This window comes from Colias croceus, chromosome 19 (assembly GCF_905220415.1).
Source record: "Colias croceus chromosome 19, ilColCroc2.1".
Classification (NCBI taxonomy): Eukaryota; Metazoa; Arthropoda; class Insecta; order Lepidoptera; family Pieridae; genus Colias; species Colias croceus.
In genome coordinates this window covers 883,095-1,171,452 of record NC_059555.1, presented here as the reverse complement: position 1 = coordinate 1,171,452, position 288,358 = coordinate 883,095, and the positions used below count along the sequence as shown (strand labels likewise).

General features: G+C 33.4%; 12 protein-coding genes across 12 annotated transcripts; 8 read left to right on the top strand and 4 right to left on the bottom strand.

The window, feature by feature from the left end:
• Positions 1–121,130: 121,130 nt before the first annotated feature.
• On the bottom strand, positions 121,131–122,054 carry LOC123700149 (3-oxoacyl-[acyl-carrier-protein] reductase FabG-like). The gene has a single exon (XM_045647281.1). The coding sequence runs from the start codon at positions 122,017–122,019 to the stop codon at positions 121,270–121,272; it is 750 nt and encodes a 249-aa protein (XP_045503237.1). The 5' UTR covers positions 122,020–122,054; the 3' UTR covers positions 121,131–121,269.
• A 1,997-nt stretch (positions 122,055–124,051) lies between these two features.
• LOC123700268 (uncharacterized oxidoreductase MexAM1_META1p0182-like) lies at positions 124,052–125,065 on the top strand. Its single transcript, XM_045647440.1, has one exon. It carries the CDS (start codon positions 124,086–124,088, stop codon positions 124,824–124,826), a length of 741 nt encoding a protein of 246 aa, XP_045503396.1. The 5' UTR covers positions 124,052–124,085; the 3' UTR covers positions 124,827–125,065.
• A 3,297-nt stretch (positions 125,066–128,362) lies between these two features.
• On the top strand, positions 128,363–129,786 carry LOC123700200 (uncharacterized oxidoreductase TM_0325-like). The gene has a single exon (XM_045647347.1). The coding sequence runs from the start codon at positions 128,577–128,579 to the stop codon at positions 129,297–129,299; it is 723 nt and encodes a 240-aa protein (XP_045503303.1). The 5' UTR covers positions 128,363–128,576; the 3' UTR covers positions 129,300–129,786.
• A 3,038-nt stretch (positions 129,787–132,824) lies between these two features.
• LOC123700196 (glucose 1-dehydrogenase 2-like) lies at positions 132,825–133,737 on the bottom strand. Its single transcript, XM_045647342.1, has one exon. It carries the CDS (start codon positions 133,669–133,671, stop codon positions 132,916–132,918), a length of 756 nt encoding a protein of 251 aa, XP_045503298.1. The 5' UTR covers positions 133,672–133,737; the 3' UTR covers positions 132,825–132,915.
• Positions 133,738–135,545: 1,808 nt separating this feature from the next.
• On the top strand, positions 135,546–138,657 carry LOC123700197 (3-oxoacyl-[acyl-carrier-protein] reductase FabG-like). Its single transcript, XM_045647344.1, has 2 exons — positions 135,546–135,658; positions 137,812–138,657. Exon 2 carries the CDS (start codon positions 137,845–137,847, stop codon positions 138,598–138,600), a length of 756 nt encoding a protein of 251 aa, XP_045503300.1. The 5' UTR covers positions 135,546–135,658; positions 137,812–137,844; the 3' UTR covers positions 138,601–138,657.
• Positions 135,665–137,840, top strand: LOC123700199 (uncharacterized oxidoreductase TM_0325-like). Its single transcript, XM_045647346.1, has 2 exons — positions 135,665–136,362; positions 137,679–137,840. The coding sequence occupies exons 1-2, from the start codon at positions 135,691–135,693 to the stop codon at positions 137,688–137,690; spliced, it is 684 nt and encodes a 227-aa protein (XP_045503302.1). The 5' UTR covers positions 135,665–135,690; the 3' UTR covers positions 137,691–137,840.
• A 452-nt stretch (positions 138,658–139,109) lies between the features above and the next one.
• LOC123700198 (2,5-dichloro-2,5-cyclohexadiene-1,4-diol dehydrogenase LinX-like) lies at positions 139,110–140,077 on the top strand. Its single transcript, XM_045647345.1, has one exon. The coding sequence runs from the start codon at positions 139,141–139,143 to the stop codon at positions 139,891–139,893; it is 753 nt and encodes a 250-aa protein (XP_045503301.1). The 5' UTR covers positions 139,110–139,140; the 3' UTR covers positions 139,894–140,077.
• A 6,584-nt stretch (positions 140,078–146,661) lies between these two features.
• Positions 146,662–265,419, top strand: LOC123700458 (nucleoporin 88). Its single transcript, XM_045647669.1, has 15 exons — positions 146,662–146,924; positions 225,225–225,394; positions 247,959–248,072; positions 248,744–248,956; positions 249,600–249,765; positions 255,804–255,923; positions 256,734–256,833; positions 257,708–257,864; positions 259,624–259,723; positions 260,307–260,420; positions 260,868–261,005; positions 261,584–261,672; positions 261,868–262,024; positions 263,737–263,825; positions 265,174–265,419. Exons 1-15 carry the CDS (start codon positions 146,715–146,717, stop codon positions 265,238–265,240), a joined length of 2,004 nt encoding a protein of 667 aa, XP_045503625.1. The 5' UTR covers positions 146,662–146,714; the 3' UTR covers positions 265,241–265,419.
• Positions 186,738–190,835, top strand: LOC123700457. The gene is made up of 2 exons (XM_045647668.1): positions 186,738–189,282; positions 189,719–190,835. The coding sequence occupies exons 1-2, from the start codon at positions 187,150–187,152 to the stop codon at positions 190,787–190,789; spliced, it is 3,204 nt and encodes a 1,067-aa protein (XP_045503624.1). The 5' UTR covers positions 186,738–187,149; the 3' UTR covers positions 190,790–190,835.
• Positions 265,420–266,989: 1,570 nt separating the features above from the next.
• LOC123700165 (sarcoplasmic calcium-binding protein) lies at positions 266,990–276,908 on the bottom strand. The gene is made up of 6 exons (XM_045647302.1): positions 276,653–276,908; positions 271,411–271,590; positions 270,698–270,859; positions 269,846–269,986; positions 268,375–268,494; positions 266,990–267,231 (listed from the first exon to the last, which is right to left on the bottom strand). The coding sequence occupies exons 1-6, from the start codon at positions 276,749–276,751 to the stop codon at positions 267,121–267,123; spliced, it is 813 nt and encodes a 270-aa protein (XP_045503258.1). The 5' UTR covers positions 276,752–276,908; the 3' UTR covers positions 266,990–267,120.
• A 3,599-nt stretch (positions 276,909–280,507) lies between these two features.
• Positions 280,508–282,520, bottom strand: LOC123700117 (vacuolar protein sorting-associated protein 29). Its single transcript, XM_045647245.1, has 4 exons — positions 282,376–282,520; positions 281,993–282,184; positions 281,033–281,268; positions 280,508–280,788 (listed from the first exon to the last, which is right to left on the bottom strand). The coding sequence occupies exons 1-4, from the start codon at positions 282,376–282,378 to the stop codon at positions 280,671–280,673; spliced, it is 549 nt and encodes a 182-aa protein (XP_045503201.1). The 5' UTR covers positions 282,379–282,520; the 3' UTR covers positions 280,508–280,670.
• A 778-nt stretch (positions 282,521–283,298) lies between these two features.
• LOC123700096 (egalitarian protein homolog) lies at positions 283,299–287,360 on the top strand. The gene has a single exon (XM_045647219.1). It carries the CDS (start codon positions 283,419–283,421, stop codon positions 285,975–285,977), a length of 2,559 nt encoding a protein of 852 aa, XP_045503175.1. The 5' UTR covers positions 283,299–283,418; the 3' UTR covers positions 285,978–287,360.
• The last annotated feature ends 998 nt before the right edge of the window (positions 287,361–288,358 follow it).

Genomic DNA, 288,358 nt, shown 5'->3' with positions numbered 1-288,358 from the left:
ATACAGGTACCTGTACCTACCTTGATAGGTATCAACAGGTAAAAATTAAACATGTAGCCAGCGGCGGTAAGTCTCTAAATGCTATAAAAATTGGGAAGTTCCAGAATGTTAAAATCTACAAAAATAATCGGTGAAGGAAAACATCATGAGAAAACCGGTCCAATAATTAAAAAGTTTGACGACGTCTGCCAACTCGTATTTGGCCAGCGTGGGATGGCCTGTACCCTCATAGGAGGCCCGGGTCCCAGCAGTGGGAACGTAATATGACCTATGAGCTGATAATAAGTAAAATGTAGATAGGTTATTAGCGCAAGTCGAAACGTGGCTAATTAGCCAATTTACTTGTCTCTTTTTCACTCACGGATCACAATAGTTGACGTCTTTCTTAGGCCTATTTCCGATAGTGATAGATATTATGCGATACCTAATATAATATATGTATGATAATGAGATATATTATTTTGACAGGAAGTATTTATCTATCTTATTTTCAATTAATTTTTAACGATTTTAATCAGAATTGTTTAATTTATCTTTGAAATAGTTCTTACCTTTATTATCTATTTAATATTTATAGAATGAGTAATGAAGATTTATTCATTTATATATGTATATTTTGACGACTATCCGTATACTTAAGTATCTGGTGTATCATATAAGTACCTAGCTAAAAAAACTTGAGCGATGTCAAGGGACATCCGGATGGAACGAAGGGTTAAGTTAGAGAGAGACAGACAGAACCACGCGCACGGCTTACAACTCTAGCAAAAAGTGTCGTGACAACTTTTTCCGTCTATCCCCCTTTCACAACGCGCGATAAGGAACTTCGTTCCAAAAGCATGATAATTACCTATATTATATGCCAAACAAAACATACAAATATATTGTTTTTTCTTTCTATCTTTACATGAAACGCTACGACTTCTACCGGTGAATCGATTTCGATGAATTGCGATATATAGATAGACGCACCCTTAAAAGAAGAGTACTCTACTATATACATATACATAATAATATTATTATTATGAAGATTAAATTTATATTGATTGAATTTTTGAATGGAGAATGGTAAGCAAAACCGCAGGGAATAACTAGTCAAGAAGATGAACTAAGCCGGTGGTTTTCATCATAAGTTCATTATAACCACTTACATTAAATACTATCTAATCACCGTTAAATCCATTAAACGGTATCTAATCTTAAATCAACATTACTTCAAAGTATAAAAATAAGTGTCAGAAGCATAAAGAAACACAGAAATTTTCCAATGACGTAGTTAAAACTAATTGTAAAAATTAACTTTTTTTTAAAAGAGCGTGTGTTCCAAGCACACTTAACAGAAGTGAAACTTCATTGGCAAGATTCAAAGATACCCAAATGTTCGCCTTACTACATGACGTGACGGTATTGCCATGACGTGATCTTGAAATTTTACTCTCAATGCACATACAGAAGATTCACTTCAAACATTTTTTTCTGCTTTCGACAAAATAATAATATTATGACATCTACCCGCACTTGGCCAGCGTGGTGGATTATGATCTGAACCCTCATAGGAGGCCCGTGTCCCAGCAGTGGTAAAAAAAAACAAAAAGGTAATAGGAAAAAAGAGGAGAAATAAAATTCAATTTTAATGTCTCATTGTATATTTCGAGAAAAGGTTTTTATACATTCCAAATAAAGTTCTAAAAATGTAAATTTGTTCTTAAAAATATCTCACATTTATTTAGTTAGTGAATTATAAAAAGTTCACTTCAAAGCTAGGCAATTGACGATAGTATGTACATTTATTTATTTATACAAAACTACTCAACTCATTTTGATAATATTTACAATTAAAATATATTTACTTACTATCTATGTACAATTTTATTCGTTCCGCCAATTTATATTTCAACAACAGTTTAAAGATTGCAGAAGGTACAATTTTTACAATACCATGAATGTTTAAAATTACAAGATTTTTTTTATAAATTAAATTTTTTCATACATTTTTTTTAATACTCTAGCTATCGTACCCGTATTTTCCAATATAAAACTAAACTTAAGTAGAGGAAAGTCACCAAATATGGAATAGTATCCTAATATGGAATTCCTTCATTTCTCTAAGACTATAAGTATGATTCGCAACATTCGACCATCTTCTGTTTCATTTGGTGTACTAATTATCGCACTAACACCATCGAGTTAGTTGCGCGAACGGTTTACATGTGCGTGTTTTGTTTTGTTGCCGTGCAGAAATGTAAGTCATAAATTAGTATTACCGGCTATTATGTTGGTTTCGATAAGTGTTATACTATTTAGTATATCGGTATTATGTTTATTTCACCATTTTGTGATCTTTTGTCTTTAAAATATTGTGAAATGAAAAAATATTTACTTAGAAGAGTTTGAACTAGTATAAAAATCCAAATATGGACAGTCGTCGGTGTCTAATTATGGAATATTATAAACTTGCTATTATTTCTTTAAAAACTGTATGTAATGTTTGTTTTTAGTAACATACATGCATCAGCAGAGTCAGGAGGTTCTGTTCAAGACTTCTTTCCATGGATGAAAGTGGAGAAAGTTGAATTAAATTCTTGATGTATGGGCTCTGAACGCATTATGATGTGCTGTTCCAGATGGATCTGGATTTGTTACTTTTGCAAGTAATTACGTAACTCCTTTCATTTATCACAATATGTTATATTCATTTAATTGATCTCAAAGATAATCATTATATTTTTGTCATTGTTATGTTGATTTTTGCTTATATTCCATATTTGGTTACTCTTTTGTGATTTTGTTTTTTGTGTAAGATTTTAATTTGATTACTGATGTATTTGGTTAAAGGCTGTTAATTACTACTTATAGATGTATGACTGATCAGTAAAAACAATAAACTGATTTAATTTATGTGAAGTTTTATTTTTATATCCCAAAAACAAAATGGTATTCCATATTTGGTGACTTTCCTCTATCTAAAGATTACTTAACACTATAGGATCTTGCTCAAAACTCAAAAGTTTAAAAATATTTTATTAATACATTTAGAATTGACTATTCAAGACTTAGAGCATTTTCAAGACCAAATTAGTAACTATTATCTACAAATAAAACAGTTTTGAGCCTAACTTTGAGTATATTTATTATGACTAAGTATAGAAAAACATTTGAAACTGTATTAACATAAAACAGTATTGAGCTCTAACTCAAGTTAATTTTGAGTTTGAGTACACCTCCTCTGCCATTGCAGACCTTAAACTCATTATGTAATATATATCATTTAGCCACAGGCGTCTTCAATTCCAACCAGATTTTGCCCTCATCTCAAGAGTATTTGCCTCCATTCTGGCTGTTCTGTCTGCTCCAGGAGCTGGTCTGCTTGGAGGTGAAGACAGGTGCTGCTCCCGTGGGGGATGTGGGGGGTGATGGAGGCATCAGATTGGTGGCTGGGTGGTAGACCCTCGCTGCTAAGGAGGGTTCATCTGGAAAATTGAGGTTTTAGTTAGAAAGAGGAACGTTTTTGTGTATTACCTACTTACGTTTTAACTTCAATAGGTACTACTCGAGTCTCGAAATAGAGTGATTACAATAGTCTTATGGGAATCGGTGGGTCCTTCAATATAATATTTATGTAAACATAATATTAAAAACAGCTCAATCATAAAGTATAGACACTTTTTGTTCCATAAAAGTTAATACACAGTAATGTGAGTGAGTAAAAAACTTAAACATAATTACTTAAATTTTAATCAAACATGATATTATGAAAGCAATTTAAAACTTTTATTATAAAAAAAAATATAAAAAAAACAAGGTAACGCTAAGTAAGAAAATAATAATTAATAACTTACTATTTATTGAGAATGACCTCAAATATGTGTTGTGTTTCGCGTTCTTTGCTGGCGGCATTTTGATACTGTAAACAAAAAAAAACATTAATTAAATAAAAATAGTTTATTCCAATCGTAAAATAAATTTAAATATAGGTATGAATATCATGAATGTTATACTAGGTATACGAAGATAATCCCTAGTTTCTGAGAATATTGTGTACATACAAACAAACTCTTTAGTTTAGATTTTTAGGTCATGCTTGTAATACCTATTATGGAATCCTACAGCAGAGACTAAAGTAAGAGTAATCAATCGTAACTTATGATATGAAACAACAATCAATATCAATTGAATTGTAATGACATATTTAGAGCAAATCAATAAACTTTGATACAATGTTAAATTATGTTTTGAAATATTATATTGTATTCGACTTAGGGCCGACTTTTCAATCCTTGGTTAAAATGTATCCGTCTAATAAAGTATTACACGAACATTTTAGAATACATTATTTGAAATGGTACTTTAATACGTTATTCGACGAAAAAGTTTAGAAAAATCAGCCCCTATACTACATGTCAATTGTCAACTACATGTACTGTACGTGAAAGGAGGTAAGTATTAACACAATATACAGTATGTACGTAGTATATATCTGTCAACTGTGGTATTAATTACACTTTACCTTACATAATTATTTCCCAATTCAAATTAGGAAATATCTGTCAAAGAAAATATAGCAAAACACAGCATGACTAAATGAGGTGGTTGGTACTAACAAAATAAGAATATTCTCGAAATACCGATTTATAAATAAAGAAAACGTTTCATGTATTTATGAATAGTTTACTTATACCTAGTTATAATTAGGAATACATTATATACATCTTGCATTAGTACTACAGTAATGATAGCATTGTATAGCCACTGTCCCTTTGACAGCGTGTCAAAAAATATACACACAGAAAACCCTCCCACGTAAAAATGAAAAGGCTAAAATTTTACATCTCAGACACTCCATTATGTCGCTAATCAATAAATATGAATTCATAAAAGAGAAAATCCCTTTGTGTAGCGGCGGGGCTAATCGGCCGAAAGCCTCCAATACAACCTTATATCCCTTCTATTAAATTAAAATCAATCCTTCAAGCGTTTTTTCAAAGGAATACGATCAAAAGACGTCAAACATAATCAATTTTACAAACACCCTAAGCAACCAGCGCCATCTTGCGGCGGGAAAATAGAAGCTTTATTTTCGTGGAATAAAGTCCATATTAGAATTCAGTGACGAAATATGGTATGTATCGAATGTAACTTTATTAGATAATACAAACAATCGATTATAAACTCTATTTGTCTTGATATAGGGTTGGCTTTTGTGTGTATTTTGTTAAGTTATACGTCGTTTACAAAATGGAGGGTAGTCATCAATACTGTATCGTTGCATTATCGTTATAACATGGCATTAAGAGTAAATCGTTGAAGGGAAAAATTGCTTAATAAATGTAATGCCTATAAAGTATCTATCCGTGATGCGACTTTTTGTCGCAATTGCGATTTTTTTGAATAAATTGAATAAGAATAAGTTATAGGACAGGTTTCTGGTTTGCTGACATTTATATATGCTCTTGAAGTTTGCTTAAGGAGAATATGATAAAATCTAACGTTTTTTAATTATTATTATCATTAATTGATGACTTGTTTTAAATCCAGTCATGTAGTTATTATGTTACATTTAAACTATTCATAACATAATCAACAAATAATACTGCAGTATAAAATGATTAGTTACATATACCACAAAACAATAAGATATGATTTTATGAAATCTGTCTTACCGTGAATAGGCGATATAAAGCCCTAAATCAGAACCATAATATATCTGCAATTTCCAATTCCATAAGATAAAGGCGGTTATTAATGTTGCGACGCGCTTCTCGCAATAGACAGAAAGATAGCCCTTCGACGAGTTAATATATCGATATCTTTAATATTAATAATCGTATTGTGTGTGTTTGTTTTGATACAGTTCCTAGTATTATATTTAATCTGTGATACGGTATTGCGAATGTATAGATGTATCTTTTTAAGCTTTGTACTCAATTAAAAGTAAGTATTAATAATCAAAATCGATTCACCCAATGATAGCTCTGAGAACGCCCTCCTTTTTTAAAGTCGATTAAAACACTTAAAATAATTAAACACAGACAGAACCGCAGTATCAGCTAGTGCCAAACATAATATTAAATAGCACTTAATATTTGAGTAAGGTAGTAGTGTATTGGTAACGCTTTCACGCCTAACTATAGTGCTCGCAAACTTTGTCCCGCTGCAAATGCTTATTTTGTTGTTAGTTTTGTATGGATAAGACGTTTATTTATTTACTAGCTTTCCACCCGCAGCTTCGCCCGCTCAGACAAAGAAAAACCCGCATAGTTCCCGTTCCCGTTGGATTTCCGGGACAAAACTTATCCTGTTTCCCGGGGTAAAAAGTAGCCTATGTCCTTTCTCGGGTATCAAAATATCTCTATAACAAATTTCATGCAAATTGGTTCGGTAGTTATGGCGTGATTAAGTAACGGACAGACAGACAGAGTTACTTTCGCATTTATAATATAAGTATGGATTTCACAGTTATAAATTTATAAATTTGAATGCCATAAAAACCAAAAATATCAATTCATATTTCATAGTTTTTATTACCTTGTTGGCACCCGTCATCACAGGGTGTTCGCGCCACCTCTGGATTATAGTCCAGAGACTTTTCTTGCCTCTTTTTTTTTTTTTTTTTTTTTCAATTTTTAGAAATATTAACATACTGGTTACTCACATAATATAAATATAAATAAGGTACAATTAAAATTATAAGAGCTTAAATTAAATTACAATATAAAATAAAGACAAAATTATTTAGTAAAAATTCAATAAAAACACGGCACAAAAACACTCAACTTAATCCTATATCACAGTTAAACTAATATCACACACTACTTATTTCTTTGGTTAACTACGACTACAATATGCTTACAATATTGCAAGAACGCATCCCTACACTTGTCCCCCAGGGCGGAAGGCAGATTCTCACCTATCATCGCCATGCCCAATTTTTGCTCAATAGCATATCTATTGCTTGCAAAAATTGGGCACTCGAGTAACAGGTGAGGAACCGTCTCCTCTACTCCGGGCTAGTTTTTATTACCTATGTGGGGTACAAAATGTAATTTTGCACACTTGACCAGATATAAGATTTTAAATGAAAGAAACTATTAAAAACAACCCATAAAAGTTCGAGATTTTTTTTTATTCAATCACAATAATGTCACGAGACATACAAACAACAAATATTTAAAACAGGAATAGAAGAAATTTATATCAATAAGCAAAGACTTGTAGACGAGAAAAAAAATACAAATACGGATTAAAATTTAATTCTTCTAGGCAGACGTGCTCCTACATAGATCGCATCACCGCTTTACATCAGGCGGGATAGTGGTCAAACGCCTGCCTATCAAGTATAAAAAAAAAATAAAATAAAATAAAATGTGTTTAGCTAAGTCTGAGGTTGAACATTACCTACACAATAGCATCGCATAAGCAAAAATGCTGACCATTTAAAGTTGACTCAGTATGGAATTTTAATAAAAAAAAAACTGTAATAATCAAATTGACTTTCTCTTATGACTAATGTTATTTAAGACTGGGTCATCATAGTGGGATTTTTTGAACGTAAGAAAAAAATATTTTTGGTCAAACATTAGAAAGTAACAGGAAATTCCAATCTGTTGCAAATGTTATTTGAGTCATGTGAATTTCTCTTTTGCTAAAATTCTAGTATTGTAGGAACTGCTTGGCTGATGTGGATGAAACTTGGTAAGCCGATAAATGATTTATTAGACATTAATATACTACTAAGACTATAGTAGGTAATAGCAGAAAGTGACGTCATTTTATGTGTGCCAAACTGCAGTATTAATTTAGTGCTTAATAAAACGCAATTTTGTATCTATATATATATATAAAACTCAAAGGTGACTGATATAGTGATCTATCAACGCACAGTCCAAACCACTGGACGTATCGGGCTGAAATTTGGCATGCAGGTAGATGTTAGGACGTAGGCATCCGATAAGAAAGGATTTCCCGAAATTCTTGCGGGAACGGGGAAAAACGGGGATGCACGTACAAAGTCGTGGGCGGAAGCTAGTATATATATATATAATGCAATCTTATACAAATTGATAATAATTAATAATATTTATATACAAATTAACCACATGGGAAGTAACGATATTATGGTCATTGACCTCATTAACAACTTTGTTATCATTAATGACTATTTTTAAATATTTATTGTATCTTATTTTGACTTAGTAACCACAATATTATAATATAACATAGATAGTTCCCTGCCGCGGTTTTTCCTGTGCAGTAAAAAAAGTATGTGCTAATCCGAACTAAAATCTATAATTAGCTGTTTTAACGTGAACGTTACTAGAACTTAGTCTATCCATTTTTCATTACATACATTCACGTTTCAAACTTATTACTCATGCAAATATAGCATAGAGCACGTACAATGTACATATCCAACGGTAAAGGAAATTTTTAAATCGGTCCAGTAGTTTCTGAGATTAGCGCGTTCATACAAACTCTTCTACTCATTATTAAAGTAGATTTATCAGCTAGAGTTAGATAAAATATGTTGTTATTTTAGTACATATTATAAAAATAATATATATTAGGAATATCCATACAATTCTTTCCCCACTGAAGCTTTGTTCTCGCAATGCATGCGAGCTACGTATCTATTTATTTATGTATTTACTTTCCATCGGTGACAGCCTTTCTACTATCATACAACTAGATGAAATGTGCTTGAAAACGTTAATATTATAGAGGTTTTACATGAATGTACTATTGTGTAGGACTGTAGGACTGTAGGACATTGTGGAATGTCCATGTGTTGGATCTATTATTATCTATACGTGTACATAAGTACTTACTTTTCGTCTGTAACCACACTTCTGCGAAACGTAATCGATGTTAAGTTTTTTGGCATATTCGGAAGGCCTGAAAAATGGTCGAAAAGTACGTTTTGACTTATGACAAAATATACTATTTTCTGCTTTTGACTTATACGAAGAACTAACTTAGGACACAGGTAGGGACTTCATTTCATTCTTTCTACACGAAATCTAAGATCACATTGCATCCTACACATTAAAAAGTGACTGTTTTTAGCGAGTAATTACTTACTTTAAATTAACGATTTAAATAATAGGTAAGTGTTATCATAAATCTTCTTCTTATTCATCCATTACCTCTCACTGTTTACGTTACAAGCACGAAAAATACTTTCCTATCTGCACATATCAAAAAATTTAATTAAAATAATGTATTTCAAGCGATTATTTTAATTCGCGCCCATTCACTAATCCAATCCACGAATACATAAAGCCTACCATTCATCGTCCCTCTGTTGGTCGCAAAAAAATCGTCAATACATTTGCCACCCTAGACAATCACTAATTACTGGAATAAGCCTTACAAATTGTCAAGAATGTTGCTGTGTAAAAAATATATTGTATGCGGGTTCTGTATAGAATTTTTGTATTTAAGGGATAGATTATAAACCTATGTAAACATATTTTACTTCAGAAAGTCTTCCGTAGTGGTAATGAATACGTTGAAGGACGGAAATTTGCGGAATTATTACGTTATTATTAAGCTATTGCATAGCTTCTATCGCGGGCCTTGAGCGCGGGGACTGAATCCAGAAATTGCGTAACGAAAAACCTCACACTCCCCACTCCGACAGGCACCGAGGTGTGGCTTGAAGGCATAGCATGCAATAGCTTTACCGCGGCAGTCCCCGAGTGCCACACGTATTTTTTTTTATGACTGGAAAATAATTTACATAAAAGCTTAAAGCTATGACCATATTAGTTAGGAGATATTTATTAATAGTTTTTATTGCAGATTCAAAATCAGCAATTCGCACGAAAGATTATCGAAAAAGAATATAATTTAAAATCTTAAAAAGAATACATATTGGTAAAAGAAGGCATGTTTGGTTATCTCTAATGTCTATATATTCCTTTGCTATGTTTTTTCTTATTTCCCCTGGAACCCTAAAAAGAAAAGGAAAAATTATGCTCGCCAAACGAACTTATTTAGCCGAGCGGGATTTAATAAGGATTTTTCAAGGAGTTTTAGCTAAAGACTTATATTTTCTTCACAAATAAATTTATTTCACTTTAATTATTTACTTAAAGTATCAAATTAGGTCGGATTACGTGAACGACATTTTCACATTGACAAAAAATAAACACTTAATACGAAGTTCCTTTTAGAGAAAAATAATGTTCACTTAGATGCTGCTTTACGATACATACTTCTTGTTGCTGGATTGCTGTTGTTAGTAAGTCTGTCTGTCCATTAATAAGTAACGTTTTCACAGTTAAACCTAGACTAGTTTCGATAAAAAATTCGCAGAACATGACTGACGTACATAGAGCGTGGAGCAATAAGCAGCTTAATTTTGTTATTACCTAACACATATTACCAAAAATATCTTGGGTTAAAGATTTTCAAAATGAAGAAAATTAAGTTCATTTCTTGTTGTTATCTACCTATTAGATTAGTCAAAATTACGAAATGGATTTCGATAAAATTTGGTACACGAGTATTTTAAATCTGACAATACACATAACCCCTCCAAAAACAAACCTAACGGCCTGTAAACCTCTAATTAGAAAGAAAAAATGCTTCCGCACAATTCAAAACTTATCTATTTCGCTACAGCCAATCAACGCATTTGTCCATATCTCCCACCAACCCTTTACAACAACCATAAAAACGCAGACTTCAAACAATACCGGTGGAATAAAGGACCCCAAATATTAAATTACTCAATATTTCATACCGATACTAATTTCGTTATCTTAACCCTTCGCCGCGGAGACACGAAATATTACCAAAGAAAAAAAAAACAAGAAAAACCGTCCCGTTTTTAATTGACATTCTTTATGAACGTCAGCCTTGAGACGGGGATATTTTTTAATTAGATATATTTTATGGGCCTTTTTTCGAAGGGGGAACGGCTAACGGGTTACATTTGTTTGAGGGGGGGTACAATATTAGCGTTCCCGGTAATCAGGCGGGAAAAAATGGTCGATTAGGCCCAAGGCGGCGTAAATTTAGGATCATTGGTGCTCGCTACGTGTCTCCCCTGTCGGTGTATAATGGGACACTTCCCTCGTAGCGATTGAAGATATTTTTAAATGCAAATGAAGGGTTAAGACTGGGGTATCGATGTACCGGTTTTTTTGGGATTAAGGAAGTGTTTGAAAGTTTTGCAAGTCTTAACGAGTTGGAAGGTGCGTTTTAGAAGTTTGGATTTGCATGTATGACGTGGCGTATTTTGTAACATATAATATTTAGCAAACTTTCAAACTATTACTATACACTGACTGATGATGTACATATCCATAGTATAATCAGCTATCTCTGTTACAAATTTAATCGATATCTGATCAGCTATTTTCCATAAACACTTACCTATATTACAATAGAATAATGTAACATGTACCTTGCGTGCTTACCATAAAAAATATCTTTGAATCGTTATTAATAGGTACGATTTGTATCGAACCTTAGAACACAAATATCCTTAACCACTGCACTAACAGGATAAAATTGATCTCAATTTTGTCTTTGTGGTTTATGCCGTTGAATCACATCACATGTCAACGACACTTCCGTACAGACAAAAATAATAAACAAATGCTTAATTCGTATGTATGTATGCATATTAAGTATGTATTTTATATGTGTATGTGTGCATTGGTAACAGTGCATGATGGATGATTGGATGCGAGTATTTCTAGAGATTCAGGCTTCTAGAAGCAACAATGCGAGAAAATGTACCTACATATTATTTACATCAAGTCTCAGATGTTATAGACTACAATTCTCAATAAAAATATGAACCTATTTGTTACAAAAAATGTCCCTTTAGGAGAATTTTGATGTCTTCTTTATCCTACCGGACAGAGATAACCCAATTTTTAGTCAACCGGGAATCGAACCCAGGACCTCTGAATTATACGCTCATTTTTTTTCTATATCTTAAAATATGAAGGACCTTATATTTAATATTATGTTAATAATACATATTATAATATGTCACAAAAATTGCAAGGAAATACAAAAGACGACTGATCTTCACCTAATTTTTAATTAATTACGCTAGGTCAAGGTAAACGGACGATTATAGTAACCTTCGGTTAACGTAAACGCCGATTAAGGAACTAGGTTTCCTGAATATGAATCATAGTATGGTTAAGGTTTACTAAAATTAAAACAAATAACAAATAAAAAAATCAGTCGGGTGGTGTCATAATAAGGCTTCATCATCACTACATAGTATAAAACAAAGTCGCTTTCTCTGTCCCTATGTCCCTTTGTATGCTTAAATCTTTAAAACTACGCAACGGATTTTGATGCGGTTTTTTTAATAGATAGAGTGATTCAAGAGGCAGGTTTTAGTATATAATTTATTAGGTTTTAGACAAAGCGGGTGAAGCCGCGGGGGGTAAGCTAGTCATAATATATAAACTAATATTATAAAGAGAATAGCTGTCCCGGCAAACGCCTTACTCTTATCACTTAGGCCTTAGAGGTACGAAAAATAGATGTTGATTCTCAGATCTACCCAATAGGTACACAATTTCATGAGAATCGGTCCAGCCTTTCGGAGGAGTATGGCAACTAACATTGTGACACGAGAATTATAATTTATAAGTATATAGAGAATAAGATATTTGAATGTATGTTTGTTAGCCTACACACCAAAATAAAATATACCCAAATTGCACAATAGGCGACCTTATGGATACAGAACCATCTCTTCCAGGTAACCAAAGGCTGTGTGTTATGATTTAACCCAAAATCTACTGAACCGATTTTTACATTATTTTTATATAAGAAAGTTACATCTTTTTGTTGTAATATAGGCTTAATTTATTTATTTATATAATTATTAAGCAATAGATATGTGACTAACATCTTATATTTTAATAGATATGTGATAGTATTTACGTAGAAAACACGTTATAAATAATATATATCTATTAGATATTAAGATGATAATCTATAAAAATTATCAATGTGTCACGATTTTAAAGATATCTCACGTAATCTTTTGGAATATAATATTTTTCTATCGATTCAGCGAAAAAGATATATTTTTCTGTGATTATCTATACCTACTAATATTATAAAGTGTTTGTTTGTTTGAACCCGCTAATCTCGGGAACTACTGGTCCGATTTGAAATTGTTTCGTGCTTTCCATTTATGTGGATATACTAGCTGTGCCCCTCGGTTTTAAAACGAGCAGAAACTTTCATCCCCGAAGTTCTTTTTTAAATAGATAATACTATGAGCCCTGATGGGTATTCACTTATTTTCCTTTAAAATTTCATCCATCTCGGTGCTGTGGTTACAGGTGAAAGCTAAGAGACATTATGGACATAATTTTGCTTCTTCTTATAGAAAAAAAAAATTAGTAACTTTCTATGAGGATGTATTTCTAACGGTAAAATATTTTTGAATCAGTAGGTTTATTCGTCACTGACAAAAAATGTTTTTTCTATAGTATAAATTAGTGTAGATAAGTATGAATAATTACTAGTTGAGTAGGTACATTTTATTTATAAGTACTTGCTCCCTTCACACATTATCACCAAGATGATAATGTTTTAAATAAATATACACTTAAGGGAAGTGATATAATCCTTGACCTCATTATAATTGTCACATTATCTTGTAATATCTGTAATATTTGGTATTTTTTATCTATTTTCTACTAATTTTATTTATAGAATAGGATTATACTAATATACTTGATCAAATATAATAAACTAGCAATCCGCCCGCGGCTTCGCCCGCATTTTCAAAAAAAAAAACCCGCATAGTTCTCGTCTCCGTGGGATTTCCGGGATAAAACCTATCCTATGTGTTAATCCAAGTTACTCTCTTTATGTGTGCTAAATTTCATTGTAATCGGTTCAGTAGTATTTGCGTGAAAGAGTAACAAACACACACACATCCTCACAAACTTTCGCATTTATAATATTAGTAGGACTAGTTTACAGTTTACACGTATTAAAATAAACGCAGCCAAGAGTAAACATTCAAAAAAAAAACATAAATAATAAAGTATTCTTAAATTTTCAATAGTACCTTTAAAAATATATTAAGTAATCTTGCCAAGTCGGAAAAAAAGCCTACGTTTCGCAATGTTTAGTCACTCGCAAATCAGGGGTCAATGACCAGCAGGTATGCTTATTAGAAAATCATGTCACTATGTCAGTATACAGTTTTATTTGAGCTTAAACATGAATTAATTTCACATCCTAGATGGCAGGTTTAAACATGTTACATTTGCCAATTGGCATGGTTGGCCAAACATGGAATGATGATGATGATGGTGATGATTTATAAGTAAAAAGGTAGATAGGTTACCAACACAACATTCAATCTTCAAAAGTACGGCACGCACAAGATGGTATGACCGTATGAGTAATGTGTCGTGAGTTGAAACTTGAAAAGAGACATGAGAAGAAAATTTTGCTAATTATTTAGCCGCATTTCGACGTGCCACTTTTTTACTTAAATATCATATATTGATGATGATGGTGATTTAGAAATTAAAGATTTAAAAATAATGATAAAAGTTCGTGATAATACTTTTGAACGATTTTCTCAAGAATGGCTCTCAATCTTATTATTTTCATAGTAGACCATATTCGTTTTAAGTTATGAGGAGTTATCCTAGATAATTATAATTCCAAAATGGATATAGCTTGCCTGCAAAAAATTCCGATTCCGATAAATTTTTAAGAGCGAGTAAAAAAATATATGTAACATAATATGTTTGCATGAGGGTTAGTCACCTTAGAAGATCCTGGTGGACCCTGATGCATTTTTTAAGGTTGACTCATACATAATAAAAGAGAAATCGTTAATTGGATAACCTACTTCAACAAAACCACGATTTACGAAAACCATAAATTATTCTAAAATTATTTTACTGAAACATCAATGTTCTTCTTGCATCATTACAAAACTATATAGGTTTTCATCATCATCATCATCATCGAGCACCATAATGTGACGTCATTGGTGTCAATTCAAACGAATTCATCTCAGTTAAGAAATGAGGTTTCCATTTAAATTTGAACTTGCAAGAGTCTGACAAAATAAAATTATCCAATATTGAAATGGTTAAGATTAAGTAAATATAATTTCGAATGACTAGACTATGAGCTATCTCTATACCTTTCATACAAATCAGATCAGCTGTTTCGCTTAAAAGAGTATCAAACTACCCTCCACTTTATACATCAATTTTCACTTTAAAGTCAATTGACTTTGCTTCACGCTCAACTTATTTGAAAATTGAAACCCTTTTTCTTGCTGAAGCCTTTAACCACTTAGAAACTATAAACCACAGGTAAAATATCATCATTGATTTTGAATTTATTAAAATTCTAAATTAAATCCTAAAAACTTGTTAAGTTTGGACTTTTGTACTGAAGCCATATTTATTGTTTACAAGCTGCGCTTCGTGGTTTCATCCGCACGGCTCCGCTCCTGATGGTTTTAGCGTAATGTTATATGGGTGATTATACAAAAATGGGGTAACTTTGAAGGATATTTTGTTTACTATATTTTTTATATCAGATTATTACAAATTAGGGTGTATATGATAGCTAATCTAATAAATATATTGTTCCAAATCGGGCCAGCCACTTTTTTAAGTAGATTGTGAGATATTTTAAATTTTCTGGATTTGGCCTCCAGGGGACTGACAAGGCTAACATAGTACTGATAAAAAACACAATTTTGTAATATTCTTAAAGAAATTCAATGAAAATTACTACAAATCTCTCAGTTTTAATAATGGCACATGTCTTTAAAATCACTTAGTTACATTTTAAAATGATAATTGATAATATATTGTGATACTGGGAAAAAACAATGTCTCAATTTTCAAAACAGCCTTCTGACATTTAACGCAACGTGAATATTCTTACTCTCTTACTTATCTTACTACTTTGACTTAGTTTTACTTAATATTTCAAGTAATTCACAAACAATAGAAACAAAAAAAACGGCCAAGTGCGAGTTGGACTCCTAACAAACCTATTTTTTATTATGTTTGTAACTTAAAATTTACACTTTTGGCAATTTTTCCTTTATCTGTGTTATAAGACGTTGCTTTTTACCATATTTTAATACTGTATACACGGCAAGCATCCTGTGTATTTTTTTATTCCCTTGCGAATATTTAATTTTGCGGAAATTTGCAGTATTAACGGATGTAGGTATCTTTTAATTGCGTTGCGTTATAAGTTTCATTTTTTTACAGCCCCAAGGGTTCTTAATCTTGAGTATTCAATATAAATTTCAAATTGATACCTCCACGCGCTTCAAAAAAACGTCTTAACAGACAAACGGACAACAAAGTTATCCTATAAGGGTTCTGTTTTTTCCTTTTGAGGTTCGGAGCCCTAAAAATCTAACATTATTTATGTTAAAAGTACTAATTTTCATAAATTGGTTCATGGTTTTTAACCAAAGGCTTGAATGAAAGTCTCATCTGAGTTTTCATAAGAGCCTTTTGACATTTTGATAATGTTATTAAAATAATTAACTTGTATGTTATTTTGAGGTAATTTTACTTCACAATATTATACGTTTACGTATTTATCTAATAAATACATATAACAAGCTATGCCCTGAAAGCATCAAAATCAATAATTAAAATAAAATAAGATCTTTTAAATAAAATTATTAGTAGTTTGTTTCAATAGCTCTTTTCTTTGCTACTCTTTTTTAAATGTTTCTTCCCTAGTCAAATTCAGTTTCTTTTAGCGTGGCGCATGATGTTTTAAACTGAAATATCAAATAGAAATGCTTATACCAATAGCAATCAAGATAAAAACGATAGAATCATCAGTACTATGGGGTCGCGTCAGTCCACTGGCGCGATATCTGACATAGGACTGATGTCAGCGGATTGATAAAAAGGGACTTAATATGAGATTATAATCACAAATTATGTTTTTTTGCCTTATTTCTTATATCAACAAACTATATTTTTACAAATCATACTTAACCATGTATGAATGAAAATAAAAATCAGTTTAACAATAAAATAACGACTCACCATAGGACTGAAATGTTGACTGGCGCAGCACGAATTTAGAGGACAAACACAACCCTAGCGCTGGTACAGTTATGACGGCCATCAAAATATGGGATGCACAAGTAACTTCATTACCAACATTAATATTTAGACAGGGATTTGACCTCGACTTGGTGATATTTAGCGAGAATTTCAAATTTTAAAAACACACAACGGACTGACCAATAAAAACGATGACAAAGTTTATTTTTATTTTTTAAATAAAATGTTAAACATTTCGTTATGAAAGTTATACTATATAATACTATGTATATCAAAGATTGTCCTGAATTAGTAAGTTTTCTCTAATCAATGATAATGTTTATAAAATAGTCACTTGATTGTTGGTTTTCGGAGTTGTGACATGCCAAAGTACTGATTATTTAAGTATTAATTTTGTTTTTTTATCAATTTGTATTTTAAATAAAGAAGTGAAAGTGAGTGACCAAATAAAGGACGCTTTATTGTTTTAAAATAGATTGTTATTTGATTAAAATATAATAAGACTTTGTATAAATTGGCTGGTGACATTGAGTTACCCCATTTTTGTATAATGACCCATATATACTTATATAGCCCGTAGCCTTCCTAAGTTCCTAACCAAAATAATTTTTCAAATCGGACCAGTAGTTCCCGAGATTAGCGCGTACAAGCAAACAAACAAACTCTTCAGCTTTATAATATTAGTATAGATATTTTTGCATATTAAGTTATTACTCTACTTTAAGTAGGAGATAGTTGATAAAATAAAGATCTATACATCCGAGAAATTTTCCATCAGGATCAAGAAAAGGTGGGGTCAGGAATCAAGATATATGAGAATTACGTAGGTACGTGATTAATTTCTGATTTGCAAATAAATGGCACTAAGAAAACAGCTGACAATTCTACAATGGAAGTTATCGAGAAAGTTGTTACGAAATGACCTTCGTAAATAACACGTATCTTTACATTTATTTTACCTTCCTATTTCTAATTATTTTTATATGAACTACCTTTTTATCTTAATAAACAATAACCGTAGGTAACAAATTTCTGCAATAGCTATACAAAAGCCAATAACAGTATAATATTGGAAATAAAGGAATTCAATTTTCAAAAACTAAAGCATAATAAGTCCTATTCCTAGGTACCTACTAACTAAAATAAGTTTAACTAGGTATACCCCACACGCATACCACACGCCTTAAAAATCGTTACAGTCATTTAGAATAAACAGCTAACGTACAAACATACATACACGCTTATTGTGTTTAAATGATAAAAATACTAATGTTTTCATTTGAATATTTTTTATTTATAGTGACCGTTAGTAGGTAATAGTAATCTTTGACATCATTATATTATTATCAATGATAATATTGTTGATACTAGATACATCGTCATGTACCTACGTTATGTACAATTCGTTAATAATAGTACAAATTTCATTTCAGTCCACGTGGCATATTAAGCAAAATATTTTTAATCGTCTACAAATTAGTTTGTATAAATAAGTATGAATTAGGTACCGTTTAAAATAAAGCTTTGAGTCGTATTTAATTATTTATTTCATATTTGTACTATGTACAAACTTGAAGTTTTAAAACAAAGAAGTCTAAATAAAAGGGACGAAAAATAATAGTAAACGTATAAAAAATAAAAGAAACAAAAAACTTACGAAACAAAATAAAATTTGCAACTTTCAATACAGCAAAACCAAAAGTAATTTCACACAAAACACAACACCATATACAAAAGATAAATAAAAATAATAAAATTAAAAATTACTAGTTTTCGAAACAACGTGCTATTCACAACTGAATCAACTGTTCAATGAATTGGCACACATACGCAAACCACGTTACTAAGCCAGAGGCATAATTATTACGTCACTAGCAAATGAGTACGCTATTTCAATACAGTTAACGTTCAATTTTGCAAAGCCATTAGTTGATAGGACCTTGTCAAATTTACCGCTACTTTATTGAGGTCAGTGACGTCTCTTTTTCCGTAATGTTAAACAGAAGCTGCGAAAAGGAGATAGCACTCGATATGCGGGAAGTGCGAAAAAGACAAAGTATTTTAAGAAAGTTTTAAATCATTATCTGTGGTCAGGAACGTTTAGGAATTATTTTAATTTATTAATTTTGTAAACACCGTAATGCAAAAAATATTTTTAAACAAAATTTTGTTTTAGTTAATAACAAAAATAATAATTAATTAATAGAAAGTTAATTTAAATTAATAAAGTTAATATTTTAACATTATTCAAATTAGTTGAATAGGGTTTCGATTTTTGAACGCAGTTGTTAAATGATCAAACCGTGATTGGGTATCTAATATCTTACGATTTTTTCTTCGTTACAATAACTAATAAGTAGCCTATTTCCTGTCCCAACACCGATTCTACTTTTTTCCAAATTTCATCAAAATCTGCTCAATGCTTTCTATTTAAAACCGACAAACAGACAGAGTTACTTCCTCAATTAATATAATTATATGAGAAGTTATTTCGAGCGAATCACTTAGAATTCCACTTAACACCAAGTTTGACCATGTCCGGTCTATAGTTCTGAACTCTTCAATACCAAGTTTGCCCATTCACCAATCTATGGCACAGGAAAAGCAGTGGAGCATTTCGCAAAGTTTCTAGGCCTTTGTAAAGGATATCTAATATCAAGAAATGAAACTTACGTACTGTATTGTCCAGTTTCCATATCAACTAAAGTTGGGACTGCACGGCTATTGTTTAATTTGAAATACCTCGGACACTATACGTTTAAATATTAGCCGTTTGTCCCGGTTCTGTCCGGGTTTTCTATTACTTCGTATTGAAAAAAAAATATGCATTCGCGAGTGCCTTCGCGAATGCCTTCGCGAATGCCTTCGCTTTGCCTTCGTGAATGCCTTCGCAAATGCCTTCGCAAATGCCTTCGTGAGTGCCTTCGCGAATGCCTTCGCGAATGCCTTCGCAAATGCCTTCGCCAATGCCTTCGCAAATGCCTTCGCGAATGCCTTCGCAAATGCCTTCGCAAATGCTTTCGCCAATGCCTTCGCAAATGCCTTCGCAAATGCCTTCGCAAATGCCTTCGCGAATGCCATCGCAAATGCCTTCGCAAATGCCTTCGCGAATGCCTTCGCCAATGCCTTCGCAAATGCCTTCGCGAATGCCATCGCAAATATCTTCGCGAATGCACGCGAATGCCTTCACAAATGCCTTCGCAAATGCCGGCGGTACGGCCGCCGACATTTGAAGACCGATATAACTTTGGGTACATACTTGGTACATACAGTTGCTCGTTAAGTACATATTATTTTTTATTGTTGCCCCACCTTGAGCCCATGACTAGCTACGCCCATGTGAGAGTATACAAAGCGTGTCATCATATTATATCATTACATTCACTCTATACAATGAAAATATAAGAAATACCTACTTTTCCTCTTTAAAACGTCTTAAATAAAGCACGAAATTGGTTTATAATTAAGAAAAGAAACGAACGTTATTACAATGTCACGTAGCTAAGTAATTTGCCAGCTAATTTGTATAGAAATGCGACTCGAATCCAAAAAAAGGGGTCGATCGGTGAGGGTAAATTTTTAAATGATGAAATAATATCGTTAATTCGAATTAATTGTGCCTGCGTTAATGTTTAAACTAGCATTACACACCGGATTCGCTTGGGTTGACTCCGGATTTAAAATAAGTAATTTGACTTATTGAAATATTGAAAAAAAAATATACGTACGTTACATAGTATAAAATTTCTAATAATAACATTATAAATAATTAAATATTAGATTAAATTACCAAAATAAACAAATATTCCTATACTAAAATGTGCCAATTTTTTCCATCAGGCGTTTCGTTTTTAGAGCCCTATAATATGGCTCTAATCAATAACCTATAAATGTAAGATACGACTGCCTTGGGATCAAGTTACTACTTGCTTTACTTAGTGATTTTATATCTGCTATCAATCCGCAACTCTGCACTTCACTTTATAAAGGCTGTTTCACACAATACTATAGAAAATTCAAGGTCTATTTTCATACCACGAAAAATTCAGTTTGAAAAACATATTGAAGTAGGCAAGTAATTAAAGAAAATACGTATAGAAGAATGCAGAAAATTTATATGCGGCTGGCATGGCGGCACAATCGATCATGATTGCAATTTTTATCAATTTGTTAAAATTATGAAAGCGCTCATGCCTCAACAGATTACACAAAATGAATAATTATTTATGTAAAAAATTATTACCTACCTATTCAGACCCATTTCAAAACTTATAGTCCGAAGAATTTATTTATTTATTCATAAGAAATACCAACGTTTAATTATATTGTAGCATTAACTATTAACTTAGACTTAAATGTTTTAGTAAATGTAACAAACAATTACAGGTATTTACAACATGCAAAATATTATAAGTTTCACAAACCAACCGTTAATTTTATATAACTACTACAAATAACTATAAAGAATATTCCTTATTCCTTCAACCCAGGTTATCGCACGACAAAATACCCAAAAACCAAGTCGCTTCTGTAAAGGCCTTATATTTACAACACTGTCAATCCGTCGTTCGTGTGTTTGCAGCCGTTTTATTGTCCGCACCTTCCGTTGATGTGGCTTTGCACTAACCTCAATTATATCATTCGCAGAGAGCATGCTTTTATGTTCCCTTCTAGAAAATTCTGACGTTTTTAAGGTTTTGCGTTATATCTATAAGAAATCTTACTAGATTTCATGGAATTATTTGCCATCATCATCATCATTATCAGCCAGAATTTTGTAATAGAACATGCTTATTTATTATGAAGGTAGCCGTATATTTCTCACTTAGAATACCTATACAATAATTTTATGCAAAATACCTAATTATTGTCGAGTGCCTGTTGTGAAAAAAACATAAATAATGTAGGTAGGTAAGTTGTAGATATAACAAACAAGACAATATTAAGAAACACTTAAACTTAATTTAATTATTAACAGGGCCGGATCTACCCATGGGCTTTATGGGCTGCAGCCCAGGGCCCCGAGGTTAAAAGGGCCCCCATACCCCGATAAAAACAATAGGCAATAATTTGAATAAAAATCTGTAAAGTCGGTTTTCGAAAAAAAAATTGATGAAAATCGCATACCTACTTCAATAACTTTTGCTTACATGTAAAAGAATGTTTGCATGTTGATTTTCAACTTATAGAAAATGAATCTCATTTATTGAAACTATTTGGTTATTTAATATAATATATGACGTGGCCATATCGTAGATTTGCTCATTTCATGAAATGATTGATCATTACATGAAATGGTTAATTGTCTATTGGCCACATCATGATGTGGTTTGAGCAGATCAATGATAAGAAATCGTTTCTCGATATGGGCAACTAAACGCGCGGTTTTTTCACGAAATGATCAAAATTATTTTATTATATCGTAAAGTAGTTACATTAATCATTGGTAGAGGCGCTGCAAGCGCTGTGTTTATATGTGGAGATGGCGGCCGCTGGCGAAAATTATATTATTCGCAGATAACAACTTCATAATTAATTATATATTCATAATTAATTAATAATTCATATTCATAATTTTATGGGGTCTCTTGAGCTATTGGCAGAGTTCGATCCCTTCATTTTTCAACAAAACAAAAAGAATAATATCGTATTTGTCTAAAACCATTTATCAAGAAATTATTGACATTATGGGTCGCCAGCTACTTAAAAAAATAGTAAGTCAAATAAAAAACGATAATACAAAATACTATTCAATTGTAATGGATTCTACATTTGTCTCATAATGACCAACTCGCTATCGTATTATGATACTGCTTTCAAGGAAAAGTATATGAAAGATGCGTAGCATTCATAAAAATTACTAGTCATACTGCTACATTTAATATTTTAGAAAATTTCATACAATCAAATGGATTACTACTAGTGATGCAACGAATACTACTTTTACGAATACGAATACGAATACGAATATCAAACCTACTATTCGGCGAATACGAATACGAATACGAATATCAAACCTACTATTCGGCGAATACGAATACGAATATCTCGCCTTGGTAATAAAAGACGTATTTATATATTGAATGTTTACTCTTCTAATAATTAAAATTTACAATAGTCAAATTTTAATTTAAAAAACAAAATTTGTAGATTTTCTGGTTTTAGGAGATTTTTTTTTCAGTCTGGATGTTTCCAGCCGTTGAAAAAAGTCTTTAGTTCGTTCTTTTCTTAAGAAAAAAGGATCAGCAGTCGGTCGTTGCGGTTAAGGGCCTCTACACACGTCATATTTATACGCGCGATTTTTAAATCTGTAAATAGAGTTGCGTACAAAAATATTCGTTTTTAAATATTCTTATATTCGCCGAATACGAATATTCGGTAAATGTCTACTATTCGGCGAATACGAATATTCGTATACGTATTCGTTGCATCACTAATTACTACTAAGTAACTGCAGAGGGCAATCATATGACAACACTGCCAATATGGCGGGTCAATATAATGTTGTACAAGCCCTAGTTAAACAAAAAAGTAACACCGCGGATTATGTGCCATGTGCTGCGCATTCACGTATGCACTGCGAACAGCTGAATTGCGAAATGAAATTTAAATTCACTATAAGTAAAAAGTTTAAGTTAGACAAGATGGTCTTGCCACTACGATGCTGTCAAAGCCTTAACAAAAATTATTATGATGTCATTATAAAAATCTTCAAAAGATTCAACGAAAATGAGATTGAGAAAGTCGATTTCCGGAAATAGGCACGAAATTTATTCAATAAAATGGCGAAATTCGAGACTGCAATTTTGATTATTTTTTGGGAAGAAGTTTTGGAGAGATTTCATTTAGTTAATAAAAAAATACAAAGCCCTGGATTAGACATTTGTGAAGGCAACAAGTTAATTGTGTCCTTAAAAGACTTTGTGAACAACAAACGTCACCAATCAGATCAGAAGCTAAAGGAATACGAAGAGAAAGCTAAAAAATTAAGCACTTGTATGGCAATAGATAATAATGAAATAAACAAGAGACGCATTACTCCAAAATTTTTAGATAAGTCTACAGGTGAATTCGCAGTATACGGTTCAGAAAGATTTAAAAGGGACACGTTAAACCTTGCATTGGATAAGCTGATTATGGATTTAAATAAAAAGAGCCAAGTATAGCCAAAAATTCAAATTTTTAATGGATTTGTAAGACAAAAACATCGTAAATTAGATTTGGAAAGTGCACCTCATATTATTGATCACTATCCCGATGACGTAGACGAGAATTTAGTAAATGAGTGCATTCAATAAAAATAGTACTTACTCCAATCTAAGCCAGAGTCTTACAACTCCTGCAGTGACATTTTTTGCTCATGTACGAAAATAAACTTATTGACGTGTTTCCTAACTGCTGCATTTTAAAGATTTTTTTAAATCACTAGCTGTGAAGCAGAACGCTCCTTCTCCAAGATGTCATATGTAGAAAATAAATATAGTACAACAATGGCGAATGATCGGCTAAATAATAAAATAATTTATCACTTGTTTCCATAAACTGTGATCTAACGAAAGACTTGCAATGTGATGACCAAATAAAATAATTTGCAGCACAAAAATGCAGAAAGGTTGATTTCTTAATTACTTAGCTTAATTATTATTATTTAAATAACATAACTGTCACATACATAATCTGTCAGATTCTTTTACTAATTTATAATAAATTAATACTTAACATTGTTTTATTATTTTTTTATTATCTCTATATTATGTATAAAAAAATACGTGTCACTTTGTTTGTCCGCGATAGACTCCTGAACTAATGAAACGATTTAATATAAAATTTGATTACGTTAAAATAATAAAATTGCGAAAGTAAGTATGAAACTATAATATGAACATTTCCAAAAAAAGGCCCCTGGGTAGTTTCAGCCCAGGGCCCCACAAGTTCACGGTCCGGTCCTGATTATTAACATAGACGGCGCAGAAAATTAAATTAAATCATTTTCTTAAATAATCATTTTTTTACGGCGTTATCTAAACAAATCAAAACAGCGCATATTGGCAATCAAATAATATTATTATATTCACACAAAAATAGCACAAATCATAATATTATTTATTATTCTTTAAGCTACAAATATCCAGATATATTTCACTTTCGTCAAACAACAACCAATTTGTACCCCACGGCAGTAGGGTGACGTTATTGACACAATAAAACGGGACAGTCCCCTACGTATTGACCACACTTTACTGCGCTAAAATGGGACGGTAAAATTTTTATACGTTGCCAACTTACGGTGGATTTGATGGCTTAAATGAACGGAAAATTATATGTATGAATTATTCAATGGTTTTCTATTAAATTTCTTGGAGGTTTTATAATGTTTTCGATGTTGCATATTTTTTATTTTTTTGAATTTTCAAATAAGTATTTTGTTTTTTAATAAATTGTTTTTATTATTTCAGATTGTTTTTAGAGTAACTAGATTTCACCTTTGGTTAGAGAAAGACAGCTTTGGTCGAGAAATTAACCATATTGTTTTTTTATTTTTATATCATAAGGAAATTATCATTAGATGAATCTGCATCGAAATATTATAAAGCCTAAATAATATTTTTATTGCAATATGAGGAGAGAGATTATAATTTAACATGTACAATAAAACGACATAATTTAAATAGAGCTGTAGAAATCACGAAAATGATAGCTACCAATATTATGAGATATTAAAACCGACAAATAAGACATACAAATAAATAGTTAATATCTGCGTAAGCCCATTCCCATTCCCATATCCTTCATTTATTCATACGCAGTCGGTTAAAAATGAATAAAAAATCTTCATAAGGCATGCCCATGTTAATAAAGGTGGGTCATCAAGCATATACCGCGGCTTCGCTCGTAAAAATCCCTGTGATAAAGTATAGTCGTATTCTCGCTGGCCAATGTGCGTACGTGATTCGTTTTTGTAGAGTTATGCAGTATAGACGGGGCAATGTCAATAAATCACTACCAAGTATGGAAGTCGCTTTCCACCTCTGTTTGTTTGTAAGCTTTTTTTTTAACAACGTAAGGATGTAATTTTTTCACGAGATTGATAAATACGAAAATTTATAAACAAGTCATAAAAAACAGTTTCATATTTGGGTAAAAAAAAATCGTTGACGTCGTTACTAGTCGTAGTTATTGGCATAGCTGAGGAAACTTGGAAAATGTTATACCTCCCGATTGTGAAGTAAATTGTATTAGTTAGTTAGTAGTAGTTAGTAGGTATAACATTTTCCAGTCCAGTAGTCTAGTCAGAAATTTAACACTAAAAAGCAGTTTTGATTTAGTGTTTTTTTTTTTTTTTTAACACTTACGGCGTACACTTAGAGGCCTCATTTTGTAAAAACTCAATCTTTTTTCGTATGATACCAATGTTTTGCATTGATTATTAATGTAGGACAGTTGATACACAAATCTTTTCTGAATTCTCTCCAATCTGCTGGAATGCACGGCATAGCTGGGAGACCAAACACAACTGTTATATTCCAAGACGCTTTTTACAATGCAATTGTAAATAGGAATCACAACGCCAGGGTCCTTAAAATATTTTAATTGCCTAGAAATGAATCCGGAAAGACTGGACTAGTGTTGTCACTAGTAGTAGAAATTTTGACAACCAATTCTAATCTCATCTCTTCGTTTAATATAACGCTATAATACATTATAAGTAAACGTTTTTTCGTATAATTTACCTTGTACAACCTACCTATTTTTAGCTATAATTAACTAGCACAGATTATTTAAGGCGTTAATAGGGTCTAGCGACCTTGGCGACGATTTACTAGGCGGAATCGGGGGACCGGCGCGAATCTATCGTAGTAAAAGTACGTATAAAAATTATTTAAAAAGATATTTGGATATTGAATCAAAATTTAAAACAACCATGCCCTGTGTTTCAATTTCATAAACACACTGTAAAAACACTACAATAATTGACATTATCTAGACACGCGGCAGCGTGTCAAGCCGAGTTCAAGCGAAGAGAACTGGCGAGCAGCAGCCGTGTGTATATTTACACGAACCATTTCGAGCCACTTTTCACCCCCTTATAACTCGAAAACTATTTAAGTTATATAAACCAAATTTGGTACATATCAAGAGGACCTCAAGATAAACAAGAACCTTAAATTTCATAAATACAGATTAAACAGTTGCGTAGATATTAATATCCAAAAATCGCAATTTTTAAGACTGACTGACTTATAGACATATACAAAACCTAACCCACTTCCAGATGACCTAGAAAGTTCAAATTTTGTAATCAACTAGGTAATAGTGAGTGTACAAAGGAAAAAATCAGAAAATACTGAATTTATTTGTATTTAATTTTTTTTTCAATGACATAAATTTTGTTTGTATGGAAAAATGGAAAAGTTTAAAAAAATAGAAAATAGTACATTCACCTTACTAGTCTTAAAAAATAGATCAAAACTAATCAGTGGCCGAAAAAAATTTTGAAATCCATCAATAAATGACTGAGATATAGATTATTGAAGTTTACAAATTTTAGGACGAAACATCTGTAGATTCGAAGCGCCTCTGACATCACACTCACTCGCGCTAGTATCGCTAGGGCGGATTACTTCGATTGCATGATTTCTTTATTCAAAACTGTTATTAAACGTAAAATAAAAGAAAATTGTAATAAAAATATTGCTCATACAGTTAAAAATAATATATAATTTTACATACATATTCACATTTATTTATTCTTTATTTAGTTTTAATTTCAGTGTAATGGAAGAAGGCTTCGTCGAAGGTCGAAATGATTTAATTTGCGTAGTATTAATATGAGTGAAACATCTTTAGGCGCGTTTAGAGTAAAATTTCAAGATCGCGTCATGGCAATACCGTAACGTCATGGAGTAAGGCGACGATTCTTCTACAACGATCTTTGCATCTTGGTAATAGTGTGTGTACAAATTCACGCTGGATGTTTAGAAAATCATGTAATCTTTTAAACAGAAAACGAGTTTAAAAAATTGCAGATAATGACGGGGCAATGTGCGCTGACATTCATAACATACAAGAAAATATAGAAAATACTAAACAAACCATACAGAGAAACCGCAAGAAAAAAAAATCGTATATAAAAAGTATTATATTTATAAAGTAAATCAAATTTGCAGAGTAATTTTCTGTACAAAAAGTAATGATATCCCACCAAAAACATAAATGTAAAAATTGGAGCCGAGTTCAATCGTTGACTTAATTTGCCAAAAAAAGAAATGAGATCTAAATGTGTGCCAAGTTCTGCAGACAGTCCAGAAATTTATTTACAAAGATGTATTAAGTTCTTAGGTTGACTGAAAACTCAATTGTTTTATTTTCCCTTAGAGAACAATGTTTATTCCAAAATATAACTTTTTTAATTTGAATAATATAATTATTTTCACAAAGCAAACAACTAATGACCTATTGAACCCCATAATTTGATGAGGCTAGTTTTACATACTGTTTATATTTTGTGAGGTTCTAAAAACTAGCCTCATCAAATTATGGGGTTCAATAGGTCATTAGTTGTTTGCTTTGTGAAAATAATTATATTATTCAAATTAAAAAAGTTATATTTTGGAATAAACATTGTTCTCTAAGGGAAAATAAAACAATTGAGTTTTCAGTCAACCTAAGAACTTAATACATCTTTGTAAATAAATTTCTGGACTGTCTGCAGAACTTGGCACACATTTAGATCTCATTTCTTTTTTTGGCAAATTAAGTCAACGATTGAACTCGGCTCCAATTTTTACATTTATGTTTTTGGTGGGATATTGACTTAGCGTTTTGGTTTAAAGTACAAAAATCGACCTCAGTTCATGATTTTTTTCCAAAAAACCTGATTGTAAAATAAACAAATTAAAACAACCATGCCCTTTATCATATTCGAAACTATAATTTTCATTTTTTTTAGATATGTACATAAAGAATCTAAGAAGAAAAACGGTTATAACTAGAGTTAATTTTCGGTATGAAAAGGGGATTCTACCCGATTCAGGCCTTAATACTTACTACGCTATAGATACAGCTAGCAAAGACGTCATAGATAGGTCGAATTATTCTTTACACATCATCAACATCAGCCCATATACTTTCCCATACTGCTGGGACACGAGCCTCCTATGAGGGTACAGGCTATAATCCACCACGCTGGCCAAGTGGGAGTTGGCAGATGTCAAATCGAACTTACACTGCGCGTCTATACTTCTTAAATCTACGACATATCGGCAAGGTAAGGCAGTGACGTTTGGGCCAGTTTGAAGAATATCTTCAATAGATCCCAGCCTCACTCGTGATACGAATAAGGATATTATTCTCGTAAGGAAACTCGAAATCTTTGTATTCAAAGGGCATGTGTATGATTTATATTTGAGTGTACAAATGGCGTGGGATTTGAAGGGAATATTCTTTGCTTTCAATGTTTCCTGGATATGTAATGGTCGCGATTTTGTTGCGATGTGATATTTTTTTGAGATTTATTTGAATAAGTTTGTACTTTTAGTACCTAATGGCATTCTTAATCGACAGATAGACATAAAAATATTACAGGAACAATGTCGAAAAGTAGATGTTTATTGCCTAAATTTATAGTAAGTACTTTTATATATTTCTTAAAATTAACGTTGTCTGAAATTTTAATGTTTCAGATTTTCAGAAGACATACAGCACAGATTGTATAATGTATATCGATGCCTTTTTCTTTCTTCGTGTCAAGAGTCAAAAATAAAGAATAAGTGCTCCAGTTTCAGATATGGAAAAGAAAACATACATCCCGATCGTGTTAACCAGAATTCCGTTCAGAAACACGTCACAAGATCAGTATTTACCCCGAGGGTGCTCCCCACACGCCATTACAAGATACAAAAAGATCACATTTGATACACATCAAGAATCGAACATTAGCCACCGTTTTTCTTCACTTAGCTAAATGTAGGGGACTATTGCTGCGGAATAAACGACGCGTTTAAAAAAAATATTTATCAGATTTGTTAACAAGGAAAATGTATTTAATGAGACAAACATCTAATATCTAATATATATTATAAAGGCGAAAGTTTGTAAGTATGGATGTATGGATGTATGGATGTATGGATGTTTGTTACTCTTTCACGTAAAAACTACTGAACCGATTACAATGAAATTTAGCACACATATAGAGGGTAACTTGGATTAACACATAGGATAGTTTTTATCCCGGAAATCCCACGGGAACGGGAACTCTGCGGGTTTTCCTTTGCAAACGCGGGCGAAGCCGCGGGCGGAAATCTAGTAGATAATATTTATATGAGCACAATTTAATACAACACAAAGCTATTATTTGTAAAAATGTATTAAGTATTTATTAGGTCTTGTACTTAAATTGTAGATATTGTGTGTCATTTCTTGTGATATTGTTAAGGACACGGTTAAGGACACTAGGAGATGCTTAATATTGCAATTAATTTAGTAGCATACATACCTAGTAGATAATAATAGACAAATGCATTGTAAAAATATGTACTTAGCTATATAAATTTATAAAGAATAAAAAAAATTCGATCACGAGGCGGGACTCGAACCCGCATAAATTTATATTTATAAAGCATTTGAATGCCATAAAAACCAAAAAATATAAATTCATGTACTTAGCTGTTTCATTTATTGATTATCTTGATGGTCAATAGCTAAGACTTAAGAGAGCTTTATACATGATATGATTTTTTTTTTATACTATTATTTACTATCACACCAATACTAGGTAATATAAACCATAATTTATCGTTAATTTCATACAAAATGATCACAATCGTAAATAAACATCAAACAAAATAATCCCACGTATGTTTTCATCAATCGAAATTTTCTTAAAAAATTTACATCCAATGCAATACACACCTTATACCCTTTACATAAATCACATTTTACAATACCCACCTAGCATTACAGAAAAATAAATGTAAAAACAAAATCAAACGGAATCACATCTCAATTTGCGCAGATATCTTTTACCCTGAGGCGTATGTAAATTGTTGCCAGTTGTTTGATTGGTCCCATATTGTTGTTCAATCAGTGTTGCCGTTTTTTGAAATGTGGGAAAATAAAAATTCAATTTCTTTAATGTATGAGATGTGAAGAATGGATTGTTTGAGATGTTATTAAGGTTTGATGGGTACTTGTCGGCAGTTTTAATATAGATTATGTGAAAATGAATTGATGTGATATATTGGTATCTTTTAAAGTAGTGATGACATTATAATATTACTAGCTTTCAGCCCGCGGCGTCGCCCGCTTTGTCTAAAACCTAATAAATTATATGCTAAAGCCTTCCTCTTGAATCACTCTATGTATTAAAAAAAAACTGCATCAAAATCCGTTGCGTAGTTTTAAAGATTTAAGCATACAAAGTGACATAATTTTCCAAGTTCTGTTATTATATTATAACAACAATAAAAATAATATCGACGATGATGTTTATAAAACAACTCTTAAATATTTATAAATTGAATTTTTCGGATGGATTATAACTACGTAATAACAAAAAATTCACTTTACCGCTGAAAGCAACCAATTTAAAATTTAAATGTTTAGTACAAATAGGTACCCAATATAATTAATCATCAAAATCGAACCTGCTACCACAAATAACAAACATCACAACACATCAATACACAACATCTGTCTTACCTTATCCACCCTTTTTAAAGTCGGTATCAAAATAACATTTGCTATGATAAATGAATGTTGCCATGATGTATGATTCAATATATTTCCCGTTTGACATTCATTTTCTGTTCTGTAATATTATTTTTACAATTCTCAGAAGTTTTAATAATATTATATATTATAAAGGACTTGATAAGTGTGTATTAAAAATGTTAAAATATTTTTTTTAGGGAAACACCCACATTTTGAAATGAATAAGTTATTTTTTTATCTGACATCAAAACCGATCAAATCCTGTTTTAAATCCGTTAATTTTTTTTATTCACATTTTTACCTTTTATGTATACTAATTACTAACTAAGTAACTTCTTCATTTTCATGGAAGACGAAAGTCCAGGAGAGGAATATGATGATATATAGGACCTGATTCATACTAATTTTTTCCTTAAATAAAACTTGAAGCTATCCATAAGCTATTGTTATTAAATTAACTATATACCAGAAAAAACTTGAAGTTATTCCGGAACGATTGTATAAACTTACTAGCTGCGCTCCGCGGTTTCACACGCGTGGCTCCGCTCCTGTTGGTATTAGCGTGATTATATATAGCCTATAGCCTTCCTTCCTCCTTATAAATTATACAGCTTTCATACACTTTATTAAAAAAAGGCATATTAGAATATGATTTATATCTTGTATATTATATTAGAAGATAAATACGATTATAATATAGTATTGACCTTATCTGTTACATCATAATTCCAAAACTACTTACTTACTGTAATAATATCAATATGGTATACTAGCTGCTCCGCGCGGTTTCACCCCCGTGGCTCCACTCCTGTTGCCCGTAGCGTGATGAAATATAGCCTATAACCTTCTACGATAAATGGGCTATGTAACACCGAAAGAATTTTTCAAATCGGACCAGTAGTTCCTGAGATCAGCGCGTTCAAACAAACAAACTCTTCAGCTTTATAATATTAGTATAGATTCACCAAGAGGTAAGAGATTCACAATAATTCAATAAAGAAACTATTTATATTGACTTGAATTTCCGGGGTTCCTTTACGATTTCATATCTCACATACCTTTGGATTGCTGCCTGCTGGCATGTCTAGCAGATAAATTGGATAAATATTTGTATTCGTAACAATAAAATATGTCATGATAAAGGTTCTTTCTAGCTTTAATCTATTGGTTGTAAGTGAAATAAAATTGAGCAGGTTCGATTCCTGTAATAACTCACATTTACCAATTTCAACAAAAACGGATTATGTATAACTATACTATACCTAGTTAGACGTAATAACTCAGCCCCCGGAATCACAGACACAATAGAAAATCTATTGTGTCGTGGTCAGATCGGGCCGCTCGGGGCTCAATGGGGGATATATGCAGGTATAATAACATTGAACTTCTTATTTCTTAATTATTTTTTAAATGTATTTAAGTACTTAAGTTCAAATAAATTAAAAATTAATTGTATCGAGATCATACTCACAACGCATCACAAAACGTAGCCTATATTCGAAACTACCCTCAATTATAGGCACAAAAAATTCTCAACTAAAACAAAACCGAAAAATAAACTTCACATAACTGTAACTGAATTGTGGAGCGAATTCAAATTTCGAATTCCGTTTAAAACTTTCATCTCGTAAATGCTCCAGTTTCCGCTGGAAGTAGCTAGAGTTCGAAATTCAAATTCGAAAAATACGCTCCTTTCCGCTTCCGGCGTTTGATTCCTCCCGTGATACGACGTTTCCTCTGCAGTATTTGAATGTGAACTTATGTTAATGCATTCGTATTGGAACCTGGTAAATTGATAAAAATAAAGTCTTGTAAAAAATTTATTGAAGTGTGTTCAGAATAATAGTAAAAATAATTATTGTAATAGTAGGAGAAGCAAGAAAAATGAAATAAATAGGAATTATAATGCTAATAATATGAAAAAGACGATTACACTTGAGTCGATACATATCAAACTCCGGTAAGTCCACTCCCCGCCAAAATTGAGATAACAATGGCGCCAATTTTGAATTGTAAAACTAAACCAGTCTGTACTTTTCAAAGTTAGGTAAGTCAATCGTATCTATATTAAAATAAGGTCTAAAGTAAATGTTTTTTTTCAAACTCCGGTATGTCCATCGACAGTGGTTTATCAAACTCAGGTAAGTCCATTTCGACCAATCACAGCGCAGTATGGCACTAAAATGGCTGCCATTTCTCTCAATTTTGTTGAAGCTAACACGTGTGACCAATGCTTATAAATCGTTTTAATTGATAAATGATGGAAGAAAACAGTTTTACTATAAAGGTGGTGGTTCTAGACAAAGCAAGGAAAAAAACAATATCAAAAGCTAAAACAGACAAGGCTCCGAAAACAGCTAAAAGATAAATGAAACTAGACGCACAGCACACGCACAGTAGTTATTGCCAGCTATAAAGCCCAGGGCCGTACTGAGATTTTTCAACCGTTTTGATTTATTGAGCCCTCTCTTTGACCAGCAGTGGGATGATAAAGGTTAATAATAATAATAATTTGTATCTTTTAATTTACATATTTTATTTTAATGTTTAATACTTACAACGCGCCGAACTATCTACCTATTTCCACCACCTCAGTACGTCCCAAAACTAAGTTCTATCAAAGTCCTGTAAGTCCATTAGAGATTTTTCAAATTCCTGTAAGTCCAAGACGATGTTTTTCAAAACCCGGTAAGTCTTGCTGGTACATATCAAACGCCTGTATGTCCAGATTTAAATCTAATTTTGTGGCATAATCATCAAGTAATACGTTTCTTTTTCTTCGTAAAAATAATTCTAATGTATTATATTATATCCGTCATAAATTATAAAGGTCCAAACATATTGTTTTTTTAAGTTATTAAAAATACCTCGATTCCCACATTTCTGTTAGAATGGACTTACCGGAGTTTGATATGTATCGACTCACTTTCATCATGCAAAATGAGTAGGTAATAAATCATCAAGTAAAAGTGTAGTATACTTATAAATTGACTTTGCGTTTACAATAGTAGAGATAAAATAAAGCAGTATCAAATGCACTAACCTAACTACAAGTGCACCATCTAGATGCAGTGGCAAGCAATTTCTACAACACATTACTCTGAATATTGGAATATTATTGTTGCCATAAATCTGAAAGGAACGAACTTAACGGTTTTTTTACGAGTGAATAAAAAGTGCTGTTAATAGATGGTGAGTAATAAATTCTTAAGGAATGCGAATATCTTGAGTGTCAGAGATATTTAAATTATTATAATTATAATACATACCAACTTATATTATGTACTTACCTACATTCCATTAGGTACTATTTGTACTACGAAATGTGTGCAGCATTGACAAATAAGGTTCTATCTATTTGAAAATATTTCTCCAAATTTGATCAGACATCTAGGCGTAATCATACAATACGAATTTTATACATATTATTTCTTAACATTTTGTACGGCCTATCTAATAAGTTAGATAACTGGCAAACACAGTAGAGTCATAACTATTTACAATCGTCATCATCATCATCATAAGACCATATTATTAATTGTTTCAACAGCAACTACACACATCTCTTATGAGAAGATATTAAGAGTTAAATAAATAAAAGATTCAAGATAAACCAAAGAAAGAAAACATTAAAGAAAAAGAAAAACAACCAAGTTTCTCCCCCATTGATACGCAATAGATATGTATCGAAGAATGGCTGACGCAATTTGGCGCTTAGATTGGTAAAAACGTATTGTTTTTTATTTGTTTGTATGTTGTTGTTTTATCAGAATTCGGTGTGGATTTGCGAATGTTGAATCGATTTTATAAAATGCCTAAAAATAACGTTGTAATTGTTAAAATTCAGTCACAAAATAAATTGGATATGGAAGCGCCCTGAATTTCTTAGATATTGTTTTAAATACATGAAATCCATATTATAATTATCGTATAGTTTTGTTATTTATTAGGAAAAGGTGTCAAAAAATTTTGTAATTGTTAATTTTTATTTATATTAACACTACTTTGGCAACAAAATAAATGTCAAATAATATCTGAATTGAGGCAATTCTTGAATATTCGAGTAAGTACATATTTATAGAATAAATTATTATTTTGAATTATACCGTCATTTTTATAAATCACTATATAGTATTAAAACAATGTAGTTTCCAATTCCAATGTACGTGTGTCTGTATGCTCAGTTCTTTAAAATAAGATGAGATACATATACTATTGAATGCTTTAATTATTATTAAATTAACATTAACATTACACACTACTATTCTTTACAATTAGGAATAAAGCTTTTTAATCTGACGTAGTATTCAGAAAAATCTAGCGCTAAATTGGTCCATCAGCCGAATATTATCCTTATATAACAAATAAATATGAAAAGTGTGAAATACATTTTTTACCATACAACTTTACATGCAAAATTACATCAAACAATTTATTACATTCCTTCACAGTTCCTTCTTTGTTTCGGTTACTATAAATTCGTAAAAAAAACAATAATTATGACATCAATAAGAACCCCCCTTTCGATCAGGCAACCCTCGAACGATCAAACTTATTACTAAATGTTGCATGCATTAAAAATGCTTTCCTTCCCCGAATTGAAATTTTATTGAAAATGGCGTTTTTATTCTTTCTCGCGGTTTTGTAATAAAATATGCTTTACTGGGAAGTTATAATATAGTAAAATGATATTAGTATTATAAATAAAAGTTATCGTTTTGAGAAACATTTTAAATATAAATTAGAAAATAGTACTTTATAAATTATACAGCTTTCATACACTTTATTAAAAAAAGGCATATTAGAATATGATTTATATCTTGTATATTATATTAGAAGATAAATACGATTATAATATAGTATTGACCTTATCTGTTACATCATAATTCCAAAACTACTTACTTACTGTAATAATATAAATATGGTATACTAGCTGCTCCGCGCGGTTTCACCCCCGTGGCTCCACTCCTGTTGCCCGTAGCGTGATGAAATATAGCCTATAACCTTCTACGATAAATGGGCTATCTAACACCGAAAGAATTTTTCAAATCGGACCAGTAGTTCCCGAGATTAGTGCGTTCAAACAAATAAACAAACTCTTCAGCTTTATAATATTAGTATAGATGAGACATCTTGACCATCCGTCCGTCATCGCATTATTATCCACATAAAGAGACTTTTAGTTGGACATTCTCCATGTAAATTTTTTAATCAGAAATAAAATATGAATATAATTCATCACCTATTCAAATTACAATCAAAAGAATAAACAATTCATTCATAACAATACTAATTACACCCCCTCTACTCGAATCAATAAGCTACGATTATCCATTAAATTCCCCATGAAATTAGCTAATTAATAATGGAAAATCATAGTTTATAAATTGCAACTAATATGTCCGCTGAGCGTGTGGCAGTGACGGGTTAAACTTAGTTAGCGCCTAATTCGGTGTCCTAATTTGTAAATAATCGGAGAAAAGTAATTTTTAAAATCATGTTAAATATTTATTTATTCAAATATGCTATTTTAAATGTTCATAATACATAGACGGGACATTCGGAAAGCAATTTTACTGGGAAGAGGCGGAATTTTGTATCGGGTTTAAAATTATGAGTTTATGCAATATTATGTTTTCTAAATTTAATGAACCATAGGTATACACAATTATACATCAAACCATTATTAATATTGCACCTCTAATTTGAATTACATATAGCTTAAATAACAGCCTAAACGTTAGAAGGCAGTGGGAGCTAATATGGACGGATGGTACATTTGTTCTAGGGTTGCTTCTTTACTGACGAGTTTATAGCCAGCTCACATTTTTTTCATACAATGAAATAAATTGTTTCAGGTTGATAAAATATAAACTGTATGGAAAGTGTTGCAAATAAACTGTGCATCTATTTCTATGATAACGATTTCTTGCAAATTAGGACAATCCAAGCCCCGATTGTTAATTAATCAGCTAATGCTAATCTATTGGTGACGTTTATCGAATTTGGGGCTATTGTCGGCCATACTGTTTGTCACTCAAACATGGTATATTTCTATTGCGCAATTTTACCTCATAATATAACCTCATAAATGGATAAATAATTTATGTTTCATTAGCGTTAAAAAAATAATAAGATAAATATTAGAATTCAGAATTTCTTGGTAGTTCTTCTCTGTAGAAACTGCATTCGAACCGGTGGTACATGGTAAAGCTATGCTATGCCTATTTTAAAATGCTTCTAGAAGAAATTTTATTGAATAAATAAATATTTGAAATCGAACTTTGATCTGGAAAGACTCACATCGATATATTTACCTATTACCTTTATTATTACCTATTACGATGCATTACAGTATGAAATATACACTATTCAGTAAGCTAAAGACATTAAAAATACTTTACCGCTTCAATCTAAGAACATTCTCAAACTCAAGAAAAACCTCTTAATTTTTCACAAAGATAAAAACAACCATAAAACATTTCACCACGAAATATAAACGATTCCGCTCGATCGAGTTCTCAATGCGTGACAAATTTTACACTCGTACGCGTGACGTTGTTTTATTGTCGGCTTTAATTCATCCGGGTTAAGGCATAAGATGTAGCGATTAGCGGTTAATGTCTATAGTGTGAAAAAAAGTTTCACTTTTGCCGTGGTTTCATAAAACCACACAACATTTATTTTTGTTATTGGAGTATGTTTTCTTCTTTATATCACGCAAAGCAGCTGATGGTTTTAATTGAAATTTGGTACAGAGATACCTAGATTATTATAGTCTGGTTTAGCACATAGGCTACTCTCCTATCCGACATCCATGCGAATGACGTTACTGGTTAAACTAACAGCTCACAGCATAGCGAATAGAATGTTCGTAAATTCTAAATGATATACTCTATATTTTATTAAGATGTGGGCAAAAGGAAAACGTTTTACCTTATAGAGGCTATAATATACGGTACAGTCAGTGCACTGCGCAGATTAACCGATAATAAGTAGGCTCAAAAAACAAGTAGGTATATTCCGGTCTATCTGGTATACCTGTCAGGTGAACTGTAATGTATGTGGGAGCCTTTAAACAACATTATCTTTCTTACTTACTTAATACATTATCTTAGTAAGTGACATTCGCTATAAGCTTATACCTTGTACTCCGCGAAGTCACTCTAGCGAGTATCGACTGTTAAACTCCTTTTTTCGAAATGTATCCCTGATGCGATTGGACCGCGAGTAGTTTTATTTTGATGCGGTATATTATACGTTTTTTTAGTGGATTTTCTTGAATAACTACTGAAAAAAGTCGACCGTTCAAATACGGTTCAAACCTAGAAGATACTAATTGTTGCGTTCAATTTAATGAAATCAATTTATTTGAACTAAGTTTAGAAATATCCTGCCTGTGATATCGACTAACCATTTACCAAACCGCACTTAGTCAGTCTGGTCTTAACAAAATTAATATAAATACCTAATTTTGATGCTCCTTAGAATCCAAAGTAAATCAAGTTGATTTACTTTGGTTCCTAAAGAGCATATTGATTCAATCAACTAATCAATGAAAATAAACTAATTAATTATTATTTTAATTGATTTTTATTACGTTGGTTTTGTTTTTGTTAAAATAAACAGAAGTTCAAGCCTAGCAAAAGTTTAAACTTACATCGGTTGCCTTTTCTTATTGCCTCTACGATATAACCTGACATTTCTTTCAATTTACAACAAATAACTTATAATTTATTTCAATAAACAACAAAAAAATTATCTCTCACATAATTCATACCGCATCCATTCCAGTCCATCAATTCCCGAGACCGCAAGTGCACGAGCTAAGCGTATTGGGTGTCGCCATGATATATGGACAGACTGATCCTGTGATAAATATGTGAAATGCCATTTTAATTTTGGCGCGAAATTTTCCCGCCTTTTTTACCGACTTCCCCTAATGGTTAGGCTTATCTGTATCTTAGTTATATTTTATTCGTAAAAACTAGTAATGGTCTAAGATCCGAATATAAGTCGAAATGCAACGGCGTGATAATAGAATGAGACCAATTTTATAATAAATTTAGTGTATTAAAAAATGTATTAAAAATGGGTTGACTGGGAAAATCCTGGACAGGATATTTTTTTATTAATTATTAAAAAATCTTTTATTTTCATTTTTTATAAAATTGGTCTCATTCTATTATCACGCCGTTACATTTCGGTTTATATTCAGATCTTAGACCATAAAATACAAGATATTCTTTACTAGACAGTGTTTGAGATAATAAAAAAAATATAGAAAGGATAGAGCATGAATTTTTAAATACTTATGTAATAGAAAAAAATCTATCACGAGATGCGAAAGACGCAGGTTCGAATCCCGCCACGTGATCAAATTTTTATGAATAATTTCTCATTTATTAAAAGCATTTGAATGCTATTCAACTAAAATATATTACCTACTTTGTAGATTAATGAAACCAGATAGAACAAAGTCGATTGAATGAATTATTGAATTTTAAATCCAATCGTAGTTAAATACTATCAGTGAAGATAATTGATCAAAAAGGTTTTAAAAAGATAAAGATATTTAGTTACTTTTAGGCCGCAGAATTTTGCCCTTGTAAAAAGGTCTTTAAATTACACACAATAAGAGATAATTTCACATGTACTTAATTCACGTTTAAACATTTTCCGGTCAATAAAACAAATATAAGTAATGCAAATCCTTAAAAGCCTCTGAATTTAAGAAAAAAGTACGCTATCGTTATTACCGCAAGTAAACAGTCCGTGAAGGATTAGGCTGGTCATTAACTAGCGTTTAAACTCGACGTTTATTAATTCAAACTATGTAAAAATTATTTTTATGATACCATGTTTTCGACTAAGATCCAATTTAAGTAACGGCACGTTTAAAATATTTTACTAAAGATACATCATATTATACACTTTATATTTTTTCATAATAATATAATATGTACCTTTTACTATAATTGTTAAGTTTGCCTTTTTATTAATTAACTTCCTGCAAGTTTCTCTCATGTTCCACTGTATTCTTATGTTTTTGTTTCTATTGGTTTCTGGTGGAGAAACACTTTTTCCTTCATTATGCATCATCAATTCAATATAATCGACGCATCGTCAACAAAGATGTTTCTATACAACTACCCTAACATTTTTGTACAAAGGCCCGTCAAAATCTAAACATTCATTACAAGGCGCGTTAGTCTCCCGGTTTTTAATATCTGCCGCATAATAAATAGGTTAAACATTCTCTTTATGAAGGGAAAACGTATTAACGAACGCCAAATGTATCAGAGGGTCTATTATGCAACGCTCGATATAATGTCGAAGGGTATCTATTTGTCATTAATAGTTATTTTTGGAGGTTTTTTGGTGTAGCTTAAGCTTCGTTTGCATGATAATTACCATATTCTATCTGGTAGTTTAGAGGATATAATTCTCTCTATGTACCGAATTATAGTCAAAGGTTTTAAAAATATTAATTTCTTTATTGACTCGGTCGTTCATCTAATTTTGAACTAACTACGAAGCATTTTACGAAAGCTGTTTTAATTTGAAATATTATTTCAAACTTACGTAAGATGAAGAGAAATTAAATTATTTATTTTTATTTAAACAATTATTAGTTTATTTTAGCTGTATTTGGACTAAAAAACAACCCATAAATTATCTATCGTACAACACAAGAATACACCCCCGATGTACACCCTCAAAGCGACAAAATAAAATATCTATTACTATTAAGGGTAACGATGGCTCGTCTCAAACATGACTTAATATCTGTAGGAAAAAAATTAGCGTCATCAACGTCCCTGTATTTATTTTTTCTCGGCTAATGTAAAGGTATTTGGTGTATCACTCGACATTTTGCATAATGAGGGGTGGCGAATGATTTTAATAATAGCCCCCCTATACTTTTTAGTGATATTTTTTACAGCTTAATTAGGTTGACGCGTAGTATAATATATTATTTGTTAGGGCTGATTACTTAAGTCACTATGTGCTAATACAGACTAAGTATAATTCATTTGGACCAATTTGCATACAATTTTGTTCAGCTTGCTTTGTGTAAAAAAAAGTACCAAACATTCATTCATACAACCTTTTTTAATTTTAAGATAATATTATGTATCTGATCTGATTTTAATCCTTGTTTAATTAATTGGCAAGACTTGTATTACAACTATTGAAGTCTTAATTTCTAGTATCTCTTTTAGTACATCTTTTTTGGATTTTGCTCAAAAAGGAAATACCAAAACCGCTTGTTTTATAAAAACATTTCCAAAAGATCATATAATATTTATAGGACGGATAAAGTTAAAAGAATGGATGGGGCCCGTTAACGACACTAGTTCGCGAAGAGCCGTTTATCATCGCCTATCTCTTATGCTGGCTGTACTCAATAAATGTACTGATGGCAAAAAAAGTTTGAATTTTTTTAGCTAATGTCGATAGGATTTATATGATAAGGTTTCAAATTCAAATTCATTTATTTCGGTTGGTAAATGTATGTATTTTTTAAATCGTCTCCCATATTTGACTTCTTATTTTTGCAATAATTTGCAATAAAATTCCATAGACCATTTACATATTTATACCAGACATATTATTAATTATGAAAACTAAAAGCAACTTAATACATCACTTAGATATATAATAGCTTTCTATTTGTGAAGAATTTTCAAAATCGATTAAGCATTTACAAACGTACAGAAAAGTGTTCCTTCATAATATTATTAGGTAAATAATGATAAAAATGAATGAGTAATCTAACGGTACCAATAAGAGCCGGTAACAGAAACTTTCATCATTATCGAAAGCTCGTATGCGGTATGTCGGTATCTTAATCGAGCAGAAAATATTTTTATTACCCCTACCAATGTAAAGTACTCGAAACAACTTAGTTTACTCGAAATAAAATTGTGACTTTTGTAAACTCATATTTTGTTTAACGGGTTGGTGGTTGATTGTTTTACGCAATGGATTTGATTTTAGAGAAGTTTATTTTAATCAGAACTAAATTCTCTTTTTAATAAAGTATAATCTACATTAGTGAACCATTGAATGGAAATGAGACATTGATTAAAATTAAAAAAAAAACGTTTCTGAATTGTACTTCTATATTTTTTTACAATTACAGATAAACAATTGATGTAAGGCGAATGTACTGAGCAGGTTGAAATTAAATATTTGTCCTAATAACCAGAAAAATCATGCATTTTTTTAAAGAGATAATGACTGAGCAAGACTGGAGCTTTTTCGTGTTTATATTCAAGAATATTGAGAGTGATAACAATATCACGATAATCAAACTCGATCCCAACTCGAATTCTCACGACAAATTATTATACAATTCAATAGTAGGGGCCACAGTGAATTATTAATAGACGAAACTTTTGTATTGTTTTCCGCTACATTCGGGATAACATTATTAAATACGACTTTAGCTGTTGTGAGCGAATTCGCAAGTTTGCCAACCATTATTGTTGATATTTCACAATTTATTGTTGTTTTTAAAACTAATTCAAGTAGAGTTTGGTTTAAAATTGTTTTATTGGGATTGCTTGTTTCTTTTTTGGTTCTACTTAGTATAATATTGCTTATTATAGCGAAAAGGCCGAATTATTTAGCCGAACCCTAAATGCGAAAGTTTGTGAGGATTTGTTACTCTTTCACGCAAATACAACTGAACCGGTTACAATGAAATTTAGTACACATATAGAGGGTAACTTGGATTAACACATAGGATAGGTTTTATCCCGGAAATCCCACGGGAGCGGGAACTATGCGGGTTTTCCTTTCAAAACGCGGGCGAAGCCGCGGGCGGAAAGCTAGTACCTTATATTGGAGTCTTATAGCCTTAATAAAAACAGACGATAACTTTCAATTTATTTTTCAGTTACAAAATTGTACAAATTTTATTTCAAAATGTATATATTATGTTCTTGATTTCAAAGAAATCAAAAATTATCGGTGTACTATGTCTGAATACATTGTATTGGTTACTGAAGAATAAAACTTATCAAGTTTTAATTATTTTTCAAATAATTGTAGGTACATGAGCTATTAAAATGTGTATTACATACGAATAAAATTCAATCGCCCTCTGTTCGTTAACTTGTAATCCATAATTTTAGGGTTAAACAGTAAACACGTCATAATATTAGAAAAACTAAACCCCAATGACACAAATGAATCAATTTCACCCCTTCCAGGTGCACCCCCTTTCAATTTTAATAAAACTTTATTTGGCAGGTGGTTAATGTTAGCGTGACATGCTATATTTAACAAATTGCATTGTTTTTCGCACGGGAGAACAATAATTTAAAAAAAATAATTTGTCACACAGCAAATTATATTTTTATTGCGTTGAAAAAAACAAATAAAAGATAACCCGTATTGTCTATATTATTATATACAGTAGATATGTAAAGTCTACATTCGATTTTATGGAAGAAAAACATCTTAACACTGATTTTCAGTGTCATCCTAAGTATTTTGATTTTAAAATTTATTGTTTAGTATTTTTAATAAAAATAATGATGGAACATCAGCTGATGTTCCATCATTATTCATTCATTGCGGGGTCGAATAAAGATTGTTCAGAATTAATATACTTAGGTACTTTGTATTATTAAAATTAAATTTTGAATACTTAATTTTTTGTCATTTTACTACCCACATTTCCGATTGCGATCACTTCAGTTAACAACATAATGGCTACAAATTAATCGGTTTTAATACATCGGTTATGATAGAGTCCTTTATCCTAAACAAACATATAAATTATATAATTAGTAGATATTGTATGTTAATTTTCAACGGAACAATATGGGGAGCAAATATTTAGGAACCTTCTGTCCACTATTGGGTCAGTTTTTGGATGTAAGAAGTTTTGGATATGGTATTTAATTTAATAAATTTATTTTGAGAGGAAATTATTTATTACTTTTTTAGATGATTGTACGCCGAGCACAGATGATTGTATTAATATTTTAATAGTGACAGTAGTTCAATGCATTTCGATTAAAACTAAGAAATTTTACAAAGTAGGTATTACGAAAAATACTAATCATTGCAAAGAGAACATGAGATAAATTATTATCTTTGTTGTGAGTATTGTTGTTGCTTATAATACATTAATTAATAGGTTGTTATTCATGAATGAGAAATCAAGATTTTTATGTTAAAACTTTCGCATTCCATTTGTCGTAAAATATATAGTTTTTTAATTATAGTTTCCCTCAGTTCACAAACTTTTTCTATTTTACCAATAATTAATTTCTTTGATAAAGTTAATTAAACAAGAATAGTTGTAATTACGAAACCTGGAAAAATTAAATGGCACATCTAAAATTCCTAAACCGCGCCATGATAGTTTAGGCGAGTGCTAAAATATGTAACCCACGCCTCCCTACACTGACACTGTTTATTATTTATTTCCTTAACAAAGGGAATTTTAAAGAAGTAATGTAACAGGTATTCATAGAGAAACCGCTGATTAGTTTAATGGAGTGTCAGCAGTTTAGTTAAACTACTGTTAAGGTTTAGAGTAGACAGTAGAGGAATATGATAGAATTCATCGTATGGTTATTATTTATATTCTTTTTATTTATATTTATTTATTTATATTTATTTAGTAATAGACTTCAGAGTAAGTTGGATATCAACTATATGTTTGTATGTATTGTTAAGTACCAAATCTTTAAATTAATGTGTTTTACGTTAATTTATTTGTCATGAATATTCTACCTTTGAGAGTAATAACTATCTGCTCAGAAGAATATAGAAAAAATTACACATTTTTACCATTGTACTTTAATTGATAACTGATTGAATAACTGATTTTGAAAAATATCGTTATAATATTTTGTCCAACCGTTTTTGTGTTTTAAAATCATATAGGTATTATGATAATAACTCATAAGTTCCATAAAAAAAATATTTTTATCAGTCATCAATACCGAATATTCCATGTTCGACTGTATTTTTTTTCCGATTTTAGGGCTCTCCAAATTACCTTTATTTGTCCGTAATTAGTGATCTATAAATCTAAACCATATCAAACGATCATTAACGAGGTATCGGTTAAAATCAGATCGCGTGTGAAACTAACCCCCCCGTTAAACATTCGGTTAACTTTAACCATTAGTTGATAATTGCTTCATAGAAGGGTTAAATGGGTTTGGCGTTTAAATGGATTCAATAAATGATAATGCAAAGACATTTCCTTAATAATATCGGTTTTTGTTAACTGCTGTTTTGTTCATATTTATATAGGTGACCCGGCTTGATCTGCCCTTTTAATTATTTAGAGGTAGGTATGTAAAACTCGACCTACGCGTTTAGTAAATTCATCTAATAGGTAAGTACCTAGTTTATATTATAAGTACCTAGTTTATAGGTACCGATATAAAGTGTATAAGTGTTGTAGCAAATATAATGATGTGAGAGAATAAACATAGTTTATTTTTTCTTTTATTGTAATACGTGGAGGGAACAATCTAAAATTCTAAAATAATAATGTGAAAAAATTGTTTGGACTTGAAATTATTAAGAAACTCTTTAAGCCATTTTAAATGTGATTTATTTATTATGTTACATTTATTAATGAAACATCATTTAAAACAATGTCATGAACAATTAATTGACTTTTAAAACCTTGTTAGCTTTAAATTTTTAGATTTAAATTACATAAAAAATAATTAAGAACTTAGAAAATGGTTTATTAGCAACACTACTAATAACTATATCTCTAGGTGATAGGTCTAATAAACGAAAGTTTGTCCTTATCATAAAATGTAAATAAATTATAAATTACGAACAAAACATACAAATTAACGAGCCAACCCGGGAATTTAAAACTAGCGTGTTCAAATATTATGTTTTGTGTCGTATCAAACTATTTTCACCTATGTCAATAGTTTTATGTTACATTGATATAATATAATTTATGGAAGGAATAATTGAAAAAGAGCGTGTGTGCTGAGCACACGTGTCAGAAGTGAAACTTCTTTGGCAAGATTCAAAGATACTAAAATCGTCGCCTTACTCCAGACGTGACGGTATCGCTATGACGCGATCTTGAAGTTTTTTTCTCAACGCGCCTAAAGAAGTTTCACTTTAATAAATAAATAAATTATGGGTTTCTCTTCTTCATCTTTATTTTCTGCTATGCTTTTTATATATCTTTTATTTTTTACTTTATAAGCTACTAGCTGGATATTTCAGCTTCACTTACGTTGAACCTGGGTAATAAGTAGCTTAGATACTAGTTCAGATCTATCTTTTCACCAAATTTCATGCAGATCATATCATCTGTTTTTATGTAAGAAACAATCTTAGCGAAATATGGTATTCATAGTGATTTATTAATTTTTGATGTTTCTTTCCTAAACATTTAAATCATAACCAATCAAACTATTTAAAAAAAATAGCAAATATTATTCCGTATAATTATTAAATACTAGTTTTCCGCCCGCGCTTTCGCCCGCTTTGTCTAAAACCTAATAAATGATATACCTACCTATCTACTAAAACCTTTCTCGAGTATCAATCTATCTTTTAAAAAAAAATACATCAAAATCTGTTGCGTAGTTTTAAAGATTTAAAGCATACATAAATATTAAATAGCTGGACATAGAATAGAGAAAGCGACTTTGTTTTATACTACCTATGTGATACAGACGTAGGTTCGAATTCTGTTGAATTTTCCTGAATTTTCATAATTTAAATTATTTTCTCTAGGTATATCTTTGTTATCGAGACCACACGTGCATAAACTTATAAATGCTTAATTCATACATTATTCGTTTTTACCGTCTACCCGCGGGGACTTTACTGAAAATATTGAAGCAATTCCCTAGGTGCGAACGTACAAACACACTAAGTCACGTCAGTTATTGTTTATATTTGTTTAATTAGGAACGTTTTACCTTTAATTTACAGTTTTAAGAACTAGAATATTATTATATAATGTCGTTTGACGAAAACGACTGAACCATTTTTAATTAGATTTAGAACGTAGGGTGTGAGTTGTGACAGACTACATTTTTCTACGGATAAGAAAATTGTTAAATATAGGTATATTATATTATTATTTCTTTCTTCCTTTCACTCTAAATCTAAAATTATCGTGTAACATTGTAACCAAGTTTCTGTGAATAGGCTTGACCGATTTTTATGAGTTTGTTTGTGTAGGTCTGATACTGTTTTTATAAAAACAGTATCAGACCTACACAAACAAACTGGATGAAAATGATTTAAAAATGGATATATCCATATGACATATTGTGTCCTAGTTTTAGATTTAAGTTTGGGTCAGCTAGTCTTCACTTAAACTACTGGATCGATATTAAAATTATTATACCACTTTAGTGAGTAAGTAAGTAAAAAGCTATATCTTTACAGGCTTTTTATTCTCTGTCAAGAAAATCTTTACCATTTTTACTAACACCGGGTTTTTTTACCCAGAGTCAAAAGCATAGCAGAAAATAAAAATGTAGTAACCAACAAATAAATCAATGCCGCTCGAACGCAAGCCCACTCCGCACATCCTCCACGAAATTGATGCTGCCGATAAATCAGTTGTATTCTTTAACGCCCAAACACTTCACTAATAGGGATTTATGCTGTTGTGTGTGTACAGACTAGGGGTTTATTTCTCTAAAAGAGATGATAGTGCAATGTTTTAATTTCTGGATTAATTCTGTTTATAATGTGTGCATGGGTTATTTTATTAACTTGGATTTTGAATGAATATTAAAATAATTATTACAGTATTATTTCACAAAAAATAATTACGTCGTAATATGGTTTACATTCACAGCTCTAATGAAAAAATTTATTTACGTCCATAAGTATGTATTTAAAAAAGAGATTTAAATGGCTTCCGCTGTCGATAAAGTATAATAATTAAAATGTAAAATATGAAATACCTGAATGTAGAAAAATACATTAAACAAATAGTATAGGTGCTTCTTGACTCTAAAAAAATCCTAAGAAACTATATTTTAAAGTATATTTTCAGTGAATTCACGCTAGAAACGGCCATTTCTGTACGTGCACAAACAATGAAACATTAGCGAGGGTCACATATCACCTATCACGTACATTTTTCGATGCCCGATCGGGCTAATGGTTTGTATAGCGGTGGGTGAAAATGTAGTAAGTAACATAAACCATTTTAGTACATATTTAATATATTACATCGCTACTAATTTCGCACATTACTTTATCACCATCTCATTTTAACTGACACTTACTGTTACGTTAAGGATTATTATTTTTACAATTATTGTAAATGAATAGGTGTACCTAGAATAGCTCCACCGGTATAATATGTAGTACGTATCTCAAATATGTTAAATATAGACTTATCTGTAAAACTAGTTGTCTAGGAACCTATACATATTTAAATAATTTCTAGAAAGTCACTTATAAAGTAACTAAATTAAAATTCCTCTTCCAACCCAGACTGAGCTACCAAACTTCAATATCACCAAGAACTACTTTTATAAATATTCATTCTTTAATCATTCAAAATACTTTCTATTTTCTAAGCACAGCAAAAAGATATTTCATAAATCTTCATATTATATTATTAGTAAGGTATTTTGTCAAACTATCACAGTGCACCCTAAACATGCTTTTCTTTCATAATTTACATTAAGGAATTTTATCAAAGTAATAATGGAAATACGCGTGCGTATGGTCGGTCTAGCTATGAACGGTTTTATGAATTTTCATACATAATATGACAAGCGCGACTGACGTACGCACTGATGGTCGGTGAAGCTCTGCAACCGGCCTATGTTGTTAAATCCATACCTTCCTCCGGAGAACAAAATATCACAAGACGTGATAACTGCGTATAAAACAACCGACTTCAAACTTGCACTTGCTACATTTACAAATACAGACAAAAATGCTCATAATATAAAAACTACTGGGCATATCCGAATAAAAATTTTATGGGACCAATTCGACACCATCCCGCATCGAACAAAAAAAGAATCACGTAAATCAGTTCAGAAACCTCGGAGTAATCGGTGTACATACATAAAAAAAAACATACCGGCCGAATTGATAACCTCCTCCTTTTTTTAGAAGTCGGTTAAAAAAGTCACTTGAAGAAAAAATTGTCAATGCCATTACAACAACATTCGCTCCTACCCAGCCGGCAGCCAGAACACATTTCTCTGTTTTGACATACGATACATTCAGCTGAAAAATGTGCCAATATATATCTCTCAATTAGAAAGTGGGAAACGATGAAATACTGTTTGCGCTCGTAAAAAAATGTCAGTTACCTTGATCGAGATTTATTGCGTGTGGAAGTGAGATTGATATGGTTAATGGTTATTGGGTCAACCATATTTGATGAGATTTGGTTTTTTTAAAGAATTTGATTTTTTAGATAATTTGATTCGCTTTACACCGTAATGATAACCGTTTGTAATGATAATGTAATTAAAAATATATAAAATAAGTTAAAATGCCTCAATACATCGATTGTCACCAATTATATTTACAGCTGATTTCCGTTTAGCGTGATTCATACCAACATCTTTAACTAGCTTTAAACACGCGGTTTCGCTTGCATGATATAAAAAACATATATACATATTTATTCTATTTCATCTCTTCCAACTGAAATGCATTTAATTTATTCATCAGCATAACACAAAAACATCATCAAAATATGTATGTTTGTTGCAAATATCCAATTTCCCGACAAATATTTTAAAATATAAGAATTCGTTATGAGAAGTAAATTATACTCCAGGCAGCTTCTTGCCTCCATCTTGTCAATATTATGAACTGTGTACACCCTGTCTATTTTCTAATTTATTCACACAATAATATACCGTATGTGTATTAAAAATTAGGTCGAGTTTGTCGTGTACAATTTTTGAAGAAGTACGGTCTGCAGCGGTAATGTATTTATAGGCGGGCCGCATCACAGTTTGAGAATAATTATTCAAATGTTATAGAGTAATACTGTTTGTACCGTCAGCAGATAAAGTTACTTTAAAATTTGTGCTACATATTTATTAACAAAAATGTGAAAAATACGCATGTACTATATTATAACGATTCATTGAATTTTACTTTGATCTAGCCAAAAATTGCTAAGTGATACTTTAATAGACATAACAATATATTATCATCATTAACTTATTTACCCAGTATATACAACTAATTAACGTTGGCTGGTAGATGTCATTTGATAGCGATATGGTAGCCTTTTTTGTATATGAAAAGTGAATTATATACTAGGTATCTATCTGTCTGTGATAATAATTTAATTTAATTAACGGTCTATCACTTTACTTCGCAAAAAACATTTAAAAAAGAAAAAGATTTGCTTAAGTTAAAAAAGGTTTATATCTCTATATCTTAGATATTTTTAATAGAGGTTTAAAAATATTTTTCGTTGTTCGTTGCTGACGGTATCATATCGAGGCCTAAAAATATGATTATCCGGGACCACTAGCAAATGAGATACAACCGGGGGGAATCATCATTTGTAAGTCTGCTATTTGTGATACTAAATATTCACACGTTGTGTATTTCGGAGTTTAGACAAACATACAGTTTGTATTTTGTTTGTGTTTGTTAATAAAAAATCAACATAATTATAAGACAACATGGAATCATCTTTATCATAATAATATCATTTAGTTATTATCTTAATGCAAGTGGAGACAAACTAATAAACATTAAAATCCGTTCAGCCGTTCTTGATGTATAGCAGTTAGCACGAATTTCTATAAATTATAGTTTGTGCCTAATTAAAATATCACCTATTGGTAATACTAGAATGTGTTAAATAGCAAATAAACAATTAAATACAAAACACATCCAACATGTGAATTGCTTATATATGAATTCATATACCTTTGATATAAAATAAATAAAAAAAATCTTTATTATTAAACATTAAATTTTAGGCTTAATACGCTGATGAAAAAGTCTTATTGAAGTGAAACTTCTTTAGCGGGGTTGGAAAAAAATTTAGTGGAACATTTTTTCGCTACGCGTGACATTTTTTCGTTACGCGCCATCTTTTATCATCCCTACCATGCGTGATTCGACGTATTTCTGTAAAGTTGCATATAGTAAATTATTTTTTTGAAAAATAAGGTCATAAAGAAGTTTCACTTCTTAGGTGTGTACACACATTTTTTTTATAACCACTAAAAGACCTTTTGAAAATACATAATATCTAAATGTGACACGATATAATCATTAATATTAATTAATACACTAATCACTTTTCAATTTTAAGTTTCAAAGCATCAAAACATTCCTACACAAACTAATGACTAAAAAACTGTCAATAGACTTTAACCCTAAATCTTAGAGTATCATTACACCGCCTGAACGGCACACAAGTGTCTTATTATATCGCTGATCATTTGACCCCCCCTCCCCCAGAGGGGGTCTTGCAGAAAAACTGCGCAGCTCAAGTGTATTCAATCTTTCAACCGACATAATTATCGTCAGATAGACGTTGAGATGGGATGTAGATGACTGGATGGGGTAGGGAAAGGTTGTTGCTCTCTGTATGTAACTCAAACTCAAACCCGAACATTTATTTGTTCAATTAGACTTCTTCTAGAAGAACTTTTGAATCGTCATAACATATTTTTAACATTTACCATCGATTCGGAAAGCAGTGAATAGGCTCCGTAACAACTGGACCGATACAGCATGAGCGTAATAGACAAACTTGTTTGTTTGTCACTCTTTCTCGCAAAAACAGTTGATTGGCTATTTGTGTGCCAAAACACGAAAATACATTCATCCTGAAGCACAGAATAATATCTAGTAACTAGCGTCTTGAGACATGTTTTTGACCTTCTACAAATATGGTTTATGCTCATTATAGAACTACAAAGTTACCAGACCTTTTTCATTGTGGTTTTTATTGGTAGGATAACTTTTTACCAAGCAAAGAAAAACCACCCTTAATTGTATACCTCAGATCTTATACACAATGCAGAATCAATCCTTTTCTTATTTGGAGCACATAGCCGTGTAAAATAATATAGTATTAAGTCGATATTTATTACAGGCCACATCCAGGCATCCTACCCGGCCCCGGCGGGCGGCGGTGGGGAGGGGGGAATGTCTCTTGAAAAAGTCTCAATAACTCGTCAGCGCGGAACACCGAATGACATCGTTAGCGGAAGTGGTACGAAGAAAAGGCACTATCTACTTGCTAGGCGCTACAATATCTATCGGCTGGTTATACAGGGTGTGTAGCGAAATAAATACGTAGTAGTATGTGTGTACTTAGGTCTTGAAGTTATCTTATTGGCGTCTTAGACAAGGGTCAATAAATTTGTCTTTGTATGCTAGTATATTTGTTAATAAATAGAGTTTAAAATAATGATACCTAAATTTCCCATAATTTGTGAAATGAATATTATTTGGATTGTGACGAAATCATAATTAAGACAAATGTAATTAAATACTGACCGTACTGGCTTAAATTTTAAACATATTATTTATATTCTTTAGATTTTAGGAACCAGGTGTACACTGCACAGTTTATCCCTCCAAAGATAGGAAGAAGTACCTAATAAGCTTTGATACAGAAGCTGTCTATTATCTCTCTATCTATTGGTGATGTTAAATTTATTTGTATGAACTATTAGCGGTCCGCCCCGGCTTCGCCCGTGGTACATATTTACGTTTTCTTGTTAATCTCATCTCTCCCTCTACAACTACAAATTTTACATTACAAACTATTCGAAGAAAAATCTAGGTACATAGTATAAAACAAAGTCGCTTTCTCTGTCCCTAATCCCTATGTCCCTTTGTATGCTTAAATCTTTAAAACAACGTAACGGATTTTGATGCGGTTTTTTTTTAATAGATAGAGTGATTCAAGAGGAAGGTTTTAGTATATAACTTATTAGGTTTTAGATAAAGCGGGCGAAGCCGCGGGCGGAAAGCTAGCTTTCTATTCCAATATTTTCAAGAAATAATTACAGAAGCACTCTGTTTCGTATACGCCTTAAATATATTCACCGTCATTAAATAATCCGTACACATTTTTAATAAAAATTCCAAACACCCTGTACATAAATATTGGCCCGATTTGAATAACGTACAAAATAAGTCGCGACTTGTTCATTTGGCGGACAGACTATTCACGGACTTTCGAACAGTCACTGCATTTTCGACTCTATCTCTTTTATATAAGGTTGTTTATCAAACAGATGTACATTTCAACGACCGCTCGACCCGTGATCATGCATCACTTATTTCAAACTCGCGTACTGAATTTCAAATCGTAGTTTTCGGAAATGTAACCGATCCGAAATTCAAATGTTTATAAATTGAGTCCGTGACGTCATTAATTTGGTATTTGACGCTTGGAAAGTTCTGACTTCTGGAACACTGAAATGAAACTCGAAAGATGCTTCTTGTAGTCGCCACTTATAATTGCAAATTATGGCCAAGTTTAATCATGGTTTGTGTATAGTATTTGGACCAATGATAGGTGACGATGATTAGGTAATGTATTAGCATTTTAAGGCTACAAATTTAAAGATATTTTATACTTAGTAAGATAAATAACTCGATCACATAGTACCTACCTATAAATAATTTTTAAAATTTTATTTTGTGTGTTTGTTCCGGCTAATCTCTGATAGCCGACGAGAATCAGAGAGCCGACGTAATAAGCAGTAACATAATATTATGCTACTTATCATTCTGATATTTCATTAAAGAACTACGCGGGTGAAACCGCGGGACGCAGCAATTCTTTGAATATACTTACAACAAAAAAGATACAATACATAACTAAATGCAAAGAACACTTAAAATAATTCTACAAGAGAACTACATAATTGTCTTTGCGCTGTTTAATGAGTCAAATTAACATCCACTGAGCATTCGCTAACTAAGTTCCTTTCAAGGCAAAAACGTAGGAATCACGCGAAACTATTTCTAATCATAAATATGGTAACAATATAAATACAACTATTTTATAGGTGGGAAAGTTGCTGAAAAAAATCATAGTTGTATCTTTATTCTTTGCTATGTATAAATAATTAATTACTTCATTAGAAATACATGTAACGATGCGTTTAGATCAAACTAAAATAGAGCAAGAGTCATAGGAAGAGCATTCTTTCGTGATATTTTAGTGTAAACGAAAACTCGTATTCAGTGTTGTTCAATATTAGAACATTGCATAGAATCAACAAGAACACAATAAAAGAATGCTCTACGGCTGTTTACATTAAAAGAAGGTTAGAATGCCCCGTTTGATCTAGATGGACCGATCAATAAAAATAATAAATCACAATATGTAAAATAATACATGAAATCATAACTACTTTGATAGACTTATAAGTCTGACTGCGCTAGAACGAGGATTTTGTTCTTTGAGCTATATATTTATGTGTATTACTTGTAGTGTATGTATTTCTTTGGCATTTTATTAATGTAATAAAACAATTTTTTTTTCAGCTAAATGTCTAACTTTAGTTTATGCCACTTTCGGAGAGGCACCAAAGGATCTAATTAATACCTAATCACACAGTCGTGTTCGTCATTCGCCTGGCACTTCGTCTCGATATTCGCGCGAATGTGCTTCGATATTATAACAAAATCGTAATACATCTATAGTATCAAACCCTAAAAGCCATAATTCACTATTGAATGAGACCATGACACACTTCACCGTCCTGTATTGCCATAGCCCATAAATTTCTGAGGTCAACCGTCGGGTTGCTATCAGTAAAAATATATCCCCTTCCAATAGCAAAGATAAGGCTTTATGAATGCAACTGTACTTACATTCTTGGAATGTTCACTGTTCCAGGCTGGGTTAGTGTGGATATGGAAGTATTGGAAAAATAGAACGTTTCTCTTATTTTTAAAGAGTTGGTAAAATAATCATATTTTTTATGAATTGGTAAAATAATACGAAAGCTAATGAAGTAGCAGTTTTATTTTTGTTTTTAAAAAAAACTGTAAACTGGATCTTAAAAATTTAATGGCCATGTGGTAACACATAAAAAGGTGTCATGTTCTCAAAACTTAAATGACAATATCAGAGGTGCGTTTATGTATAATAAGATCATATTAACATTTTTAATTAAGCGAATGAATCGAAATCAGTAGGTATGTATGGATGTAATATGTTTGTTACTCTTTCACACAAAAGCAGTTGATCGGATCTATATGTAATTTAGTACAGACATAGTAGCATATAATATAAGCAACTTTTTCGTCGATATTTCTTTAGGCGTGTTGAAAGTAAAATTTCAAGGTCACGTCATGGCAATACCGTCAGATCATGGAGTAAGGCGACGATTTTGGTAAGAAGTTTCGCACTTCTGACACGCAGCTCTTTTTTATACTACGTGAGTATAAAAAAGCCTCTTCCACACCACATTAGCAATCCTTTCTAGGTTACATAAGGACTGACAGAGACACTGCAGTCGAATGTCGCGTGCCGATCGGCGGATAAATAATATTCTATTGTTTTATCGTCTTAACCTTCGGAAATGTCGGTAACTGTGTTTTCAGATCTAGATGTTCGATTCTAGATACTGAGATTTTTGTTAGGTTCAAGGAGAAAGTAACTTTCATAGTTTCAATTTCAATAAATGTTTATGGCTTTAATTTTCAATCTTGTTCTGATTTGTATGATTTTATTTTCAATTTGAATCTATGAATAATGGTATGAAGGTATTGATTTGTAACGGATGTTCTCCTATAAGTGCTTTCATAATAAAATATAATATTGACTTGTTGGTTAGCTTCCTGGCTTGGCATAACCAATGAAGGAACTCAAAAGGCACACTATTTAAGGCTTTTAAGGCTTAAAAAAAATTACAGATTTTAAAATTTTTATACGCCTAGCACATCTAGCTGAAGCCGATATGCGAACAACATTTCATGAGAATCGATCAAGCTGTTTCAGAGGAGTTAAACAACAAACACCGCGACATGATAATTGCACGCCTCATAAGCGAAGCGTTGAGGTGGGTACTACTGTCACTTCGCGCAAAACATCTGATTTTTCAAACTTAAAATGTCTTTATGTATCATACATTGCACTTGTAAGATAATACATACACACACATATTAAGAAAAAACACTATTTTTAACGTTCATGATATTTTTGATGTCATTTTTGTTATTTAAACTAGTTAAAAAACAGTTTAAAAAAGTTCTGTCTTGGACGTCCGTGTGTCTGTATGTGCGGATCCTTTTTCTTGTTAACACGATAGCGACCGAAATACTTTACTAATCGAGTCTTTTTTTTTCTCTTACGCTTGAGTATGCTCAGGAATAGAACCCTTTCATTTTTCAGGGTCTGATTCGATGTGGTTTAATTGTTATTAAATAAACAAAAAAAATATCGACTTTTTTTTTATTTATAGTGTACTCAAAATTCACCATTATAAACTCGATTCTTTATACTATAAGCCAAGGTTTAAAAAAATAAGTTGGTAGTCAGTCCCTTAAACCTGCGCAGTTTCACATCTAGGTGGGGCCACAAGAAAAATAGCTCAATTATTACGGTACCGCTTTCTTTACTTTTCCAAATGTTTTATTTTATTTCATTTTTATATTTATAGTCACGTACTCTTTATAAATAATCAATTTTATTGTAAAGGATGAGATTATGAGGCGTGCACTTTTGGATTTTCCAAACTATTTTTATTTATTTATTTATTTATTTATAACACTTTATTGCACAAACAAAAATTAGGACAAAATAACAAATATAAAAAAAGGCAAAGTTTGTACAAGAGGCGGCCTTATATATTAGATTAAAAAAAATATTAAATAGTTACATGCAAAGTTACATGATTGAAGTCACTAATGATATACGTGACTGATATGTTTGAAATACAGTTACTACTTGACATTTACGTTAATATTATGTCAATCACCTTGACATTGTATATAGAAAACGAGATATTAGATATTATAAAATATCATATAGATATCGGTTTCCCCTAATTGCATACCTACCTATTTGAAAAGGTAAGTTGAGATGTATGAATCAATTCAACACTCTCTCATTTCTGTGTATACTTTTGGAGACAGATTTTTTATTATTATTTGATACGATAACTTTAAGCTAAAAACGTACCTTAAACAATGACCTATTATACTAGTAGACGCGGCATACGCCAACATCATTGCACTAAAAAACAGCGTAATTAATACATACCTACTTACTAACGCATTATCACCAATACAGTTGTTCTCTCTTTCACTCTCACGCACGAGACATAATACATGTCTCACTCATGTACTTCGTAATAACAACTGCCGATTAAAATACAAAAAGAACGTCCAGCCACGACGCTGAATGGTGCGTGACTAAGTGAAACTCGGGCACTTACCTGAGTTTTTTCTTGCCAAAATAGAGAGCGGGTAACGTATCTAGCTCTTTTATATATCATAGACCTTAAAGTTATGTATAGTATAGTATTATGTAGTGTATAGTATGGGATCACAATCACTAAGATTATATTACAACTCTGATTTAATGAATATAAGAAATTACAAATTTCAATATGTTCTCAAAAATACCCACTTATCCATCAACAAAAATAACAACAAAACTCACACCTTCATCAAAATTTATTTCACTCGAAAACAGTCCAGCAATTCCAGCTAATTATTCCCAAACAGAAGATTCCCGAAGACACCAACCGATTTCTGTTAAGTGGTGTAACAAATGCTAAGGGTTGCAATATTTATCTACCCCTAGCCGCTTTATTGGTTGGACTGGTCACTTCGGAATTTGGGCTATTTATTTATTGTACTGTGGCGTCTAGTGACATATTGTGGATAGTTGTATGGAGAAGTGCTTTTGAAATATATCTTTTAATTATAGTTTTGGTTTCTTTTTTAAGCTATTGCATAGCTTCTATCGCGGGCCTCGAGCGCGGGGACCGAATCCAGAAATTGCGTAACGAAAAACCTCACGCTCCCCACTCCGACAGGCACGGAGGTGTGGCTTGACGGCATGCTATGCAATAGCTTTACCGCAGCAGTCCCCGAGTGCCACCCGTACTTTTTATTTATAGTGGACAACTAAGCTGATGAGTCACTTTATGATAAGCAACCGCGAACGCCCATGATAATTTGCAGAAGTCACTTTCAACAGTAAGGGGTGAAGAAAGAATTGAAGACAGGAATAAAGAAATGAACTGGAAAGGATGAGTACAGCTTAAAAAAAGCTATAAGCTCGGTTCTTTCTTAGTAAAATCCTCTTTCATAGTTTCATAGTAGTTAATACAATACATGTGAAAATGTAATGATCACTTTTATTTATTTTAAGTCTTAGGTACGTATTCAATAATTCTTTAATAATCCATTAAAATATGAAATTAATCCTGTGATGTAAGACTAAGAAGAAGTATTAATTTACTTTATTTCTGTTAAAAGTGAACTTTTCAAAACTTATTTTTTAATACAAACAAATAACAATTATAATCCCTTATATCTTGTTCTTAACGACTGTACCGTGAAGTATATTAAACGTGGGACAAGACTAGCATTTGGTTTTTATACACCAATACTTTGTCGCATTCTTGCCGACTTTTGTATATTGGCTGAAGTAGAGTTAGGAAGCTATAGACGCGCGAATATATTTATTTAATTTTATTAGCTAAAATTTTAAGACTGTGTAGTGTTATTAAATTATGATTAAATAATACGTTTCCTCTTAGCGTCTCCATATATAATGGTGCGGACACTAGTTTCCATTGATTGTTTTCTGTACTAACTAAACATTGTCTTAATATAAAATCACTTTACCTGTAAATAAAACGTTACTAAAAATGCCGAATAGACTTGCTCTATGTACAACAAAAAGCATAACAAAAGTACATATAGGTAATCCTATTCTTATCATCTATCAGCCAGCTTAACTGACCTAATATTTATCATTTGAAAACTACATACAACTTTGAGCCTTGTACTTTAGGCAAAATTATTATTTGATGAAAATGTTGTTTTCACATTGAGTCCCTATAATGAATATTGGATGCAAAAAATAAACATGTATAAAGTATAATTTTTTCATGTACTCTCTAAATCTAACTAACTCTACGTGTCTGGTCTGTCTCAACTAATAAGCCTACTCTAATAAATCTACCATAATGTCCTCTGTGACGTTATTGATTCAAGTCATCGCGGGGGTTTCCCTGTTTTCGAATAAAACTTGATTAGCGTTATTAATTGTTAACGCTCAGTTTGTTTCAAGGAAAGAAAATAGACAATAAGAAAATAAATTAATACATAATAATCCTTTCCTTCCTCCAATTATTGAAGGAACATAAAAGTAAAAGAATGCCGCTGCAGTGTACGTAGTACACATATAATTAGGTTGTATTTTAGGTTAGTCTGTAAATATTCGAACTAATAAAAAGTTTTTTTTTTAATTACTATATCTATGTGTGTATCCTTAACTTATACATATTTATTTATTTATATTATCCATATAGGCACAGAAGCAGCAATTTGAAAAAAAGAACCGGTAATCTCTTCTAAAAGGCGGCATATATTGACTATTACTCCAAAAAGATAACTTCATTTATGAGATACAGACTAACAGACATAAAACATCACCATTGATGTGTTCTGCTGAACAATTACATAAATAAACCAGTAGTAATGCGATGTCGACAAAATATTACACTAGCAATTATATTATTGGTTGAATTATTAATTAAATTGCCGAATTACACGGCCGCAATTGTTATTGAGTGTGTGAAATGGACAGGTCATGGGGATGTGTTTGTGTCGATAGATTTTATCGATATGTCGATATGATATAATAAAGCACAGTGCTCTATATTTACGCTATAAATTTAATACATCAAGGCTCTTCATAACCATTCGTTAATTTGAGAAAAACAAGCTTTTTTTACATAAAAACTATAGACTATGTACTATTGTACTAGATTTACTTTATATCGTTTATTAACTACCAATTTCGCCAGTTATATCAAGTTTTCGCCATTAATATTTGTCACCTTATACAATTGAAAAAATATATTTTAAACTCCACGCTTTAACTTCATATAAATAAATAAGTTTAAGTTTAGATAATTTAACTTGTAAAATAAGTGGGCGATGCCGCGAGCTACCAGGTAATTTAGTGTAGAAAAATGAAATTGTTGTTTCTACTTTCTATAGTAAGCTTGAAAGTAGTAAATGCACTGTCGATGCCCTTTGACAATTAATTTTTGCGGATTAAATGGATAATTTGAATAAAATGGTATACCTATAGAATCACTGATATATTAATTAGGTAAAAGGTATATACTTATTTCCTTTCATTTTTGAATTTGTCATTTTAAAATACAGATAAGCTAAGTAGAATATACCCAGAAGCTATGAAATTATAAGTCTGCTCATGGGTAGCTAGTTTTTTTTACAGTGTTGTAACATATCCAATTTTTCGTATTTACGAGTTAAAATATATTATTTCCAGTAACCTCACATATCGATGTTTTATACTTTAAAGTTTTATCTATAGTTCGAACATCACTAGCAATAAATACAATCCAGGTTGTTCAATACACAGTGGGCCGTTATGTCGACTGCACGAATTGATGGTGATTTTATTCGGCTTTCAACTGTTATTGTTCATATTGGAAAACTCTAGTGTGGACATCACTATGAAAATGGGCGATAGAATAGTTGACATTTTATTATAGAGTTTGATGAAAGACTTCAAGCGTTCATTCGCTTAAAAAATATGTTACAAAAACTGTTTATTTAAGATTGATAACATACATATGGACGATAAACTTACGTATATTATTTATTTGTATAGACGTTCGTTTAGACCTAATTTTAAATTTCTTTCAAGCGTAGGCAATTGTCTATTGATTATTACATAACCAGATTCATTTTGCTTTTATGGACATATTAGGTAGGTATTAACAGTAGTAATAGTGTCCTCTCTAAACTACCCAGTTGCATTAATAACATTTAACATTGTTCTGAACTAACACAGGCTTTAGTTTCCCCAAATGTATAATCTGTATTATTTTAAACCTTTTTTCAATGAAGATTTTTTTTTTCAATTCATAATTGGCATCATGTGTAAACAGCCTAACACGGAATCGATTGGGCAACTCTATAAGCAATTATTGCCGGCCAGTAACGGTTTTCCTTATTACACGGATAATTGTCAGCCGATACTGATTAGGGTCGGAGCGCACTTTGCGTTAACATGAACGATTTTGTTAACTGAACCAATTGTGGGTTGTATGGGTTTCTTTATAGCGGTATAGATTGCAAAGATATATTAAGATATAGTGTTTGCATTTTCTTATCTTCTTGTGTTTAATGAATGCTTGAATTATGTTAGGAACGTTAAAACTTCTTCTCACTATCAAAGATTTATATATTATTATGATGTGTTTCTGTTTATGGACTGGAAATCCATTAATAGCTAAATTAAATGGATAAATAACACGATTAATTATTTTCCACTGTTGGAGAAGAATTTCACTGAAGTTATTGTAGCGTTCGTCTGTATAAATAAATCGAGATTTAAATCCGTAAAATATTCAAAATGATTCTCGCATTAGAATGATGAAGAAAAAAACTTGAGCGATGTCAAGGGACATCCGGATGGAACGAAGTGTTAAGTCAGAGAGAGCGACAGACAGAGAACCACGCGCACACCGAACGCCGCACAACTCTAGCAAAAAGTGTCGTGACAACTTTTCGTAAGAATTTTTTCCGTCTAGCCCCCTTTCACAACGTGCGATAAGGAACTTCGTTCCAATATTTGAAAATTACTCTATATGAAAACAAAAATATTTTAAGTTGTCCACCAAGTCACACAGTCACACGACCAGTCGCTGCAGTCGCACAATAGCAGGTTTGCACCGTACTGTCAACTCGGTAGCTCTCTCTATACACGTGCATTTTACTGGAGAATCTTGCCTCCGGCGATATGTACGGTTCGCAAAAAAATATCATCAATATTTTTGAGAATTAATTTATGAAATGAAAATCCAAATAATTGAGGAAGAAATTAATTTGAAATAAAAATATCTCGCCAGAATTACTACAAGTATAGTAAAAAGTAGTGGTTTTCTAGCTTCAAACATTTTCTTTATTTCTCTTTGTACCTTATTTTAATTTACCTCCAATGTCTAAAAAACAATCTCCATTCACCAAATAATTTCCTTCACATTTCATATAGAAATCCAAAAATGTTCCAATATTTTGCTGACCGTACCTCCTAGGTACACAATGCAAACAAAAGGACAAGCACAAATCTTAATCTTAGCGTTCATTATGACCAACAAAATAGCGAACCTGAATTTATTCTACCTAACCGCCGACTTGCGTTATGACAAGTAGCTTCACTTGCGTTTATTTTCAACCGACTACAAAAAAGGAGGTTTAGGTTAGGTTAGGAATTCAGCTGTACCTAATCTATTAATGATAGAGCTTTCGAATTCAGCTGTATGTTTTCATAAACGAACTTGAAGACGATTGAGTTTTCTGCTAAAAAGGAATAACCTACTTTTAATAACTAATTAAGTATTACATTTTGGAATGTTCTTATAACATTTTACTGAATGTTAAGTCATCGAAGTAGAATTCGCACACAGCTTTCAAGACCGTTTTTTTGGGAAATAAAATAAAATTGTAACAAATAATAATTCCATCTCACTCCTCAATACAATAACTAGAGGTCCACCCCGGCTTCGCCCGTGGTACATGTTTACGTTTTGTCTCCATAAGAACCATCCTACTTCAGGGAGTACTATAAAAAGTATTTACGAAATCGGTTCAGTTGTTCTCGAGTTTTATTATATAGAAGGTAACTAACCTACAGAACCACGTTTTACCATCATACCACAAACAGAATCGAACCCGCTCTCCCCTTATCCCCACCACAGCACAGCCTTCATTTGTACAATACACCTGAAGCAGGCAATCGGTATAAAAGAATATTACTCAATAGGCCTGAGGCGTTTTTAATTCCACCATATCACCTCGGGTACTCGTTTTGGTATAATAGCGGACTCAATGGTTCATACAATCGTCTGTTTAAACTTGCTTGTGTGTTTTGATGAATTAGAAGCAACTATTTAAGTAAAATACAAGCGATATTTAAATATAATAAATAATAGATTAGGAGACGATTTTTAGACGAAACATAAATGGATAATCGCTACATAGTATAAAACAAAGTCGCTTTCTCTGTCCCTATGTCCCTATGTATGCTTAAATCTTTAAAACTACGCACCGGATTTTCATGCGGTTTTTTTTAATAGATAGAGCGATTCAAGAGGAAGGTTTAAGTATATAATTTATTTGGTCTTAGACAAAGCGGGCAAAGCCGCGGGCGATGAGCTAGTAAGTTTATAAACATAGTGGAAAGTGGAAAATATTTTATTTATATTTATTTTATTTTAGCAATTATATATATACATTATACATATACATGTTATATAGCTGTTATATATGTGAACATAAAAATTGCAGTATACCATTTTTTGGAAGTCTCATAATTTATGACCCATTGAGAAATTATTTTTATTTATTGAAAATGTCGATATAAATGCGTTAAATGGAACGAAATCACTTCTTTATTTTTACATACATTACATTACTAAAATTTTTACGTATATATTTTTAATTTGATGTTGAAATAATTTTTTTTTAATATATAAATTTCTACGTTAATATGTGTCTGGTAATATGTGATGTATGTATATTAAAATTTGTGGATATTTTGTCTTTCGAAGACATTATTTTTTGTACTAATTAGTACAAAAATAATGTTGCTCGTTTATTAAACTTAGGCCCGATTTTTCAATCGTTGGTTAAAACTTATTCGTTGAATAAAGTAGGTACCTATTGCCCGATAATATTAAAATGTCACCTGTAAACTGTCAATTACAGGCAAGAAGAATACATATTTGAAATGGTAGTTTAATACGTTATTCAACGAATAAGTTTTAACCAACGATTGAAAAATCAGCCCTTACTATTACAGATAATTAATCTCGATATTATAGATAATATTTTATAGGGGAAAGATGACGTCATAAAACTGTGACTTTATTATCTAATGAAACTTATATATCAGGTGGGATTTTATGTGCTCTAATAACATATTATTTATGGTGATATCCCATAATTATTATGGTTGTTGAATGAGAGATATACCATATAAGAGTGCTCTATTTTCTGATGTTTCTCGTTTGAGAGACGAAAAGTAATCTTTTATGGATTAGAATTTTAATTTATTTAATTACTCTTCAAGTTAAATTAAAAATAACTTGAGTTGATTAGTTATGAACTATAAGTATAATATAGAAGTTTTAAAAAAATAACGAGAAACATTTTGATACAGCTCTGTTCAAAACACTGACAAAATCTATCAATTTTACAACTTGTAATCATCAATTATAATACTGCAATTATAAGTTGCATCAAAATTCGTCCACTAATTTTGAGGTAATCGAGGTACAAACATACATACAAACATCCAAACTATAGATGTATTTATTATTTTCGTGTATCGGTCAGTTTACGAGGCTACAACTAGCCCGGGCTATTAGGCGATCGCTATTACGTACGTGTACAAGAAACAAGTAAATATGGATGTGGCGAATCAAATAATAATAGATATAATAAGCAATAATTATATAGTTTTCGGTAATAGAAACATTTCTTAGTATATCTACACTAATATTATAAAGAGGAAAACTTTGATTGTTTGTTTGTTTGATTGTAATGAATAAGCTCATAAACTACTGGACCGATTTTAAAAATTTTTTCACCATTCGAAAGCTACATTATCCACGAGTGACATAGGCTAGGTTTTATCCCGTTAATCCCACGGGAACAGGAACTATGCGGGTTTTTCTTTGAAAGCGCGGGCGAAGCCGCAGGCGGAAAGCTAGTATAATATATTTTCGTAGGTAGGTTCGGCTTACGTGAATACTGTGTAAATCGTATAATATGTGATAAAACTATATTCGTTTCACTACTAAAACCTTAACTCGCCTCATTTAATTTTAATAAAAGAGAGCGTGTGTGCCGAGCACACGTGTCAGAAGGTAAACTTCTTTGGCAAGATTCAAAGATACCAAAATCGTCGTCTTACTCCATGATGTGACGGTATTGCCATGATGCGACCTCAAAATTTTACTCTCAACACGCCTAAAGAAGTTTCACTTCAAAATATCTAAATGAACTACCAACTACCGCATCCACACAACATAGCAAGTAACGCCGGGCACGTAAACAAGGCTCGTAAAAGAAAATGCGTTCCGGTGCAATTTGCTAGCATTGTATTTGTTTCTATCGATTCCTTGCGTGTTTCTAATCAATGAATACACGAATACTATTGGTATAAATAAATAAATATCTTTTGTAGAGCCTTTTGAGTTATTTCAGATTATTTTTTTTATACTCGGAAAAGTATATTAACATATTGTGTTTGAATAAATATAAATTAATCGAAGAAGTTTGAAATTACTTTAATTATATTAGTTTAAAAAATATATATTTTATTAACCATCATGACTTTATGTATAGAGTTTTCATTCCTAGCGTTATAGCTTTCCGCCCGCGGCTTCGCCCTCTAAAACCTAAACTATACTAATATTGTAAAGTTGAAGAGTTTGTTTGTTTGTTTGAACGCGCTAATCTCAGGAACTACTGGTCCGATTTGAAAAATTATTTCGGTGTTAGATGGCCCATTTATCGAGGAAGGCTATAAGGCTACAATATATCATCACGCTAAGACCAACAGGAGTGTAGCAAAGCGGGGGAAACCGCGTGGAACAGTTAGTAAATTATATATTAAAACCTTCCTTTTGAATCACTCTATCTAGGTATTAAAAATCCATCAAAATCTGTTGAGTAGTTTTAAAGTTCTATGCATATACAGACACATTCTATGCATACAGACACATAGACGGCGGGAAGTGATATTGTTTTATACTATGTAGGTTTTAGTAGTACGCTACTATTTTAAGTATTCTGTGGTAGTATTAGGTAGTATCAAAATACCCTCACAACTAAAAGCTGTAACAAATATAATGTAATTCGAACAGGTCATTATGTTTTACGGCCACATCATTAATATAGTCATTACCACGGTGGCTGAACTTATTGCTCATTAATCTATTTTTATGATAAATAAAAATAATATCTCGTGTATAATTCGTTAGATTGAAGTATCGGCTTCTATGTTTACGATGGGACTGGAGTTTCTTGTAGGCAAGTAAAGTAAACAGGTTTTGAGGCTCTCTCTTGGTATTTTTTCTTATGTTTAACTAGCGGTCCGGCCCGACTTCGCCCGTGGTACATATTTCGCAATAAAAGGTTAGGCCTATGTTCTTCCTCAGGGTCTAAAGATTGTCTGTGCCAAATTTCATCAAAATCAGTTGAGAGGTTTAAGCGGGAAAGCGTAACAGACAGACAGACAGAGTTACTTTCGCATTTATAATATTAGTAGGTATTATTAATTGGAGCAGTGATAGTTGTATGTTAAATTGCTTAAAAGTTTGATGTTGAATGATTAGATGCAGTTTGTTGTTGTTATTTTAATATATTTTTCTTTTATAATTTATTACATCTGTGATCTGTTCATATAAACCATTAAAACTAATAAAATGCTCATCTATGTACCTACAGTTATAATACAACTAAGATACAGTTCAAATATATATTTTTTTTAATATTTATTTACATTATTGAATGAAGAACTCTTATTAAAAAGTGACTTTTTAAAACTACTTACAGTTATGATACCCAATGATTCAAATATACCTATCTAATCATTATTCTCTCTATCTAATAGGTCATGAATTAGCAATAAAACGGAGTTAAAGAGCAATGGTCGACGCGGCGTGGTCCGAATATTTTTATCCTGTCGCAATCCGTTGATAAGCAAAGTTCGTTTTGGACGCTAAAATGTTGCTTTTTATTTATTTTCTGGCTTTATTATCATGTAGTTGCGATGTATAATTTTATTTATTTATTACCCGACTGCCAAAGAAGGAGGGTAATGTTTTTCGAGTGTATGTAAGTATGTATGTATGTCTTTTCCTTTGTGACCACCTGTAGCCTAAACGGCTTGATGGATTTTGATGTATGAGGTATCGTTAGATTTGTCTTGATTACGGGAGTGTCATAGGATACATTTTATCCTAAAAGTCCCACGGGATAAAGACATAATAATATTTTACTCTTTTTTTAGTGTGCAGTCGGGTATTTTGTTTTTTTAATAATAATTACACTTGTTTTATTGTATAATTTTTGTCATATTCGAATGCTATGTGAATATACTGTATATTTTATGAAAAGGAAAGGAAAGTAACGTTAAGAAATAGGAAATTAAAGAAAATATATTAATCCATTCAACTTAATATCGAGTAGAACTTAAACAGTTTGTTTAGTCAACAGCTGCAATTGCTTTTTCACATACACTTAATATTATGATATATTTGAGATTTTGTGAGTGAGATACGATAAATTACCGATTCAAAACACACTCTGAAATCGACATTTATATTACCTATAATTCTTTGTAGTTACCTATTTCGTTTATTACATAATATGTAAAATAATTTTATTTATACTCCTAGGATACTCGGACTGTATGATTATGAACAGACACAGATACTTTCAACAAAACTACTTACATTTTTAAACAAAAAAAGAGCGTGTGTGCCGAGCACACGTATCAGAACGTTCACGTGGGAAACTTCTTTGGCAAAATTCAAAGTTAATAAAATCCTCAATTCTTCTTAAGGTATTGCCATGATGTGACCTTGAAATTTTACTCTCAACGAGCCTAAAGAAGTTTTACTTTAAAAAAAGGTTTTATTTTCCTTAAAAAGCTAAGAGTAAAAAAAGCAACATCTTAATCTCACCACGGATGCAACACGACCCTTTGACATCGACTAACGTATTTAAATTCATAGTCTTATGAAGTTAGCGGGGTGGGGGAGGGGGGTGGCGGGTTCGAAGCGTGACTGTACACTTTTTGGCTTCGGTTAAGCCGGATCGCCACTGAGTACTCAGGGAAAAGGCGGTAAGTTCAATTTTCGTGTTTTTGGTTGATTGATTTTAAGATTTTTTTATTTAATATATAATTATAGTAATTATAGTATTTGATATATAATTTATCTACATAATATTATCATCGTTATGCAACATCTATCTGGTTGCTACAAATCCAATTAATAATTTACTTAATATTTATTTATTTATAAATATAATGATCTATCATTATCATCTTAGCAAATGGTACCAAATCAATTTACGATAATGCTTCTATAGGAATTTTTTAAATTATTCTGGGTCAAGTGTTTTACTACCAGTTCCTATAAAGGTTGTTTTAGTATTTCTACGTTTTAGTATTAGAAAAAAATGTAACTAATATATCTTATTGTTATTTATAAGATATTAAAATTGCATTAAGGTTATATAATTATCTTAACTATTTCTCATCAAAAATTGTACATTTACGAAAACTTAAAATTTTAACTTACTGCCGTTTCCCTGAGCCCCTTTCTTAGGAGTTAAAATGTTATAGTTCGTGCTATCGCATAAATTAAACACTCTCGCAAGAAACCCGCGCACATAATCGCAATTTTGTTTAAGATTAACGAAATATTACCGCCATTAATATTCATACGGCGGTCGCAAAAATTGAGTCGACTTTCGATTTGAATATCGGGTTAATTAATGCTTTGAGAAAATTTAGTTATGGCCGTTGGACTTTCTGATGTTTCGTTTCTATGTAGGTATTTAGTGATCTTGTTAGTTAATTTAGTGATAAGTAACAGAGAGTGGGAAGAAGTGGTAAGTTACCCTAAACGTTTTAATTAACATTTTCAATCATAATAATATGCAATAACTTTACTCAACACAATATACTCACGCGGTATCCAAATAAAAATAATGTTGAATAAGTTTAAAAGTGTCTTAAAAAGATTCTTAATAGTAGCCAAAATTCAATAAACAAAATTTCAGGCAATAAAAAACATTCACACCTCACACCGCTCTTCAAAACTTACCTCTCAAAATGTCAGACAACCTAAAGAATTCAAGTCAATTTCGTTCCCAAACAAAACCGGAAAAGGTCGTATTCCGGATATATTTTCCGCTTGGTTAGCTGATTTCACGCGCAATTGATTTTAAGGCACTCAAATGCCGGCGTCGAACCCGCGACCCCTCGGACATCGCCGATAGTTTATCGGCGTTGCCATTTCGAAAGAGCGATTTGATAATGTTAACAGCTTTGGGCGGTTGGATTGTACAGGATGTTGTTTTTATTAAAGGTGAGGTGAGATATTGTTTGAAAGAGGAAGGATTTTTTCTTTTTTATGTTTTACTAGCTTCCGCCCGCGACTTCGTCCGCGCGGATGTCGGTCTTCGGATGGTTTATTTCTCCATTTTGAGTAACTCTGACAAGGATATCTTATAAATATCTATTGGACCCTGATATGGCTAGGCCTATTATCATACGCAACATCTATGGATAAAACTGAAAAATTAAGATTTTTTTTCTACGTATTTTTCCAGGATAAAAAGTATCCTATTTTACGCCCAGGCTAATAATGTATAATTATACCAAGTTTCATCGAAATCGAACCGTTAGTTTTCACGTGATGTCTTCACATACAGACAGACAGACGGACAAAAAATTTTTTAATCACATAATATTTAGGTTTGGCTATTTATTTTTTCAATATTTTCAATGTACAGAACTGACCCTTCTACAGATTTATTATAATACTAGCTTCCGCCCGCGACTCCGTCCGCGCGGAAAAATAAAGAAAAATTAAGATTTATTTTTTTTCTACGTATTTTTCCGGGATAAAAAGTATCCTATTTTATGCCCAGGATAATGCGGTATAATTATACCAAGTTTCATCGAAATCGAACCGTTAGTTTTCACGTGATGCCTGAACATACAGACAGACAGACAGACAAAAATTTTTTTAATCACATATTTGGACTTGGTATCGATCCAGTAACACCCCCTGCTATTTATTTTTTCAATATTTTCAATGTACAGAATTGACCCTTCTACAGATTTATTATATGTATAGATGTATACATTACAATTCTAACAAATAATTGATCGATTTATAATACAATTTTCTTTGATAAGAAAACTATATCTTTCTCATCTACTTAAGTGAAGAGACGAACGGCTATTTAATTTTTCAAAAGATTTGCGTTAATATGCAATAATATCTCATCAAATCGTTATTTCGCTATTAATCGACAAACGTAGAACAATGTTATTGATAACTATTGATAACACTAAAGACACCTAGGGTATTCTACCTAAAAAAAAACATGGGGTAAAGTCATGTTTTTGCTGTATAACATGATTTATTATCTTTTATATATACAATCAACTACATCACTTAAATTTCTATACAAAATGTAAGTAACAAACAAGAACAGCCTGTATAAACTACAAATCGGTAGTTCTACAGCATGTTTTATACCGAGGGTCCGGTTTACGAGCATCCTGTAATTGGAAGCGACCCTGTATGCGGCAATTATACAGACATACAGAACAACTGACGATTGATATAGCTATGTTAACTTTCTTCGACCTTTAGGGTCTGGTTAGAATCACAAGATTAGAGTTTAAGCTGAAATATTAGTTAAAAGTATGTAATTAAAAGCTCTATACCATCATCACTAATAGTATAAAACTTAGTATAAAAGAAAGTCCCTTTCCGCCGTCTGTGTATCTGTATGCTGAAAATTACGCAACAGATTTTGAGTGATTCGAGAGGATGGTTTTAGGTTAATGATTTGCTAAGTTTTCTACGAGGCGAGCGAAGCTGCGCGCGGTATAATATTAAAATAAATAAAATAAAATAAAATAAGCCTTTATTACTGTTAAATTTTACAATAGTTACAACTTTAGTCTTACTTTAATCTTTTACAATAATATTTACAATTTTCTTAAACAATTACTTTTTTTTTCTATCAATGGGTTTCAATAGTTAACAGTTTGTCTTTCGACAAAGGCCTCCTCTAAAGACTTCCATCTCTCTCTATCTCTCGCAGTTCGCATCCACTCTGAGCCGGCCACTTTTTTCTGAAAAAAGTGGCCGGCGGCGGTATAATATTATCAAAATATAAATATCCCACCAAAAACATTTTCATGTAAAATGTTGCCAAGACGAGCCCATATGACTCGCACTGTCAAAAAGTTATCAGATCTCATGTAGAGCGAAGCTTCTAATACTACACGCCCTAACTCTACAAGGCCTAACTTCACAAACTCTACACCTTAGTCAAAATATGTGGCTTGGCCGTTCGTTACTACAAGAACTATTGTATAACACAAAAGTAATGCATAGTGAATTAATTTTTCACCTTACGCCGCGCCGATGTGAATGTAGCGAAATGGCCAAGCCACATATTTTGACTAATGTGTAGAGTTTGTGAAGTTAGGCCTTGTAGAGTTAGGGCGTGTAGTATTAGAAGCTTCGCTCTACACGAGATCTGATAACTTTTTGACAGTGCGAGTCATATGGGCTCGTCTTGGCAACATTTTACATGAAAATGTTTTTGGTGGGATTTAATTTCTTTTTGTAAGTTGTTTGTAACAAAATTTTATAAGTATGTCGATTAAAGTTTTAATTTTTTTTTAACAAGGAGTACCTATACATATATATATCTAGGGGAACCAAGTTTTAGATTATTAGATTAGACCTCTAGCGTCATCAAAATTTAATTTAAAATTATAGGTCTCATACAAACTCCCATCCCCTAGTTTAAGGGGTTGGGGGATGAAAGTTACAAGTTTTATAATTTTTTTGTTGTTTGTGTGCTAATACTAGCTTACATACAAAATTTCAGCTTTCTAGGACATTAGGAAATACCTTAAGAATTTTGATGATCATCAGTGAGTCAGTGACGAAATTAGCGTTTTTTAGATATAAATAAAATCTGAGGTATAGAAGCTAATGTAATTAAAACTTAATATGTTCAATAAGTCCGCTATTGACAATATATCCCGAAAATTTTGTTGATCTATCATAATCCAAACCCAAGTTATGAGGGTTCAAAAAAACGTCGAAGCGCTTCGAGAAAAGGTAGGTAGTGCCCGTGCTTGTTCGCTTGGCTCGTCTTGGCGGGGGCACTGCCGTGCCCCCAGATGTATTATATTCATTAATCCTTACTAATATTCCAAATCATGTATGAGAATTAATATTCCAGATAATAGAGATGTGCGAAAGTGTGTGTGTTTTTTGATCTGTCTTTCACGTCGCAACGGAGCAATTTTTTTATATTATGTGCGTCTGGAGATAACAAGGAAGTTAGAGGGACATAGGCAACTTACCGTAGTCAAACATTTTATTTCCATGTAAATTACTGTTTAAAAGGGTAGATGGTCGGAAAGCTTGCATCAGAGAAATAGTATTTATTTTAATATTAAGATTAAGATAAAGTAAATACAATAAAATTTATGTCGAGTAAACAACTACAGCCAATTTCACAGAATTCATATTTAAAGTAATAATTTGGGCATTATCTCGAATTGAAACGGTCATTTGTTACTGTAATTATGGTATAAAAAACCCAAAAACATTCACCTTAGATACAGACCCGGACTTTGTTATTTATTATAAAATTTATAAGAAGTTATAATTAGAAGTCCTAATGCGCAAATGATATAATATAAAAAAACAACCATGTTTATTATTCGATAATAAATACTTTTTAGCACTTGAATTATTCTAGTCACCTTAATCTTTACGCTCTAAGATCTAAATACTGAAAAAAAACTTTAGAAAATATAGACTGTACTTTAGACTGAATTCTACAACCTATGATTTGCTTAATAGTTTATACTTCAATTATTACGTGCAATCAAAACCCAGCCATGTCCACTAAACAAGTTTATTCACACAAAAATCCGCGAATTCATTAGTGCAAATATAAATACAAAATGGAATCGCACCGTCACGTCGGCTCTCGTATCTCATGAGAAAAAACCGCGCGCGAGGACAACTTCCTGACCATAAATTCATTAGTCACCTGGGATTTTTTATATCGTAAACTATACAACTTTTAGACAGGACTTTTTAGTTTTGAATCCGAAAATAGCTGTAAATAAGTAAAGAATTATTGATATGCAAAAATAAATATATAACACTAAAGATAAAAACAATTAGTTCGTTTGACAAAATTGTATATCATTGTTGTGGATCATTTTTAATAAGTTCAGTTCAACGTAAAAATTAATTCCTTTAATTCAGTATCATTTTCATCTTTTAGAGTTATTATGCCCATTACCGAAAACTATAAATTTATCTGAAGTTCAATTAAAAATAGTCTTTATAATTAGTATTGTATCACATGTCTGTAAATAATAAAAAAAACTAACAATAATTATTTTGAATATACATAACTTTTAGTGCTCTATAAAATAAACGCCTCGTCTATCCTTCATAACTCTACTTGCATCTAGACCAACAATGGCTATATCATAATTTATTTATCCTGATGACCCGAGTACGTCCCTGTGTATAAATATATTAAAAATACGTTTAAAAAAGTAACACGGACACAATATGGCGTTATCTCTGCTTTATGTCTTTTTTGGGTGGTAATTAAAAATATTATAGGTATTTATTGCAATGGAGGACCATTTTGCGTGTTTGTACCTACTGCTAATCGTTTTGTTTACATTAATTAAGCATATTTTAGGAGTGCTCCGTAACTTAATTGCTGATATAAATTTTCCTTTGGGTTTATGAAGGGAGCTGAAGTATTTTTTTGTACGAATATCTTGGGTTGTGTCTAGTTGAGAGAAAAGAAACGTTTATTGGCAAAAACAATTAGTTGTTATTTTTGTCTATTGAAGACATACAAATTATTAAACTTAAATATTGTGCAATATTTTGCGTATTTATTATGAACTTCTTGAAAAATCTCATCAGCTGATTATGACTATTACTAATGCAGTAAATTATTATGTTATTGCCACGTTTTAATATAGCATTTTACAGTGATGGTGGACACGGGTAGACTGTACTTACCGATTGCAGGATAAGGAGAAACAAAGATAAACATTGAACTATATGATAGATACATATTATGACGACACCATAATGTCATGGAAGTAATTTAATTAAATGAAATACCTAAGTACATTATTTTAAAGTAGTTTTTAACCCACGACGCAAAAAGAGGGGTGTTATGTATTTGACCGCTTTGTGTGTCTGTGTGTGTGTGTCTATCTGTGGCAACGTAGCTCGCAAACGGGTTATTCAACGAAGTAGATAATAAAAGTACGTTTAGCTTTACTTAAAGTCGCGTCTTTCTGATTTTTAAAATAGTGTATTGAATCCATTACCATCTTTAGATCGAGTTAGCAGTTTATTCCATTGTACAGCTTGCTACTATACTATACATAATATAGTTATGATACTAATGTGTTGTTGTGTTTCTATTAATAATTTATAAATATTACTCCTCCTTCTCACGTTATATTATATATCTTATATATAATTAATTGAAGCTGAAAATAGAACGATAGATCGCATGCAGAGTGGATTGAAGGCGTCAGGCTTTGATTACAGCCGACGGCTATTGCACCCGACCGTACGTATATATTATATCGACCTGATAGTTTTGATAGTTGGTAGTTATTTTATTAATATTATAAGTTATTGCAAATGTATTATTAAAAGGTTATTTATGTCTTATTATTTGACAATAATGAAATAGATAATAAAAATAGATGATAAATAAAATATTTCTATCAGATACAGGTTCTAGAGATTCGTCGAGCGTGCCAATTTCACTAATATTTTAAATGTATAACTGGTCAAATCTGTTAAAGAAAACATCTTGAGGAAATTGGCATGTCTAAGAAGTTGAAAGTTCAATAATTGACTATGTGTATCAGCGAGCCATTTCTTATACCTATGTATAAAGACAAAATGCTGCGTGGAGTTATAAATTATTTTTCTGTACTGTTATTTCATAACACTTTTAATTGCGCGCAAGCTTTTTCTTTTGATAACAAATCAAGTATCAAACTTTTAATACTTTTACACAATCATGATACTCTTCCAGTTTAGAAACGGTAGCCTGACACTTTTCCACATACATAATACTTTTCTTGATAATAATTTTGAAAATTCAAGTATCAAATCCGTTCCATCGCAGTACACGGCGTGCAGACTCCTGACCCAAATGTTGTGATAGTTCCCAATAACAGCTTGGAGCGGTCAATTATCGCAGTTATTAATTAATAACCTGCCTTGCTACCAGCTTCACAGTTTTGATACTTATTGTGTGATTTTGCTTTGATTGGGTAGCCATCATTTAAAGTTTGGTGTAAAATAACAGACACAGAAAAAATAGGGTGAGGAAAAAGTAATAATAATAATTTGAACTCAAATCTTAGAGTATGTATTAGCAAGCTACTCAAATGTAATAGAAGTAGAGATATCGATATGATAAAGACAATAGTTAAGAATGTTAAAATTGTGAAAATATTTTAAAAGTAAATCATACAAAAAAGGACACCGATTGAGGTGTATTGTGATAGATTTGTCTATTTTTTTCATGATCTAATGATATAAAAAACATTTAAATCAGGTCGTGAACTTTTAAAGAATAGGTAGTCTAATTATTAATTTACTTCTTCAAGTAAGTGATGAATCATTCAGATATTGGTGTAGAGATTTATGCAAATATGTTGTCTTAGAAGATGATTGCCTATCAATGAATCGATTGCTGATTTATAAAATATGAAATATATACTTTTATGAAACATCGCTCTCTTCTTGTATAAGGGATCAAAAACATACGACATTCGGCCCAAACAAAGAATAATCTACGACATAAATAAAAATTTAAGTCAGGTAACCCTTGCTTAACGTGGTTAAAAATATAACTCAATAGGGCCTTAAAACAAACAAAACGTAGGGGAAACGCACACAATTTTATTATCATTATTTGCATATTAAAATAATTATAATGATGCGTAGGGTTACGGGCACGATTTCAAAGGCAGAGGAAGATTTTTTCAGCTATTATTTGCATATTCAGTACTTGATTAAGGCGTTATGTGATTATCTTCTAACCTTTATTTATGTTTATTAATGAAATGGTTTTCATGCGTGTGCTTTCTATTTTTAGTATATCAAAATATGTAATACTAGCGGTCCGCCCCGGCTTCGCCCATGGTATATATTTCGCAATAAAATGTAGCCTATGTTCTTTCTCAGGGTCTAAAGATTGTCTGTGCCAAATTTCATCAAAATCGGTCCAGTAGTTTATGAGCCTATTCATTACAATCAAACAAACAAACAAAGTTTTCCTCTTTAGAATATTAGTGTAGATGAACATAATAAATAATACCTATGAAACATTTTTTAACCTGAAAAAGAGATGAATCGATCACAACGCAAATTTTATCAATAAGATTTAAAACTTGAAATAAATAAGATTGAAAATGAAGTCATATCTGGAAATACAAGCAATCCTTTTAGATACGTTAATTTAAAATTAATATTTTAGCTAATGTTGTAGATTAAAACTAATTTCTTCGGCTAAATATTAACTTTTAATATTAAGTATAAATCAGTTCTTATAAAAAATTATGTGAAATACTAGTAGGTTTTACCCAGAGCAAAATATTTGGTAAAAATCCGGTTACATAAAAATTTTACGGGTTACGAACATTAATATAATACAAAGAATGTATAGGACCAAAGGGCTAGAAAGGACGAAATAAATTACATTTAAATATAAATTAGCGGGATCATCACTATGTGAAAAACTCCGTATCCGTTTATTTAAATATTCTTTGATATTTTAATATATTTTCAAATGTCCGTATTTCATAATATGCGAAGTATTACATCTATAGCATTTTTATAATGTACTAGCGGTCCGCCCCGGCTTCGCCCGTGGTACATATTTACGTTTTCTCTACATAAAAACCATCCTCGTACTTCAAGGAATATAATAAAAAAAGAATTATCGAAACCGGTTCAGCCGTTCTCGAGTTATGCGCTTACCAACACATTTTGCGATTCATTTTTATATTTATGAGATTAAATTGAGTAATTATAATTATTTAAAGTAAAAGTGGTACTTTTCTATTAATACATTTTTACATATTTATACTTTATAATAATACTTCGCTATTTTCATAAACGTCTCCAAATATCAAAGAACAAAAGCATGCCATTAACGATATTTGTAAAGATACTACATCTCTATATTATTATGTAAGTCCATAGATTGTTGTCACTTAAGAATCACTGAATAGTTTGTTGGCATAAATATGCACATAAAAATAAAATATACATATTATAATAAATCTGTAGAAGGGTCAATTCTGCACATTGAAAATATTGAAAAAATAAATGTTACTGGATCGATACCAAACCCAAATATGTGATTAAAAAAATTTTTGTCTGTCTGTCTGTCTGTCTGTCTGTATGTTCAGGCATCACGTGAAAACTAACGGTTCGATTTCGATGAAACTTGGTATAATTATACCTTATTATCCTAGGCATAAAATAGGATACTTTTTATCCCGGAAAAATACGTAGAAAAAAAGTAAATCTTAATTTTTCCGCGCGGACGGAGTCGCGGGCGGAAGCTAGTAAAATAATATTATTTGAAAAGAACAACTATAAAGTTTACTGTTACCTATGTTTTCTCTAGATAAACTACTTTAAGAAATGGTTATAATTAATCAGTTTTAGTATTTAATATGGCGATTCATAAGCACTACTAAATGCTACTTGAATGTCTTGAACATTGTCTCACAAAAGCATACATTATCGATCTCCACTGCTCTATATTATCCATAAAAAGAGGAAAAATGCCTTCAAAACAACACATCCGTCGATAAACAGGCCGTGGGGTGGCATTGTTGCAATTTATTCGCACTTTATCATATCCCACTATAATATACAGTAAAATATATCATATTTTACCCTTTCTACGATTGACTGGGGGCCTATTGGATTTGTTCCGTGTTTTTCTTTTGAATCGAGATTTCGCTGGGTTTATTGTATTGATGCTTTCTTTGTCCGACTTCAAAAAGTTAGGAGGATATAAAGTGATAATTTTGATGTTTTAAATATCTCTATGTAAATATATAAAGCTGAAGAGTTTGTTTTTTGCTAAAACGCCCTTATCTTGGAAACTACGGGTACGATTTGAAAAATTATTTCATTGTTAGATAGCTCATTTATCGAGGCAGGCTATATATTATCATCACGGTAAGACGAATACGAGCAAAGAAATGTTGATAAAACTGCGGGACACCAGTTATTTATAATTGAGTTAAAAAAAATCTTTATTTCATCGTGAAAAAACATCACTATCATCGATTTTCATACAAATCTCATTTGCGAGCTCCCGGTGAACAATTACAGTACTGTATTACCGGTTGATATTAAATAACTCAATTCGTTTGTAATTTGTCGACGATTGTTCCCGACAAAGGCAAGGCACGAACGAGTGCTTGCGAGTATGAAGGAAGTCGGCAGCTAGGGATGTGCTGTGTCGGTATTTGTTATCGATGTTTATCGAATTGTAAATTAATATCGTAACTGTATTTATAATATGTTGTGATGATGTTTATTAAAGTACAAGATAGAATGTAACGACTACTACAGCAATATGTTATTTAGACAATAATATTATGTTCTGTGTAAGATTAGTGTTAATGGAATTTATATTTTTGATCGACAAAACATTGACAAACTTGATAGTGTACCCACGTTACATTAATTATAAATGTATTTATATATATATCTATCCTCTATATAAAAATCGCTTTTAAGCGATAGGTCACCTTTTGTACTTTACCTCGCATCTATACAATATATATTATACTGTACATTATAATATTAAATGGTGTGGTACAATAAATGGTTAAATAAATAAACAAATAAAAAGTGTACTAACAGTATTTATTAGTAATTTATCTTTTTCTATACTCTATAAATAACATTATTTGAATTATTTGAATTACAATTATTTCTTTTAATGCATCTTCTTATTTTACTATAAGCCGCTGAAATAATGAAGCACTATTTCCTATCAAAGTTGAAATGACGAACCTATCGTTTTCACTCATTGTGTTTCTATTAGCTACTAAAATCTAATAAATCAATTCAAAAATCGAATTTTCACGTATCGATATTATCGAGATACATCGTACCAGCACATCACTAGCTGAACAAAGCAAACGGCATTGCCACTGGCGCTGTCGGGACGTTCGCCGATGCGTTAATAATATTTCATTTATTCATAATAAATTATAATCGTATACGACTTAAGTGTAATTACATTTAATCTCTTTAGTAGACATCTTGCTTGGCTAATAGTATTTGTGGATTTAACGGGTTTTAATGGGGTTTGTATTTTGTTATTTTTTGTAGGCCTTTTGATGGTATGTTCTTTGATTGGTTAGTTATCCCATTATGAAAGAGATTAAAGGATTCAAAAGCTGGTATAGGTTCTGCTGGTATAGAAAAATAATTTTATTACAGAATAAGATATAATTTATTACGTATTAATAATGTTGTTAGTACTTATTTATTCTATTCATTCAATCGCTCTGATGTGTAAAATAAAAATAAAACTAAATGTTTTCACCCTCTTTAAACATCTTCATTGATAACATACGTATACCTACATGTTTTCGTCACAATATGAAATTATTTTGTGTGTATGTGTGTAACCAACCTGTAAATATATCATATTATTGTAGCTACTTATGTTCTTATAATCAACTATCTATTATAATTATAGGATGTAAGAAATAACGCTTTAACTTACTTTGAAATAAGATAAAAACCTATTCTTCCCGATCATCCACTTATAACCCTCTTACATATTTTTATAGAAGTATTAGTCAACAATTTGTCCTTATATTTTCACAAAAGAAGAGACCAATTGTATGGTTTAATGATTATAATAAGTGGATGCAGGTTTTATTGCACTCTAGACTTATAAAAATCATAAAAACATTGTATTAATAATTTAATGTCATAGCATACTCGTAGACTCGTAGACTCTCGTAGCACGGATATCGTAGCGCTACGCACTTACATGGAAACTTGTAATATTAATTATTGAATGATATACGTTAAATGGTTTTAATTTTCCATGCTTATTTTTATAAATTTGAACCTTAAATAAATTTCTAGAGGCTTATTAAATAACATAATTTAGAAAGTACAAAATGTAGATTATTGAAGAACCTTATTCTTGAAAAAAGCACCGAGCACACGTGTCAGAAGTGAAACTTCTTTGTGCAAGATTCAACCAAATCAAAATCGTCGCTTTACTCCATGACGTGACGGATATTAGCATGACGCAACCTTGAAATTTTACTCTCAACGCGGCTAAATAAGTTTCACTTCAAATATATTGTTTCGTAACAGATTTTATACTACATAATTTGTAAAATATTTAAATCAATATCTTGTGTCAAATAATAAAAACAACTATCATAATATGGTAAAACAACCTGTGTTTATCACACCATTAATAACCATTTTTTCTATATTTTTTTAACACACAAAATAAAGGCTGTGTTTATAAAAATTAAAAATGTTTTACTTTCACACTGACACCCCGAAATTACATGTACCCTACGACAATTACCCTTTACAAACACCCTGTATAACGCCAATAACTTCGTACACAAACTAAGTCAAAAATAATCAAACAATGAGTGACTTCCGTGCCGCGGCAATATTTCAAGGGAACAAAGAGCTCCTTCAAGGAGCTGAGAACAATACGCGGAGTTATAGCTTCCTCCGGAATCCCGCAAAAATGAGATATGAAGACATTGATTGTTAAACTTGCTAAGAAAATTGTAGTGAGCTCTGATTGGTCGAGGAATGTGTATTTGAAGTGGTTTTTGGAACACACTGTGAATAGGCTTAAGAATTTGGTATACTTACGATTTATTTATACTGTAGCTACATTGTTGCCTGAAATAAATAAATAAAAATTATTTTACCGTATAAAGAAATTGAATAGAGGATGAAAGTAGTAGGAAAACTGAAAATTTCAAGCTGTTTATTTATGTATTTTGTTAATAAGTAATTGTTCGAGTCACTTGCTAGTCTGCTAATATGACATGAATGTTGTAATAGTTTTCTTGTTGTTTTGTTGTAAAATACAATATTTGTTCATAGTTTATGTGAATGAATTGATACTAATTTATATTTTTTAATATATATTACTTTAACATGTTTTTCAAATATTATGTATTTATATCACATCACTTAGAGCTTGAGAACATGAGCTGTTTAACATATCTCATTTTTTAATTATTTTAAAACCATCAAGCAAAACCGCGTCACAATACTAGTTCAACAAATCTATCATCGCTAAGTACCATTACGGTAAGGCAATATATAAAAGCGGTTGACAAATAATTTTACCAACAGCGAAAAAAGGTATTAATTCAAGCCTGCATCAGTTTGGGAGCGGACAGACTGACATATTTATGGCGATTTTTTCGTATGTCGTTTTCTTGGAAATTGTAAATAATATTTTCGGGGTTGTTTTGCTTATGTATATGTGTGTATGTATGTTTTTAGCGTTTTGTAGCGTTTATGGCGTTTAAATGATGGATATTTTTTAAAATTATTAAATATGTAGTTGTGAATAAAAGACAGACTTTTATGAATAAAGAGACTAAAAACAATAATCAAACCATTATTACGTATTTTTTTTACTTTGTAAGTGAACTAGAAGGAATAAAAACAATTTACTAAGTTTTTAGAACAATTTTATAAGCTTGAAGAGCCATATTGGACACTCCTCACTTATATTTGTTTACTATAAACTATCAATTTATAAAATAAATTTAAAAATGATTATCTTTATTTTGACTTATTATAATATATTTTTCTTAGTATAATATTATTATGTAAGAAGGACGGACGAGGAAAAGAAGCAACCACTTTAAAATTATTATGTATAAATAGTAATGAGTTTCATTAAATAGTAAATAATAGTATATAAATAATAGAAAAATTTATTAAATAGTCATAGTTTCAATATATTGTATTTAGGAAAATATTTTGTACTCGAAAATGCATCTCCTTACGTTTTGGAAGTACGGCGCCTGCTGCCATCTAGCGTTGAGTAGCAGAACTATAATTTAACGTTGCTGCAGTAGAAAGTATTTAATTTAAAGTGTAGCTAGAAGTTTAATAAATGTACCAACTTTTTTAATTGTTGATGTAATTTTTACAGACTCTTTTTAAGAAGTAGATGTGAAAAAATACCTTAATAAATTACTTACCTCTATATTATGTTGTATTTTCTTGTGTTTGGCCACGCTGTAAGGTGTACTTAAACGTCGAGATAGTAATATCTGTACTAATATTATAAAGCCGAAGAGTTTGTTTGTTTAAACGGACTAATCTCAAGAACTACTGGACCGATTTGAAAAATTATTTCGGTGTTGGATAGCCCATTTATCGAGGAAGGCTAATTAGTATTATAATTAGTATTATTATCATCACGCTAAGACTAATCGAAGCGGATTAATTTCAAATTATATGGAACTGTTATCCGCATTGGACAGAAAATTTCTTATTAAAATTTGTTAAAGTGAAATGAGACTTTCCATAAAAATTGATATAACATTTCTTAGAAAATTTGCAACATCTATTCCCTAGTAATTTTATGAACTTATGAACACTCACTTCCGGGAATCGATTTTCTAACTACACGAAGGCACAAGCAAAAAATCTGGCTGCATACCTAATTAAATTTTGGTTTAAAAGTTGTATTTTAAACCAGGGCTCGGAAACCGGTTTAAATTCTTAACCGGTTTCGGTCATTGACCCCAAACCGAAATTGATTTAGGTTAAAGGTTGCACTTTACCGGTTTTTACCGGTTTATGCGAAATACCGGTTTTTCATTAATATTGGTTTTGGTGGTGAAAATTAACCGGTTAAAACCAAGTTACATAAGGATCCTCGGCCCCCGCTACCCTCGCTCGACGGGCCTGGACGTTGCGAAGTCATTTAGTTACAAAATTCTTAATCGCACTCAAGTTCGCAATTTTAGTTTATATTTGAAATTTGAATTTGATAACTAGATTTCCGCCCGCGGCTTCGCCCGCGTTTGCAAAGGAAAACCCGCATAGTTCCCGTTCCCGTGGGATTTCCGGGATAAAAACTATCCTATGTGTTAATCCAAGTTACCCTCTATATGTGTGCTAAACATCCATACATCCATACATCCATACATCTATACTTACAAACTATATTTTAGAATAGAATATATTAGATATAATATTAGATACTAGCTTCAATTTAGAAAAATTAAGATTTATTTTTTTCTACGTATTTTTCCGGGATAAAAAGTATCCTATTTTATGCCCAGGATAATATGGTATAATTATACCAAGTTTCATCGAAATCGAACCGTTAGTTTTCACGTGATGCCTGAACATACAGACAGACAAAAATTTTTTTAATCACATATTTGGGTTTGGTATCGATCCAGTAACACCCCCTGGTATTTATTTTTTTTAATATTTTCAATGTACAGAATTGACCCTTCTACAGATTTATTATATGTATAGATATTAGATTCACTATATCTTGTGGCAAGCGTTAAAAAATGAGGCAAAAATAATAAAGGAATTAACCGGTTAATTTGGGTGTCAAAACCGTTTGTGCAGAAGTAACCGGTAACCTTAATCATTCGGGTTACTTATAAACAGTTCACTTGTTTAACCGGTAAATGAAGGAACGATATATTTACCGGTATATAATCTAAATTAACCGCTCTTTTCAAACCGGTTCCGAGCCCTGTTTTAAACACATAATAAATTATCTCTACGAAATATCAATAAATATTATTACTTCTAATCTAAAGCCACATCTCATTAGTTAAATTATGTGAAGCTGTTGAGCGCACCAAATGCTAATAAACTAGTTGTGCCGCACGGTTTTATCCGCTCCTAATGGACATAGTATAGTTTTGTCAAACCTATAAATTTAAACGATAAATGGCACAAACAGAAGTTTTCAATACGAACTAGGAGGTCCTAAAATTATATTCGTTATAATTTTATACGTTCAAAAACCGATTCAGCTTTATAAATAAATAAGTAAATAAATATTTCAGGACAATTTTCACACACGTCACGATCTGATCCCATACGAAGCTTTCGCTTGTGTTGCTGATAAACATACATACATAATTTTAAATAAATACTTATATATAGATAATTAACACCCAGACACAGAGCAAACATCTATGTTCATCTCACAAATATTTGCCCCGGGTGGGAATCGAACCCACGACCTCTGGCTTGGAAGGTAGGGTCACTACCAAATCAGCCAACCAGATTTATAAGTATAGATTTAGAAATTAAAGGCTTTTTAACGGATTTTAAACGCGATTTATTCATTATATTATTTTCCCGACGTTATGAACACTTAACAACGAGCTTGGTCACGGGGAGACAAACACGTATTATAATATACGTAGTGAATTACGTACGTATAATATAATGAATAAATCGCGTTTAAAATCCCTTAAAAAGTCTTTAATTTCTAAATGTATAATACTCGCGTAATGTCAAACACTAGAAAATAATAAATTTATTCTGAAACAACTTCAACGTTTAAAAATTTAGCTATTTATAAATACTAAAAACAACCCCATTTCTGACAGTTAAAAACGAACTAATACTTCCTAGTTACCTACTAATTTTAATTCATAGCCCCATACAGTCCCAGGGGAGGTCCCAAAATTACATAGAGACGAAATCTTTAAAATAAAATTAATGTACAACCCTTCCTCAAAAGTAATGTGAATAAATACTAATAAACGTTGACTCACCTTAAAACGAAAATTGTGTCTCTGTTAAGGAAGTTAAAATTTATGGGCTTGCTAATTATATCGCTAATAGACCGCTAGTGTGGAATTTTATATTTAACTCGAAAATTAAATCTTTTTGGGTAAAATAATGTGTTAGTTACCACTGTGTCAAGAATGGCTGAACGGATTTGAATGTTATTTGGTTAATGGGTATGGCGGAGCCTGATTAAATTGATAAAAAACGACGTGTGGAACTCGGGGACTGCCGCGGTAAAGCTATTGCATAGCATGCCTTCAAGCCACACCTCCGCCCGTCGGAGTGGGGAGCGTGAGGTTTTTTCGTTATGGAATTTCTCGATTCGTCCCCGCGTTCAAGGCCCGCGATAGAAGCTATGAAATAGCTTATGAGTCTACCCGCGTGGAGCCAGCTAGTTAAAAGTAAAACATGCATGTTATAGGATACGTCTTTACTCGTGGTTGGTAAAGAATTAATCCAGGTGGGTTAAATCTTAAATTAAGGGCTAATTTTTCAATCCTTGGTTATAACTTATTCGTCGAATAACGTATTAAACTACCATTTCAAAATGTATTCTTATTGCCCGCTATTGACAGTTTACAGGTGACATTTTAATATTATCGTGTAATACTTTATTGGACGGGTAAGTTTTTACCAGGGATTGAAAAATCGGCCCTAAAAGGATATTATTACTACTTTAGTTGCAAAAACAAAACATGATTGAAACATGATTATGAGGATAAACGGTATGGATGACTAATACCTGTATCTTTAGTATACAAGTTATAATTAAATCTTGAATTATCGTAAATTTATTCATGTAAGGGCCGATTTTTCAAGCCTTGGTTAAAATTTATTCGTCCAATAAAGTATTACACGAACATTTTAAAATGTCACCTGTAAACTGTCAAATACGGACAATTAGAATACATTTTTGAAATGGTAGTTTAATATGTTATTCGATTAATAAGTTTTAACCAAGTTTTTTAGTCTCTATATTTTTATTTGTTGAATAAAGCGTTCAATATATTTTTATTTCAATAAATATGCGAAGTTTTCTTTCAAATGTTTAATAAATATACTTTGTTGTTATAATTACTTGTAAAATGCCCCGTCTCGAAGGTACATATTCGATAGTTCGTAGCTGCTGCTTTTTACACACGGTTGGAAGACTTTAAAGCTCACTGCGCAGTCTCGAACCGATATCCGATAATCGAAGGCTTCTATGTGGGCGGGGCTTCGATACATCCTTATATGAGATATACATACGCCCAGGCTTCGCCAATAAAATGTTATTTTAGACTGGTAAAAAGTATTGTGTATGTTACTTTTATATGATTAGGATATTAGGCGTTTTTGGGTAATTGTGTGACAAACTTACTTTTTATTGGTTTTAATTTTGTTGTATTTTTCTTAAAGTATATTAATATTGTGTGTAAAATAACGTATGTAATAAAGTTTGGTTTATTCAAAGGTTAAAAATATCGGAATTATAATATAGAAATGCGACTAATAATGAACAGACTGGAAGTTAACGAATAAGATTAAATTGTATAAAATCATTCATATAGATTTTGGGATTCAATAAAAATAAGCTCACATAATTCTTATGTCACTGTATATGTAACCAGACTCTATTGTTGATATTTTTTGTGTATAATCAGTAGGTTTTAGTTGTAAACTATTCCTTATTATTATAGTAATAAAATTTTAAAGATGTTCTCACAGACCGTTTGCCGGACCAGATAGATATTATATTGTATCAAACTTATATTACTGATCCCCGGAACTCCGTGAGAAATAATTATATTATCTTATATTCTTTGCTCGTATAAATTTCTTAGAAAATTGTTCTCCTTTCTTTTGCATGAATGTATTATAATATGACCCTTAGAATTTATTTATTACTTTTTTCATGATAATAATTATAATTTTCCAAATTTCAATCAATGACGTATGTGCTTACGATTTTAAATAAATTATGAATTTCAGATTTCAAATAGATTCGACTTGAAAATTATTGTGTATTGTAAAAAGTGCAAAAGTTTAAGGGCATCAACCGAATGTCTGCAAGCTTGGCGATAAATTCCCTTTCAAGAAATGTCACATAACGTATGAAAACCAGTTCAATTGTTTTTAACAAACACACGTTAAGCACGAAATACGTCTAAAATAATTAATAAGTCGCTTCCGTATCATATAACACACATACCAATATGTAAATTATACTAAGGGCTGATTTTTCAATCGTTGGTTAAAACTTATTCATCGAATAATGTATTAAACTACCATTTCAAAAATATATTCTAATTGTGCGTTGACGGTTTACAGGTGACATTTTAAAATGTTCGTGTAATACTTTATTGGACAGATAAATTTTAATCAAGGATTGAAAAATGGGCCCTAAAAAGACTTGGATTCTAATCAGTTGTAAGTTGATGTCCTTATTCATTTGTTATGATTTTGCGATCAGAATTTTCATTCGTCTAATTATGCTGAAACACTTTTCAAATAAACAATTATCTCTCCTATAAACTTGTTCTATCGAAAATGCATTCCCAATATGAACATTTCCAATCAGGACATGCGCTGTGGAAGGCTTTTTTTCTGGGCGTGGCGATCGGGTATCGATGATATTGAGAACGCCTTGTCGGGGAGGAATTTATTAGCTTCAAACCTTCCTATGTTTTCGATTGTCTAGTCATTATATTATAGAGGTTATAAAGTTATTCAAAGAGCTATATTTATTTAGTGTTAAGTTTTGGACAGTGTACAGTGTACACTGTCCAAAACTTGACAATATAATACTACGTATATAGTAGTTCTTAACATCTCTACTATATACGTCTATATAGTAGAGACGTTAAGAATTTCTTAGCTTACTACCTTTCCTTTCTATGTTTTGGATAGTCTATATTAATATTAAAGTAAGTTTTTTTTTTAATACAAACTAAAAATGTGTATATCTTTTGCATAGTCTGTATCATAATATTATAGATACATTTTATTAATTCGTGAGTAACATGAGCTCCTTACTTACCGCGATGAAATAAATAATTTTCTTGGGAACAACAATATTGTTAGCAGGTAATATAGGAACAACCACAATTTTTGGCTGAATTTTTATGATTGATATTTATTATTATTTTTATATGTGGTGTGGTGTCCAATGTTTTCATATACTCCAGATACCATATGTTAGAAATACGCCTACGGCGTAGCCCTTCGTAGCCTCGTAGCAAATAATTCGTCGTATATTGACTTTCCTTTTTGGCACAACTTTTTTTGCAAAGTAGTAGACCAATTTCAAAAACTATAATAAAATAAGATTTTTGCACAAATATATTATCACATACTACACAGGCATATTATGTTACACTTCTAGCTTCACTCGCGTATTTCTTAAGTGATATAAGATAGGTCATATTTTGATCTTAGGTAGTAGCTTTTTCAAAGAGTTTCTGAAGTCGTCTGATTCTTTTTAAGATAAACCCGTACGTATAATCCAATTTAATTGAAAATTAAACTCTATATATTATTAAAAACGATATCTTTCTAATATATATAAATCTCGTGTCACAATGTTTGTCCTCAATGGACTCCTAAACCACTTAACCGATTATAATAAAATTCGCACACCATGTGCAGTTCGATCCAACTTGAGAAATAGGATAGGTTTTATCCCGGAAATCCCACGGGAAAGGGAACTATGCGGGGTTTTCTCTGAAAACGCGTGCGAAGCCGCGGGTGGAAAGCTAGTATATTGTATGAATTTATTAATTTGTCATAGTATCGTTAATTAAACGGATAACATGCAATCTACTTATCAAAATAGTCGACGTTTGCTTTAATGTTCCATAACCATAAGTTATAAGTTCCAATAATGTTCATGAATCAATAAATTTCTTTTTTTAATAAATTGGTGATAAAACTTACAAGCGAGACTTAATTCTGCATTCATGATTTAAATAAATAAATAAATAAATAAATTATGAGACTATGTTCTGTATGAGACACAATCAATAAATCAAAGAAATACTTAACTTATAGGTATATTAACTCCACTACACCTACACACACATACATAATACATTGTACAAATATCGATAGACGTCAATACAGCCTTTGCGGTAGGCGTGCGTGGTTCCCTCCCCGCCTCCCATTGGCTGATTGGAAACCAATCGATAACCTATAACGCGTTCAACCTTCGAATACGGGCCCCTGATTGGTTGGATTTTTTCACATTTTCGTTCAGTGAATTTCAGACAGTTTGGTTTTTGAAGCTTGGTGATATTTTGTTATGAGAGTATGTAGTAGAAGTGTAGTAGTTGATAGATGTGTAGGAGTTAAAATAATTGAAGATGCTTAGAGTAGTTTAGTGAATATAAAAAGTAAGACTAATTAAATGAAATCATTGCATACTGATTTAATTAAAATTGTAGTATTTTAAATTACTTTTTTACAGATTCATGTAGGTATGACTTTCTTCTTTATTGTTAATGTTTATTTATATAGATCATTTAACAAAACATTTGTTGTGTTATTAACATAGAAAAGGAGGAAATAAGAAACATGGGCAATATTTATTCATTTAAACATTTATTAAACGTCTTTTTGGCCAAAAGAAAGCTGTTGAACTTGTCTTAGACTTGTCTAGTAGCTACTCGTTAAACATATTAAAATTTAAATATGATATAAATTATAGTTAAATTATGCCTAAGTTTATATACGTATACACACAAGCTGTGCCCCGCGGTTTTACCCGCAGTGCTCCGCTCCCGTTGGTCTTGGCATGATGATTATATATGGCCTAGAAAGAATTTTTGAAATCGGACCGATAGTTCCTGAGATTGACGCGTTCCAACAAACAAACTCTTCAGCTTTGTAATATTTGTATGAATAAATATGATGTTCATTTGTTAAATTTAATAAACAACCTTCTCATCAAACCTCGTCCCACGGGGTGACGGGGCTATAGAAAAATTATCAAACAACAATAATATGAACCGTCAAAAAAATTCAAAAAACAAACGCGATTTCAAACGAACAATAGTCGTCAGTCCTGCGAGTGGATCAGACAAACTAATTATTTGCACGGCTCTCTCTATCTTTTGCTTAAAGGATAAAAATAATTACAAGATGAAAGATATTTCTACGGCGACCTTTTTTTTCCAGCGTTTTGTTTTTTTCGGAGACGCGATCTGTCGAGTGTAAATCGGTGGGGTTGGATTTGTGTGGATTTTTTATTTTATTTATTTATTTTATAAAGTATTTTTTTAATATTTGTTTGCTTACGTATGGGTAAAATTTGTTTATTCACTGGTTATTGGCAACTACGCAAAGTTTGATAAAATTTTTGAGTTATATAAGCTAAAAAAATATACATATTATTTACAATTTGTCTCTATCTTCATAAATACTTATTTTAAATGTACTACATTAAAATAAAGAAAGGCTAAGATTTTAAGTTTTTGCTATCTATAAAAAATCATTAACTACTAATAATTGATAGCCACAAAATGAAATGAACTATTCTGCTTTCTAATATCAGCAAAATAAAACATGTTTCTGTAAAGATTATTATCCTTAAGACATTCCATTAATTATCAAAACTTTTCGTCTAATAAACCTCTTACATGAAACTTCTTTAAAAGACTTTTGAAAGAAATAAGTGAAGTAATTTAATTAAAAAATAATATTATATTCTTATCCACACTAATCCAACGTCCCATTTTAATTCAATTCTCGGTCCATACTAATTAACCCTTTCTAGAGAATTCTTTACAGAGACAATAATAATAAACGACGAAACGCTAATTCTATATTCTTTTTACGTGCTTTTCATAAAATCAATATTTAAGCCTTGTTTCATATTAAATTGTGATAAAAATAGAATGTTAAAGGTAGACAAAGAAGCAAAGTTTAAAGTTAGTTTTTATTTGTTTTCTGGAGAATATGAATTTCTTTAACCTGTGTTTGTGTCACTTACTATTTGCACCCTGCGGTTTTATCCACATTACTCCGCTCCTATTGCTCTCCTAAAGCCTTCCTCGACAAGTTGAATATTTAACAGTGAAATAATTTTTCAAATCGGACCCGTGTTTCCTGAGTGCGTTCAAGCTGTTCCTGTAGCCTTCCTCTAGAAGTGAACTATCCAGCATTCAAATATTGTTTAATTTGAAAGAAGAATCACTGATATTTATGCGGTAACTCCAACACAACTCTAACATGACGTAATGTTTTACAACACACAAACACGTACATTGTACATTTTCACAAGATTAATCATGTAGAGAGTACATTCAATAATAATTAATTATTCTTCTAAGAAACGGTCAAACATTGTGAACAATGCAAATGATCCCGCCTCCAGTAGTGGACCCCAATATCTTTGAAATGGATTAGCCATTTTCGAAGGGTCAAAGGTTAATGATAGGTCACTGAAAGGGTCATAAATTGCGGTACAATAATACTATGTTTTCTGTACAGTGACATTTGCTTAAAATTAGAATAGTTCAGTGTTTGGATTGAAGGAAAATTTAAGTTGATAGAGTATATAACGTAATAGATGCCAGGTTAATCCTGTTTATAATATGGTTATAATATGTAATATTGTTATGTCCTGGTTATAATATGTAATATTGTTATGTAAATAAACAAAATATAATGGCTTCCTCCTTTTCTTATTCGTGAAAATTGCCTAGAAAGTGTACTATAGGCATGACGAAAGATTTTGAAATCCTCTTCCATAATGTGTGTATACGTTTACTATACAAGAAAAACCCTATATTTCGGTAATATACTTAAATTTAACGAAGATAAAAGCCATTTTTCAAAAACTATTTATTAACTGTGCCAAAACAGCTCGCAGGTGTCATGGCGTAGACGTGACGTCACGATTTAGTAAATACGTAATTATTTGTACGCATTGCGAAGAAAATTAAAAAAATATTTATTTAATATGTGTTATAGAAACGAATTTCAAAGTTTATATGTGATGTGCAGTATTTCAGTGTGAATCCACATAAAAATAATTCTCAAAAATGTGTTAGTAATTATTTCAAGCGAGAAAATAATAAGAAATGATTGTAAAAGTTGGCGCGAAGAACCCCGAAACCACGTATTCGTGAATTCTCAATTATATTTCTGTTCTGAGTCGATAAAGCATACGTGAAACAATAGAAAATAAATAAAAATGCGTATTCTCAACATATTCATAACAACAAAATACATCTGACGTGAGTTGTTTACTTAAGCGTGACGTCACGCGTGTTTTAGTCAAAATGGCCAACTGCAGAATTTCAATGTTTTATTTTATTGATAATCTCATTAATCTTAATGTTTTTAAGATTTTTAAATCACTATACTTAATTAATTTATTATATATTTTCCCTTAAAAACAGTAATACGATCATTTATGGATACTGTCGTCATGCCTAAAATGAGATGGTTGAACACTCCACTTTTTAGTTAATAAAAGAATTAAGAAAACAGTTATAATATGCATCTACCACATTAATTTAATTTATTTAATGTAGTCATTAATTTTTGTAATAGTCCTTTCGGATCTTGCAATATCAATAACAATTATATCCCATTATAAGATTCACAAATACACTTTTTTACTACTTCTACAACCTACCTATTGCATTTTATTTTCTGTACTACTACAGAAATATTCGACCAACAGCTAACATTAATCTCATCCTCACATTTACAAAGTCCACACGTGTTAACCCACCGCGTAATTATCTAAAAAACTGCAAAACCGAATGTCCGTCCGTGTTAATTCCAACACAGGTACCCGTATTAAAGTTCCAACCCTTGGTCATTAGGGCCCGGGCCATCTTAATCAAGTCGACAAAGGACAATCGGCTTGACCCCTGGGATAGGGTTAACGTCAAACTAATTATTGTCATTGGTTTTACTTCATCAATGTTTAATGTGTTTGGACATTAATCAGTATTGGATTGCTTTGTAATTATGTGATTATTGAAATGGATGTAAAAATGTGTAATTTGAATGTTGTTTTTTGTGTGTTTCTCTTTCCGTGACTTTTCGCAAGCAGCTTCGCCCGCGTATTCAAAGAAAATTTCCATGGTAATGATTCGTCATGAAAATCATACCATAAAATTGCTTCGTTGCGACGTGAAAGAAAGACAAACAAACAAACGCATTTTCGCTTTTATAATATGATTTTTAAATAAATAATAAATACTTTTAGTTGTGATTCTTTACATGTTGTAGTTTTAGAAGTTTTATTTTAATAATTTAGTTGTTAATATTGTTTCAGATGCTGGTCCAATAGACGTGACGACGAGCCTGCAACATTCGAGATGGTAGAGAAGAATTAGAAGAACTTCTAGAAGAGAAGATACAGAATGTTAAAAGGACTTCTTTAAAACATACCTACTATATACACGAGTACATTTTGTTTGATGAACGGATCAGCATGAAATTGAGCAAGGAATTACAAGAACGTTCAAAAAATTCAAAAAAAAATGTTAAGAATGTCAAGTACTTTGTTCTTCACGTTAACCTAATGAAAGAGTATGAAAAATTTTATACGATATAAATAAAGCATATTATTTTAATTGAAACGTAGATACTATAAGTTTCAAAGTTATGATTCTCTTGACAAGAAACATATATCTTTTTCTACCTAAAGATACAATATTTATATAACAAATCAACCAGGAAAGCCAGCAACACAGTCGCAAATAAAAAACAAACTAATTCAAATCAGCGGCAGATTTTTGATCTCGATAACAATTCAATTCCGCAGCATCATCGCGGAGATCTTTACTGCCGTCGATAGCGAAGGGTTAAGAATAAACAAAAAAGTTAATTTAACTCTTGGGCGACAGTTTCCCTTTGATTGTAGCTTTCCATTTGATAGGTAATTACATGGAGATGATATTGTAGATAAAAAATTACTTTGCTCGATTTTTTTGACCTAGTATTTACATAGATAGTCTAGCTTAAGCCAGTGGTTTCCTTCGCGTGAAATTTAGATAAAAAAATAGCCTGTGTGCTAATTCAAACTATAACATATTTCATACAGATCCAATAAGCTGTTTTTGTGTGAAAGAGATATACAACCGTCCCCAGCACCATTGCGCTTATAATATTTTTAGGATGTTGCTGCCAAATATACCAGGTTTTCAGCCAAGAGGTATTGTAATTATAATAAAAAAAAACAAATTCGAATCAACTGTAAATTGTTGCTAATATTTAATATTATTTACAACAATTACGTATGCGAGGCTGCTTGCTTTTTACCCGTAGTGATTACAATGCAGCACAAAATCATAATTCACCTTTAGACATCTTAGTAAACCAAAATTAAAATACTCAATGTAACAGCTCTATGTAATTGCCGATGAGGCAAACTAAAAAGAAATCAACAAAGACAATACAGGGGGCATTCTTCTAGTTAACTTGCTGTTATAATTTTGTCCTGATTGCGATCAACTTGAAATTAAGAAAAAATAGAGGCACAAAGGGATCGGGCCTAATTGTCTTTTTTATCTCACGACTTGATTTGAACCTCTTTGTTGATTTGAATTGACTCCGTAATAAATAAAATGGAGTTGTTTGCTTATCTGTTGTTTTGATGTGTATTCAATTTTTTTTTTTGGGCGTAATTAATTATTTTTTTAACTGACACAAATTAGGAGCTCATTTCAATTTTTTAATTTGGTAATTTATAACGTACTTACTTAGAAAGTTCATTAGAATAGATATTTATCTACCTAGCTGTTGCCCGCAGCTTCGCCTGCGTAGAAGAGGTTCTTCATCGTACAAACTTTCATCCCCTATTTTATACAATGTTTTCTTAGCGGATGCCTACGTCCTAACATCTACCTGCATGTTAAATTTCAGCCCAATCCGTCTAGTGGTTTGGGCTGTGCGTACGATCACTATGTCAATCAGTCATCTTTGAGTTATAAATTTATCTCAATTACAAAAAATCTTCATTAGTTTAAGCTGAGTTAGTAACAAAGTATCATCTAAAAAGACCCATTATCATCATAAACCAGTATTTTTCACTTCACCGAATTAAAAAAAAACAACACACGATAGCAACACTCAAATTGTCAATAGCCTGGCATTAATTAACTGGCAACATTTATAAGAGCTCTCGCGGTTTTAATTGAAGATGTGTTGCCCTCAATTAAATAAACAATAGATAACTCGACTGGGAAAGTGTTGTATTGAAAAAAATAATTGTTTTTGCACCTCGGTTGTGGAGGTTTTATAATGGGAGTCGTATCTAAGCAATTCTAGTTTTATTGTATTGGAATGAATATTGTAATCGAGAATAAAGTATATTATGAAATTTATGAACGAAATAAACACAATGGTGAAAACCTTCAGAATACCTGTCTATACTAATCTATACTAATATTATAAAGAGGAAAGGTTTGTAATTATGTATGAATGTATGGTTTTCACGCATAAACTACTGGACGAATTTTGATGAAATTTGGCACAGACAATCTTTAGGCCCTGAGAAAGAACATAGGCTACCTTTTATTGCGAAATATGTACCACGGGCGAAGCCGGGGCTGACCTCTAGTTTTATATAATGAAATAAAGACGAATATAAGACGGATAGACGCATGCAAATAATAAACTTTATATTATAACAAAATTAAAAATATGATCACGCATACGAAAAATAAATTAATTACAAAAATAATGTCTATTTATGTAATGATATTTTACGTCCCGTAGTAAATATTTTCTGCTCCTTAAACACAATAATTTAAATTATTATAATAATTAAGATTTGTTGTTACGAAATTATACTAAAACAATCAAAGACACTCATGAAATTTGATATACCTGAGATGCTGCTTTAAAAAAAGAAAATTTGCAAAAAATTACAAAAAATATATGTTACTTATAAAAAAGCAAATTTTCCCCCATTATTGACCGGGTCATTGAAACATCTTCTAACTTAACAAAAGGCTGTTTATCTTTATAAAAAGCGTTAACTGCTTAACTTCTGTAAACTTAACTTAAACTTGTCATCGGCGGGTTTATTTAGCGCTTCAGTTAAGGCGCTTTCATACCAACCGCGGTTAAACTGTTATTTATATTAGTTACTAGCGGTCCGCCCCGGCTTCGCCCGTGGTACATGTTTACGTTTTCTCTCCATAATAAAAAAATTATTATTAGAAAAACAAAATACCCGACTGCACACTAAAAAAAGAGTAAAACAAGCCCCACAATAATATTGATCAATCAAATGCTAAAAACTAATTATGTAATACCGTTTAAACAATACCTATATTAAAATACACTACAATATGTGTTCGTAATCGATAGTTAAATAAACAGAAACTTATTTTGAATACAAATTTACTGAATATAATTTATAAATGTTGATGGAAAGCATCGCAGGCGGGGACCACCTTGACCGCCACCAACGAAAATTCTGCTAAATGGTGCACAACCGAAATGACTATAAATAAGCCTCTGTTGGTCCCCGCCTGCGATGCTTTCCATCAACATTTATAAATTATATTCAGTAAATTTGTATTCAAAATAAGTTTCTGTTTATTTAACTATCGATTACGAACACATATTGTAGTGTATTTTAATATAGGTATTGTTTAAACGGTATTACATAATTAGTTTTTAGCATTTGATTGATCAATATTATTGTGGGGCTTGTTTTACTCTTTTTTTAGTGTGCAGTCGGGTATTTTGTTTTTCTAATAATAATTTTTTTATTTATAACTTTTTAGCTGTTTTTATTTAACGAAAATGTTGTAGATGTAGAAGACTATGTATATGTAAGTACCATTTTAAATTATTTCGACGACATTTGGCTTTAGATTACGAGTGATGTTACTCCGCAACATAACCGCACCGCGCCGCGCGCCGCATGCCAGGCCACGCCCTATCTTTTTGCTTGCTAACGCATGAGTTGCTTTGCGTTGACGCAGAATTATCATGTTCCCGTGGGAATTTTGAGAAAAAACGTATCCTATATTAATTACTCCCGTGATTGAAATGAATCTAATGATACCGCATACATATTTTTTTAAAGGGAAATTTAGAAAAAATATTATTATGTCTTTATCCCGTGGGACTTTTAGGATAAAATGTATCCTATGACACTCCCGTAATCAAGACAAATCTAACGATACCTCATACATAAAAATCCATCAAGCCGTTTAGGCTACAGGTGGTCACAAAGGAAAAGACATACATACATACTTACATACACTCGAAAAACATTACCCTCCTTCTTTGGCAGTCGGGTAAAAACTATCCTCGTACTTCAAGGAATATTATAAAAAAAGAATTAACGAAATCGGTTCAGCCGTTCTCGAGTTATGCGCTTACCAACACATTTTGCGATTCATTTTTATAGTATAGTTAAACGTTATTCTAAAAGTGTCCTATAATTAATTTAATAAAGGTAATTGAGTGGTGGAAACTAGTAAATATTGTCAGATGAAAATAAGTAAAATTCGAAACAGTAAGTATAGTATCTAAGTATTAAATTGTAGTAATTGAGTATTTTTCAATAGAGTTCTTATATCTTGTAATTATATTCAAAACTGGCTCCATTATTTTCAAAAATAGATACGAAATACCATATAAGACACGAATTTCAATATCATAATCACAATTGATTAATCTATTCATCCCCTTACGCCTAATACTACATACCTAAACAAACACATAGATAAAAACTTACAATTCCTCAAAATTGAACGCCTCCAAAGCTGACGCTCTACCGCCGACATCAGTGTGAAACGCCCTAACTATTATGCTAATAAAATGATATTGTTTTCTTTACAAAGTGCTATTAATTAAGAACTGTGACAGTCACATTTCGTTAATCCGAATAAGTTAGAAAGCTTGCCCCCATTAATGTTTGAAGTTATCCCGAAGACAGAAGGTGTGACTGTTAAATATTATTTATTTGTATAATAATTTACAATGAATGCGACGTTTTTAAGCAGTTATTTTTTGTCTGAATTATAAGCGAAGTTTTGGGTGAATTTAAAATACTGTAGTTGTGTTATTTTGACTGTAAAAAATATTTTTAGTATCGAAAGTAAATAAATGATAAACAAAGTAGAGTTTTATTTTTTTATATTATTTACATAAAAATATAAGTACCTATTACATTCACATTAAGACAACTATGTATTTCACTAAATAATCTTGTACATGGAAACTCAAACTTTAACTCAAACATATGTCTATTCAACTATACTTCATTTAGAAGCGATTTTAAATCGTCAAAATACAGAAATATACAAATTTGCCATGTCTTGAAATGTCTTGCTACAGTATTACTTGCCCTTAAAATCCATAACTTATGTAAATTTTTAGTTCTGTTTATCCTTACTTAATTTATTCAAACTACTGATTTGAATTATTATAAAATATTTCTCTAATTTTTGCAATCATTCGACTATAGTACGATAGTTTTCCGAGTGACCACTCTAAAAACGATTACGAGAACGAAGCGATAACTACTTACACTAATTTCCTTGACATCCGATATACCGACCAATTTCACCATCCCACAGGTACCTAAAAAACATTTTGCTCAAGTAACTTGCCTTTTAACAGGTCGTTTAATAAATAAGGCTAATGGCCCATCTCCCTCTGGTGCGAACTTAGCCTACATAAATATGACCGATATTATTTTGGAGGCTCTACAGCAAAAATCCATCTGAAACTTGTCGCTTAAGGGCACTCTGGATTAGCACGTGTCTTGATGTGTGTTTGCTCGAACTTTGGATGTGCTAACAGAAGAGGAAGTGATATCATTTTATATGTAAAAGTTATATGATTTGGAAAGTAGTAATGAGTATTCTACGGGTTCTACGTATAAACAAAATTAGCGTAAATCAATAATATATTACTTTGTATAAAAATTATAATTAAAATCAATATCTCACTTCAATAACCTTGCAGCATTACCAATAATATTACTGGTCATAGAAATCAATGGTAATACAAATCAGGTTTATAATATCACGGTCCACGCCTCAAATGTTAAGATCTTCATAAATCCTCATATAATAACCAATATATTATATAAATAATAATCATTATTTTATTGCATAGGCAATAATCACGCAACACATCAATTTACCATTAATATTATAGGTAATGGAAATCAATGGTAATAAAAATATCTTTGATAAAATCAACACCGCACATGATCATACTCCTTACAGATAAGAAAATCAATGGCAACATCATCCTCCATAAAACACGAAGACCTTCCTACATCCGTGTGCAAGGTGCGACACATTAGCGCACAGCACTTGGGACGGAATAGAAACAATAATGAGCCCAGTGATTTCCCAAACGTGCTCCTAGACCTACAAATTTGGATAAACTTTATCAAAATTTCACAACGTTGTTAGTTCCCGCGTAATTATGATTGCGCGTTACGCGTTAACGTAATGCATTGTGTTTTTAACTTAGGCTGTTAGCGTTATGATTATTGGCTTATTTGTATGGGATGGGATGCTTGTATGATGTAAGTATTCGACTCAACTCTGAGAGCTTTAACTCTGATTTCGGTATTGTGTGACTGTGTAGGTACATATATTGTATAACAAAATATGTAAATCATTGAAACTTTATTTTATTTTCAAATTTACGACAAAACAATTATTTTTTTTTAAGATGTGCATTTAAGAAAAACAAAATGATACGATTAATAGTTTATTTATTATTTTGACTCTACATTTTATACAAATACATTTAAAACATAAAAAAGATAATGTACCTATATAAACAATTTACAAACGACTAATAGTATTATTATGTACGTATCTTAAAAACTTTTAACAACACTATTAAACTTATAAATAAAAAACAAGCTTTTAATTGCATTATAAATGAAAAACTTATTTTTATTTATTTATTTAGGTACATCGACAGACCGCGCATACATCATTCCTTAATAATAAATACAAAGTAACAATATTCTAATGCTTAAATAAACCTTAAAGCAAATATGTACAAATAGTTTGAAACCACCTTCACTATTACATATCACACGGTCAAATTTCGGCATCACTACTGAAAAATGGATCATTCATTCAACAAGACTGCGTTGTATCCCCGGCCATACCTGAGGGTAGTTGTGATAATTACATAACACATAATTAGCCACTTGTCTAGTTCTCAAATATACCTATCAGTGTATATGGAGCTGTTAATACCACCCGCTATTTGGTTGTTAACGATAATTTGAAGAATGATAAGTTCGTTGGTAAGAGGCAGTTAAAATTAAAGTCAAATAAAACGATGATTTAGAGGAAGATACTTTGCCAACGAAGTTGGGATCATATAAAAAAAATTAAAATCGTCACATCCGTTCGCGAGCTGCGTTGCTACAGACACACATACGCACATAGACACACAGAAACGTCAAACTTAGTATTATTTAGTAATGCTAATATTGTAAATTCTTCTACACAAGCTACTAATAATTATTAGGAAATTAGATAGTGTGTAAAGTTAATATCGTAACCAACGTTATATTTATAATTTTATTCGATTTAATTTTTGATGTTTGCTTTGATTTTTTTCACAAAGATACACACTCTTATCCTGAAATATGTGTGTGTAATATACAATCACGGGTGGTATTATCAGCTCATTAAAATCCATCTAATAATCCCGTTTGACACGTAGCAATTTTCGGTTCATTTGATATTAAAAGGTTTCCACGACGCTTGCATCGCCTATTCAGCGAAATGGTTCGCGTTCACAATTAGTAGTATTTTAAATTATATTGGTTTACATTATGGACTAGTTGTAGAGCGCGGCGTTGCTTACAAGCTGTGATGTATTAGATGTGTGTTGCGTGCATGTGTATTTCAAATTCAAGGTAGGTATAAAGTCGAAGCCTACTCAAGTTTTTGAAAGACATAGGCCATCTTGTAAAAAAGTGTGAAAAACTTTATTGTTTTTTTTTCTTTTTAATGTTTATAGTTCACTTGAGCACAGATTAAGTTATATAACAGGTTTAATAAGTCTATTATATAATACACTCTACCTATAGTTTGACATCAAAACAATGCAATGATTCTATGAGATTTCCAAACAATAATTAATTTTAGATAAATTTCAAAAGCATTGCATAATTTCCGAACGAAAATCTTATCGAAGAGTCACTTTACCCACAAACCCTGATTTGAATTTAAAATCGTTTTAAAACCAAAATAACTTAATGAAATAATAGAAAAACTTATAAATATTCAAAGAAATCTTAAACCTTTAGCGACTGACGGATTCGTTTTTACTTATTCCACAGAAAATCTGCTTAAAATCCGTATTTAAAAGAATCACTCGGAATTTATTTGCATCGGGTGTAAGTTATAAGCGAAAGCGGTTGATTCCGAAATCTTAATAAACTATTAACATGTAGAAATAACCAAATTTTTAAAAGCGAGGTTGATCTGTCAATAAAAGAAACTGTGTCCGTCTGTTACTCAATCACGCCTAAACCACTGAACCAATTTGCATGAAATTTGGAGATATTTTGAAACCCGAGAAAGGACATAGGCTACCTTTTATTGCGAAATATGTACCACGGGCAAAGCCGGGGCGGACCATTAGTATTCGATAAAAATGGCATTAATTGCAAACTCAATTAATCAAAGTTCTTTGTGTATTATCGTCTTATATTACAATTAATAAATTTTCAAGATAAACAATTTCATTTATTAGTATATAACCGGCTCATTTGGTCTCGATCAACTTGCGTGCAGATTAAATTCAAACTTTGTACATACACATATTGATATGTATCATGTATAATTTACACGTGTTTTTATATTTTAAAGTATATTTATTTTTACAAGTTTTTTTACAAGTTACTTAATTATGATTGACACTTGGTTCCTATTGTAATTATATTGTATTTCTCTACCGCATTTCTGTAAAGTTCAAAAAATCATTCTCACTTTCTTTTATCGTACCTATTGTCCATTGACTTATCCGTATAAACCTCTACCTTGTACCACACAGAGCTTCTTATCTCTTAGCAATGGTCTCGATTCGCGGTTACCCTTTGGAAGTCGTAGCGAATGATTTTAAATGTAAAAATTATTCAAATGGAGCGGATAAGTCGCCTCTCGAAGAGTGACGGTTGATCGCGGATCGGCGGCTTTAGTGTACATTTTATTCGATAAGTTTTTAAATACTTGGTGTTTTGAGTTAATAAAGAAATTTTTAATTTAGGAACTCCTACTTTTTTCTTTCTGTTTTATAAAATTGTGATCTGTTTTGATACAGCATAATGAAGTAAGGGAAGATGGCAAGATGGACAATACAAAGACCTCGCCTCCCGACTGTTTAGAATTACTTATATCTAATATTATGTTATGAATTAAAATGAGCTGCCCATTATCATTTAATCAATAATATTATGCTTAACTGATTAATAATAATCCATGTAGTCGTGTTTATAGAGAAAATAACACTTAATTACCGGTTATATACAGTTCTATAACATGTAAAACTACTAAACTACATAATAATCCTTTTCGATGTTAGAAGCGTCATCAAACGAATAACAGTGTAGCTAATCTGAAGTACAATAGAGCAACTTGTTTAATATTCGTGAATCGTGGAGCTTGTGTCAATATCTCACTCAAACAGTGCATATCAAGACGTAATGATACTGGTTGTTAGTTGAACGTAGGCTGGTTAGAGACGAGGTGGTTGGAATCGGGCGTGAGGTACACGAGATTTGTAAGTTAACGTCTTTGTGATGCAAGCCGTGTAGTTTAGGTTTGTGGCTAGGGGGTAATTCTTTATTACTTCGTTTAGTAGAAATGCTATTTTGATGTGAATATAAACTTTATTACTGTGTTTAACACAATCGTCATTTTGATAATTAATTTTCATATTATGAATATAAACATGATGAATGAGGATTGTTAAACTTGAAGAAATATACGCCTATCACAAACGAATGAAACAAATTATTAATAAATAAATGAGTTTCAGTTCTTAGATGTATAAATGCAGTTGTATTTGAGTAGGGTAGGTTAGATGTAAAGTTACGTAAGTATTTATCAATGCACCATTTTCTTAAACAGCAAGTTAATATTTATTCACTTTCTCTCCCATACATTTATTTATCAGGTTTTTTACTACATAAGCATGAGATCGAACGCAAAAGGATCGAACGAAATATATCTTTCTTCTTCTTGTATGATAATCAAGCGTTTCGATCGCATAGTGTATCACAGCCCTTAATATTGACGAGGTCTCAAAGTTACATAAAGACTTAAATTGGAACATGACTTACAGATTTCAACTATATGATCCCATTATTAATATCTTACCACTGTTTCATGCAATATGGTATATAATACAATGTATATCTAAAATAATAGCAGGTAGTTATAATATTATATGCAGTAATATAAAGGTTGTTGTTCTCTACAATCTTATTTATTTCTGTCTTTTACTATTTCCTCTTGATTGCTCTCTGAATAAAGTTTTAGGTTATTTTAAAATGTATTTAATCTTATATATAAAAATGAATCGCAAAATGTGTTGGTAAGCGCATAACTCGAAAACGACTGAACCGATTTTGATAATTCTTTTTTTATTATATTTCTTGAAGTACGAGGATGAATCTTATGTAGAGAAAACGTAAACATGTACCACGGGCGAAGCCGGGGCGGACCGCTAGTTGCTAATAAATGTTATGATTATCGTGCGGTTAGCTGCTTCGTAGGAACGTTATAAGTAATATATTTTAGTACGTACATAATTATTTACTTTAAAACTGTGAAATACCTATTTCTGGGAAGGGTATTTATTATTTCAGATTCAGGTAAATGAATCGACCTCACTATATATAGGTAGGCTCAGTATGTAATACGATACACTTTATATTATTGTAAGTAGAGGCCTTAATAGACTATGTGTAGGCATCATATTCAAATGTAATTCAATTAAATTCAAAAAGTGCATTTACAGTTGTTTTTTTTTTACATACACGCGTCTTACACACCCTTTTGACAGGTTGATCTTCACCTCAAAGGCAAGAAGCCTATTTTGCACATCATAGATCATAAATAACAGAGCATTGGTCACGGCAACGGTCATTCAGTCTCTACAAATGTTGACCCACGGTAATGCTCGCGATGAATGATTTGTGACCGTTTACACGAGCTAGTATGCAGGAAAATAAAATAAAAAATATATGTAAACAGGGTAGCAATTCTTTTTTATTAGGTTAGAAACTTTTGAATATTGCTAGGTATTTAGTTGATTGGCGGTAGGTGATGTCACCAAATGACTAAACAATTTATCTGAACATTACGAGTGTCAGTTTCACTGCTCCATTTAGTGAAGAAAAAAATCGTGAGGAAATAGCTACAAAAAGGAAGGTTATGACGTCATGTAAATTTTGCCAGCTTGCTCTTCATCAATGTGGTGGATTGTGGCCTTAACATTCATTCAGATTGTACCTGAAAAAACAATTAAAATGGAATAAAATAAATAAAAAGGGTATTTTATTATTATCCACTATTATACTAATAATTAACGTGGATGCTTTTGAGGATTAATTAATAATTGATGTTTGTTACGCATCTTATTATATACCTTACTCTCTTTCATGACTTACCTATATCGAATAAATTACCACCATCCCTCAGTACAACAAATTCTTCAACCAACTATCCTATATAAAGCCAGTGCACACAAACGCGGCTCCAGGTCACACAGTAATGATGTCCTATTGAGTCCGTCCGAGCCGAGTACCCCCGGTCAGTGTACACTGCATTCACACGATTGCGTTTGAATGCGAGATGAAAGCCTTCTCGATAGCGTGTGTGATCAATTTGAAAAGGCTTTTCATGCTTCTTCTGGTATCAGTTTTAAAAGAATTGGGTATGTAGGTTGTTTAATCTGAAACTTTGCGTAACAGAGGATTATTTTTGTTTTATTGGTCGATTGGGAGATATGCTTTTTTGTACCTGAGTTGTTGGTATGAAAAATGGTGATGAAAAAGAAATTGAAAATCTGTTGGAGAAATGGATGATCATAATTATTAATTAAAAAAGACGTGTGGCACTCGGGGACTGCCGCGGTAAAGCTATTGCATGGCATGCCTTCAAGCCACACCTCCGCCCGTCGGAGTGGGGAGCGTGAGGTTTTTTCGTTACGGAATTTCTCGATTCGTTCCCCGCGCTCAAGGCCCGCGATAGAAGCTATGCAATAGCTTAAAAATGGAAACAAAGAGCCTTTACTCTTTTTCCTTCTCCTCCTCTTTTTCTTCAAGTTTCTGGAAAAATAAGACATATTTGTTTATTAAGTGCCTTACTGAATGTTCAATTTATTCCCCCTCTATATAGTAAATACTTCTATGTAATTGTAACTTGATATTTAACCAAAAATAATGACAATCTTAAAAGCTTTGTACTGTAATATTTTGAGCAATGCAAATGAAATCAAAGTTAAAAGTTACGAAGGGGGTTCAACTATGACTGCAATTAACATAAAATAATACTTAAAATTCAAGCGATCCCCGTCCCGAAGTTTATTAGTACAGATAACTTAAGAAAATATAAATAAAATGGTGGTTAGACGCGTATTACTTTAATGAAAACTTTGAGAAACAATCCTTAATTACTAATAATATAATCGCGAAACTGTGTTGGTTTCATTCGCGTTTCAAGATACTATTTTATGTTATGACTAGCTGCTCCGCGCGGTTTCACCCTCGTGGCTCCGCTCCTGTTGGTTGTAGCGTGATGGTATTATTTAGCCTTCCTCGATAAATGAGCTATCTAATGCCAAAATACTTTTACAAATCGGACCAGTAGTTCCCGAGATTAGCGCGTTCAAACAAGCAAACTCTTCAGCTCTTTATTATTAGTATAGATTTTCCTTCCTAGCGGCATTGATATAGCGGCATGTTAGATAGAGCGAATCAAGTAGAGCATGTGTTTTTCCTGTTCCTACATTACTTTCGAATGGATAAGCAGATTTAGATGAAACTTTTGTAGTGATAGATTAATTATAGTTTGAAAAACATAAACGAGTTTGAGTTTGAGTTATTTAGTTTGATAATTGATTGATTAAAAAGTTTCATTTTAAAACTCACATAAGATAAAAGACACATTTAATACAAACAATCACATCATTATTTTATAAGCTTGATTTTATAGCTAACCTGTAATAAGAATACTTACAAAAAATACAATCACAAAAAAAAATAGTAATTAAATATATCAAAGAAATATAATATTTTAAACTTAATCCCAACTTACACTAACTTGAGATCAATTAAAAGTTTAACCATAACTTAGTAAGCATGTTTTGCGGATTCCGAATTGATAAGGTCAATTCAAACAACCGAAGGGTCTTGAGGTATTCAGGCCCTTTTGAACCGAACGTACCTTTTGGATTTATAGGGTGACTATATTGCAATATTCAACAAGTATTCAATACTAGCTGCGCTCCGAGGTTTCAACCGCTTGGCTCCGCTCCTGTTGGTCTTAGCGTGATGATATATAGCCTGTAGCCTTCCTCGATGAATGGGCTATCTAACACCGAAATAATTTTTCAAATCGGATCAGTAGTTCCCGAGATTAGCGCGTTCAAACAAACTCTTCAGCTTTATAATTTCACGGGCATCTCGGGAGACATAGACATCTTCGGTCAATCATTAACGAAATTTAAATCGTTAATCCTCAAAGTCTGTAGTGAGTGTTAAAATTTTTTCTTATTATCTTCTTATTAAATGTAGATTGTAGCAGTGGTGGCTCAGTGGTGAGACCTCGGACTTTGAATCGATAAGTCCGGGGTTCGAGACCAGGCGAGCGCGCAGGAAATAATTTGATTTTTCAATTTATCTGCGCATGTTGTAACATCACCACTGCTCGAACGGTGAAGGAAAACATCGTGAGGAAACCGACATGTCGAAGAATTAAAAAAGTTCGACGACATGTGTCATCCGCCAACCCGCACTTGGCCAGCGTGGTGGATTATGGCCTGTACCCTCATAGGAGGCCCGTGTCCCAGCAGTGGGAACGTATATGGGCTGATGATGATGATGATGATGAAATGTAGATTTACCCTCTGTTTATGTATTAAATTATAATTTTCTTACACTATGCGCAAACTATCCAATTATAAGTGCTAACGTTAATCTAATTTCTGGGCAGATATTGGTGAGATAATGCCCGCATTGCTCCGCTCCTATTGGTCTTAGCATGATGATATAATAGCCTTCCTTTATAAATGAAACTGAATGAATTTTTCAAACCGACCAATAGTTCCTGAGATTAGCGCGTTCAAACTAACAAACTCTTCAGCTTTATAACATTAAGTATAGATTCATTAATAATATTTTTTTAGTTCTCTTCCAAAAATGAAAAATTCTGATTTCTAATTACACAAAAAACGCGTATGATCTTGGATCTACTACAACTTTCATTCTAACATATTTTCATTTACTATTCATCTTTAAAATACTGGTAACACAATATTTATGATTTTTCTAAGAATAGGAAATATTCTAACAGTAATAGATCGATATAGCCTTAATATTTTTTCTAAATGCTATTAAAGTTGTATATGAAATAATTTAGTTTGATAGTAAGATGGAGCGGATTAAGAAGCTTTTGGTAGTACTATTTCATATTTTTGTTCCTCGATTAAATACGAATAGATCAACGGATTGGGATAAAATTTTGGTAGTGATATATTATTTAGTTGAGTATTTAGTTTGATAACTGTCTCTTAGATGTAGTAGTCATCACCGCAGGAGAAGCCTTCTCTTTTTCCTGATTCAGAATAATTTAAAGTTATTTGTTATTCTTATAGATAATATATTATTTTTATTCGTCTTTATCCGTCACACTAACCAAACCCATGGTCACAATCCCAAGGTTCCTTCAAGTGGCAGTATTTGCTGTGCAAGTTACTGACCTATATTGACTCTACCGATTTAGAGACCTGTAGTTTCCGAGTTATTAGCGAACAAACATAATGGCCTAATTGATGTTTGCTCAGGTCGTATGTGGGTGGAAGATAAACTGAGCATCTTGGATACTTAAATATTATGTAATTATGGTCTATCTCTTTGATTCGGTTGAGGTGTCTATCACTATAAAATAATCACTTATGTGTGCTTAGATCTTTTGAAACTACACAGCGGATTTTGATGGGCTTATTTAATGAAAGAGTGGTTCTCGATGAACATTTTAATGTTTTTTAGATAAAGCGGATGAAGCCGCGGGTGGTAGGCTAGTAATATACATATTGTCGTGTATTTTGAGCGTATATAAAACAATCTAGAACCCGCGGTACTAGTCGTGGTACTGGGGAAAAACACCTATATGCTAATCCTGTCTATTAGGTATATCTATCTCTGTTCTCTGTACCAAATTTCATACAGATCCGATCAGCAATTTTTTCATGGACGATATAGTTAATATACATCCATATTTTCTTACAAATTTTTGCGTTTATAATCACCAATACATTTAACTACATCTATTAGATGACACAACTCAAATTCAAATGACGCTTTTAATACAATGAACCATTATACGAAATAAAACCATTTCTCTAATCACTCGATAAGCCATTTACTATTTAAATCGTGTGACGCAATCCTATTAATCGTTAATACCATTAGGTTAAGAACGTGTAACAACTATTGTGGGTTCCGTAGTTTATTATTTTATAGCTGAGCACATAATATGGCCTAGTGGCCTTTCTGAGTTTTCAGCTACCTACATTCCAAATTTCATTGTAATCGGTTCAGTAGTATTTGCGTGAAAGAGTAACAAACATCCATCCTTCATCCTCACAAACTTTCGCATTTATAATATTTCTAAAATTTTAGTTTAAAATTTAGTTTTTAGAATAGTTTTTATACTTTCAATGACTCAATGGTGTCTTGTTGGTTCAATACTTAATGAGCAAGGTAGGAAATGTGTTCGATTCCCAGTGAAAGACGAAATAAACGAACAAATGGAGAAATATGGCACAGGTCTATACCTACAGAAAGAAAATACAACTATAAAATACTACGATTACAAACACAGCTGGAAATGCTTTAACTAAGAAAAGGGGAAAGAGATTTAACTTTATTAATATATTTTTATTTAATAACATCTTATAAAATCATGACAAGAACTAAACTTACTTACCTATATTTTAATAAAAAAACTTATTCCACTCAAGGATAAAACGGATTATCCATATCTAAATCCTTTCTTTTTATATAAGTTCCAAGAATATAAATGTACGAACAATAAAATAATCAATATTACTCACTCATACATATAAAGAACCCTAAATAATATAACAAGGACAGAGTCGTTCATATTTCGATGGATACACCCATATTTCCATCAAACTCTATGTCCCAAGTTATAAGATTTATCTTTTTATGAACCACATATTGATACTATTAAATTGTGAAATATTCTAATAAATCCGATGGTTTCTTTTATATAGAAATCAATTTTGCGTCTACACACTTTGTAGAAAATATAATTTAACACAATCATCGAGTTATCTCAACCTATAAATCAGTATAATTGGGAATATTTTTTAAACCAAATGATGGTATGTAGATGATGAATGAAAATTTATGTTTTTTAATTGTTCGATACTGAAATAGTCACGTTATTAACCCATTGACCACCGAGCGGCCCAATGAGACCGCGACACAATAGATCAATAGATTTTCTATTGTGTCTGTGATTCCGGCTGGCTGCCGGCTGAGGGATTAATAAATAAATAAAAACTATAATTTCCCAAAATACAAATACTTAAACCTATAAAAAACAAAAAATAATATCCAGGGAAGTACATAAATTTCCCCAATATCTTCACTTTTATTCCCTCTAAATCCGCTGACGTCTTCGCCTTGCACCCCACAGATCGCATGCCGAACCTCGCCCATACAAATATGCAAATAAAAAACATAAAGGCAACACATAAGTAATTAATAAAAATATGTCTCCGTGCTATTAACGGGCGCGGATTGTAATAACACTTGATTTATTGCGGTTTTATTATTGTGGCCTTAATTATTTTTAATCCTGTCCATGTGTATTGGATTAATGATACAGGTAAGGTTTACCTGTTCGACTTTTTTATGTAAGAAATCACATTTATAATGCTACAAGCAAGGTTTACATATTATATTCAATTTTATGTCCAAATTGTTGTAAGAGAATGATCACATAATGGGAAAATTTTTGCAATTACATGAAGATTAAAGTTAGTGTTTGTAATTTATTATTTATCCTTACAAAATATTGTATTGTCAGTAATTATGAGCATTTTTCTCGATTTTGACACTATCGGCGAATGGTGACGGCTGGCACACATTGTTGATGCGTATCGTCAGGACCGACGGTACGCACTGATGGTCGGTCAAGCTCTGCAACCAGCCTAAACGTTAATCCTTGCGTTTATCATAATATGATAAAATTCAAAATCAAACACAAACAATTACAACCAGATTTATTTTAGAAATGTATTTGAATCGTCTTATAAATAAATTACTATCGTAATCGAAATAAATAATTATATAAAAGTACTCATTACCAAACATTAATTAATACAGAATATAAACATTTATTAATATACATATTTCACTACATAAAACATTAAAATACTACCAGAAATATTCGCCCAAAAATCTTTAAATCAAACACATGACCCTGCTAATCGCAGACACACACGCGATCCACGCATTGTTATTAATTCCTGTCATTTTGACGATCGTTAGTTGAATATTGGCTGATAATGTTTAATTATTTCATTTTTGTTGATAGATCTACCCTCTATTTACGTATTAAATTATAATTTTCTTACACTACGCGCTAACTATCCAATTTATAAGTTCTAATTTCTGGGCTGATTGGTGAGATAATGCCCCGCGGTTTTACCCGCACTGCTCCACTCCTATTGGTCTTAGCGTGATGATATAATAGCCTTCCTTGATAAATGAAACTGAATGAATTTTTCAAACCGGACTAATAGTTCCTGAGATTAGCGCGTTCAAACAAACAAACATATTAGTATAGATTCTACATTACAAAAAGTTATTAGTTAACCTGCTACCTACTGCCTTTTTAATTCCCCATAATGATATCAAAACAAATATCTCACATGCAGTTCAATATATCAAAACGAACCCCAAATAATGTAATAATATATTTACATACTATTACCCTAATTAACTCGAATTCCGTGAGATTACGTATCTATATCCACGAATATTACTTATATTAAGCCACACCTTAATTAACGTAGTGATTTTTATGTTTCAATGACTGGCGGTATGCGTTTCATTTATTAAACTTATGTAGTTTTTAGAAAGGGTTTAGTAACCAACGCCCAATTTTTTTTTTTGTTTTTGACACGCAACAAGGTAGAGTTTTATGTAAGTCGGTCTTGTAAAACAATGAAGAAATATATAGGAAAATAGATTCAAAAAATTGTTTTATTTACTGACTGATTTAATTTACATTTTCTACAAAAAAAAAATATTGAAAAATGTATTGGTAAGCGAACCAGTGAACGGTTCGGCCAATGCGACTTATTTTTAACGCGTTCGTTAAGACAAGGAAGGTTCTATGGAGAAAAAGCACGAAAAAGGGGCACTGGAGCAGAACAACATCTGCGTTCTAAAAATTTAATACCCGAGAACTTATTATTAGTAGATATATATTATACGCGTTTTAACACGTTAATATATTGTTTATCTGGTTCCATCTATAATAATTATTTCCACGCCTAACTACTGTACAAAAATTTCCTTCTATAGTCCAAGAGTCAACAATAAACGCATGATTAGAAAGAAACCAAATAAACATACATTAAATAGTCAAAGAGCCAATCTCAAAGCCACATTAAGCTTTCATACCCCATTATGAAGCCTCAAAGCGAATGACATATAAGAAAAAATCACTTCAAGTGTATGTGCTACTTAATATTTCACCTTTCATTACGGCATGTTAAATATTAATTTCTTGGTACGCGAAATTGATCTTTATCACGTGGGTATAAGGGTGTGGGTAAGCGTTGCTTTTTTTGATGGTATATTTACTAGTTTAAACTAGATGTCTGGCTTTTTATTGATATTGTTAAAAATTTTGGTAAATTACGTATATTTTTTATTTTTTTATAAAAAATCTCAATTTAATTAGTTTTAATTCGTTTACTAACTCTACATTGTTCAATTAGATACAATTATAATATTTTACTTATATTAATTATTAAAATTTGCATAAGTAATGACTTTAGTTAAGTTTTTAAATCCTAAAAACAAACTAGTTTTCAATACAAACATACATCGACAGCCACCTTTTTTAATAATTATTGAAAAATTAATAATAGCAGAAGCACTTATACAGATTACTAAAACAATTAAAATCAAAATACCTACCTCTATAATAAAAATATAACCGCCAAAAACGTTCTAGAATCATTCAAACGTTCCGTTTTTGAATTCAAACGTTATCATAACGGTTAACCCTCCACGCACATGGAGGTAAATACGTTGCACTAAAACTTTTGTTTTTTTTTTTCGGGAATATACCAGAGTTCATTGAAAAATAATCCAAAGCGTACAGGTTAAAAATACGAGTCCTCTGATACTCGCATCTCGACATCGGTCGTTCATTTTTGATGAGGAATCTTTTGATATCCTCCCCCCACCTCCCTGACTCAGATAATGCGCTTTACATACTGCGAATAAGGTTAAAGAACAAGCAAATATAATAAACTTGAATTTTTTAACAAAATTAAGAATGAATTCACAGTTAAATCATGAAAGCAAAATGCACTTATTTAAGAACTTCATGAAAATATTACTTATTTACTATTTTAATGTAGGTAAAGTGTCGGTTCACTAAATCAACTGATTCACTGTTAAGTTTAAATAAATAATAATAGTTAGTTTGTGAGAAAAAATCGATTAGGCATTATGTTAGTATTTGAAAATTGACAGGAAGCATCGGAATATAAAAAGATTGAAATTTAATCTCGAAACTTTTTATTAATTTTTAACAAAAATAGTAATTTTAATTTCTTTTCTGAATTTGTTCTATATAAAAATATCTGTCATTCTCTACATCCGTGTGTCACGCAATAAAACCCCACTCGGCGGTCTGTCCGTATTGAAATTTTTGAATATGCCAACACTCGAGGATTCAACACTCGAGTGTATCCCAAAATTTTCGGCGTAATTATACAGTCGAGAGGATCTCGATTTTAGTTCACCGATATTATGTTTTGCCAACCGCCTTTTTGCTGTTTTGACCGTTGAAAAGGCATATTGCTATGCCGTGTTGTTTGCGGAATTTGTTTCTATGTTTTCGTTTTAAATTTTTATTCATAAAATACATACTACTTACTATATTATGTCTTGTAGATGGACTCAAAGTTCGATGACATACAGTACACCAAAGAATCTTTGTCTCTAATTTAATTTAAATCGACTATTAATATAAATTAAATAAAAACATTGGTTATATGCAAAACTAAACACGTAAACATAAAATACTTTCAATTATAATTTAAAACATTTTTTTTTTTCATTTCTATATAAACAATCTTGGCTGTATTTCATATTTCCTTTGCCTTGACACATCGATGCGGCGTTTCACAAAATGGCGGGGATCGGGCGGGAAAACAAAATTTAAAATTCAAGAAAACAATATCGAGTGTGCATATTCTATACAACGTTTGGATACTTTACGATCGCACTGGGAAATGTGACATTGCTTTTTCCAGAGAAATAGGAATCTATTTTCTTGACGGCGTTATTTATACAACTCGTAATGTGGTGCTTGTAAAATAGTATTTGTTTGCCTAATGCCTTAGATAATATATTTCAATTATTAAATATTAAACTAGATATTATACACACGGAAAAAGCACTAAGCGAGCTAGATTTTCTATTGCCTATGCTTTTCTACATAGTTTCATTAAAATCCGTTCAGTAGTTTTCGCGTGATAGAGCAAAAAATATCATTTCATACAAAAATTCACATTGATGTATACATAGTAAGTATTTATTAAATTTAACTTAAAAAATAATTACCTACCTATTCATTACAATTAATTTACGAATCAGATTGTGGTTAAAATTTATAAGCCCCTTGCTTAAATAATATTTCTGTAGATTTATTGTGATCTCAAAGGATTCATACAATTAAAATTACCATATGACAAAAATACACCATCAAAAGTGAACACATATAAAGTTCTAAATAAATTCTCTCAAACAAACAAAAAATAATGAAAATCAATTTATCCTTCCGATATATTCTTTCCCCAGTACGGGCTCTCAACTCAAGGGCAGGTCAGCTCTTGAATGGAAATTCCAAATCAATGTCAAATATGTTACCTTCTTGGGTATAAGGGGCTCTTATGTAGGATAATATTAAATAAAAAAAACATTTTCTATAGAAAAACGCATGGTAAAGAACAGACTTTTGATTATGTTTCATTTGTCATTTTTTAACGTTCGTCCCTTATAGTACTTTATTTTACTTATATTTTCTAACTAGCTTACCGCCCGCGGCTTCGCCCGCTTTGTCTAAAACCTAATAAATTATATACTAAAACCTTCCTATAATTACTGGCTTTGCGTGCGCGGTTTTGCCCGCTTTTTAGAATAATTAACAAATTATATAGGTACCTTTTTCTTGAATACTCTATAGTCTATTAAAAAACCGCATCAAAATTCGTTGCGTAGTTTTAAAGATTTAAGCATACAAAGGGACACAGGGACAGAGAAAGCGACTTTGTTTTATACTGTGTAGTGATGATACATAAATATATTTAGGTTTTAAATTAATTCAACAGTAGGTAGGTTACATCATTATATTCCTTCTGTTCTTTATCACTACATAGTATAAAACAAAATTGCTGTCTGTCCGTCCCTATGTATGCTTTAAAACTATGCAACGGCTTTTTATAGATATAGTTTCTATACCAGTACTTTCTGTTAATTTCATAAAATTTTCTACAAAACGGGCGAAGCCGCGCTCGGAAAACTAGTAATACGAATAAAATATTAATACCTATACGTTATTGATTCCTTCCATTTGTTTTACGTTGTTTTTCTCGTTCTAGCTTCTATAACTAAAAGTTCTGGTAACTTCCAGAATCATCAAGATCAAAATGCTACAAAAAAACGGCTCTTGAAATCAATACTGAACAAGACACACAGTCCATTTCTCTCAGTTTACCCTGACTGTCGTTGATTTTTATTCATTTACCCTGACGTCGGACATATCGGTGTTGCTAGCGAGGAAATTGCATTCCTCCTAATAATTCCTCTTATGGGACAAGTTTACTGTTTCTACTTTGTTAGGGCACTGTATTGGACGGCCATGGTTTGTCTATTATATACTAATATTATAAAGCCGAAGAGTTTGTTTGTTTGAACGCGCTAATCTCAGTAACTAGGTACTATCCGATTAGAAAAATTATTTCTGTGTTAGATAGCCCTTTTATTGATGAAGGCTATATAATATCATCACGCCAAGACCAACATGAGGGGAGCAATACAGGTAAAACCGTGGGGCACAGCTAGTCGTGATATAATTTAAAAATAATTTTATGTTTTTCCATGTTCCTCGTGTATTAAGTAAGTTCCTTATACAGTTATGAAAAAAGTTTTCTAGCATGTTCTATTTTAGTTTCTCATCTCCATAATACTCGGGTATCACCAGAAGGACGGTACCCGGTCTTTTGGAAGGCTTACGTGGGGACACGGATCAAACACGCAGAAGCCCTTTTGAGAGTTTTAATGTGTTATGGGACACCTATTTTAGTTATTATTACAAAACGATAATTTCTGTCAAATAAAACTTAAAAAAACTCCGTCTAGATCGATACCATGATCACCAACTACAAGGTCACCATCACCACCTGAAATAAAGCAAATTGTACACAAATTATATTAAAAATCTAGGGCCGATTTTTCAATACTTGGCTAAAACTTACCTGTCCAATAAAGTACCTATAACATGAATCACCTATTCTAATTAGAATACATTTTTGAAATGGTAGTTTAATAATTAATACGTTAATGGACGAATAAAAACCAAGGATTGAAAAAATCAGCCCTAAATCAACTAACATTTATAATAAACACACATTAAATTATTATAACGTCCGCAAGCAAGATTACGCTGAGATAAGACGTTAATCAACTTAGGTCCATCATAAGTAAAGGTCTGAGGATTACATTTATGCCCCCCGAAATAATTAATTCCCTTTAACTTCATTAAGAAACCCGCATAGGTGTAATTAGAATGAGGAATCTTAATTGTTGAATTGAATGCGGAATATACGGGCGGGAAGGATGGACACGGTCTTGCGTATTTTATTTGAAAATTTAATAGCGCATGTAATTTCTTTGAATGATAGTTATAAAGGAAATATAAATGAATATAGAACTTATTATAAAAATCAAACTGAACTATATTTTTGTAATATATAGATTTGCATAGACACACATGATTATTCTCTACGCCTGTAGTTCCATACTAAGCAATGTTTGTAACCGTTGGCACTTGCCTTTGACTTTTTTTGTTTATGTATATTTTAAAATACCGTTAGTAATTTTAATAGTACCGTTATATGTTCTATATTTAACTATAAAAAGTCATACCACTAAAAAGAATTATTACAAACTTATGGTGTAGAAAAATTACCTAAAACTTATAGCCTAATAGGATACGATAATACAATACCATAGGATAATACAAGTTGACTTTAGGTTTGCACATAATATTATGTAATATAAGAATCAGCGTATTGTAATTCCCGATAAAACTAACCGAATAATAAAATACTTCTACATACTTTGGCAATAACCAAACCCAGACATAAAGAACAACCATCCTCACACCCATAGGTTAATCACCTACTTGTCCATTAATCAATCAGTTAAACAGATGCATAAGTAATGCATCTGTCCCTTACCCCACTAGGGGACACGGGACTTAACTTTTTTTTTACTTTTATCCTCACACCCATACAAGTCACCATCCTTACAGCCCGTGTGTCCCAAAGCCGCGTATTCACGATCATAATAGGATGAATGTATGGTTTAACGTCGGTCAAGGCGTGATGCTGTAACAATAAGACATTGTTCGCAGCCTCAAAGGGTCGCGGATAATGGCCATATGAATTAGCTGAATGCCTGATGAATTTCCAACGTGACGTGGATTGTCGTTATTACGGTGGATTATTCAATATGTTACTATTGTTGAGGTGATAATAAAATGTGGACCTGCTTTATTGTTTAGCCAATTATATCATTTTTAGTGAAAACTTATACGTCTAATAAATATCGTCATCATCATCATGATCAGCCTATATACATTCCCACTGCTGGGACACAGGCCTCCTATGAGGGTCCAATTAATATGTGAAAATAAAATGAGAAGCTATGGTGTGTATAGACCCGTTTTTTTCAATACTTATCCGTCTCATAAAGTAAAATGTACCTGTAAAATGACAAAAGATGGGCAGTTAGAATTAGAACATATTTTTCAGCGGTTTAGTACGGTGCTAATCAGCCTAAATGATTGTTTTATTTCTGGAACAAACATGAAGATAAGGATGTATCTATACTAATATTATAAAGCTGAAGAGTTTGTTTGTTTCAACGCGCTAATATCGGGAACTACTGGTCCGATTTGAAAAATTCTTTCGGTGTTAGATAGCTCATTTATAGAGGGAGGCTATAAGCTATATATCATCACGCTACGACCAACAGGAGTGGAGCCACGGGGGTGAAACCACGCGGAGCAGCTAGTGATGGATAAGAGTTCTAAGTCTAACCACTTTTTTAAACAAAATTTAATATTTATCATGGTATTCCTATATCCTATTATCCTTTATCCTATTTAATTTAAATTTGGCTTCTTATACTCTACAATCTACATAAAAAGGCTCCGCATTCGTATCTATCAAAATATAATAAGGTACTGAAGTCGCCTCATGCTGAAAGGATCCACATAATAGCCGATAAATTTCCCATTACTAAATAGTTACATAAAAACCGTTTACCCCATAACATTATTGAATAAACTCAACATCCTTTAAGCACATTCATGCGGTCATGCCTCAAATCCGATTCATAATTAGAATGTTTATGAATACAAGTTTCCTTTGATTTAAAGATATTACGGTATTACCTAATAGACGTAGCTGCAGCTGTTCGAGCAGCACTAGATTCGAAATGAGAAAAGTTTCACGTAACCGTCGGAGTCAATACTAGCTATAAACAAATCTTTCTACATGACCCCTGTTCCTGGACTTTCCACCCTATATCTGGTGGTTAGGGATGAGATTCGATTGCGGTAAACGATTCCTGTTTTGCGTATGACGCTTAATCCAGCGCCGATAAAGTTTTTCTAATAAGGTTCTCTGCTGCATTATTAGGTCGGAAATTAAAAGTTGCACTGTTACATATTGTGCGGAGGCTGGCTTTGATGGAAGGCTTTTGGTGTTGGATGCGCAATGTATGCATCGTATTTGTTAACGACTTTTTGTTCCAGCCATGGATCCTTTGAGATACAGATATGTTGGGAAGTTTTGAATAAAAATTCAGTATCTGAAGTTTCATTATATTATACCCTTTATAAAAAACACAGGCAAAATCTGTGTAAGGAACAAATATTTTAAAATATGATTAGGAGTTGTATTTTTCAATAAATTAAATAAATTGGGTACAAGGTGCAGGTAAAATGTCCACACCTATCATTTAAAATTTATCTATAATAGCATGTGAAATTATTCTTTACTTTCAATTAGTTAGTTACTTTTAAGTAGATTGTAGAAATAAATGAGTCAAGAAGAATCAAGATAAACCAAATCTTAAACCGGCTGCTCACCTACCTGCCGCAGGGGCAATATTTGAATTTTACCCTTAATTTTCATGTATACATATAGGCAAGCAGGGGCAATTTAGAGAGCAGCTGAAATTGCTCCGACCGCGCCGTGCAACCGAGATTGTTCCAATATTGCCCCTGCGGCAGGTACGTGAGTTACCGGCTTTATCATATCTTCAGTTTAAATAATAAAATATTATATTTAATAACTGTTGAAGCAATAAGTTCACAAATCCATTAACCAAAATTACCTATATACCTTTTTATTCTCCTGTTCGAATTATAGAAGCAAACACGTACCATAAGTATCGGTCATGAGATACTAGGCGTTTACTAATATTATAAAGCTGAGTTTGTTTGTTTAACTAAAGAACTACTGGTCCGATTTGAAAAATTCTTTCCGTATCAAATAGCCCATTTATCGAGGAAGGATATAGGCTATTACATCATCACGCCAAGACCAATAGGAGCATAGCAATGCTAGTTTTAAATGATATATTTAATTATTTACTACCTAGGTACATAATATCTATTTTTTATTGTTCAGAAATTATCACAACAAAAGATCTTTAATTTAATATGGTCATCATGAGTCATGTGATACAATATTGTGCAATTAACTCCCTACATATTAATTGAAATTGCATCGTCCGTGAGTTCAATATTTTTTAGGTTTTTTTTTAATTTTTTTCCTGTCAACAAAAATAATTGTAATACATTCGCATTCCGTCTTTTAATAAAGATTATTGTTATTAAAAAAATATTATTGAAATCGTAACGTTATTTTCTTTATGTCTTTGACTGGATATAATATATCTAAACAGGAAAACGTCTATATAATCGGGTTTTACATTTGGTCATAATATGAATAAACTCATATTTAACCTTACAAAAATTTATACTAATACTAGTTTCCGCCCGCGACTCCGTCCGCGTGGAAAAATTAAGAAAAATTAAGATTTATTTTTTTTCTACGTATTTTTCCGGGATAAAAAGTATCCTATTTTATGCCCAGGATAATAAGGAATAATTATACCAAGTTTCATCGAAATCGAACCTGTGATGCCTTAACATACAGACAGACAGACAGACAGACAGACAGACAGACAAAAATTTTTTTAATCACATATTTGGGCTTGGTATCGATCCAGTAACACTATTTAGTAGTGCTATTTATTTAGTTCCAGTAGTGCTATTTATTTTTTCAATATTTTAAATGTACAGAATTGACCCTTCTACAGATTTATTATATGTAACCTAGATTATAAAGCTGAAGAGTTTGTTTGTTTGAACGCGATAATCTCAGGAACTGTTCCAATTTAAAAAATGATAAAAAAATAATAAAATCGGTTGAGCCTTTCAAAAGGAACTTGTATTATTATTTACTAATACATTATATTATATTTATTAGAAATATACCTACTTAAGTTTATTCTATAAAGTATAAACGTTATTTCATGTTACATAAACTACAATAAATAAAGACCAAATGGAGAAAAATCGTATATTTTCTTATTAAATATTAATAACATAACTTTAATTCTAAATAACCTAAACAATGTTTATTTTAATTGATATCAGTCTTAAATTCCAACTCAGTGCACACAGAAATGTTAAACACTTGTCATATCATATCAACGTATTTCCTTTATCACTAACTAAATTCGATCCCGTTATACCCCTCGCCTTATCACTAGCCACAAACAGTATTAAATCGGCTATCTCCTCTGACTCAGTCCACGGTCCATACATTACATTTTTGAAAGAACCAACATCTCCGGCTCCAAAACCTGCATTCTGTAACATATCACTTTTAACTACTGCTGGGCTCACTGTATTCACTCTTACCCCATGAGCACCTAATTCGATAGCCGCTGCCCTTGTGAAATGATTCAATGCCGCCTTAGATACACAGTACGCGTTATATTCGTCGCAGATCACTCTCTCTGCTCCTATAGTTGATATATTCACTATATTACCCTTACTGGCTATCAGGTGAGGTGTGGCAAACGTCGTCAAGTAAACAACAGCTCGTATATTTGTATTCATTACTTCATCGTACGTATTCCTAATGGTATCATACCTCAAATTGCCGCAGCGCAAGATAGCTGCGTTATTAACTAAAATATCGATTTTGTTGAATTCTTCAATCGTTTTGTCCACGATGTTTCTGAGTTCGCCGTCGTCAGTGAGGTCAGCGTTGATGACTAAAGGTTTTTTGCCGACAGCTTCGCATTTCTTCCGCACATTGTCCAATTTATTTTGATTTCTTCCTATCATGACAACGGAGGCGCCTTCTTGAGTGAACGCTATGGCTGTAGCGGCCCCTACTCCGGAGCTCGCCCCGGTCACAATAACAACTTTATCTTTGAAACTCATCACGTCCGCTCTGCACGAGCCACGGTTGAACACTGAGTCATTGAAAGTGGCACTTGGCAGACGGCAGTTGCTATTCGCTATTTTTGCAATGCACACATGCGTACGCGCGACATACGGATTTGTGAAATAAACTACATTCACTGATATTAATTTATAGGACATAAATTGATATTAAATATAATTTAATACAATATGGTATTGTATTCAATTATTCGGAAATACAGGAAACTTGTGATAATTAATATAGTACATGTTTCGCTCTCATAGCAAATGAATGAATTTCGTAATGTTTACCACACACGGTATTACCAGATTCTACCAGATTGCAATAATTATTATATAGGAATTGAAGCATTCTTCTAATTATTGAATAATTAGAAGAATTAAATTGGCCTTTTGACAAGTATCAGAGAATTAACTACCTAGGTATAATACACGTTATTATCTTTATATATAAAAATGAATCGCAAAATGTGTTGGTAAGCGCATAACTCGAGAACGGCTGAACCGATTTCGATAATTCTTTTTTTATTATATTCCTTGAAGTACGAGGATGGTTCTTATGTAGAGAAAACGTAAACATGTACCACGGGCGAAGCCGGGGTGGACTGCTACCTAGTCTTATATATAAAAATGAATCGCAAAATGTGTTGGTAAGCGCATAACTCGAGAACGGCTGAACCGATTTCGATAATTCTTTATTTATTATATTTCTTGAAGTACGAAGATGGATCTTATGTAGAGAAAACGTAAACATGTACCACGGGCGAAGCCGGGGCGGACCGCTAGTGACAAATAAATCTATCTTAATAGGTAGGTAGGTAATAAATAAAAATAAACATACTCATCAATTACCAAGTAAAAAAGATTAATAATATCAATAAAGAATGATAATTTAATTTTTAATGACAGATATAAAGATTAGCATTGATATAAAATTCTGAATATGAATTAGGTAGGTACCTACTAATTTAGGGAGAATTTTTTAATAAATAAGGTTTACTAGAATTCTGCTTCTGTCCACGTTTTTTGTGAACCTTTGATGTAACCTAACCTATATACATATAGGTACATACAATTTAAATATTTAGAAAACCGAAATAAATTTATCCGTAGTTATGTAAAAATATTGCACAAAAATTTATTTTTGTTAGTCGTAATCAACAGATGTGTCACAGGATTGGTCAGAGGTTAACTAATATTGCGAAAGATATGAATTCACGAGTAACTTTATCTTTGTTTTTTTTAAGCTATTAAATTATTATCGAGTGAATTATAAAACACATTTTTCCCGTTTCGGACGTATTAGGTATATCGAGGCTAAGATTATGTTGTTTTTTTAACGTAATTAATATTATTATTTTTTTTTTAATTAAGGATCGACCGACTTATCGATTCCCTTTTGAGGCAAAAAAGTTCGTTCGTCTGGCAGAACACAGAAGTGCCTACCTATGCTTACTTTCTTATCCTGATAAATAAGTATAACACATCTACCTAACCGTGGTTCTAGCCGCGCTGCGCGGTTTCCCGCGGACGAACCCGTGGGCAAATTCCAGTATTTTTATATACCTAGGTATTTATCAGGTTTTATCTTATGTTTATCCAATACAACTACATTTCGTCTAAATCAGTCCAGTCATTTTTTCGTGAATGAGTATCCTCACAAACTTCGTAGGTATTTGTCCGATGATTCGAGGACTTGCTGCCGATATAATATAACCGTAACCTATACGATAACGCATTTTCCTGTCCCTGAAATAGTTAATGCTTACAAGTAAACAAAAACATATTCACTATACCTATATATAGGTATAATGAAATAGGTCCATTTTTATAAAGCAAAACTTCTCGTTCATTCTATTCTATTAAGTATATATTTCCTGTAGAAATAATAAGTACAGGCAAAATATATTTTTAACATTTTTAATATTATAAATCAATTAATTATTTAGTTATTTACACGCAAAAACGTTCCCATTTCAAGCTGAACGCATTCAAAGACCGCAACTGTCGACTGCGCATACACTTCAGTGTTTAGTAGCGGCTCCTTGCGCTCGCTCGTGGCCATGAGTTGTAAAAACAAAGTTGTTGTAATAACCGGCGCAAGTTCAGGCATTGGAGCCGCCACGGCTGTAGCATTTGCTAAGGAAAGCGCTCAACTCGTCTTAGTAGCGAGCAATAAGAAAAAACTAAGAAATGTGAAGAGCGCCTGCCAAGCTGCAGGAAGTAAAGTATCTATAATCATAACAGACCTCACAGAGGAAGTATACAGCGGTGTTATAAACTCAGTAATAAAAATACACAAGAGAATAGACGTCCTAGTCAACAATGCTGGAGTACTAGAATATGGAAAATTAAGAGATAACACTCTGGTCGATGCGTTTGATGAAATTATGGATGTAAACATCGCGGCTCCCGTTTTTCTAACTACGTATGCAGCTCCACACCTGATAGCAAGTCAAGGTAATGTAGTAAACATATCTGCGATTGACGCAGAGAAAGTTGTATGCGAAGAATACGGTGCGTTTAGTGTGACAAAGGCGGCACTAAACCAGTTCACTAGAGCGGCGGCAATAGAATTAGGAGAGCATGGTGTTAGAGTGAACTCAATTAGCCCATCAGATGTTAGGACCAATATGTACAAAAACGCGGGAAAAACAAAACAAAATGTTGAATTAAAAAGTGTTCTCAATCCGTGGACTGAACCGGAGCAGATTGCTGATTTGATACTTTTTGTGGCTAGTGATAAGGCAAGAGGTATCACTGGATCGAATTTAGTTTGTGATAATGGTAGCATGTTGTTGTGATTAATTTAGATCTTTAGTATAGAAGCAAAAGGTTACTTGTTCAACTGAGATTCGTTATTGTATAAGTTTTGAGAAAGGCATAAAATCTTCTTAATTCTTATTAATAATTTTACTATTTCTTATTAAACTGAAAAATGATAAAGTTAAAATTTAAGGATTTTCCATCCCTTACATAGGCCCCAGCCAGTACCTTGGCCCATAGCCTCGTTGATCCTAAAGACGGCACTGTGTATATGACAATTTCAGAATGCATTTTCTTCAATATTTTTACTTCAGAATAATTTTAAACAATAATTTTAGATAGTAGGTAATAAATAAAATAAATGATGATAATAAATATTGCACTTTTATTTATCCCCATATTCACTATTCTGGAAAAATAGCAATCAATGTATGACCGTGTTTATTGCAACCCACAGTATTTTTTTGACCCTTCTTTTGCGACAGCCTAATTTTATTGAATGAACGTATGGATATATACATGACAAACGCAAGAGTAAAACTCCCATGAAGCTCACTATCATACTTTTCGAAAAAATGCAATCTGAATAAAAAGTACCGGTTATTTATATAATTCAATTTTTATTTTTTATTAATTTTTCTACCATTATAACACATTTTTTTGTTTTGCGAGCGTCAAGGCTAGCCATAGGGCCAATTTTAGATCCATTCGGGGAAGAGCTGTGACTTCGCAATTTCGAGATAATCGCATAAATAACAAAATTTCATTTCTTTTTTTGTGACTGAACTTTTAAGAATTAGCAAATTATTTTTACTTCAAAACATAGTTATATGTATGGACTACTTCCAAAAAAAAAACCAATTGCGAAAAGAGCGGATTTCGCGAGATATTAATTTCTGAAAAAGTACCGGTACTTTGACGATTTTTTGTATAAAATCCTAAAACACACTTTATCAATATTTTTATTTCATGCTTTCATATAAAGGTAAGTAGGTACCCCAATTACTATTTTTTTTCTTTATTTATATATACTTATACCACATTATACTATGAAGAGGATCACATAAATTTGTAAGTTTCCTTGTCTGTAAAATTATTAAAATAAACTTGACCTTGGATTTGGCAGGAAAAAATATGTAGCTAAGGGAGTGAAATGAAATGTGAAAATGTCTAAACTAAAAATACGTCATTTTCATTTGTTAGAATGAGTGAACTGTCTTCAATTTCAGTACAATAAGATTCTTCTTCGTTGGGTTCATCCTCTTCTTCATTGAATTGAAATGGTTTTAACATTTCAATAACAGCAGAGGGCAAAGGCAATTTTTTAATACTGATAATGTCAATAATGTCAACTAATAAGTTGAAATAAATAGTCGTAATCTTGTTATCTAGTGCCCCGAGAAAGCAATTTCAATTGATGGATGAGTTGAATAAAAAAAAATTAGAACTATTTATTTTTATTTATCTAATTAAATGTCATCCGACCAAACAAATAGAGAATTTATTGAAAGTCTTTTAAAGCAAAAACATTTTTATTATAACACCTTATGTCGCGATAAACGTTAAACAACATCAATAAAAAAATAATTAAGATTAATTTGTAAATGATGTAATTTTACTGCATAAAGAAATTTTGTTTAATTTTAAATCATTTTTTTATAACTTTTTTATTTTTTATATTATGTTATAGACACTTCAATTTACTAACAATATATCTCATCAAATTTTCTGTAGTATTCCGTCATCTGAGAAACGCAACTCTATAGGTAAGTTCAATTTGTATTGTGGATTTTATACAAAAAATCGTCAAAGTACCGGTACTTTTTCAGAAATTAATATCTCGCGAAATCCGCTCTTTTCGCAATTGGTTTTTTTTGTAGAAGTAGTCCATACATATAACTATGTTTTGAAGTAAAAATAATTTGCTAATTCTTAAAAGTTCAGTCACAAAAAAAGAAATGAAATTTTGTTATTTATGCGATTATCTCGAAATTGCGAAGTCACAGCTCTTCCCCGAATGGATCTAAAATTGGCCCTATGGCTAGCCTTGACGCTCGCAAAGCAAAAAAATGTGTTATAATGGTAGAAAAATTAATAAAAAATAAAAATTGAATTATATAAATAACCGGTACTTTTTATTCAGATTGCATTTTTTCGAAAAGTATGATAGTGAGCTTCATGGGAGTTTTACTCTTGCGTTTGTCATGTATATATCCATACGTTCATTCAATAAAATTAGGCTGTCGCAAAAGAAGGGTCAAAAAAATACTGTGCAACCGTATGTACATCTAATCAAAGAAAAAAATAATTTTGTAAATAATATATTTGCTTCAAGATTTCAAAAGCATCTTTTAACCAATTCAGAAGAAATGCCATTGCCAAGAGAACAAGGTGCTCTTGTTAAGTTCAATGTAAATTCGAGTCGATCCGTAGGTATAACTAATTATACAAATGAATGTACAGTAGATTCACGAAAGATGACCACGGCGCAGAAGGCATATTTTAGGAGGTGCGAGGTGAGATTTAATTTTAAATAAATAAAAAATAAATTATTTAACCAACATTATAATATCTATTATTGTCTTTTCTTCATGAGTGAACTTGCGTGAATCACCTTTCGTGAATCGTACTGTACATGTCTAGATTCAGGTAATGTTTTCTCTACATAAGAACCATCCTCGAACTTCAAGGAATATTATAAAAAAAGAATTAACGAAATCGGTTTAGCCGTTCTCAAGTTATACGCTTACCAACACATTTTGGGATTCATTTTTATAATATTATCTCTTATTTACAAATTATAAACATGGATCTTTTTATACCTATTTCTAGTTACATTATGTTTTCTTCAATAACAATAGAAACTGAATAGAAAAAAACTTTATTGGATTTTGATAACAAAAACTCAACTAGGTACCTATGCTATAAAATTATATTTTCCAAAGTATTCTTGTACTTTTTGCAAGAAGGCAAAATGTAACTAGGTACAATACCTAACAATTTAATTTAAATCAAAGAAAAACAACGAATTTAGAAACTCGATTTATTTTAAGGAATGTAAGTTATTAATAAAGCTAGTTAACTGTATTTAGGTATAATATGAGTGTGTTTGTCCTTTTGGTATGGTTCATGGCCATCGACAGGAACTTATGACGTCATATTGACTCAGTTTGTTGCATCATACTCCATTGCTTCTTCTGTTGGAACTTTTGATTCTAGAACTGAAACAAAAACAGCAATGTAGTGATAATATATTTCATATCGTGTAAGTTGATATCAAAGCGATATCAACTTACACGAGGTTTCGTAGAAATAACGTGCAAAATTTTTCGATGTCTGGCCATAAGGTAGCATATAAAATTCTGAAATAATATTTAGAATAAAAGTAACTTAAGTAGTTAAGAAATATAAAACATCGTTAATTATGTGAACGTATTAAGTATTTAGAAAATTAAACAACATTTGAACTTCAATAAGATTATTTTCATAAGATAAATAATTGTCTTTATTAATATCGAAAAGAATTCCTTAACCTATGATTTTCGTGTAAGTATACCTACGTACTGATTTTATTAATTCAAAATCTACATCATATTTTAGTATACCAATTAAAATAATAAACCAAATTTATAAACAAATTCATCGGGAATTCCCTTACGTAAATTCAAAGCTATGCGTCATTCATTTCATCGTTTACAATATCGCCTGCAACGTTTTCCTGTTCCCGCGACGCCAAACCACTATCTAAGCCAGTGCGCACACGCATACCGCGCTGCAAACACGTGACGATGTTTAAAAATAAAGTTGTTGTCATCACCGGAGCAAGTTCTAAAATCGGTCAAAGTATAGCCAGCAAATTCGCTAAAGAACACGCCTCCCTTGTACTAGTTGGCAGAGACGAGGAAAAACTAGCAAAGGTAAAGAAACTATGCGACGAAGAAGGCGCGTGTGCGTTCATTGTCAAGGCTGATCTTATTTACGATGATCAAGCGGAGAGGGTTATCAAAGAAACAATCGAGAAGTATAAAAAACTAGATGTGTTAGTAAACAACGCGTCTATACTACGATTTGGAAATATAACAGATGCAACAATTCTGGAAACGTTTGATGATGTCATGAATATGAATATCAGAGCTGTAATGGTATTAACCTCATATGCAACAGAACATCTAATAGCAAGTAAGGGCAATATAGTGAATGTATCATCGATTGCTGGTACAAGAGTTGTATCCGTACAACTTTCTGCGTATTGTATGTCACACGCAGCTTTAATCCATTTCACAAAATTAGCTGCGTCTGAATTAGGTAAAGAAGGAGTGAGAGTTAATTCAGTGAGTACACAGGCAGTACTGGATGAACATGAAATTGAAACACTATTAAATACTCTTTTATACAAGGATCCGAGTTCTGAAGAAATCGCTGATATGGTTATTTATTTAGCGAGTGATGACGCTAAGAGCGTCACAGGATCAAATTATACTTGTGATAGTGGAGCTTTGGCTTATAATTGAATATAAGCAATGCATCAATGTGATTTTAAAGCAAATGGGATCATAAATTGTGTCCATGTTTTTCTTGCTTTAAAAAAAATTGAAGGAAAATTTGAATTATTTGAAACTTAGGTATGAGTGATAAGCGAGTTCTTACAGCTTGCAGTTCCTGCGTTTATTCAGTGAAGACTGTTATATATTATTGTAATTTCTAGTTATTTTTTGTGTGTTTGTGATATTTGTAATTATAATTTAAAAGTATTTTATGTAAATATAAAAATTTAAATTAAGTATATGTTATTATAGTAATAAATTGTTGTTGAAGTCAAGTAAAAAATTTATTTATGGGTGGTAGGTACCTACGATGATTCTATTCCTTAGCTATTCTGCCATTTGTCTAGAGGCCCCAATGATATTATAATAAGAGGGGCCTCTGTTGTTTGTGTCACATGTTGCTCTAATAAATTAATAAAAATTATTGTTGTTAATATTATACTACTGAGTCCTCTGATTTGTTTTTATTTGAACGATTTAATAACGTACTGAAATTTCAAAAAGGAATAAATAATAAAAGATTATAAAATATTTTTTTGGAAAATTTCCACTTTATACCTTGATTTACTTAAAATCAATTTTATCTGTATAAAGTTAGTATACCTAGAATCCATTTCTAAACTATAACCAAAATTAATTAGCAACTTGGACAATATAATAAAAGGCCGTTCGAAAATATACAGGCGGTAAATATTGCATGCAACATTATTTATATATAGTGTTCAAGGTTTATATATTTCTAGACATTATTTTAATCATTCAAAAACTTATATAAAATTATTATGAACTGATGCTCAATCCGCAATCAAATTATTTGGAGTAGAAACTTTTTCTATTTTAAAAACTATCAAAACAAAAGTTCAGTAGTTTATGCGAGAAGATGTCAGATGCTTATTATCCAAAAATTCATATAAATTCTTACATCACGATGGAATGCTATACATGAGGTCAATTATTTACACCTAAACAATTATATAGGCAAAATTCATTTTTGACTTATTGGCTTTTTATGTTATTTTATCTGTTTTGTACTTTAGTAGATACCTAAATTCAGCCAAATGTCTTCTTTACAATACTAGGTTTAGGCCAGTAGTCTGTCAGTTTAGATTACCGTCATCTCGCGTCTGTCAGTTTAGATCACCGTCATCTCGCGTCTGTCAGTATGCATCACCGTCATCTCGCGTCTGTCAGTATGAATCACCGTCATCTTGCGTCTGTCAATATGTATTCCCGTCATCTCGTGTCTGTCAATATGTATTCCCGTCATCTCGTGTCTGTCAGTTTAGATCACCGTCATCTTGCGTCTGTCAATATGTATTACTGTCATCTCGCGTCTATCAATATTTATCTCCGTCATCTCGCGTCCGTCAAAATGTATTACCGTCATCTCGCGTCTGTCAGCTTAGATTACCGTAATCTCGCGTTTGTCAGTATGTTTCACCATCATCTCGCGTCTGTCAGTTTTGCATGCATTTTGACAATTCTATCAAAATCTAGAATTTTTTTTATTTATCTCGCATCTGTTAGTATGTGTCACCGTCGTCTCGCGTCTGTCAATATGTATTACTGTCATCTCGCGTCTGTCAATATGTATTTCCGTCATCTCGCATCTGTCAGTTGAGATCACCGTCATCTCGCGGCTGTCAATACTCAATATGTATTACTGTCATCTCGCGTCTGTCAATTTAGATCACCGTCATCTCGCGTTTGTCAATATGTATTACTGTCATCTCGCGTCTGTCAATATGTATTACTGTCATCTCGCGTCTGTCAGTTTAGATCACCGTCATCTCGCGTCTGTCAGTATGCATCACCGTCATCTCGCGTCTGTCAGTATGAATCACCGTCATCTTGCGTCTGTCAATATGTATTCCCGTCATCTCGTGTCTGTCAATATGTATTCCCGTCATCTCGTGTCTGTCAGTTTAGATCACCGTCATCTTGCGTCTGTCAATATGTATTACTGTCATCTCGCGTCTATCAATATTTATCTCCGTCATCTCGCGTCCGTCAAAATGTATTACCGTCATCTCGCGTCTGTCAGCTTAGATTACCGTAATCTCGCGTTTGTCAGTATGTTTCACCATCATCTCGCGTCTGTCAGTTTTGCATGCATTTTGACAATTCTATCAAAATCTAGAATTTTTTTTATTTATCTCGCATCTGTTAGTATGTGTCACCGTCGTCTCGCGTCTGTCAATATGTATTTCCGTCATCTCGCATCTGTCAGTTGAGATCACCGTCATCTCGCGTCTGTCAATATGTATTACTGTCATCTCGCGTCTGTCAATTTAGATCACCGTCATCTCGCGTCTGTCAATATGTATTACTGTCATCTCGCGTCTGTCAATATGTATTACTGTCATCTCGCGTCTGTCAATACGTATTACTGTCATCTCGCGTCTGTCAGTTTAGATCACCGTCATCTCGCGTCTGTCAATATGTATTCCCGTCATCTCGCGTCTGTCAGTTGAGATCAGCATGCATTTTGAAAATTCTATCAAAATCTAGTATTTTTTTTTATTTATCTCGCATCTGTCAGTATGTGTCACTGTCATCTCGCATCTGTCAGTTTTGCATGCATTTCGACAATTCTATCAAAATCTAGAAAACAGTAAAAAAAAAATAATTTACAATTTCTTTTGTTTATAAGAAGCTGCTATGTTTACATTGATTGAAAATAAGTCTTGGTTTTGAAAACTCGATCATTGTCCATTTCACAAAGATTTATATGAAAATTCAGTAACAGTTCAAAAGCCTATAAGCCTGTAAGTAACTATGTAGTAAGCTGTGCTATAGATTCGATTCCTATAGACAATAAATATCATGTGGTTTTAATCGCTATTTTGTAAAGAATAAAAATAATATGCTTATTAACTAATGATCAATAACGAGTCCAAATAGTAAATACATTTAAACATAGCATGCAAATTAAGATTATTTTTAAATGATATTAAAATAATCAGATGACTGATTAAAAAATGGGGGTAGGTAATGTTTTAAAAATATTACATTATTTTTTATAAATTTAAAAATTAGATCTACGACCGGAAAATTAGGCGTCCAAATTACAATTTTGCACCAACAACCAATGACCTATTATACTAGTAGACGCGGCATACGCCAACATCATTGCACTAAAAAACAGCGTAATTAATACATACCTACTTACTAACGCATTATCACCAATACAGTTGTTCTCTCTTTCACTCTCACGCACGAGACATAATACATGTCTCACTCATGTACTTCGTAATAACAACTGCCGATTAAAATACAAAAAGAACGTCCAGCCACGACGCTGAATGGTGCGTGACTAAGTGAAACTCGGGCACTTACCTGAGTTTTTTCTTGCCAAAATAGAGAGCGGGTAACGTATCTAGCTCTTTTATATATCATAGCCAACAACATAATATTATGTATAAAGTGGTTTAAACTTTAAACCTACCATCAAAATTATTAAAAGAGAAGTAAATAAATAAAACTAAAGTAATTAGTTCATTTGTATATTGTAACAAAAATAGTAAAATCGTACATCATACAATCATGATACAATCACATCAATATTTTATAACTTTTCCATTTACTTCACGACCAAATATCCATTGTCTGATGTAAAGTTAGACCCTGTGATTCCCTTAGCTTTATCACTCGCAATGAATAGAACCAAATCTGCAATTTCCTCGGGTTCGCTCCATCTATTCAAGACAGTTTTAACAGTAATTTCTTCAGCCACTTCACCTTCTTTTACACTGTTTGTTATTATATCAGTTTTTACAGGACCAGGACTAACTGTATTGACTCTTACGCCATACTTCCCAAGCTCCAATGCAGCTCCGCTTGTTAACATATCCATCGCTGCTTTCGACATACCATAGGCTGTGCCTTGGTAGTTAACCAGCTGTCTGCCAGCCACACTGGATATATTTATTACATTACCTTTGCTAGCTATAAGGTGTGGAGTCGCCAATTGTAATAAAAGAGCAGCTGCACGTAAATTCGTATTATGTACTTCCTCATAGCTACTCATGAATGTGCCTTCAACGAAGCTACTCATCCGCAAAATGCCAGCGTTGTTCACCAAAATATCTAGTTTACCAAATTTTTTAATCGTATCTGCTATGATTTTCTTCGCATCTTCGTCTTTAGATACATCTGCTTTTAAGACTAGTGGGGTGCGTCCGTAAGATTCGCATTGTTTCTTCACGCTTTTTAGTTTTTCATCATTTCTGCCTATGACAACAACATCAGCGCCTTCTTTAGCGAAAGCGATTGCTATAGCTGCCCCGATTCCTCCACTTGAACCAGTAACTACAACAACTTTTGATTTAAAACTCATCTTTTAAACTTGCGCCTTGCACTGGACTGCGTATCTACTACTTAGTATCCGCCACTATTGAAAAGGCTATTTATTCAATCTTTTATCATAATTTGCTCTGTGATAAGAGTCGTAATAGGGCTGACACTACGGTATCTGAATAAATTATTTATCCATTAATGTTATCTGCATAATCGTTAATGTAATTGCTCTTAAATATTTCGCGAAATTTGTTTTTAAAACGGGACTCTTTAATTACCAATATTTCTATATCTACTAATTATGGTGAAATATTTTGTATTTTAAGTTTTCTTACAAAATTTTTGAACTTTTTGTCTTTATTGGAGGAAAATGAAAGAAAAAATTACGTTATTTGAGTAACTGTTTAATTCATAATTTCTTGACATTATTTTATAATTTGCACTTTGAAGAGGTAAAGATTTCAGGAAAATAAGATGTAGGTATTCCCAACTGTATGAAGGAAAACAAACAAAATTTTCTTAATCTATTGGTATTTCATTCATATTATTTCCTTCCTCTTACCCGACCTCTCCTTACAATAAGTGACGTTGGTATTAAAATCCTACTTCCTGCTAATATTATAAATGCGAAAGTTTGTTTGTTTGCGAGTCTACCTAGCTAAAATTTAACACATAGGCTAGTTTTTATTCCATAAATCCGACGTGAACGGGACCTATGTGGGTTTCCCTTTAAACTTTAAACGCGGGCGAAACCGCGAAAAGCCAATCCTAATAATCCATACTAATATTATAAATGTGAAAGTAACTCTGTCTGTCTGTCTGTTACTCAATCACGCCATAGCTACTGAACCAATTTGCATGAAATTTGGTATGGAGATATTTTGATACCCGAGAAAGGACATAGGCTACCTTTTATTACGAAATATGTACCACGGGCGAAGCCGGGGCGGACCTCTAGTATTATATAAATGCGAAAGTTTGTGAGGATGTGTGTGTATGTGTGTAAGTATCATGAACATGAGATGGAAATGTCTTGTGATAAATTTAAATTAAGCGAAAACAAGGCCAATTTAAAAGTTAAAAAATTTTAGGTTAAATTCCAATTTTATTTGAGTACTAGCTTCCGCCCGCGACTCCGTCCGCGCGGAAAAATTATGATTTTTTTTTTCTACGTATTTTTCCGGGATAAAAAGTATCCTATTTTATGCCCAGGATCATAAGGTATAATTATACCAAGTTTCATCGAAATCGAACCGTTAGTTTTCACGTGATGCCTTCACATACAGACAGACAGACAGACAGCAGACAGACAGACAGACAGACAAAAAATTTTTTAATCACATATTTGGGCTTGGTATCGATCCAGTAACACCCCCTGCTATTTATATTTTCAATATTTTCAATGTACAGAATTGACCGTTCTACAGATTTATTATATGTATAGATTTGTGTAGGTTAAGAAATTAGGTACCTAATAAACGGTTTAATGTATGCTTATTATACGAAATAATAAAAATCGCTTCAATTTAAATGTTTAGGACGTTAATTTAAAAATTCTGTGGAGTTTTTTAGGAAATTTGCTCTGAACTCAGTTGAAAAAGAAACAAGGTGGTAAAAAATAAATTTCATAACCCTAAAAGTTATTATGAATTATAAAATATATAATTATATATAACAGAACCTGAATGATGTTGTTTTACAAGTAGATGATAACAAAACAAGCAACTGATTATACAAGACAACAATTACTAATGTATCCACTTAATGACAGGTACTTACTTAAAGTTGTTTATTTATTGAAAAGATAACATACAATCAGCAAAACAAATTAATTAATGCATTTTCGTTATAAACTTAACGTTTGCCAAAATTCATTTAAATGTTCTTTCGTCATTAAGGACATAATAAAAAAAGTTAGTGTAGTTGCTCCGTATAAAATAAAAAAACTTACGAATAAAAATCACACGATCAAAAGTAACTCATACGCTATAATACATTTGTCTGCGAAGATATTAAATTTTAATCAGGTAAAAATACTGTCTTTAAATAGCTAGCCAGAATGTCTTTCGAATCTAAAGTTGTGATTGTGACCGGCGCTAGTTCAGGCATTGGCGAAGCAGCAGCCCTCGCATTTGCTCAAGAAAAAGCTGATGTAGTTATAGTTGGCAGAAATGAAGAAAGATTAAAAAAGGTCGCAGAATTATGTGAAGCAAAGGGAAAAGCCCCTCTGGTATTAAAAGCCGATGTTACCAACGATACAGATGCAAAAAGGATCATCACAGAAACAATAGAGAAATACAATAAACTAGATATTCTAGTTAACAACGCAGGAGTACTTCTTGATGCTACTCTTGAAGATGGTGACATTTTATCTACCTTTGACGAAACTATTAAGACCAATGTTCGTTCCGTTGTAAATTTGACAATGTTAGCGACACCATATCTTAAAGCCAGTAAAGGCAATGTCCTTAATGTGTCGAGTGTGGCTGGTACTCAACTAGTTTCATATAAATATACAGCATATTGTATGTCAAAAGCGGCTATTAATCATTTTACAAGAGGTGCAGCATTGGAACTAGGTAGATACGGTGTTAGAGTCAACGCAATCAGCCCTGGACCTGTTAAAACAAGATTATTCAATACTTCAACTGTTATTGATGAATTGGAGTTAAAAACTGTTTTAAATCGATGGAGTGATTCAGAAGAAATAGCTGATACTATATTGTATTTAGTGAGTGACAAAGCAAAGGGAGTAACTGGATCTAATTTTGTGGTGGATTACGGATTTTCATTGTTGTAATATTTTTTAACAGCTCTACTGTATATAGTTATTTAATATATTATTCTAGTTAAACGTAGATTATGCCCTTCAAATTAAAATTTATTTATTGCCAATAATCTTATTTTAAATTATTTTATCCAAATTTATTAATTACTCAGTGTGACTAAAATGCATCTTTACTAATATTACAAATAAAAAAATGTTGTGTGGTTTTATGAAACCACGATAAAAGTGAAACTTTTTTTCACACTATAGACATTATCGTACGTATCGTCTTGGTATCGTGCGTCACGCGACATGCGCTACACAGACCAAAAAGTTTGAGACGATGTAATAAAAGTTTCACTTTAAAAATGTGCTTACTGCAAGAGAGCCACGGCGGGGGAAATCATTTTAATTTTACGGATTCCTTCTCTTGGTATTTGCAAGAAGAATAGGTTTAGAAATTGTTTAAAATATTTAAGTATAATAAGTAAATTTCAAAAGACAAAACATTTTTTTTTAATAATTGTTAATATTATCAACAAAAATATGTGATTTTGTACAGGCTACTAAGCAAATATAGAAAACTAGAGGTCCGCCCCGGCTTCGCCCGTGGTAGATATTTCGCAATAAATGGTAGCCTATGTCCTTTCTCGGGTATCAAAATATCTCCATACTAAATTTCATGCAAATTGGTTCAGTAGTTTAGGCGTGATTGAGTAACAGACAGACAGACAGAGTTACTTTCGCATTTATAATATTAGTATGGATATCAAATATAAGGAAAATGTTGTGTTTGGCACAAAACTGGTCATCACATTGTAATCATCGTTTATTTATTGACTTAGGTCAGTTACACGACAAGAGATTGAATCATACCAATGCAATATCTGTCTAGCAGATCTTTGAGTCAACGTTTTAGACCTTATTTTTTTCCCGTAACTAAACAGATTGGTTATAGATGTAATGCCCAATTTTCAATGCCCAATCTCAATTCTTGATTGTTAACATAACTCAGAATTTAGTTGAAAAACTTAGGGCCGATTTTTCAATCCTTGGTTAAAATTTATCCGTCCAATAAAGTATTACACGAACATTTTAAAATGTCACCTGTAAACTGTCAAATACGGACAATAAGAATACATTTTTGAAATGGTAGTATTACGTTATTCGATGAATAAGTTTTAACCAACGATTGAAAAATCAGCCCTTAAACGATGAAGTCTCGTGACTGCAATTTCAATGTTTCAAAATAACTTCATTTACCTGTATTTTTGCGTCAGCAGGAAAATTAACAAATTGGTAAATTGCACATACACAATTACCATTCAATATATGTAGGAAAAAGATGAATTACTTGGTTTTACGTACAGAAATGATCCTATAAATATTAATAAGGACCAGTATACTCTTCAGTGTTTTGCAGGGAACGAAGCTACTACCATCATTATGAGTTTCAAGTCAAAAGTTGTTCTTGTGACCGGCTCAAGCTCTGGTATAGGAGCTGCGACAGCTATATCCTTCGCTAAAGAAGGCGCTGACGTCGTTATAACAGGAAGGAATGAAGAGAAGCTACAAAAAGTTGAAAAGCTATGCGCATTGTCCGGACGAAACCCTCTTGTTATAAAAGCAGATATAACTAAGAACGATGACGTTAAAAGAATAATGGAAGAAACAATCAAAAGGTTTGGTAAACTTGATATTTTGATAAACAATGCTGGAATACTTCGTAATGGTACATTAGAAAGTGGTAATGCGTTAAAAGTGTACGATGAAGTCATGGCAACGAACGTTCGAGCTGTTGTGAACTTAACCAATCAAGCTACTCCATATCTGATAGCTAGTAAGGGAAATATAGTGAACATTTCAAGTGTAGGAGGAAGACAGATACGTGATGGTGACTACACAGCTTATTCTATGTCAAAAGCAGCTTTGGATCATTTTACCAGAGGAGCTGCTATCGAACTATCAAAGCATGGAGTAAGAGTGAACACTATGAGCCCTGGACCAGTAAAAACTGACTTATTTATCAATGCTGGAATCAATTTGCCGTATGAAGAAATAGGGTTTAAAACACTTCTTAATCGCTGGGGTGAGCCTGAAGAAATTGCAGATATTATTCTGTTTCTAGCTAGTGATAAAGCCATAGGTGTTACTGGTTCTAATTATACTTCGGATAATGGTTACTTATTACTTAAATATTAATGTTATTATGTTATAGTTAATGTTAGTGGTTATTTATTATATTATGTTCAGAACAAATTGTGTTTATTTATTTTATAATAATTTCCTTTAAGTATAATAAAATGTCACCAGAAAATGAATTTGATACTATTTTTATTAATTATTATTAATTTAAATATTTACTTTAAACCAGAAAATTCATTTTTCACTATTTAATATTATACTTAATATTTATTTTTAAAAGTTTTATTCAACGTGCTTTAATAAATCCCTTTGTAGTACCTTATTAAAACACATTGCATTGATAATACCTTCATTTTCGTGTATACCTACGTATTTTTTGAACAAAAGTACATACATACACCGTTTTTATACCTATATTCAGTCTCTTTTCAAATTAATATTCATTAAATATTCTTTATTCCATTTATGGAATATAATTACCCTTAATTATAACACAAAGCTATTGTTTTCAAAGGTCTTATAATCTGTGTCGTATATAAACCTCAATAAAATAGACTAATTCTTCATTGTCCAAGTATTCTTCAACTCGATTTAAATATGAGTTTTAAAGATAAAGTTGTTGTTGTTACTGGAGGCAGTTCAGGACTAGGAGCCGCTATAGCAATCGCATTCGCTAAAGAAGGCGCTAATGTTACCATCGTTGGAAGAAATGAAGAACACCTTCAAGAAATTGCTAAAAAATGCCGTAATTCTGGTAAAGATCCTCTCACAATCAAAGCTGATTTAAACAATGATAGTGAAGCAGAAAAAGTAATAACAGATACAATAGAGAAATTCACAAAACTAGACGTTCTGATTAACTGCGCTGGTATTCTAAGAAGATGCACACTAGAAGGAGGTTTTATAAAAACCTTTGATGAAATTATAAGAATCAATCTTCGTGCAGCTGTTGTTCTAACTGAATTGGCTACACCATACCTCATTGCTAGTAAAGGTAATATCATAAATATATCAAGTGTTGGAAGTACAGAGATACCAAATGCTGAATACACCGCTAATTGTGTTTCAAAAGCTGGTCTGGACCATTTCACGCGTGGTGCAGCTATAGAATTATCAAAGTATGGAGTACGCGTTAATGCTATTTCACCTGGACCGGTTAAAACTAATATATTTGCTAATGCTGGGATACATTTGCCGTATGAGGAAATAGGGTTTAGGACGCTGCTCAATCGTTGGGGAGATCCAGAGGAGATTGCTGATTTGGCTCTGTTTATGGCGAGCGATAAGGCTAAAAGTGTGACTGGATCTATTTATACGTCGGATAATGGTTATTTGTTAGTGAAATATTAAACGTAAGCTGTACATTATGTTAACATAGCATTGTTTGTACCTATAAAACTTATTTATTTGGACAATAATGTGTTCATTTAATTTAATGCTCACATTTTCAGTCTATATTATCGTATTAAATAGGTTTCACATGAAGCACATTTATAAAATAAGCAGGAATTCATATTTAGAATTTAAAACATTACCTCATAATTTTTATTTTTCGTAATTTAGTTACCTACTATTTCAACATAGTACAATTCACATAAATCCCTTGTAAGACCTAAATTTAAACCCTAGTTTCATCCAACACTATTTATATCAATTCCTTGCAATAACTTAAGCTCTGAGAGGACGTTCAATTATCTTGGCGCAAAATATTGAACTAAGTAAAAGATTACTTTCATCTAGAGCCTTCTTTATGAAACTATTTTTACTGCAGTTTTAAAATAATATTATATAACTAGCGGTCCGCCCCGGCTTCGCCCGTGGTACATATTAACGTTTTCTCTACATAAGAACCATCCTCGTACTTCAAGGAATATAATAAAAAAAGAATTATCGAAATCGGTTCAGCCGTTCTCGAGTTATGGAATTACAACGAAAAGTGGCATTGATTTTTATATATTAGATATGTAATTAAATAACAATTGCTATTGTTATTTATTTTAGGATTGGAAACGAACATTTAAAACGATAGAAAAAATGTAACCTGAGTCGGGATATGTATTATTATCATTTGAAATGATACAATAAATCATTATTATATTTAAATTTGATATTTTATAAATAAATATTTACCCAACACTATCATTAAACTTTTCAAATTATAGATGCCTCACATTTATTACTTTACCAATAAATTCATAAAGAATTACCATAAACCACGCTACACCATCTTTATCATCATCTCTGCTATACAATTCAAGGTAAGTATTTCTATATAACAATTAGAAAATACGCTGGAACAAAGTCACATAATAAAATCCTGAAAACATAAAACATCTTGGATTAGTCATATAAAACACATAACACATACCTATACATATTTACATTTTAAACACATCTTAAAAATCCCGCCCCCCATTCAATAAAGCATACGAAAATCTCCAAACAAATCTTCCTAACTTGGGAATTATGCAAAACCTAACTTACCTTAACCAATCTTAGCAAGATGCGTCGGGTAAGTGCAGTAACGTAACGCCAAGCGCTAATATTGTTCGTAAATATTGTGAACGGGCTTAATATTAAAACGGCCATACAATGCCGTTATGTTAACGCGTCGCTGTTTAGGGAACGGTTACATGTTTTAACAATGACTTTAAAATCAATAAAATCTGGAACTGTTTATTATTATTAAGCGAGTGTAGAGTCCTTAACATCATAGATGGAGCACTTTAAAGAACACAAAAAGTGTAATGCATTCATATATTTAAACCTTAAAAGAATAGTAAAAATAGTGGTTGTAGATTAACATTAATAGTCATCACGAATCTTATGTAAATTATGTTGCACACCTTTCCACATTGAAATATACTCTAATAATATATTCGGTTTGATTTTTGTACATAGCATCGTCCATAAAAATAGATGAATAATGCAAATCAGTATTTGCCAGTGTTTTCTTCAGAAAAAGATTGAAGAGTCAAACATCTTTCGGTACGAATTTTAAATTATATACGTTGCATACGTACAAAACACTGGCAAATACTGATTTGCATTATTCATCTAATTTTATGGACGATGCTATGTACAAAAATCAAACCGAATATATTATTAGAGTACCTATATTTCAATGTGGAAAGGTGTGCAACATAATTTAAATTATATACGTTGCATACGTATATAATTTAAAATTCGTACCGAATAAATATAAACTAAGGCCAAGAAATATCGTAAATAAAGAAAATATTTTATAAAAAGAAAGCACTCACCTGTCCTTTGAAAGAACATAAGCATAATCTTTAAACGTTCGCATAAAACAATAGCAAAAATTTAAAATATCTAGCGCCATGTAAACCTCACCTAACCACGACAAGGTGATACCAAGATACAGCGCGCACAAGATAGTGCTTGGGGGTCATCGCAAACAAATGAGGGGTGTAAATCCACCCCCTCCCACCCAGGTAGCACTTGCTTACCCTTTCTTGGCTAACATATGTACCGCGCGCGCGGTTAAGACACACTTCAAGTGTTTCGGACGTAGTTGTGAATTTATAGGCGGTATATTGGTTTTGTTTTAGGTACAATAGTAAATTCAAGTTAATTTACGTTGAGACTAATGCACGGAGTAAGTGGTCTGTTCCTGCTATCTGTTATGTTGGGAATGAGCGCGGTTTGGGAAAAATGGCTTCACTTTTTTGTATGCAGTTGCTGTTGATTGTTTAAGTTTCCCTACATATTTATGAACACAAATAAATTGAACGTTGTTATTTTTGTGATGAGCTTGATCAATGAATTTTTGAGTGGCTGTAAAATTAAAACTTCGAAAAAAAAATTCTACAAGGCTTTTACGATGAAGGTATCTTTATCGAGGTAACTTCTCATCTACTACAAATTCGTCAGCTACATTATATTTTTCCAATTTTTATTATTGAAGTTCGTTATAATAAAAAAACACACAAGGCACAAAGCAATCATTTGTTTACCATAATAATTTGGTCAGACCTAATAAAAATATGACGAATGATTTTATGGGAATACCATTAACCTCCCGAAACAGAAAACCTATTAGACCGTATAATTAATATAGTTTTCCACAAATATCAATCATTGTTATCGCCCTAACCACGTATTTTTTGTAAGTCAGCCTCCCATATTCCCCAGTTAGGTGGAAAAGTAATAGATAGGACAACGAAACAATTCTAACGGTAATTGGGGTAGACGCCTCGGGAGAGCCCGCGACACTCTGACGTATGACGATATTGTGTAAATTGTGTATCCATATTTCATGTGACGAATAGTTCCAACATGGGTGCGTTTACCCTACTACGTGTTGTTTTTTAGAAGATTAATAATAATTAGTATTTTATTAGGACTAGTTACCTATGTAATTTGGTTATCACTTGTACAAATAAAATGTGGAGAATATGTTTGGTAAGTATCTACCTAGATACTAATAGTGAATGATGTTATTCTATTGTTAATCGAATTAAACATTAAAACTATTTATTTTATGAATGCATTATTATTTTAATTCCCTGTCAAAATTCATAAGTAGCAGCCGTCCTCAACTTCGTCCATGGTACGAAGGTATTCAATGCAATCCTCTTCCAAAATTATTTCCTCAACCTCCCAATGCCATGCAGCCAACACCAATTTTAACATGATTGATCAGTAATTAAGAAAAGTCACCTAACGAGACTAATTAATAAATTATAAGATACATTCATTAGAAGTACTCTCTTCGATTCTTATATGAATTATTACTATCAAGTTCAACCAAAACCAAAAAAAGCGTCCCATAATTTCATCAAATTGTATCACAATCCACGTACCTACTTGCTAATGCCATGATGTATAGACGTATGCGAAGGAATAAATATTGTTTGTTGGCATCATAAATAAGGCTGGAGACAGACGAAGGGACACGCGTCACCTTTTGATACATTTCCGCTGTCGTTATTAATGACGACTCATCGGTGCCGTCCCGCCGGGCTGCCTGCTTTAGGGCTGGTACAAGCACGTTTTTTTATGGTAATGTTACCAGCCAAGGAAAAGGAAGGAGTCCTGGAACTTTTTCCTTGGCTGTTATGGGAATGTGTAACGATAAAACAGTCTGAACAGTTATTGTATTTTTTTACAAGTGCTAATGAGTAGATGATAACTAATTTAATTTTATTATAATTGAAAATATTACAATTTGTCGAATCATCCTTAAAATTAACAATTAACAATTGCCTGCAACTGAAAAATGGTCGTAATGTTGTCTACGTACAGTGTACGCAGGGTAATACTCAATGATGATTAAAATCATTATGCCTACTGTGTATTTAAAGATCTTCGTAAAATTATTAATTAGGTATTGAAATTGAGCTGAAACAAGTCAATAACTGCGTTAAAAACAACCGACTTCAAACTTGCACTTGCAACATTTACAAATACCTACAGACAAAAATGCTCATAAAATAAAAACTACTGGGCCTATCCAAAAAATGGGAATGAGAAAAATTTTATGGGACCAATTCGACACCATCCCGCATCGAACAAAAAAAGAATCACGTAAATCGGTTCAGAATCCTCGGAGTAATCGGTGTACATACATAAAAAAACATACCGGCCGAATTGATAACCTCCTCCTTTTTTTGAAGTCAGTTAAAAAAGAATAATTTGATAAGTTATGTACAAAAATATAGAATTAGACAGTTTTCCATATTTTGATCAATGAACATTTGCTGTCTATTGTTTTATAAGCCAACGATTGGCGAATTCAATATTTGCCAGCCCTGCATTTCGCGACCTGCCCGGCATAATAATGGGTACGAGAGGGTGGCAACATTGCCACCCCGTAATATCATGTGAGACGTTGGTAAATTTATCAATAGTATTATATCTCGCGCTCGCGTCTTATATTTTATTCAGTATACAATGTTTTGTCATTGATCTCAATTGCTCATCTTGATATTTTTATCTGTTCTGTAGGTACATGCGAAAGTAGATTCGTGTGTACGTCATTTATAGCTTGACAATTGATGCGTTTGGAAGAATATTGGGATGCGTGTGAAGATAATTTTAAACCAAAAACGGGATACTTAATAAGGAAAGAGTATTTTAGCAAATACGCGCGCCGTCGTGAAATTTAGGTATTTAAAGAAAGGCGCAAAGATTTGTAGGCTAATAATTAATGGCTAGGTATTATCAATAATTGTTCTTAATTAATATGATTGAGGAAGGATTGAGCATGCAATGGAATAACTAACTGAAATGATATGGACATCGTAGCTGTCTCAGTGGTGGTCCGATTTGCTTTGCAATTTTTGTAATCGAACCTACCTTCGGCTAATTTGTATTATTAGAACTACTGGTAAAATTATGATGTCTGAAATAATTTGGAAATGCCCTAATAAATAAAGTTACCTTGCTGGGGAGGGAAGTACCACTTCTAACTTTATAATGGGTAGATGGGAACAATTTCCTATCAAACAGTTATCGAGTGACAAAATAAAATCAAATTGAGAGCCTCCTTCGTTTGAAGAACGTCCGCGTCGGTTGAAAAACTTGCAAACCGCTAAAAAATTTCACAAATAGAACAGCCAATTAGATAACCATATAGAATCCTCACCATCAACATTCAAAATACGTAGTGTTGCCATTTTAAACAAAGAATTTAAATTACAACAACGGGCGTTCACAAATCTTGCCAACGCGAAATTTATCGCAGCCTATAACTTGGTTTATTTATAAGAAAGCACGATACGCGTTGGGAGATGAAATTACGTGATACCATTTGGTTTCTGAGTGAAATACAACGTACCCCGTGAGAGAACAATCAGTTACCCATGCGTGGATGTTTTGATTATCCTGATTGCTTTTCGTATTTTGAAAAAGTAACGTCCGTTGCGAATGCTAACAATTTTAATATCCTGCTGGTGTAGTGGGTATATGAATTGAGTATTAATGTGGAAAATAAATAATAATGTTTTTTACTGTTTGAAAGATTATTTTAAAACATGTGCGATGTGTGTAAAAATGCCTGTAAAACAACAGGCATTTATTTTTTTATTTATACCTACACATTTCTTCTTACCTTCTCTTATTTTGTGTATCTATAAACCTATGCATCTATCAGTTTTCTATTTATTAAAAAATCAAATCTAAGTGCTTTTATTTCAAAACATATTACAATAAAAATAATGTTTTAACACACAAATGGAGTTTGAGCTTGAATCACAAAAAATCCTTTGCCGCGTCTGCTGTCTGTCTGTCTGTTTGCGATAAACTCAGAAACAACTGCACCGATTTTCCAACCCACTGTTTTCACCAATGGAAAGCGTGGTTCACGAGGAGGCTAGTAGATGGGTAATTAATTTATCAAGTTTCAAACCACGCATGCGAAGACGTGGGTGGAAAAAAACCTCCAAAAAAGTGATAATGGCACAATATGAGGAATTAATTATTTATTCTTAAAAATATTTTTTATTTTATTTTATTAATAAACACAACGCGAAATCAAATAGGTACAAAAATAATAACAAATTGAGATGAATCCGTAGGTTAGAATATTAGGGAAAATTCAAGACGCGAATACTAAACGCTCTGTATGAATGATTTTTTTTTGAACACCATTTTCACGCGTTATAATAAGTTTATTTATAATTCTTATTTATTAATAAGTTTTGTAATTTCAAAGAATAGTTTTTAAAATAAAACTTTTATTAGCCTTACTAGGCTATACGCCAATATTTTAATCCACTCACAGCACATCCACACAAACACAGTTGTAAGATATTAAAATAGGACATAATATTAAGAAAAAAATAGGAATTAACATAAATATCTGGTAAATCGAATAAATTGTAGATCCTGTGGGTAGTGACTAGTGTAACGGTAAATTTTAAAGGACATATAAAGTATTGGAGAAAAAAATATTTAATGTAAGATATAAAATAACAATCATTATTTTATTAGTCTACTAAATTCAATTCTAGCTAATAATAAAAAATAATACAATTTATTATATTTTACCCACCAATTTGCAACATATACAGATTATTTTCTAAAACTTCCTAAAACGAAACGTGAAATAGCGCAATTCCGAAATGTCAAGCAGAGTTGACATTTGTCAAATTTTCGGTGCTGTCATAGCCGTTTTTCAAAACAAACTTTAAATTCAATTTTTCGCGATGGATTACCGACAATATCAAACGAAATTAGCAAACCACAAAATATTTAAAGATCTAAAGGACAGTTTGAGCAAATATTCGGGTACAAAATTGCGTAATTTGATCGAGTTACAAGATGATGTTCTTTATGTGTGGAATTCGGTTGAAATTTGTTTATATTGTGTGAATGTGAAACGATTGGATGAACTGGACGAAGAAACACCATATCAGGTAAGAAAAATAATTATATTTGTGTAAATAACTCGTGCGAACGTATCGGCATGACATTATCACATTTTGAGGTTATGTTATGGAAAATATTAACCGTCATTCTTGTTATACCAATTGCATTTTTGCATACTTTATATGCTACTGCCTATAAACCCACACGCATTTGTATAATTTCCATTTTAATGGAATAAATATTTTAGTTCGAGTTGAAGGATGCTGAAAAATTTAATTATGTTAGTACCTTCATTATAATATTTCCAGTATCTGTTATTAAGGTTTGTCAGTATGCTGTTAGAAAGCTATTAACCATTTAAAGTATGTAGCATGAATTTTATTACAATTATTAAAATCACGCTTCACAACTTCAAGCTTCAGATTTCTCGAGCAAATTTCTTTCACAGTTACTTTATCTTTGGCAAAAAAAAAGCTTAGCGTATTGAATTAATTGGAACATTCTGTGAGAATATTGTTTCTCAAATTATTTGTGAAGAATTACATAGAAAATTCATATTCACAACATTGAAACAAACTTTGTTTGAAGCAAAAAATTTCTTAGTTTTAAGTGTAATTTTTCTTACATTATTTCAGACAGTTTAAAATATTTATTTATTGTATTTAATCAACTGTTTATGTCTTGTAATTTATTTGTATGTTTTTTGGAAGTTGGGTATTCTTATGAATTTCATTTTTTAGTGTTCTAAAAAATTCTCGCCGTTATGAATCTTTATCCCATACTTAGCTAGACTATAATTATATACTTACATTTTACTACCATACCAGTTGAAGATTTTGAATCACTGTGCGAGTAACCTAAAAAACTGATCATAACATAAATACTTTTTTCATGTTAATTATTTTTAGGAGTAAAATAATTGATTGTTCAAATGTTTATAAATATTCAAGTTGTTACAATATTTATTTAAGCATTTGAATAAATTTTCTTTATTAACTAGCTGTGCCCTGCAGTTTTACCCACAGTGCTCTGCTCCTGTTGGTCATAGGCCATAGTGTGATGATTAATTGCCTTTATCATGCCTCGATAATTTTTCAAATCGGACCAGTAGTTCCTGAGATTAGCGCGTTTAAACAAACAATCTCTTCAGCGCAATAATATTATAGTATAGATTTAGACAGATATTTTTTGTTGTACCAATTAAATTCCAATAATAGTTACTTCTATCTATTATGTTTTAATATTAGATTTATTAAATCCTTTTCTTTCTATTTTTTCGTAATACAAGTCAACTATTCGAGATTGATATAAGAATTGATTAAATTTGAAAATTAATATTTACCTAAATTATCTGTCCATTAACATGCTTTTGATATGTGACATCAGAAATGTTACTACCCCTGCTCCCTTGCCATATTTCATACACGGGCAATCAACATTAAGTTAACAATTTATGAATAAAAATAAAAATTGTATATCAATATGATATCTATATTATAAAAATGAATCGCAAAATGTGTTGGTAAGTTATCAACGTAAGCACATAACTCGAGAATGGCTGAACCGATTTTGTTAATTTTTTTTATATAATATTCCTTGAAGCACGAGGATGGTTCTAATGGAGAGAAAACGTTAACATGTATGTACGTTTTAAATAAAATAAAATAGAATTGTGTGTATATCAAGTAGGACTGACATTTGGGCATCAACTATTTTTCATACCCCTATGTGAAGAGTAGGGTAGAACAACATTTACTGGGACAGCTAGTTGTAAGTTGTAGTCAACTACTATGCAATCAAACTAAGAATAACTAAAACTAAAACTAAGAAACAGCAACAGCCTTTATGTGTGAAATTTCATTTTAATTTAATTTACTAAAAAACCTCAATGCAAATCATCATCATTGTCATCAGCCCATATATTATGTTCCCACTGATGGGAGACATGTCTCTTATGAGTGTACACTGTACAGGCCATAATCCACCACGCTGGCTAAATGCAGTTAGCAGATGTCACATATAGTCGAACTTTTGATTCTTTGTTTTCCTTTACGATGAAGAGCAGTGGTTATGTGTTAACATGCGCAGATTAGGTAATTGATAAATTTATAAAGAATAGAATAAATGAAAATTATTGTAATTATAAAATAAACTATGTAGTTTGTGACTTGGTGGTTATTTGTTCCGTGAGTTCGATATCAGATCTTTAACAAGGAGATACATAACCACAAATATCTGTTAAGGACGTTTGTGGCGGTTGAAGTGACAGTCGTTCTAATATTTCTGTAATCTTGTAAAAATATATAGAAGTCTTTTTTAACCATAATAAACGTGGCAAAACAACAACAAGTATACGTTTTATAGTCAAAAGTGTTCGTTTCGTGTTTGTGCAGTGATAAAAGCAAAAAATTTAAATCTAAGTGATCAGCTGTTGAGCAGCTGAGTTTGACGTTTACGTTGCTTATTATTTCGTTTGAAGCTGTTCAGCACAACTTTTGGCTACTGGTACGAATAATCTGGGAATCAATAAACTAAATTTCCTTCTAAGTAGAAGCCGACAATAGTACATATTTCCATATTTTCAAAAACTTGCATTGTTGAATTCGCTTTAAAATAACTGCCATCTATCTACAAATAGAAGACAAATAGTGATTACTTTAATCTACTCATATTTCAACTAATATGGCGAAAAAATGTACTGCTTGTGGCAAATTTTGCGCGACAATAGATGGCGCCAAATGTAATAAGTGCAGTGCAATTTATCACAAACAATGCGCGAATATTAGTCCCGGTTCACGCAATATTTCCAAATGGATGTGTAAGGAATGCATGAACAAACATGACCTACCTGTTAACTCCGACCTTTCTCTCCCCGTTGAGGAGGCGAAAAATAAACAAAATTCACCAGAACAATTTCAGTCACCATCCCTCGTAGATGAGATCAAACTCCTGCGATCAGAATTATCTGGCCTTCGGCTGGATATGACGAGTTTTACGGCTGCTATCCATGAATTCAATAAGAGGTTGGGTGATGTAGAAGCTAGGCTGTCGAGGTTGGAAAGTCAAGATATGCAGGTTTCCACTGAGCATACTTCAGTTGCCAGTAGCGATGCCATTGCAAAGCTGGAGGCCCGCTTGAACCAGTCCGAGCAGGAACATCTACTCAATGATGTAGAAGTGACAGGTGTAGTTGAGTCCAGCAATGAAAACCCCATACATGTCGTGATTACAATTGCACAAAAAATCGGGGTTAATTTGAGTGAATCCGACATAGTATCTGCTCAACGCGTCGGTCTGCGTCGTAAACAAAACAACAACCATGATACTAATATTGTCACTACTAAACCACGCGCGATTGTCGTTCGCTTATCTAGACGGCATCTGCGAGACGAGCTTCTACGCGCGGCGCGCGTGCGACGCGGCGCGGACACGGCCGGCACTGGGATAGGCACAACAACAAACCGGTTTTATATAAATGAACATCTTACTCGTACGAATCGCAACCTATTCTATTTAGCGCGACAAAAGGGACATGATTGGCGTTTCATATGGACACGATCTGGTCGAATATATGCTAGAAAAGAACCTAACTCAAAAGTTTTTTATATACAATCAGTAGGGGATATAGATAGTGTTTTTGGTAAAGATTAATTTGTTAATAATCATAAATTATCCAAATCTGGCTTATAATCGAAAGTATAAACCTATTTTTATAAACATTACTACGTTTTTTATCATTTCTTATAACTGTAAAAGCTATTGTAGAATATTTAGGTGCTATCTGCTGCTGTATGTTATATGTAGAATCTTACTTGTTTTAAGCTTTAAAATGGCGTTCTATATTAATTTGTTAAAAGTACATTATAACACTCATAATAATGAGCACATATCTGTACGTTATGTGCAATTAGTATGTGTATTTGTCTTATTTTTTCTCACTTGTTTGTATCATGACGTGTTGGGCGGTAGGCGATTCAGGATATTATACATTCACAGATATTATTATTATTATTTACTATTATTATTCAACAATAATTTACACTACTGTTATATATCTATAAATACATTTATTTTATTAGTATTATTTATACTTTATAATACCTATAATAAAATCTCAAAATTATTATTTGTTTTAAAAGCTGTATATTTTAATTATTATATTATTAAATTATTATTACTATACAATATTTATTGCACATTATTTTATTATTCTATCAATAATCTTCGGTCTTAAAAACAAACTTAAAATTGGTTTACTAAACCCTGGATCCCTTGGTACTCGGCACGACGAGTTTCTGGTAGCAATGGATCGTCACGCTGTAGACCTGCTGGCAATAAACGAGACATGGCTCCGGGAGGGAGAAAGCGGCCGTGCACCTCGTGTGCCTGGGTATAGTCTTCGGCATGTACCACGACCGTCGAGCATAGGTTCCCGTGGAGGGGGCGTAGGGTATTACATTAGGAATGGCATCAATGCACGTAAATTGTCCCATCCTAATAATTATATGGTTGAACAGATGTGGGTCAAACTAGTGGTAAGTGGAAAAACTATTGTCATAGGCACGGCATATCGACCACCCTGGATGGTGTTGGATTTATTTTTATCCGCCTTACTGGAATCCGTTGGTTCATTCTTATGGTGTGATAATATAATACTTGTCGGGGATTTCAATGTTAATTTTCTAGACATACATCACATTAATTACAAAAAATTAAATGATTTCCTAACTGCTACCAACTTAAAGCAAATAATCTCCAAACCAACTCATTTTACTAAAACGAGTGAGACTTTACTTGATTTGGTGTGCACCAATGCCGCCGTTCTAAATACTGACATAGACCATATCACAGATTTAAGTGGCCATGCATTTGTTTCGTGCACTTTTAATTTCAAGATCGATAAGCCAAAACCGAAGTGGATTTCATCAAGGCCAATTAAAGATATAAATTTAGTAGATTTCAATAAAACACTGACATCCATTGACTGGGAGTCCATTTCTGGTTTGAATAATGTAAACGACAAAGTGACCGCTCTAACTGCATCTATTTTATTTGTTTATGACCTACATGCACCTAAAAAGACTTTTTGTATAAAATATAAATATCCTCCTTGGTTGACGTACAATATAAAATTGATGATGAGGCGCCGTGATGAGGCTCAAGCTACTTTTCGACAATCTAAACATCCTTGTCATAAAGCTTTTTACACTGACTTAAAAAAATATGTAAGCTCCGCGATTTTTCGCGAAAAATCAGTATATTATGACACTTTTATTAATGCCAATATTAAAAATCCACAACTATTATGGAGACATATAAAAGCTCAGGTTAGTGTTAAGCAAAAGCCAGACTTTATCCTTCCACTGCATCTCAGCGACCCAAACAAATTAAATGTCCACTTTCTGGACATACCTGGACATAACCATGTACTTCCACAAACACTTGCACACTTTCAACTTCGCCGACATAGTAACGCTACGTTTGATCTTAAACCCGTGTCTCAGGATTCTATTGTAAAAGTTTTACGAGAATTAAAATCACAGGCTATTGGTGTCGATGACATATCACTAGATATGATCCATCTGACATCTGCAAAGACCTTAACGGTACTGACTGATATCGTTAACAGTTCCATATCTTCTAGTACTTTTCCGGAACTATGGCAGCATGCTATTGTGAAACCTTTACCCAAAAAAGAGAACCCGTTAGTTGATAAAGACCTCCGTCCAATTAGCATTCTGCCTTGTATGTCCAAGGTGCTTGAGAAAGTTGTTCATAAACAATTGATGGCGTATCTTGAAGACAATAATATACTCCCAGATTTGCAATCGGGTTTTCGTAAGCACCGAAGTACTGCTACGGCACTGACTGACGTGCTGGACAATATTTTGAACGCGCATGACGGTGGCAGGGGGACGTTGTTGGTATTGTTAGATTACTCGCGTGCTTTCGATACTATCAACGTTCCATTGCTATTGTCTAAGCTATCATTCTATGGTTTCAGCTCGCAATCAGTAGCATGGTTCAACAGTTATCTCAGTGGTAAACGGTGCCAAACAGTAGCGGTGAATAAAGAGGATGGGTCTGTTTCTTTTTCAGAATGTACAGCTGTAACGAGAGGTGTACCGCAGGGGTCAATACTCGGTCCGTTATTGTTCATCCTTTACAGTGCTGATATTTTTAACTGTATACATCACTGTCAGTACCATGCCTATGCTGATGACATACAATTGTATATCTCTTTCGACCCTTCACAGACACTAGCGTCCACCGCAAAACTTAACAGCGACCTAGATCGGATATCAGCTTGGTCTCGTGAGAACTCACTGGTGCTTAACAAGGATAAAACAAAATATATGATTTTGGGTACTCCTAATATGGTTCGTAGGATTGAGTGCGAGAATCCGATTGTCACCGTCGAATATACTTCAATAGAGCGCGTCAACGAAGCTCGAAATCTGGGAATACTTTTTGATGAAAATCTTCGATTCGAAAAGTACATTAATACAACCATAGCTACTTGTTTTTATCGCCTTAAGTTGCTGTATCGCATTCGGCAACACCTGAACGTCAATGTACGAATCCGCCTCTGTGAGAGTTTGGTACTCTCTAAGTTGAATTATGCCGACGTTATGTACGGGCCAAGGTTACTACGCCGTAGTAAGAACGCGATACAGCGCGTTCAGAACGCTTGTGCGCGTTTTTGTTGGGACGTTCCTCCCCGGTCCCATATTACACCGTACCTAGTGAAGGCTAGGTGTCTAAAAATGGAATACCGTAGGAGGCTACACCTCGCGTCACTTCTTTTTGGAGTGGTAATGACAAAAGCGCCAAAATATCTTTATGACAAGTTAGCATGGATGGGAGAGGGCAGCGCTTATGCTACACGTTCGTCATTTTGTAAATTGGCTATGCCAAGGAGTTTCACAGCTGCATTTAGAGGAAGTTTTAAATATGCCGCAACTAAGTGTTGGAACAATCTCCCACCACCAATAATAAACTCAAACTCATTAAACGCCTTCAAACATAAATATAAAAAACACTTATTGGTGGAGTTTGAGTTCCAACCTTAGTTGTGTGATGGTTCTTCACTGTCATTAGGTTTTACACATATATTTTTTTATATTATGTAGGTATACTATCTATCTGTCCATTACTATATGTATTATTATTTTTATTTAAACCTTAACATTTATCCATTAATATTAAGTTAAATTATTATAATTATGTATTTTCTTCAATAAGCTTATAATATGTAAATATATATTTAAATATGTATATAATATAAATATCTATCTATGAACGTACTGCCGCTCCAATCGCTTCAGAGAGGGGCCACTGAAAATCAGCGTTGCAACTATGTTGCAACTTATGCTGAGTGGCTACCCGACTTGGCTCCACTTTTCGGCTTCATTTTATTTTATTTTACTCTTTCATTTATTGTACTTGTATTGTCTTGTTTCATGTTGTGTTGCTTTAATTTTAATTATTGTATTCTGTGTCAATTGTGTTTGTTATTATTGTGGAGTCAAATAAATGATTTCTTTTCTTTCTTTTTCTTTTTTCTTTCTAATTAGTGATAAATTAATTTTTTTCGTCGCCCAGCTGTGTCTCGAATCCGCGATTTATCGATGTGAAGTACAAATCACGAACGTTTTATTTTTATTTCGGTTGACTTACTTTATCTTAAAATACAAATGTTAACTTAGATCATCTATAATTGGTTTCAATTAACAGCTATGACGTCACAATATGGTACCAAATCGATCCTATTCTCCATTCGCATACTATTAAAAACTACTTAATTGGCAATCGATGGAACAATAAATTCCTGGACACGAGAAAGAGGTAGATTAGTGGAACCTCCATTAATCTCACTTGGTACGTTACCGCCGAATTAATTATCCTCTGACCATACGATTTAATGGGCTTCCTGAGGGACTCTGAGGTTTCCGATTAAATCACTACTTCTCATAGGGCGATTTATAGTGACCGGGGCGATACTTGCACCGGGATGTCGGAATGTCTGGATGTACCACTGCGAACTATAGAAAATAAGTAAAGTATTTGAAAACTTTGAAAGGATGATAGTGAGGAGGGATTTGAAACGTCTTGAGGATGTTTTTAAAAAATCGATACTATGACAGAAAAGGTAGAGGAGACCTTTCATAAATATAAAGATAATAAATAATAAATAAATAAATATTATAGGACATTATTACACAAATCGACCTAGTCCCACAGTAAGCTCAATTAAGGCTTGTGTTGTGGGTACTAGGCGACGATAAATATAATATTTAATAAATACATATATAGATAATAACACCCAGACCCAAGAACAAATAATTGAGTTCATCACACAAATATTTGCCCTGACCGGGGATCGAACCCGGGACCGTCGGCTCAGTAGGCAGTTACTTTACCACTGCGCCAACCGCGTCGTCGATGATGTCGTCGTCGAAAGATGAAGAATAAGTAATATCTAGTCGACTACGAAAAGGGAAGCGTAATACAATTCTTAATTAATTTTTAACTTTACGCTTTTAAATTATTATTAAATAAAAATTGACCTTTATTACTCAATGTAATTCATACTTCAGTTAAGTAAACAATGTCAAATATATCCATTTTAATTGTATTTATTTGCAACTGTTGTACACGAATACAAAAGTTAAACTTCTAAGTTTGCTCTAAGTTGTAAAAGCACCGCAAGTCGCAACATTATTCAATTTAGTTTCCAATAAGTAATTATAAGAAACAACAAATGCCCCAAGATGTCCGACACAAGATACTGATCAACTATTAAAATTTAAACCATCCTTTCCCGTCCCAAATAAACTTGAGCGTTTAACCTTCCTTCTATCAGATAGGCGATTTCTGGCTTAAACTTTGCGCAAATTACTCAACAATTTACCTTGGCTCCACCTATAAAGCCTTTACCAAATATTGTCACAATTACGCGATAGCATCTGACGGTAAACATGAGGGTTGAAGAAGTACCCTTTGGCGTATTTTGAAGTCCGGCTTCGGTTGGCACTTGGTAGTTGGTACATGATATAGAATCCAAAAGGTAAACAGGTGATCGAAGTTTGCACTTTCAATGAAGTTTAATATATACAGGTATAAATTATGTCTTTTTGCAGTTCGAATAATATTGAAAACGTACGCCGATTTATTTCAATAGTTACCTTCTGTTTTTAATCATTTAAATTACATTAGTGAATTGAAAGTAATTTTACGTTGAAATTTAATTTAGGTATTGTTAAGTTAGAAAGTCGCTACCAGATCTACAAAATTCCTCAACGCAATTGGATTCTTTATCTTCATAGTGACTATTATAACTCAGGCCCCGGAACCACAGACACAATAGAATTGTGTCTGGGACCGATCGGGCCGCTTGGGGCTCAATGGGTTAATACTCAATCAAACATCACGTATCTATAAAGCTACAAGTGATAACTGCGTTAAAAACAACCGACTTCAAACTTGCACTTGCAAAATTTACAAATACAGACAAAAATGCTTATAAAATAAAAACTACTGGGCCTATCCGAATAAAATTTTTATGGGACCAATTCGACACCATCCCGCATCGAACAAAAAAAGAATCACGTAAATCGGTTCAGAAACCTCGGTGTAATCGGTGTAGTTACATACATAAAAAAAAACATACCGGCCGAATTGATAACCTCCTCCTTTTTATGTAGTCGGTTAAAAACAACAAATACCAAGCCACTTCCACTCTCCAAACATCTGTAACAATCCTTTCAAACATAAGCGGCAGTGAAGCGGACACAAGCGCGTCCGAGTAAGACGACTGGCTAAGATCGTTTTATTGTGAACCTTTATGGCCTTCTGGGAGACCTGTGGGCTTTGGATCCCCTTATTCGGGATCGGAGTTTTCATGTATGCTATGTGGTGGAGTTTGTATGATATTTATGTATCGTGTCTACCTATGAGTTGAAATGTGGTCAGAAAAATCAAACATCCGAATTATAATGGGTTCAATACTAGATATAATTTTCATATTATTGGTATGATGATTGCTCCTAATTCTTTTGTTGTCTTTCTTCACTCTTGACTCGTTTCTGTTTAAGGTAGAATTCTAATTTCTATAGGTATAGCTTTTGATAATTTTATGTAACTAGTTACCTATTTGTTGATAATATGTTTGAATATTCGTTTTCATTAGCAATTTAGCATTATGAAAAGAAAATCATTTTGGTATTTATAAACAACATCGTATTGTTTGTGCCACGTTCCCTAAACCATCACCTTAAGTCCATGTCTCAATCAAATTGAAACCCAAAAACAACGAACAATTAAATCGAAATTCCCAAATTTTGCCCTTCCAAGACGTTCGCGTGCTCCAAGCAATCTATGTCGTGAGATCGATGCGGCTAATGTATGGATATCGAAGCGCAGCACCACCGGGTTTAAGGAAACTGTTCCAGGAACAGCTATGCTATTTAATTAGGTAGTGTTGATTTTTATAGATTATTTAATACACTTTTAAATAGAGTTTTGAACAGCCAGCATGCTTATAGAATTTTTAATAAAGAGACTAGAAATGTTCTAGGTCGAAATACTCGTTGCAGATTTAGAAAAATTCCAAAGGTGTATATTTTTAATCCCTTATACAACCTTTTTCATTATTGCTCCGCGTCTGTTGGTGGAAGCTTGAACTTTTATAGCCTTCCTAAATATATAATGACTATCAAACACAAAATGCTTTTTCTATTCGAACCTTCTCCTGAGATTAGCGCGTTTAACGTAAAGCGGTTAACCAACTCATTATCCTTAGATGCAATAGTACCAAAAGAACTATAGGTACAACACATACTGAATGATGTTATTTATAAGTGAAAGTCATAGCATCAAACAAAAACTAGTCAACTATTAATTAGTTTTCAGCCCAATGGTTTGAACACCTAACTCCTACTTAATTCGCCCGTCCATTTATTCCGATTGCGGTCTTATTTATAGCGCCGTGCGAATTGGCCCAGGAGTTTTGTTTGCGAGTAGCTTGTTTATTGGCTAAACTGCGATTGGGTATGTAGTGCACTTTAATGGCTACTTATGTTCCTTTAATTGTATGTGAAATATATTGAAAATGGCTACGTATGTTCCTGTAATTATGTGTGAGAAGTAAGCGGAGAGATGGGAAGATAGTGAGATGGAATATGACTATGAGACAAGATGTGCTAAATTAGAATTTTAGTCACAAGGTAAATAATGACTATAGTTACGCATAAAATTCTGGATTTTTCCTCATATTGTTATCTTTAATTGTAATCAATTGTGTGCATAAGTTATTTATATGAATTTTAATTGCATTTCAGAATGAATATGTGAAATAAAGAAGTACTCTAGTATGATCATTTCGTAATACCATTTCATTCTCTTTCTATGTTCGTATACAAAATTAGAGAAACAACTTTAGTGTCAGCCAGTATATAACTTCATATTAATTACTAAAACACCTATCAATACACGTATAATAACGGAAACAACAAAAGTTTAACTATCGGACCAACAATCAAAACTTACACGTGTCGCTCCGTCCCCCGATAAGCCACAAACGAATCTATTGGCCCCAAATCGGTAGCATTATTAATTAAAAGCAGAAGCCTCACCTGGCTAAGACAAAGAGCGGACGATCGCCCGGGGCATACAAATCCTTTAGGGTCCGTAATCCGCAAGGAACTATCGATACAAGAAACCTTGGAACGGCTTTGCATATATCGACATGTGGGAGATGACGTTAAGTGTACTGAGATTGGTACAAAGTGGAGATTATAGTGATGGGATTTTAATATTAAATTGTGGCAGAATTGGGAATATCCAATTTTGGTGTCGCGTATGCTATGCTAAATAAAACATAATAATATTTATTTGCTAAAAACATGGTACAGAAAGATGTCATAAAATTGTAATTGTTCATCATCTTTCGCTTAGTACAGAGCATGCAATTTTTTCGTAAAATTAAATTAAATACAGAAGTTAAATCCCATTACAATTAATATTTTATAGTTTTCTTTAACTTTAGTTTAAACGATGACATTGTTTTTAAAATTGATTTAAGACTTTCGCATGCAGTAGATTATTTATTCATATAAACATTTTCAAACTATCGTATGCACGTTTTAAAAGGATATAATTTGTGAACTACATCTGTTTAACTAAACAATCATTTGATTATTAACCGACTTCAAAAAAAGGAGGTTATCAATTCGGCCGGTATGTTTTTTTTTTATGTATGTACACCGATTACTCCGAGGTTTCTGAACCGATTTACGTGATTCTTTTTTTGTTCGATACGGGATGGTGTCGAATTGGTCCCATAAAAATTTTATTCGAATAGGCCCAGTAGTTTTTATTTTATGAGCATTTTTGTCTGTATTTGTAAATGTTGCAAGTGCAAGTTTGAAGTCGGTTGTTGTTAACGCAGTTATTTTATCAATTTTGTAAACGTATGCATTGCAATGATGAAGTTTACTTCTGGATTTTGTACACGTTATTTGAGAATTGAAACTTTTAAATCGGATAACGATTTACTATAAATCTATAATATAAAAATGAATCCCAAAATGTGTTGGTAAGCGCATAACTTGAGAACGGCTTAACCGATTTCGTTAATTCTTTTTTTATAATATTCCTTGAAGTTCGAGGATGGTTCTTATGTAGAGAAAACGTGAATATGTACCACGGGCGAAGCCGGGGCGGACCGCTAGTTGACATAAAAATATAATCTCTCAGGCACACATCAAATAAATCAACCATAAACTTCTTCTCTGTAACTCGTACAACCGTTTTATCATCAAGTTCTCGAACGTGTATAACGTTCAACGAATTGAATCAATCAAAATAATAATTACCGCCCGTAAGATAAACTGGTCCTTCGAGACGATATCCGTCGGTACAGGAACAATATTACTTGTACATCGACGATAAGTTATATTCCCAGGATATCAATAATTGTTACGTCTTCGAATTAATTTTATCGAAGTAAGACTTCCTCTGAAGATGCTTTCCTTGAAGGCCTTTATGTTATAGCGCCTATCGGGATTAATTGCTTCAGAAATGATAAAGTAAATTAAAAGCTGTAAAATTGTTAATTGTGTAATAACAAGATTAATCTTATAAATACACTTTTATATTAACAAACCTGTGGTTTGAGGGTTCAGTAATTACTTCATTATAAACCTTTTTATATAGAACATAACAACATGACTAAAATATATACAATCAAATGTGTCTACAAATGTGAAGCAAAAGTTCTAAAACTTAATATTTCTAAGGGAAACATCGTATAAAAGCTCCTTAGTTGAACATTTCACCATTTTACTCCCGCCCACTAAACACGCAGTTTGCACTTATAGTTTATTAAAATATTTCCGGCTCGTTCATTAATTATATGTATAGAAAATACGTTTCACGGGTTTTACGCCCGCACCCGAACGAATTCAAAATGGCGTCATGTAAAACGTACATCGAATACTTGAGACTCGTTCTTTTCCCGCCTCAGAGTGTCGTTGGCGGCATTAAATCTTAATAAAACCCGTCATGCATTACGATGTCGTCCTTTGATTTCTCACTCGGCAAACCGCGTCTCCGCATATCAAAGAAAATCACAACTCTTTTCATTGCGCGCCGATAGAATGCTCGGAGAGACCACCTTAATTGATCCCGCACGCCCCCCACCTGTTTTAAAATTTGAACCGGCGAGCGCGTGCCTTGCGACTCGTCAGGGACCTCGATAGAGTGGACAGTGCGCCTTCAATTTACTAATACAAATAAGCGAGCTGGTCCTTTGGGCCCCAAGCTACTGCGACGCTTTAAAAGGCGCTATTGTGTTCGACCCTCAATCGCGGTCTCGATTATCGGAAAGAAAACACTCATCTATATTTTAAATAATGATCAGGGCAGGTCGGGGCGAACAATCGCCGAGTGATGGATCGCTTGACGCTGGCTACGTGAGCTTTGTTGTCACCCTTGTATTTTTTGAGGAACACAAAGATGTATGTGACCTTACATCAAAGGCCAATTAATTGAGCGCTCGTCGTACACCCATTCTTCTATTCCGCTCGTAGGTTTCTCATTAATATATATCATCTTGATGAATATTTCTTCACAGTTCATTTGAAGGTGAATATTTTCTCCGTTTCGGCAATCGCGTTAAAAATGCTGAATTAATACAATCTTGGCTCATTAGCGTCATGAAAAAAAATCTCTCGATTTTTCTGCAAAACGTGAGGTAATTAGATTCGTAACTCGCTAATCAACAACATTCAGAATATTTGAAGAAAGCTAAAAAAAGGGGCGTGAACAAACAACATTTAATGAACCCCCCATACGTCATTAACTGGTAGGGGTGTCGCAAACAATCTCGTTCCAGTTTTCGAAAGGGACTGCTTGATAGTAGGCGGTAGTGCATTCGTTACAGCATCTCGAGTGGCAACCATTGTGCTTGGAGTAGTCTGCGCTGTTGTGTCCGAGATGTTGATAATTGCCCCCGCTGCTGAGAGAAAATGTGTTATGCGATCGTCATTGTTTCTTTAGCTTCGATGTCTCTCTATTTTATCTTTTTAATAGCTGCAGGAATTTGTATGGGAACACTTGCGAGTTTCTATTCGATGTTTTTAATTTTTGTTGAATTAGGGTGGTGGAATGGCGAAATAGTTCGTTATTATTTGTTGAGATACGAAAATATGCAATATTTGTAATGTAATGAAACTTGTATACGTAGTTACAATTTAATTGTAATATTAAATAAATATAAAATGTAATCAGCTCATTAGTAATGAGCACATATTATGCATTTTTCAAGTGTCCTCAACAGTTCTTATAAAAATGTTGTATTTACTAACCATTTATATTCGCGACTCTAATAGCTATAATTAAATAGCACAGAAATATTTTAAACACCGGGCTGTTAAAATCTACAACTTCAATTGTTTAAGGCTTTAAAAACTTTCCTCATTCTTGTAAGACCTTATCCATAACTATAAAAATTTCTTTCCAAGTTACGAATTCTTTTATCCGATTATTCCAATCTGTTTCTATCCTACTTTACTTTACTACTATAATACTGTCGATAACTACAGATTCTTGAAACTACATATTAAAATATTAGTATTCCGAAAATTACCCAATCCAAAAAAAATGTTGTGTGGTTTTATGAAACCACGGTAAAAGTGAAACTTTTTTTCACACTATAGATATTTAACTAAAAATTATCGTATTTGTACGATAATTATCGTACGACGTACGTATCGTGCGTCACGCGACATGCGCTACACAGACCAAAAAGTTTGAGACGATGTAATAAAAGTTTCACTTTAAAAGATCCTAAAGAACATAATCTTCATTCTAATTACATCCCAGTAAACAGAAGCATCTTACAATCTCAACTAGGGCCCATTATTATTGACTTAAACAACTATACGTCTTGTACCCTCACCCCCAGTAATATACTGCTTCCAATATGTGGCACAGTTTATAAATTTAACGGCGGAGTACCGTATTGTTCCTAAGATAGTTCCACCATGTCCTTTGAACAGGTAATGACATTATTTATAGGCAGTAAACTAAGGTTTAGACGGGGACAATAGGCTAGAACGCTTGGGAAGGTTAAGGGTGCACATTAGTTTCAGGAATTTTAATGGTATGGATAATTTTGGGTTAGTGATTTGTGTGGTCATTTTGAGATGTTTGTCTCAAGGGTGTGCATGGTTAAATGGTTTAGTTCGGTCTAAATTTTAATGGTAATGCATTCGGTTTAGAAGACAATAAATGTGTTTAGAAATTTACATATGATTCAAATCTAAATGTGCCCGCATGACTCAATTCTATCAATGCGCTGCTCGATGTTCTATTAAATTACGACAACGTTAGAAAAACTAATTATTTTTCATGAGAAGTATTTACACTAACAATATTGAAATAATTCGAAGAATTGACGAGAAACAAAAGTGAAGAATCCAACTGGATATTCTTTATAGTATGTAATTAAATTAATCTCCTTTCATAATACTTGATTATCTCTAAATTCTAAGAAGTTTGTGTGTTTCGTTCCTAATATTAAATAAATAAGTCATAATCTACCATTACAAATTTTATCAGAAACATTACGATACAAGAACTACACATACCCTAACGATCAGCGAGCATGCATTCATAATACGTAAACATCATTATAATGAGCACAATTTACTATTGTCTCCGCGCAAAGAAGGCGGGGGGAGTCATTAAAATTATTTTCTCACAAGATATTGTCGCCTCAGGGTTTGATGGTATCAAATTGGAATTATTCAGCGAATAGCCGACCGTCTTGACGCGACAATGGCCCCTCCACTTTGCGTTGCACCGTTATTAAAATCTCATGAAACAATCGAGTCGACAGCACACTTCCTGGCAGTCGTACAGACTTGACACTGATGGTGGATTCTTAAGGCAAGTCAGGATATCCTCTGAAATCTGCCCATTGTGCGAAGAATTTAGCTTGCGGTCTATTATCGCCTGGTCTATTGTGGGTTGAGGCGAGGTTTAAAGTTGCGTTTAGAGAATATTTTTATAGAATTTATTATTATTTTGAATTCAGTACCTATGTAATTTAGTTGACCAAGTAGACATTTTTACCTAAAATTTAAGATAAGATCTAATTCCAATTTGTTTTCAGCCTATTATCTACCTACATACATACATAAAATGTATTTTTTTACATGTACATATTAATGGTTCGACGTTTGGAAAGTGCCTGAAGATGATATATTATTGTATCGTAGGTACCTTCGTAAATTTCGAATACACTCAAATATAAGTGTTCGCACACAACAAAAATTTTCGCAAAGCTGCAACAAAAAAATCAAATACAGTTGCGACACAACATCTGTACGCGCAGTCAATGCATGAAGAATTAATACCAGGGCACCGATGGTGATCATTACACTGGCGGGACAATTATCCTGCCACTTCACAGGAAACTGAAGGGTTCCACTCGGAAATCTGATTCTTTTTGTTCCAGACGCGGAACGGAACTCGGAAATTTCGCGGAATAAGTACAACAATCGAAAACGGTAGTTTCAAGTGATCCCATAATTATGGCCGTAATTCGTGGGGCCGTAAATATTTTGCCAACTGATGGTTGGTTACAATGGAATTTATTGATGTGGAATGAATGGCATGGAAATATTGCACTAGCTATGGATTGTTCTAGAGCATTTGAAGACATAACAAATTGAATTATTAATAAAATATTATCTGAATAATATAAAACATACTAATTCAAAAGGACAATTATTTATTTTTACAAATGAAGTAGATAGCAAAAAACAAGAATTAAACGGATACATCCAAAACGACTTAATTTTTTTAAAGGCGTGTATTACGACGTTTAAATACGTTTTGTTTATAACATTCCAAATTATATGTTTATCAATAATATATCACTAACAATAACAAACGGAATAAGAAATAGGTACAAAGTATACTTCGACTTTTTCATCGCCCCAAACGAAAAATAAACGAGCTAAAACAAAACACTGCACATTAGTCGCTATAATTTCTAGAAGGCGCGGGTAGTTGTTAAATAGTGCAACAATAGATGGCCGTTAGCTCATAAATGATGCACACTCCATTCGGACCTTCGCCTTTTGTGCGATATATTTACATTTCGACCGCCAAAATGTGAATTTGATAAGGTCCCTGTGTGCAAGTGAATTTTTAATACGTTTATGGATGTTGTTCGTTAGTTTGCGGGTAGTTTTCGTTTTGCTTTTAATTATGTTCAAAGGGCTGTGTAATGGCAGCCGTAACGATGCATAAATCTATCTAATTAGCTGAGGAAACGTTAATTACTTCAATTTATTATTGGTCTATTTGTTAACGCAAATTATGGTGTTATTTCAATACCCTATAAAACCCTATAAAAATTAGTAAGATATGTAAATTGCTTAACTAATGATTTCTAATCTATGAAACATAGACTTATAGATTTACATTATAGGCAGACCCACAGCAACTAAACATACTTTACTACATTATGAAACAAAAACTATTTGTGTAAGAACGGCAGACAATCGACTGTCTTACATTAATTTAACATCACAATTAATGTAATTTGTACGTCTTAAACATTTGCTCACTACATACGTGCGCGTCGCAGAAAGCGTTCACCCCAAACCGAAACTCGGACTTAGCTTAAAATTACCATCACCTCCACCTAAGGTAAATATGTCGGCAAGAAATTCGCTTTGAACCCTTTCGGGCCTTTGTTGTTCAACTAAAACTATTCTCAGTTAATCCCGGGATAAACAGTAGTTGTTAATAAATTAACCTGTTATTAATATATGTTAGTGTGACCGGACAAGGTGTCCCCCGAGGCATCGCTTTTATATTCAACAAAAGGTAATTGTGAAAGATGTATTCGGCTCCACGGCAAATATCGTAGTGGTTTTTGTGTTGTTTAATAAATGAGTGAAAAGGTTTGCCCACTTGCTTTTGAAATGTCCATTGCTAGTTACCCTTCATATGGTATTTATATTTGTTTTGGGTTTGGATCCTGCACATGGGCGAATTAATGATGAATTTGTTCGCTTCATATTTTCGTGAAATGGTCCGCTTGAAATATGTTAATACGTGTAAGGTTAATTTAGGATTGTTGGATGTACTTAAGAATACGGGTCTGCGGTTAGAAGAATAGCGAATGAGGGTTTATTTTTGAATCTTTTAGGTGTGCTTAACATTAGCATGTGCGTAAAATTACATTGTACATTTTTATGAAAACGAAAATCATTTTCATTTTTCTTAACTTGCATGTAACTAGTCCACAATATTTAAGTAACATCATCGTCTTGTAAATGTGTTTATAATACTATTTCCAGCATTCATCAAATTCGCAAAAGCTCTGCAAAAATAATCTCAATCTAATCCTCAACCATATTCCAAAAATATCATCCTCCATACCTTTCACAGAATCCAGTAACAATTAAGCACATCAAACGTCTTACACTAATCTTCATATAATCCGCGCACAGCTAATAAATAAGAAAAACTTGGTCAGGCGAGAGAGGCTGAGTGCGTTACGTCATAGCCGAAAGTGACTAAACCCGGGAACTGTTCGATGGTCGCTATCTTAGTAATAGCAATAGCTTTGTATTAAGCCGCTGGATGCTGACTTTGGATGGTGCAAGATGTAGGAATTAAACTGCAGATAGGATATGTTAGGTAAAATAGGTTGGGTTAGCTGGCCACCTACATTTCTATATACCTTCATAGTCCATGTTTAACGTTTGAGTAATGTAATTTTACGTATTTTAAAATATTCCATAGATTAGTTTCAATTTACAAGATTATAATTTATTATTTAACACAGCTTGTTATAAACATGTTGTCGCGTGGTAGGTTAAACATATCTAATTCTTAAAATTTTATTTAGCCTTTAATGCTTCTGACCTTAGAAAGCTTCTGATTTTAAAACTATGCGTGCTTAAGAAGCAAATCCATCCTATACGTATTATAAATGACGTACAATCTGTGTATCATAAAAACTAAAAAACAAGAACGAAATAGCTCCCGTATCAAATCGCTCGTAACTCATAAGATGAAACATCTATATCGGTGTGGCTTAGCGCTTTTTCATCAATCCTGCTTTATTACGGTGGATCCGCCTTTGTCTACGTCCGGATGGCGGTCATTTAGCTTGACCGCGCCCGTCTCTATTACCACCATACGATTCCATTCATATCTGTCTCGGATGCTGCTCTCAGATGTCGCGGCTTTAAGTTTTTCCGCCTCCACACGGCTATAGAGACCATTGTCCGGTTATTTTTCTATTGGGCAATTTTTAACGGGATTACACGCTCGCTCCTCACTCGATCACGTTTCCTCAGCTGCCCTCTATTTATGAGGCAATATCTCATGGAATATCGAGCTAAGTAGCCTTTAATCTACTAATATAATGGGGATTTGGGGAATATCTCGTAGCGCTCAATTGTTCGGTTTCTTATTGCGTTGGTCCGATTTCTTTAATGCGCGTCGTTATTGGCCGGGATTGTGGTAATGTATGGTCAGTGTGTTTGTATTTCAGATTCAATTGTGATTAACTTAATGCAGTTATTTCCTATTGTGTATTCGCTGATATCGATGAGAGAAATATGAGAGTGTTTAAAAAGTAATCTTGATTGGAAGGAATTAGTCAGTTACTCTCGACTTGCTTCGAACTACTAACTATACTTTCTAACAAAAAGTCATGTTAGAAGTTTATTTCTATAACCACTTATAGTAACATTTATTTCCATCTTCTCTTAATCAACAATTAATTATTACTCATTGATTAATTCTGCACACAAAATCATAACGATAAAAGAAAGATAGAAAACGACTGGAACTCACGATCGACAAGACACAAAATATACCTCAAATACCTTTAAAACAGCACCAATAAAATGTGCCACAAAGGAAAAACACGGCAATTAATTACAAATACAATAGATCTAACACTAGATAAGAACAGGACAAGGGGACAGAGTCTATAATCATTTATCTCGAGTTTAATAAAAGGAGGATTTATGGTGGCGTGGCGGAGCGACGCTAATGTCGCATGATTTAATCCCATTACATTGGGAATTGTGCCAGGCTATCGGAAAGATGCGACGGAATTTTTAGAGGAAAATGTTAGAGCACACGAGGGTAGGGAGGTGATATGTACTGGAATAAGTGGTTAAAGACCTCGGGTTGTAGCTAGTAATATTATTTATGCGAAGTTAGCTGAAAATATGTCTGTACCATGTAACTTTGATGAATTTTTAAACACAAATGAAATATATCTTCTTATTAAAACGCATCTTTTTTCAAGAAAAGATATGCGTGTGAAAAAGAAGTTTTTAGTTATATGTAACTGTCATGAGAAAGTTTAAAATTTGTTGACCCAAAAACAACATATACCTTCCGTTCTTATTTATTTCCAGTGCGATGCATTTTCATTCTAATAAGAACAATAATGTAAATCTCAAGTAGTTATTTGTTCCCCAATTAATAAGACTCACATATAATTTAATTACATACCTCTATAAATAACAAAATCATTGGACAAACATACAACGTGTACAATAAGGTTTTTGTATCGGGAAACCCGGAGTCCCTGATCGAATATGTCGCACCCTTATGTGCTAATGGTATTACCTATGTCATTTGTCATTCGCTCCTCGTAGACGATGCGGTTCTCAAAGTTTGGGCTTTTTGGATATGGGGAAAGAAAATTATGTAAACTTTGGTGAATTGTAAAACGTCTCTAAATGGGTCAGTTTGATAGGCACTTCATAACGCGCATTTGTACCTATAGAGAATTTGTAATATATTTTTAATGCGAATGATTGATATTGTTATATTATACAGCAAGATGAGATTTAATGTGGCAAATTGCGTTCAGATGAGACGAACGTCTTAATATTCCAAGTGATTCTAATCACAGACTGATATTGTGATGAATCGGGGTTTTAATTGCTTATAAAATAAAATAAACAAATACTATTATATTTACTCATAATTTTATTCTAAAACTAGCTTCCGCCCGCGACTCCGTCCGCGCGGAAAAATTAAGATTAATTTTTTTTCTAAGTATTTTTCCGGGATAAAAAGTATCCTATTTTATGCCCAGGATAATAAGGTATAATTATACCAAGTTTCATCGAAATCTAACCGTTAGTTTTCACGTGATGCCTTCACATACAGACAGACAGACAGACAGACAGACGGACAGACAGACAGACAGACAAAAAATTTTTTAATCAAATATTTGGGTTTGGTATCGATCCAGGAACACCCCCTGCTATTTATTTTTTCAATATTTTCAATGTACAGAATTGACCCTTCTACAGATTTATTATATTATTCTAAAATGAAAGTAACTTCGATCCCTAACAAAATATTAAAACAACATAAGTTATTTCTATTACCGTTATCAGAAACCTTGTTTTGTTTAATGAAAACGCGTATAAGTAAAGGCTCTACGAATTTAATGATCTACCTCAAACCCAAAAATACCTAATTATTTATTTTATTCATCACAAAGTTTGAGCAGCCCTAGCTTACGTCATACATTGTCAAGTGGTCACCAAAAAAGATATTTGATTAGCGACCGTTGACGCTAGCGGTCAGGGCGCATTCTTCCTTGCGACTTATGTGTACTGGATGAGACCTAGTATTATCTAGAATTTTTTTATTTATTTATTTGCATATAAAATGTGTCTGCACGTATATCTACGTTTAATATATAATCCGCAGATTAATTAACACGACATTGAAAGAGATTTGTTGGTATACATTTAAAACTGAATCGTATAACATTTAATACATAACTCATTGGGATTTTTGGCTTATTGTATTATGTAGGTAATGCATTTTATTAGCTTCAATTTTTCGCTTGACTTCGTAATTGAAAATTTTCCAAGCTTTAAATTACATAGTTAATTTTTTGTGTTACCGATTGGTTTGGTGACTTTACCAAACCAATTGTTAAATATTTTGTTAAGATTAAAAATACAGATTAATACACAGCTCTTAATTTTAACGATAGATATTAAAATATTTTTAGGTTTTCTTAAATATTGGGGCATGGTGGCTGGTGGCTTTAGATAATAATATTTTAGATGCATAAAAATATTGTTTACGTTACATTTTTAGGGCGCATCTAGTTACATAACTCCAGGTTATCTTGACCCCTCTATAGTACGGTGTCATGGGAAATAATTTTAAATAATCCAATAGTGATATTACCTATCAAAGATAACGTGATGATATGTTACGTGTCTGTTATGATATTGCTAAATTAAAATTTAATTAAATTTTACAAATATATTTATTATTGATGGATCCTTTTGATCCTGGGTTCAATGCTTGTATTCGCGCAAAAAGTGAGGGTTCGATTCGATATTGCGAAGAAAAAAAAATTGTTTTGATTATTTTTTTCACTGTAGTAAGAACTTTTAAGTGTTTATCAATATATTAGTTTTGGCAGTAAAACTTTTACTTCTTTCGGTGTAAACTATGCGATTTAAAGAAGAATATTTCCATGCTTTGCAATTTGGAGTTTGTAGATGTTCAACTTCCTACATTTTTTTTCTTATAGTTCTGAATACGTACGTAGTACTAAGCCAATTGAGATATTACATTTTTAACTTTTCGATTGTTTGTGTAAGAGCCGATTTTTCAATCCTTGGTTAAAATTTATCCGTCCAATAAAGTATTACACGAACACCTGTAAACTATCATATACGGACAATTAGAATACACTAGCTTCCGCCCACGACTTTGTTCGTGCATCCCCGTTTTTCCCCGTTCCCGCAAGAATTTCGGGAAATCCTTTCTTAGGGGACGCCTACGTTATGACATCTACCTGCATGCCAAATTTCAGCCTGATACGTCCAGTGGTTTGGGCTGTGCGTTGATAGATCACTATATCAGTCACCTTTGAGTTTTATATATTATATAGATTTTTGAAATGGTAATTTTATACGTTATTCGATGAATAAGTTTTAACCAAGGATTGAAAAATCAGCCCTAAGTAACTTTTAATAAAAAAATACGGTGTAAAAAGTTTTTAAATATTACATGATACATCCTGCGTTTAGAACACTTTACAGCGAGCGTGGTAAGATGTTACAAGTCAAGATGTTGTAAAAGTTGAATGCTTGAGACTCCTTAAGAGTCCGGCGGAGGCCGCTGCCAACTGCAATTCGAAAAATACGCTCGAATATTGTTGTCTCTGTTGCACAATTCCCGCCGAAGCCGCGCGTGAATTTGTGTGAATAGTGTGTAGTTGTGTGAGTGTACCATTCATTCATATTGACAAACGCATTTCTTTTTATTTAGGAACTAGCTTCCGCCCGCGACTCCGTCCGCGCGGATGTCGGTCTTCGCGTGGATGGTTTATTTCTCCATTTTGAGTAACTCTAACAATGAATTCTTATAAATATCTATTGGACCCAAATAGGGCTAGGCCTATAATAATACGCAACGTGTGTTCGCGGTCCTACAGAACAACGTCTATGGATAAAACTGAAAAATTAAGATTCATTTTTTTCTCCGTATTTTTCCAGGATAGAAAGTATCCTATTTTACGCCCAGGATAATAAGGTATAATTATACCAAGTTTCATCGAAATCGAACCGTTAGTTTTCACGTGATGCCTTCACATACAGACAGACAGACAGACAGACAGACAGACAAAAATTTTTTTAATCACATATTTATTTGGGTTTGGTATCGATCCAGTAACATGGTATTTATTTTTTCAATATTTTCAATGTACAGAATTGACCCTTCTACAGATTTATTATATGTATAATTGTATAGATATAATGTTTCTTATTTACTTTATTTTTGCAGCAAACTTTGGGCAATCGTAAGTGTATGTGCAGAATAGCAATGCGTTTTAAGGAAATTTCTCTACAACACTTATATCCTACTAGTAATATTATAAATGCGAAAGTTTGTATGGATGTATGGATGTGTGTTACTCTTTCACGTAAAAACTACTGAACCGATTACAATGAAATTTAGCACACATATAGAGGGTAACTTAGATTAACACATAGGATTTTTATCCCGAAAATCCCACGGGAACGGGAACTATGCGGGTTTTCCTTTGCAAACGCGGGCGAAGCCGCGGGCGAAAATCTAGTCTTCAATAATATCTCAACATCTAGGCTTTGTAGAAAAAAAATGTAGCTGTAAAAATCAGGGTACATTTTTTTCGCAAATATAATCTATACTCTATACATATATAATAAAAAAAATGTTGTGTGGTTTTATGAAACCACGGTAAAAGTGAAACTGTTCGAACGGTTCCGAACACTGCTTTGTGTAGCGCATGTCGCGTGCCGAGTAGGTATACCTACTCGGCAGCCGCGATACACGCGACATGCGCTACACAGACCAAAAAGTTTGAGACGATGTAATAAAAGTTTCACTTTAAAAATCTGTAGAAGGGTCAATTCTGTACATTGAAAATATCGAAAAAGTAAATAGCAGGGTGTGTTACTGGATCGATACCAAACCCAAATATGTGATTAAAAAAATTTTTGTCTGTCCGTCTGTCTGTCTGTCTGTATGCTGACATCACGTGAAAACTAACAGTTCGATTTCGATGAAACTTGGCATAATAATTATACTTTATTATCCTGGGCAATGGGCATACAATATATACTTTTAGATACTTTTTATCCTGGAATAACACGTGGAAAAAAATAATCTTAATTTTTCAGTTTTATCCATAGACGTTGTTCTGTAGAACCGCGAACACACGTTGCGTTACCCGCAGTGGATTCTTTTTTTTATAAGATGTCATTGTCAGAGTAACTCAAAATGGAGAAATAAACCATCCACGCGAAGACCAACATCCGCGCGGATGGAGACGCGGGTGGAAGCTAGTCAGAAATATTACAATACAATTGGCAAAAAATACGCACGCACAATGCACTATATGTTTTTACTTTTAGGCGCAAAAAAGTGACATCCTTTGGAGCTTCTCTTTACACGAGTAGAACACCCAGAGTTTTATTTTAAAAACACGATTTTTAAAAAAATATTTAAAATATTGGGATTTTCGCGGCCGACTGAGCTACCTAAATAAATTCGTAGAAAAAAAAATTGATACACTAGAAAATTTATTATGTTGCTAATATATGTAGTGATTACAGGCGCAAATTATTTTAATTAAAATAATTATTAAAGTAATTATTTTAAACCAGAATTAACAATACTTGTATTTAGGTATACCAACTTAATTATATTTAAAACGATAAATTAAATTAAACTTAAAAACACAAAATATGCAAAAATAAATTAAAATTATTATTATACGAGCATAGAACCTCCACCTTTTTGTTTTAGGATGAAAAAGAAAATAGTTTGACAGGCTTGTGCTTGACAAAGTGGTGACGTGGTTTTCACACAACGAAAATATTACCAACACATACAAACTTTTTTCTATACTATGAAGTTTACTGTATGTATCTGTATATTGTGCTTGATGCGACAGCACGACGACCGATGAAAATTTGTAATTAATTTGAACGTGTGCCGTAATACCAAAAACGATGAATGAAAACTCAATGCTTTTCCAATTTTTTTTGCATATTGTGTAACTTAACAATGTAAACCATGTTTCGAATTACATTACATTAAGAATATTGCCGTTTTTATTACAGAATGGATGAGTAGAAAACATATCATTTATACTTTAAAAATGTGAGAAATACAAATCGTTTACAATTCGTTGTATTTAAGTATTTTGCAATAAAAATAATATGAGAACCTAGATAAATACTGTCTTATTCCAAATAACAGCACAATAAAGTGGAAATATGCTAAAACTGAAAATTATTTTGGTATTACGTTTGTATGGAAAAATTGTCGTCCGCCGGCCTCTTAAGTTGTCTAGCTTGTGCCGTGGTTGATGCCTTAGCGAATTTAATGGGGGGTTCAAGGTTCGACTCTATAGAAGGAAATTTTTGATTTTATCAGTTTAAAAATATGGAAATGTTACAAGAGGATATAGATAGTTCAGGCGGTGTCGCATTTTCCTTGATATTAAGTAATGAATATTTCCGTATTGTCTTTTTTGGAGACACTAGATTTATGTAATAATGTTAATTTGTTAAATCTCGTTGTTTACTTTGTAATACAATGTGATACCTAAATCAATATTTATTTCACAAAGACGATTGAAGGGATTTTTCTTCATGTGAAAATGTTTAAGTATTTTCGGTATTTGCTTATTATTTCTATGTAACGTTGCTTAAATATAACTCATTTAAAACAAGTATATCTGGGGTAGATCACTAGTCAAGACTATCAACTAATGACTGCTATCAATTGGTACAACCATTAGCCCATACAGAAACATTAACGATTCCCACGACGAAGTATCATGTTTGATTAATATTCGCTATTTACATATTGTTTTTTGATGCCTAATTGCTATGATAAAAAAGATATATGATGTGTTTTGTTTATTTATTGCAAACAGTATTTAATGGAGCCTCTAATATTTATAGGTACTTCGCACAAAATATATACCAGCGAATATTAGGAAACACGTCAAAGAAAAACTGTCGTGGATCATCAACCTATAAAAAAGGAGTAGTTTTAGCTGAATTAACAGTTTGTATGGAGATAAATCTTATAGTCGTTATTTACATAATTAGCTATACCTATATACTGTAAACTAAAATGTACAGATAACAAAAAAATCTATCAATCAACTTCAAACAAAATCAACTGCTGACCATGATGACGTATTACATGGTACCGATAGCAAATTCATTGAGCTTAAATAACTCCTCAATTAGCAATCCGTTCATAACATTTATAATCAACGATTACATGCGTACAGACGACAAAAAAATCAATGTACAAACTTCAAACAAAAATAAAATAAATAGCTGAGCATGATGACGTATTAACGCGGTACCGATAGCAATTTCATTAGGCGTAAATTACAACGTCAATTAGCAATAATACGGGGTGCTTTTGACGTGTGGGCGCGGTCATAGATAGGTGATTAGTGGAGTCAATTAGACGCTAATCTACTGTTTTAAATGACGCGAGTTTTCAGTGTTCGTCATTCGTCAAGTCATTTTAGGCCAAATTTGGTGCAAATTTCGTAAAATCGCTATATTATCGCCCGCACAGGTTTTCCTAGTGGGTGGTTTTACAATTTATGTGAATTTTTGAAAAAAATATAGTCCTCTAACCCATTGACCACCGAGCGCCCCGATCGGGGCACGACAACAATAGATTTCTATTGTGTCTGAGATTCTAGGGATTGATGGACTAAAATGACAGGACTATTTATTTATTTATTAACTCTTTAATACAGCTAAACGGACTTAGGTACTATACAAAACAAAGTCAATAAACAGTCTGCGGCGGCCTTATCACTTAGTAGTGATCTCTTCCAGGCAAGCAGGACTGTTTAGAAGAAATGGTGGGTTGGATATTGTTCTCATGATACAAAGAATTGCAAATATTATGCTATTGCGTGTTGTATGTATTGCTTTTATGTTTTGATAGTCTAATATATTCTGCATCTGACAAAAGATAGATACAAAGTCAGAACCACAATGAAAAATTATATTGTTAATGTTAAGGTATATTACCTAAGATTTGCATGTGTTGCAAATTCCCTGAAAATATTGCAGTCCTTTTTCCGTGTATTTAGAACCTAATTAAAACGTAGTTATTTTATAAGCTTATCAATAACTATCACAAACTTTGGACTGAACACGGTAAGCATTATTGAAGCTTTTTTAAACGCGTTGAGAGTAAACAATAAACAATAAACTTTATTTCCAAAATATAAGATGCACAGAAATTGAAAACCCTTGCTCCCACACTAGGATTCCCTGTGTCGTGGGAACAAGTATCTTCCAGTGGTACATTTTAATCCTTATGCTAAGAAAATAAACTATTACATTACAAATCTTCTACACAAAACAATTTTTTTATTTTATTATCACTTAATAATAATATAAATTCGTTAAAATATGAAAATTCATGCTAACTACTATAATAAGTAGAATTTCAAGGTCGCGTCATGGCAATACCATCACGTCGTTCGTGTTCGTGTTCGTGTTCGTGTTCGTGTTCGTGTTCGTGTTAACTAGAGTAAGGTGACGATTTTGGTATCTTTGAACCTTGCCAAAGAAGTTTCACACACACTCTTTTTTGTATCAAAATCTATTTATAAATATGTTTACTCCTAGACGTGGATTCTCTCACTTCGTGCATTATGACGTCATTATTCGCACCCGCCGCGATAAGATATATATTATATTCATTAAAATTCTAAATACCACCGATTTTAATGGCAGGGGCGGCGCTTTAATGTTTTTGCGATTTCATTTAGTACAACATTCGAGAGATGATATTTGAGGACTTGTTTGGTAGTTAAGTCAAAGTGTATTTTAAAATTTGGTGTTATTATAAACTTGTAATACAATGACGAATACGAAATTATTCTTCATGTTCTAGTATACGATTAATTCATTATTATTTATCTTAATATATATAAATCTCGTGTCACAATGTTTGTCCTCAATGGACTCCTAAATCACTTAACCGATTATAATAAAATTCGCACACCATGTGCAGTTCGATCCAACTTGAGAGATAGGATAGTTTAAACACGTAGGTACCACGGGCGAAGCCGGGGCGGACCACTAGTAATAATATATACATATATATATAAATCTCGTGTCACAATGTTTGTCCTCAATGGACTCCTAAACCACTTAACCGATTATAATAAAATTCGCACACCATGTGCAGTTCGATCCAACTTGAGAGATAGGATAGTTTAAACATGTAGGTACCACGGGCGAAGCCGGGGCGGACCACTAGTTATTTATAATTTTCTAGTAGCATATACTGGCAGTCACATAGAGATCTACTATGAAGATTAAACGTTATGGCATCACATAACAAATTCTTATATTATTAGACACCATGATTTGAACCTTTTTCTGAAAAGTTTTGCAGGTGGTTTCTTGTTTGTTCAACTATTTTTCTAACGCCAACCATGAAACCATAACAAACAGACTCTCTTTACACATCATTACGGATTATCCAACATTCAATTTCATAACTCCGAGTCCATTCAGCGCGTCTCCCGTGACCGCATCGATACACAACCCCTTCCCAAAGAGACAAAGTACCGGTACACATTAGCGGGGGGGCCTTTATTGCCCCCACTCGCCTTAAAATATTGTCTGATTCATTAGAGAATATTTCGCCTTTAAGTTTCGTGTGTGCTCTTAGCTTTAGCAATGGTGATTTGCCGTACGGAGACGGGGGAGGGGGGATAACGACACTGTTGTTACAATTTTCCAAAAGGATACCGTTACGCGTAATAAGACTCTAAGAATCCGTTATGCCCTTAATTACGGGGGTGCGTAATGACATGTATGTAAATATACGTGGTAACTGCTTAAGGTGGTGTAGGCTGGTGGTGCGCGTGCGATTCGAATGGATGTTCTTGTAGTGGTTAGATATTTGAATTCCATCGGTCTTGTGTGTGTAGTGTATTGTTTATGCAATGATTGATAATTTGTCATTGTATTATCAAGTAAATTAAGTTTTGTCATTCACGTCGAAATGGAGCAACTCATAGATTTCATACAGCAAACGTAAATATATAGAAGTTTGAAATTGATTAGTTTTTAGCATTCGTTTTTATTAATGGAAAAGAGAGTAAAATAAAAAATACAACGTCTACATACCTAAACACGTTTCACCTTTTCTTAATTGTGTTCCACAATGCAAAACGAAATACTATTCGAGTATTTCAGAATTCAGATGATATTAGGTTAGGTATATAATTTAAATATCACGACGCGGACGACAAAATAATCGTAGCACATAACAAAAGTCGCAGCGAAATCGTCGACGCATAGCCCGCCTTAATGGTTATTTTCTTTGATTAAAGAAATTTTATTGCCGCATATAATTCACGATTAGACGCTGAAGGGTTGAGGGTGTGAGATAAAACTGCGTAATGACGGGTGCGTGATTCGGCATCGTAATTGTTATTGTTTGCGTTTGGAATTAATTGCTAAAAATGTTATCGTGACGCGGCGGTTGATTAGACTGTTGTGACGTATGGTGGGCCATTCACGCTTCTAGACGGAAAAATATGGCGCGACTACTGATTATTTTTAGGTCGAATTATTGACAATAAATTCCTATAAAGCAAAGTATAATATATAGATATGTGTTATGGATATGAAAACTGCCTTTTCAATATCTAGACTCTAGAGTCTAGACAACCGGAATAGAATAATTATTTTAAAATATATTGAAAACCATCTTTCTTTATCCGTTATTACGGTGATTTCTTTTATTTTATTTGAATAGTTATTCTAAACTGTTGCTAGTGCAATTCGAAGCAAAAAACCTCTCAAATACTAAACATTTACCACTGCACCATGCAAAAATACATTATGGTGTTATTCTGTTTAAAATAACGATCATATTCATATCCATTCAAAAAAGTACCAGCATGATATTCAAAATATCAAGAGCGCATAAATATACTATTTCAAAACAAATTAAATAAAATAGACATAATAACCATTAATTTAACGCAAACCTCGAGTCTATCATTAAAAATTAAAATTATTTATATTATATACGTTACAATGTTTTGGCTCTTTTCAAAACCCACCTCATTAGTTGGAATAACAGTGGGAAAAAATCATGCTATTTTCAGATTTCATCAGTGTTTTTCAACCCGCCGACAAAACGAAGGGTGTAAGTTTATCACGTGTGTTTGTTTGTCTGTCTATGGTAATATCCTGAACGTGAATAGGTTTGATGTATGGAAAATCTGAAATCGATAAATATCCATACGATGTTAGAGAATAAGCTTATATTTGGTTTCCTTGCCACTGCGTCAACCATTTGTGACAGCATTTAGCCTTTGCCTTATATACGGGAAGAATACAAATACATATCCATACTATAATCCCTACTAATATTATAAATGCGAAAGTAACTCTGTCTGTCTGTCTGTCTGTTACTTAATCACGCCTAAACTACTGAACCAATTTTCATGAAATTTGGTATGGAGATATTTTGATATCCGAGAAAGGACATAGGCTACTTTTTATCCCGGAAATATGACGCAATCCCGAAAATCCTACGGGAACGGGAACTATGCGGGTTTTTCTTTGACTGCGCGGGCGAAGCCGCGGGCGGAAAACTAGTATTATATATGCGAAAGTAACTCTGTCTGTCTGTTACTCAATCACGCCTAAACTACTAAACCAATTTTCATGAAATTTGGTGTGGAGATATTTCGATACCCGAGAAAGGACATAGGCTACCTTTTATTGCGAAATATGTACCACGGGCGAAGCCGGGGCGGACCACAAGTATAATATAATAATACATTGCAAGTACCAAAATCCGCGAAGATAGACACTTCCGAAGACATCCCAATTTCCATATACGAGTAATATTCATTTGAGGCAATGGCCTCATCTCGGGAGAGTATTTTGTGGTACTCCTTATGAGCAGAGTTTGTACTAATCAAATAATATATACGTATACCTATGTGTGAATGATGTATAGCGAAGTATTTTAATACTTACACATCTATCGCGAAAAGGAAGTTGGCTTCATATAAATAAGTATCAAAAGAAAAGATAGGAAGCCAAGAATATTGTATTTTAAAATATTAAATGTTGTTTATAAGCCGCATACTTGTTGGGCAACCGTATCTCATTTTAGGCTAGCCTTTCAATTTTAAAATTTCTAATCATGCCTTTGCTCGGGCGGTAATTGACACCATAATCTATAATCTCATAAAGCATCGTGATATAATGTGCCATTTTTGCCAAAGCATAACTAACACCCATCCAACCTTACAAAATTCCAAAGCTCCCACTAATACATACAATTTTTTATATTTAATTACATGTGTCCAACTGTTGGTATACTAAGCTCAAAGGAGGTTATAATTTTGCATACGCTGAGTACGTAAAAAATACTAATAAAATTCCAGACGTATTTTGTAATAGTTCATTAACATAACGATGTCTTCAAACAATATTCATTAAACGTAGGTACATAAATACATATACGATTTTTCTTAACTCCAACCTCACCTATATTCGAAAAGGCAAATGTTACTAGTACTCTCAAAGATTCAAAGCGGAGGCCACAATGAAATGTACCAATTAAAAACTTTTTAAATGCGACTTTTAAAAATGTAATCAAAGATACCAATTACGCCGCGCGCTTCAAGTGGTAGCTATACGTTCCAATCGTGGTGCCATAGCGCAGAAATTTCAGTAGGGGAAGTATATTATTACCTTACTTTTTATTTGACAGGAATAGTTTGCAATAGTATACCTACATACTGGGGAGAAGATTTGTAGTAGTTATGTTTAAAATAAACGTAAAAATTTTTTTTGGTTGTACACTATAAACTATTGTTGTATACTTGTTTCACAAATTCACAGGAATAGTGTAATGAGTATTTTCTTCCACGTCGAACGACGACGACGATCTTATGACGTTTTTTGCATATAAAATTGCAGATGATAGGAAAGGACAAGGTGAGGTATAAATAGAGTAGGATTAATTAATATCACAAGTATCTTTTAATTATTGATACCGCACAAAGATCTATGTCATTATATATTATTAGTTATTACTATACTTCGTAACCCTCCTCTGTGGCGCGGCATCACCGCTGTTAGCACATTTTTAATGCGTGTTTAACGCAGATCGCGATCGTAAACCGTCGGTAAGTGTTGCGGTGGGGGGAGGGGGGTTCAGGTGCCTCATTAGACGACAAGTGGTAGCCCCCTTTTGTACACGTTGTATCGAGTGGGGGGACTGTCATTTTGTTCCTGTACATGCTGATGATAAATGTAATTAATAAGTAATGAGAATCTATGTTATAAACCGTGGATTAATTGACTGAAAATAATGCTTTCATTGGTTAGTTCTTGAACCTATGAGAACCTATTAGCGTTAACAATTTTAGTAAATAAAATTCAAAATTCAAATTCCTTTCAATCCTTAAAAAAATATAAATCAAAAACTATATTAGTAGTTCTTATACTAAAATACAACGAAATGTATCAATGTTAGCTTAAGTATATATATATATTTGTTGAGATTTGGATTTGATATCAAAAATGTTATTCTTAAAATTTAGCTATCGCTTCCCACGTACTACATAAAGAAAACTACACTTAGAACTATGTACATATATAAGTACGCGAACACTTCAAAACTAACACAGAATTACGACAGCCGAGTGTGAAAATCGCCTAAACCACATCAAAAAGGCACTCGAGGAGCGCAGGGGGACAATATTATACGATATATTGAGCAGTATCAGCTAAGTAACAACGCGAATTCCCAATTAAAATACTAATTGCCCGCGTTTTGTGACACTTTGATGTTAGAACGGCGTGTGTGGATGAGCCTTAGAGTGGGATGCGTTTTGTCGATATATGTATATGTTATGTATGTACGTTGTCAGGTAAATATGTTTTATACGTAATCATTTTTGGTTAGATTCTGCAAAGAAGCGTTGAGAGAAGAGTAGCGTGAGTTTGAACGAAACAAAATAGGTACTTCGTCGGAATATAATCTAAGTTTTATAAAATACTAGTGGTCCGCCCCGGCTTCGCCCGTGGCGGACCACTATTTCGCAATAAAAGGTAGCCTATGTCCTTTCTCGGGTATCAAAATATCTCCATACCAAATTTCATGAAAATTGGTCCAGTAGTTTAGGCGTGATTGAGTAACAGACAGACAGACAGACACGAATTGGGCCACGCTTGCACCGGGGAAGGTACCACACCCTCACAGAATATCGGCGCCAGAGGCGGCTCGTGACAAAATTTTATGGGTGATCACTTGAAATAAAGCACTGAAAATAAAGCTATAAATTAAATGGTACCGAGATTGTGAATGTTTTTTCATCTTGATTGAAAGATGAGCGAAGTCGTCAACGCCCGTTTCAGTCCAAGCACTCTCACCTCCGCCGGCCGCGCCCGCTTCAAATAAAAGACACGGAAAACAAAATAGTTTGTTGCTTTCATCACAACCACACAACCACGGTGTTTTCAGTTTTCACATATTGTTCGGATTTAAACACACGCGTATATTTTTCCGTTTTGGTCGTACATTTTTGCGTAAGTTCAAGTTCAGGCCGTGGCGGTCCCTTAGCTTTCAATTCAAGCCGAATTTGTAACGTTTTAACACACTTTTTAATGAACGCCACATTATAATTGTCCATTTTAACACTCAAAAGTAATAGGTACTGATAACTACAGGCTATTTCAACAGTCAACACGTATCATATGAATTATATTAGAAAATTCCCGAATTTGTATTCGCACGCGTGCAGTCAAGTTGACTCGAGTGTTTAGCGCGCAGCGCAATCGCTGTCCTGTGTGCCCGGGCGCGCGGTAAAAACGAACCGGCAACGTTTGCGGGAACGGCGCTCCGAATTTTGCTATGTTTTCATAGAAAATCTTCTGTTTCACGCGCAGGACTCACTGGCAAACTTTCTCTTTCACTCCTATTGGTTTTCGTATTAGGAAATGTACTAAATATTTTTTCATTGGAGCGCAATCGTGAGCGCTCCGCTACGCGCGTTATATGTAATACAGATACAGTATTAACCTACAGGTGTATGGGATGATGGAATGATGAATATATTCATTGGTATTGCCAGTAGTTTTTTTACGATTACGATTGATTTTAAATAGTAATAATTAATATTAATAATGAAATTTAGGAGTATGATTTTATTATAATTATTTATGGGAGTTCACTGCACCAGCGCTCCTTAGGGCGAGCCGCCTCTGATCGGCGCCATAGTGACAGTTTACTGTCGCGTTCCGTACGGTGAGTGAGGGGTCCGGAGGCCCACATCCCTTCCCATCCCCTACCCATCCTCTCCTTCCCTATCCTCAATCCCCCCCATCCTCGCCCCTTCTACCTTCTAACTCCTTCAAAATCCCTTTGAGGACAGCAACACATCCACTTCCCAGTGGAGTGGATGCTTATGGGCGGCGTGTATCGCTTAACACCAGGCGACGCGTCTGCTTGTTTGCTGTCCTATACCATAAAAAAAAAAAAGAGTTACTTTCGCATTTATAATATTAGTATGGATTTTATATATACGTGTAAATAAATGATTTTTATCTATACTTATAATAAATCTGTAGAGAGGCCAATTCTGTACATGAAATATATTTAAAAAAAAACTATGAAGGGGTGATAAGGGATCGCTACTGATGCCAAAAATGCAATCAGTAAAATTTTTGTCTGTCTGTCTGTCTGTCTGTCTGTCTGTCTGTCTGTATATTCGTTATAGAAACAAAAACTACACGACGGATTTTAACCAAATTTGGCACAATTATTCTTCATACTCCTGGGCAGGTTATAGTAAAAGAATCATGTAAATCGGTGTAGAAACACCAAAGTTATACATGAAATACGCTATAAGTCATCGCGCGTGAATACAGAATCATGCAGCCATAAGGATTATTTTTGTGTATCAGTTGCCGCGTTCGACGCGCTTCGCGGCGGGAGCTATAAAAAGGCGGCGGGTCTGCACCCGTTTCGCGTTGTCATGGCATCACGTGTGAACGGCTGAACCGATTTCGATAATTCTTTTCTATTATATTCCTTGAAGTACGAGGATGGTTTTTATGTAGAGAAAACGTAAATATGTACCACGGGCGAAGCCGGGGCGGACCGCTAGGAAACTGACCGATATAAGTTGCGTTGCTACCCCAATCTACAAAACTTTTTTGGTCTTACATTAAAGACAAAAAACGCGCTTCGTCCGTTCCCACGCTTACTCTGGGTAATCGTTCAGCACATACAGATATTGAAAATAAGTAATATGTTCGCAGAGTTCTTTTCATCTGTCTGGGAAAAAGACTCATCAGAACGTGCACTTAGCCATGGCAATTAAAATAAAAATAATTTCGTCATCAGATAATGCAAACACGTGTTTACGTGAGTCATAAATTTATTATGGTATAGTCCTAAAATGTTTTCTAAGAAACAATAGTGTACTTACATTGTCGGCAAGTTTATTTTATTTTATTTTATTAAGGCTCATTAGCAGCTGTACATCGATTGTTTTACATAAAAAGTACACAAAAAAGTTCAAGTTCTTAAAGTCGGCAACTTATTTTTGTTCGAACAATAGAGATAATAAATTCCAAATGATCAAGTTGTAGATAAAGGTTGTAAAATAAAACGTTGCTATGGTCGAGATACAAAGGTGAAAGTTAATTTTTCGAGTTATTTTATTTTATTTTATTTTCTTTATTAGGGATAATAAACAGCAGAACAGTGGTTAATTGTACAATAAAACTTAATCTAAATACAGGTATAACTGTCCAACCAACAACATTATCCACAGTTTGGATACATACATTTTTATACGTGCAACAAATGCGAATAAGAAAAAATAAATATAAACGTGCACTTAGCCATGGCAATTAAAATAAAATAAATTAAGAATTGGAGATAAAAGTAGAGGGACGCAAAATAAGATAGGTTATTGCATGTTTAAGAGCAGATCAACTAAACTTCTTCGAACGGTTAAAGAGTGAAAATATGTACCAAAATGGCTTGGAGGGACTCGGTGATTATTTCAACTAATAGAGGGTCAAGATTTCAAGTAATGGAGGTTTTGGTGTTTGAGGGGAAAGGAACAAAACATTTTTTCTAGATTTGGAGGTATTTGACTTATCGAGGTTCGACTTAACGAGGTGCTACTGAACATGAAATACGCTATAAGTCATCGCGCGTGAATACAGAATCATGCCATAAGGATTATTTTTGTGTATCAGTTGCCGCGTTCGACGCGCTTCGCGGTGGGAGCTATAAAAAGGCGGCGGGTCCGCGTGCGAGGTTCATACAATATTTGGCTGTTGATGCGAATAGACGTTCAGAGTGTTCGACCTTATTGACAGATTTCTTTTGTTGTTGTTGTTGGTTTTAGTAGTGTTAAAGCATATTATTAGTTTACATTTTATTTCTTTATAAGTGAAGTACCAGTAGGTACGCATTTTAGTTATTTTGGAAGTGTTTAATTATATTAATAGTTTTTTTTCGTAATTATTTGTTTTTCTATAGGTTTTGGTAGTGTTTAAGCATATTATTAGTTTACATTTTATTTCTTTATAAGTGAAGTAGCAGTAGGTACGTATTTTAGTTATTTTGGTAGTGTTTAATTATATTAATAGTTTATTTTCGTAATTATTTGTTTTTCTATAGGTTTTGGTAGTGTTTAAGCATATTAATAGTTTACATTTTATTTCTTTATAAGTGAAGTATCAATTGGTACGTATTTTAGTTATTTTGGTAGTGTTGAATTATATCAATAGTTTATTTTCGTAATTATTTGTTTTTCTATAGGTTTTGGTGGTGTTTAAGCATATTATTAGTTTACATTTTATTTCTTTATAAGTGAAGTAGCAGTAGGTACGTATCTTTGTTATTTTGGTAGGTATTAATAGTTTATTTTCGTAATTATCATATATTTATTATAGTAGTGTTTAACTATAATTATTATAGTTCATTTATAGATTTCTTTTGTTGTTATTCTATAGGTTTCGGTAGTGTTTAAGCATATTATTAGTTTACATTTTATTTCTTTATAAGTAGTAGTAGGTACGCATTTTAGTTATTTTAGTAGTGTTTATATTATATAATATTAATAGATTTCATAAGTGCAAGGTAGCTTCAGTTACTGTTGATTAAAAATACACAATGCCACCTAAAAAAAGACCATCTTTATCTCGAAATTCTAGAGATGCTAAGAGGATGAGAAATGCGCGTTCTCAAGAATCGGCAGAGGAAAGAGCATATCGGTTAAACTCTATGAGAGTTAGTGCCTCAACTTCTCGAGCCAATGAAAGCTCTTCAGAGAGAGAGATGCGATTAGCAGCTGACAGAGCGAGACGAGCTACATCACGGGCGTCTCAAAGCTTTTCTCAACGAGAGCTAAGGCTTACCATTGACCAAGAACAACATGTGTTATCCCGAGCAGCTGAAACTGCTTCACAACGAGAATTGCGTCTCACAGCTGACCGCGAACGACATACATTATCTCGCGAGTCCGAAACATTTACTGAAAGGGAATTACGTCTCACAGCTGACCGCGAACGGCATACATTATCTCGCGAGTCAGAAACCTTCACTGAGAGGGAATTACGTCTTACAGCTGACCGCGAACGTCATATATTGTCTCGCGAGTCAGAAACCTTCACTGAGAGGGAATTACGTCTTACAGCTGACCGTGAACGTCATATATTGTCTCGCGAGTCAGAAACCTTCACTGAGAGGGAATTACGTCTCACAGCTGACCGCGAACGTCATATATTGTCTCGCGAGTCAGAAACCTTCACTGAGAGGGAATTGCGTCTCACAGCTGACCGCGAACGTCATATTTTATCTCGAGAATCTGAAACTTTTACTCAATATGAAGACCGTTTGACAAATGATAGGGTGCACCATAATATTGTTCGATCACTCGAAGATGAACATGAGCATGAACAACGACTAGAGTCGGTACGCGAACATTACAATTCTTTGACACAAGAACGATTAATAAGTTTGTCTAATGAAAGATTAAGAATCGAAAATATTCGGTCTCTTGAAACGGACGAACAGCGAGAGGCCCGTCTTACTGCAGACAGATTTCGTCATAGTCTTAATAACTTAGATGTACACATAGAAGATCAATCTAGAAATACGGTGGCGTGGTCAGACAAATATAAAAGTGGGTTTGCTTATAATTTCACAATTGATTACAGATCATCTTCTGTAATAGGCGATATGAACGTGGTATGTTCTTTTTGTAATGCTTTAAAGTGGAGTAAGGAGTCGGCTGGATTCTGTTGTTCTGGAGGTAAAATAAATTTGCCTTCATTCGAAGACCCACCGGAACCTTTGAAATCATTACTTTTAGGGGAACATGTGCAATCTAAACAGTTTTTCGACAACATTCGCACTTATAATAGTGCGTTTCAGATGACATCCTTTGGTGCTCAACAAATCTCCGAAGGTCCTTTCATGCCTACTTTTAAAATACAAGGTCAGGTTTACCATTTGATAGGATCTCTTTTGCCTGAAGACCAACCTAAGTTTCTTCAAATATATTTTGTATCCGACTACAACGAACAGTCGAATATAAGAAATCAATATTTCCCAAATTTAAATGCTGAACTCATTTCACAACTTCAGAACATGTTGCATCAGATTAATTCGTATGTATGCAGTTTTAAATAGGCATTAGAAGCTCTTCCTCGAGATGATGATAACAATTATAAAATTGTTATAAATGCCGATAGGCGTCCAACGCAGGAACACCCTGGGCGTTATAATGCTCCATCCACGAATGAAGTTGCTGTGGTATTGGTCGACCAGGAATGTGATAGGCGTGATATCGTTATCCGTTCCAGAGACAATCGTTTACAACGTATTTACGAAACCCACAGGGCTTACGACGGTTTGCAATATCCTTTGATATATTGTCGAGGGGAAGATGGTTATAATTTTGCTTTATACCAAACTGATCCGCATACAGGCGCACCTATTTATAATAAAAAGATTTCATGCCTTCAATTTTACTGTTACCAATTGCAAGTAAGACGGAATAGGTTTGTATACTTGCAACGTTTTCGTGGCTTATTCAATCAGTTTATTGTAGACATGTACGCAAAAATTGAAACCGAAAGATTAGTTTATATACGATCTAATCAAAGGCAGCTGCGCGCTGAAGAATACGTGCACCTTCGCGACGCCATGCAGCAAGATAATGATACGGTGAATATGGGCCGTTTAGTTATTTTGCCCTCTTCTTTTACTGGTGGTCCACGCTACATGCACGAACGTACTCAAGATGCTTTTTGTTACGTAAGAAAATATGGACGTCCCGACTTATTTATTACTGTAACTACCAATCCTAAGTGGGATGAAATCACTCGGGAGCTTCTTGAGGGTCAAGCACCGCATGACCGCCATGATATCATCGCAAGAGTTTTTCATTTAAAATTAAAATCAATGATAGATCTATTTACCAAAGATAACATTTTTGGAGAAGTATTGTGTTATATGTATAGTGTTGAATGGCAAAAACGCGGCTTACCCCACGCACATATCCTGCTTTGGTTAAAAGATAAGGTTCGACCTAATGATGTAGACAGTTTAATCAGTGCCGAAATTCCAAGTCCGATTGCAGATTCCGAGTTATACGACATTGTTAAAACTCATATGATACATGGTCCATGTGGTGCATTTAACGTGAATTCTTCTTGCATGCAAGACGGTCGTTGCACTAAAAGATATCCAAAAGCCTTAGTGGAAGAAACTGTAACAGGACATGATGGATACCCGAAATATCGTCGCCGTTCAAGAGATACTGGTGGTTTCACTGTTGAAAAGCGAGTGTCTGGACAACAGGTTATTTTAGACAATAGGTGGGTCGTTCCGTATTCTCCTGTGTTGTCCAGAGCATTTCAAGCTCACATAAATGTTGAAATGTGTAATAGTGTAGAGTCAATAAAATATATTTGTAAGTACATTAATAAGGGCAGTGACCAAGCTACATTTGCTTTGAGAAATGAAAATGATGAAGTTACAAGATTTCAGTCAGGCAGATATATAAGTTCTTCAGAAGCTGTGTGGCGGATCTTAAGTTTCAACATTCATGAAAGATATCCACCTGTGACCCATCTGGATGTTCATCTTGAAGGCGGTCAACGTATATATTTCAACACCGAAAATGTCACAGAACGGTTAGAGAACCCTAGACAAACAACTTTATTAGCATTCTTTCGACTTTGCCAAACTGATGATTTTGCAAAATCTCTTTTATATGAAGAAGTTCCATCGTATTATACCTACGATAAGCAACGAGGTGTCTTTAATCGTAGACGCCGTGGCAGGCCTGTAGATGGCGAGTCAGGTATTTTCAAAGAACATGTTCTTGGTAGAGTATACACCGTTCATCCTAACAACGCTGAGTGTTTCTATTTGCGATTATTATTACATACTGTGCGAGGACCAACCTCATTTATAGATTTGAGAAAAGTAGACAATGTTGTTTATCCCAGTTATCATGCAGCTTGCCAAGCGCGTCATTTGCTTGAAAATGATCAGCATTGGGATGACGCTTTAGCAGAATCCTGTGTTAGTGATAATCCAAGACGGTTACGTCATTTATTTGTAACATTACTTACATTTTGTAATTTGTCAGATGCTGTACAATTATGGGAAAAATATAAAGACAAATTTTCAGAAGACTTTCTTAGAAATATATCTAACAATGATGAAGGCACAACTAATGATAATTTCCGTGATCTTGCCATAAATCAGTGCTTATTAGCTCTTCAGGATGAGTTAACAGCAGTTGGCGGTAAATCACTATGTGAATATGGTTTGCCAACACCAACCTCAGTCGGAGAGGTAACTAATAGGGAATATTCCGCAGAGATTGGTTACAACTTAATGGAACTGCTGACAACATTAGAAAACGGTGTCCCAATGATGACTGCAGAACAACGTTCAGTTTATGACCGTGTGTGCGGAAGTGTTCAAAATAATTTGGGAACAATATGGTTTTTAGATGCACCTGGAGGAACTGGGAAAACCTTTTTGACTAAATTAATATTGGCTTATGTTCGAAATCAGCGTAAAATAGCTCTTGCCGTAGCTTCATCTGGGATAGCTGCAACATTGCTACCAGGAGGTAAAACGGCTCACACTATGTTCAAAATACCAATTGATTTAGATCGCACGGAAAGTCCAACCTGTAGTATTTCAAGAAATAGCGACAAAGCAAAGGTATTAAAAATAAATAAATAAATAAATAAATAAATAAAGCTTTATTTGTTCCATAAAAAATATACAATTTTAGTTACAATATCAGTTTGAGTACATTGTAGAACAATTTAGGTACTAATCTAGTTTATATAATTTAGTAAAGTTAAGTACTCTTTAGGTTTCTATATGGACCCCGTACGGGTAAAAGCCTCCCCCAAGCTTTGAGCTCTGTTAGTTTTTGATCAGAAGATAAATGATCTTACATTAAGGTTGCAGATATAAAAGTTAGTTTAAAAAAAAAACAATGTTGTGTGGTTTTATGAAACCACGGTAAAAGTGAAACTTTTTTCACACTATATGTAGACATTTAACTAAATATAAATAGTAATAACAAAATAAAAATAGTCACGCGACATGCGCTACACAGACCAAAAAGTTTGAGACGATGTAATGAAAGGTATTACGCGAGTGTAATTTAATCATATGGGATGAATGTACGATGGCCCATCGAAAAGCAGTAGAAGCGGTAGATAGAACTTTAAGGGATATAAGACAAAATGATCGACCAATGGGCGGTATCACGGTTTTATTTTGTGGTGATTTCCGACAAACCTTACCGGTAATACCACGGGGAACCCGAGCTGATGAGGTTAGGGCTTGCCTGAAAAGCTCTTATTTGTGGCGTGATATACAATCGGTGCATTTGACTATAAACATGCGAGTGAGAACTGGAGATAACCCGGATGATAGTCAATTTTCTGATTCATTATTAAAGATTGGTGAAGGTACCTATCCACAACTACACCAAGGAAAACTTATTCTGACGCCTGAATTATGTTGTATAGTGCAATCTCAACCACATCTTATATCGTCGGTTTACGGTGACGTAACAAATATATTAAATAGGGACAATTCCTGGCTATGCGAAAGATCTATTTTAACTCCTCGCAATGACCAGGCATCTGAGATTAATAACAAAATACTGTCGAATATACAGGGGGAAAGCAAAGTTTATAGATCAATAAATAGAATGGTCGATGAACAAGAAGCAACTAATTACCCGATAGAATTTTTAAATTCTTTAAATATGCCCGGACTTCCTTCTCACGAAATTTGTTTAAAAATTGGCATTCCGATTATTCTACTCCGAAATTTAAGACCACCACAACTTTGCAATGGAACTCGACTAAAAGTAACCCAGTTGCAACAAAATATAATCGAGGCTCAAATTTTAACAGGTTGCGGTGCAGGAGAAACCGTCTTTATCCCCAGAATACCCTTAATACCAAATAATTTTCCATTCCAATTTAAAAGGACGCAATTCCCAGTATCGGTGTGTTATGCAATGACAATAAATAAGGCTCAAGGGCAGACTTTTCATGTTGCCGGAGTAGATCTCGGTGTCAGTTGTTTCTCGCATGGTCAGTTATACGTTGCTCTTTCCCGTGTTAGCAGTTCTAGAAATCTTTATGTTCACGTGCCGGACGGGTCAACTTTCAATATAGTTTACCCGGAAGCTTTGCGCTAAAGTATTTTGATTCTATAGGTCCTTAAGCCTCATGTGAACCTGATGTAAATAAAATTACCAATACATTTTAAATTAATAATACACAAGGAGTTACACGCTGACGTAGTCGCGGGCACAGCTATCTATACTTTTCTGCCGGAAGTCACTATTCCACGCGGACGAAGTCGCGGGCAAAAGCTAGTTTAAAATATATCTCTTTGTTACAGGTAAGCGAGCTGGCGATAAAATTACAGATTAAGTAGGTAAGATATCAAAAAAACGGCTGATGGACAAAATCCCCTCTTACTTACCCACGTTACACTATATTAATGGTAACCGGTGGTAAATGTTAAAAATACCTATGTAATGACGTTTCAAAAGCACTTCTAGAAGAAGTCTAATTGAATAAATAAATGTTTGAGTTTTTTTTTAAATATCATGATGAAACAGAATAGAACATATCAACATTATAATCCGAGAACTGCACCATCAGGATATGTATAGGAAACACTTTATAATAACTACGTGGATACGACCCACTGCGTATTAATAAACAGATTAGGGTTAGTACTAAACATTATCACGTATCTTCAATGGACTAGATAAACTTTACCATATAATTTATATTTAAACACCAATAAAACTGATAGATAGAAGCCCTCAATACATTAAGCAGATATACAGAAAGTATAATATTATAATTTGGATAAGTCAGTATCAAAAAATGATAATCGAACTTATCTCTATATATTATAGAGACGATTATTAATTGATATCTCAAATACAACCAATAGATAGAAATCCTTCAATACATTGAGCAGATATGAAACAGAAAGTATAATAGAATTTGGATAAGTCAGTATCAAACAAAGGAAATCGCTCAGCAAACACCACTCCCCTCGCGGCTCCTAAATATTAAGTGTTAATAATGTCGCCAACACCCTATCCCGGATAGGGTTGCCAGGTATTCGAAACTTTCCCGATATATCAGCATGGCAGGGGATAAAAAGTTTTGCAAACTTTCTGAAACTTAAATATCCTATTTTAAACAAGTGTTGTGTTAAAGAGTAAAAACTAGGTATCTGTTTATCCAGGTAAGAAATTTCATCGAGATCGGTCAAGACGAACGACTAGATCAGAAAAATAAAATCATACACACTTTTACCTATATTCATTTAGGATACTTTATTACGTTTGTGACCAAGAATAATTTTAATAACAGTATCCAGATCGATTAAAACTAAAGATATAAATTAAGGCATTATTCTTATCAACTTCGAAATCTAAGAAGATATATGTACCAAAAAAATCATGAGTACATTTGCAACGTGTTTCTTTTAGCAATGTCTTTACCAAACAAATTTCATACACCCATTTCCTAAGTGTTGCTTTCAGCAATTTCCACTATTATACCAGCATATCAACTTTTGAAAGTTCGTAAATTCCTATATCATCTCTAGGAATTAGTATACTTGGTACATGGTAACCCTACCCGCAGTAAGGATCAAAAATTCAGCGATTCGTTCCGCCCAAGTTACCGCAAGGGTTGTAGTTAACCATTCATCGGTATTGGGAGCTTTAATAAGTTTACTTTGTCTGTGCTGTGGTAATTTTGCATGCCGCAAATTGGATGTGATGATGCTGAGGAACTTGGCGAATGTGACGCATCCATTTTTTATGGTATAGGAAGGCAAAGGAACAGGTGGGTTAATCTTTAGTTCTGTAACAGAGGTGAAGCGTATTGTTTACAAGAGAATTACAAAGCATAAGACTGATTACACGTAAAAAGTTTTAACAAGGTTAGCAGGAACGATCATAATTCATGGCGTATTATTTTAGGTGTCTCAATACAAAGGTATTCTTATGTTACTTCTCTATTCAGTCAGTCAATATGTTTTTATTTATTTAAGAAAAGTATGTGATATGATTATAGGCTTAGAATATTTACAAATGTTATTCGAAACTTCACTTATTCTGTGCTAGATTGTTATTTAATTTGAACATAATAAACCACACATGAATTCGTTTAATAAAACGTTCATATCAAATGACCACCTACGTTGCGGCAACTAAAAATTTAATCAGCTCACTATTCCTTTCAATACGTCTCCTTCTCTATTCAAACAAATTCTACCTCACAACATGCACTCCTATCAATAACAAATTCCCTCAAAAAGAGTATAAACATTCCGTAGAATTCGTCTCGATTCCCACAAAACCAAGCAAACAAAACAACACATTACGCCACCCCATCATAAACTTCCAAACGTCGTGAATAATAAAACGCACCTTCCCAAACGAAGCTAATCAATATATACAACGCAATCAAAATGCCTAATTAAAATTGCTCCCGCGGTATTTGCATATGAAAACCTTTATAATTGATCGTCGGAGCCCTTCAAGACAATATGGGGTGGGAGATACGAGTGTTTTCGTGTTTGTTTATGATAGTGTACAGATACTTATTCGGACTAAGAAGAAAGATATTGAAAAACTTATATGCGAAAATGACAATATTTTTGGATACTAGAAACTAGATCGTAGGCTATTGAACAAGGATGTTTTTTTGTTTTTTAATAGTTTTTAAATGAGAAATGTGAAAGCTGATTAATTTATGTGTCAGATTTTTTAATAATTCAACGACATTTTAGGACCATTCGCGTAGCATGCTCCGTAGATAATTTTACAATTTTCATATCCATTATAAATCCATATGTTTGTTTTTCTCAGAACATAGGATTACATCAGGATTATCAAAACACCTAGCTCAAAAAAAAGTATTTTGTATCCTATAAACCCAAATATCCCAAACATTTCTTTTCCATGCTCCGAGAAATGTCGACTTGACGAGGTCCTTTAAACAAAACAGCTCACGAATCTATTTGTATTTATATCATCTAAGAACCCAACATTACCCCACAACACATAGCTCAGAGAAATGCCTATGTTTTTTCTAAAAGTGATCTATAAAGTATCTCCACGTGCGCGAGGAGGCCACGGTGGAGAGGCCAGGACTCGTCGGGTGATTCACCTCGACACGAGTGGCTTGCATAACTTACCTGATGCTGGGGTTTTATCCGTAGATATATCTGGGACTTGATAGTTCGTTAGCACCTTCGTATACGATTTTTTGGGTACAAGTAATCGGAAGTTCAATGATTGAGATGGCGTGTAGGTAACTATTACTTGTAACTATATCAATACTTTATAGGAAAAAAAAAAATTTGTGTGGTTTTATTAAACCACGATAAAAGTGAAACTTTTTTTCACACTATTATAGACATTTAACTAAAAATTATCGTATTTGTACGATAATTATCGTACGTATCGTGCGTCACGCGACATGCGCTACACAGACCAAAAAGTTTGAGACGATGAAATAAAAGTTTCACTTTAATAAGTTTAAATATTATTGAGCATATAATAATTTGTTATAACGGCCTAGTTATGGTCGCACTGATCTTTGAAATATCTTTTTGGAGGATTCCATTACGTTATCCCATGAAACTCATATTATCACATAAGTAGGCAATTTTATGAGCTAACCTACTCTGATCACCGACCGCGACGTCTATTCACAAACATCTCTCCTTCATTTATAATCAATTCGTGAAATTAAATATTATCCTATTCTTGTATAGAAAACATTTAAGGGTAAAATTTAAGCATCACTTTGTATTACCAAAGATCTGTTTTGTGTGTTTTGATCAGATTTCATGCAAATTCTTAAATTCTAAAAAGTAACATTACACGTAGCAATTATTAATTAGTTCCTTGTCCTTAATTTTAATTGTGTTTATGAGTATAATTGATGCCATCTTTTCTCTTTATTATCTAAGAAAATAACTTACACTCCTGGAAATATTGTAATAGAATTAACTCCCCAAGGTGTACGTTGAATTCCCTCCAACTATTCTGCGCAGCAAGTATCAAGGAATAAAGTTATTACCGAGAATCTTTAAAATATAAGCACTTAGAGAATCTTTTTAAATATCACGCGAACTCAATATTTTACTGCGAGCTGTATCGTGTCTGCTGTGTGTGGCGTGTGGCTAGAAAATACGCGTTTTTATGTCAAGTTTTGAAAAACATGTTGAAATTTGTATGTGGTCGTAGCTTGAGCGGAAACGTTCAAACATATAGTAAAGAGTTGTAAGTCATAAAAAAACGTTGAAAATCGTTAATGAGCTCATGATTTTACTTTACGTGATAAGACCAAGGAATAAATGTAAAATGAAAAAGGTATAATTCACTAGCAAAAAGTACTTTAAATTTAGTTCTAAGAAAAACTTGCTGTTTTCTTATGCATTTTTCAAATTTATTTGTTCAGCATACCTACTTAATATTTCCATATATACTATTTGCCTTGTAATATTAGTTTAAAATAAAATAAGCTACTAGATAATCGTCCTGATACCTAAAGTATTCCGTCAGTTTCATGGCGCCACCCTCAGACAAGCGCGTCTACCACACTCGCGACTGTCTGCTAGCCCGCGGCGACGTTTCAAGAGCTACAGCTCTCTGAAAAATTAATATATAGGTACGTTACTGTACGGTATAGGAGTTTTATGTGAATGCATTGCATGGATTAAATGTTCGGCAGCTAGTGTGCACTCTACGAATGTTTTCGGCTAACGATGCATTTAGATCAAACGAGCGAATGCTCAATGTAACCCCACTATGGTAAATTAATTTAGTGTAAACAGGCGTAGAGCATTCTTTCGTTGTTCTTAGAGCGTTCGAGATTCTATGCAATGTTCTAATAATGAAATGCAAGCAAGTTAAGTACCTAAATTAACGGTTAAAATATAAAAACAATATTGATACAAAAGCGTTATAAGAAATAGTACGCTAATTAAATATATACTTATGCAATAACGTTCAGAATAATATGTATGTAACGTAATAAATAGTTGTTTCAAAATAACCAAGTTGTTCACACTGTATTTCAGCTCATAGCGCCCTTCAACGCCCCGTTTGATTTTTTTCCGTATAGATTTTCAATTTAATTCGAACGAATGCCTTTATTCTACGCTTCCTTATTGAATTCTCGTCTAACGGTTATCTAATGTTGAATTAGCGGTGCAAAGAACTCATTGGCCAGGAACTGGCACTGCTGTCCAAAATTTCATTTGAAACGAAAGACGCTTTCAAGTCTTCGTCTCACAATTAATTACTCCGTCCGCAGAAAATCAATCAGGATTATGCCTTGCGGTCATTTATTGAATCGTGTAATGAAAACTTGCTACCGAGACTATTAGAGCGGGTTCATTGAAGGGTAACTATTAACTCCCCATAAATTGTTCTGAGGTCTCCCGATAACACCTTATCGAGTTGTTAAGAGCAATATCGGCCCTATAATTGTATCCTCCGGGGTAGCGGTTAATCAAGACTATTATGCTGGTATCGAAACTGCCGCTAGATGTTGTCTAATGTTTGGATACATTATCCAACTATTGTCGGGCGGTTCAACGTTTGTTTTGGTAATTAATTTTGATATGGAATCATTTAAGAAGTGATAACTTTGGTTGCTACTATAAACATGGAACGTGATTGTATTAATGTGTTCTCTTCAGTATGAGACTCCTATTGAAATGGATAGATCATCCTATTAAACATACAGATAGACCAAATTTATTTCGAGCAATGTAATTTGTTTCATAATCCTAAGCCATTTTACGTTAATAGACATTTGGCCCTATTCAATAACGTATAGAGCATAGTTCGTGCAGACCCTTAAACCCTTATCCAAACTTATCACCATCCATGACCAATAAACTTGAAACAGAATTTAATTCACACCACAACAAACGTACACAAATACATACATATTTTCGTCGAAATAATACGACAGTAGTAATTGAATCGGCCTCGGGCGAACTCGGGGTATGTCGTTAACGTTCCTGAGGGTTCTTGCTATGGCTGTACCCTAGATATGCACTAGAATGCTTCTACAAAACAAACGAGCGAGCGCGACGGGGATATCTGCGAGCCGCCTAACGGGAAAGAGACGGCCACATTAGAAAGTGTTTATTATAAACAAAGGATGTAGTCTTATTGGTTGTACCGTTTTAATAGACTATTGGACACCCGTCGACGAAAATTTCACCTTTGGAAGACGACACACAAATTGTTAGGGTCGGGATATTGGCGATGTTTAGTCAGAGGCGATTTTGCTCAGAGCGTATTAAGATGTCCTTTGATGTTATGCGGTCCGAACATTGGGTTTGACCGGTTAATTAAATGTAGATAGTATCGCTATAGACGTGTGCCTTGATCGTTTTGTAGGATTAAGTGTCGGTTTATTGTTTCTGACATGTTATTTCTTTTGGGTTACCTTTATAGGCTTAATTTTGTATAATTTATGCGATCAAATAGAACATGCTACCAAATAATTAATATTGTATTTTTTGACTACATACAAAATGCGTCTCGCACCTTTATTAAAGGTAGAATAATGTTTAAAAACATTATGTTATCGTAATTGTTTATCAATTTAATATAATAATATAAATGTAAAAGTAGCATGCACTTAACGTTATATCACTATATCGAATGCTATTCACCCAATAGGAGAATATTTGTCACATTAATCTTCACTCGCATTCAAAGACAATACAAACGTGAAGCGGAAAATATGCGCATTGTAGCACAGCAGAAGGAAACAATACATACATAAGATCGGAACACCCAATATTGTTTTCTGACAGGCGAAGAATAATGGACTCAATCTAAAGGCACTCCAGTCCGTCGAACAACGATTGTCGAATTGAGTGATGGTTTTGCCAAAAGCCCATCTCGTGGACGCCCGATCCATCATAACGGCTATTCCGTACAAACGGGACCATCAAATCGAGGTTCCGTGAACGTTTCTATGCGGGGGTGCCACAAGGTTCCGTTCTTGGTCCTACGGGGGTCGAGATACGCTGGTCGCATTCCAGTGCAAATTATTTTCAGTACTGGTCCAAGCTGACGTTTCGATCTGTTTCCAAATGGATTAATTTGATTAGCGTCCAACAGATGTTTCCAAGCTCGGCTTATTGGACGTGAGAATTGTCTGTTTCGTACGGAACTACGTCGTAAACCTGTCTTTGTGTCTGCATGTGAGGATACATTAATTATGCGAATAACGATTGGATGTATGTTTTTGTAGAGTTTTGCTAATTATTTGCTGTGTTAATGGAACTTGTTATTGAATGAAAAGTAATTATGTGTATAGGAAACTTTTCGATTTGCATTATTATTTGCACACATTTGTAAAACTAGTAACTAGTAAGTGCATGACGAAGTTACAATTCAGATAATGTTTATAAATAGTGCAGTTTAGATGTTAAAACAAGGATTGTAGACATTTCAGATCACAATATTTTTCTAAGTTGATTTATTTCGCAATACGATACGAGAAAAAGTAATAGCAGTAGGGTTGTAACTTAGTTTGAAGAATTGTGTTCGAAATGTTGTATTTTTATAAAATTCTGTTTTCGTGTTAAATGCATATAATTTGAACTTCAAAAGACTGTGAAACAGTTAGTGATTAGTGCCTTACTAAAAATATACATTCGATTTCAAATACCTTTAGAAACATCATAAACAAGGCACCTCAATTGAATTCCATCTCAATAGCCTGGGATGAATCCAATTGCAATCCGCTTGCATTCCGGCGTCCATCTTGGTTCAATCTCAGGCATTCTTGTTAGCTAAGATTAGTACCGAGTGTGGATTCTACGGGGTAATTAGTTGGATTTTAGTGGTATTGGCGTTTTTGAAGATAATTGTAATGATATTGGGTGCTTTTGAGGGTAGAAGTTCATGTAGATAAATATTTTGACAACTTGGTCTTGAACTGTATTTGTTCTAGGAAGTAAGTACATATTTTTCATTATTTCAAAGTATAATGTTCGTTTTGGAACATGTAAAGCAATATTTGCAAAAAGTTTACTACTCTTATACATTGTTTCATAACCTATTGCTTGATGCAGAACATGTAAAACTATATTCGCAACAAATAACAATAAAGTAATGTCACATCACACATTACAGAATGTAAGACAATGCACCTATTATTTCCGTTTTTGATTAAATTCTATAATTTGTTATATTTAACGACGAACGACGCGTGGTGGTGTTTAAAAAAAACAGACAGACATATTATTGTACATAATATTATACCTTCATTCGTAAATATACTTATTTCATTTTTGAACAGAACACGTAGGTACCGTTTCCTTCACACATTAAATTCAATCCACACCGCACCCCATCTTTAACTGTCATACAGAAGAAATAATAATATCAATATGGAAAAATACAATGAGCATAAAAGGTATTACGGTATTGTCGGCGTTTCAATGCAAAACGGGATGTATAAAATTTTATAGGAATCCCTCTTAACGATAAAACTCGTTGGGAATACGCGCGGTGTCTTGAGTCGCGGGGTATAAAAACAATAAATCACAAACATGCAAATCCCGCTAATAACTTGCACAAAACCGAAGCCTATTTCACGGTGCCGATGGTGGGGCTTTTAGAGCGTACGATACGTGTCGTACGATATGTCGGATGTAATGGGGAGGGTTATGCGATTATGAAAGCAGAAATAGATCGACGATTTATTCTGATTTCTTAATTGATTATAAAAGTACGTACTATTATTACAAAAGTAGGAATTAAATTATTTCTGTATTTATTTTATACCTACTTAAAGTTATTTTTATAACGTGTAATACGCCTGTATCATTCTTCACTATACTTTACCATATACTTAATCTCAAAGTCAAAAAATCCAATTCACCAAATCAAATTATTGTCTAATGAATGTCATCAACATTATTAACTTGTCTATTTATTTATCAGTCAGTCAGTAACCAAAGCTATACCAATGAGTGCTTAGATAAGATTTCATTCTACTGGCCATATTTAGACAAATTTAATATTTAATATAGTAAAATCCCTTATCTTTTTATTTGAATATTTAAATTTGTAAATTTTTGTCTTACGATACGACACGACGATATCGCACACGATAACATCACGTGGCATATAAAACGTTCGATCTAAGGAATATTTAATACAAGCACGCAATATACACGGGGGCGGCGGAAGATCGCGGACTCCCGGGTGCTATTTACATGCTGATGTTTAATAATTGATAATACCCCGCGAAAAACCTGCCGGGAACGTGGAATTCGTGGAGCTGTTAATACCGTTTTTTGGGATTTGGAATAAACCAACCAAAAAAAAAAAAAAAATTTTTGGTTGGTTTATTGCGTAGTAGAGGTTGTTACTTGTTAGTGAATTTGAATAATTTGAAATTCAAATATTTTATTTTTTGTTGCATTGTGTAACAATAAAAAATACGCCTACAATGTGATGTAGCTTGCTAATAACCATTGCTTACTTGATGTTGATGTTAAAATCGGGCCATTTGATAAAATATTAAAATTTTGTTCTGATTCGGCGAATAAAATATGATTTATATCACTAACAAAAAAATACAACAGTTTACCAAATACATACAACACGTTTTAATAATATTTACAAAACGTTTTCTTAGTTATCGAATAGTGTACGTACAAACTGTTCAGACTACATAGTATATTTCTGATAAATTACATTACATGAGTTTCAATTTTTCCTATTTATAATTAAAAAAAAAATTGCCGTATTAACAGCTCCATATAATTCCGGCCACCTGTATCCGGGCATCGGATTATCAGCCTCCTCGACTTGTAAACTGAGCAACTCAATCGATAATCATCCCGCCAACAGGCGAACCCGCGGGACGCGATCTGTTCGTTGCTTTGTTGCTTTAAACGGTTCATTGTTGGGTAATTTTTTGTTGTAGACGTTATTGACAAATTCAAAGTCATAACGTTTTAGGTACATTTATTAAGCAGAATTATTCAATACATACATACAGGTAGAGCTTTACATTAAAATGTAGACAGCAATTTATATTACATCATTACAAGACAAAAAAATGCAATGTAAATATTTCAAGTTAGTTTCGGATCACGGCTTCGATTGGATACATTTATTCTGGTTTACAATATATCTGCATGCCAATCGGTTCAAAAGTTTGAACTTTATTATCAACATAATTATAATTCTTTTTTCAGTTGTTAAGAACTTGTCAGGAACCATTATAGTTGTAGCTTACATAACATATATTTTTTAAGTTATATATATCAAATAAAACACGAAATACACACTAAAATACTATCTATATCATATATCTATACACATACACATGTGCTTATAATATATGTGTATATCTATGTGATATGGATATATGTAACGAGGCTATCTGAATTGATAAAGATTCATTAAAATCACATCTGAAACATAATGCACCGGTCACTAGTCATTAGTCGCAGTCGACTCAGGTGGCAATTTAAATATTTTTTTTTAACTAACGAGCCCCTTTCACGGCAGTCGAGACGTCGGCCTTTGAAACGGGCTGAATAATAAAAAGCATCTCTTTGAATGTTATGCCTTTCTTGTGTTTGATTTGCGACGAGCCATCTTTGGATTCGTACGTGCATTTGTAGTAAATTATGTTTGTCCATACATAGATACCTATGTAGTTGTCACAAAGCTGAAACGGATCTAGATCTCTTAAAAGGAATAGTGTTACGGTTTTTTTTAGTGTATTGTAACGTAACTGACATTCTGATAAGTTGTTTATTAAGCTATTGCATAGCTTCTATCGCGGGCCTTGAGCGCGGGGACCGAATCCAAAAATTCCGTAACGAAAAAACCTCACGCTCCCCACTCCGACGGGTACGGAGGTGTGGCTTGAAGGCATAGCATGCAATAGCTTTACCGCGGCAGTCCCCGAGTGCCACACGTCTTTTTGTTTATCTTACAATTATTAATTAGTAACTTTTGCTAAGTACATTTGCTTTGCGAACAAATACTTACTTCACAATACAATCAAGTTTAAAGAATGATTTCGCTGAAATTCATATAATTTTTCCTGTGTTCTTCTCTTGAAAAAATGCCAATATTTTGAAATGCCAATAACACAGATTAGCTCAAATTCACACACTTTCACTTACAATTAACATATTTGATTACAAACACAACCTCTTTCAAACTAGATTAAAAATAGGCCCCGCCGCTCCAAATCTCTTGATCCACAAAGTATAAGCGAAGGGAACTGAATTGTCATGTTTATAGATGCAATAATGGGGATCAATCCACCTTTTCATTTTTTTTTTCCTGTCTGTAATACATATTATTATAATATTTTGCAGGCTTGTATACATCTACATCTAGCTACATTTTAAATTTCTAAATTTTACAGGCTATCCTTATTTTCATTTAAGTATGGTCATTTATTGATTTTATTATTTCTGCTTATGAATAAGGTGCTTCGAATTTATGTTGGTAATTATATGGTGAATTTATATTCATTTATTTTTTGCTTCCAATAAAATTTTAATAAATAAATGTCATGCAGTAACTGTATTGCTCTTTATCGTATCCTATCTATGCGTTTAATCTTGGATAAACACAAAAAAATATAAATTAATATTATTAAAAAAATTGTAGGTTGAAGTAGTGAAAAAGTTACGAAATACGTCCTGCAGTTTATCCATTCCAAACAATCAATCTTCAAACTTGTTTCTATGATGTTTATGATAAAGTCAATTACTTACACACGCTTACTGCTAAACGTATAGACAGACGTAGGTATCCTTATAACGCGAAAGGGGGTTACAAAAATGCATAAAAAGTGCACTTAAACTTATAAATACGTTTAAACAGACCACTTGGCATACGTGTCGGGATAGACACTTACACAGACCTCCTCTAAGTAATACTTAAGATTCTCAGTGGAGGAAGAAAGATTCGCTGTCTTTGAAAACAAACTTTGATGCGTGTGCAATGCGTTTAATTCTAACAAAAATAAAAAGATGAGTTAAATAAAGATAAGGTTGCATTATGGCCAAAAGGCATAAGAGAAGACATGTTGTTTTCTTGTTTTAGATTTTACAAGATTTATTAATGTTCTTTGAACATTTTTTTCCACTTCGTGAACCTATTGGATATTGCTATCTTCGGTACCTACCGTTAAATAGTTAGGTATCATTACTTATTAAAATGGTCTATTCATAGTAGATAATTTGTTAAGCTTTAACAAATTACTATGAATTTTCCATATAATTATACTAGTAATTTATAACTACATTTCAATTGAATTCCATACGCATACCATACCATTCAAAGAGATGCTTTTTATTATCCATATCAACCTACTGTAAAAAGCACCCGTATTACGATTAAAAAAAAATCGATCGTACGCAAAATAAACATCAACTAACAAAACATTGTAGGTACAAGACGAGTTCCCGCGCAAAATTTACTAACTACCCCCGATTTTTTAACATCCCTGCACCTTAATGAGGCCGATAAAGCGGGCACATTGAATAATTGTCCTTATTCAGTACCCTTATTAAGAACATTCGAGATTTTGTTACCATATTGATAAGGGGGCTTGATGAGGTTTTTTAATGAGCCGTGACGTTTGAGCGTTTAACTTTTTTTTTTGGGAGAATGGTTTTTAGTGATTGAGATTGGTTGTAGATACTTGTAGCATAAAATGATTCTTTAGAGATGTTAGAAGGAGATAGTATGGGCTCATTTCTTGAAGGTTATTAACATAGTTCTATTGTAATGTCTTTGTTAGATTTATACTGTAACGAGTTTATAAAAAGAATCTATGATAATATATTATGATACTTATTTTATTCGTAGAGATAAAAAATAAAAATAAAAAAGATGATTTAATAATGTTTTACAATATAATATCTTCGTTTATTAAGTGCACATTCTTCTTTCTCATTGTATGATAATTATTTCATGTAGTTCTACCAAAATTGGTTCTTCTCTTAAATTAGCCAAAAATCATACACTGTGACATGCATTGAATAAAAAGTTACACTCACTGTAATGTTACATTTATTTATCCGTATTATTAGTGACAGTCACGTAGCACATTCAGGAATACTTAAGGCGACCGTAAATCCTCTCAATTCACATCCACCTCAATCATAAGCAGCGCTGCATCGACATAAAAAGCGATAATAATATACATGTTACAGGTAATTCAGGTTTTTAGGAAAAACGTGTTTTGCCTAGATAGAGCTAGTTGTAACTGAATCCCCTTATAGCTAGTGCTAAGTGTAATAATTAACGAAGGTTTGTATTAAGCACGCGCTTTATCTACTCACTCATCTCGCTCGCGCAACTCATCTTCGCTTACCAGCAGTCGCGATCGTGGTGAAACGCTCCCCTAATGTTCATAAAACATGGTCAAAATCGATTGCTGTTACAGTGGAAATCTGAAATCGAGTTTGGTATACATCTAGTTCTAGCCAGGCAAAACGCGTTGTAACACAAAACGCATTTCAACAGTAACATACATACATAATGAGGACACGTCTACACTCGCGATATCTCCCATCTAATGGAGCCACGTCTCAAATGTAACAATTTTAATATTACCAAATGATTTTTACTCCCTTCGCCGGGTACACGGCTGATAATAAGCTGAACCCGCCCGACATTAAAAGTGAAATTAGCATGTCTATTTGAAAGTGTAGCTGTGCGAGCTATATGTATGTATGTATAATGTTTTATATGTAACGCTGAAGGCACTCGTTCGCTAATAAGGTACTTGTTTATTTTAATAATGCTGAATGTGGATATCATTATATTATCGACGGATAGGTAACAGCGTTCTTACGTTGAGTATTTTAATTTTTTCGCAACGGCCTCGTTCTTGAGGGGTCTATGTGTTACATGAGTGTACTTTTTGGAATAATGTTTTTTTTTTTTTATAATGGTGCATGTTTTACGAGATGAGTTGTTTTAGGAATCGTTGGAGGAAGAATTTGCGTGCTCGTTAAAAATGCTTGCTTGCTATATTATATGTGTTTAGAAGTTTAAATTGTTGACAGTATTTCTGAATAAGATTTTTTAACTTGGCTTCTTTCCGATTAACTAAGCTTCATCGGGTTGACGGGAAAAAGGTAGGTGTAAGTGAATGAATAGTCAGGGTGCAAATCATAAGTTAATTATAAATTTTAAAAGGGGATAGAAATCCCTACTAATATTATAAATTCGAAATTAACTCTGTCTGTTACTCAATCACGCCTTAACTACTGAACCAATTTGCATGAAATTTGCTATAGAGATATTTTGATACTCGAGAAAGGAGGATACTTTTTACCCCGGGACATAGGATAGGTTTTATCCCGGAAATCCCACGGGAACGGGAACTATGCGGGTTTTTCTTTGACTGCGTGTGCGAAGCCGCGGGTGGAAAGCTAGTAAACTATATAATATGACATTTTCATTCATTTAAAGGGCCATTCGCCATTTTAACGGACTGATGAACTAAGCTATACATTTCTAGAAATTGTTAAACTAGATAACTTTCTAACCATCTTTCAATATCCACAAAAGTATGAACCCAATTCAAACTTAGATCAAACGGACATTATGACGCATGTGTACAACGTTAACTAGACCCACATCAGCTGCTACTCGCAGGCAGATCCGCGGTAATTGACTAGTGCACGCCTCACCGCGTCCTTTGGTATGGTCCAGTCAAGTGGAAACTATGATATTTTGATGTTTAGTTTAATCATACTAATATTATAAATGCGAAAGTTTGTTAGGATGATGTTCCTTTGACGTAAAAACGACTGAACCGATTACAATGAAATTTGATATGTAGGTAGCTGAAGACCCAGAATAGGACACAGGCTTTTTTATCCCGAAAATCCCACAGGAACGGGAAATATGCCGGGTTTTCTGATATATTACACAGTCCATTTCACAATAAAGAACAACCTTATCAACCTATCTTATTAAATTACATCAAATTATTATCCTACAAAGTATAAAACTAATAAACAGACGATACATTACAAGAACATGACCCGCCTAGCTCAATCGCGCAAATAGTTGACGACGAAGCAAAACGACACTCATCAAAAACAAACCATCCACAAATCGCCTTTTAATATCCCAAAACAATTAACTAGAAACTCGTCAATAATCAATTACCATAAAGCAATTAAGGCTCCAATATCTTAATTCATTTTGCACTATAATTTTTTCACCCCACCCTTATTAAGGCGAAGCTCGTTTTTACTTAGGCCTCGACGGAAGTCGCCCGGGGCTTTATGGTTTCCATTAATGAAGGCTTTAGGGCTGATCAGAGGCTCTATCGCCCAATCATGGGGTGTGGGTGTTTTAAAATTTTCATAATAATGTTTTTTGCTGCGAAATTTTCGGGCGTCGGAACGGTGGAGTTTAGTGTGATTTAAATATTGATTGGATGTTTTTGTATGGTGTAAATGTATAGATTGTAGCTAAGTATTTCACGGTATAAATTTAATAAAATGTAAATTATAATTATACACAAAAAGTAATAACTTCTCAAGTCGGCAAATTGAAACGTATCGATTAACAATAACCATAAAAAACGAACACCAGAAAAAAAAATTAGCAAACGAAAGCAAAGAGGAAAAAGAAGTCGAGCAGTTAATTCGCAAATGTTTCAATTCCTTATTCAAATCGGATATCGCGCCATTTTTACACGTTTGAATTACAAATCGGAAGGCAGTTTATTTAAATATCTCCCCTCCAAATTGCTGGTTCGATGGCTAATGCGTACCTTCTAGAAAATTCTTTATTAATCTGTTGGTACACGTGATCGTTTTTGAATCAAAAGTATGTTTTGTTTTAAACTAGCTTTTCGCCCGCGTTTTCAAAGGAAAACCCGCATAGTTCCCGTTCCCGTAGGATTTCCGGGATAAAACCTATCCTATGTGTTAATCCAAGTTACCCTCTATATGTGTGCTAAATTTCATTATAATCGGTTCAGTAGTTTATGCGTGAAAACCATACATACATACATACAAACCTTTCCTCTTTACAATATTAGTATACTAGTGATGAAATCCAGGACACTGATAAATTTAAAGAACACCTAGCTAAAGAAAACGTGTTCGAAGTGGAACTGATGCTCCTATCACTCTGGTTAGATATAACGAAATTAGAATCAGAAGACACCGTGAAGAACTTACAAAAAAACGTTAAAATGATAGTTGTTTGGGACTGCATTTAAAACATTTATTTTTTTATATGTCTTCCATGTGCATAAACAGCGATACATAACTTTCTATGTGAACTATACGCATTACACATATTATTATAAATCGGAAATATGAACAGTCACAGTGTCATATTTCTACCAAAATACCTTCGAAACATTACAAATTCTTTACCATAACATTTTTGGGACCTTGAAACGAACAGTGGAATCTGAATATGCTTTTAGTTAAATATTGTATTGTCTGTTTCGTAAATATTAATAAACAAACAAATAAACCTTTTATCAAAAACGAAAGACGGCTCGGACGCGATTACCACAGCCGTTTGATCTTGATTAATTAGCGATTGTAAACGGAATAGATTATTAGATCAGTGATGGGTGTTAGCCGGCTGATTACACGTCAAACCGCCGGCGTAATTAGTATGTATCGATTTTGGGTACTGTTTTGGGGACGTTTGATTTGGTAGGATTATAAGTGTTATATGATTGTGTGTTTGTGAAGAGTGTGAAGGGCGTTGTATGAGTAAGTATCAACCTGGATGACCGAGCTTTGAGTGGTATTTTTAATACGCTTTTTAGCGGTACCGTAACTATTTGATTCGATTTTGACCCGCTTTAAACTTTACCCGCTTTAGACTTACTAACTTAGATATACATTTTCTTGATTATTGACGTGACAACGTCTTATAATTCGATAGCCGGCTGCACGCACAAAAAAACAACTCATGCGGCGTTACCTCGCTCTGAGGCGTTCCGTAAGGCTTGAAGTGCAAGCGAGAACTCGGATCGAGCGACGAAGAAGCACAATCGTTGTCACGTTCAACTATCGCCAGTAAACCTACTTTACAGACAACCAATTTTTTTTTGACGTGACAACGTCTTATAATTCGACTAGTGGTCCGCCCCGGCTTCGCCCGTGGTACCTACATGTTTAAACTATCCTATCTCTCAAGTTGGATCGAACTGCACATGGTGTGCGAATTTTATTATAATCGGTTAAGTGGTTTAGGAGTCCATTGAGGACAAACATTGTGACACGAGATTTATATATATTAAAGATAGAGCCGGCTGCACGCACGAAAAAACATGACTCATGCGGCGTTCTGAGGCGTTCCATGTAAGGTTTGAAGTGCGAGCGAGAGCGCGGAACGAGCGACAAAGAAGCACAATCGGACGTTGTCACGTTCAACTATCGTCAGTAAACCGACTTTACAGACAACCAATTTTTTTTTATTCAAGTACGAGATTTCAAAAAATATATACTACCGAAACTATCCACAATCTTACTTGTGAAGCAATGCTTACCAGTTGCTTCTGACAAATTAAATTACATTTCAAATCAATCAAACTACCCATGAATCAACATTCAATCAATGCCAACCCCAACAAATATTGACAGACGCTTACAGGTGCTAAATGCAATGTTACCAGTTGCATGTGTTAATAGAGAGGTATCAAGGGATGCGTTTGGCTTTATTGGTCTCGATGTAACATGAGTTTGGGAATATCGGTGTAATCTTCGACCGCTGACTATTAACAAACAGTTTAGTGTCGTTTTACAGTTTGAAGAAGTTTATACGTAGGTTAGTTAAAGTTTTTTTCTGTAAATGTATGTTTGTAACAAAACTATGTCCATATAATGCTTTACGTTATTTCTTGTTCTTGATCATATTAGGTAGTCTGTTGAAAGTTTGCGTTGGTAATGAGCGAATATAAAATGATGTGTAGTACATAATTTCGGAATGTTATAAGATTTTGTATCAACTTTTGTGTGGATAAATTGCTGTTACAATGTTACAAACATGCGTATTAAAAGATTACTTATATCTACTAAAGTCGATAAGTCCTTCAGCATTACAGCTGAATTTCAACGAATATTCTTCTTGGTTAAATTAGTAATTACATACGTATGTACATACCTATGCGATCAACTGATTACATCATTTATAGTATTGAGTAATAAACGGAGTAAGTATTACAAGATTAGTGTTTATCTGTTTCGACATATATTTAAATGTGACTTACATTTTCGCCAACCACTTAATTAATTTAGTCCAAATTCCAATGAAGTATGCACTACACCTCTCTCGCACATTCCTGCCAAGCGTTAAAACTCCCACGGGGTGTATTATCCAAGACGTCACGCCGAACCAGGGGAGGAGTGGGGGGGTCGGTTTTTTCCGTCAGATAGATTGGATGACACTCGATCCCCCCAAGAGGACGAAATTAAAACGTCGGCGATGAGCCGAGCCAAACGGCCCCGGAATTATTTTCCGTTGAGTGATTCTCGGCCATAAAATTTCTGATTGATCAATTCATTTGGTGCTTCCATTTCTTACTAATGAAGTGGCCCGCGGGACAGTTTTTTTGTACGCTTGTTTTCGTCTTTAATCGCGTTGGGAGGTTACATAAATTTTTGACACTTTGTGAAGACTTGGGTGTCGTAAATATCTGTATTCTGTACTATGGTACTAGGTACTAGGTAAACGCAATGTTAGATGTTAAGTGTTGATATAGCAGATAAGAACAGATTGTAAATACAGACCCCACTACACAACAAGCGCCCAAGAATGTGGATATTATTTGAACAATATGCACTGTATCTAATATATAATAATATAATACCTACCATTTAAACTTTGTACTTTCTAAAGCACGTACCTGTTCACCTTTTACTAACATAGCTGTGCCGCACGGTTTCACCCGTAGGCAAAATCAAGTATTTCTGTAGCTCATGTGTGTATAACCTATTCTACTGTAAAGTTTAATCTAAATCCGTCCAGCAGTTTATTCGTGAAAGAGTAACATGCATCCATCCATCCTCATAAACTTATCCTACTTAGTTATAATATTGATAGGATATAATAAGAACTAAATCTAGTTATATATTTTAAAACAAACCTACTATATTCGACTTTATATAGCACGTACATTAATTCCCCTTTAAGAAATCATCCTCTCAAACTTCAAACTGCAGTCACACGGTCAGTAGTGTCAAATGGAGGTCAATGGGGGTTTTATTGCGAAGGGATAATGCGTCGATTTGCTCACTTTATACGCACTCTGTTAAAAACAAAGATTTGAGGTCATGTTTTCTTATACGATCGTAAGTGTATGAAATGTGTGTATGTAACGTCGTATGGTTTGATTGTATTTATAAACATGATTTTGTAGGTGAATAATATTTAAATTAAATATTTGATAACATACCTTTTTTGACAGTACATAATTATTCAAAGATATTAATATTTCTATCCAAAATCAAGGCATGTTATGTTCGTTCGTACATATTATGAGCTTTAAACGTCAAAAAATAATTAATATACTTATAACAAAATAACACAACACAAATGAATACCTAACATACTAAATAAAAAACTAGAAACATTAAATGAATATTGCATTAGCATGAAGCTTTCAAAATGTATGAATCCGAATAATTATCATTTCAGTGTACTGAGCGCCGCGTTTTATAATATTTTCTATCCATACGAGGGAAGTCATTAGGGATAATTAATCCCTTTGCATCATTTTGTGAATTTTGATTAATATAAAGGATTTATGAGTGTTTGTGTGCTGTGTGTTGTGTGTAATGTATTACGGGAGGATTAATTGAGGAGGTACGATGTAAGTATTGGCGAAGGGTAATGTGATTAGACAACGGGAATATTGAAGGAATCAAATTATATATTTTTTATTTTTCTCGTAAATGGTTAGTGAGGTGTGAGATACTTTTATCACATAAGATGGAATGAATGAAAATTCACAATTTTTGCAAATTGTGCAATAAATGTATTCCTTTAAAGAATTAATTAAAATGGGATGTTAATATCTATTGATTTGTTTGTTGTTACTGATTGGAAAATTGCATTTCATGTTTCTTAGGAATTTTTCGTTTTAACAGCAAGCAAACAATATTATTATATGCTCATTAAAATTTTGATATATTTATAACGTATTCGAAAGAGCGTCACATAAAAAACAGCGTCGAAAAATACCCGCGAGATACCTATAAAAATATATCAATAATAATCAATTTGTCAAGTCGCTCGCCCCTCGCAAATGGGCCGAAAGAATCGTGTCCTTGTCGTGTTTTTATTATACGGGAGAAAAAAAACAAATGATGAATTAACGTCTCCGATAGACGTATTTTTAATTTGCCTCGCTGTCGTTGTTACGGAATGTAGGTGTTTTGTACTAAATTAAATTGTTTACGCGCCCCGTGTTTGGCTGTTGTTATGTTTCTTCAAGGTGAATGAACAGAACAGTTTGAGAGTATCAGGGATATGGGTTTGATGTAAATATGTTAGAGGAGGATGTAAGTAAGATATTATGTGATATGATGTATAATAAGAAATACTTTTTTGTGACAGTCAATACGATTACATAGTAATAGGTGCATATACATAATTGAAATACATAAAGCAAATGACAAAAAGTGTATGTTTCTGAACAAAACTTAACATGACACAGAAATTTTAATGGATAGCATAGAAAATAGAAGCGAAAGACGCCGTTATTTTAATAACACAAAATTAATGATATGATTGAAAAAATAAACCGATACATTTTTAATTTGCACAAAATTACAGGTTTTTATACTTCCAACAGGCGTTTAAAATAGATCTAAAAAAGATCATGACTTGTATTTTACAGCGACTGAGACGGCATCTAATCATACCCCTTTAGATGGGATTTTTAATGCAATAATTCCGATAATTTACCACCAGATGGTGCCTTTGTGCTCGCTAAGATTACTTCCTGTTGACAAACGATGTATTCTTTGGTATGGGTAATAAACGTTTAATCTGTTGTTTCATTGCTATAATATAAATATCTAGAGAAATATGGATTGGTGTGATTTTTAAATTCAAACATTTGTTTATTGAACTAGAATTCGCTTAGAAGCGTCTAAATACAGAATAAATATTATTTACTATCGGTTTAGAAATCAGTTTCTTCAACCAAGATTAAATATAGCATCGCAAGTATACATTTCGTATTCGTACAATACTTTGGGATTAAAATGAGGTTTTATTACTGCTCTTAAAATTGGTATTTTATACTTTTATGCATTATTGAAGTGAAACTTCTTTATCGGGGTTGGAAAATTGGTGTAACATTTTTTCGTTACGCGTGACATTTTTCCGTTACGCGCCATCTTTTTCTTATCCCTACCACGCGTGATTCGACGTATTTCTGTAAAGTTGCATATATGTATTAAATTATTTTTTGAAAAATAAGGTCATAAAGAATTATTTTTTGAAAGATAAGGTCATAAAGAAGTTTCACTTCTTACGTGTGTACACTAGTACACGCCAGATTTTTTGATCAATCCAATGTATTTAAACTTGTCGCCTTTCTTTAAACATTCACTCATAAGATGCGGTCGCGTCGTAGACAAACCGATGCTGTAGCACCTCGCTACGGTATTCCGTAGTGCACGAGTGCTACGTCGTAGCTGTTTCCTGAACAAGATACGTTCATTAGCATCATACTAAATTTATATTAGATGTCTGTTTCCTTATTTGATTTTATTTTACGAACATTAATCATAATTATTATTAACTCATTAAATAATTTTATATTCATAAGATTGTACTTACTTATTGAGTTCTGAAGGTAAATCCATAGTAAAGTAATAAATGTTATCCATTAAAAATATATTAAATTTTATATGGATGCCTTGTAATTGAACACGTGATGTTATTAAGCAGTGACCTCTTATGGTCATTTATGAATATTTGTTATATTGATGGTGGGGAAACTTTTACATAACTGAATGAATACAGATCTTTAAAGCATTTAGACTTGATGAATAATGTGTTTAAATATAATTTCCTTATAAATGGCCGCTTCCTTGGAACAGTGGTTAACGCGTGAACATAGAGCAACTGCAGTTAGTAGAACCGAGGGGTTTGATTCCCAGTGGATACGAAAAAAAATGTCTCCGTCTAGTAGGAAAGGAAAACACGGAAGACTGATCTGCTACTTGTGCCTAAAGAAAATCAATTAGTGAAACAGATGTATGAATAATGCATCTGACCCGTACCTGACTAGGGGACATGGAGCTTCACTTTTTACTAATAAATATCATCTTTCTAGAAACTATGCATGGCACGTGTAAATCCATTGACCTACGTAAGCTAAGAAAGAATTGTTCAACCACTTGACTAAACAATCCTTACTTCTTATTGTTTGTCTCTCTTTCACATTGGAGCGATTTTATGATACGATATTTCTGGAGATAGTAACGAGGCTAGACAGTGATATAGGCTACTTCTTATGGCAGTGAAGCATCCCATGAGAATGTCCTTTTGCCTTTTAACATAGTCTGTTCAAAATACCTATATTACATACAAAAGGCACCACAATCAGATCAACATAAACATCCATAAATGGTAAATCCAGCACAAAGTGCGGCACAATTCAATAAATAATAAGATATTCAGCTATAGGAACAATACGGCGACTTGGCAAGCGGTGCGCTGCGGGCGCCGCGCCAGCGTATCGCCGCTGCCCAGCGCTGCAAGCACTTTGCGGTTATCGCTGTATTAGTGCGGACTTTATACACCTGTGGGTGGAAAGTTTGGAAGTTTTTGGTAAAGCGCTTTCTTTGATAGAGGTGACGTAGATGCAGCTGGATTAAGCGCTTAAAGATTTCTTTAATTGGTGATGTGGATTGGTAATTTATCAACGTTTTAAATTGATAACGAGCATAATCAATGCCTTATGTTAAAGGAAAAGTGCGTCGCCCATAGACGTTTGTCAATCATAAATGGCAGTGATCATCTTTTAATTATCCGAATGGTTATCCAGTCAATATAACAACATCCATTTTAGACACTTTTAACTGTAAAGACTCGACAGCGTCATTCCATGCATATTCAACGGATAATCTCTACCCGCACCTACGTACTAACTTCGCGAATACGTATTGATAAAGTCTTCTCGATTTAGTCCCCTAGAACCATTTGACATAACAACACCCATTCCTCACACAATAAAGCCTCGACACACCATTCAATGCATATTAGATAGACCACCATATCCATACATTTTCGATGGACCTAGTTCTGTTCAATGGATAATCTCGTAATGCCTACTCAAATATTCTGATAAGTATTGATAAACAAATTTTGACTCAGTTATTTTTTTAATTTCTAAAGCGCAAAGGTGATCTATGAACGCACAGCCCAAACTACTGTACTGATCGGGCTGGAATTTCGCATGCAGATAGATTTCAAGATAGCTTGTATGATTCGCTAATACCAGATTTTGATAAATTATACCCACACGGTGAAAAAAAGCGGATCAAAATTTGTACCATGAAAATTTATTTTGACAACACGAGTGAAGCTGCGGGCAACAGCTAGTCATTCGATATAACAACACCGATTCTTCACACTACGCAACAAAGCTTGAAACATATACATATTAGATAGAGCCAGTTCTGTACAATGGATGATCTCCAAAGCCGCACCTACGTAGCACCTCCGCGGATAGTTGTCCAAAACTCGACACATAAATCAACGACGACGGCACACTGTACTCTCTTCAGGGCCATTAGCATTTTTTATGCATAGAAATCGATCCGACGACCGTCTAATGCCTCCCGCGATACATTAATATCTTACTTTTTATGACTCTTTTGAACAATTCGTCTCGCGATGCCCGACGTAAGCGGCAGAAACGCGCCAAGTCGATTTGAACTTTAAGTCAATGATGAGAGAGTTGCTTTTCGTTTGTGGTTTGCAGTTATCGCTCTGTGCGAAAATTATGTGAGTTACAGGAGTTGATAATAGGTGGCGCTGGCGATTTCCTTAACGCCACCCATTTTTCTTTCACGGGCACTTTGAGATTAAAAGTTTGGAAAATGAAATGAGAAGTTGCCGCGTTCCGACGGTATCGACGGGTGGGGTGGTATGCAGATTTTCAGTTTTCTCCTGTTAGCGGCTTTTTTACTTGCCGTAATGGGATTAAGTGGAGCGGGAGGTCTTTTTTCGAATGTAACCGGGAACTTGATCGGAAAAAAACATTGTTGGATTTTAAACTGTAGCAGTCATGACATGTAGATGTGAGTCTGTCGTGAACCTGTTTAGGTTATGAAATAAATTGAATGCAATGTCAAAACATCTAAACCTCGTATTGTGAAACGCAATAATAACAATTCTATATCCTTTTTCGAAAATACTATTATATATAATAATGATTAAAAACTTAATACACTTTGCCGTGACTGTGACGAAGCAATTTTACGTAAAGAAAAATGTACCTATATCTAATTTAAACTAAAGGCAAGAACATTCAAACTTACATTACATTTTCAGCTAACTGATAATTTTAATTCAAATTCAAATTTCATTTATTTACAAGAATGTAGTTACAAAAAAGGTGTTATTACAATATTAAGGCGCTAATACATTCTACCCACTATTTGGGTGTGCAAATATTTAAATGGAAATAAGTTAAGTAAATTACACTACACAAATTCTTCGCGTCACTATTGTTAAACGTCACTATAATTCTTCCTTGTCACAGATTCCGCAATGTAATAAGTTCTTGAATATCATAAAATTGTTACTCCATTAACCATTTCGTCAGTTTAGTCGTTAAGTAACTAATTTCAAATTAATACTTGCCAATCCTCACTCTATCGTTAAGGAACGTATAATAATTAATAATGTGCGCTTTGATAATCATTATTAGGAGCCAGCGACTTGGCGATTCGCCAGCTAACTATCGGTGGCCGTTCGGCTAGTCTGCTATTGGATTAGCTATATAAGAGAGATAGGTAGAAAAGATATTTGTTAAAGGTTCAAACTGTAAAATACACAAGTGATAACTGCGTTAAAAACAACCGACTTCAAACTTGCACTTGCAAAATTTACCTACAGACAAATGCTCATAAAATAAAAACTACTGGGCCTATCCGAATAAAATGTTTATGGGACCAATTCGACACCATCCCGCATCGAACAAAAAAAGAATCACGTAAATCGGTTCAGAAACCTCGGAGTAATCGGTGTACATACATAAAAAAAAAATATATATACCGACCGAATTGATAACCTCCTCCTTTTTTTTGAAGTCGGTTAAAAATGTTATTTAGTGGATAGAGCTAATATATACAGTGTGGAAATTTTTGATGGGCCCTGGAGAGAAAGTACTTTTACAGTTACAGAAACTACTAGTACAGTTGGAAATAGCAAATTTTGCACAAATTAAACATTCCTTTTTTTTAAGTTTAAAGAAAGATTTTTTAAAATTCACTTGCTTCGACTGGGAATAGAACTAACTAAAAATTAAAAAAAATAACATGGACCCATGGCATAAGTGTTATTAAATTATTGCGTTTATTAAAAATATTTGAATAATATTTGCGCTATTAGAATGTTAGATATTAATTGAAATATATTTTCACATAAACTTGCAAAGCTAAAATCACTACGCGTAGCGCCATCTAGCATCGAATAGCTGAAACCATCTACCGCTACACAAACCACAACTTTAAATTTTTAATATTTTCACAAATAACATTTAATTATAAAAGACAACTTGTTGTATAATCTTAATTATTTTTGAACTTTGTTCTTATTCTATATTAGCGTGGTTATTATTTGAAGACTGAAATAAATATTCTTAAAAATTTTCTTCATATAAGTTATAACTTTACGTGCTTTTAAAAGAATGTAGAATCTATTTTATATTCTAACGTATAATGAGATAATATTTATCTACTTAAATTATTCTTCAACTTTACCATCCCTGTTTTCATTTGGTCGTATTTATTTTAGATTTTAATTTATACCTTTACCTTTACCTATATAGGTATTTCTTCTGAATATGCTCATTCTTAACTTTGATTCCATTTTTGTTTTAAAAACTATAAGCTCTTTGTAATAATAGCCAAATTTAATCATACACTTAATACTGAAAGTTCGTTTCCTAATTATGAGAACAAATAGAATACATACTTTAATAAAAAAAATGTGTGCGTGCACTAGTGTACACACGTAAGAAGTGAAACTTCTTTATGACCTTATTTTTCAAAAAATAATTTACTATATGCAACTTTACAGAAATACATCGAATCACGCGTGGTAGGGATAAGAAAAAGATGGCGCGTAACGGAAAAATGCCACGCGTAACGAAAAAATGGCACACTAAATTTTTGACCAACCCCGATTAAGAAGTTTCACTTCAATAATTTGTAATAATTTTTGGTTGTTGTTTTAATTTTAATAATAATTACTGTTATGACGGACTAAAAACAATATTTACACTTCATACGTTTGGAACACTTTATAGCAAGCGTGGTGCCGTGCAGTCTGCCTGTCCAAGGTTCTTCAATTCATTCACGTAAAATCAAACAACGCAAAACATTTAATTTAAATATCACAACACATTAGCCACACGAACAAATTTATATCAAATCCCAGCAGAATCTAAACGCACCATTTGTATTCCGTGCAGAAATTAAAAATATCCAAATAATAATTATTATTTAAGCGCAACCCGAGCGGTAATCTTTGTGAACCGTGGGGACGGTCACGTAGCGAAATGGCGGAAAAAATATCTGTACAGGACACCGATCGCGATATACTGATGCTACAGGAATATTTTAATTCTAATTCACGAAGAATGGGTAAGCCTTCCCTTTGAATAAAACTTTTGTTGTAAGGCTTTGGGTACATAAACAGGGCAAATCATGGTATAGGCCTGAATCCTGAAGGATATTTTGAGGTAATCGATCCTATAGTTAACTTGTGAAATTGTATCATGAAAAACATCAGAGATGTGGTAAAGAACTACTAACATATGATGTAACCTAATTCTACAGGACACCGAGCAAGATACGGTACTAATATCTGAATACTGAGTTTTCAAAAAAAAATAATTAAGGCTGAATTTTTAAAAGAAGAGCACTTGGTGTGGTACCGAAAATAGATTTTAAACTCAACGTTTAATCAAATCGTAGTATTTTTTTAAATATCAAGTTTTAATACCGATTATCTTCAAGACGCCTTCTAAATCTACTTCTTCTTCTTCTCTTTCCTATATGGCAATTCTATATTTACGAAAATAAATAAGAACTATTATGACATTAATACAAGATGTTTGTTAAAAACCACGCTGAAATAGGTTCATCGTTAATGTCACACATACACAGATGTTAAACTAAAAACACCCCTCGTTTGTGTAGGGGCTGAAATTATCCTATTAGTAATAATAACAAACATGCCTGATTGATTAAGCATATTAGAAGTATGACAGGACACTCTTTATTAACATTTAGGTATGTTGTTCTTAGGGACATGTAAATTAGTGCAGTATTTTAAAGTTGGGAAAATAAACCGACTCATGAATCTTCTGATAACTATGATAGACACAAAATACTTAAAACATACAATTTAGAGTAACCTAATAATATTACTCATTACCTAGACAAAATTCTTCTATGTATGAAAAATATTTCTAACACATAGGACTCACCAGCATTTCATCACGTATCGCATTGAAACTTAAAAATCAAACAAAAATTTAATTCATGGTAAACTTTTATCAATAGTTCTTCTAATACTATTGTATTAATAATAACTACACGATTAAACATATATGATACAATATACATCTACGTATACATGGACCTTGACATTCCGACTAATAACAAACTATCTTGAGACCTTTCGGTCAGTTTGATCCCACTCCTAGTAACTGTAGTTTCCTGAACACTCATAGTGTCTATGTGTGTGTCTCTCTTGTCCCGGCTTTGTCCAGGATGAAATAGCCCATAGATAAGGTAAAGATATAGCTTTCTAGTGGTGAAATAATTTTCATAATTGATCTTGTAACGCTTGTGAAATCGTAACAAACAATGAAACCTTTCCTCTTTGTGTATTAGTCAAGGTTATGTATTGATATCTGATATATTTATATATATTCTATATTATCCTTAATCAATTCAATAAAAAAAAAATATTGAAGCATTCCCCGGCCTTCTGAATTTCCCCTTTAATCTCTTAAACCTACTTCCACGCTCAGAGGTTTAATTATATAGATTAACATCCTACATGCATCTCCGCATTTATCTATATATGCCCCTTTATTGTAGGCACTTGTGGTAAAAATTTTGCATATATAATTTTGTTTTACAACTCAATACGTTCGAGGCTTCGAGGGCGGTTTAATTTTTTATACGTAACGACCCTTTTGTATTTTATAGGCGATAAAATTTATTATTGATTGCGCGTTTTAATATTCTCGCTACGTGTCAGCGGTTATGGCATTCTGAATTTATGGTTGTTATATGTCGTCTAATTTATTTGAGGACTAGCTTCTGCCCACGACTTTGTACGTGCATCCCCGTTTTTCCCCGTTCCCGCAAGAATTTCGGGTAATCGATTCTTAGCGGATGCCTACGTCCTAACATCTACCTGCATGCCAAATTTCAGCCCGATACGTCCAGGGGTTTGGGCTGTGCGTTGATAGATCACTATATCAGTCACCTTTGAGTTTTAATGATTGTCAGTGGTATGCAGGAAAGTGAATAGAAAAAAAGATGCTGTTTAGACAATGGTGCGTAAGAAATATAAGTGTAGATAAATAAAGTTAAATATAAAATGAATAATATATGTGGGGATGGTGTAAATGAAAAGCCAAATTCGCCCAATCGATTTATTTCCCAGACACCGGTTACATATCAAAAATACATTTTTACAATCCTCCATTACCTCGTACCAAAAAACACAAAGTCAAGTCATAGACAACCAAAAATCTACAGTCTACAGATAACATGTCCACAGATTAAATAATAGAAAAACACAGACTAAAAATAAAACTAGTAATCATGAAATACATCTTAATATTTTATCCTATTCCCACACGGTCATCCTGCAGAATCATCTGTCCCAGATGAGTCAACAGTCGCTACCCATGGCTTCATCATGTCAGCTGAGCTTGAGGTTCTCAGAGGGCCTTCACCCTGACCTATCTTCCTTAAATTATATCGTTCATTTCTCTTCTTCTCAATAACTTCATACGGGCCGAGGTATTTTGGATAAAGTTTATAACCTTGTACAAATTGTGTCCTTTTAATCGCTACTAAATCACCTACTTCGTAATTGTTTGACTTCTTTCTCCTTTTATTATAATTTTTAATGTTTTCATCCTGTATATTCTGAATATTTGCTTTCGCCATCCTTCTTAGTTCTTCACGGTCGTTGTAAAAATGTTGCTGAAACTCTTCTTGTATTTTATTGTAAATATCATCATCTTTATCATTCATTTTGATTCCTGTTAAAAGTTGGAAAGGTGACATCTTTATACTTCTCTGATATGTGTTATTCAAACATCTTTGCAATTTACTGATATGTTTATACCATTTTGTAGGATCGTCTGATGATAATTTGCTTAAAACTTCAATAATAATTCTATGTATTCTCTCAACTTGACCATTTCCTCTCGGTTGACCAGTTGTGATTGTATGATGCATAATTCCTTCTTCTTCGCAGTATTCTTTAAACATGTTGGATGTAAATGAAGTGTTGCGATCGCTTATGATTCGTTGCGGCGAGCCAAACGTCTGTTGTTGAATATTTAATTTATCTATTACTTCATTGGTGGATAGTGTCTTTGTCGGATAAATCCATGTAAACTTTGTGAATCCATCTACAACGGTAAGAATGTATTTATAATTTTTATTGGTGGATGTCAACGGTCCTAAATGATCAATATGGTAAGTAGACAATGGTAAATCTCCTTTATCTATTACATGTAGAAATCCCTCCTTCTTTCCTCTTTTATTTGAATTAAGTATACATTCCACGCAATTATCAATGTTTGTTTTAATCTTTTCCTTTAAATTCTCTATATAATAATTTCTATTTATTAATTCCTCAGTTTTAACACAACCAAAATGTCCGTTTTCATGATGTTTTCTTATAATTTCATTTTTCATTTTCTTAGGTACAACCATTAATTTATTTCCATCCTTAATCTTCCATAACATTCCATTTTTCTTTTTTGCAAGCACAATTGGACTAGCATAATCAGACTTACTTGTTTTTATTATTCCTTCATCAAGCCATTCTTTAATCTGTTTGTCAACAATGTTAAGCTCCAAAGGTGACAATCGTCGTGGATTCTGATAAACTGGTACATCATCGGTTAATAATATTTTAAGTTTTACATTTGATTCTTTAGTACATCTTTTGGGGTTATATTCTTTTATAATATTCTGTATTTTATTCTTATATTCTTTGTTTTCAATATTTGTGATATCTTCATTTTCATTCTCTAGCATTGTAAGGTGTAATATTCTTGTTGCAGTGATAGTTCCAGATTTAAAATTGATTTCTACTTCTTTCAGTACAGGATTTCCTAATATAATGTTGACAGGGATAGCGCCATCATCAACAACATAAAATAAAGTTTCAAAATAACAATCATCAATTTCAATTTTTGCTGTGAAAGATCCTTTTGTATAAATTTCCTTTTCAGCTATTCCAGTTAAAGTTTCTGTTGTTCCTGAATTATAAGATAACAATTTTTCACCTTGAATCTTCCTAAAATAAGACATAATTATTAAATTAGCATCGCTTCCGGTATCAATCAGGGCTTCTACATCAATATTATTTATTTTCAGCTTCTTGAAAGGTCTCACATCAATATTATTTTTAGTTGACATAATTTCCAAACTCTTTTTTATACTTTTAGAACATTCAGTTGATTTATGGCCAAACAAGTTGCATTTAAAACATTTAATGCCTTTAGTACAATTAGGCGACTCATGATCTAAATCTCCACAATTGAAACATCTCTTTACTCGTAGTGTTTTTTGAATTTTCATGCCAATGGACTTTGATACTGAATTACTTTGAATCTTATTAGGTGAATATGATTTTTTCTTAATTTCTGAATAAATGTCTAATTTCTTTCTGAATTCTTTAATGTTACAAGCGCCATATAAAATATTTTTGTTGGACTCACTGTCTTTAATACCGTCGATGACATATTCCATCAGGGCTTCATCTTCAACATTCCCAAGTACTGCAAGTTCCTTCATATGTAAAAAATATTGCTGATGAGTCTCATTCATCTTCATCCGGCGAGTTGAAAGTCTCTTGTGAACAGTTGCACTGTTCAACTTCTTACCAAATTCCTCACGGAGCTCAGACTTAAGTGTATCCCACGTGGTGGTCCCACTTAGTGAACGTAAAAATAGCTTGGCGGTTCCCGCGAGAAGCCGCTTCGAAAATATGAGTTTTTCTATTTCGCCCCATCGCATTAAAGAGGAAATATCTTCAAAATCTTTTACGAATGTTTCGATGCCATAGGCATCATCACCCGAAAATGGCGTCATTGATTTCTCTAAGTCATTGAAGGAAATACGCGGCGATGGTTCACCACAATCATCATCATCCTTTACTCGTTTCGGCGGCATGTTGAATAATGTAAATAAAAAGTTTTATAGTCTTCAAGTCGTAATCGTATAATCATAAGCTTCTTTAAATCTTAGTCTTCGTTCGTAATTCGTAAATTCTTAATCAGGTTAAATCACCGGCATCATAGTCTTCGTCTGTTTTTTCTTTATTCCACCATCCCGTATCCCGGACGAGCCCCCAAATTATGTGGGGATGGTGTAAATGAAAAGCCAAATTCGCCCAATCGATTTATTTCCCAGACACCGGTTACATATCAAAAATACATTTTTACAATCCTCCATTACCTCGTACCAAAAAACACAAAGTCAAGTCATAGACAACCAAAAATCTACAGTCTACAGATAACATGTCCACAGATTAAATAATAGAAAAACACAGACTAAAAATAAAACTAGTAATCATGAAATACATCTTAATATTTTATCCTATTCCCACATATATATAAATAAATATTTCAGGACAATTTGCACACACGGCACGATCTGATCCCGTACTAAGCTTTTTGTTGTAGGAACCAGATGGCTGTTAAACATACATATATAATTTTAAATAAATACTTATGTAGATAATTAACACCCAGACACAGAGCAAACATCTATGTTCATGACACAAATATTTTCCCTAGGTGGGAATCGAACCCACGACCTCTTGGAAGCCAACATGTCAGTCGAAAGGAGTTATATATGCTGTTATTTTTAGAATCTTTAACCTGTAAACGATTCAATATTTTGTATCGTCCAATGATGTATGCATTTATAATTTTTCTGTCCATCCAGTTTAAAGAAAACCATTCAGTTATAATTTTGTAACCAATAAGCTAGTAATCAGTAATAAACTGTATTACGTTACGTTTTCGTTTACATAATTATTTTATGTAAACGAAATTTAATAAAATTATCGTTAGAACAAGAATTAATCCATAAAATTCGGAAGGCATTACGCGAAGTCAAAGGCTTTCATCGCGTGGATTTATGTCCGCGGCGCGGTCACCGAGCGGGGACTGCGGTCACAGTGTGAGCGGTTATTGTAATTATAATGATTTTAAATTAATTGTGGTATTTTTGGCAAATACTATAAACTTTTGTGAATATATTGCTTTTTAGTATTCGATAGAACGACTTTTGTCTGAAAAAATAAGTTGAAATGCTTATAAATTATCAGTATTGATCTCAATCTAATTGCAGTGTAATTAGTTACATTATTTTTACATTAACAAGAATTTTAGAGTTGTTTTCTTTATTTATGGAAAAACTAAGTACTACGAACTTGCAATGTCCAATTCCTGTTATCAATTTTGTTACTTTAAAAATCATTTTTTTTTTTCTTATCTACCGATTGAAATTACATATCAATATGCAATGGTACTTTTTATATAACTAATCTAATATTAAGACGGACCTCAACCGCCGGTGCAGCCTGAAAATCAGCGCTGTTTTTGGGCAGCATTTTACTGAGGCTGTATCCGTTTGCTAATCTTAAGATAAATTTTGTTATGTTGTTGGCTGTGTTTTTGCAATAAATTTATTTTTTTTCTTACTTTCTTTCTTTTTTAATACAACCAAAAATAAGTCTATACCCGTACCCGCCGAAACTACGATCCAACCCTTCCGCGCGGGGTAATAAAGACAACGAATTCGGTAGGGTTAACGGACTTTTGTTTCTTTCGTAATCACTCGGTATTCGGTAATGCACTACGGTTTGAGACAATACACTGTACTGTACCATCACCTTGATTGGTATTTAGTTTAATTGAGATGTCTCGATGTTTAATATGATGATGGATAATGTATTTCCTATTTAATCTTCGTGCTGAAACGTATATAATAATGTCATATGACTTGTTTGAAAGCAATGGAAGGAAAAGCAATTTATACATGTAGAAATGATCGACTTGACAACGTAATTAATCCATTATACTTTTTAAGTTATTATCAAGACACTTTGCGGTCACAGTTAAACAGTAGATATGAGTATAAATCGTTTTTTATTCATTTATAAATTATCGTACGAGACTATTTTAATTACTTAAAATGTTATATACTTAATAGATCTGTTCTACTTTCACTCATAAAAGTTTTATGGAAAATTCCGCATCTATTATTATATTCGAAAATTCTCAAAGCATCACACAACAGCATCCGACGCGATATGATTATAAAAGTTTTTTAATCAATACAAAGAGCGGTTCGTGATGATTTTTTTCGTATCCCTCATTACGGTGTACAGTTTCCTCGTAATCAGCTACCGTTTGATGGCCGCTACGGGAGGAAATTGAAAAAGTTCCGCGGATGCCTTGAGAACGTCTTGGCTAGATTGTATAGCTATAGCTGGTCGCTAAGCTTATGTCTGTGTATTGGAATGTAGTTATTGTTTTATTGAAGCAGCAGTCAGATCAATTTATTCATGAAATTATGGAAAAAATAAGGTTCTATTTACAGCTGGATGTAGAGCACATATCACATATTATGTTTTATTATACGAGTATGTTATGATATGTCTACAATACAATTAAATGCTTTCTTCTTTTCTTTCTTTACTAATATTATAAAGTGTTTTTTTAACGTTGCGAAATTTTGCGTCTTGAGATAGTTAAGAAGCTATAGGTTACTTTTTACCGCCTAAAACATATATCTGTGTGAATTTTCTTGAGACGTGCGAAGCCGGATGTAACAGCTAGTAATGAATATTCCTTCCTTATTCGAGATCATGCATACAACCATTTACCATACACAAGCGATGTTTCTCAAAATGCTGTACGGAGTGTATTATGAGACGAATTAAAACAACGAGATCATGATTAAGACTAAACCTTTTTTCATATTAATAATTGTTTTAATATCATTATAATGGAGTAATCTCCATCATTTCCTTCCAGAAACTGCACCTACTTTCGCCACCAGCTTTCTGCGTGGAGCGGCTGGTGAGCAGCAACTGCGGCAGCCGGCTATGCCTGTGGGGCTCCCGGGGGGTGACGGTCATGGAGCTGCCGTCGAGGTGGGGGAGGGGGGGACTGTTTGAGTCCGGACACCAGACTGTGCTATGCAAGTAAGTGGCTTTGTTGAATGAGGGTAGAAATAAAAGTATTTACATAATACCTAAATAACGCACCTAAATTAAATTGCATTTATTCTTGTTTCATGGCGATCGATAAACTTTTTCATGTTTTGCCCTAACATAAAGTAAATAGTAATTATACGACAAAAATAACACATGCTTAAATAATTTCCTATATTTCCTATAACAATACACCTAAAACAATCTATATAGCTTTACAGCTTCCTAAAAATACTTTAAAGCAAAATGATACCTTCAATAATAAAAACACGAACTTAAAAATTAAAAGGCAAGCCCAACTGTCCACACCCTTCAAGCCAGGGATTAACCTCGTTACTAAAACTAAACACCTTGAATCTAACTGATAAGCTAACAAGAAAGCACGTAAGCAACATGTATTTTCTACCATCACTGTAAATTTTGTTACCTATTAAGCTCCTCGAAGCGGCCATAATGTTAGCCCGAGGTAACGATTAAGTCAAAGATTATGGTCTGGATGATGTAATGTAGATGTGACACTTGATGTGTGGAAATAGTGGATGTGACAAGAAGAATAATTATTATTTTCGATCGTGTGTAAGAAAATATAGTAGTAGTGTAATTGAGCCACATTTTTTTTGTAATAACGAAAAAGCATGTTCTAAGGAACATGATAATCGAATTGTATAACTTATTTTTTTTTAAATAGTTTTATTTAGTGCACTATAAACTATATTTATGAAGTACCTACTCCGTGTTTCCTTCTGCATGTAAAAGGCTCATTTCTTGTCTATTTATTATAGTTTTAACTATTTCAATATTTTTACTGACCACTCGATAGCTTAATTCTCTGAATAGTCTAAGATCACTTAGACATAAAACATGAAATCCTCACTGAGGCACTCCCCATGCGGCATAAAACTACCCTACGCCAAAACATTATTCTATACTTGCGCTCGCTAAAGTCACCACTCTTTTGTACATGTTATTAGGCGGCTATATCTCGGCATTTGCATATTTCGGCAGTAAAATTAATTCGAAGATTTGCCCGCATCCAGACGGGGGTGTTTTCTTGGGGCGGCGTGTTTTCGGATCTGTGAAGGCACTGGTTTAACCGATACAGATTAAATGTATTTGTTTTGGTGCAGGTTCGATTGTTTTTTTTTTTTGAGCTTAAGGCTTGGTTAAGGACGGATTAGGGGATTCTTTTTAAGAGTGGTTGCGTTGTTGGTAGTAATTATTTCTAGCAGGTTAGAAAAGGGAGAAAGTGTAGCATTTTAATGGAGGCCTCTTACATTGAATCTATTTGTTTTCTTACATAATAAGAAAATCCATACCAATATAATAAATGCGAAAGTAACTTTGTCTGTCTGTCTGTTACTCAATCACGCCTAAACTACTAAACCAATTTGCATGAAATTTGGTATGGAGATATTTTGATACCCGAGAAAGGACATAGGCTACTTTTTATTGCGAAATATGTACCACGGGCGAAGCTGGGCTGGACCGCTAGTTGTTTATAAACATGGAAGATAATGGATTGCTCTTAAAAATAAGTATCAGTAGATACCCTTACGCAAGTATGTTATTAAAATAGGCCAGTTAAAATAGATACTAAACGGAAACTCTCCCAGGATATACAAACTACCAATACGACATCACAGTACCAGATATAGCATAAACTGCCATGTTAATAGCCTGTAAAGCCAAAGCTAATAATCCCCACAACTAATATAAGCTATAAACACACCCTTTAAGCTAATTATGCTAAGATTCAACGGGTGAAGTTAGCGGCTGAGACGCACTTGTTATTTTTATGGCGCGGGTAAGTTTGATTTTGTGTGCCAAGACTAACACATGTACTTATGGAGTCAAACTTGTAAGTGTTGATAATTAAGGTAAAATTTGGGGATGTGAATTACGTTAGTTATGCATGTCAGCATTTATCGATATTAAAAAAATATCAGTAGTTAATAGTGCATTAAAAGATTATCAATCTGACTCTAAAATAGTTTCACAATACCGTAAAAATGAAATCATTTTGTATATTTTTTGAAGTGAAAACTTCTTTAGCGGCGCATAAAATCTTAAACTCGCGTCAGGACACGTGGCCTGATCGAAAAAGCGTAAGACGGACTTTTTTTTTTAGCCCTTATATTCCATGCGTAAGACGGATACCATTCCAAAATATCAAACATGCTGAACGTTAATAATCAAGTTTTCACTTCTGCCGGCACTCCCGGAGTGCAACCCGTCTTTTTTTTATTAAAATAATGATGACATATGTGATTCAACAAATGAAACCAATTTTCACAAAAGTTTTAATACACTATTCCTTACATTTCGAAAAAAATACAACGAGCAGACATAATAGTAGGATTATATCCTACTACAGTAAAACTTATTTTAAACTAGCTTTCCGCCCGCGGCATCGCCCGAGCAGTCAAAGAAAAACCCGCACAGTTCCCGTGGGATTTCCGGGATAAAACCTATCCTATGTCCCGGGGTAAAAAGTAGCCTATGTCCTTTCTCGGGTATCAAAATATCTCTATACCAAATTTCATGCAAATTGGTTCAGTAGTTAAGGCGTGATTGAGTAACAGACAGACAGACAGAGTTACTTTCGCATTTATAATATTAGTATGGATTATTTTTAATTTATATACACATACAATCTCATCCAGCCAAGAATCAATTAACTAACAATGTAACCATACATCTTCAGCCGTTCAAGGGTAATTATTGTCACAGACGGACCTCAAACATGGTCCTATGCAAACTGTGTGTGGGACACTGTAGCTTGTTTGTTGTGTTCTCGATTGTTCCAGAAAAATCTGTCTTTGTCGGAATGATTAGATCTTATAGTAGATTGATTATAATGTGGTGTGGTGTGGATTGATTATAATTGATTGTAAATGGTGGTCTCTATGAAGTTAATAATTAAACGTTTTTTCCTCCGAATTTTTTATAAAAATTGCATGTTTCATCAGATCATCGGCAAAAATCCCAATACTAATGTTATCTTAATAATTTATTTAGACGTAAATCGTTTTTGCAAACGTAAGTTTAGTATAGATAGCTGTTATAAACTTAAATTTGTTTTTTGGGAAGAAAAAAATGTATTAGTGCATCAAAAAATATAAAGGCAAAAACATTAGGAATACCTTTAAGTGATGTTTCATTAAATAGTGTAAGAGTTTGGCAATGTATTTCTCTCGGACACAATGCAAAACTGTAGTAGTCATTCAAACACTGAAAGTGTGTATTTGCTTATAATAACATCAGTACATCGTATACCTATTGATATGCGTCATTTACCATACAAAACATGAACCTCAATCAATAACAACTTTCCAATTTTAAATTACCTTACCCTCACATGACTCGGCTAACCCATCGCATTAGCTTCAAAACTAACATCAAAAGGCAAACAAGACACGACCGATACGTCAAACCCGCAAAGGGCCCACGGAATGTCGGTCATAAAACTAACATTAACCGCCCAAATGCAAACGTTCAGAGATCAATAGATATCGCTATAATCCTTTGACCACAACCGAATGATCCTGTAAGACTCAATTACGGTAGCCCTGATTTACCCGACCGATCCAATTTGTAAGCCTTACCCGATCGAAGGAGAATGTAACCGACAACGGAAAACCTGCTTTATATAATTGGAATACGATTCAAAGATAGCGATAGTCAAGTTCACGTATTGCCTAGTCATGCGAGTGATGACCGTATCGGTGGTATACCAAAACTATCCTTAAACAGTTTCGCATTGGGTGCAAGATCGGGTGGCATTGTTGAATATAGGAATGTTGGTCCTCCAATTATAGGCCGCAAACTATTTTATCTAACGCCCGTGACAACGTTAATCTTATTAGAATCTATTGGAATTGAAAACGTGGTCGGAGAAATCGGAGGGTGCCTGAGATGTGGGACGTCAATAGTGATTGTAAGATATATTCATGAAATTACGGGTGACTTGAAAAGGTTAAGATTATTGGCTCGCTTGATAGCTTGCTCTGGAAAAATTATAGGTATCATACCTTAAAGAAAATGCTTGAATTATGAGTTACTCAGCCACTCGTAACCCGGATTGGCGTGAAAGGATGCGGGTTCGAGTCCCGCCAGGTGATCGAATTTTTTCTATTCTTTATAAATTTCTATGTTAATGTTCTCGCTCATATGTCTCAAGTCAATAATTGTTTTTCTTTTCAATCTGATGATTTCGTCTAAGGGCTTTTAAACGATAGTTCTGATTAACTGTTACACGTGTTATCCGTCTCAAAACTAAAATTATGTTTACAACATCAACGATTTTACACCTGTTTATGAGTTGACTGTATGTTACTAAAACTCCCGTAACTTTTGTATAGAATATACCAAAAAATATTCTCATTTAAAACTGGCCAAGTCGCTAGGCAAATTACAAGCAAGATTGTCCTTAAGAACTTTTTATGATACATACTTAGACGTAAGTCAGGACCTAGGTTTTTAGCATTTTTTTATACTAGTTACAGTTTACTGTTTACAATCACATCTTATTAACCTACAATCTCTATAGAGATTGATTCAAGGGTTGTTTCCGTAAGCTTAAACCAATTTGCCGTTTAATCCACGGCTCAGATCGGGATGCGATCCGACGCCTTTGGATATAGTAATTGATTTGTGGTTCTAGGGAGTGATGTTACAAATGTCTTTGTTGTATTTTGTTTAGTATTTAGTAAGTTTATAGGTAACTAGCTGCTCCGCACGGTTTCACCCCCGTGGCTCCACCCCTGTTGGTCGTAGCGTGAAGAAATATAACCTATAACCTTCCTCGATAAATGGGCTATCTAACACCGAAATAATTTTTCAAATCGGTAGTTCAGTAGTTCCCGAGATTAGCGCGTTCAAACAAACAAACACACTCTTCAGCTTTATAATATTAGCATAGATATCATATGTTGTTCACCACTGTGTGAAAAAATTGTAGCTCAAAATCATCATTTTCAATGAAGTGATTGAAAAATAATTAGTCGATTTGAAAAATCACAAATTTTGATAACCTACGTTAATATTAACAATATTTAAGATTATTTTTAAATCATCGAACCTGTACTATTTCTCACACCAAAAACATTGCCTCTATCATCACACCACATTATCTAAACAAAGAGCATGGGACATTTTAGTATGAAGCCTGGTATACCTACCAATTTGCGATAAAAAAAAAGTCATTTTGGCGGCAAGAGATGAAACATGTGCCAATCGATAGTACATCAAAATACAAATAGGAAATACTCTTTGGTAAAATGTCGTAATTGATACGGTTTCGGAATAAATAAGAGTTTAAAAAAAAATTTTCTTTTTAGTTTTTTGAATTATTTGTTACTTCTTACACTTAAACGTTAAGACAAAGCATATACAACTTCTAATTTGTAATAAAAGGGTTTCAAAATGTTGTATTACTATCAAAACGAAAGTAATAAACCAACTTTGGGCTAGGGATACGCACGTGCGGTGCGTCACTTATCGACAACCGTTATCGATTCTTAGAAGGATGAAGAATAGTATACGCTGGCGTAAGTGCGACAGAGAGCGCAATAGATACTTTGCTTTTGATGGTAATGTAGCATTTTTAAAAACCTTTTATTACAAAGTTTTATAATGTTTACCTTAACATTTAAGTAAGAAACATTAAAAAGTAAAAAAAACTTATTTACTCCAATACTCAATACTCAATAATTTATTTGCATCCGAAACTGAAACTAAACTAATCTTCATCGTAACTAACCATATCGATAACGGTTGTCGATAAGTGACGCACCGCACGTGAGTATCCCTAGCCCAAAGTTGGTTTATTACTTTGGTTTAGATAGTAATGCAACATTTTAAAACCCTTTTTTTTACAAATTAGAAGTTTTATATGCTTTGTTTTAACCTTTAAGTGTAAGAAGTAACAAATAATTAAAAAAACTGAAAAAAAAAATTTTTTTTTTAACCCTTATTTATTCCGAAACCGTATCAATTACGACATTTTACCAAAGAGTATTTCCTATTTGTATTTTGATGTACTATCGATTGGCACATGTTTCATCTCTTGCCGCCAAAATGAAGTTTTTTTCAAAATTTCCAACTTTAGGTATACCAGTTAGGTTCCTTGCTTTTTTAATAACCCATTGAAATCCGTTCATACAAATTTACCCACATTATTACAAAAGAAAACTTTGAATAAGGGTCGCGTTAAGTCCAGCAGTTTTCATTATATTGCCCATGTCTTAGCTTTAGTAACAAGTATTAGTGTTGATTGTTGACTTAGGACAGGACCGATATGTTAATATATTTGATATGGAGTGGTCATTCTGTACTAATCTAACTAATAAATATTTCCTTCAAATAGAGGAGAGATTTGTTTGTTTGATACGATTTAACTCAGGAACTACTCGATCGATTTTCAAAAATTTGACCATTAGATATAGCAGCGTCTTTATAGTTTATCATGTTTATCATACGCTATTTTTTGTGCATTTTTACGTGTTTCTTTCTCTCAATTCATCGTTCTCGAAGAAACCAGTATATATTATATACAAAAATTCAACTATGAAAACAGAAAAGATAAACAAAGAATCTCTCTCAATTCTAATAAGAATATGTATTCCTTACAATTCTTTTCTTATTTATCCGATTATAATATTCTCAGTATTCATTCCACAATCCAATCCATACCAAAGTTTAAACTCTTCACCCAGAAAGGTGTTAAATATATATGCTAATTCCGATTTTTCCTCAAGGGGACTAAATTCCCACGGAAAAGTATTCTAATCGTCGGATCTCAGAATAGTCCCCTTTCTTGTGGGGACTAAAGCCGGGAGTGTCGAATACAGAATAGTCCCTTTATCCCTTTTCTTTTGGGAACTGCTGAAGCCGGTCAGTGGATGTATCGATGTCAAATTGGGAACTTCTTAAGGGATTGGAAGGGCTTTTTATTTGACACCGATTTGGTTTAAGGGTACGTTGTTATGTTTTCGTAATTGATTGAAGTGGTTTCTTACGTGAGATATGATATTGTGTATTATGTAAAACGTGATTTAATTAGATCAAATAATTGTAATAATTGACGAAATTACAGTATAGTTTTGAATCAACTTTTCTCCAAAGGACATCTTGAAATGAAAGTGGAGATTATTCGATTATAATTTAACATGTTTCGTGTTATTTTATCGTCAGTTTTATGTAGACGACTAATTGATCTGTTCGCTTAAAGTATCATCAAATGAAACCATATTTACAAATTCAACGCAAAATAATTAAAGCCACCACCTCATTACATGCCAAACGTAATTATCAACGGACGGACACAAAATAAATCCATATCATGCGCAAATAGAGCCGCAGCACAATGACGGAGCGGCGAACGGCCGACCATTTAATTGCGAAACACATAAAATTAACGTAAGTTTCAAAGTAAAACTTCACCGATGAAATTTCACAGGTGGTTTCATATAGCAATTAACGATACCGCAATCCGGCGCGTTTTAATACGGCCCGGTGTCCGGCGGCGCAACGAAAAAGCGAGGCGAAACGGAATGCGGGAAAAAGGCCCGAATGTCCACACACTTGAGGAATAGCAATGAAATTAAACGCGGCGGTCGCGTAATATCATTCCGCGCGAGTCTTGAAAACGAAATTAAATTTTGCATGTAATTGGTACAAAGAAATTGGCACAAAGGTTGAGCGGGTGGTCAGTTAGCCCGGCTTATCGCACATGAAAATTTCCTAATCATATTAGCTTTTGTTTCGCTCGCAGTCCAGTGGCGATGCAAGATGAATTTTATTACTGCCCGACTCGTATTTGTCATGGCAATAAGCTATGTAAATTTTGTTTGCGCTAGTGTTTTGCAAAAATTATACGAGCGCGGGTTGGAGGTGTGGAGTGGACGTTTTTATTGTATTAGCGCGAAATGTTAAGATGCGAAGTTTTAATGTGTTAGCTGGCATTGTAATTACGAGATGTTTTTCTGTTACTTTGATGATAAGATGGTTTTTATCAACATAAACGAATATTATAAGTTGTAAACTAGTACTGTTTTTATTACTTGCATGTCCTAAGAGACGAATGAATTTTGAAAGAATGCTTTTTAATTGATTCGAGTTAATTATAAACACACCTACATTTTTCAATTTCTTACAAAAACTCTGTTAGTCCTACTCATTGATTAATTCAACGTGTACATAACATATTTTGAACGCGTTTTCAATTGCGATTATTCGATTTAATTTATATGTTTCTGTAATTTAGGACTAGTTGATCGGCCCTCTGTGTCCTGCCAGACTGAGATTTTATTTCTTTGTCCCCACCGGAAATCGAACTCATATACTCATATTACCTCTCGATTTTACACTCACGCGTTAACCACTGTACCAAGGAGTGGGTCATTAATCCTGCCTACATAAATGATTTCAAATGCAAACTCCATCTTTCCACACACACCAATAATAGCGTAAGAGCCAACCCATTTTTATACACTCCGTAATAATTCAGCAAGTAATCGTAATAAGCTGATTTGCATACGTACCCGGGGCAGAATTAATATTATCACATATCCGGTCGTCGGGCGCCCGAGGAATTTTTAATGGCCCCCGTTAATTATTTGGCGGCAGTGCTAAGTTCCATTCGCATTAGATTTCGTTTTTGCTCAGTGAGGCGCCTGGCTCCTGAATTATTTAGTGCCGTGCCGAAAACTGCAGGATCGAGATCGTTCGGATGTGTGGACCTGGTGTATGGTTTTTGTGAAAGGTGTTATTGTCGTAATAGTAGTGTTAGATTAGTATATTATGTAATATGTATACTTGTTGGAAATTAGGTCTAGTATGGTTGGGAAGTTAGATGTATACCCACACTGTTTCATAGTTGACAAGTTACATATAGATTGGTCTTTAAGACAAATGCTTGGGATTTCTACAATTATTAAGGCTATTAATCATAAACTCTAGTAGGTATATACACGCTAACATAGTTGTTGTAGTAAAAAAATATAAGAAGCACATTTGTTTACATGACATCTCCTGCGCAGTTGTCTAAACTTACAATTTGGCCAAGAAGTATTTACTATCCTCAAACCCCACTTAAGCACTATCCAAAATTAAGGACTGCCCTTATAAACACTAGCACCTAACAATTTCATGAAAAACATAACCATAATATAAAAGAAAAAACCCAAGATGACATTTCATACATCGACGTGTAGCACATATTTATAACCCGTTCGTTCAGCGAGGGACGGTCGGTGTACATTATGTAAGCGGCTAATTAAGCGACCGGCGAGCGAATTAATAATATAGCCCCGGTACGGACCACTGCTTTGCGATGCTGAGGTGAAGTAACATTGGTTAGAGATGAAAAGGATTCGAAGAATTAAATGGTGAATTGATAAAGAAAAAAGATGTGTGTGTCGAAGATGTAAGTATAGGCTGGATTGTTAGGACAGGGTAGGATTGTCACGGATGAATTCTACACATACCCGTGGCCCTGTCGCTGATGCGGCTAGACGGAACACAGTGGGGTTTTGGTCGGTAGGAATCCGACATAACCCACGGCCGGATACCCCGGAGGCCGTGGGTATCTATGCAAGATTTCCCCACTAAAAAAAAAAAAGGACAGGGTAGGATAGAATGCGTGTGTTTTGTTAGTTATGGTACGGACCAATACTTTGCGATGCTGAGGTGAAATAGGATTGGTCAGAGATAAAATGATACATGCATTACATGATAAGGAATAGGATAGGATATATCTCCTTTTTTAGTCGCTGGAGACTGTTTTAACATTGGATAAATAGTTCAGCGTATGCATTTCGAGGATATGAAAATGTGCATTGATAAATATTGTATTGAACAATATTTAAGTGTATTTAGATTATTAACAAGATGCAGACGATAAGTTAAACAGAAGAGGAAAAAAATGTGTGCGTGTACTAGTGTACACACGTAAGAAGTGAAACTTCTTTATGACCTTATTTAAAAAAAAAAATACTATATGCAACTTTTCAGAAATACGTCGAATCACGCGTGATAGGGATAAGAAAAAGATGGCGCGTAACGGAAAACGGTACCTAGGTAACTAAAATTAATATTAGATCATTAAGAATTCGACATACATATTTTATGCACTAGAAGCATAATATGATATAAAGTGTGACGTCATCGCCAGGTGGTAGCAGTGTCCCAAACTCGAGCGAATTATTTTCACTCATTTTGATGTTTGGTCTGTGTAGACCAAGATACTGTGATAAAATTTATGTTATAAATAATATGAAACTGAATCAAAATTCATGATGCGAAATTAAATATAATAGAATCATAAAATACTCAAAGAAAGGCGTGTTAGAATGTTTTTATCTTTATTCAATTAGCTTTCAAGCATTCCTATAATCCTATAGCAACAATCCTCAAATACCTGTACTGTGACCTAAATTACAAATAAAAATACATATTAATAGAATATGCTATGCAATATGAACTAACGAACGAAAAATATTACGCACAATAACTACATTAAATTACTACTTTTGATAGAAAATATTTTTAAGATATTTGATACTTTTGTAAGTACCTTTTTTAATATTTTTCTCCTTAAAAATACACTATTTTCCTACAACAGCTCTTACGCTAAAAATAGAAATGTTTCGATGAATATGTATGATCGCATCTCACTGTAATGTGCACTTCGTATAATATAAAATTTAATTTCAAATATTCCTATGAGTTGTGAATCAAATATAAATTCTGTATGAGTAAGGATTTTAAACGTAAGAAAAAGTAATTTTAAATGTATTGGGAAACCATGCGAGTGTAATGCCCGTTAGGAAAGACGTAAATTTTAACAAATAAATTAATAATGATTGAAAATTTAGCTAAAATAAAAATCTAATCTAATTAAATATAAAACATAATATGGTCAATTTGTGAGGGCTCCAGGATTCGAAATTAATTGGTCCTTGGGATAATATTTTTGTTGCCATAAGAAAATAAAGTGTTGATGTTAAGAAGATAGTAGTCGCGGGCTGAGGTATAGTTTTCCTAATAGGAGAGTTCCTAGGAGGTTTCTTACGTCCTATCACTAAACTTAAAACCATACACCTTGGAGTGGAGTCGGTTAAAGATCACCAAATTGGAACACCATGCAGCTTCCATACCGAGTTGTTATTACTCTATTACGAGGGTCGGGGGTTGGTGTTAATTATACGATTTTCTTTGAAATAAGCTAATAAATATTGGATAAGGCTCCCCCTTGCTGGCCCTTTAACGAACACCTTGGTGGTGCTTTTAAGTGGCAGTCGAATTTTATTTAGTTTTCTATAATAAACTGGGTAATTTGTCTGTTTGCAGAACAAGATAAATTGCATTCAGCACATTATAATTTTTAATTGATCACTTGTCATTTTTAAATGCGTTAATTTAAGCACGTTGTGCTTTATTTTATTCTTTTTTATTGTTTTCTTGTGATTTTTTAAATGTTTTCTATATAGGTTTACTTACTTTGGTTTGTGACAGGATTTCTTCCATGAAACAAAATATGCCTTCAAGTATTTTTTTCCTTAATAAGATGATATTTTATTTGACACTATAAATTAACAAAAAAATGTATTTTTGTCCAAACCAATGAAATGACATAAATGTAATTCAAATAACAAAAACTGAGCACAAACATCACTATTTAGTTAAATATCAATTAAACATTTCCAAAATACATACAATTAAGGCCGTGTACGCGGTCCGTGCGCTGTTTGGCTCAAATATGTGATTTTTCAAACCAGATTGTCCATTAACCACTTATCTTGCAAACATTTGAATTACTAATAATTTTAGGAAATTTTATTGTCTATATAGTTAGTTAAGAGTTTTTTTCAATTAATACAGTATTTGTGAATACCATCAAGATAACTGAGCCGATGATTACTTGGTTTCACTTTTTGTGTCAATTTCGAAGCTAAAAATATCTGAAATTGCTGACAGATCTAACACACATTTTTTTTTAACTAACTGCAAAAATCCTTATTAAAATAGTTAGTTAAAAGATTTTTTTATTTTGGACTCCTAACTTACGAAATTAAAATCCGAACAATGTGAATTTTTTTAGAAATTATAGTCGACAAAATGATTATTTTCACCAAGATATTTGACTTAGTCGAATATAATTTATACATATTGCAATAAAAGAACGTCTTACTTATAAGATTAAATTTAAAAAATCAACTAAGGTACCTCTATTATTTTTCTACAATTTTTTTTTAAGTACTATAAAACACTGCGCGCGACCCGAATACCCGATTAAAATCAGTCGGCAGCGAGCCTTCCCAGAGAGAGGACATGTTGCTCGGCGCTCTCCTGTGGACCTATGCTGTTCATAGTAAAAGTATAGCGCAAGCCGCGATCTATCGTAATAGATCGCGGAGATTTTGACTTGCGTTAAATTGAATAAGCCCTCTTAAAGAAAATATCAAATAACAAAAGAGGCGACGGTCACAATCCCACCTCCCGGCAGGTGATTGGCGCGGTGTCTATTGAAACGAAAAATTATACTTGTTCTCATCGATCTATCTTAAATTATGCACAAATTTATTAAGTTTGCATATATTACGTGTTTCTTAATTCTCGTGATGAGTTATTGATTAACCGACTTCAAAAAATGATGCTCTATGTTCTACTGCTTTGGTTAGTATTAGTAGCAAGCAATATGTGCTAATAAGTGGTGTAATTTAATTATTTACATTGTTTTCTTACGATTTGATTTCGAAACATCTGTAAAACGAAATTTAAACAATTTTAATTATACATAATGTAGGCATTATTCGCACATTAAACTTTGGAAGACAATGCTTATTCGATAAACTGTCATAATATGGTTTATTACTATTTATTAAATAAATGCATAACAAATTAAGAAAAATATAAAGGTAATAATTTTTACAATACTTCCTCAACTTACGAACCTACTGTTATTTTCTTAACATACATAATATACATACTTATTTACGAAGCATCCCAAGCCTACTTTCGCAGTAGCTATATATTTTTCTCCGATAATAATTAAATTGTAAGTATTAGGTGTTAATGAAAGGGGGGAGGAGGTAAGAAACACCCCCTGGGGCAAGGTGAGGGCTGCTAACGATTGATTGGAATTATTTATTCACTACCCGCTTCTTGTTTATAAGGTTAAATGTTGTTTGTGTACAAAATTTTTGACGGTTTAAAAGCAGTTTCTTTTTTGGGTTGGATGTGAATGGTGGATAAAAAATTGTCTATTTATGGTTGCTTTAATTTATTTTTGGAGATAAATAAACAGAAGTAATGTATAAATAAAAAAATATTTGTTTGTATATAGGTAGTTAGTTAAAAATCTTGTATACCTGGTCACATTACAAATTGAATCACAATATTTGATAAATTTGTATTTATGCAATTGTTCTACAAACGCCCCATATTCACTTCACAAAAAAGGAGCTTTTCTATCTTTCCGTAATATTATTTCTCACCATAACGTGTCATTAATTCAATGTAATGATACCACACAAATCTAATATTCAATGGACAGGTTATTAAGCTCTTTCACCGTATCTTGTCATTTATTCCATCATCTCATACAAATCTAACGATTCAAAAACATATGTATGGGGCACACCTTATACAACACCCTATACCTTAAATAACTAAAAACTATTCTATACTCGTCTAATACAAACACCCTATATTCTATCAAAAAAAAATCTAACCATACTATCGCTATCACACCCAATGCTAACTTGTAACAATAATCCGCACGGACGGGTTATTAGGCCCTATCGCCGTATCTTGTCAACTGCGGTTACTATACAAGCATACACGATCACACGAATCCAAATCGACAAGCTCGGAAAAACTCAACCACTAGGGACCATTTATAACCAGCGGATTTTGAACTCTATTCCCGTGTAATAGAGACGCTGTTAGGTGCTTAAGGGTAGGTTTAGAGGTGTTCTGAATTATTTAGATAAGTCGTGTTGCGTTTGTCTCATTGACTTTTCGGATGTTCGGTTTGAATTGCAAACGGAATGGATTGTCATCTGCATATTGTGGGTTTGCAAAAATACGGTGTTACGATGTTTTGGTAAACATTGAACTGTTCAATGAATACTGTGGTTTTGTAGTTTGGAGTGTTCGTTGTTGTTTTGTTATTGTCTGGCAGTTAAAGCTGGTATAAACTATTACCTTACAAATGATCACAGTTATTTTTTACATTTATTTAAGAAAGCGAATTATACCAATGTCTACAAAATTATATTATGTGTTGCAATTGATCAATTTCAATTTGAATCTGTATTACTATATTCGTATAAAAAAGTTATCAGAAAGTCACAGTTATTATATTAGAACTGCGAATATAATATCATCTCTCAATCAGACAATAAGTCTTCCTTACTCATCAATATCTTATCATTAAAGTACCTTCACTTGCACAACCATACCCAAAAGTCCATTCACCCAAACGAAACCAGGAAGAGCAAAAAATTAAAACGAATTAGCAAACTCGCCAACATAGGTGAACGTCGAAGACATTTTTCCCGCTTCCCACCGGCCTGCTCCGTAAATTAAAATGTGAATAATTAACGCGGGAACACCCTGACCCCGCTGGCCCCCCGCCCACGGCAAATGTATTAGTTTTAAGCTCGCTATGTTACTTGGTAAGATTTAGTGGGAGGCGGGAATATGAAATCGTATAGGATTCTTTTTGGGGGATTAATTTGATTCGATTGTAGAGGTAGCTGGTGGTTTTAAGCGATTTTTTAAAATTCTTCTTTCAACGTATATAAACGTGTACAGGTACTTTTTGGTTTTAAACTTATCCTCATTTAATATATGTTTGATGATTCTAGTTTCTTTTGTAAATAGCATGGTCGCTAATGTAATTAATATCAAGACGTTTTAATGATAATAATATGTTTTACTGTTTTTACGTTAACCACTGAACTATTTATTATTACTATTTTGGCCGAAACTTTGATTTGAGTATAAGTTATAGACACGAATAACATCTCTGTCGGTGTCATGAAAAGCTGAAACCTTTTAGGTTGTATTGCTACGTTGTTCTATTTTGTAAGCTGTTACCCGTAGCCTCGCCAGCGTGGTCAAAAGAAGTTCCCTTGGGAATGAGATGTTTCACCGCGGTTAAAAGTAGCCAACATCACAGTCTACCTATAAAACGCTCTATCACGACTTGAAAGAAAGGTAAACAAACTTTTAAATTTATAATATTAGTAAGGATATAACCATATCCAAAAATATATATCAATCACTTAGCCTAAGTTGAAATATCCAAATTGATATATTCCAATCCAAATATTCCAAACTACAAAGATAATATATTTGAAGATTTCCCAAAAAATCTCTTCACTTGAATGCACCCTATTATTCCAACGCATTGTCCAAGAGAAATACACCATAAATAGTCATGTCCGAGTAACAAATTCAAAATTTAAGCCACGAATGAAATGGTCCTATTGAATATATAAAAGCTACCCCCAAAAAGATCTAACACTAATATCGGGGGTCAATCCCCCGGGCGAGACGCATGCATACTAAATGTCACGGACAAAATAGAATAAATGAATAATCATATTTTTCTATTCATCCACCCCCTTGATTAATCGCTGAAGGTATGTGACCCATAATATTTTGTTTAAATATAAATGTGTTTGGAAGTAAAGCCTGGAGTTATTGTTGTGTTTCGAAGAAGATTGTTAGTAGTTGGAGCTAGGATTATGACATATTTGAGAATATGATGTTATTGAAAGGTAGTTAATCTTTGAGTTGCAACTGATGTTTTTATTAATTGCAAAGATGGAGTAACTTTTTAGTAAAACGTAGCACATTGCAAAATAAAACAAGTATAGGTATATAGATTATCAACTGCTAATAATAACCAAATATGAAACGAAAGAAAATGACCACAGAGCAGGAACAATAACATACAGGAAGCCACAAAAAATTTCATATTATAATAAATTGTCTACCAAATATTATCACCCAATTTATGTACGATCGTGTTCCATACATTATCCCGCGGTCATATTGGCGTTAGAAAAAATAACATCGCCAATCGCCACCGACCATTGTCCAGTTCAAATAATCGTAAATTCCGAACCGGCTGAATATAATAAATTGCCGATGAGATCTGAGTGCCAACATTTCGGCAAACGTGTTCTAACGACGCTGCAAAATACGTGGATCTAATTCCTGGATTGTAAGTTCCAAAATCGCGTGCCAAACACTTCCGGAACGTTCAAATCGCGGGTATCCGTGTCTATTTGCACTCTGTACCCTTTGTTGTGGACTTTTTTTCGGTTGTTTCCCGGTAAAGGCTGATAGAACACGTTTTTCAAATCATTAAACAGTTTGAAGCGCGACCGCGGTTTGCAAAAAGGAGGACTCGGGTCGGTTTTAAAAATCGCACACGAAATGCACGGAAGTGTTGTTTTAACCGGATAATGCGTGTGGAATACGATGATCGTTTTTTTTTAACCACTTCCCGGATAGACTCCCGGGGCATTTTTATGGATTCTCGACAAGTGCTGATTCTTTTGCCGTGTTTGATCTTTTGTGCCTTGTAGGTGTACGAATTTTGTATGTTGAAAGGTACAGATTTAAAGAAAAATGTATGATATTGTGGTATTCTTTACTAGATAGAGTGTTATCTATCACCGTTAAAGTCACAATAAATATTACTATAAAAGAAGAGAAGTAAAATTTTCAAAAAGTTCAGAAAATCTTTTTTGTTAAAGAAAAATTTTGTACCATCCTAACTTAAAAATACATATTAACCTACAACCTCACTTCTACGTTACACATCATAAAGCTTGTAAACGAAAATAACAATTAACTAAATCTTTAAAACAATGCAATCGAGAGCACAACAAAGTCCATTGTTTATCAGTGTGTCCAGAACATCTAATAAAACGTAGGAACAGCGCAGCCGTGCTAAATGTGCCGTGACTAGTGGCGCGACCCGATTTATGGTGTGCGCCTTATCCGTACGTACGGGCAGTGTGGGGTTCGAATCTACATAGATTTAGATGCGTATATTATGAGGCAAGATGCTGAAGAAACAATATAAAGAAGAAAGATTACACACTCTAATGGTGTTGTAGGTGCTGTAGAGAAGAATGCTCGTGCCTGTACGGGCCAGTGTGAGGTTCAAATCTTCATATATTTAAAGGCTTGTGGTGTCTTATCTAGACGTAAGAGTATAATAATATGTGATGATGTCATGATTCAAAAAAAAAATTAACTCCATTGACAGATGTGATTGACGGATTTATCACGAATAGCCGCTGTTCTGCCGTATCTGCCGTATAGCGTACAACATTTTATATTTAAAAGCATTTGTAAGATTGTATAAAAATGTCTTTTAGTGCGGTTTTTTTAGTATCCTTCACAATGAACCTTCACTCGTAACATAATTATTTATACTTTAAGTTCAAAGGCACCACATACTCAGATCAAGGGATACACAAAATTGATGGCTCTCGCTCGCCGCATGTCGCGGGCGATTTCGAAAAAATCATTTAACTCAAGAATATTTCTCTATATATGTAAAGTAAAGCGGGGTCGTCCGTCCGTTCCACCGTAATAAAGGGATCTGCATGAATTCGAATTTTATAAAATATTGAGGGTATTTTTATCGGAGCGGGATTTGGGTACCATTAAACTTTTTTCGAATTTTATCTAACGGAAGATATTGTTCTTGTTTTTGGCGTTTAATGGAGCTAGCGAAATGGATATTTCAGAGTTAAATTTCGTAATGGTTACGTTTTTATTTGGCCAAATTGATGGGCTATTTAGTGGTCGAAGTTTAAACTAATGATTTAATCGCTTGTCGTAAAAGTTTGTGGTGTGTAGACGTTTGTCGAGGCATCGTCGATTTAGTAGAACATATCAAATATGGTATGGAGACTAAGTACTTAATACTTTTGAAAATAATAATAAATAAATATAAACACAAGAATTAATTTTATATCACATTGAAGTTTTTCTGATTATGTTGGTACGTTTATGTACCTAGTTACTTTAATTTCTACGAGTTGTTCAAAGTAAGCATATCTTATTTTTATTCTCTACAGCACATATTCTAATTCCTACTAATTTGTATGTTTAAATTATGAATTATAATTTTAAATAGGTCCTTATAATCCTTCGTAACTTGTGACATACATCACCATGTTATAATAAACGATTCATCAAACGGAATACAGTTTGACAAAATGATATATCCACTTCGTGTTCCCAGATAAGGGATAACTAATTACTAACGCAAAATCACAAGTACTACTAACATTTTGAAGATTGCTTCGAATGACATTTGACCTTTAACTGGTGTAATATTTTATGTACATACGTATGTAGTGGTTAAGTTTCGTATATTTCATTGATTGGTGTGAAACTAGGTTATTGTAATTCAACTAGAAAATAAAACTAAATTTATTTATTTATTAATTAATATTAAATTCTTAAATTTACGGGCTAGTCCTTAGACTAGTCAGAGGTTTTTATTGTTTTACAAGATTCGTAGCACGTGATTTTATTTACAAAAATTTTAATTCGTATATTGTGGTATATCAAACTGTGATAAATCAACGATCGAACTGGTGTATTATGAAATAAATTAAAAAAAAATAGGTACCAAAGTTTTGTTAAAAGAAATTTGAGAAAATCCATCCAAGTCAAACGCAAATTAGCATCAATCACCGGCGCGAGAAAGCGGCCGCAAAAAATAATATTCAATAAAAGAAAGTGATCAATTCCACACCCCCTATCGGAAGCGAGGATCATTTTTAATCGTCTAAGAAATCGAAAGAATACAGTCACCGGCAGACAAATAGATGTAATTAATGATGTCGAAATAAAAGGAAGGGACAAAACAAAACAGCGCGAGTGTCGAACGCAAGAATTTATCATAGCCACCAGCGACAGACGACCGCCAATGTCCATTCGGATAATGCCCAACGCGATTAAAAATATAAAAATACCCCACCTCCCCCCGCCACGAGGAGGGGGGCCCGACGGAGGACGCTCCGAGGACACAAAAGGATTATAAATGAGAAGGAATTTGAGATAATATTTGTACGTCGGATGTGGATTGTAGCGTCGGTATCGGGGGGACCGGGCGCGGCCGGCCCGCTCCTAATGAGTATTTGTATCAATTCGTTAGTATTGTATTCGAATGTTTTGCGTTACGATTTTAATCCCTCGCGGTTGTTGTGGAGGATCGATGCCTTTTTGTTTTAAATATTTCTCGGTTGGTTGTGGATTTTTTTAATCCGCAAGCGTTTGTGTTGATTAAATACTTTGCGTGGACGGGTTGTCTTTTATTTATTACATGCTTGGATTCAATTATTTGTAAGGTCTCTTTCTTCATAATGTTATCTACGAGTTTGTACGGCCGATTTCTGAATTGATTATTAATAAGCCATAGTAATTAAATGAACGTTCACTATAATATTGTATCTATACTAATATTATAAAGCTGAAGAGTTTGTTTGTTTGAACGCGCTAATCTAAAGAACTACTGGTCCGATTTGAAAAGTTCTTTCGGTGCTAGATAGCCCATTTATCGAGGAAGGCTATAGGCTATATATCATTACGCTAAGATCAACAGGAGCGGAGCCACGCGGGTGAAACCGCGAAGCGCAGCTAGTCTGACATAAGCTTTCTCAAAGCAAATCGCAAAACGCAAATCAATTCTCAATTAAGAAACTGACTCTATTATGATCATCTTTATTACGTAATTTTTATTTTTGTACGTAAACGTTATATTTATTTGATACATAAATATTTGTATGCATATTTCTTCATCTGCGTTACTTTTCATTTTGTAACAATAATCTGATGATATAGGTACACCTTCTGTGTAACTTAAAGATACGACACGATATAAATATTGTCTAATTCCAATTTCTTATCCACTTTATAACTTTACGGCGTTGAAACTTGTAGGTGAGGACCACCTCACATAAAACGCTGTACCGTGTCTGGTGAAAAATTTTTATTTACCAAAACAAAACTATTCACCGGATACGGTACAGTCAATATGTTGCTTGCATAGAAAGGTTAGCAAATATACAGATTCATATAAACACGACGTTCGCTACCTCGAAAACAGATTAATTACATATTTCTCGTATACAACTCTGCAGCCCAAGACAAAGTTTACTACAGTTTTTGAGAGATCTTTCAAAATATTACATACCTATACGTATATTACTATGAATAACATACAAGAAAATTTGTTTAAATTAACATACAAGCATATCTTATCTAATAATAAAAATCAATGCCACTTTTCGTTGTAATTCCATAACTCGAGAACGGCTGAACCGATTTCGATAATTCTTTTTTTATTATATTCCTTGAAGTACGAGGATGGTTCTTATGTAGAGAAAACGTTAATATGTACCACGGGCGAAGCCGGGGCGGACCGCTAGTAATATAATATAATAGCATACAAGAAAATTTGTTTAAATTAACCCATTACGACTGTGTTTGGAAAGAGAGAGCCGTGCGGCGCTGCGATAGCGCCACGGGCCCAGATAAGCCTGGAAAAATATAATTCATCGTCGTAATTAATAAATTAAAATATATTTTTTTCACTCGGGCATTTTTTACACGTACCCTGAATCCGAATGAGCGCAAAAGAATAACAGCGAGGCGACACCGCGGCCGCGACGTGTTTTCAATTCATTATCTCGAAAACAAAAATTTCATTAGCCCGAGATTTCCTTTTTAAATTTAATTATTCATATTTAAATTAAACATAATATAATAGAGGTCCGCGGCAAAAAAGCGGTTCTATCGTATCATATTTTATTAACCGAATTTATAATTCGTCGGATCGCCCGCCGCCGGGGGGGCGGAGGAGCGGCCGGTCGAAATATTTATGAATACGGTGGAGAAAAATCCACAATAATATTTCAGGGATGTCCGCCGGTCTTTACTTACCCTCGCTGATCTATTTAAAAAAGAGGCCCGGAAGGACAAAAGGGCAGAGGGTCGTAAAAAAACTGGACATGTATAGGTCGCGCGCGACGCGTCGGCCTTTGTCTGATTCTTATTTTTTACCGAATCGGAACCTTGCCCGGGTTTTTATCGGTTTTTGTTCCGGGGCAGGTCGGGCGAGTATTTGTACGCCGTTTGTTCTAATGCACGATCATTTGTTACCCTTTTTCTTTCGTGCGGTAAAAAGTGACCCTTTGGTATGCGAACGGTGTGATTTACGAGAGTGTGGTGGGGGGTTGCGGTTTCTTAAATGTTTGTGGGAACGTTTTAATCTATCTAGCTTGTGATGTGTTTGATGTGTCGTGTTAAAAAGTAATTGTTCGTGAAAATTTACAGATCAAATAATAATTAAAATAAAGTAAAGAACTCATAGGAGGCCCGTGTCCCAGCAGTGGGAACATATATGGGCTGATGATGATGATGATGATGAAAGAACTAACTTTATACTACCTAATAAGTCTCCTCTAAACCTCTTTTATAATATTTACCTAATAAAAGTAAAATTGCATTTTGTCTGAAAACATATTCTTCAAAATATTATTTAATTGCGTTCTTCTCTTATACTTGAAGGGCATTAGCATGTAACGATTAAAAATAAATAGACGAAACACATAACTCTAAATCACTTACATGCAGTATACGTATCCATACGCATATTATATACATTTTTTTCAACATTTCACTTACATTTAAAACAAACATACCCTTTGTTCTACAAAAGACCGCCAGCCACTTTCCAATCGTTAATTTAATTGTGGGGAAAAATCGGGCGAAACCGCGAATCTTTTGAGGGTATTTATCATGGGATTAATGAAGGGTAACCCTTTTTTACTGATAATGGAAAGGTTCGGAATTTCCACTGTATACGTCATTCTTTATTTAGCTGTATGAGGAAAGACGCGTGTAAAAGAAATATTGGCAAGTCGCGTGGAAAGTTAAGAGATGGTGTTAATTGTATGTTCATTATTTTATACATTTTTATGCTCTTTCTTAGAATGTCTACAAGAGAATAAAGGGGAATGATTTGCATTTCTATAAGTAAGGAATAAATTCAAAAAAATAAAAAAATATACCGGCCGAATTAAGAACCTCCTCCTTTTTTTAAAGTCGGTTAAACGTACACCAAAATCAATAGTATTTATCCAATATAAAGAATGTTAATAAATTCATACCTAAGTCACAGATTAGAGAATAGTTACTTCCTAAGTATTCTACAAGGTCCATGATAGGGAGAAACGAAGTACGACTATTATAGTTCAAGCAGAAAGCTAATACAATGTTATACGAGACATGAAAATGTCTTATCAAATAGTCAATTTTTTTGATTTAACAAACAACTAATTTATTGCGTGAAAATTATAAATCAATGTTTTATGAAACATATTATATCTAGGTATAAAGATTTAAGTAGTCAAGTAACCACTCCATCAAAAATCAAGATAAATGAACGACTATTTCAACTTATATTCGTATTTATATTTAATTTTCCATATAACATTTTCAGGAGTTTTTCCCTGGACGAGAGGTTCCTGTACTCCCAGGGCGAGGTGCTGAGGGTGCAGTGGCATCCGAAATCGCTGTCACATCTCCTCGTGTTGATGTCAGATAATACTATGAGGTGAGTATATTACAAACATATTATCGACCATTTGAAAAGTTAAAATACTGAAGCGCAAGGAAGTATTGGTAAAGTATTCGTATCGTTATCGAGAGCATTTAATGTATGGAAATTTAAAAAGCTCTCGCTTCTGATCTTAATTTGACGGTATGGTTAGTTGCAATCATTATCAATTTATTTGGACAAGAATTTTATTTATTTTAACAGTAAAATTCTCATGGTATGGTTAATCATAAAATACAGGGATAGTTGCGTGGGGATGGCCGTTAAAATATTCAATCATCTGCCAAATAACTTAAAGACGTGTAATGATTATAAATTTAGAAAACATCTTCTTAATTGGCTTAATGAAAAAAACTTCTATACCATAAAGGAGTTCATGGAAAGTTCAACCCGAACAGACCATTAACTCCTTTATGGTACCTAATTATTTTTGCATGCTTGTATTGGCTGAACATGTTTGTGCTTTATTAATATAATTGTATCACCATTGAATACCATGTTTAAAGCAAAATAAAGATTTTATTTATTTATTTATTATTATTAATCATTCATAATCATAGCTACTCCAACTTGAAAATTGCAAATTTATGAATTCTCAAAAAAAATAATCCGTTAACATTTATTTCTTATTTATCATGAATAATAACAGAACAACATAACCATTCCAGGCTCTACAACATAGCGCTAAAGGCTGGTCCGAAAATGGTGAAATCGTTCTCAATAGGACCGAAACCGGTGGGATCTCTCGGCATGACGTTACTGGACAGCTTCGGGGACAGCGCTGTGGACTTCACGCCGACACCGGACAGCGAGCACTTGCTGATTCTCAGCGGGAACGGGGATGTGTACATGATGAACAGTAATTTCTTAGACAGCAGCAGGTAAAGTTGAATATTGAACTATTTTAATAAGATTAAAAAAAAACATGAATTTTGCCTTGCCTGATTGGCGTATATTGTAATGTCTTAGAATTATAACAATGGAAGAGTGACATTGACTCCCATACCAACTGACTATGTGATAAAAACAACTTCAAAATATGTTCATATTCTCCTACTATGATGTACAATTAGTCTGAATCCTTTGCGTTGCAACTGCCAATGGACGATATAGTTCATACCTACGTAGGTACTCTACGTAAGGACTATAATGTGATCTTATGACGACTGTAATACTTCACACTCCACACCTACGCGTCCCGCTAGCTCCTCCTCAATAGACACTAAGACACCAATACGCCTATATCAAAATGTTTACCATCCAAAGGTTGGCTGCTAGCCAACCTGTGGTTACATTGCTATGTATCCGTGTCATTTTCACGCATACATTGCTATGTATCCGTGTCATTTTATTCTGCTTATAAGCCAATAGACGATATGAATTATGATGTCAATTCAATCACTTCACCATACATTACCCCTTTTCCAGTCCGTTCCACTTCTATCCGTCCTGCTAGAAATGTACTCCTGTATACTAAGACACTGTGTACATCAAAATGTTCTCCATACATTACCCCGTTTCCAGCCCACTCCACGCTCACATCCGCGGCCCGCTAGCAATGTACCCCGCAGCAGATGACAACTACGGCGCGGAGTCGTGTGCAATAGCGTGCTTGCCCGCCACACCGGCTACGTTAGTTGTCGTGGCTAGTGCTTCTGCGACTTTGTATCACTGTTTGCTGTTGCCGTGTGTGAGTATCATCTTTTTCTTTATTATTAATGACGTTAACGAAGTTACAATCGTCATCATTACGATCATTATCATAATTGCAACCATCACCATCATCATTTTCTTTTCATTTTTTTTTATCTTGATTTCTAATTATCATTATTATTGTCATTAATCTTTGTTTATGACAACGCCTTGCGTGAGTATCACATTGTCATTAATTATATATCGTCGGTGGCTGAATTTTAAAACTATGTGGGCTGGTTATATCCTCTACATTGGGCGTCTTGGGTAACTTCGAGCATCAAAAGACATAAACGGAATCTAACACTCACAATCACTAATGAACTGAAATGAATACTTTGTATAGTGAATCTAAACTCAAACTAATATAGAGACTGATATAGACACGAACAGACAAGTCCGCTCGGCACGAGCTCCAACACTTGAATGCTCGTCCGCTACCACGGCCATGTCCAAGTGCACTTCGTGAGTCATGCGCTTGCGTTCGGTAATATCAGGGGGGGGGGATCTCCGACACGGCCATCTCTGGCGATCACACGTCCTCGTGTGAAGTCTCTGCAAAGACTACATACTCACAGTATCCTGCTCGGCCATACTGATTCTTGTCAACCATTTTAGGTCGTCACTAAAACAAACAATCATCATTATTGATCAATCAGCGCCGCACCAACAGCTCTCCTCGATTTCGCACCTACGAAACGGAATAGCTCTGAATAACGTCGCACCAACGACTCATGTCGATTTCGCACCAACGAAACGAAGACAACACTGAATAATGTTGCTACAATGACTCACCGCAATTTCGCATCAACGAAATAACTAAAGCACTGAACATCGTCGCTACAACGACACACCACAATTTCGCACCAACGAAATGAGGCTAACATTGAGTAACGTCGCTACAACGACTCATCTCGCGTTCGCAACAACGAAAACAAGGATATCTCAAAAGGTCGTCGCTTCAACGACTCATCTCGCTTTTGCACCAACGAAAGCAAGGATAGCCCGTCGCTACAACGACATTGCTCGTTAACGCACCAACGTAACGAAGAACAAGACAAGAGACAAATGGCAACTGCATCTACTACCACTCAACAAACGGCACTACAATGCATTACAAAATCCAGATAAAACTTTTTACATCTCCCCTTTTACACAAAGCTCTTACGTCATTTTAACTACTACCACTACTAGCTACTACTAATAACCTCATGGTCGGATATTTTCCTGACTCTGTTGTGAGGATTTGGGAATTGAATGATGTAAAGCGGCACTAATAACCATACCTCAACAATTTTAAGCGTACCCTTGAACTTCAAGTCAAGCTTGCTTTGATTTATTTCCTCAATTTCGAAAAGAAGGTTATCACCAACATTAAATTTACATTCAGGGAAGCTTTACTTTTACCATGACTAGATTAATTTCATTATCAATTATTAATCCCAAAGTCTACTTTAACAAATAATAGCTTTATCAGCTATTTAGCTTTTGTAACACGGTTTGTAGTGAAGTTCATTGCCAGTCGTACGTCACCTAACGCATCTTGACAATATCGATGTTTGCTACCAAAGGCTGATAATGCAGATGATGATGGCGATAACGACTTCCATGTTCAGCAGTGACTACAAAAGGCAGATGATGTTCCCGATGACGATGATGATGACTTTTATCAGTGTACTACAAAAGGCTGATTATGTTGACGATGACGATGACTTCCATGTCCGGTAGTGGACTATATCGATGACGATGATGAATGATGACTGCCATGAGCACACCTTTTCAGCGTACTCGTCACTATCTACCTGACCATTAGCATGACTACCCCCCGGTGGAGACTACTATCTTAATGTAACTTTATTTTTTTTACAAAATAACTGAGAAAACATTTACTTTCTAAGCACCTGCCTGATCATCAATAATACTGGCTAGGTAACTGAACAAATTAACACTGGCCTATAGTGCCGTTATACTACTTCTGCTACTACTAAACCACTCTACACCTTTTTGAAAGTAATAGAGCAAAACATATAGGGTAAAAGTATCAATTAGACTAAAACATACTCCTTAACATCATTCTTCTCACTATAAGTTTCCCCTGTAGCATCAATGTGCACTGAAAACTAACTTAAGAGTTCTGCCTGAATTCTACCTGAACTAGGCTTAGAGATTTAGCAAGTGATAAAGTTGGCAACAACAACAACAACAACTTAGATATGTAACCCAGATGCACGACTAAATCGTGGATATTGAGTACCACCGATCTTTTACCATTTTATCTGCACCTTGACAAATAATTTTCGACCTTACCGCATATGTCTTCCAGACATTAACAAGTAACAACTCATTCTGCATGTCCAGATGCATCTCTTCGTCCAGGCAGACAGTCAACGGAAAGCTCGGCTATGTTGACTCCATTCTGCCCCATACAATTTGCAATAATCGAAATACATACTGTGACAGCTGACGTGATTGCGCGAAAAGCAAACAACATGCTTTATCCTAGCGCCCTTTCTCCAAATAATATCAAAGTCGAAAGACTGGGGGCAGGCTTCCACCTGTGAACACGCGAAGACAGCTTTATACTAAACGGTTCCCACCAAAGTACACTGTTAATCTGTCACCACTGCAAACTTGCAAACCTGTAAATAATACCTGAAGTGCATAACTGCATTATCCACTGCTATACTGCTACAACTTAAACTGCGGTCTCGTGTGCATGAGAGTAAAACCTGGACTCTAAGGCAGTAGTTCTACTTCTGTAGTAAGCAACTGGATGTTACTAACCGTCATGTTTCTGTATCAGCTCAGTACCACATCCATCTCGAATCTATGTGAACTGAGGTCACACACCGTAAGAATAGGCTGTGATGTTAGTAAACTAATAAACGTTCGACTGATTAGCTCATGTGATGATGAGTAATCACTAATCAATTTTACTTCTCTTGTAACTTGTAAGCATAAACAATAGTGCTATAATTTAAGAAAACTGTTAATAAACTAACAGGAATAAGAAGCTGTATAAGCTGTGGATTGTGACTGTATTTTCCCATCCTTAATAACAAAGCCTAAGTATTCAACACTACGCTTTCAAAACTTACATTCGGATAGGTTGAAAGAAGATAATACCTTCCTCAAAGCACTCACTCCACTCCTTACTACAATCTGGATGCGCACTGTACCTTGTTCCACGTCAGAAGCTATAACCAGATAGCTACTTGGGTTTCACTAATCCAGCTGTTAAAAACTCATTGACTTTGTTACGCAATCTGCTGCTCGGTCAACGCACAAAACTCCTTAGATTTTAGAACAGACACATTTCAACAGCTGTAACAGATGGTAAATTAGTGCTAATGTAATAATAATAATACACTAAAACACAACACATTGAAATTCTCTAATTGAAATTAACGCCTCTGCATTAACGCACTTATGTCCCTAAGTAAGCCTACCAAACCACTAGGTAGGTATCTTTCTTCTATCGGTACCCGTGTATAATAGAGAGAAACGTAATTAACTAAGCAACACGCTTCAATAAGATGAAATTATTGTATTGTCACTATTCCTTAGTAGATGTACACAGTGTGAACTAAATCTGTCTAATGAAAGTAGGTAGTTCAAAATCGAGTTCGTACATACGAAGAATAAAGGAAGCCAAACGTAAGCGTGTTAAAAATCAAAACAATTTCTCGTATCAGACTTGCTACGAACAAGAACATTATTACGATTTAAAATAACACATTGGAATATCACCCATGTAAACTTTGTGTTTAATTTCTCAACCTAATAAGCTAGCATCGCTATCATAATGATTTGGCACAACACAAAATTACTAAAAAGTAATCGCCTATTGTAACTTGCCATAAACCTTGTTATGAACTGTCTACAATATTTTAACAGATTATTTTAAAGTTAATGTTATTATTAAAAACGCTTACTAGTCAATTTGCTACTAGTAATTATATCTCTGATAAGGAAGTACACTCAGTACCAAAAACAAAACTAACAAAACTAAACATGTATGACTCACAGTTGTCCATAAGTTTGCCACACGGCACGTGTTGACTCAATGATTGCGCTCAGGCAACGTGGATGTACCTGACCCGCTGGTTTTCGGTGATTCTATGCTTAGTGCAATCATTAGCACCTTATCCGTTCATGCACTCCGATGCAAAGTGGCCAGACACACCACACATGAAACAAATGACTCGCGATGGTTAAACCCTGCACTAAGAGGACTGCTGATCCGTCGCACGCCCTCCATCTGCTGTCTGCGAATGGCATTCACACGCAGGTCTCATACAGACTTATTGATAGCACACAGTCAGCGAAGCAGCCCTGTTACGCCTCGCACTTGTCCTGTAAATGTCACTAATTTGCGGAGCCCTTCACCTCATAAAGACGGCTGCCCGGAGCTCTCGCTGCAGCAATCCTCTGCAACAATCTCGGTAGCAAGGGCCACGCGCTGCAAACGCTTGTCAAACCGTGAAACATGCGACAAGTTGAAACAACTTCCTCCACGCACACATTATGCCTTTTCGAAGCCAATGACGCACAGAGTCCGACGGCACACACCGACAGGCACTCGCCGTTGCTTGGCTCGCCACCCTGCAAGTAAATAACAGCAGCCGCACGGAGCTCAACAAAGTCACATTACGGTACACAATATTATAAACAATTCTAGTAACTGCGACCACGGCTAATACAAAATGAATTTAAAGAGACATGATAGACACTGCGAAGCACTTTAACGTATCATAAATAGCAAATACTAACAAGTAATAACTTTAACGGCTTTTTTCAAAACACAGATCAACAGACAATGGCATTACATCACGCACGTTATTGTTCCACTTGTTGTATATTGTAAGCACTCACAGGTATTCTTATGGCTACGATTAAACGTCTTATGATACTATTTGCACCTCCAGAATAATTTTATAACGTGTCTACATTACCACATGACGATTGTAAAAATCACGTTTACTCTTTGTGCTCAAAGCAATCCCGCTTCTGATATCGTCGGTGGCTGAATTTTAAAACTATGTGGGCTGGTTATATCCTCTACATTGGGCGTCTTGGGTAACTTCGAGCATCAAAAGACATAAACGGAATCTAACACTCACAATCACTAATGAACTGAAATGAATACTTTGTATAGTGAATCTAAACTCAAACTAATATAGAGACTGATATAGACACGAACAGACAAGTCCGCTCGGCACGAGCTCCAACACTTGAATGCTCGTCCGCTACCACGGCCATGTCCAAGTGCACTTCGTGAGTCATGCGCTTGCGTTCGGTAATATCAGGGGGGGGGGGATCTCCGACATATATAATAATTAAAAATAGTTTTCATAGTTGTCATCATCACCAGCGTAACTATTATCGTCATCGTTATACCTATCGCCATTGTCATCTTAATCTTCAAAATCATCATTAACAATATCAAAATTATTATCATCATCATCATCACCGTCATCATCACAAAACAATCTTGTCATCATATATTATTATTGCAATTTAGTATCCAGTAAACTGCTAGTAGTAACGAGCGCTTCTGCGATATTCCACTATCAGTTTCTATCGTGACTGCGATTGCTGATTATTCATTATTGTGATCTTTATCAGCATCAAAGGAATATGCTTTGTCAACAGTACCATCAACATCATCATCATTTTCAAAATCATTACCATCATCACTATCGTTAATTACGTTATCGTCTTCTATAATATAAAAATGGATCGCAAAATGTGTTAGTAAGTGATAAGTGACATAACTCGAGAACGACTGAACCGATTTCGTTAATTCGTTTTTTATACGTACGAGGATGGTTCTTATGGTTGGTAAACGTAAACATAAACATGAACCGGCAAAGCCGGGTCGGAACCCTAGTTATAAATTTATTTCAATGTGAAAATCATTCTACAGCCTTCAAAAGTGTCTCTTTAATTTCTCCTTTATTTAACTGTATTTTTTTATATTTAAAGCAAAAGATTAAACATTTTTTTTAAACATCAATAAACGCAATTTTTCAGCCGACAGAAGACAAAGATGGCGATGGTTACGCCCTCTATGTAGTAGAATCCGTGGAATTGAACATTGTACTGTCCAGTAAGGATGACGTGCCATTCGCGTATCCAGTGCATCTATATCCGGTATGTAAACGGACATACATTTAAAAACCTCATGATTATATTTATTAGTTATTAGTAGATTGATGGATGTTTGTCTAATATCTACATATACAAAGGGTTGGTAGCTGCAACATTTGGATGAAAGATAATGATGCGATTGGTTTTTGAAATCAATATAAATAGGAATCGAGTCCGTTGATTTTGTGAAGAAAACAATAAACATTTATTATATAATTTTTATTTAATGCTGGTAATAAGAAATCAATTCCCAAAATATTTCGTGATATTTTCTTCATTGATTTGAGTAATTATTGTACACTAGCTGCTCCGCGCGGTTTCACCCCCGTGGCTCCACTCCTGTTGGTCGTAGCGTGATGATATATAGCCTATAACCTTCCTCGATAAATGGGCTATCTAACACCGAAAGAATTTTTCAAATCGGACCAGTAGTTTCCGAGATTAGCGCGTTAAAACAAACAAACAAACAAACAAACAAACTCTTCAGCTTTATAATATTAGTTTAGATTGTACATTATGTGAAAGAAAGAAAGAAAGAAAGAAAAGAAATTTATTGCCAAAAAAACACAGCCAAACACATTATAGAATTTATCTTACACTTAGGCAAACGGATACAGCCTCAGCAAAATGCTGCACAAAAGCAGCGCTGATTTTCAGGCTGTACCGGCGATTGCGGTTCGCCTTAATATTAAAAAAGAATTAAGTCTATGTGTAAACAAAATCATTTAATTTTCTACTAACTTTTGAATTACAGTCTAAACCATTAAACCTAAAATAATATAAAAATAAATAGAAAATTGTCGAATATTTCAGTGTGTCGGCAACACATATGCGTGCATGCATGCTGGCGGTGTGCATGCGATCACGCTGCCCGTGCTCGAGTATTTGAACGACTTCGCTTTGGCTGATGAGAGTGAGTTTAATTTTTTTTTTTTTGTTAAATTATACTAAATTTTGATTATATGGCAACCTTTGCTTTTATAGGTGATAATAAAAATCACCAAATGTGTTGCGCAAATCTCGAGAACGGCTGAACCGATTTCGTTAATTCTTTTTTTATTATATTCCTTAATGTACGAGGATGGTTCTTATGGGGAGAAAACTGAGACAACCCGTGGTACAGGGTGAAGCCGTGACGAAAGTAAAATTATTACAATTTTTTTATTTTTATAATTTTATGATAAAGTTTCTCAGTGAAACTGCAAAATGAGTTTCGACTGTGCATTCTATTTATCGCGGGCAATTCAACGTGTTTTTTTTTTACGAAAAGTTGTCACGATACTTTTTGCTAGAGTTATCTGTCTCTCTCTAACTTAACACTTCGTTCCATCGGGATGTCACTTGACATCGCTCAAGTTTTTTTGAAGTTATACTTTTTTTATGAGTAAAATAATGAGAGTGAATTTTTACGATGCGCGCGCATACCGACACCTAAATTTAACAGCATGAAGTTAGTTCTAGGTGGTATGAAAATTGATAACTACGTTCAAGTTGTATATTCTAGTATTTTTTCCATACGCCAAAGAAGTATAACTTCTAACGCGTGTACATAAGTACACACACTCTTTCTTGATGTCGTAAGGGGTCACTGAAAATCAGTGCTGAGGTATTATGCCTCAGGTATCCTGAGTGGCTTTCTTTTTTAGCGCATGCAACCACACATATATTTATGTTTTCTATTACATATTATTTAAAATTTACAATGCTATGTTATATGTGTGTTGTGTGTGTTGGAATAAATGGTTTCTTTCTTTCTTTCTTTCAATGGCTTCCACAAAATGTTTCAGGCGAGATCGACACAGTATTATCTCTTATTTCGTCCAAATCGTCCACGGCCCGTCACTTGCTATGCACGGCGACGGGTGAAGCAAGCCCACCGCTGGGACTAACCGCCGCACATCACTCGCTGCTCGTGCTGTGCTCTAGCGGGGAAATGGTCGCCAGGTGATGTACTGTCATCATCATCATCATCATCCCACTTGCTATACAGCGACGGGTGAAGCAAGCCCACCGCTGGGACTAACCGCCGCACATCACTCGCTGCTCGTGCTGTGCTCTAGCGGGGAAATGGTCGCCAGGTGATGTACTGTCATCATCATCATCATCATCCCACTTGCTATACAGCGACGGGTGAAGCAAGCCCACCGCTGGGACTAACCGCCGCACATCACTCGCTGCTCGTGCTGTGCTCTAGCGGGGAAATGGTCGCCAGGTGATGTACTGTCATCATCATCATCATCATCCCACTTGCTATACAGCGACGGGTGAAGCAAGCCCACCGCTGGGACTAACCGCCGCACATCACTCGCTGCTCGTGCTGTGCTCTAGCGGGGAAATGGTCGCCAGGTGATGTACTGTCATCATCATCATCATCATCCCACTTGCTATACAGCGACGGGTGAAGCAAGCCCACCGCTGGGACTAACCGCCGCACATCACTCGCTGCTCGTGCTGTGCTCTAGCGGGGAAATGGTCGCCAGGTGATGTACTGTCATCATCATCATCATCATCCCACTTGCTATACAGCGACGGGTGAAGCAAGCCCACCGCTGGGACTAACCGCCGCACATCACTCGCTGCTCGTGCTGTGCTCTAGCGGGGAAATGGTCGCCAGGTGATGTACTGTCATCATCATCATCATCATCCCACTTGCTATACAGCGACGGGTGAAGCAAGCCCACCGCTGGGACTAACCGCCGCACATCACTCGCTGCTCGTGCTGTGCTCTAGCGGGGAAATGGTCGCCAGGTGATGTACTGTCATCATCATCATCATCATCCCACTTGCTATACAGCGACGGGTGAAGCAAGCCCACCGCTGGGACTAACCGCCGCACATCACTCGCTGCTCGTGCTGTGCTCTAGCGGGGAAATGGTCGCCAGGTGATGTACTGTCATCATCATCATCATCATCCCACTTGCTATACAGCGACGGGTGAAGCAAGCCCACCGCTGGGACTAACCGCCGCACATCACTCGCTGCTCGTGCTGTGCTCTAGCGGGGAAATGGTCGCCAGGTGATGTACTGTCATCATCATCATCATCATCACCATCATCATCACCATCATCATCACCATCATCATCACCATCATCATCACCACTTAGCTGCCACCATCACTTTAAAATCCGAGTTCCTCACTAACTAGTCACCCAAGAACTATATCTATACACATAATAAATCTGTAGAAGGGTCAATTCTGTACATTAAAAATATTGAAAAAATAAATAAATAATAGGGGGTGTTACTGGATCGATACCAAACCGAAATATGTGTTTAATTTTTTTTTTTAATAAGAAGTCATTGTCAGAGCTACTCAAAATGGAGAAATAAACCATCCACGCGAAGACCGACATCCGCGCTGACGGAGTCGCGGGTGGAAGCTAGTTATATAATAAACTAGCTTACCGGCCGCGGCTTCGCCCGCTTTGTCTAAAACGATTTGATATTTAAACTATCCTATCTCTCAAGTTGGATCGAACTGCACATGGTGTGCGAATTTTATTATAATCGGTTAAGTGGTTTAGGCGTCCATTGAGGACAAACATTGTGACACGAGATTTATATATATTAAGATGTATAGAGTAAATAATCAAACAAAAAGTCTATGATTTCCGAAACAACTAGTAACTATTGAACTGCATTCCTTTTTTTATTAAGAAAAAAAGTCTTCAGTATTTATTTAATTTTCTTTTTATTTTTCCAGGAGCTTAGAGCCATACGACCTGGAGGACCAGCTGTTCAAACAGCTGCAACTGAAGAATCCGTCGTTGGACGATGACGATATTAATAAAATACTTAAAGAGGTAATATTTCTCTTTTTCGTCTTATGCTTGTAAGAAATCTATACTTATCTTATAAAGCTGAAGAGTTTGTTTGTTTGTTGGAACGCGCTAATCTCAGGAACTACTGGTCCGATCTGAAAAATTCTTTCGGTGTTAGATAGTATATTTATCGAGGAAGGCTATGTGCTTTATATCAACACGCTAAGACCAACAGGAGCGGAGCAATGCGGGTGAAACCGCGCGGCACAGCTAGTGTATGATAAATGTTTTATTTTTGATTCATCAATTAATTCTTTAATATTAGCTTTCCGCCCGCGGCTTCGCCCGCTTTGCTTAAAACCTTACAAATTATGTACTAAAACCTTCCTCTTGAATCACTCTATCTATTAGAAAAAACCGCATCATCCGTTACGTAGTTTTAAAGATTTAAGCATACAAAGGCACATAGGGACAGAGAAAGCGACTTTGTTTTATACTATGTAGTGATATTTAAATTGTTGAACAAAACTAGGTCTATTATGAGACAAAAGAATAATTAATTTGTATTAATAGGACTTCGTGAAATATGAAATAAGTCATATTTAAAATTATTTTTGTTCCCCAGCGCCAAAAATTATCATTCACGACGATAATTCAAGAGATATTGAGTCGGGAAGTGTCGCAGCCGTTACTGAAGATGAACAAGAATGTGGAACCCAGCCCTAAAGAGTGCTTGGAGGTTAGTTTTATATACAGGGTGTAATCGTTAAGTGTGCACAGGCGATTATTCCGTAACTATTGCAGATATCAAAAAAAATTAACTGAAGTATTATACCTAATGAGTAAAATGACAATAATATCTTTTTTTTTTAATAAAACGAGAAATATCCAAAAACATGAAACGCTCCCATACATTTGATTTCCCATACATTTTGTATTCAAAGCAAATGTTCGAAATGATACCCTCGTTATGGAATACCATTGTATGCCACATCGAGCTCTTTTTACAGCTTCTAAATGAACTTTCATTAAAATTTGCGAAGTAATTAAAACACAAAATCAAATAGAAAAGCAAAACCTTTCACATTAAATGTTTGGAATGTTCATATTTCATACTATAATGGGAGTGTTTCATGCACATTTTCTTATTTCTATTTTATATCATGTTTCTTAATACTTCTTCCAGCTATTAACTACCGCGACGGTGAAACTCCGGGAACAGTACATGTCTCGCCAACAACGCGCCGGTGCAGCTGTTCTCACCAAGTTGGCAGCACTGCGAGCGTTGCAGCAGCAACAGCAGACCTGGCATCGGGAAGTGCAGGTGAAATTATGGGAAAATAGGGAAATTTCTCGGGATAAAAAAGTGGATAAAAGGGGTTTGAAACTTTTTGTATGGACGCTGGCATATCGACCTGCCGCCATTTTGATTTTTTTTCAAAATCGCGGCGCACGATTGAAGTGGTATGTATGGATAGATAGGATGGCGGCCGGGTTGATATGCCAGAAAGTTTCAATGCCCTTTGTGTGGTTTTGGCGAAATATTGGGCAAATCTGTGCTTTAGAAGCGGGGTAGGTGTAGAAAAAGAGATGGAGTCCCAGATTTAGTGAATAATTATAAGTCTCAGTTGCTGCAGCAGTGCTATTTGGTAAATTGGTGCTTTGGAGGCGGGTGAGTGTGGAGAAAGCCGGGAATGAACAACTAGTAATTAGTGTTATAAACAACTAGACTCACAATCACGCTCATTTTGTTTGAAGCAAAACTCTGCCTATATGCGTATTAAGCAGAGTTACGACGTCACGTCACGTTTTTTACTTTCCGCCCTGTGACATTTGAATATTTTTTTTAATAAATAAGTTAATATACTAATATTTTTGTTATAATGTAATTTGTGTTTTCAGAATGACATAGAAAACGTACAGTTGCAATCTGCAGTTCTACTAGAAAAGAGGAATTTGGCCGAAAAACGTCAGGAAGAAATTAAAGAAAGGTAGAACTTATCACTATATTATAATTTAATAATATTGATAATATTAATAATATTAACACGAAGATGCTCTTTGATTTGAAACATTTGAAAATATTTCAAGACCCAAAACCGGAAAATTCAATCAACTTCCCGCAACACTAATTGCAACACTTTTGTGTTGTTTCATTTCTACTCTTATAATTTCTCTGTTTCCAGGTGTTCATCAGTGATCCGCCATTTGCGTTCGCACAGCAGCAGCAGCCCGCAAGAGCGGGAGATGTTGCAGCAGCTGGAGAGCTATCGCCAGCGAGCTGCACAGATGCTGGCAACCAGCCGCACGCTGAGAGACCACGCTGATACCTACCTGCAGACGGTATGTGCAGCATCAGCAGGTAATATGTTCTAGCAGCACAAAAGATGAAGCACGAGAGATGCAGCATAAGCACGATAAATGCAGCAGAAGCACTGCTAATGCAGCAGAAGAACAGGTAATGCAGCAGAAGCACAGGTAATACAGCAGAAGCATAGGTAATGCACCAGGAGCACGAGAAATGCAGCAGAAGCACAAGTAATGCAGCAGAAGCACAGGTAATGCACCAGGAGCACGAGAAATGCAGCAGAAGGACAAGTAATGCAGCAGAAGCACAGGTAATGCACCAGGAGCACGAGAAATGCAGCAGAAGCACAAGTAATGCAGCAGAAGCACAGGTAATGCACCAGGAGCACGAGAAATGCAGCAGAAGCACAAGTAATGCAGCAGAAGCACAGGTAATGCACCAGGAGCTTGAGAAATGCAGCAGAAGCACAAGTAATGCAGCAGAAGCACAGGTAATGCACCAGGAGCACGAGAAATGCAGCAGAAGCACAAGTAATGCAGCAGAAGCACAGGTAATGCACCAGGAGCACGAGAAATGCAGCAGAAGCACAAGTAATGCAGCAGAAGCACAGGTAATGCACCAGGAGCTTGAGAAATGCAGCAGAAGCACAAGTAATGCAGCAGAAGCACAGGTAATGCACCAGGAGCACGAGAAATGCAGCAGAAGCACAAGTAATGCAGCAGAAGCACAGGTAATGCACCAGGAGCACAAGAAATGCTGCAGAAGCACATGAAATGCACCAAGACCACAAGAAAAGTACGAAAAGCATAGGTAATGCACCAGGAGTACAAGAAATGCAGCAGAAGCACGATAAATGCAGCAGAAGCACGATAAATGCAGCAGAAGCACTGCTAATGCAGCAAAAGCACAGGTAATGCAACAGAAGCACAGGTAATGCAGCAGAAGCACAGGTAATGCAGCAGAAGAACAGGTAATGCAGCAGAAGCACAGGTAATGCACCAAGACCACAAGAAAAGTACGAAAAGCATAGGTAATGCACCAGGAGTACAAGAAATGCAGCAGAAGCACGATAAATGCAGCAGAAGCACGATAAATGCAGCAGAAGCACTGCTAATGCAGCAAAAGCACAGGTAATGCAACAGAAGCACAGGTAATGCAGCAGAAGCACAGGTAATGCAGCAGAAGAACAGGTAATGCAGCAGAAGCACAGGTAATGCATCAGGAGCACGAGAAATGCAGCTGCAGCTTGTAAGGGTGGCCTCCGTACTAGCAAGATATATCAATATTGTTACCTATGGTTTTTATCGAGGCAAACGATATGATACACTATTCGTATCGTATTAGCAGTTTCAACTGTCAAATATCTATAATCTAGTATTTTTAGTGTTAGAAAGTAAACAACAACAAAATAAAAGTGAGTAAGAAAAGAGTGTGTAATTATACGTTTTGGGTGCCCCAAGGTTCGCACTTGGGACCTTTGCTCTTCCCTACTTACATTAACGGTATATAATCTAAAAAAACTGTTGATTTGTATTTATACAATAAACAAAACCACGACGATTAATTTCCATCCTAAAAAGACACTCTAGATACTTTACGAAGTCTAAAATAGATAGTTTAGAATGTTTTTAAAAAGGTTTTTAGGAAATTACGTATGAAGTCACTAAACCAACTGACTAATGAACCTTATTTTAACTTAAAAATTAATACTTTTATTAATTTGTATTTGTTACTTTGTATGTTTCAGCTAAAGGAATGGCGTGAAGACTATAAGAAGAAGGACATAGCTCTTGGCAAGTCGCACAGTGACACCATATCATCCATTTTGCAACAACAGTATGTATAATATAATTAACTAGCTGCTCCGCGCGGTTTCACCCCCGTGGCTCCACTCCTGTTGGTCTTAGCGTGATCTTATATAGCCTATAACCTTCCTCGATAAATAGGCTATCTAACACCGAAAGAATTTTTCAAATCGGACCAGTAGTTCCCGAGATTAGCGCGTTGAAACAAACAAACATACAAACTCTTTAGCTTTATAATATTAGTATAGAATATAGATTAACATTCCTGAATTAAAAGTATCATTTATGTTTTACTAGTTTAACTCCCGCGGCTTCGCCCGCTTTGTCTAAAACCTAATAAATTATATACTAAAACCTTCCTCTTGAATCACTCATATCTATTTAAAAAAAACGCATCAAAATCCGTTGCGTAGTTTTAAAGATTTAAGCATACAAAGGGACAGAGAAAGAGCCAGTCCACACGGCGCGTTGCGTTGCGTCGTCGTAACGCAAATATTTTGACGCATAGCCGGCCACACGGGCGCTGCGCCATCGCAGCGTTACTACGACGCAGTCTTAAGGTACAAGTCCGAGACGGGCCGCAGACCGCAAACTGCAACAGCAAACTGCAAGCGACACCACTTGTTTCTATGAACATCTATGAAATTGATTCCAAGCGCGGCGACACTGCTGCCTGCAGACGCAACGCGCAGCGATTCATAGATGTTCATAGAAACAAGTGATGTCGCTTGCAGTTTGCTGTTGCAGTTTGCGGTCTGCGGCCCGTCTCGGACTTGTACCTTTAACGTTCCGTCCGTGAAATGAGCTTGCGTGTATCCTCCATATCAACGCACAAGCAACTGAGCGCTGCCGCTCTGACGTCGCAATGATGAATGAGTACACCCCCTCCCGCGTCGTCTCGGGGGCTGCTGTCCGTCACGTGTGAACACCTTGGTTATTGAAGTGAAACTTCTTTATCGGGGTTGGACAAAAATTTAGTGTAACATTTTTGCGTTACGCGCCAACTTTTTCTTATCCCTAAGTTTCACTTCTAACGTGTGTACTCTAGTACACGCACACATTTTTTTTGTATGTAAAACGACGCAGCGACAACGCTACGTCGACGCAACGCGCCGTGTGGACTGGCTCAATGCGACTTTGTTTTATACTATGTAGTGATAATTTATTATCTTATATCATTAAAATATGTACTATATTTTGAGTGTATACTAAACATTTAAACCTTCGTATTCGAAAATCACAGTATTTATTCCCTTTTTTACCAAAAAAAAATCCTTTTTTTTTTCGTGACTTTAAATTCCCCTCCTTAATATATTATGGACAATTTGTAAATTCAAACCCTATTTTGTTAATTTTTAAAACATTTTTTATATTTTCAGGACAAACCAAATTTCTACAATTATCGAAGAAACCAAACTACTGAAGGACCAGCTCGGAGTAGTGTAATATTAAGTTTATTTATAAGTATTGACTAAAATTTGTATGTAAGTTTGTCAGAATGTCATAAATTATAGTATTGTATTAAAACTTTAAAAATCAGTAGAGCCAGTTCGTATTTTTTTTTTCTTTTTCTAATGTTAATATAAATTGACAAATGTTTTTTTGCTGAGAATAATTTCTATTTTTTTTTTGCGAAGATTAAACTTTCTTTTTTTTTTTTCCTACATCCTTTTCTTTAATTAAGATTTATAATAGATGTGTATTGAAAACTTTGTATAAATTAATTACTTTTGACTAGAGACTTAGAGAGCCCTTTTTAGTTGTAAGCACGTAATGTAAGAACTTGTGTAATTGTTGAGTTTTGTATTGAAATTGGAATAAATGGTATTTTTTGATATTTGTCTTTATTTTCCAAACGTCATCCTAATAACTGCTGCTTATATTAAAAACAATGATTAGGCTAGCCTCCCACGGCTTCAATCTAAATTCAGAGCCTTAATTTTTTGGCAAGGCAATTAGCGTACCTCATACATTTCTTAAAAATTCAGTATTATCAATAATATTAAATAGAAGGGAAAAATTTATACTTATTCCATTACAAGCATAAGCATGTTACAAACAATACATAAGTTTGTTACAAATTCTTTGCATTCATATAATTAATTCAGAAAGGCCCGAATATCATACTATATTACCATGCTCCATACACATTCAAATTTTACAGTTTCTGTAATTTTCAGATTAATCACTGAGGAGCATTCTGAAACTTTCTATTATTAACTTTCTATTCCTAAACTTTCATTCTTGCTAAACTGAAAAATTAGATTCTGATTTTAGTACACACCCATTTTCTATACAATTTTAAGAGCGAATACATATTAAAATTGAAATAACGCTTCATTTATGCTGCAATTTTAATAAATTAATTTGCATAATTGTCACATGTCGTAATGAGTTACACATTTTTTATACCTATACTTAGAAAATTATCCCCGTTCATGAGTTTACAATTTCAACACAATGGCTATGAATGAAGATTCAATTCACATAGGTAATAGAGGATGATAACAATTGCTCACTGACACAATATACGAAACTTTAACTTTAACTTAAACTTTGACTTTAACATTAACTTTAACGTTAACCTTAACTTAATTTTAACACATCTTTAAATGCTGAACTGATTAGAATTCTCGCTGAATATAATATAACTCTCGTCGCTTCTCGTATTTATAGTAGAAAAGCGTAGGTATCAGTCAAGACACGAATATGGCTATTTAGTGACCTATAACTTTCTGTGATTGTCACGCGTTTAACGGTGTGAATCTATTGCTGGTGGTAATAGAATGGCAAAACTATGGTATGACGATTCAAAAGTTCTTCTAGAAGAAGTATATATTGAAAATTGAATAAATAAATGTTTTGAGTTTTGACCACCACGCTTTGTAAGATATTTTTTGACTCATGAGCTCGCCGAAGGTGAGTAGTATATTCTTTGCTCATGAGCGTTTTCGGCCTTTCAGCTTGACACATTATATTCTCGATACTTAAAATTTTAGGAAAGGGTTTGAAATGTTGGCTTATTTTAAATAAGTTAAATAAATGTTTTGAGAAAATAAATGTTTAAAGAATAGGTTTTTGTTGGCAATAAAGCTTTTTTCTTTTTCTTTTTTTCAAAATAACTAAAATTGACGATAATTCATGATTCATTGCCAGAATGATGATCGTGAATGACGGATGAATAAAAAAAACAAATAATTTTTAAAGTTTTATTGAGATTCGCCTTATCTTTTTAATACATTGCATAACTATTTACTTAATTCTAAAATCGTCACTGATTATTTATATTTCTTATATAATATTTATTATTTATTAGTAAAATCATATTAAACATCAATCAATGGTCCCCAAAACATTTTGGAAACTCTAGTCTCGTCCTCTGTGTAGAAGAAATCTTTGCCAAGATTCACAAATTCCTTCAATGATAATTTTCCATCCTGAAATAAAAAAAAATATATTATTAATTATTTTTAACAAAATTTCCATAACTACGAATGAGATGTTTTATTGATATTTTTTTTGTTATCCTTTTTACAGCAGTGAAACATTTTGTTCATGAGAAAAATCCTACTAATGTTATAAATGCGAAAGTTTGTGAGGATGTGTGTGTGTGTTACTCTTTCATGCAAATACTACTGAACCCATTACAATGAAATTTAGCACACATATAGAGGGTAACTTGGATTAACACATAGGATAGGTTTTATCTCGGAAATCCCACGGGAACGGGAACTAAGCGGAAATCTAGTCTTCTAGTAAATTATGATTTTCTTATTTATGTAAATTATTGCAAAAAGTCCGATAGATGGCGCTATTATTTTAATTTCACTTGACCACGCGAGGGAGGTCGATAGATTAATGTATGTATACATGTTTACTACTAAACTGAAACCTACATGAAAACTACTAAACTGATTTTGATGATATTTGCCAGTGATGTAGCTTATATACCAGAATAACACATAAGCTATAAAAATACTTGCTTTTACATGCGGACCAGCTGGTAAAGCTTGTATGTATGCGTTAGTGTGCCGTTTTTGAAGATTAAAATATTGTGTTGTTAAACTATCCACATCTTCTTATTTATAACTAGCCACGCCCCGCGGTTTCACCCGCGTAAATGAGTTTTTCCTTTTAATACTGTTCCTGATCCTTATGAAACATCAGAATAAAAAGTAGCGCAACTCCTTGTTATATGGGCTATCTGTCAATGAAAGTCACGTCAAAATTGGTGCAGCCATTCCAGAGATTAGCCAGCACAAATAAACTGACGAACAGCTATTGTAAAAATAACTATTTTGGTATCCATATAGATAATCAAATTTGAAAAAATCGATTAACTATAATTAACAGACACTCAAAATTATATATTCATAACTAGCCTTCCACCCGCGGCATCGCCCGCGCAGTCAAAGAAAATCCCGTTCCCGTGGGATTTCGGGTATCAAAATATCTCTATACCAAATTTCATTCAAATTGGTTCAGTAGTTAAGGCGTGATTAAGTAACAGACAGACAGAGTTACTTTCACATTTATTATATTAGTAAGTATGGATTATATTGTATATTTTGTTAACTTACTCCATTAATATCGATAACTGCAAACGCGATGGCCGCGTGTTCGTTGCTCAGGCCGAGACATTTGTAGAACAGTTTGAATTCATTCACTGAAATGTAACCCGACTTGTCCTTGTCTACCGCCTGGAAAGAAGAGATTTTTGTAAAAAATAGATTTTAAAAAACATTATATAGCTGTTAAATATTGGGAAACGTTAGTAATTAGTAATTATATGTTTCAATTGTGAAAAAATCTATACTAATATTATAAAGCTGAAGAGTTTGTTTGTTTGTTTGAACGCGCTAATCTCGGGAACTACTGGTCCGATTTGAAAAATTCTTTCGCTGTTAGAAAGTTCATTTATCGAGGAAGGCTATAGGCTATACTAAAGCTAAGACTACAGGAGCTGAGCCACGCGGGTGAAACCACGGGGCTCAGCTAGTCTATACATATAATAAATCTGTAGAAGGGTCAATTCTGTACATTGAAAATATTGAAAAAATAACTAGCAGGGGGTGTTACTGGATCGATACCAAACCCAAATATGTGATTAAAAAAATTTTTGTCTGTCTGTCTGTCTGTCTGTCTGTCTGTATGTGAAGACATCACGTGAAAACTACCGGTTCGATTTCGATGAAACTTGGTATAATTATACCTTATTATCCTGGGCGTAAAATAGGATACTTTTTATCCTGGAAAAATACGTAGAAAAAAAATTAATCTCAATTTTTCAGTTATCCATAGACGTTGTTCTGTAGTAGGTACCGCGAACACACGTTGCGTATTATTATAGACCTAGCCGTATTTGGGTCCAATAGATATTTATAAGATGTCATTGTCCGAGTTACTCAAAATGGAGAAATAAACCATCCACGCAAAGACCGACATCCGCGCGGACGGAGTCGCGGGCGGAAGCTAGTCTTTAATATATATTATAAATCTCGTGTCACAATGTTTGTCCTCAATGGACTCCTAAACCACTTAACCGATTATAATAAAATTCGCACACCATGTGCAGTTCGATCCAACTTGAGAGATAGGATAGTTTAAACATGTAGGTACCACGGGCGAAGCCGGGGCGAACCACTAGTATTTAATAAATTTGGTTAAAAAGTGTCAATTTGGTTATTGGATTTGGTTTTAAAATTGTGATATTAGGGACTATTTTTAAATAAAGTTCCCAGAAACTAACAAAAACTTATTAACTTATTTATGATGTTTTTGTTCACAAAAACTTTCACAATTTTAAAAATTTTATATAAAAAATTCTTAAAGTAAGTAACTATATGTATAATGTTTATGTAGTTAAAAGAATTTTATATACACAAAAAACTTTTTTTTTGTCAAAAAAAAAACTCTAAAAACAATGATTTGTTAAATGTGTTGTGGTCTTATTAAATACTTAGGTTTTTTAGCATACCTATAAATTACATAAGCAAAATAATTTTTTTTCTATGTATTATATTTTTCATGAATCGTTAAACAAATTTTTACCTTAAACAAATACGGTAGCCACTTATGAGCCCTCTTCTTTAGCGTCTTATCATTAAGCACGTGATGCATGTCGTCCAAGTATTGTTCTACTGTGACGTAGTTGTACGGGTCTATCGCACCCCATTGTTCCTCCCATGTTAGCTAAAAACAATGAAAAAGGGCTAAAATTATACGATTTTGCTTTGTACGGGTCTATCGCACCCCACTGTTCCTCCCATGTTGGCTAAAAGGTAGTGAAAAAGGGTTAAAAATGTACGATTTTGCTTTGTACGGGTCTATCGCACCCCACTGTTCCTCTTATGTTAGCTAAAAAGTAGCGAAAAAGTTTTAAAAATATACGATTTTGCTTCGTTCGGGACTATCGCACCCTACTGTTGTTCCCATGTTAGCTGCATGTTTTCCTGTTAATCAGCCAAAGGCTTGAGTTCGATTCTTGCGATTTTTTTCAATAAAATTAATTCAATAATATTAAACATGAAGTAAAAAAATAACTCTATTTAAGAGGCTTTTTGGCTGAAATTGCTATTTTTAATTATTTCATTAAAATTACTCGACAGACTAATTGCTACATCAAAGAACGTTTTACGGTGTATTTATCTTTAAATAAAAAAAAGTGTGTGTGTACACACGTAAGAAGTGAAACTTCTTTATAACTTTATTTTTCAAAAAATAATTTACAATATTCAACTTTACATAAATACGTCGAATCACGCGTGGTAGGAATAAGAAAAAGATGGCGCGTAACGAAAAAATGTTACACTAATTTTTTTTCCAACCCCGATAAAAAAGTTTCACTTCAAAAACTGTGCAGTACCTTATAAATTATAAAAAGGAATTTAAAAAAAAGCTTACTTTAATAATAGCAGTAAATTCCTTCGCCTGCTCCTCATCCAAGTTCCCCAAAGACTTGAATCTCTCAGAAAACAGGATAAAATCATTGAACGAGATCAAACCGTCTTTATCCACATCGAGGATGTTATGTACTGTACGCATTTTGCGGCGCCAAAACTCCGACTAGAAAATACATTAAAAAAATTAGTAATTTCTTTTAAAGTTGGTAAAAATGGCAAGGTGTTAATGGCATTTTTTATAGTCGGTAATAGTGGCAAGAAGCTAGTTTGCATTTCTTTTAAATTCAGCAAAAATGGAGAGAACTTATAAATCGCGGGAAGGTGTCTATAAAAAGAAACAGTAATTAATAGCATTTCTTTTAGAGTCAGAGCATTTCTTTTAAAGTCTATACAAAGGGTGGAAAAGTTGTCGATAAAAGACACGAGGAATCAGTAAAATTGTGAAGGCGTGGTATTTACCTATAATAAAGACTGTTAAAATAGCGAATAGTAAATGGCATTTCTTTTAAAGTCTTTAATATGATTTCTTTTTAAGTCGCTTACAAGTTACAATCATAAGAAATAACTCGTATTTCTTTTAAAGTCGTTAAATTGTTGGGCCTGTTAAAAGTCCCTAGTAAACAAAAAACAATTGACTGTATTCGGGACAAACAAAAAGTCATGAATGTATTCGATAGGCTTACACAAACACACAAACACAGTAAAAAAACTCACCCTATCAAACCCAGTGCACTCAGTATCGGAATCGGAATCACTATCACTGTCCACTTTCCTCCTATCCTCTCGGCCATGCTGCTTGCTGTACTTGCGGAGCCCGAGCCTCTCCGCGAACTGTAGATCCGTTTCAGTTTGCAGGTAACATACCGTACCGGTGCAGGGTGGTGTGTGGATTTGCTGTGGAAAATATTATTATTTAATTAAATAAAAAGGGAAAAATTTTGAATTCAATAAAAATATTTATATCTACTAGCTTGATAAAAAGCTAGTTAGTAAGTAGTAAGTTTTGATAAAAAAAATATTTATATCTACTAGCTGCACTTCACGGTTTCACCCGCGTGGCTCCGCTCCTCTTGGTCTTAGCGTAATCTATACTAATAATTATAAAGTTGAAGAGTAGTCCTAAGTTCTGAGGTAACAAACCCAAAAAAGAAATAACTGCGTTAAAAACAACCGACTTCAAACTTGCACTTGCAAAATTTACAAATACCTACAGACAAAAATGCTCATAAAATAAAAACTACTGGGCCTATCCGAATAAAATTTTTATGGGACCAATTCGACACCATCCCGCATCGAACAAAAAAAGAATCACGTAAATCGGTTCAGAAACCTCGGAGTAATCGGTGTACATACATAAAAAAAAACATACCGGCCGAATTGATAACCTTTTTTTTGAAGTCGGTTAAAAAAACAGTCGAATTCTGAATATAAGATTTTTTTGTTGAGATACATATTTTAAACTTCATAGTTGAGTTGGTTGTTAGTTGAGTATGTTTTATTCTCAATGCATCATTTTATAATTATGAGGAAAGTAGCTGCTATCAATTATCGAGTATTATGACTCTAGAGCTACAATTATGTTTTCTTTTTATTAAGTTTTATATAGTTACTAGCTAACCTAACCTTGTTAAAAGTAATTCAATTCTTCGTAAAATATACTTTGCTATAATAATATTATCATTGTAACTATCTACATGAAATCTATCTCTCAAACCGCACAAACATAACGCAATACATTTTGAATAATTATGAAATTAATGGCCTTGTATGTTATTTCACTTATGAAACATAAAATGTCATAAAACAGGTATGATGTGTTTTAAACTAGATATATATCTTGTGGATTCGCTCACATGGGGCCAGTATGTTATGTAGCCTATGTATGTATTTGATTATAGATATTATTGCTGTATTCAAATCCAAATACGTTCAGGCATTCCGGCATGATTCAGTTAAGTACAAACAAGAATTAAAGTTTCCGTTATATATAATTAATAATTATAGTATATTTATAATATAAATAAATTAAAAAACAGAAATGAATCAAGATTTACATTCTTAATTCTTAAATGGCTACTCAAATTTAAAAACAAGCAAAGGATTGCTAATATTATAATATATTATATTATCTATATTAATTTAACACTTGGAATTGACTTCTTTTTTGGCATTAAATGTAATCGATAATAATTAGAAAAATTTACGAATAAAAAGAATTCGATCATGAGTCGAGAATCGAACCACATCAAACATATCCTTCGGCTTGACGTAGCAATTTCTCGAATATTTTTGTTATCATTGGTGGCCTATTTCTTATATCTATCTATATTTTTATCAATAGGGGTGTCCCAATGTTGTTTATCAGTACGCTTACACCACGCGGGTAATGTAGGACAAAATGTGTGGTGTCGGTAACCCTACGTTAGTGTGAAGGGCCGCTTGCGTAACGGTCGTTCAACCCAAGTTCAACCCATTAGCATAGACAAAACATAGGCCCATAGAGCAAATAGGATGTGTTTGGCAATTTGTTTACTGTGGTTACAGGTTACAAATTGCAAATTTCATTAAATTATCTGTGGTTACAAGTTAAAAATTTTACAATACGTTATAAGTTTGAATATATTATCAAAATGCTACTAAACTACTCAATTTTGTATTATTTTTTGTAAGTGAAACTTCTTTTTCGGGGTTGGAAATAAATTTAGTGTAACATTTTTTCGTTACGCGTGACATTTTTCCGTTACGCGCCATCTTTTTCTTATCCCTACTACGCGTGATTCGACGTATTTCTGTAAAGTTGCATATATATAGTAAATTATTTTTTTGAAAAATAAGGTCATAAAGAAGTTTCACTTCTTACGTGTGTACCTACCTACACTAGTACACGCACACATTTTTATATTTTGTTTTTCCTGTATGTTCACTGTTTAAGGTCTTCCAAACGATTCAAAATAGTTTTACAACCCTTCCCTACATCAAATATTTATTGACCATTTATGCCTTTGCATATTTGCAGATTTATGATACCTAATTTTGAGTAAGAAATCTTTTTATAGGTTGAAAATGAAAATAAAGAGTTTATGTAGTATAGCTTAATTCTATGCACAAACAGACACTTTTCTTTATACATATAGATTTACAATGCAAACTGCAACAAAGGATCGACGACCCATTTTTTGCAAATTGTCCTTGAAGTGAGGGGACATAATCAATGTTTATTGCTTTTAAACGAGACAGTCTGGAATCGAGTATTGGGGTCGAATATTGCAAAGATAATAAATTAGTAAAAACAAATCATTTGCATACATATACCTATATGTATTAAACCTATATGTATTATATTATAATAACTTTCATGGCTAATAGTTTCAATGCTAATTCACTTTGCTAAAATATTTTGATTTAAAAAAAGCAAAAATGCTAAGGAAAAACGTATCAATTAGGTATTTATAGTAGATATTTGAATACATATTATTGTGTTATTAAGTGATTTGTAAGTAAAAAAACATATAAAAAAATTTTGTGTCGGCACAGATAATATAAGAATATTCTAGTGTCAGTCTGTAGTTCGTAACTCTAGAACGGCTAAACCAATTTTAGTGCGGTTGTTCAAAATAACAGTAAAAATTGCTACAGAAGCAACTATTCGCTTTAAGGTATTTGGTGTTTTTTTAATACATATTGTTATACATTTTAATAAGGAAGGGCTAACTTAACCTTGGTAAGGTATAGAGTACATGAACTATACAATATGTTTACGAAGTACGACCTTGTTTTTTTACATTATAATATTGATACGATTATTTACGGCCTATTGTTTTTATGAAGGTTATATTTTGTAAATAAGTCATTTGTATTATAATAAGAAATAACAATATTCAAATTGTTTGTTGACAAACATTTCCTTACAAAGTTTTGCTCTCAAATAAGTTTTAATTAAGAATTTATATAAAAATGAAAAATAGTTGTTGTTTCTACAATCGAAAACTAACAAAAGCTGGTGAAGCCGTTTCCGAGGAGTTTGGAATTTGGATACAATTAATAATTAAGTATACAATGAAACAAACAAAAAAATTATTCAGTAAATTCAATAATATTTATCAGTCAATGTGCAGGCGACCTAACTCAACATATTTCTATGTAGGTAGGTCTATATTTAGAACAAGAGCTACAAATAACTGACAACCCTATGGGGTAAATTTTATAGATCACTAGCTGTACCCCGCGGTTTCACCCGCATTGCTCCGCTCCTGTTGGTCAGCGTGATAAATGATAATATACAATAATACAGCCCTACCTTATACCTAGCCTTCCTCGATAAATGGGCTATCTAACATTGAAAGAATTTTTCAAAATTGGACAAGTAGTTCATGAGATTAGCGCGTTCAAACAAACAAACTCTTCAGCTTTATAATATTAGTTTAGATAAAAATAGTTTAGTCAAAGAAGCAGATTCACAAAAAATATTTTTTTGTAGTTAAGTACTTAATCTAATTTTATAATTTAGGTTAAAAATAAAATAGCTTTATTTATGAAAAAACATAATTTGTTAATTCTTATCAATGTTTGTTTATTTTTCCCTTCTTGTCAATTTATTTTTTAAAACAATTATCATGCTTTTGCAAAATAACACTTAATGTGAACATAATAGATATTGGAATCGTATAAAAAACTATCACCGTATGATAACGGGTTATCAACAAAACTTATATAAACTAGCTTCCGCCCGCGACTCCGTCCGCGCGGATGTCGGTCTTCGCGTGGATGGTTTATATTTTCTCCATTTTGAGTAACTCTGAAAATGATATCTTATAAATATCTATTGGACCCAAATACGGCTAGGCCTATAAGTGTGTTCGCGGTTCTACGGAACAACGTCTATGGATAAAACTGAAAAATTAAGATAATTTTTTTTCTACGTATTTTTCCAGGATAAAAAGTATCCTATTTTACGCCCAGGATAATAAGGTATAATTATACCAAGTTTCATCGAAATCGAACCGGTAGTTTTCACGTGATGTCTTCACATACAGACAGACAGACAGACAGACAGACAGACAGACAGACAGACAAAAAATTTTTTAATCACATATTTGGGTTTGGTATCGATCCAGTAACGCCCTCTGCTATTTATTTTTTTAATATTTTCAATGTACAGAATTGACCCTTCTACAGATTTATTATATGTATAGATGAGGAATATTGACCTTATTGTTGTTTTTATTTTTATCTTAAACTTAATAACTTATCACATTCTTTTATAGATTCTTCGTGCTACAAATTCTTCAATTTACTTATCTACCAAACCTACATTATCATCTGTCTACATTATCACCAAAAACATCGATTTAAATTATGTTCTACGTAAAAAATAGTAATTCAACGATACCTTATTACTTAGTTATCCATTAATGGAGTTATAGCTTGCCTTTTGTTATTTAATATTATAAAATTATGGACTCCATGGTTAGATAATCATAAAATCGCGGCATATTGTCGTAGGGACCCATCTTCAAAAAAAATTACGCGCCCTTTCTTGATAGGGCTGTATAACAGATTAAAAATTAAACAAAAAAAATACCATAAATTTAGTTACCATAGATAAAAAAATGTCCAATAATTATTATTAAAACCCTTTTTTCATTATATTATATCACTGGTGATTATTAGAAAAAATATTTAAATTCGTTACTTTAAACTTTAATCGAACGTACTCATCTTTTTATATTAGTCCTAGAAATACACAAACGGTAGAAATGTGTACATATAAAATATAAATTAGGTATTTTATTTTATTCTTAACTTTAATTTAGCAGCCCTATTCCTTGCTAGCTAGTGCGAGAAGTAGACAAACGTGTTTCAAAGGGATACTAACTACTTGTTTATCAACTTACCAAGCACCATAATTAATTATTCAAGTACAGTTTTTGATTCATAAAAATATATTTTAACTCACCTTAATATGACTAGATACACTCGTAGACAGAATAGCTGCGGTCCTTTCTAAGTTAAATGCACCAACACGCATTGCAAGCCTCGATAACGAGAAAGCCATCTTGAAAGCACTTTAACATTCACCGCTTTTATTTTATAATATTTTTATTCTGTACCTCGAATTAAATTCCACAAAATTAAAAAAAATAATTAATAAATTGTATTTTTATACACCAAACACAGTTCACGCATAAACGTATTTTGAATTTAGAACGCGCGCTCCACCAGTTTTATTAACGTTAGCGCGGGAGGGGCATTGGCTGCTAAGCGTACTGCATGCGGCCAGGCAGCTACCATTTATTTCAATAAAAAAATCATTTATGCTATTATGACCCTTATGTCACATAGAAATGCTTGAACTTAAAAAAAAAACTAGCAAGAAATATACTTACTTACAGAAGCTTTGTTGCACCGGCCGCGGCGCGAGCGCGGGCGTCTAGTTTTAATCATTGAATTTGAACTTTATCACTATGTATTGCAGTATCAGTGCACTTAGGACATTATGGATGTAAGAGACAATTTTAGAGCGATTTCTGATAATGTTATTTAATTAGGGAGAGTTGAGAGCACGTTGAGAGTATAGTTTGTAGACGACGTGGTCAGTAATGTCACGTAGCTGTAGCATTTGCAATTAGGTTAATGTATAGATTAATTAGTAATAGTTTGGATAGTGATAATGGATCATTGATTTGTATTATTTCCTTATGAACTTGAAGAAATCAAACATGTTTGTATACACGTAGGCATTAGGCGTCAATGCGGTTTAAATGATGTTGATAAACAATTTTTTTGCTACCTATGCTCAAGCGATGTAAGATACATTTTACCTGTTAAGCAGGTATGGGACTTCGATGTCCATAATATAACGAACTACAATAGATTTAAGATGAAATACAGTACTCAGGTTTAGAGTCTAAAAAACATATTTTCATAAGGATAGTCTATAATTAAATTAAATAATTGGTTGCCTGTAGTAGTAGTGTATAATAAATTTAGCCTCTAACGGAGTATTTGTAAAGGGCTTTTTGTCTTACAATAATAGATATATAAATATGCATGTACAAAATAACTGTCTACTAACAGTTATATTTTGTTACATATTTTGTTATATTTCTATAGAGGTAGAATCCCCTTTTGATACCGAAAATTAACTCTAGTTATAACCTTTTTTCTTCTTACATTCTTTATGTACATATCTAAAAAAAATGTATATTATTAGTTTCGAATATGATAAAGGGCATGGTTGTTTTAATTTGTTTATTTTACAATCAGGTTTTTTGGAAAAAAATCATGAACTGAGGTCGATTTTTGTACTTTAAACCAAAACGCTAAGTCAATATAATGTCAATTACCTATTGTAGTGTTTTTACAGTGTGTTTATGAAATTGAAACACAGGGCATGGTTGTTTTAAATTTTGATTCAATATCCAAATATCTTTTTAAATAATTTTTATACGTACTTTTACTACGGTTGATTCGCGCCGCGCCGCGGCCGGTCCCCCGATTCCGCCTAGTAAATCGTCGCCAAGATCGCTAGTTACAGTAGATAGGTCCGTAGGTATTAATTCGCATTTAACTACTACATTCAAAAGGTGATGCTCACATCCTACTATATAATATTATTAGTAGTAAAATTTAAGTTAAACTTATAAAACAGCTGATCGGATCCAAATTAGACGTAAGTTTTCGTCTAAAACCGCTCAATAAACTTTAAATAATCTTGATATTTATATATGTACATTGTACATCTATACATATAATAAATCTGTAGAAGGGTCAATTCTGTACATTGAAAATATTGAAAAAATAAATACCAGGGGGTGTTACTGGATCGATACCAAACCCAAATATGTGATTAAAAAAATTTTTGTCTGTCTGTCTGTCTGTCTGTCTGTCTGTCTGTATGTGAAGACATCACGTGAAAACTAACGGTTCGATTTCGATGAAACTTGGTATAATTATACCTTATTATCCTGGGCGTAAAATAGGATACTTTTTATTCAGGAAAAATAGGTAGAAAAAAAATAATTTTAATTTTTCAGTTTTATCCATAGACGTTGTTCTGTAGAACCGCGCGGACGGAGTCGCGGGCGAAAGCTAGTACATAATAATATATGTGACGTCGAAGATCGTAAAAGAAAACTATTATAATTTATTATCGTATATATATAATATCGTCTAGGTGAGTTTTAACTATGTGAAATGTAAAAAAAGAGAAGGGAAATTAAACATCCGTTATTTTTCATGCTAAAAGCGAAGAGTGTCACGGGCAGAAAGCTAGTGGATAAAAATGAATCAATATTTCTCGCGGTCACCGCATCACGCATGAACGGCTCGACCGATTTCGATAATTCTTTCTTGTTGTGATCGATGATCAGAATCATCATCTTATGGTAAAAAATCTGGAGAAATTTGCGACTGTCGGGTCAGCTATTTATTAACTGATTTACCATTTAAAAGTTGGCTTTAATTTTTTTTAAAAAACGTTACAAAGTTATGAGGGCACGAAATAAACACAAAATAAGATAAACAATTTAATTCATTCATACAAATTGAGATTAAAAATAACCACTTCCTAAATATAATTTATGATAACATTTTATACATATAAATTATTTTAAATGCCCGAAGCATTCAAAGAACCTTTAATCAAGGCGAGTAGTCGGAAAAACTGATAATCTTAAAAAAATATTACTAATTTATTAATTACCAATTGAAAACGGAAAATATGGATAAGTTCAGCCCCCCTAGTCAAGTGGCTTTCTGTTAGCGTAGCGTTACATACATTCGTAGTCTATTCTATAGAACGCTACGCTAACAGAAAGCCACTTGACTAGGGGGGCAGATCTTTCACGATTTTAATCAAGACCTGTCGATATGGAAAATTATTTTACCATATAGACAATATAAATGTAAAATACATTATAATATATTTGACTACATAATATAAAAATAAAAATGTGTGCGTGTACACACGTAAGAAGTGAAACTTCTTTGTGACCTTATTTTTCAAAAAAAAATTTACTTCTTATATGCAACTTTAGAGAAATACGTCGAATCACGCGTGGTAGGGATAAGAAAAAGATGACGCGTAACGGAAAAATGTCACGCGTAACGAAAAAATGTTACACCAAATTTTTTTCCCACCCCGATAAAGAAGTTTCACTTCAAAAAATCGCTTTCCTCTGCCTTATCCAAGCAGTTCATTTGAAAATGTCTAAATAAGCGACGTTGCCAAACCGTCGCCATATCAGTTATCGTGCTTAATAACTTTTTGCTTAATAACAGTTTACGTCGACTATTCACGGTGGTGAGGACTTCGGACGTCAGGGGTTCGAGACCAGGTAAGCGTGCAGCAAATAAATAAAATTTTCAATCTATTTGACAAATATTAAAAACATTGACTGCCTATTTGCACCAGTTATATATCTGAGACAGCTGGCCCTATCTTATTGAGAAGTTCATTTGCATATAGCTTATTTGATTTTATTTATTTATTTATTTATTATTTATTTATTCTTTCTTGTACATTAGGTTTAATCTTATTTTATAATATCTTAATGGATTTAAATGTACAAAAGGCGGCCTTATGGCTTTAAGCCATCCTTCATTTATTTTGGCTAAACAATCATGTTTGCCCCCAGTACATATTCTTCGAATAAGGTTTCCCGCAATAAATCACATGATACGCAAATCACTACATAGTATAAAACAAAGTCACTTTCTCTGTCCCTATGTCCCTTTGTATGCTGAAATCTTTAAAACTACAGAACGGATTTTGATGCGGATTTTGTTAATACATAGAGTGATTCAAGAGGAAGGTTTAAGTATATAATTTATTAGGTTTTAGACAAAGCGGGCGAAGACGCGGGCGGGAAGCTAGTTTTGAATAAAAATAAAGTAATAATAACAGATTTTCCAACCACAAACTTACATGTTAACTATATATCTTATTACACATAATATTATGCTTAATTTAGCTACGCCTTCTTATATTCGATTCTTTCCACTTTTACTTCATCACCGAGTAACTTATACACATAAGTGACCACTGTAGAACTTGTTATGTCCATTAGAACGAAGGATGGTGTGGGATTTCTGAAACCAAGTAATTACCTAATTAATAAATTTATTTCAATAAACTATAAAATAAATAAAATAGTAAGTTAATTTATTTCAGGCCACTTAGCCCATATAAACTATTGCCTGTCGATACAATACGAGTGCCTACGCGAATACAGTTCACACTTTCGTCTTTCTTTTGATTACCTATGTCTAAAAAAAGCGTGTAAAAAAGGTAAGCTAGTAACATGAAAATGTACACAACTATGTATTATCTCACCTGAACAATGGATTATAAGCTCCCGTTGCTGAACCAGGGTTAATATAAAACTTGTTCTCATGTTCATAAGCTTCAAACCGATGCGTGTGCCCCGAGATCAGTATATCCACGTCGAGCTGCCGCTGCACCAGAGCGAGGGACTCTTCATCACCCCAGGGTACAACTTGGTGGCCGTGGATCAAGCCGATGCGGAATTGACCCACGGTTATCACCTTTTGTTCAGGGTAAGTGGAGTTCTGAAAGGATTTTGAAATAATTGACTACATTACAAAGCTGTCTAGTCACTTACCAAGGATTGTTTTACTAAACTCAAACATTTATTTATTCAATTAGACTTCTTTTAGAAGCACTTTTGAAACGTCATTACATATTTTAACATTTACCACTGATTCGGAAAGCAGTATCTACGGAGAAGAATCAGCAAGAAACTCCATTGTTGCTCTTTTTAATCATGTCAGTTTTACAATTTAATTTTACAAAATACATAATATGTACATTATTATCATAATATGCCAAAGAACTGTCCTGTGGTTTTTACGCTACATCTGAATTAGTACATTTTTTATTTAAGTTTTAAATTTAGAACTACTAAACTCTTTAATATTATGAGGAATTCTGTTGTAAAAGCGTATACCTCGACCCATAAATGAATTTATAACCCAAACATAAGAGCAATATGTAGTAATCAAGTGTATAATAGATTTAGTTTTTGAAACTGTTATATTGAATTTATAACACAAGCAAATATTTAACAGATCTAATCTATAACTTAATACTATAAACGTATCAGAAATACAGTTTTTAAGATATTACTATAATAATCTCTATATAAACTGTATTTCTGATACTTTTCACTAACCCACTTTGTTGTAAAAGTACAAGAATAAGTAAATTTATAAATAATTGCGTGATCATTGATCTGAAAGCAAAATTTTATAAAAATATACGTAAATTACAAACCTCATCGAAATCACCTCTCACCACATGAACATCACTGGCCAATGTCTTCAAGTAATCATAAGACTCTTTTGTACACAAGTTCCCAGTGCATAGAATATGTTGGATTCTACCTGGTAACAGCAGCTTTTTGAACTTTGGCGGCAAGCTACTGCAGCGATGAGGAATGTGAAGATCACCTAAGACTAGCACCAACTAAAATTAAAATAAAAATCATTTAAATACGGCTATTTAACATGAAGAGCAGAACAAGAAGAAACACATGGTATCGATATGAGACGCGTTGTTATGAACGATATTATTCAACAATTACAAACATTATAAACCTCGTAAATATACTAATTGATCCGGTTATCGTCATATTTTAATTACAATTTTTTTCTCACCATTATTTTTTAGGGTTGTTATACTTAATTATATATTTTAACCAAAATATAAACACGTTTTGAAAAGTTCTTTTTGCTTAGATAATATTTCAAATTTTATATTTTTTTTAAGAAAAATATTTTAGTTTACACCCACTTGTATGGAAATTGGAATGTCAAAGTTTAATTGACAATAGGTAACACTTGACAAGTTGACAGTGACTTGTGTAATAATGCCATAAAAATAATGTTGCTACATTAGGCGGAATCAAAGCGGAATCAAAGCGGAATCATCACAAATCATCAAGGGTTCATCGAATTCAATAAAAAAAAATAAAAAAAGACATGTGGCACTCGGGGACTGCCGCGGTCAAGAAGCTTATATGTGTATAAGATATAAGCTTCTTGGCCGCGGTAAAGCTATTGCACTGTGCCATACTATACTCTTTGCACTGTGCTATTGCATAGCATGCCTTCAAGCCACACCTCCGTGCCCGTCGGAGTGGGGAGCGTGAGGTTTTTTCGTTGCGGAATTTCTGGATTCGGTCCCTGCGCTCAAGGCCCGCGATAGAAGCTATGCAATAGCTTAATTAATAAAAACACAGAACTGATTAAAAATTATTTTATCAATTACATATATGTAATTCTTCTTCTTCTTAGATGTGTGTTATATATGTCTATCAAAGCCTAATTGCTCCGAGATCAAAGCACAAAATACCTACATATGCGAATAATTTATACCACAATACTTATATTATTTAAGATAGGTAATTAAAACTTCAACATTGTTGCGATATGTAATCAAAATTATTTGAATTGAAATTATTTTTTTATTATCCACATTAATGTGGATAAAATACAAAATATTATATTTAAAATTTTAAACCATAACCTAAGAAAAATTTATCAGAAACACTAACTTGTTGATAGCAATAATGTTAAACTCACGTCACTTTCTTCTATTCTCTTTGATTTGGAATTAAAGAATTTCATGGTGTTGTGGGTGACACATATACGTAGAAAAATTTAGTGTAAGAAAACACATTGGCACCAACTGCTGGGAAATGGAATCAATGGAATATGAGCTCGCTAGAAATCTCACTCTGTTGTTCTTCGTGGAGCGCCTGCTCGATAAAGGCGAGCCGAGAACGTTGCACGATCTTTCCTGTCAGTTTGGTGCCAAAGGATTCACTAAGGAGATGCGTCAAATAGCTGGTGGGTCACAGTCGGGCCTGAAAAAGTTCTTGGCTCAGTACCCCGCGTTGTTCAGCATAGACGGGGACTATGTTGATATCAACACGTTTCAGAGGTGCCCGACCGGTGCTGGCGCGTCGTCCAACAATGACTACATCGAGGAAGCTAAAGAGTACTTCGCGGGCAAAATGGTGCAGTACGGAGAAGGAACCGAGGTACCGATTAAAAGCCTTCTAGGTCACCGCAGTCAGGCCTCGCCGCAGGTACGTCACATCTCCGGCCAACGCATTAAGGAGTTTAAGGAGTTTCTCATGAAGCACCCCGATACTTTTCAAATTATCGATGATAACGTTGTTCTAGTCAGTGATAATCATAGGCGCGATAATGCACATAGTAATTCAGAGCAATTCCATAATTTACCCGTCGCTAATATAAACACAGATACAGCGCAGCAACTCTTGGACTATGTTGCTCAATGTATTGAGGCTAAAGGCCCAGTGATGGTCGACCAGCTCTTCCATTTAATTGTGTCAAGATTTCCACAAGAGTACTGGTATCAAATGTTTAAAACGCCAGCTGATTTAAGTGCCTTTTTAAAACTGTTTTCCGACAGCTTCCATGTACAATCAAATCTTGTTACACTCATAAGCAAACCAAAAATACCTGTTATGTATCTAAACATAAAATCAAAAACAAAGACTGAAGCACCAAAGCCTTCCGAAGAAAAAGAGAAACCAGCTTCGCCTGTGCCTCCAATAGTCGCCAGTCCGACACCCTCCGATGGAAAGAAGAGTCCCGCTAACAGAATACTCAGCCCTATTGAATCTCCTCGAGCCACACAAGCTAATATTGCAAACCAAACTTTAAAACAAAGAATAAATTCTATAGTAATTAAAAATCTGGCAGAAAATATGGTCAGAGACAGGGTTAACAATCACTTAAACCGTTGCTCTGAAGAGATGAATGGTACTACTGCTAGGAATAATATGATGGGCGAGGCTTGGAGGCAAAAGGTGCTACAAAGTACTACTGTAATTGCGAGTGCTAGAGAGAGTGCTACTTTGATAGACAGTATTATGAATCCCAAACGCACTACTAAAAGTATTGTTTCATTTGATTGCGAAGGAATAAACTTGGGGCTCAAAGGCGTCCTGACTTTATGCCAAATTGCTACAATGAATGGAGAAGTGTACATACTAGATATCATGGCATGTCCGTCTATGGTGGTTGAAGGAAAAATTAAAGACTTGCTTGAGAGCGAGAGTGTTATTAAAATTATACACGACTGCAGAAATGACTCAGTCAATTTGTACAATCAATTTGAAATCACCTTGAAGAATGTTTTTGATACGCAAGCGGCTCACGCAGTGCTCCAATTACAGTCACAAAATGTACCAGTTTATAAAGTGAAGAATTTAAGTCTCAATGCCCTCTGTGAAATATACAACGCACCGATGAATCCAATGAAGGAACAATTGAAAAATGTTTACCGCAGGGACCAAAGGTATTGGGCACGCAGACCTCTCACAAAGGACATGATTATTTATGCAGCGTCTGATGTTCTGTCTTTAGTGAACCCGGCTATCTATGCTTTTATGTCTAGCAATATTAAACCTGACAACCAACAGTTGTTTGAAGAACTGAGCAATGAACAAGTGTTCATGCATATACAGCCAACTGAAGTTAAACTACGTAAGAGGCAGAGGAAAATTAACACAGAAGTTGGTGAACTTAAACAAAAACTAGCTGAAACAACTAAAAACATTGTGTTGAGCAACAGGGAAATTCGTCTGCTCAGATACTTAGAGCTAACAGAGGAGGAAAAAGAAAAACTGAAAGGTTGTCACAAAATTTCCAAGAAGCTGGAAAAATTGGAGGCTATTGGACAAGACAAGGACAGTGATTCTGATGATGATGATAAAGAAAACGAAATGGCAAGTTTGGAATCGAACCCGTCAGATTCAATTTCATCCCCCCATTCTACTCAGCCCCCAAGTTTGACAGAGTCCATGCAAATGATGGACGAAATATTGTCAGACACAAATATGGACAAAGTGGAGAAAATAAACCGTCTCGAAGCAATCCTCTCGGCAGTCGCGCCATTAAGTGGCGAATTGGAAGACAAGTTTTCGCAAACGATGGAACAGACGCTGCCTTTGCTCAAAAATAAGGATTGGTCGAATCTAAGTCAAATTCTGAACATCGGTGACAGCGATGGCAAGAATTGTAGCTGCAAATGTCATAATTCAGGTGAAACAAAATGCAATGATCTCATTGAAGCCAAGAAATCCGAGGTCGGGTCGCAGACGCTCAGCACGGGAGACATCGTCATCACCAGGATTCACTTCAGAGAAGAGGACAAACTGAACGAGAGGATGCTGGACGCCACGCCCTTCAGCAAGAGGGTGGGTATCAATAACATGTCTTGATCCTCAATCAACCCTTCCGTTGCTATCTAAGTGCCACTTCAGTCTCGATACTCCCTCTGTATGTGATCGATTCATTTATACGTAGTTTTAAAGTTATGGCCGTTATATCGGATATAATTGCGTACTAGTTTAACGGGGATACGGTGTATTTGTTCAAGTTTGAATAAATTAAGCATTGATGAGAGAATGGCCGCCTACACTATGGCCGTGTTCATTTAAGCGAATACGTGCGTGTACACTCGAATAAATACAACGGTTACGCGCATAAAATCGCCACTTAATTCCTTCGTTTGGAACCGTCAGCGAACGCTGCTGTTTCTACATAGTTTAATATTTATGTTATTGCCTAGTTAGCAATCCGAACTTATATGTGATAGAATTTGGCCTTGAGTTTTTTCTCGATCTGTTTTGAATTGTAAATAAGATAACTTAGATATGATTTAGAGTAATGTGAAATCACATCGCCTAACATATTTTCATCGGCCGAAGATATATTGTGTATATTATTTATTTTTATCACTATTAGACTCGTTCTCGCTACGATATCAAGATGGCAATAATAGATATACAATAAGATTTTTATTGTTCAAATATTTAACTAAATATTATTAAGTTATATTTTAGGTGTAAGAGAAATAGTGTGATGTGGTGCTTGGAAAACTAAAAAATCATGTATTCAAGGTTTTTTTTTTTTTATATACACTATTAATATAGGAATCGAAAGAGTCGTACTGTTTTTAAAACTATTTGTGCCTTTACATCATATCCAATAATTTATATTAGAAAGTTTTAGCTTAGAACTAGAGTTTTAGCACGTATAGTGATTTATGATGCAGTTTACCACGACCACTATATTGTATTTACTTGTTATACTTAATGAAAAAAAAAAAATACATCGAGAGTAGTTCTAAGCGTGTTGAATTCTTTCGAATAGTTTATTTTTGTGTTACACAAAGTAAAAATTAGTGATATTTTGTAATACGCTTTATTTACTCGTGTTTGCTTGTATTTATTCGCCTGCCTAGGTTAACGCATCAGTATTCTGATTGATTTCCTTTCCATTTTTAGCATGCAGTATTTTTTATTATTTTTACCGTTGTATACACATGTTTTGGCAATCGTTTCAATTTGTGCCTTATTACGCCTTATTAGTGAGCACGCTAGTAGACTACGCGGAAAATCAAAATTTGAAAAGTGCCACTAGAAAATAATTTTAACATAAGTAGCATTTTATTAGTCAATGTAAGTTTACTTACCTTTTTAATAAAATAATAAAATCTTTAACTGTTAACGTAGAAAAGTTTATTTAAGAAGTTTTTAACTCTAAAATGTGACAAATTTGCACATTGTTTATGTTTATTACGAATAAAAGTTTTGAAAAATGTTCGACTTTTATTTCACCTGCATTTTTATTATAACCTCGAAATTGAAATAATCTTTGAGGTTGGTTTTAAATGCTAACCCGAGTACTTAGTAAGTTAATCTTTTCGCGATGCTTTATAGGGTTTCGCTGTGATATAAAATGTTTAGATTTAAATATAGTTGTATATAATATGTTTATCAAGGAGTTATTAACGTAAATGGATGTCATGTTAAACGTGTTTGATAGTTTATTTATACATTTGCTTTTACACAATACACACACAAGTAATGAGTATTATGTTTTCATCTACCCAACAAACTTCAAATACACACATTTTCTAATGTTAGTGTTACTTTATTTATTTATAAACACAAACAGCTTTGATTGAAAACAATTATAAATTCGTTGTAAAACAACATTTTTGCATAACAATTGATTTTATTTAAATTATCATAGATCATTTTAGAGACAGGATTTCTAGGATTTACCTACTAGATATCTACTTCTAACTTTATGAACTCTGCATATTTTTTGTAAAACAACCAACGATTAATTTTTTACAATGTGATGTACCTAACTGCAGGCATCTATAGGTACCTACTAATGCAAATCGCAAAGTATCATCTCTTAGGCCTTTTGTTTACGCATAAAAATATTTTGAATTTGCCAAATGTATGGAACCTGCTAGAAGAGTCAAATCTAGGAGGGGTTCCAACTGAGGCTGGAGACTGTTTATAGTGATCAGATCGCGTGATATCAAAACCACGCAAGCGTAGCCGCGGGGCTAGCTAATACGTGTACGATTATATTCTAGTCTAGTTAAATAAACTAGAACAGACTTGAGCCTTGACTGAAGTATAAATTCGTGAGCACGCATGTCCCATCTTCGCAAACGGATTAACCGATTTTGATGAATTGCGTGCCATGCAAATATTATTTCGATACATTCCAATTTCCAACATTGAGACACTTAACTTTCACAAAAGTTGTAGGTATTGATACCTTTATTAACCGACTT

Bases quoted from the DNA above. Each gene is read 5' to 3' on its own strand.
- LOC123700199 (XM_045647346.1), top strand. From the start codon at position 135,691: ATGTCTTTCGAATCTAAAGTTGTGATTGTGACCGGCGCTAGTTCAGGC.
- LOC123700197 (XM_045647344.1), top strand. From the start codon at position 137,845: ATGAGTTTCAAGTCAAAAGTTGTTCTTGTGACCGGCTCAAGCTCTGGT.
- LOC123700196 (XM_045647342.1), bottom strand. From the start codon at position 133,671: ATGAGTTTTAAATCAAAAGTTGTTGTAGTTACTGGTTCAAGTGGAGGA.
- LOC123700200 (XM_045647347.1), top strand. From the start codon at position 128,577: ATGTTTAAAAATAAAGTTGTTGTCATCACCGGAGCAAGTTCTAAAATC.
- LOC123700458 (XM_045647669.1), top strand. From the start codon at position 146,715: ATGGATTACCGACAATATCAAACGAAATTAGCAAACCACAAAATATTT. The intron at 248,957-249,599 runs GTAAAGTTGAAT...CCCCGTTTCCAG, and splicing joins AATTTCTTAGACAGCAGCAG to CCCACTCCACGCTCACATCC. The intron at 262,025-263,736 runs GTATGTGCAGCA...TGTATGTTTCAG, and splicing joins CTGATACCTACCTGCAGACG to CTAAAGGAATGGCGTGAAGA.
- LOC123700268 (XM_045647440.1), top strand. From the start codon at position 124,086: ATGAGTTGTAAAAACAAAGTTGTTGTAATAACCGGCGCAAGTTCAGGC.
- LOC123700117 (XM_045647245.1), bottom strand. The intron at 281,269-281,992 runs GTTTGTAATTTA...AAATCCTTTCAG, and splicing joins TGAGAGGTGATTTCGATGAG to AACTCCACTTACCCTGAACA. The intron at 280,789-281,032 runs GTGAGATAATAC...ACTTGGTTTCAG, and splicing joins GCTTATAATCCATTGTTCAG to AAATCCCACACCATCCTTCG.
- LOC123700198 (XM_045647345.1), top strand. From the start codon at position 139,141: ATGAGTTTTAAAGATAAAGTTGTTGTTGTTACTGGAGGCAGTTCAGGA.
- LOC123700165 (XM_045647302.1), bottom strand. From the start codon at position 276,751: ATGGCTTTCTCGTTATCGAGGCTTGCAATGCGTGTTGGTGCATTTAAC. The intron at 271,591-276,652 runs GTGAGTTAAAAT...TATTTTCCACAG, and splicing joins GTGTATCTAGTCATATTAAG to CAAATCCACACACCACCCTG. The intron at 268,495-269,845 runs GTAAAAATTTGT...TCTTCTTTCCAG, and splicing joins GGCTACCGTATTTGTTTAAG to GCGGTAGACAAGGACAAGTC.
- LOC123700457 (XM_045647668.1), top strand. From the start codon at position 187,150: ATGTACGCAAAAATTGAAACCGAAAGATTAGTTTATATACGATCTAAT. The intron at 189,283-189,718 runs GTATTAAAAATA...ATGTAATGAAAG, and splicing joins GAAATAGCGACAAAGCAAAG to GTATTACGCGAGTGTAATTT.
- LOC123700096 (XM_045647219.1), top strand. From the start codon at position 283,419: ATGGAATCAATGGAATATGAGCTCGCTAGAAATCTCACTCTGTTGTTC.
- LOC123700149 (XM_045647281.1), bottom strand. From the start codon at position 122,019: ATGAGTTTCAAAGATAAAGTTGTTATTGTGACCGGGGCGAGCTCCGGA.